The sequence below is a fragment of the Panthera pardus genome, unplaced genomic scaffold (assembly GCF_024362965.1).
Source record: "Panthera pardus isolate Hobbes unplaced genomic scaffold, ASM2436296v1 HiC_scaffold_6, whole genome shotgun sequence".
In the NCBI taxonomy this organism is placed as follows: domain Eukaryota; kingdom Metazoa; phylum Chordata; class Mammalia; order Carnivora; family Felidae; genus Panthera; species Panthera pardus.
The window spans coordinates 1667516-1954737 of NW_026526991.1; the positions used below are offsets into that span (position 1 = coordinate 1667516).

Consider the following 287222-nt stretch of genomic DNA (forward strand, 5'->3'; position numbering starts at 1 on the left):
GGCGAGTGATACTGGGCGGTTGGCTGCCTGGATGGGCTCCGGTCCCTCCTGGGCACTTGGGGCCTGGACGCTGCAGCCCAGGGAGGAGGTAACGGGTGGCTCGAGCTTTGCGGTCTGTAAAGCGTTTCCCTTCGGAGATGGCGTGGGGGGTGGCGCAGGGTGAGCCCTGGAGCCTGCAGCTTTGCCGTCCTCGCCCAGAAGCGTGGACGGTGGGCCGCCGTGAGGACGCCAAGGTGATGCCCAAGCAAGGAACCCCCCTCCCAGGATGGCGGCCTCCCGGGTGAGGGGTCGGCCGGGCCCTCCCGCTCAGGGAGCGTGTAGACCCCGGGGGTCTTGTCCGCACCTGCTCCTGCCGGCTCCTCGGCTGGTGGGGGAGGCCGGGCCCGCGCCCCAAGCTGCCCGCTCCAGGAGCCTCGTGCCGCCTCCCTTGCCGTGCTGATTGTTTTGTTACGGGGTGCCCCTCCAGGGCAGAAGAGGTCACAGGTAGCTCTGCCTCACCCTCCCTCCCAGCACTGCTCTGGCCCTGAGCGATCGGGCCAGAGGGGAGACAGCGTGCCTGTCCACATGTTCCCGGACGGGCATGTGCTGGAACCTGGAAGAGGGACGTGGGGCCCGGAAAGGCCGAGTGGAGGACAGACTGGGGTTCGAGGGTTGGCATCCGGTGCTGGTCAGCAGCGTCCAGTTTCTGGGCCCAGGCGTCATCTTCTTTAATCCGCATGGTGGCCCTGAGCCGCGTGTGCTGCTGTTCCACACACAGACCGGGGAAGTGGCTTCCCTAGTGTCACCAGGTTAACCTGGTTAACCAGGGTGGCCGGGGGAGGGGGGGGGTCACGGGAGACGGCGTTTCTTCCCGGAGGGCTCCAGATGCTATTCCCAGGCGCTTGGCTTTGTTCCTGTGAGCTCCTGTGTACAGGAGTTAGGGGATTAGCCGCGATTGCCTGGCTGGGACAAGCCAAAATGGTTAAGGGTTGGCTGGATGGTCCCTCTGCCCTCCTGATCCCGCGACCTGTTCATCACAAAAGCACAAACTTACCCTAAGTCGCACAGATCTGGCCCCGGGGAGAGCGGAGAACTTGGTGCCGGCACCCCAAGCCATCTGCTCGCGGGGCTCTGTGGAGTGGTGGCTGGCGGGAGCCTCGGCACCCCCACAGATGGACCCAAGACCCGAAGGGGCCGTGGCCTGCCATGGTCAAACCCTCTTCCTGTCCCCTCCCTGGCCGCCTTTGCGCCTGACAGTCCCCTAAAGGATGAAGCGTGCACGGTTTCAGCCCATTGGCCCGTCCTCCCGCCAGATCCTTCCCCTAGGGCCTTCTGTGTCCAGGGCCACCTCCGGCCCTCTTTGCTGCGCTGTGTAAGGGCTTGGGGTCTTAGAAGCCGCTCTTTAGCCCAGATACACGTACTTTTTTTTTTTTTTTTGTCTTTGTGCAATAATCAGTGTTCCTGGTGGAGCCTCAGCTTAGCTGCGGCCTGGAGAGGAGGCGGAGGGCGCCTCCTCCAGGAAGCCCTCAGCCTGGCCCTGCCGCTGTGACTATCGCACTCCCAGTCGCTGTACAGTTTCTATGGTGTGAATGAACTTCCCTCCTGGTTGCTGACGGCGCTGGTCCCTGCTGGCCCAGATGGCCCGGGCATAGAGAAACCAAGTGGCAGCTCCCACCGTGTCGTTTTGAATAAAAACCCAGAAGCCTATTTCAGAAATTTTCTACGTGCCTGTGCTGTTCTTTCTGTAGCAGGGTGGGTGTCGAGCTGGGGGGGTCCCATGGGTGGGGTCGTGATAGGTTTTCTCCATCATGTTCAAGCTGTGGGGCTTAGGGTGTCTGGGACCCAGAAAAAATGCCCCATGGAAAGGTCCTCCCATGGCTGAGGTCTACTGGGCTGGGGAGGAGGCAGAGCCTGGCTCTCATGCTCTGATTCCGTAGCTAAGATGCCGGGCCTGTGCAGGAGTAATCTACTCACCTTTGGCACTTAACTGAATTCATATTATGGGTCTTATTAGGACTCTCTCGGCTGCAAGGACAAAAACCCAATTCGAACGAGTGTTAAGCATAAAAGGAAGAGCCAGAGAGAGAGAAAAGGAAAAAGGAGAGGAAACAAAAAAGAAGAAACGACTTAGTGGTTCAAGTAGCTAAAAAGCCCAGAGATGGTGTCAGCTTCAGGTATAGTTGGATCAAGGGCTCCAACTATGTTAATAGGACACAGCCTCTCTTCACCTCTTGGATCAGCTTCCTTCTACGTTTGCTCCCCTCTTCCCCTAGTGGCCAGCAGCAGCCCAGGCTTAGGGCCTGTCTACCCCTCCCCAGATGAATGACAGCTTCTCTCCCTGACAGTCTGGCAAAGTCCATGGAATCTCAGCTGACTTGGGTATGTGCTATGGAGATGACATGCTCTGTTGGCCAAGCCTGAACTCTGGGATGCAGGGGTGGGGGTGACCCACCTGCCTAGGAGCAGGAAAGGACAGACTGCTGTGTACTTGCCGGGAGGAGGGAACACGCCAGGCCTGGGGTGTGGTCCCTGGGATGGGCAACTGTCACAGCTGCCCTCCAAGATGAGGCAAGAGGCCCAGAGAAGTCCGGAGACTGGACATCCACAGGCTGAGAGCAGAACAGCCAAGCTGGTGGCGAGAGGGGCTGCCCATCCCCACCAGCCTTGTCTGGGCCTCTTGTCCCCCGCACGTATCCTTTCTCTCCCTGGGGGCATGGCCGGGGCAGGGACATGGGGGCACTGGGTGTGACCTTCAGGGCAGCACCTCCGTCTCTGAGGCCCCGCCCACTCTGAAGAATGGGGGTGAGCTAAGGCTGCCTTTTGTCCTCTCACCCCGTGTCCCCCGTTTTTGCCTTGTGATCCCTTTCCGGTGGCCGCTGCCGCTCTCGGAGATAATAGCGAAATCTGCCACCGTCCAGGTTCCTCCGAGGGAGCCGGACGTGGTGCTCCAGGCTGACTGCCAACCTGCTCAGAGCACTAGGCTTTCCCCGCTCTGGGTGTCTCGAGGCGGGGGCACCCCCGAAAGGCCTTTCTACCTGGGCATCTGCCTCCCTGCAGACGAAGCAGGGGGTGCAGGGAGAGGGGGCGAACCTGAGGCGTATGCACAGGTGCAGCGAGTGTACCTGAGTGCAGGTCCCAACACCTGCTGCGGTGCCCGGATCTGTGAGAGCAGGCCTGGCCCCGGCCCCCGGCTGCCTGCCGTCATCCAGAGAGGGATCTTACCCCCACTTTCCACCCGCCTGAACCCTGGGGCCCTGGACCAGCGGGCTGCCCCTCCTGAGCCTCACCCCTCACCTGTGAGGCCTGGCTTAGCCGCCCAGCTGTGGATCCCGGGCCGAGAGGTCCCCAGGGAACCTTGGCTCCTGCGGACCCCTGGCTTCAGCCCCTCCTCTCCCAGCCCCTTGAGACAGAGCTGCTGGATTCCCCCACCTGGCGCCTCAGACCCCATGTATCCCAAACCCCGGGATGGCCTTCCCCAATCACCCAGCCCCTCCTGAAAACCAGGATGCTGGCCGCAACTCCTCCCTCTGCCTCTGCCACCATCGACCCATCACCGAGCCTGCCCTTCTGCCTGCCGCGAGCCTCTCCGGATCGCCCACTCTGCTGCCTGCTAAGGCGTCTCATCACCTGGGGTGCCCCTGCGTGGTCACAGACCTCCCAGAGCCAGCACGAGCTCCTCCGATCCACAGTTCCCAGCAGCCAGCACGGGTTCCCACCAGACCCAGGGGCCCCTTCTCCAGGGCTCCAGGCTGCCGGCGAGATGAAGTCCTGACCCCTCAGCTGGCACGTCCCCGATCACTGCCTCATCTCCTGCGGCTCTCCTTCCAGTCTTTGCTCCCGCGGTCTCTGTCCCCATCCCGCCACTGCCTCCTTGTTCCCGGGACCCTTGTGGTCAGGCCTTTCCAAGGCCTTTCCCTCTGGGGGCCACCCACACGCTGCCCACCCCACACCTCTCCCCCCAGCCCGGGCCTCTCTCTGGCCGCCACCTTGCCCTGCCGCCTGCCAGAGGGAGGGCCCAGGTCCGGGGCAAGAGAGGCAGGTGTGCGGGCCCCCGGTCTGACAGACCTCAGCTGACAGATCGGAGGCCTCAGGCAAGCTCTGGCTGCATTCCCTCCGCTAACACTTGTGAGGAAGATAAGCTAGTGGGTCCCGATCCAGCTGGATGCTGGGGCCACAGAGAAGAACCCAGTGCGGCCCTGTCTGTGGTTCCTTCCACACGGACCCCAGCCACTGTGCCCAAGCCCCACGGCCGGGTGACCAGGGTTGGGGAACACAGGCCCCATGGCAGTAGCCCCCTGGCTGAGTGGGCACCCGGTTTACTCCTTCTGCCCCAACTCTGTCTACACATGGCCTTGGCCCTGACCACCTGGGCCTGTCCTCAGCGTCCTGCAGGACGAGGCCCACCCTCCAGCGCCTCACCTGTTCCCTTTCTCCCCATTCCCTGGCGAACCCTTACTTACCCGTTCTGGTCTCATCTCAAATGTCACTTCTTCCAGGAAGCCTCCCAAGCTGCTCCGTGGCTTTGCTGCCTGGCTGCGTCCCAGCTCAAAGACAGTGACCATCGTCCCTCCTCCCAGCCCAGAGCTTGGTGCCAGGCTGAGCCTCAGCAAATGTCAGCTATGTGCCTGTGTTTTGGAAGCAGAAGAGATCTTGGAGGCCAGCTAAACCCATCTCTCATTTCTCTACCAGAGGAAGCCGAGGCCCAGAGAGACAGAATGGTATACTCTGGGTCACACAGGGAGGCAGTGCCAGGGGTGACTGTCACTTGCGTGGCCACGGCCCCCTCTGCAGCGGCTGCGGCCCCGGGGAGCAGGGCCCTGCTTTGTTTTCCTCTCCCTTACCCATTAATAATAGGATTAAGAGCAAGTTGTTGCCAAGGAGAGAGACTGACTTTAAAAAACCGACCCAAGCACACTTTAAGAGAATGAAAAACTTCAGCCATCAGCACTTTTTATTTAGACCCGAATTCATGAATTTTAACCAAATAGGCACTGGCAAGTTAGGTATTAATATATGTGCAATTATGCAAAACCACTATTATGGCTGTAATGAAAATTAGATTCTGACTAGGTGGTGGCGTTCCAGGAGGGAGGCGTCCTTTGGATTCCAGTGCTGTGACCTCCGATCGCTGTTGCCACGGTAACGTGGCTGCCTTGGGGCTGTGTGGACAGGAGGCTGGTCCTGCGGGGAACGGCAGCTGACAAGGCTGGCCTGGGCTGGGCTGGTTCGGACCTGCAGACCCCACATCTGGGCCTGGCCAGGGCTGCTCCGATCACTAGGGGGACGTGGTGGGGTGGGCAAGACCAGCCAACCCACAGTGCCCCCAGGCCACCCACATCCTCTGGTTCTCTTTCTTGACTGTCCCTCCAGGAAGGCGTCCCTTCCGTCTTTCCAAAGGTATTAGTTGAGCACATACTACGTGCTAGGCCTATGCCCGCTGCTAGGGGGTAGTGACAGGTCCCTGAACCCGTCAGCCTGCATCTCAGAGTGGGGGACATAAAACAAGGAGCCAAGAGACACATGGGTGAGGTCGTTTCAGAGCCTGCCAGTGCCAGGAAGGCTGTGGAGCGGGTGTATGTGTGTGACAGGGAGTGACCAGGGCAGGGGAGGGCCCTTCCATCGGGGTGGTCGGGGACGACCCCCTGGGAAGCCAGTCGTTTGAGCCAAGGCTTGAAGGAGGAGAGCGAGCCAGCCACGCGAACGCATCAGCCGCCCTTCAAAGTCAGTAGGGTGGCCGGATAAAATAGGGCACACAGTTAAATTTGAATTTCACAATGAAATTTTCCACCGCAAATAATTTTTTAGTGAAAGTGTGCAGTATCGGGGACATTCTTACACTGGAAACACAATCTGTTGTTTATCTGATATCCAAATTTTTATTTGCTAAATCTGGCAAGCCTATCAGAGAGGGGAAGGGGTTGCGGGGGGCCGCGGGTGATAGAGATGGGCGGCTCCCTGCCCATACGCCTGCCCTGGTGGCCCTGGAAGGCTGCTCGTGGTCTCCCTGCCAGTTTCGACCCTATGTCATTCTGACCCTGAGCCGAGAATGCCCTCTGGTCCTGTCTCTGCCTGCCCCACCCGTGCGAGGCCCCCTGGGTGCTCTGGTCTTCACCCTCCCACCAGCTCGGCTTCCCATTGGACCCGCCTCACTCCTGCCTCCTTCACCAGGCTCCTCGATCCTCAGCCTGCAAGCCTCAACTTGGACGTTGCCACCTTGGAAAATTTCCTGTGACTCCAGGCTGTCCCCACTCTCGGCTGACTCTCACTCAACACCTCGCTGTTTTGTTTTGTTTTGTTTTTTTTAATTAGCCATGTATATTTTTATACTGTGGTAGCATACATCTAAAATTCACCATTGTAACCGTTTCGCAGTTTCCGCTTAAGCGGCGTTACCACTCACGATGTTGTGCAACTTTCACCACCATCCATCTCCAAAATTTTTCGTTTTCCCAAACGGAAACGGCCCCCATGAAACAGCAACCCCCCCACCCCTCCCCCACCCTCCATCCCATTTTCTGTCTCCGTGAACTCATCGCCACCAGGGACCTCATGTAAGTGAGATCATATGGGGTTCGTCCTTTAAAAAAAAATTTTTTTTTAATGTTCATCTTTAAGAGAGAGAGAACACAAGTGGTTTGCACTGATACACCCATCCTGAGGTGGGAGGCAGTGCCTGCTGGGCTGTGCCCTCTTCCGGGAGTCGGGTCTGATCTCCCCCTGAGCAGCTGCCTGGGGGCCCCGAGCCAGCTTCTGCGGCCTGGCACAGGGCAGGGGACCAGGCTGGCAGCTTCGGGGGTGTCCTTACCGTCAAGCCAAGATGTAAGCACCTGGGGGATGTGGCTTTGAGCTTCTCTGGAAGCAGATGCCAGGTGCTGGAGGGAGGTCTCCCCTGGGTGCTGGAGCTGATGTTTCCGTTGGCTTCATTTCGTTCATTTCGGTTTCTTCCTGCCCTGGTCCTTCGGTCTTCCCTGCCGTTCACTCCTCCCTCTCTGTCTCTCTTTGCCTGTGTCCATCTGTCTCTCCGGCTGGTCTGATTTCCCTCCATCTCTGGTTCTCTGCTGCTCTCCTTGGCCATTTCCCTCAGATTTACAATGGAAGAAAGCACACCAGGGACAGAGCCCCCGGTCTGGGCTCACGGTCCCAGGCAGGCCAGGGGCGAGTCACGGCCGGGGCCGGCTTCTGTGCTCTCTGTCCTCATACGGTGGATTTGTGTGCCTTCATTTTTGCCTCCTGTGTCTCCTGGGAAGGTACGGGGTTCTTCCCGCCATCGGCCCACTGAGAGACCATGGCCCAGAGTCACCCTCCCTGGGCAAATGAGGGGACAGCCTGCCGTGCTGGTGTTGAAAATGACGAGCAGTCTCCTGGTCACATAGAGCCATCAGGACTTGCCGGCTAAAAGGAGACCCCGGTAAGCTACTCACCCCCACCCAGGGCACCCTGATTGGGGTGTTCCCCACAAGCACTTCTTCCTGGGAGGATGGCAGAGGCAAAGGTCAGCTTTGGGTGAGGGAGGAGCATCTTCCTACCCAGGAGGCCAGGCTGAGGGTCACAGACCCAGGTCCAGCACCGTGGTCATCTCCCAGAACCAGATGAGCACCTGGAGAAGGTCGCCAGGAAGGCTGATCTGGCTGGCGATGGGCAGGCCGTGGTGTCCCACAAGAGAGGGCTATAGGCAGCTTCCCAGGTGGTTCACAATGATCCTGCCTCCCAGTCCGCAGGCCCCTGTGTCACCCCCTCCCTTGACACACGGGCTGGACCTAGTGACTTCTTTCTAACGAATAGCAAATGTAACGCAAAGTCACTCCTTCAGCCTAATGCTCTCCCATCTGAGCTATTTCAGCCAGGTGGCAGGGGTCACTCCAGGGATGTCACATCTTTTTTTTTTTTTATGTTTATTTATCTATTTATTTTGAGGGGGGAGGGGCAGAGAGAGAGAGAGAGAGAGGAGAGAGAGAGAGAATCCCAAGCAGTCTCCACAATCAGCGTGGAGCCCGACGCAAGGCTCGATCTCACGAACCACAAAATCTTGAACCGGAGCTGAAATCAAGAGTCAGGTGCTTAGCTGATTGAGCCACCCAGGCGTCCCCAGGAATGTCACTTCTGGGCCACAAAGAGCTTCTGGCTTTCACCTTGTAGGTCCTCTCTTGCCCCACCTCACTTACTTCCTCCGATGAGAACTGGTTACTGTGCGATGAGCCGCCCTATGGAGAGGCCACCTGACAAGGAATTGAAAGATGCCTCCTCGTGCCAACATCCACTGGGGGGGGGGGGGCGCCCCAACACCCTCCTGGGTGAGCTCAGAAGCAAGTCTCGTCAGTAGAGCCTGAAAGCAAGCCTGCAGCCCATGCCGACAAGTCGGTTGCAGCCGTGGGGACCGGAGGACCGAGTTAAGCCTTCAGAAACTGTGAAATCATAAATGTGTTGTTTTAAGCTGCTGAACTTTGCAGTAATTCGTTATGTAGCCATCGGCAGCTGAGACAAGTACATGCTGCCCTGCGTCACGAAATCATGTCTTCTATTATGTGAAATTCTACTACAGGCAAATTACTCTAACTGGGAAAAAGAACAGTGGTTGCCTCCTGGGAGCAGAGGCAGGACTGACCGGAAAGGGGCCTGAGAAGTCCTTCCGGGATGATGGCAATGTCTTCTGTTCTGACGGGGATATTTATGCTATGTGGGTATATGCGTTTGTCAAAATTCAGCAAATGACTTTCAAGATGTGTGCATTTCAGTGTATGTACATTTCACATCCAAAGCAGTAAATGCTAATGTATTTAGGGGGAACCGGACTGATGTCTTCAGTTTACTTTGAAATGCATCAAAAAATAAGATGGGCTGATGGATGGATATTGATAAAGCATGTATTATTAAATGTAAGTGGTAGAATTTTACCGGTGTAGCATATGGGTGTTCACTAAAAATTCTTTTCACCTTTGCTGTGTGTTTGAAATTTTCATAGCAAAATGTTGGGAACGATCACTTGCTTAGCAAGTACGGAGTGCTCAGTGGGAGAAAATCAGAAGGATAGCATTGTGGGGTGCATAGTGACTCTAATCGAGGTTTGTTTTGCGCTAGGCATCTGATGAGGCTCCTTCACGTGCATGATCTCATTTCATTCTTACGGCCAGTGTACAAGAAAGCGATGACGAGTCCAAATTTACAGATGGGGAAACTGAGGCATGGGGAGTCACTCCCTCAAGGTTGTGCAGTGAGCAAGCGGCAGAGTTGGGATTTCCCCGGGTCTGAGTGCTCAGAAGGGTTGACCTGTGTCAGCCTGGGGGTGTCATGCCTCTCTGTGCCTCAGTTTCCCAGTCTCCGAAGTAGAGATGCAAACTGCCTTGCGGGTGACATCGGGTAACCGTGGCTACGTCTTTTGAGGCTCTCTCTGCGCAGGCTCCGTGCTGTAGCTGAGAGAAGCTTGTGGACGCTTAGGCACGTGGACTTCACCTCTGCGCCCCCTGCTACCCCCACCAGAACAGGTGCACTGTAGGTGTGGCTGCCGAGGCTGGGAGGTGTGGTCGGCTCAGCCTGCCCTCCCTGAGAGCCTGGACTCTTTTCTTCTGGGTCAGCGGCTCAGACACCCGCCCAGGGCTCCTGGGTGCCTCACTCTCACGTGGTGGGTCCCACATGTCGAGGTGAAGTTGCCTCACCACTGCTGGGCTCTACGGGCCTCACCTCCACCCCTCCTTTCACAAGGGAGGAGGCTGCTCAGTCCATCAGCAGCCCTGGCCTGAGAGGAAAGCCTTCAGGGCCCTGCTCCTGCAAGTATCAGTGCGACAGGGAGGACTTCCCTGAGTGCACCCGCACCCACAGATATGCATATGCACAGGGGCTGGACCCAGGGACGGGATGCTGGCCGAGCACCGCCGGTGTACCCGGGGCCTCTCGGCCGTCACTCTCATGTCAGCCTGGAGAAGTGGGTGTTACTGTTCCCACTTCTGTGGTCAGGGATATGGAGACTCAGAGAGGCAAAGCCACCTGATCAGTCAGCTCTAGGGGCTGTGTTCTTTCTGGCTGGCTCCTCGGGTCCTAAGGAGAATGTAAGTGAAAGATAGACCATCCTCGGGGTGCCTGGGTGGCTCAGCCAGTTAAGCATCTGACTTCAGCTCAGGTCGTGATCTCATAGCTCGTGGGTTCGAGCCCCGCGTCGGGCTCTGTGCTGACAGCTCAGAGCCTGGAGCCTGCTTCGGATTCTGTGTCTCCCTCTGTCTCTCTCTGCCCCTCTTCCACTCACACTCTGTCTCTCAAGAACAAATAAACATTTTTTTTTTAAAAGTTGAAAAAACAAAAAAACCCCAAGGACTTTCAGGATCACCACAGGTAGTAAATGAAGCTGGAGTTGAAATGTAGAGTCTGAATATCTGTTCTTTCCTCTGGCCAGTGTGCACATTGCCTGAAATGCATACAATGTTGGTATAATCTCCTGCTTTTGGATTATCTTATAGGGTGTCAAAATTAGCATAAACTAGGGGCGCCTGGGTGGCTCAGTTGGTTAAGCATCCGACTTCGGTTCAGGTCATGATCTCTTGGTTTGTGGTTCAAGCCCCGTGTCAGGTTTTGTGCTGACAGCTCAGAGCCTGGAGCCTGCTTCCGATTCTGTGTCTCCCTCTCTCTCTGCCCCTCCCCCGCTCACACTCTGTCTTTCTCTCAAAAATAAATAAACATTAAACAATTTTTAAAAATCAGCATAAACTACATAATAATTTAGTAGTTAAGACAAAAATTTGAGGAATAAGAGATTAGGAGAGGGGCGCCTGGGTGGCTCAGTCGGTTGAGCGTCCGACTTCGGCTCAGGTCATGATCTCGCGGTTTGTGAGTTCGAGCCCCGCGTCGGGCTCTGTGTGCGTCTCTCTCTCTCTCTGCCCCTCCCCCCCCCACACTCTGTCTCTCTCTCCTTTGAAAATAAACATTAAAAAAAAGTAAAAAGAAAAAAGAAAATAGAGGATCCTTCCCAGATGTCTGTGGGCTTCTAAAGAAGTACGGTAAAACCTTGGTTTGCATGCATAATTCATTCCAGAAACATGCTTGTAATCCAAAGCACTTGCGTATCAAAGCGAATTTGTGATCACATGATCAGTTGTGATCACATGACGTTTGGCGTCGCGTACGACTCGTGTTGCGGGACATTGCTCGTTTATCAAGTTAACATCTATTAGAGATGTTCGCTCGGCTTGGGTAACACTAAGTCACTCGCGGTCCAAGGTTTTCCTGTGTCCTTCACAGCTAATTAACGGACTGACCTGTGTTCACAGCTTTCTCACTGCTCTTCAATCCCCAAAACCCAGACGCTCTACTCCAAACCGTGGTCGCCAGAGGAAGGGCAATTTTTCTCTGGAGGACAGTGCGGTGACCAGAGTAGGTCCCCACGGAGGTCAGAGGGCTGGTCCAGGCTGAGGGAAATCGGGGGGTGGCAAGGACTCCTTGGGCCCATGTGGCCCCGGGGGCTCCCTCGGCGGCAGTGGTTGGAGCGGGTCCGCGATTCCAGCCCGCAGCGCAGGCCTCCTCCTCCCTCTGGGATTCGTGTCCTGTGGATCCTGGGGCAGGACAGGAGGGGAGTCTGAGATGATGGGTTTTTAAGTGGCACTCTGTTTCCCCCAAACCTGGCCTCCTGGGTGGGTGGCCGTGGAGTGAATGCCGATCGGGCACAATCCACCAGCTTTCTCTTTCCTGCTGCAGATGCGTGTGTGGGTCTCACCCAGAGACCCAGCTGCACAGCACCTTCCCTGAACCTGTGCGTGGCATCAGCCACGCCTGTGACTTTCCTTCTGTCCCCCTCTGGGACGCTCAGAGTTGGCGTCACGTATGAGTCTAACTCCCCTGAGAGACTGACGATGGGCTAAAAGAGACTGTCCGTCAGACCTGTCAGCCTTTGGGAACTGAGAAGCTCTCAAGGCTGGGGTCTGGCGGAGGAGGCCGGGCAGCCTGTGAGAGAGGAGAGTGTGCCCGTCAGTTCCCAGCAGGGACCCTTCCTTGTCCCTGCGGGCTGTGACCCGTCACCCATCGAGGGAAGGGGCCCAGATGCCTGTCCTCTGCCCTGCCGTGTCGCTGTAGACCCTGACCTGGGAATGTCGCCAGCTGCCAGCCCTCGTTCCTGGAGGAGACTCGGCAGTGATTACAGGCTCGAGGCCTCTTGAGGACATGTTTGCACAGCGGGTGGCCCGAGCACACCAGCAGCTGCCGAGCAAGGTGCCATCTGGGGAGCTGAGGTTTTCCAGCAGAGGGCAGGCCTCAAAGTGCTGCCTGCTGGGGCCCCTCCCTGCCAGGGGAGCCGGGGTCCCCCTAGAGTCCCACTTGCTGCACCCAGAGTGGGGCCCACTTTGTTCTCTGTCCCCAGTGTGCTGGTTGGTGCGGCTGGTACAACCCAGCAGGCCCTGAACGGGCCGTTGCCTGAGTCACCACAGCCTCTGCCCTCAGCCCCACTGCAGCTGTCGCGTCCTTGCCCTGGGGTCACCTGTGTCTGCGTCTATGTCCTTGACGCCCAGGGCTTCCTTGAGAGCCGGGCCGCATCTAAGTGGTCTGGGGACTGCGGTCGCCAGCACTGGGTTGGGGGAGCGGGACACCCTCCTGCTACAAATCGCCTGCAAATGCAGGATCAGTTACCACAAACTTTATTCAGCGCATAGCTTAGTTTGCAAGGAAGGAAGGGAAAGTCCCGAGAGCCGGAAATGATGAGGGAGCTGACACCGGAAACAGAAGCAAACACCGACCCTCTGGGGGTCCCAAAGCATTTGCCCATAACGGGAGACTCGGGACTTGAGTTTTAACCGCAATACGGGGAAGCGAAGACATTTTATCATGAGCTCGCGAAAGATTGAGAGTCAGAAGGGAGACCCTCCCCTCAAGCTGGAACCTTCAAAGTGGTATGCTCAGCGTGTGGCTAACCTACAAAGACCAAACTGCCGGCCAAGAAAGACAACAAGGACACCCCTTTGTCCCGGCGTCTGCAATGTGGGAGATTTTACAGATGTTCCTTCCTGAGAATGTGTCAACTTAGATTGACCTTCACTGGGGATTGGGATCCAAATTTGTAAACTGAGTGGTCCAGAAAACCCCAAGCCAATTAGTGACATAAAGTGGTGTTGGCTTGGCCAGGCAGGGGCACACGGCTGGAGCGTACCTCCACCCTCTTCTGGGTCCTCCTGGGTCCCCGAAGCACAGCATCAGGCTCATGGTCTCAAGTCGCAAAACACAGGAGCAGACAATCCACGATGAGTCATAGTCAGCAGAAACCACGCATGCAAAACTAGATCAAAAGATTTCAGATGTTTGATCAGAACAGAATAAAAATAAGCAAGTTAAAAATGTTTAAAGAAAGAAGGATTGAGAACACAGACAAGGGTGGGGGGAGGGAAGACTATAAAAGTTATCAGAGAGAGATGAGAAAGAGCCAAGTAGAACTTCTAGAAATGAAAAAATGGCATAACGGAGACATGAAACTCGACGGATGGATCGGGTCCCTAGCAGCAAATAGACCTAGTTCCGGAGGGAAAATTAGGGATGACAAGATGGGGCGGAAGCAATGACCAGGATGCGTAAAACAGGACAGAAGAAAATGACACAGGAAATATGAAACGGAGGCCAGGAGGTGGGAGCGTTAGGGCAAAAAGAAATGGAACCTCTCTATTTGGAGTTCCACAAGGAGAAGAGAAGGGACGAGAGTCATTATTCAAAGAGGTAATGGCTGAGAATTTCCTAGCATTGATAAAAGATGTGAATTTCAGTCCGGGAAGCATAATAAATCCCAAGCAAGGGATAAAGAAAAAATTCTACAGTTGGACCCGTCGTGGGGATGCAGGCCAGCACTTGACGAGAAGCCGGAGGGAAGAGACAAAACCACCCCTGAACGGCAGGTGCCTGACAGCACAGAGGCTAGATCTGGAAAGTCGTATCGCCAAATACGAAAATAAACGGAGCAGATCCTAGATCTGCATCAAGTAAAAATATCTTTCAAGAATGAGAGGAAGACACCGTTCGACAAAGGCAGGCGGGTACACAGTTCTCACAGCCCCTCACGAGAGCCCCTCCTAAAGCACAGTGATGCCTGGAGGAAGGGGGTTCCCAGAGGCAAGAATGGGGGTGAGGATGGTGGGCAAACGGGGAGCGACTTTATGGAGCAATTCTGGTAATGTCCAACCTGGAGGACAAAACGGGTAAAATGTCCATAAGATTCTGGTACTTCCCGTCTTTGGATGCTTGTTGAAGAAATACCAAATATCTCATTCTTTGACAAATGTTTCTGCTTTGCCTGCTCCCCAGATGCACACTGTCAAACTGCAGAATGATAGAGCCATTCTGTGGGTCTCCTGTACCCCAGCCCAGTGGTTCTCACCGAATCATCACCTGGAGGGCTTGTAACCTGCTGGGGGGCCAGGCCCCACCCCAGAGTGACTGATGCAGCCTGAGAACCTGCATTTCCAACAAGTTGCCAGGCATTGCTTGTACTAGACCCAAAGTCAGAGGACCTCTGCTCTAGCCTAATGGTCCCCAAGTCTCTCCAGCCTGTGGCAGGGTTAATAATCCTTACTCCTCCAGGAAGCCTTCTGGCATACATACTTTATCAAGCAAGGACTGTATTTTCATCCGTACCTGCTCAGAGCAGAGCAGACGTTAAATCAATTTTAGTTGAATACTTAACTTTGTGAATTTTTTTTAAATGTTTATTTATTTTTGAGACAGAGAGAGACAGAACATGAACGGGGGAGGGTCAGAGAGAGAGGGAGACACAGAATCCGAAACAGGCTCCGGGCTCTGAGCTGTCAGCACAGAGCCTGACGCGGGGCTCGAACCCATGAGCTATGAGATCACGACCTGAGCTGAAGTCAGATGCTTAACTGGCTGAGCCACCCAGGCAGGCACGCCTTAACTTTGTGAATCTTAAAAAAAATCCCTCCATCAAGAAATTACTGACACACACACACACACACACACACACCTTTTCTCTTCATCAGAGTTACCACATCTGTACTCTTAGGAAGCCTTCCTGAGCACTGGCCGCATGCCAGGCCTGGCCCTGGACCATAGGTGATCCCACTGCCCCTTGAGTGGGCTAAGTAGGGTTCCCCAGGGACTACAGCCCAGGTGCTTTTTTCTAAATATGGAATCTTTGGCCCTGGGATGCTTCTAACTCCCCCTCCTCCTCAGACCCCCAGTGCACCCTGCTCCACTGTCCACACTGAAGGCCATGCCCCTGAGGGGTTGGTTTAGGGTCCTGAGACAGTCCTTCCTGCCCCTCCTCTCCGCTGAAGCCGTCAGTTGCCTGGCAGGGGGATTAAGCGGAACGCCACGGGCAATTGATCCCAACAAGCTTAAGACGTCCCCGTTCCAGGAGAAGGCCCTGGTGACAGGAGCGGCTGCCGGCTGGCGGGACTCCTGCCCGAGCAGCTGCGAGCCCCTCGCCCGTCAGTGGGGAAGGAGGACGGTGCTGGGCACGTTGGGAGCACAATGCACCCCCACCCCCCACCCCACGAGGGGCTGGAGTTTCTGGCGCTGCCCTGAGAAGTGCCCAGAGGATTCAGGGGTTGGGGGGCAGCAGGGGAGCCTGGAGCTGCCCACGTGGCTGATTTATGAGGCCGGATTAAGAAGACGGATGGCCTGTCCCTTAGCCAAGAAATAAGTTGCTCTGCCAACCTCTGAAGGGCACAACCGTGGAGGAGGAGAACGTGCATCGCACAGTTCACGGCAGTAAGGAGGAGTGATGGGTTGAAGCAGCTGAGTATCAGGAAAGATACCTTGGCTGTGAAATCTGTTAAGGCTGGAAGCCAGCTCTGGCAGGAAGCACTGGGCCTGCTTTCTTGGACGCAGAGAACTGACTGGCCTGGGTGTGGGAGGCACACGTGGGAGACGCGCTCGGCCCTGGGGAGGCTAATCGGATTCAGCCCGAGACCGTTTCTCTGAAGTCATAATTGGCAATGCGATTGCCCTGCTCTCTCTGGGCCACCTCATCCCCATCGGGGCAGGGAGGGTTCCAGCTGGGGCATCAGGGGGCTGCCGGGGCCAGGAGCAGCCAGGAGGGGGGTGCCCAGAGAGGGACACTGGTCTGCTGGAGGTGAGCCGCAGTGCAGCTCGGGCCTCGCTCTCCCCTGGGGGCAGCGGTTTGTTCTCCTGACGTCCGGGGGGGTGGGGGCGTGGGGGGGGGGCGGGCAGGCACCACAGCAGGTGCACAGCAGGGCGGGCCTTCCAACAACCTGCCCACCAAGCAGGTTGGTTCCAGAGCCCAGCTGTTTAGGGTCCCTGGCAGTTTAGGAGACTGACCTGCGGGGTCGGGGGAAGCACTGGGAAGGCCGACCTCGCCACCCGGCCACTTTCCTGAAACCACGTCCAGAGATCTCACCCCAGCGCCCAGGGGAAGCCCGCTGCACCTTGGAACTTTCCTGAATTAATCACCAGGCTTCACAGGAACTCGGATCCCTGGGCGGCAGATGCCGTCCCCACGCGGGGTCACTTGCTGAGTAACCGGACAGCGTGTGCCAAGGAGAGCTTCCTCGCTGGAGGAAGCAGCCCGTGACTCAGGCTCTGACTCAGTGCCCAGCCCGAGCGGGCACAGGCTGTGCCCGCTCGGGGGCGCCAGGGAGGAGATGCGGGGACTTGCGGAGCGCGGCCCGCAGGGCCCTCCTCCCACCGGCCAGCCTCAGGCGTGGCCTCCTGAGCCTTTGCTGTTTCACTTGGTTTTCATGAAACCCCAGGAAGCAGGGACTGGTTCTCCCCATTTTGCCATGAGAAGGCTGAGTGTTCAGGGAGCTAAAGTTACGTAAAACACTTGGTCCGCGTTAGCCCTTAGTGGGTGTTCTTATATGCCGCCTGCCTTCTGAGCACGGGCATGGACTGTTTTCCTGGGTCCTGCTGAGGCCACTGGGCTGAAAAACACAAATGTCCTCACGCAAATGTCCTTCTCCAGGGAAGGTCTTTACGGGCCCCTGGCGCAACTCGCTTTGACCGCCGTGTCCCCGGACAGTCTGATCTGGCCTCCTGGACGCGGCCTGGGGTGTCCTGCCCACCTCCAGGCCCCTCCCAGCCCAGCAGCTGGTGCCTGCGCCCCTCCCCTCGCTGCCCTCCCCTCCTCTTCCCGGCCTTCTGCTTCAGAACAACCTTGCTGTTGTCTTTGCAACTTTCTTGCTGGCTGAGAGCGGCTTTTGGAACGCGAACCATTCATTTGCGGGATTTTTTATTCACCCGTGAAAATTTGCGTTCAGCAACAGGGAACAGGGAGTAAGAAAGAACGGCAAGTGTGAAGTCCGCCCCCAGAGCAGGTCCCCCACAGGAGCAGCGGCCGGTCTCAGCCCCGGGCTCCTGGGGCAAGCTCAGGCTCCCCAGAGTCCTGCGGGGATCTGGGGTTAAAGCACCCAGCTGCAGAGGGGATGGGCAGGCTAAGCGGCCCCGCACCCGGTAGATTTGTATTCAGGCAAGGCTCTGGGAGAAAGTAATAAAAAATGGGAGGCGGGGGGAGCCTGACACGTCCAAACAAGATTTCTCATTAGTTTGAAAGATGGTCTAGGACCTAGGTCTATAATCAAAAGGATGGATTGTGTCCTGATTAAGTTGTCTGGAACTTGGAAATAGCTCACAGCTTCTGTCCTGACCTTCACAGAGGTCCCCAAAGACACGAGGCTGGAGTCCAAAGTGACTCTGTCCAGTGTGAGGTGGCGTTAAGATCCCCCATTAGTGGGGCGCCTGGGTGGCACAGTCGGTTAAGCGTCCGACTTCAGCCAGGTCACGATCTCGCGGTCCGTGAGTTCGAGCCCCGCGTCGGGCTCTGGGCTGATGGCTCAGAGCCTGGAGCCTGTTTCCGATTCTGTGTCTCCCTCTCTCTCTGCCCCTCCCCCGTTCATGCTCTGTCTCTCTCTGTCCCAAAAATAAATAAAAAACGTTGAAAGATCCCCCATTAGCCAGGGCGCCTGGGGGGCTCAGTCGGTTAAGCGTCCGACTTCGGCCCAGGTCATGATCTCACAGTTCGTGAGTTCGAGCCCCGCGTCGGGCTCTGTGCCGATGGCTCAGAGCTTGGAGCCTGCTTCCGATTCTGTCTCCCTCTCTCTTTCTCTCTGTCCCTCCCCCACTCACGCTCTGTCTCTCTCTCCTTCAAAAATAAACATTAGGAAAAAAAAAAAAGTTCCCCCATTAGCCTCACCCAGCCAATTCCAGGCCCCTGGCCTTCCCAGCCCCTGGAAAGGACCGGAAGGACGGGAAGGTGCCAGGTGGAGGGGCCAGGGTGCCGCAGGGCCCGTGGCCAGTGTTGGGCCTGGCTTCTCCCTGGGCCTCAGGGTCCCCGCTGGGGGACGGCGATCATCATCCTGCCCGTGGAGTGGCCCTGAGGATTCTCTGTGAGATCAGGCCGCTGCTCTCAGCGGACACCCCCTTCCCCCTTCCTCTCTTGCCACCATTGGTGAGAGAGGCCGGCTGCCTGCTGAGCAGCTGAGTCCAGGATGCCTGCTTCCTGCAGGTGGGGGCATGGATGCCATCACCCCAGCCAGGCCCAGGTGCCCAGTGCTCAGACAGGCCCTGCAGCTTTAATTGGAGCCGAGAGCATCTCTACCTGTATCCTGTGGAGTCGGACCACATCGAACCAGGAGTCATTTCTCAGCCCAGATGCGTCTTCCTCCTGGAGAAAGGTCTTGAAGTGCCTAATAAACAGTTCAAAAGCAGCTCAGTGTGGCTTTGTCAGTGACACCGGCTACATAAAAATGATAAGGGCTATTTATCTTCTGTCTTTAGAACCTGAAAGCAGATTCTGAGGACTGAGGCTATATGTTAATAGAATTCCTGTTCCCTGGAGCTGACTGGCAGCACCCTACCTTCCAGAAGCAAGGCCTCTGGGGACAGCCTGGAGCCATCATTAGCGGATGTTCCACAAGCTCTTCAATCAGTGACCAGGTTTAATAGCTGTGAGGGCCTCTCCCTCCCCAGGGCTCTCTGAGTGTGATAGCCTGCCTTGTTGCCTGCCTTGTTGCCTGCCTGCCGTCCCCAGGCCTCGTGCCCTTGACTTTTGTTACTGTTCCACCTGTAGGATGAAGCCCACTTCTGTTCTGGGACCTGCCCAGGCCTCTAGTTCTCTGTGCTCAGGCCCTGAGCCAAAGGGAAGTGAGTTTCAAGCCCCGAGGACTTGGCTTCCTGTCTCCCGAATGCCTTCGGTGTCCTTCCTCCCTGACATCGGCTGCCCTCTGCCCACTCTCCCAGCCTTCTCTCTGCTCCCCGTCTCGAAAATTCACACTAGCTACAGTACCTCGCACACTCATGTTCCTCCTTCCACTTTTGCTTATGCCGATCCCTCGGCCTGGGTACCCGCCCCTCCCCAACTCCCTGGGCTTTGCTGGATGAGCGCCTACTGGTTTTACAAGACGTGTCTGTAGCATTTCCTCCTCCAGGAAGCCCTCTTGAAGCTGCAGGACGCTGCCTGCTCTCAGCACACTATGTTTTCTCATTGCTTGTTTTGGATCTGTCCCCCGTGTCCCATCACCCCAGGAAGCCAGCTGTACCCAAATACCAGCCCATGAGGCTCCCTGACCCTGTCACTCCCGGGGCGCCTTCTCCAGAACAGACACTGACTTCCATCCAAATGGAGCCTCCAAACTAGCGTGAGAGGTCCATCCTGTACCAGCTGGGACCCTGGGGGAAGGTGGACGGTCTGGAGGGCTCCGGGGACCTGTTCTGCGGGCTGCCCCCTTGGAGACCAGCTGCCTCGAGGCAAGGAGGGAGCAGCGCTGGGCTCTCTGCTCCAGGGAAAGGGGACTGAAGCCCACCTGGGCTAACAGCCCTTCCTCCCAGATCCCCCTTGGTTATGGCTGCTCTCAGAGGTACCTTCTTACCCCCTGGAGAGGACCACTTGTCTCCGAGGGTCGCTGTCCCCCAGCCAACCCACCTGAGAGTCACGTCATCTTGGTTCTAGTCACATGTTCTTATCAGGGGCCTGGGAGAGGACCCAGGGGCACCAGCATGCGGGTCCATCTGGAACCCCCTTGGGCAAGTAGCTCCCAGAGCCTCAGAGCCCGTGAAGGGTGAAGACAAGGACCCAGATGAAGTCCCTGAGCACAAGGGTCACATATGTGCCTTGAATGGAAGTCTCGCTTCTACTTGTCGTGGCGATGGGCGGGGACGGGGTTGGGAAATATCCCACTGGGGGAACACTTTTTTATTTTCCAGCTGATACAAGCCGCAGCCACAATGTGTCCCTCCAAGGCGCACTGTTCCCTGTTCCCCCAATGCAGAGCTTCAGAAGGGTAATAAACCACACCCATTCCCGAGCGAGGCCGGTCTGTCTGTCGTCTCTTCGTCATTACCCCGTGGCCTCAAGCTCCCAGCAGAGGACTGCGGTGCTGCCGCAGAGGTGATCTCAGGAGTCAGGGCGCGGCCAGCCCAGCAGCCCTTGGGGGACCCCAGAGCGACACGGTGGGGTGCAGCCTGGTCCTTGCTTGGGTTCCTTCCGTTTCTCAGAAGTGCCGCTGGTGCAACCCCAAACCTCCCCCCTGCCAAGACTCGGAGGGATCCAGGGTGCACACCTAGTTCAGGGAGTTGGGCTGGGGCTTCGACGTAACTTGGTACAAGTGGAGGGGACATGGGATTTGAGTCAGCAACATCGGTGTGGGAAGCCACCGCAGTGGACTCAGGACCCAACGTGAGACGTGACCCTGTCATTTCTTGGCAAATGATGGACCCTCTCGGCCTCAGTGTCCTGACTGCAAAGGGACAATGGGCTTAGTGCACCCTCACAGGGTCTGGGTGAGGCCCCTGTAAGGGCATCAGTCAGCATTTGCTGGGTGAGCAGAAGGGGACAGCCGGGTCTCTGTCCCAGGAGCCCACAGCCAGATGAGGGAAGCATCATCGTCACTGTGTTGGATCGGAAGGAGCAAACCTCTCTTGACCCAGTTTATTTTATTTTACTATTTTTAAATTTTTTTTAATGTTTATTTATTATTGAGAGACAGAGAGACAGAGTGTGAGCGGGGGAGGGGCAGAGAGAGGGGGAGACACAGAATCCGAAGCAGGCTCCGGGCTCCGAGCTGTCGGCACGGAGCCTGACGTGGGGCTCAAACCCACAAACCGTGAGATCATGTCCCGAGCTGAAGTCGGTCGCCCAACCGACTGAGCCACCAGGCGCCCCTCTTGACCCAGTTTAAATACAGTGAGCTTGTTGTCAGGATGAGGGGGATATCCCGGGACTTAACTGCCAGGAGAGAGGGCATCTCTCCCGGCCTGTCTCTGGGATATTTGCCCTCTGCCCCTCTCTGCGTGCCAGCCCCATGCCCAGGTGACAGGCAGTGCTGGGCCTGCTTTCCCATGACGTAGCCTCGTGGGTAGCTTTCATTCTCAGCCGTACCCCCAAACCCCCAGAACCAGAACCATCTGCCAGACGTCTCATCGTCCCCAGATTCCCAGGACAGGAGTACCATTAGCCCTGGTCTGATTGGGGTGGACAGGGCCTGGTCTTCTGGAACGGAGGGGGGACTCTTTTTACCACCAGGGGCAGAACAAGATGTCTTTGGAAGGTGTGTAGGTGCATCTCCAGTAGAGACAGAGAGACCTGCATCGTCGGCTGTGGGAGCCCAAAAGGGGCAGAGGCCTTGTGTGTGTGTGTGTGTGTGTGTGTCCTAGGGGATCTCACAGAAGAGGAAGATTTAACCCAAGGTCACAAGCTTCCAGGTGCTGGACCAGGCCTTCTGTAGAGCCCTACCTCCAGTACAAGGTCCGACTGGAGGAGATCATGAATGAATGAGTGAATGAACCACCATCAAAATATGGGTGAGTTTGGGGCATCTGGGTGGCTCAGTTGGTTGAGCATTTGACTCTTGATTTTGGTTCAGGTCATGATCCAAAGGGATCATGGGATCGAGCCCCACATTGGGCTCCTTGTGGAGCATGGAGCCTGCTTAAGATTCTCTCTCTCTCTCTGCCCCTCCCCCATTTGCACGAGGGCTCTCTCTCTACAAAAATAAATAAATAAAATAATAATAAAAAAAAAACCCAACACGGGAGGCCTATATCAGAGCTCACAGGAAGGGTCCGTGGACAGGTCAGGCAGGGCCAAGGGGACCACCCAGCAGGCCGTGGGCTGACCCCACAGGGAGCAGAGAGCCCGGATGAACTTTGACCTAACAATTCACTTCTAGGACTTCATTCCAAGGAACTACTTGCACAAACACACAAAGCTATTTACTACAGCATGGAAGCAACCTACATTTCCATCATAATGGGATTGAAACCCGGCACACCACGGGGCCCCCACAATGGAATCCAGGCTCCATTAGAGAGGACAAAGTGGGTCTGTGCGCCTGGTGTGCAGAGGGCCGCCAGATGCATTGGGAAATGACACACAGCTTGTGTAAGGAAAATCAGGGACGGGCGGGCGGTGTGACCTCACACCGGGATGAAGAGGGTGGAGGGATAGAGGCTGCGAAGCAGGGAAGGGATTCTTACTGTAAACCCTTTTGCTTTCCTCTTTTTTATGTCTGTTTCTGTTAGAAAGCAGTTATTAAACATGGAATATAACAACAGACAAAACTTGTGTGGTGCCTTTCTGGCAGGAAGGGAGCGTGTTATTGCCCTTGAACCTAGAGGTGGGTGACCTTGGTCTAGACTGGGGGCTCAGGCTGACTCCAGGGTAGGGGTTGGAGAGGGAGAGGGATGGGGGAGGGTGTGGGGGGGAGGGGTTGGTCCCCACAGGTGGATCCAGGAGGGAGCAGGGAGTGACGGCAGGCTCAGGGCAAGGGCTGAGGGAGGGCAGGAACCCCGGCGGTCTGGCTAGGCCCCGGGGCACGCAGATCAGTGCCGCAGCAGAAATAATTGCGTGAACGCGAGCAGTCCGAATGGAATCCTGTAAAGATCACCACTGCTGTGATGGGCGGCCGCCCATCGTGTGTCTTGGGCGGTGCTAGGCCATTTTCACATCTGATCTCCCTGACTCCTCTGAAGACAGCGGGTCATGAGCGCTGTGAGGACGCCCACTGTCCAGACGAGGAAGCTGGGGCTCGAGGGAGTGGGGCATGGGGTCTAGGGGACACGACGGGCAGCAGCAGAAGAGGGGACTTGGAACGCGGGACTGTCTGGTCCCAGGCTGTGCAACTTTTCGGAGATGCTGAGGGCCCCAGACACGCAGCGGACACCAGGGCGAGCAGGCGCGGGCAGGGTCTTGTCTCAGGCCACCCCTGGGGGCTGGGAGCCAGCTGCTGCGCGGACCTTGGCTGGTCCCGGTTCTGGCCCTGTGACTGGGTGGCCCGGAGCATGCTGAAACTCGACGCTGGCTCCGGTTGGTGATGGGGATGGTGACTCCTTGCCAAGGCCTTCTTGGTGGGATCTGTGTCTGGGCACCTGAACCCTAGGGGAGTGTCCTGACTGCGTGTGGCCTGGGAGGTGGTGACTTTGCAGAAAAGATTCGGTGTTTCCTCTGAAGGTGTCTTTTCCAAGCCGAGGCTAGGGGCACTGTGAACTTGCCTGCTAGGTGCCCTTGAGGAAGGAGGGGTCCAAAGGAAGCAAGGGAGGGGCCTGGGGAGAAGGCCTGGGAGTTCTCTCCCTATGAAACTCTAACCTCCGCCCCACCCTGGGCCACTGGGTGGCCGTGGACATTGGCCTTTGTGTCCAACAGACACAATTGCAGGGGGGCGGGGCTTGGGAACCGCATGCCTGAGCTGGGCGTTTGCTAGGGAATGGGGTCAGAGCATGAGCTGGCAGGACTAGGTTTATTGAGAAGAATTCGGTGAATTTGTGATTTTTAATAAAAGTAACTGCAAAGCGGAAAACCATGAGTACCTCCTGTTCTCACGGTTACCTGCACAACAGTTACCAGCACAAACGCCCAGGACCATCTCCCCCGCTCTCCCTGCCCGTGGCCACCCCCGCCGCCCTGAGATGCTTGGCCATAGTTAAGCAGAAATACGTAGGATTAATTTATTTTTGTTAAATGGGCTTGGTTGGATTTACCACATTCAACTAACATTTCTTAAGTACCTACTGTGTTTTCGTACAGCCTAAAACCCTGCCGGATGTATTACACACATCACTTCTTGTAATCCAAATAAGAAGCTTGTGAGGTCATTATCCCCCTTTTACAGATGAGGCCACTGAGGCTCAGAGAGCCTGGGAGACTCACACGGCCCGGCTGGGAGGATGGACACACATTTGGGCCTCGCTCCTGGTGCCACATCTCAAGTTCCTCCCGAGGCTTTGAGCACCTTCTCTCTCGTGAGTCCTGGGAGCTGACCCAGATGTCGCCACAGCCTGGGAAGTCCCGTGGCTGGGACCCTGCCCCCGCACCGCCCCCAGCCTCTCTGTGCTCCCTCCGCTCTCCCCTAACACGCAGGGCCCATCTAGCCCCTCGAGCATCCAGCTCTGGGATGGAAGAAAGCAGTTCAGACCCTGAGCCTGGGACTTCCTAGTGAGGTGAACCCCCAGCCTCAGCCTCCTCGTCTCTCAAATGAAGATAAGAAGAACCAATCATTGGGGGACATACTGGCCCTAAAGCACCGAGGGCCGTGAAGTCCTTGTCACTGTTATAAGTGATACGTGGGGAGTGGGGAGCCGAGCAATCTGCAAGCCGAGGCTCCCAGACACAATGACAGCAGCCCCCGGACCTCGGCCACCATCCAGTCTTCCCCTCTTGTCCTCCTTCAACCTCTCAGGGGCCAAGCCCGAAGGCTCTCTCCGTCCGTTTGCCTGCCTCCTATGCCACCTTCGCTGCTGTGACTTTAAGAAGCAGTGCCCATCCCCCCAGCCCAGGGGCCCCCTAGCCCAGGATTTTGAAGACATGAGTGTGAATGATGGCACTGGGCCGGCCTGGCTGTCCGCGGGGGCAGGGGCTCCCTCTGGGGTCTCCGGATCCAGAATCAGTCTGGGCAGCTTCTGGAATGGACACCCTTGTTCCACAGTCAGCCCGTAGTCTACACACACCAGATCCTGTCCTCGAAGCCGGCGGGGAGGAGAGCAGGGAGCAGAAAGAGGAGACCCCGCCGTGCAGCTCCGCAGCCCGGCCACACGCACTCTGGCAGCGAGGAAGGCCGGGATGCTGTGGTGGACATTTGTCATTCACTTGGGCCACCCAAACCCAGTCCTGAGCTCCTGAGTCTCAGTGGGGCAGGAGGGGGCGAGACCCCTTTCTCCTCTCTCCGGCGGCAGTAGTCTTTGCTGCAGAAGTGGCCGTGCTATGACCGCCGGGTCTCAGGATCACTGAGCGCGAGCTCCACATTGGACCAGCCCAATGGCACCGTGCGGATGGTGTGGGTGGTGCTTCTGGAAGCTCCAGGCCTCCTACCCAGGTCCTTTCAACGAGACCGTTTTTTGCTGACAGTGCAGACCCAGCTTCTGTGCTTATAGCCAAGAGCCCCGATTGGTAGTCATACTGGTGTTGGCTCGTCCCTGTGCACGGTCCCTACTGACCCTTGTCCCAACCCGATGTGGAGCCCCGTACCTTTCAGTCCTTGACAAATACTTGGACTTGTTTGTTTGGTTTTCTTTTAGTTTTTTTTTTTTTTTTTTTTTTTTAAATGTTGCTTTATTTTTGAGAGAGAGACAGAGCATGGGCGGGGGAGGGGCGGAGAGAGGGAGACACAGAATCTGAAACAGGCTCCAGGCTCTGAGCTGTCAGCCCAGAGCTCGATGCAGGACTAGAACTCAAACCTTGAGATCATTACCTGAGCTAAAGTCTGAACTTAACAGACTGAGCCACCCAAGTGCCCCTGTTTGGTTTTCTTTTAAATGTTTATTTTTGAGAGAGAGAGAGAGAGAGAGAGAGAAAGAGACAAAATGCATGAGTGGGGGAGGGGAGACAGTATCTGAAGCAGGCTCCCCACCGTCAGTGCAGAGCCCTACTCGGGACTTGAACTCGCAGACCATGAGATCATGACCTGAGCCCAAGTCTGATGGTCCATCGACTGAGCCACCCAGGCGCCCTGTTGCTTGTTTTTTTAACAAACACTTATCGGGCACCTACCAAGGACCACAGAACCCTTCTGCACACCGGGTCCCAGGCACACGTCACATTTTCGAAGCATTGCCACACCCCTGCTAACTGCCTTCGCCATGCATTCGGGGTTGATGTTCTTCCTGCGCTGACAGTGGCATCCTACTGAGGTCTGTGGGTTGACGTCATCCCCGTTGGGTAGGGCAAGGGAGAGCCCGTGTCCCCAGAATAGAAAGGGTGTTTCTAAAGGCAAATGATCTGGAGCAGTGTATACCCTCAGAAAACCAGAACTTTCTCAAGTCTGCACTTTTAGGAAGGTGTGGCTCCTGGGACAAGGAGGTAGGAAGGAGGAAAGAGCTTCCTAGCGCACGTGCACACACACACACACACACATACGCTATCTTTACTTTTTGAGGTATTTAATATATACGGTAAGGAAAGTGAAGTACAAAGTATACAAGTCTTAAACACACAGCTTGATTCGTTTTTTATGTTTATTTGTTTTTGAGAGACAGAGAGAGACAGAGCCTGCGTGGGCGAGGGGCAGAGAGACAGGGAGACACAGAATCCGAAGCGGGCTCCAGGCTCTGAGCTGTCAGCACAGAGCCCGACGCGGACTCGAACCCATGAACCGGGAGATCACGACTGGAACCAAAGTCAGACGCTCAACCAGCTGAGCCTCCCAGGCGCCCCATGATTTGTTTTTACGTATGTGCACGCCGCACACCCATGTAATCGTCACCTACATCAAGACGTGAAACAGCACCCCACAAGGGCCACTCATGCACTTCCCAGTCAATCCCAGCTGCCCCCGTGCAGGGAACCACTATTCGGAATTCTATCATAATATACGAGTTTTGCCCATTCTTGAAGCTTATATAAAAGGAATCCAACAATGTGGTCTTTGTGTCTGACCTCTTTCACTCAACCTAATGTCTGTTGTGTGTCATTTATTGGTTGCTACTGTATTGTATTTTTAAATCCAAGATAGTTAACGTATAGTATAATAATGACTTCAGGAGTAGAATTTAGTGATTCATCACTTACATATAATACCCAGTGCTCATCCCAACAAGTGACCTCCTCAATACCCCTCACCCATTTAGCCCATTCCCCTACTGCTGCCCCTCCAGGAACCCTCAGTTTATTCTCTGCATTTAAGCGTCTCTTATGGTTTGCCTCCCTCTCTCTTCTTACCTTATTTTGTTGCTTCCTCGTAATCTCTGGGGTGTATTCCCTTGTCCAGGTAGAGCACAGTCTACTCTTTCTCCTATTGGTGGACATTAGACCATTTCTTCTGTCTTTCACAGATACAGTTGCCACGAACCTTCTTGGACTTGTCCTTTGGTAGATGCGTGGACTCTTTCCTCTCAGGTATATATGCCGAGGTGGGATTGCTGGGTCATTGGGTAGGCACGTGACAGTAACCAGGGGTGTGCTGGTAAATGTTTCACCACCAGCTCTTTGGGGAGAAAAAAAATCGTGATTTGTAGCGTTGGCCAGTTCCCATGGTGCAAATCATTTGGTGGCGGGTTTCAAGCTACGGACGTGAAGTCATTACACCCAGAATTAGAAAGAGACGCAGGTCGCCAGATCTCGGGGTCCACGTGAATTGGCTCAGGAATGCCACTGGGCCTCTTTTCCTTAGTAACTTGTTCAACTAGAACAGGGCCTATGATGCAAAGACTAGGATGTGTTGTGCCACCCGGTCCGTGCAACGCATGTCACACGTTATACTTCCATAGTTGCCAGCTGTCACCCCGACCAGTCTTTGGGTAGAAGGGTAAGTGTCCACCTCTTACCTGAACATTAAAAAGGGAACATACTGAGGCCAGCGTGGCCATGGCAGTTAAGATCCTCAAGGTGAAGGGTGGTGAAGAGCTGGCCCCCACCCCAGAAGTGTCCTTCTGATGCCAACCTTGGAGGATCTAGGTCTTACCGCTATTATTGCTTTTTTTAATGGCTATTTAGTTTTGAGAGAGAGAGAGAGAGAGGGCATGAGTGGAAAAGGGCACAGAGAGAGAGAGGGAGTCACAGAATCTGAATCAGGCTCCAGGCTCTGAGCTGGCAGCCCAGAGCCCGATGCAGGGCTTGAACTCACGAACCTTGAGATCATGACGCGAGCCGAAGTCGGCCGCTTAACCGACTGAGCCACCCAGGCACCCCGAGGTCCTACCATTATTAAAGAAAGTAGCAAATTCTTAATAGAAACCAAGGCTCAGAGAGCGGGGCCAAGTTGAATGCCACCTCTAAAGCTGGGTGTTTGGAAAGAAGATATCAAATGTCAGAGGAATGAGTCTCTAATGGCGGCATTTCATTCTCCCCTGCTGGCTGGTCGGGGAGAGAATGGCTCTACACCCCTCAAATGACCCGAAGCTCTCCTGGAAGGCTGGGCCCCACCAGCCAGGCCCTTCTGCTTCATGTGAAAGCCTCCCGATCCCCCCACTGTGCATCGTGGATGGTATTTTATGGGCAATAAAGAGCCAGCCCTCATCAGCTGGAGTGCACAGAGCCTTTCCAGCCCAGGCACGCCGAGGCTGTTAACTGACACGCTGTGCTGAGGGCCCGAGGCCGCCACCAAGGACACATCTGTTCCCAAGAAGCACTCTGTGACAGCCTGTTGTCTCCTCGCCCGTCCTCTCTGCCCACGATGGTGGTGCGGCGGGGGGAGGGCTTGATGGAGTGTTCCCGCTCCTTCCCGGCCGCCGCCCCGAACTTCACCTCCTTCCCCATTCCCCTGTGGCTGGCCATCGGGTGCTGACGTGTCCCTTGATTCTCCCCCCTTCCAGACACTTCCTGGCTCCCCCCTGCCTGCCAGAGAAAGTCCCAGCTTCTGCGCGTGTCTTCTTAAAGGCTCTCGCAGATGGTGGACGTGCCTGCTTTCCAGAACATCTCCTGTCACTCACCACCCGGCCCTTCCCTGCAGACGCTCTGCTCATCGATGCGTGTCCTGTGCGCTCCATCGAGTGCGCTGGCCCCACGTGTCACCTGGTGGAGATTTGCCCGGAGGACTCGGCTCCAACGACGTCTCTTCCGTGAAGCCTTCCGGGACTCGCGTGTCGTCTCCCTGTCTCTGGCAGAATTAGTCGCTCTACCCCAGCATGACACAGCTGCCTCCAGAACGGTCCGCTGTGGGGTCATGAGGAGGACCTGTCTCCAGTCTGTCTCCAGTCACAGACAGGTCACCTTCCTTTTGGTGTCCTCCATGCGGAGCGTTGAGCCTGGCCCTCGGCGGAAGCACTGACGTCCCCGGTTTATTACATTCAGTGAAGAAACATCGCTGTGCTTGGAACGACCGTCAATACGGCCCTACCTCAAAGTGGTCCGGGGTGGGGAGCACACGGTGGGATGCCACTCAGCGTCTTGTCTCCGAGGAGGGGTCCCCAGCATCTCCCGTGGTGGCAGCAGTAAAAGGAGCCTGAGTCTGAGCTTTGCCTGTACCCCGAAGCTGGACTTCTAGAATGGCCTCATTTTTCTTTCTCCATCCCACCTCCTCCACTGGGGTGGCAGAGGGGCTGTGTGAAGAGTGATGGAGTGTGGGGCAGGCGGAGGGCAGCACCCCCCCACCCCCAATGCGGAATAAGTGTGATATTCCTCGGACACTCCCGGCTACCCAAGAACAAAGGAAAGGGGTTAAAGTGCTTGCCAGGGTGATGTGGGAAACTCAGGCAAATGAAAAATTAAATTCCCTCGCTGCCTCTAGCCCATTGCCAAGTCCTTGAAACCAGCAGAGTGACCTCCCTCTAGGAGCTCAGCTGCCTCCATGATGACACTTTGCTGGGGGCCAAAGGGAATCCTGGCTTAACATTATCCTGACGCCCAAGATCCTGTAAGTCTACTTTAACAGATAAAAATTCCTTTGGAGGGGCGCCTGGGTGGCTCAGTTGGTTGAGTGCCCGACTTCCGCTCGGGTTGTGATTTTGCAGGTTGTGGGTTCGAGCCCCGCGTCGGGCTCTCTGTTGTCAGCACAGGGCCTGCTTCGGATCTTCTGTCCCCCTCTGTCTCTGCCCCTCCCCTGCTTGTGCTCTTTTTCTCTCTCAAAAATAAATAAGAGATTTCCTTCTGTCCCGCGGCCCTCGCGGTCATTCTGATCTCCTATAAAAAGACCAGAAGGAGATAGCCTTGGTGGTTCACAGCGGGGAGACTGGGGTTGGGGTAGGTTTTGTTCCCTTCCTCTGTCTCAAAGTGGTTGTTTTTGCCAGGAGACTCTGTCACTACGCTCATCTTAACTGAGCCCCGGCTAGAAGCTGGCGAACGCATACAGGAGGGGGGTGAAATCAAAAAGTGAACTCTAGCCTCAACGACGAATAAGTTCTGCTTTCAGCATTTGGGACCAGGGTGTCATGGGAGCCAGGAGGAGGCCGGGGTTCTGGGTGGTTTGAGTCCTGCTCCCCGACTCGGGAGCGTGGCCTCGGCCGTCCCTCGGCTTCTCGGAGACCCGGCCTCTCACGGGTGACACGGGGCGATCATGCTTATTTCCAGATGTCGCTGGAGGACCAGATGAAGTAATGTGTGGGAAAAACACCGTCCCAACTGGAAAACTAGCGTGTCGCCACTAGTCGCTGAAGGTCTTCTACCCTTTCAACGTGCGCGAGACAGCCATACAATAGCATATCATCCAGCTTCAGGAAGAAGGAAATCCTGACACCTGCTAGGACACGGGTGAACCCTGAGGACGCTCTGCTCAGCGGAATAAGCCTTGCGGAAAAAGACCAATGTTGCACAGTTCCACTTCTCTGAGGTCCCCGGAGTAATCAAAGTCACCGACACAGAAAGTAGAACGTGGTCGCGGGGGGCCGGGGGGGAGGCTGGTGGGGAGTTCGAGTTGAAGGAGCAGAGTTTCAGTTTGGGCAGACGGGAAATCTCCGCGGACGGACGGTGGGGTTGGTCGCGCACCAGAGTGAGGCAGGGAAACTGAAGGGACCCCGCGAAAGACTGCTTGTTTCGCTGCCTCTCCTCTTGCCTGGCACCCGCACCCGCGCCTTACGCGTGGCTTGCGGAACCGCGTGTGTGTCCTCCTCGTGAAGGCCGAGGATTTTAATGAGCTCTTTGGAGTGTTCCAGCACAGTAGACAATACCTAAGGAGTGACCGGGGCGGCTCGTCACGAACATTTTCCAAGAGGCCCGACTCACCCAGACCCCCTGACTCCCTCCAGGGCATCAGTGACTTACGGAAAACCCCGTCTTTGTTCCCGGATGCCGAGAAGACACGTGCACAGGACCCACCATCCTGAACCAAACCCCCAGGCCCCCAGCAAAGACGAGACCCCCTCTCCTCTCCTTTCTGAGTCCTCCCGGACACTCCGTCCGCATCTGTACTCTCTGCGTCTTCAATCTCTGCTCGCACTTCCTCTCGCCTTGCATTTGATTTCTCTCCTGTGCGACGCCAAGGACCCTTTTGGCTGCTCCCGCGGGACCCCCTCTGGGTCCTTGGACCCGCCAGCCTGCATCGATATGAATGTACTTAATGCCACTGAACTGTACATTTAAAAATGGCTGAAGTGGTAAGTTTTATGTTACGGTACATTTTACCACAATACAAAAAAAAAAAAAAAAGTGTGACAGCTACTTTGGGAATAAAAAACGAAGGGATGGAAATACATACTTTATTTCCAGAAAAAAAAAGAGGCGGGGGGGGGGGGTTGGAAGGGTATGTGTCTGTGGGTTTCCTTTAAATAGATGACAAGTAAAATAAAAGGAAATGAGAGAAAACTTTGAAAGGAAGGTTGCCAGCTTACGAAGTTGTGGTTTTTATAGCCTCTAGGTCAATGTCCTTCATTTTGGAGAAAAGCTGATACTGCCTGTAACATTTTTAAAGGTCAAAACCAAGCGGCACGTCAACCCGCTGCCTAAATGCATGATAATAGCAAATTTAAAAATTAATTACAGGGTCTCTCCTGCTGACACCTGGTTCTGGCTCAGCCGGTGCGGGGCCCAGAGGGGCCCCTCAGAGGTGCCACCGTGTTCAGGAAGCCTTTCACTGCCTGCTTCTATTCTCAGGAGCAGCTCGGCTCCTTTTCACGCCATTGTCCCCGGACAACAATACGTTTTGAAATGAAAAATGTTCTAATTGGACACAAAGGAGACACCTTCCGGATTCCGAGCTCAGACGGGGAATAAAAACTCTACTTAGCTGAGGGCAGAAGGCAAAGCAATTCAGGGAGGGTGTCTGGGGAACCCTGAATCATCTTCAAATTTCCTAAGCTGCACGGGCACCTTTGAAACACGGCGTCGGTGAAGCGGGTAGAGCCCGGGGCTGGGGGAAAACGCGCTGTGAGGCACCCGCGATACCCAAGTGCTTTCCGTGTGTCACTCAAGTTCTCCCACCCACCCTGTGGGGCCTTACGGTCTTTGTTCTCCAGGGGCTCGCAGAACTTGCCCAAGGTCATCAGCTCGAGCAGGCAAGCCTAGCTGGATTCAGCCCTGGCTCAGCCTGGTGCTAAGGAGCAGAGAGACCCAGGTTTCACTTGAAGTTTCTGTCTAGGAGGCCTTAGGTGTTCATTCGCTCGTTTTGCAAACGGGGACAGTTTCTGAATCGGTCAGGATGGCTAGGTTCTGCTGCAGTGACACCATCGGTGCCCGCCCAGCAACACATACCCAAGCTCCACGTCCCTTGCGGGCTTGCTGGGGACTCTGCTCCACGTCTCCTCCCTCTGGGACCCGGGCCGCCCCCCCCCCCCCCCCCCCCCCCCCCCCGGCTTGGAACCTGGGACTCGTAACAGAGAAAGTCTTCAGCCATGTTTTCAGTGACGGGGCCACACCTAACTTCCGGGGGTGGGGTGGTACGCGTTTTGCCTCGCGCTGGGGAGGTGGGGGAACCAAACGCATTTGGTTATCACGCTCATCACAACCTTGCCTCACGAGGTTGTGGTCGGGCTGGACAGAGGGCATGTAACGTGATGCACTTTGTAAACATCAGGTTCTCTGCAGATGCAAATGACACATGTAAAATACTGATGCATTGTCATTGCTGTTGTTATTCGACACCAAAATCCTTTCCGCCTTTCACGCCATCCAAGAATCAGCCATGACCCGCCAGCCCAAAGTCGTGGGAGCCCTTCTCTCCCCATCAGGATAGACGGCGCTGAGCAGCCCCGGGGGCTGTGACCACGCTCGCTGCATTTGACTTCTGCTGTGCTGGCTGTCATTACGTTTTTTTCTTCCTCCGCTCAAGTTTCTATCATTATCCAATCCCACAGCCACAGAAGCATCAGAATTTTAATAGACTCGGGCCCCAGAGCCTGAGAGCAAAACATTATGATACACGGCTGCAGATGGAAAGTGCTGGGTCTTTACATTTCAACGGGAGCAGTGTGGATTTCACACCCTTCCATGGGGCCTCAGGGCCCCGCAGGGCGATTGGAAAGCCTCCCGTGGTGGGAGGCCCATTGCACTGGCCCTGTCTTGCTGTCCCTGGCCCTGTCCCAAAGTTATGCCACAGGCTGGATACCAGAGCTTTAGAAAAAACCATCAGGGAAGATTTTGACCACCCTTAACGGTTTCCGGACGTCCGTCCTAGAGCTTTGCGCTTGTGACTGTGTTTATTCTCTCCCTCCACACATTCCCCTTCCCATGCACTTTCCTTCACCTTTCCAGCTGACCGGGTCTCCTCTTTCTCACGGCTCTCCCCTGCCCACCCCACCGAGCTGCTTTCTCTGTGCCCCCGCTCTGATAGCAAGTGCATGTAACGGGGCTGCAAGCACAGACCCTTGGCTTCAGGCCGACCCACGTGCAGTTTCCGCCTCTGTCTCTTACCGGCCTTTTGCCTTTGGGCAGTTCCTCAACCTCTCTCAGCCTGATTTCCTCAGCACAGCGAGGGGGAGGCGATGCTTAGGTCACAGAGCTGGGTGTGACTGCCAAGAACCTCTGCCTTCCTGCCCTTGGCCCCCACCTCCTTCCCCCTCCCCTGTCACCCCGGCATGGTCAGCCCCCTCACTCCTCGGAGTCTTTCTCCATCCAGCCCCAAGAGGGAGGAAGAAGATCCAGAGGCCAGCTCAGGACATAAGCTGCGTCAGCTTTACGAGTATTAAGGTAAAAACGATGGGGCGCCCGGGTGGCTCAGTCGGTTGAGTGTGGACTGCAGCTCGGGTCATGATCTCGCAGTCTGAGAGTTCGAGCCCCGCGTCAGGCTCTGAGCTGAGCTGACAGCTCAGAGCCTGGAGCCTGCTTCGGATTCTGCGTCTCCCTCTCTCTCTGCACCTCCCCTGCTCGCACTCTGTCTCTCTCTCTCTCAAAAAGAAATAATTAAAAAAAGAACATAAAGGTAAAAATGAGAATTCCTTTCTATTACTTGGGCTGCTTGGAATGGGCTTACTTGCCTGTGAGTCACTTCAGAGGCTTGACCAGGTCGGCCCACGACTCAAGGAATTTTCCTTCATGTTGATGTTGAGTCCACTGTACCTGTTCAGCTCTGATCACCCTCTGAAATTTTTATTTAGTTATTTACCATCCGAGCCTTACTAGCTGGAATGTATGGTCCACAAGAACAGGAATTTTGCTTGTCTTATTCTCCACTAGATCCTAAAAGCCATCCTAGAACCACGTCTCTGGGTGCATGGTAGTTGATCAGTAAATATTCATTGATGACAAAAGTGCCACCAAGATCTCTCGAGCGTCTACTCTATTCCAGGCACTGTGCTAGGCGCTACGAAACTGTAAGGAAATTGACAATGTACTGTGGCCAGACAGACTGTATTTCACTTAATCTTTACAAGTACCTCATTAAGAGGGAACTGATATTATTTCCATATTGTAAACTAGAGAATGGAGATCGTACACATAGATAACCTGCCTTACTAGATTGTTGTTGCCAATTATTTGCTGCCTTCACTTGAAAGCATTGCTACTTTTCTGCCCCAGTGACAGCAGGCTTGGCCAGGTGGCTTACGAGGGAAGTAACCCTTGCCTGCAGTTTCAAAAGTCACCCTGTGTTTCCATTGTTGTTCTTTCCTTCTGCCACGAGAGCCTGTTCTGTTATTTCAGCCTGGGTCTCAGAAAAATGATGGCTTGAATCAGCCTTGGCGGACTGGCAGCTGGTATTTAACCTGAACGATGTATAAATCGTGGCGGTTGTAAGCCACTGGGAACTGGGGTTGTTTGTTACCACAGCATAACTTAGCGAGCGCTGATCGAAACACTAGCTGTAAAAGTTTTGAGAAGGGAAAGCTTTCTTCTTCTTCTTTTTTTTAATGTGTATTTATTTATTTTGAGAGACAGAGAAAGAGAGAGCACGATGAGCAGGGAAGGATCAGAGAGAGAGAGAGAATCCCAAGCAGTTTCCACACTGTCAGTGCAGACCCTGGTCGGGGCAGGGCGGGGGGCGTCTCACGAACTGTGAGATCATGACCTGAGCTGAAACCAAGAGTAGGACGCTTAACAGACTGAGCCACCCAGGCACCCAAGAAGGGAAAACTTTCTACGATGGGGCACATCTCTGGCTGGTTAGAGATGGCCTAATGAAGAGACGGGCAGACATATGCTACAGAGCTTTACCTGTGCAGGGGCTCTGGCCGCACCCGGTTTCCCCTTTCTGGGTTTATAACCTCCAAGATGCTGGTGTATTGTTTTCCTGTGCCCACCACAAAAGCAGACATCTGGGGAAGTCACTTCATCTCCCCAGGCCCCGATTTCCCTGTCTGTAAGAGGGAGGATAAGGAGACCCTTGGGATTATTTTAAGGGTCAGATGAGCTAACGTGGGAGAGTGCCTTGCCCTCCATAGATGCTTGTTGGCTGAGTGAACGAATGAACAAATGAATAAATAAACACTTGCAGTCTGGTGCCAAAGAGCGATCCGGCTTATAAAAAACAGTCTCTCTCTCTCTCTTTTTTTTTTTTTTGCTTATTACAAAGCAGTCTCCTCAGGGTTGAGCACCTCTGCAAAAGGCGATCAAGTGAGCATTTCTGAACTTGTAAGATCGACGCAGCGGGACCTTGGCAAGGGGCAGCCTTCCCATGAGTGTCATTTTGCAGCAGGCAATAGCTTCATCCCCCTGAGGCAGGGGTGGAGGAGCAGGTGCCAGCCAGAGCCCCAGAAAAGAGAGAGGCATGCTCCAGAGCCCCCGTTTTCTTCTGAATGCTGCTCCTTGGGATGCAGGTTCTCAGGAACAGGGCAATTGATTTCTGTATGGCGGATACAAAGGCCCACGCGACACGGGAGCTGGAGAGACACTACGACAGTCCATCAATGCCAGGCATGGTGTTCGACCTGCATCCTTTTCAAAGGAGGCAGCCTGCCAGTCGGCTTGGTACCCCTTGGTGAATTCTGAAAACCCCGGCACTGAAAAATACTTCTCCTTGTCAATTAATCGAGCCACAAAGTCAGCTCAAGGAGCACATATTTGCTGCAGAACTGCCTGTATAGCAATGTTAGGTCCACTGAACAGTCCCAGGACTATGTGAGATACATGGGAAATGTGGAGAAGGGCTCATATTTACTAAGCATCTACTAGGTGCAAGGATCTTGTAGATGCATTTCCATTTATAATAACTGAGCAAGGTGGATGCTATCATGGCACAGGTGAAAGAACAGAGGCTTGGGAGCCTGAGGAACAGGCCTAGGGCTGCAGAGCCGGAGGGGCAGAGCCTAGACTCACATCAGCATTGTCTGATCCCCGGACCTGGGTTTCCCACGCCGCTGCTTCCCACGACCCTGCACGGCCGCCAAATGGCTAAACGGTAACACTAGGAGGCTGGCTTCATGTTCTGCTGCGTCACTGTCTTGTGATGGGACTGGTTTGAGCCAGGTGGGTGCCTGGGGAAGGGGCTGCTTTTGTTGAAGTGCTTCTTCACGTGTGAGTAGATGAGAGGCTGTTATGGGCTGAATTATGCCCCCTCGAACTAGATGTTGGAGTCTTCACCGTCAAGACCTCAGAATGTGAGCTTATTTGGAATTAGGGTCTTTGCAGAGGTAAGCCCATTAACATGAGGTCATCATGGCGGACCCTAACCCAATATGATGGGTGTCCTTATCCAAAGGGGGAATTTGGACACAGACGGACATGTGAGAGGGGAGACGTGTGACGAGACGCAGGGAGGTGGAGGTGCCGGGCCGGAGGGAAGTGTCTGTAAGCTAAGGAATGTTGAGGACTGCAGGCTGGGCGAGAGGCCTGGGAGGAAGAGCCTCAGAAGGAACCCGACCTGGCGACACCTCGATCTCAGATCTCTGGCTTCCGGAATGGTGAGATAATACATTTCGGTTATTTTAAGGCACCAAGTTCCTGATACTTTGTTCTGGGAGCCCTCGGACACTAATAGAGGGACCACAGTAGTGGCTTCAGCTTCCTCTCTTTTGTCGGGGCATTCGGCTTAGACAGGCCGCTTCCGCAGCAAAACCAAAGCCCCGCTGCTTGCACAGCTTGACCTTCGTCACGGGGCTCTGGTGGCGGCTAGTCACACTGACGATCCCCCTGCAACTCGCCCCACCCTGAAGGGGCTGTGCTGTCCCAGGGGTGCAGCAGGCTTTGCATGGAGCTAGGTGTAGAGACAGAGGAGAGAAACCACAGAAAGGCACATGTTCACCCCAAACGCTGTCCCGTCCCCCGAATTCTGTTTAAAGTCTTTAAAATTAGGAATTTTAGGGGCACCTGGGTGGCTCAGTCAGTTAGGCTTCTGACTTCGTCTGACTTCGGCTCAGGTCATGATCTCGCAGTTCGTGGGTTCGAGCCCCGCATCGGGGTCTGTGCTGACAGCTCGGAGCCTGGAGCCTTCTTCGGATTCTGGGTCTCCCTCTCTCTCTGCTCCTCCCCCATTTGCACTCTGTCTCTCTCAAAAATGAATAAACAGTAAAAAATGTAAAATAATAAAATAAAATTAGGAATTTTAACTAATGAATCAATGGCTTATTACTATTCAAGTATCTCCATTTGCTTAAGTTTTCCATGAGGAAAAGGTGATGAGCTAAGGAGCTGGCACATAACTGCTTGTGTTCTAATGTTACACGGCAGAAGGGGGCCGCCCGTGAACCTCAGCAGATTAGTCATTGAAATTCACCCTTTTAACGATTGTCATTTAGGTGTCTAGACAGAATCAGAGTGATAACCACCCTCTCCCCTTTCAGCTCATCTCAGCAATGTGAGGTGTTCTGGTCTTTGTGTAATATTGTTTCCAATAACTTTGGCTTTTTAGGGGAAGAAGCGGGGATTAATGAGCCACAGGAAAACACCAATTTCCATACATTAGAGATGATGAAATATGTTAATGGCTTAAACGGAGCTAATCTACAAGATTAAGACTATAGAAGACAATTTTAAGGCCAGAGACTCCATACTGAGTTTTTGACAGCTGATTAGAATCGTGAACCTTCTCCGTGTTTTAGGAAAGAGGCTGAGCGGGGCGTAGCTGGCGGGAGAGGGTACCTCTGGCATCGGAAACCTGGGGGAGGTGTCCCAGCCCCGCTGCTCAGAGCTGTGTGACCTTGAGCGGGTGACTCGGCCTCTCTGAGGCCCCCATTTCTCATCTGCCTAGCTCTCTCGAGCGCCGTGAGACTAAAGAGAGATGTTCAAGTGCTTGCCAACTGCAAAGTGCTCCACAAATGTTAGGAAACGCGAGGCCAAGGGGATTTGAACAGACTGAGCAGTAGAAACCCCCTGAGATAAATAACCCGTAAGCACAGCAAACTCGTGTGTTGTGTCCCTCCTCCTGTAGCTTCCTAAAATACTTTAAAAGAGGAGATCTATAGGCCTCAGGGTGAAGGCTTGCCCGCAAACCCCTGTCCACATGGCAGGCGAGAGAGCCTTTGGATCTTTGGTTTCCTAAGCCGCCTGCCAATACTGTCCCTGAAGGGGGCTGTGCTGGTTAGGGCCATCAGGGCTGCCCTCCCCTTCAAAAGAGCAGGGACAATTTAGAAGTTGGCAGGGCCTCGCTCAGCAGGTGCTTCTTAGCAAACAAATAAGCTGGTGGGGATCTGGGCCGGCTGCTCAGGAAGAGAGCAGAGCTCAGGGAGGGTCACCTCCGGCCCTGTCCCCTCCGCAGCTTTTGTGGAGAGGGCTGGGAAAGCCCGTCCTGCCCGCGGGGTCTCATGGAATCGCAGGCTCCTGATTCTTTGGGGCACACACTAGGATCGTGAGGGGGGCGGGCGAGGCTCGTGCATCTTCTGTCAGGCCCCTTGCCTCATGAACGTAGGACGTTTTGGCTTCAGGTCCCCTGAGAGCCCCTCTTTCAAAGCCTTGGCCTCTTTCACGGCTCCCACGACAGACAATGCGTGGGTATCTGCCTGCAGTCCTGCTGTGCTCCACCGACGCGGGCAGCCAGGCCTCCCTGCCTTCCTTGCAGACCTCCCACCCCTACGCCCGCCTCTTGGGCCTCAGATCAGTCCCATCCCTCCCGTCTCCAAAGGCTTTCAAAGTGCCAGCTGACGCGGGTCTGTCATTGACTCGCCCTTCTGCCCTCGCGAAATGGTCTGGCCGCTGTGCTACTTTCTTTCCGAATCGCTCGGCCGGTCTCCGCGGGTCAGGTGCACCGACGCCGTTTTCCTTCCCTTTGTTGGTTCTCTTCATCTTTGGAATTTGTGCTTTTCAAGCTGTGTATTTATTCTCACGTTTGGCTTAATCTGGTGGGTTACTGTTTCGAGTTCAGAACTCTGTTTTTTGTTGTTGTTGTTGTTGATTTTTGGAGAAATGGCGGGGGGAGGGGTACAGGTGGAACAGAACCGGTTCAGGGTTAACCAGCTCCTCTGGGGTTGGTGGTGGCTGCTCCCTGGGACCCTTACCCCAGGGCGTGGGAGGAAAGCAAATACCCCATCTTCAGGGCCAGGGATAATGAAACTATGCCAAGTGTCCCCCACCACTTAAAAAAAAAAGAGTATGAACGCATTACTGTTATATGTAACCAAATACAAACCAGATTTTTTTCTAGAGTTCTCATTGGCTGTTTCTGGGGTGCTCTGCGTGGTTTTCAAGTGCGTGTTATGTACTCCGGAGGCAGAGACCCATGGTAGCACTTGGAAATTCTCCACGGCTAGGGTGAACCAGGGACCAGTCCCCACTTAAACCAGGGTGTGTGGCTACATGACATTTTCCAGGTCTCATTAGGTAAGGAGAAGAGAAATTGGGACAGTCTCTTCATCTCCAAAGTGGGTCTTAACACCTTCTAGCTCCGCTGCAGCCTCCAGACGTGAAAGAAGGCGAGGACAGGCCGGGGAGCGTGGGTGGAGGCAGAGGGCTCTTCAGAAACAGGCAGATCAGCAAGAGAAGCTCCGGGGGGCGGGGTCTGGGGTGGCAGCTTCGGCCAAGTGGCCCTAGGAGTAGGGGGTGACCAGCTGGAGAGCAGGCTGCGAATGGGGAGGGCAAGGGCGGGAGTCAGGAGCTCCGCTCCCCCCAAAGCTGGGGACAAACGGGCTGGGGCTGTCATCCTCCCACACTCTCCTGTCCCAACCGAGGCAGCGCCACCCACCCGGCCACCCTCACCTTGACTTGCGAGGCAGTGCGGTCGCGTGCTTACACCGACCGGTACCCCGAGACGGACCAGGGCTCGAAGTGTGGCTTTGGCCCTTACGACTACCTATGTGACCCCAGGCAAGCTCCTTAGCTTTTCTTAGCCTCTGTGTTCTCATATGCGACGTGACAATACTAGAACCTTCCTGATAGGGTTGCTGAATTGAAAAGTGCTTAGAACCTTGCCAACGTCCAATAAATGTCAACCATTGTCAGCGTTGTTGTTATTATTCCGCTATTAATAATAACAATATTAAACTAGGGTTCTGGGGCTCATCCTCGATGCGTTGCTCTCTCTCATGCCCTGCCTTTCACCACGGCAGGTCCTAGAATGTCTGCTTTCTGCATTTCGCCATGGGTGCTCTGTGTTGTAAGAGTGATGCAGTCACAGTACAGGGGACAATTTTCAACCGCGGTGCAACCGCACACACAGATCTTGGTATTTTATAATGGAATTTTGCTGTTTGAATGGCTGTGGACGCCTGAAGCCATAATTCTGCAGTAATTACCATATCTTTTGAGGACTTTCTGCACCATCAGTGAGAAAACAGAATTTGAAGCTACCAAACAAAATCATCTTGAAAACCTAGTTTCTTCCCAGCCAATTTACTCTTTTCTAAGCCTGCCTGCTGACAAAAGGTGGCACATATCCTCCGGCATAACGATAAGACGCTTGGCCTCCTCAAATTACTTCGTGTTCTGCAAGAAATAAAAATCTCTCAATCCCACATATCTAAATCCTTTTATCACATCTCAGAATCCATTCTATTAAAAATACAGTGAGACCTCGGAAAAGCGTCCCCAGTATTCGAGCATGTAACTGACTCATCAGGCTGCTCTCAGGATTCACCTGCTCTTCAGAACGAAGGCACAAGAAGAAGACATTCCTCGCACATCCAGAGCAAACCACTGTCACAACCATCCCATTTGTGGGGCAGATGAGTCACCGGAGTCTCCAAAAATCCCCTACGAAGTCTGTTTTTATCAAGTTAGTGGATGGATTTTGGAAACCCTTTCGCCCCCAAATTTCCATGACACTTCATTTCCAACAAGATCCATTTACTTGTCATTCAGTCCTTTTCCGGTATTTAGTCAGTTAACACTACCTAACCGTCACCTACTGTGTCTCTGCATGAAGCAAAACCACGGCCCTCACCTCCGACCTGCCAGCTTTGTCCCATCCTCAAGCTCACCTAGTTCATTCCTGCTCCCGCCTTTTGTACATGCTGTTGTCTCTGCCTAGAAAATTCTCTACCCTTACGCCCTCTGCTTGACCAACCCTTGCTCAACCTTCCGGACTCACTTTGGACTTCGTGTTCTCCAGGAAGCATTCCCTGACATCCCCAAATCAGAGCTGGCTCTCCCACTTTACCAGGCGCTCCCACACTATCCCCTGCTTCCTAAACTCAGAAGACTTACACATCACACTCCGCCCACGTCTCTCCCTGTACCCCCATGAAGCTGCGACGCTGAAGCCAGGACCCGCACCCATCTTGTTCGCCATGGTGTCCCCAGTGTCTAGCAAACTGCCTACTCGTAACGAGTGCTTATTAAATATTTCAAGGATGAATACGTAAGTAATTTGACAATAGGTAAACTGTAAAATATTTTTGTAACTGCCTTATAATAAGAGCCTCAAGTTTCAAATAAAATACTTAATAGCATTTAATGAAGTATTTTTAATCTGAGATAATTACAAAGTCAATCAGAATATACCCGTTCCTAATTTAGGCCAGGTTTGTTCTAGTCACTTAATGGAGTTGGCTAAATAGAAACTCACGTAAGTGCTTGTTAATTATACTGATTTAAAAAAATGGTTGAATTAAAATATATGAGCTATGTAAAACCTAGTTAAAACCTGGAGTTACTTTGTGCATGTAAGGCAGTTACTCAAAGGGATAGCTTTTGTTGCCTTAGTTATTTGTGGGGTGTATCTCTGAGTACATTTCAAGATATCTGACGCAGCACCTCTTGGTAATGGAGGAAAGGAGAGAGGAGTGCTGTATCTCTGGAGGTTTGTTTCTTCTCAATTCTTAGCAATGTACAACTCAGAAATTTCAGAGCGAGTAAAAAAAAAGGAGATACTGTATCCTACTATCCCTTAAGAATCCATTTGTGGGTCTCCCAGATATATGAAGAAACCCAACAGAAGACGTCTTAACATTTCATCCTTATTTTATGTTCTGTGTTATTTCATAAAGAACTTGACTTGCCCCACATGTCATTAGCAGCATTTATTTTGATAATCCTAGATTTTGTATGTCAGCTCAAGGGACTTCCTTAGATAAGCTTTCCCTGAACCCTCCACCAGGCCAAACTGTATGTTTCCTTTCCCCAAACCATTCGATTTTTACAATAAAAACAACAACAACAATTTGATTAACCTATCAAATTTCCCCATAACTCTAGGGCTCAGGGTCTGTGAGGACAGGAATATCTGGTTTTGCTCACTAATGAATCTCCAGGGCCTGGAATAGTCTTAGGAGTAATAGGTGCTCAAAAAAAAAAAAAAAAAAAAAAAAAAAAAAAAAAAAAAAAAAAGCAACAGAGACCTGATAGGTAAATGATCATAGAAGCCACTTTTCTCTAAGGGCATTTGTGGAATTGAATCGATTCCAACTTTCATTTTGATGGTGATAGGAACAGAAATCACCTCACACAGGTGGGAAGTCTAACATGACACCACTCCTTACAACAAAGTGGAACCCAATGGCTACGCAATGAGAATGAATTAGAAATGAACCATCGTTTATGAGAAATTTAAGTCTAGGATTAACCTGGGGATTCTAGAAAACTTCAAGCCACGACCTTCATTTACCTAAGCGGTATGGTGGTGCAACAGCACCAGGCACTTGGCAGTAGTAAAAACAAATTCTTGTATTAATCATACAAATAAATGACCAACATATAATCAAAGATGATCAGGTACACAAGGAAACATACACCATGAGCACAAATCAGCAGGGCAATAGATAACAAAAACCTCAGACCCCTAAAAACTTTATATGTTAAAATTATTAGAGTACAAATGATGGGAAGTTAAGAAATACACTTCTACGCTTCTTCATGACAGGAATTAGAATATTTTTTGAGCCAAAGGACAACGAACATACTACATACCCATACTTGTGGTAAAATGGTGAGACTGCTTCAGAAAATAGCTTGGCAATTCCTTAAAAAGTTATATGTAAGAGTAACCGTATGACCCAGCAATTCTACTCCCGGGTATATACATCCAAGAGAACTGAAAACATATGTTCACACAAATATTCGTAGCAGCATTATTCACAGTAGCCAAAAAAGTGCAAACAACCGAAATGGCCATCAACTGATGAACCAGTAAACAAAATGTGGTATATCCTTACAATGCAATATTATTCACACATAAAAAGGAATGAAGTACTCACACATGCTACAATGGTTGAAGCCCAAAAACATCATGCTAAGTGAAAGAAGCCAGACACAAAAAGCCATATAGGATTCCACTTATATGAAATACCCATTAAGAGGCAAATTAATGGAAACAGAAAGTAGATTGGGGGTTACCAGGAGCTTGAAGGAGAAGAAACTGGGGAGGGGCGGCTAATGAGTATGGAGTACCTTTTTTGTGGTGATGAAACGGTTCTAGAATTAGATAGTAGTGATGGTTGTACAACCCTGTTAATAAAGTAAAACCACTGAACCATATTTAAAAGAGTAAATTTTATGGTATGTGAATTGTATTTCAAATTTTTAAAAATTGGCAGGTTGCAGTAAAGGGAAATTTATGGCCTTAAATGCATATATTCTTAATAGTTTGCTGGTCAGAATACTCTCTAGTTTACTTACTATATTTGCTAGTAAGAATTCTATACTAGTTTGCTTAATATTCTTACTTGAAAAGATCTGCAAGAAACATGGATGTGTGAAAAGTTTTCTTAAAGAATCTTTTAAAATATTTTAAAAGAACCAACTAGAATTCTAGAAATGAAAAAGGAATAACTGAATTTAAAATGTAATGGGAGGAGTTAACAGATTAGACATAGCTGAAGAGAGGCCTCGTTAACTGGAAGGTAGGTTGGAAAAAAATTACCCTGATTCATGTAGTAAGTATGTTGCAGTATCCTGTGGTGAAGTGTCATGATATCCGAACATTTCTTTCAAATGGTTCAGCAAAACGTGTGTGTGTCTATTTACCTATCTACATAATGCATATATAGATATAAACATGTTTAGCAAGACAGGGAGATAAAGCAAACATGGCAACTTGTTAACTATTAGTGAATCTAGACCGAGATTTAGATTTCTATCAACTGTTATGTTCCAAAATTTAAAAGCTGGCAACCCCCACCCCCCAACTCTTGCTCTCTCTCTCAAAAATAAATAGACATTAAAAAATTTTCAAAAAAAGGTGTGTGGGGGGGTGCCTGGGTGGCTCAGTTGGTTAAGCATCCGACTCTTGATTTCGGCTCAGGTCATGATCTCGTGGTTCGTGAGTTTGAGCCCACATGGGGCTTTGAGCTGACAGCGTGGAGCCTGCTTCTGATTCTCTATCTACCTCTCTCTCCCCCTCCCCAACTCTCTATCAAAAATAAACGTTAAAAAAATTTTTTTTTAACTTGCAAAAAGGTAGCACTTACAATACACAAAAATATCAAGTATGAAAGGATTAAGTCTTTAAAAAAGAAATAGAAGCCCTCTGTGAGGGAGATTATGAGTTTACTGTGAAGCATTAAGAGAAGACATAGAACATAGAGAAATACCATGCCCATGGATTGGAAAGCTAAACATAAAATTTATGAAAGAAGACACAGATCTACGATGCTCCTAGATTAGAAGATTAAATTTGTAAAAATCCTCCAAATTCATGAGTAGATTTAATGCAACTTTCATCAAAATCTAATAGGGCTTTCAATCACTATATTGTACACCTGGAACCAGTATTACACTGTATGTTAATGAACTGAAATTTAAACAAAAACTTTAAAAAATCTAATAGGGTTTGGAAAGAACTCGGCAAGGTGCATATGCATATGGAAGAGGTAAGGGTCGCGAAGAGAAACACACTCTGGGCTTCCAACCACTACACGCTGTGTGGTTTTGTTCTACCTCAGTTGTGGCTCCGTCTCGGCCTTATTCATTGATTCCTTAACTTCTTCCTGATCTTCTTAGGCCTGCCCCAGGGCTCAGGCCTTCAACTTCTCTCCACTATTATACTTGCTCTTCGGCAATTTCATCCAGTCTCATAGCTTTAAATAACCATCAATTACTAACCCCTCCGCCTCCGTTCCAATCTAGATCTCCCTCTCAGACTCAACTCTTATATCCAATTGCTTATTTGGTATCTCCACTTGGGTTATCTAATGGACATCTGAGATGTAACCTATCTCAAACTGAATGCCTCAAAACTTTTCTCCGTCTGCCACCCTCCTCGTTTCAGTTGATGAGCAATTTGAATTGCTCAGTCCAGTACTTTGGGTTCAGCTGTGACGCTTTTTCTCTTACATATTTTATCCAACCCATCAACCAATCCCTAATCACTTCTCATATACCCTCCTTTGATCCACCACCCGGTCTTATCTGGATAACTGCAATGGCCTTCCAATCGGCCTACCTTCCTCATCCCGTGTCCCTGCATCCCTCTCTCCCCAGAACCAGTGTGATCATTTTAGAAGCCCAAGATCATTTTTCACCCTAAAACCCTGTCACAATTTTTATTGAGTAAAAGCCAAAATCTCTAACGACGGTCTTCTAGAACCTGTATCATCTGGCACTGCTCCTTGTTCTTTCCTCCAGGACCTCAGATCTCCTACCGTTGTCCCCTTCCCTCACTTCACGCTAGCCGCACTGGCTTCCTTGCCCCTCCTCAAATATGCCAAACACCCTCCCACATTACAGGCTTTGCACTAACACTCCCACTAGCATTTCCCTCTAGTTCTTACCCCAGTTAGCGTGATGAAAATCGGCTTGGGTTTGGCATTAGAATATATTTTAGATGTCCCATATTTCTTCAAAATAATCAGGAATTTATTTTAGCGCTTCGTTGGTAATTGTTGGAACTGAGCAATGGGTACACGGAGCCCTTACGCTGTCTTCTCAAATAAGTATAAAGCAAAATGAAAGCGTCTCTTCATTTCACAGTGGTTCCACTGTGCAGTAGGATGGAGAAGCACTGGTCTATGATCTCCAAACTAGATCATTTTCCCAGAAGTAAAAATTCTAGGGGGCGCCTGGGTGGCTCAGTCGGTTGAGTGACCAACTTTGGCTCAGGTCATGATCTCGTGGTTCGTGGGTAGAAGCCCCGTGTCGGGCTCTGTGCTGACAGCTCAGAGCCTGGAGCCTTCTTCGGATTCTGTGTCTCCTTCTCTCTCTGCCCCTCCCCTGCTACACTCTGTCTCTCTAAAAACAAATAAACGTTAAAAAAATTTTTTTAAGCTTAAAAATAAATAAAAAATAAAAATCCTACTTGAAAGGCTGTCTTAATAAATTGAAAGGATACATAGAAGATGAAAAATATCAAATTTATTTTCCAAATACAACCAAAGTATGCATTTGAATTCACTTTGCAATAAACATTAGCAATAAAAACACCTGTCCCATGTCCCACCTGTCTCAGCTTAACCCCCTAACCAATGGTGGCAGCCACAGGAAGGGAAAGATTGCTGGTCCTTTGTTTGCAGAATCTGAAACCTGGCACGAGAGCAGACAGAACAGCAACCCCAGGCTCTGAAGGCCTTCTTACCACCTGCTCATCCAAAAGCTCTGGAAGAGCCATTTGCAGCCTGAGGTCTTGCCACAGCTTCCACTAACGCTTAATATATTTTGAGGTAAAGTCCAGGGTGTGGAAGAAAGAAATTCTCTTCAGTGTCAAATGAAAAACAGTTTGTAGCTGAATCTGAAAATCTTATCAAAGGTGATGCTTTTTCCTCTTTAAAAAAGAAACCACCCAAATGAGTTTAGTGGTTTGAAAGAGATTTGTTAATAAGCCTGACAAGGAAAAATCCAACCACCACCCCATTTTTGCCAGCAGGATGAGAATCTACAAAAGGCTAACTTAGGTCTTCGGGAGGTGGAACCACATGAGTTCTACCGACAGGGGCTCTCGGGCTTGTTACATGTGATCTGAGGTCCCCTCGGAAGACTGGGGAAGCTGGGAAGACTTTAGCTGCAGGCTATTCCCACTCATGCTCACCAGATGGCTATTGATGACGTTAAGTTCTCTTATCACAGTGCTCAGGTCTTCGTGTAGTTTCACTATGGCATTTTTCACCTCCCCTAGGAGAGTTTTAATGGAATCGTTTGTTTCGGGCTCCCCCGGCAGGCTGGCAGGTGTCTGAAAACTCAGACAGGACACAGAGGTGACGTGGTCTGCCCTGGGGGTGGAAGACTCTGCCCAATTACTGGCAGAAGCAGGACTTGTCTGCTCTTTAGCAGACTCGGAGTTATCCGGAAGACTCTCCAGCAGATGGAGGTTGTCGTCCTCCTCTTCATCAGAAGACGCTTGGTCCCTAGGAGCAAAGGGGTGGTGAGCCCTGGCCGTCTTATCTTCATCTTTAAAGGAGGCGGAAGAAGACCGTTGCTGGGCCAGAGACCAGAAGGAAGGTCCCGCCAAAATGCGGGGTAGAAGATGAACAGACTTCTCCGGAGAGGCTGAGTCGGGAGACGGCATGGATAAAGTAGAAAAGGAGGACGTTCCTTCAGAGGTGGTTGAAACTACAAGGGAGAGAGAGATTATGCAACATACAAACGAGAGTAATGGCTAAAATAATTTTTCAATGTAAAATCCCCATCTGCAAGGTCTCAACATAAATATACTACTGACAGTGTCATATGCTAAATAGTCATCATAAGCCTAGATAAACCCGAAGCAGGAAGCAGAGAAAATCTCAGGAGGTATTATATACCAACAATGCCATGGAAATGAAACGAACATGGAAGTATCAATAGTCACCTTGACTGTGAACCGTGCCCGATGTACTTTCACACCACACTTACCAGAGAGAGCAGAAAAGTAAAGTATTACACCCTGTTCTACTGGCTGGTGGCATTTTAAGTTGGCATTTAAAGCAGAAAGTCTGAGAAAGCTGTAACTTAGATTCCTTCATCCTTTTTTTTTTTTTTTTGTCCCCTACAGAGACTATTCTGGTAAAATGAACAACCAACTACAAGTACCTAAAAGCTGTCAAACGAATCTTTTTCTCTAACTGTTCAAATACGGTCAAAACTGAACTCTAGCCCACCTGAGATCTGGGACACTTGAGCACACGTACGGAATTTTTTTTTTTTTTTCACCAAGAAACAGTATGTAAAATCAAAAGCATTCTAAACTGGTTTTCTGTAAAATATTTGATAACATTTTAATTCCCTTTCAGACAAAATCATACTCATTGCTTCTTGTGCACTTCATTTTAAATCGTTATTTCCCGGGGCGCCTGGGTGGCTCAGTCGGTTAAGCGGCCGACTTCGGCTCAGGTCATGATCTCACGGTCCGTGAGTTCGAGCCCCGCGTCGGGCTCTGTGCTGACGGCTCAGAGCCTGGAGCCTGTTTCGGATTCTGTGTCTCCCTCTCTCTGCCCCTCCCCTGTTCATGCTCTGTCTCTCTCTGTCTCAAAAATAAATAAACGTTAAAAAAAATAATAACAAATAAAAAACAAATCGGTATTTCCCAAACTGTGTTCTGAGGAACGCTGTGTTCCTGGAGATGTACAAAGAGGTTTTGTGAAAACAGTATTTCAAAGTCAAGTAAGACCAGGCGATTGCATGTCGTGCCTCTCGTTAGGAGGTTAACAACGAACATTAGCACATTTAAAGTTCTGAGAAGTCGTACACTTATTCAAGGGTTTTCCAAACTTTCTTGGACACAACTTTCTCTTGTCTTCTTGGAGTATCTATTTACATTCATGCTTGCATTAGGTGGTACGGGTTGGCAGAATTCGGTTTCTAAAGTCTTGCAGCTAACCCTAGACTTGCTACTTTCACATAAAAAAAAAAAAGCTGAAGTCATAGAAAGGGAAATTACCGCTAAGCACACATGACTTCTTATCTTTCTATATTATTTTATTTGCTTAGAGATGCATGTCCCTTTAAGCGAAATTGAACCTCTCCTGTAAAAAACATGGCTGGGGCAGGCGGCTTCTATTTTCTGCTTCAAAGCTCTCTGAGGGCTATCTCCGTCCAGTTTTTAGGAAAAATTCCAATCACAAGACATTTTGGGGGTGACATGAGTATTCTCAGCCGATGTAGCAGCAGGACACGAAAAGGAAAATAGGGACTTCATCGGCACATGGTCAAGGCAAGACAAGCGCACAGAAGAATCTAGGTCAGCCTTATCCTGACGTTCTGTCCTTGGGTTGAAGAGAGGGCATGGTGGTGACGGGCACGCTAAGGGTGAGAGAGCCTCCACACGTGTGCGTCCTGAGTCACGCCGCTGCTCTGCTCTGGGTGTGCTCTGTTTGGGTCACAGCTGTCACCTGACATGGCCCCGCACCATCCTCCCGTGTTGGCCCTCCCGTTTCCATATCCCAAGTCTTTCTCTTTCTGGGTTTACCCTCACCTGGGGATAGCACCTTCTCCAGCAGGTCACTGAAAAAGGGTAACACAGTTACGTTAGTCACATGGACGCGATGTGATTACCTGGTTTAATTTTATGCCAGCGGTTCTCAAAGCGGGTGCCTGGGTGGCTTAGTTGGTTGAGCGTCTGACTTCCGCTCAGGTCATGATCTCGCGGTACGTGAGTTCAAGCCCCACATGGGGCTCGCTGCTCTCAGCACAGAGCCCGCTTTGGATCCTCTGTCCCCCTCTCTCCCTCTGCCCCTCCCCTCTCTCCAAAATAAGTAAAACATTAACAACAACAAAGTGCGCCCCCTGAACAAGCAGCAGCAACACCTGGGAATTTGTTGGAAATAAAGTTCTCGGGCCCCATCTCTCTAAATCAGAAACTGGGACTGTGCCCAGGACATTGAGTTTTAACAAGCCTCCAAGTGTGTCTGATGCCTGCTAACGTCTGAGAATCACTGTTTTCTGCTGTGTGTCCACCTTTCTTTCGCTTTGTAGCTACAACTGCTGACTGAATAGCTTATCATTGTTTACAGTTTGGTAGCTTTGATTCACGGGCTTTTGCTCATAAAAAGCCACTTCAGCTCTAATTGCTGCGCACCAATTTACTTTTGTTTCCAAACACGCCACAGCTGTACGAGACACTTCAACGCTGCACTCCAGGGTGCCTCTCCTGCCCATTTCGTCACCCTGCTCCCACTCACTGCGGAAGGTACTGGACTATCTTGTTAACAGCCATCCTCTTCTTACAGTGCACCCACCAGAGCTGGAGCCAGCCGCGATAAATGGCTGAATTTAAACGATCTCCCCGGGTGATATATGCACGCCAATTAATGCTGCACTTGCTTAAAAATAGCGCCGATAAAGCGATTCCAAATGCGGATGTGTTATCTCTGACTTTTTATGCTCGTGAAAACATCAGGCCCCTTAATTATTATATTGCAACTCGAAATTTAAAAAGCATTTAGAAGAACTGCGCTGCAAAAATATCATGACGAATACATTCCTAGAAATATTTTTAAACTCTCTTCGCCTGGAGTTGCAAATGTAAATTTTTCTGTTAGCAGTAGGTCCTTGTTCAGCTAAACACTTCAAACTGTTCACTGTAAAACAGGAGCTTTTTATTCTTCTCTTTCAGTTTTCCTATCTGATACATAACGACTGTTAAGTTACCTGTACATATGAATTAAAACATTCTGATTTTAGGGGCGCCTGGGTGGCTCAGTCGGTTGGGCGTCCGACTTCGGTTCAGGTCATGATCTCACGGTTTGTGAGTTCGAGCCCCGCGTCGGGCTCCGTGCTGACAGCTCAGAGCCTGGAGCCTGCTTCGGATTCTGTATCTCCCTCTCTTTCTGCCCCTCCCCCACTTGTGCTCTGCCTCTCAAAAATAAATCAATGTAAAAGAAAAAACTAAAAAAAAAAATTCTGATTTTGTTCTGTGTTGTAGAAAGTAACAAATGTCCGTAGTAATATTATTTGTACTAGCTAAAAAGACGAAACAACTCAAATATCCATCAGCTGACGGACAGATACATAAAATGTGTTTAAACAGCGGAGTATTACTCAGCCATAAGGAGAGAAGTACTGATTCATGCGACAACGTGGATGAACCCTGGAAACGCTGTGCTACGTCAAAGAAGCCAGACACGAGAGGCACATAGTGTATGATTCCGTAACATGAAATGTCCAGAGTAGGCAAATGCACAGAGGCAGAAAGTACATCACTGCTTAGGAGGAAGCGCTCGGGCGGAGGAAGGAATGGGGAGTGACTGCTAATGGATACGGGACTTTTTGGGGTAATGAAAATATCCTGGAATTAGTGGTGATGATGGCGCAATTCTGAGAATATACGAAAAGTACTGAATCGTACACTTTAATAGGGTGCATTTTCTGGTGCGTGAATTAGATCTTGTACTTAAAAAAAAAATTTTTTTTTGATGTTTTTTTTTTTTTTTTTGAAGAGAGAGAGAGAGAGAGTACGAACAGGGGAGGGGCAGAGAGAGAATCCCGAGCAGGTCCTGAACTGTCAGCACAGAGCCCAACACGGGGCTCAAACCCACGAACCATGAGATCATGACCTGAACCGAAGTTGGACACTTAACAGACCGAGCCACCCTGGCGTCCCAATCTCGTACTTTTAAAAGTACAATATTTGAAAATTTATTGTCATGATTATCAAGGAGTTACATGAAAAGAAACAGATTTAGGAATAACATAGGATTCGAGAGAAATGCTAATGACTCTGCCTCTAATCACTGATGCTAAACTGTTATTGGGATGACTGGACGATTGGATTAATGCTGAGTCTTCTCACTTACCTACGAAGTATAAATTTGGCTCCCTGAATGTAAAAAATCAAATCAGTGTGTCTTTTTGTCTGCACGAAGGCAGGCAGGAGCTGTACAGCTGGAGGTGTTGCTGGGTCCACAGAACCACCACTACTGAAACCCATGGTACAAAAATGGAATCAATGAGATATAAACAAAGGACAGAGCCAGTGAGAACGCTCACCACTAGCCCAGCATGAGAACATATGGATTTTTTTTTCCTACCCCCAAAATTAGAAAGAAAAGTCCAGGGCAGTCTAACACACTTACCCAAACTATGGCTCACGGATATAATGATCTGGCTTCTGTGTATCTTCTATCTTCTTTTTTTCTTTTTGGTATGCATGACAAATGATCTAATGACCTAAAGGAATAGTTTGACCTAGACATAAAGAACTTAAAATTTAAACGGAGGAAGAGAAGGAATGGACTGTTCTAGGAACAGAGTTACTCAGTATCAAAAGGTCAAACGAGGTTGCTGCAAATCCATCATTCGGTGAAAATATTAGAATGAGAATATTAACCTATATTAGGTGGCTGAGATCTGTTACACCGTGAGGGTGCAAGTATTTTTAAGTTTACCAAGCTCGTCATCTCCAAAGAGTTTTGTAACACCAGACCTGGACCCTTCATATAAACAAATACTTCTTAAAACAATAAAATAGAAAAAAAAAAAAACACCCCAGAAAGTAGACAGTGTCGTGTCTATCTTCCTTCACCCAGCGTCCACGGAGACCAGCCATCGATCCTGCCTCATCGTTTCCTGAATTCCTCAACCGCGAGTTACCTGCAGCCATTCCTTTGAGCTGCCCTACTCTGAAATCTTGCTTTCCAAGATTACTTTCCTTCTTGATTCCTTCCAGCCTTCTCATTCCCTTTAATGCATCTACACTTTGGCCTCATCGAGACATCAGGTCCAATAATCTTTTTATTTTCTCGTTATCCATCACCTGAACCACTTTCTTGCTCCCCTCCGCTCCCCCCCACTGCCATGGTTTCTGCTTTATCTGCTGCTAATTCCTAATCCAGGAGTCAGGCAGACCTTTTCTGTCACGGACCAAATGGTAAATATTTTAGGCTTTACGGGACATACCGTCTCTATTACAACTTCTCAGCTCTGCTGTTGTAGCACAAAAGCAACCAAAGACTACATGGGAGCCAGTTAGTATGGTTGTGTTCCAATAAAATTTTATTTGCAGAAACAGGGGGTGACCACATTTGGCCTCAAAGCTATGGTTTGCAAATTCCTGTCCAAATCCTATTTCAATTCAAATATGCTTTCTCATTCCTACCCCCAGGCTGCTCAGCGCTCTTGGAGGAAGCACAGATCCTGCAAATTAGGACCCCCACAAATTCTGGCTCTGTCGCTCCATTGTACCAGAGTCTTATCAGCATCTTCTTCCATTCCATTCTCTAGAGTGGCTATTCCTAAATCTCAGCAGACCTTTCACCGCCTTTATACCACTTCCCCTCAGTCTGGGCAGGTGACCTCAGACGATAAGATATGGAGGCCACAACATACAACGTGCGGCACGTGAAGGCTCAATACATCTTAATTACTAAAACCCACCAAACCCATCCCTCACACTCTGACACATCCCTTCCCCTCCTTCCTTACGGGCGCTCAGGGTAAGGTGAGTATCTTTCTGTTCTGGATTCTAGCCCACTTGCCCCTGACTGTGCCCCATCTCAGGCTAGCCGCCCCCCCTCTCCCCCACCTCCCCTGCTCTGCTCTCCAATCTCCCACTTGGTCTCCTTGCCGGCAACAGCCCCCGACGAGCTCCCCGCCCCAGCTTCACCCCCCTCCACATCAATCCTCCACACTGCCCCCACCATAGAAATCAGTAATTTTTCTAAAACACATTCAAAAAGCCACTCACGTGGCTTAAAACCTTTAATGACTTGCATTCTCTTCAAACTGAAGTCCAAACTTCTTAACCTGGCACACACAGCTCTTCGTCATCCGTCCTGGCATAATTTTCCAGTGCTTTCTTCCATTATTTCTTCACGCACACTCTCCATGGCTGCTTCACTAAGCTGCTTTTGATTCACTTGTTGAACGTTGGGTACCTACTGTGTGCAAGGCACTGTGGTCGGTGCTGGGGCTTCAATAACCAACAGGCAGACGTGGTCCCTCCCTCAGGAAGGCGCCATCCCACTCGGGGAGTGGGGGAGACATCAGACAAGTTCACGGATATGCAATCACATCCCACTCGAATGGCGGTACGTGCTAGAAGGATAATTACGGGCACCAAGACAACACAGAGTGGGAGGGGGATCTGAAGTAATCAAGGGGGTCAGGGAAGCCTGTGGAAGCAACGTTTGAGCTGAGCCCTGAAGGAGGAGTGCAGCGGGGAAGGGCTGGGTGGGAAGCGTTCTGGTCTGAGGGAACAACAGCACCAAGCTGGTGAAGCGATTTGGTTTATTTGACAAGCGGAAGCATCACCAGGCTGCGGGGAGAGGCAGAAGCGAGACTGCGCAGGGCAGTGGAAGGCTAGTGACCTTCAGGAACAGGGCGACAGTCCGAGAGGTCTGCCGTCTCAGCGGGGAGCAGCAGTCGTCAGGTCCTCTGGCTGCTCTGGGGAGAATGAACTGGAGCTCCCTAGGATCTCTTTGGTCTGTCCCAGCTGGGCTCTATTCCTCAGCCTGCAAGGCCCTTTCTGGAAGGACAGGAGTTTTCTTGCTCCTGAGAATAAGCGAGGAACTCCTGGGTCCTTTTGGAAATAACTGGAGTGGATGTGGAGAGTTGGGAGGGGGCTGGGGGCTCGGAGCTCTAAAAGCAGAACTAAAGGGACGCCTGGGTGGCTCAGTCGGTTGAGCATCCGACTTCGGCTCAGGTCATGATCTCGCGGTCTGTGAGTTCGAGCCCCGTGTCGGGCTCTGTGCTGACAGCTCGGAGCCTGGAGCCTGCTTCGGATTCTGTCTCTCCCTCTCTCTCTGCCCCTAACCCACTCGCATTCTGTCTCTGTCTCTCTCAAAAATAAATAAACATTAAATCAATAAATAAAAGCAGAACTAAAAACATAGAAACTGGGGGTGCCTGGGTGGCTCAGTCGGTTAAGCGTCTGATTTCGGCTCAGGTCATGATCTCACGGTTCGTGGGTTCGAGCCCCACGTCAGGCTCTGTGCTGACAGCTTGGAGCCTGGGGCCTGCTTCGAATTGTGTCTCTCTCTCTCTCTCTGCCCCTCCCCCACTTGTTCTCTCTCTCTCTCTCTCTCTCTCTCTCTCTCTCTCAAAAATCAACATTAAAAACAAAAACAAAAACACGGACACTGGAGTAAAAACAGCAAACTTTTCTACGGCACTGGCCAGGTCCAGATTCTACCCTGAGCACCTGATGTTTGCGAATTCAGGGACCCCCTCCAGCGGCCCCATTCCGTAGATGAAGACAGCGCCACGCAGAGGCCACGCAGCCAGTGGCTGGGCTGAGATTATGAACCCAGGCAGTGTGATCCCAGAACCTGAGCCGCTAACAACTATGCAATCCAGCCATTCTTTGTCCTCTGTTGTGATATATATTACATCTACTGTTTTAAAACAAAATACAGTAGGAAAAGTTTGCTTTTAAACAGTCACATGCATTTTAAGAGTGAGAATAAAAATAAAATATACTGCGTTTTATATTTACCCACGTATTTTAGGATTGCCCACATGACTTCCCAGCTCCTCTGCCAGTACCCAAGCTCTCTTTTGATAACCTCAGGCCATGTGACTGAACAGTGCCCTCAGGGCCTTAATTTTGGCTACTGTATTTTTCAGCTCCGGAACTTTCGTTTCATTCATTCATTCTTTTTTAAAAAAATCTTTTAATGTTTATTATATACTTTTGAGAGAGAGAAAGAGAGAGCATGAAGGGGGGAGGGGGAGAGAGAGAGGGAGACACAGAATCAGAAGCAGGCTCCAGGTTCCGAGCCATCAGCACAGAGCCCGACACAGGGCTCGAACCCACGGACCGCAAGATCACGACCTGAGCTGAAGTCAGACGCTCAACCGACTGAGCCACCCAGGGGCCCCTCGTTTCATTCTTTCTTCACAGATACTTGCATTCTGGTGAAATTCTCCATCCTTCCCTCTGTGCTCTTGATCATATTAATCACAGCTATTTTAAAGTACTTATCTTACAATGTCAGTATCTAGCTTCTCTGTGGTTCTGCTTCTGTTGTCTGTTTTTCTCGTGTATTTTAAAAGCCAAAAACTTTGCATGAGAAATTATAGGAGCTCTTAAGCAAGGGCTTCATTGTCTTCTAGAAGACAGATGGAACGCAGTACAATCCCTTTGCTCCACTTGGAGCTGGGTTTCGGCATTTGTGAGGGCTGTTCTAGTTCTGGTCTGTTCTCGCCCCTAGATGGGAGTTGTGATGCCTGGGGCGTGGCCTGTCGCAGGTCCCAGCTGAGAGCACGCAGTACTCACCAGAGCCACTCCAGTTTGGCAGACCCCGAGCTTCACCCTCTGTCTGTCTCCCAGTGCCGTGAGATGATGAGAACCTTTGCCCTCTAGAAGCTGCCTCCCCCTTAGCTTCTTGGCATCACATCCCTAACGTGTGCAACTTAGCAGGGGGCAGATATTTCAGTAAGAAATTGCACAAAGACTTCGGGGCTTTCTCCTCTGTGACTTCCTCTCTTCTGGCATGTTCGCCCCTGGAGTCCCTGCCACCGGGGATGCCCCAAACTCCAATCCTATCTCTTAAGCCCAGTAAACAGTGGAGAGCCCAGGCCTCTGATTTTCCCTCAGTTTCCATCATCCTGCTCTGCGAATAGGCAAGTGATCCATGGTGGGAAAACTGAGATGAATGCAGGGCCAACTACAAGTAAACTAGTTTCCTGCTTTGCTCACATCCATTTCTGACACCAAATGTGGGTTCTGCACACCAAGGATTTCTCTAATTCTCTGAGGACACTAACTGGGTGTCCTATAATTTAACTCCATTCTGGCACTACCCAGAGTTAGTGCAAACACCACAGATGAGAGGCCCAATCCCTCAAGACCGTCCCCCATTTCAGTTGCCACTCACAAGTCTAGGCCTCACATATTTCTGACTTGCCGGGTATAAATGGAGGGATCCCATGATCCCCTCCTCGGGGCTGGTAATTTGCTACAACAGCTCACGGAACTCAGGAAAGTGCTTTGCTTCCTATTACTAGTTTGTTAGGAAGGATACAACTCAGGAACAGCCAAATGGAAAGATGCACCGGACAAGGTATGGGGAAGGGCCCAGAGCTTCCATGCCCTCTCTGGGTGCAACAACCTCCCAGAAACTTCACGTGTTCGCCAACGTGGAGGCTCTCTAAACCCCACTGTCTGGGGATTTTTATGGAGGTTCCGTTACAGAGACATGACTGATCAAATCATTGGCCATTGGTGATGAACTCAACTTCCCTAGAGGTCAGTGGGTGGGGCTGAAAGTTCCAGCCCTCCACTGGCCTGATTGGTTACTCTGGCAACGAGCCCCCATTCTCCAAGACGCACCTCAACATAAACCCAGGTATGGAAGGAAGGGGTTTATTACAAATAACAAAAAGACTCTTCTCACTCCTATCACTCAGGAAATTCCAAGGGTTTTTAGGGAGCTCAGTGCCGGGAACCAGGGATGAAGACCTAATATATATATTTCATATTATATCACAGTGTCACAGTCCCCTTCCTAGGATCTTGACCCATCATGTGTTTTCTACCTCGGTTGTTTTACAGGACTTCAAACCAGCTTTTAATAGTTTTCCAGCTTTAACCAGTATTTTCGGTGGGAGAGTTAGAACAATACTATCTACTTCATTATAAATGGAAGCAAAAGTCCTCCTTGCTCACTGGCTTTAGAGGAACTTCCAGCTAATTTTTATAATTAAGTATGCTTGGTACACAGGCAGTGGCCAAAACTATTTTCAATGATCTTTCTGTGGTATTTGTGAAAGAAACGAACTCATAGTAACAACATCCCGGGGGACAGCCACGCACACAAACCGTCACAGTCATTGTAACCGGTACTGATTGGTTTCCACATCAACAGTCTCCGCAGAACAGTTAATTTGGTGACAGAAGTAAGAATCAGTTTATTTTTAGGCTATTCGATCCCCTAAAATTCTGGAAAGTGCAGCAAGGGGACTGTGCTATCATTCACTGACCTTACTAACACCAAAGTAAATTTCTTTAGCCTCAACATGTTGGCTTCCATTGTTTGTACTTTTGACCTGAGATTGAGGCAGTTTAGAGTATTTATATTAAAAGCTTTATATTTATATGAGTTAGTAAGCATTATTGTACATAAGAACCAATAAAACGACTCAGTCTTGGAAAAGCGCACAAACAACTTATTCTTTTACTAATTAACTTTAAAGAAGAAAGCATAATTACGACGTAGGCTTTGGTAACTGATAGCCAACAATCTGGATTCCCAATTGGCTTTCTCCTTTACCATCAAGGCCCAAGAATACTGCAACCCTTTTAGTGTTTTATAGGACAGAATAAAGAAGAGATTCCCCGCCATTTTTTTTTTTTTTTGGCAATCAGTACACAATACTTTAAAAAAAGGCCGCGTACGCACACACATACACACATCAATATACATAATAACTCATTCCTTTTTATAAAGTGTCTTCATAGGTAACCTAAATGCCTAACAGGAAGCTCTTATTTAATGCTAGTTCTTTCTAATTTACTCGGAATCAGAATTGCTCAGAACTTGTGCTTCAACAAGTACTTGAGACCCCCAGGGATGAACTGCCTTTCAGCTCTTTAAGAAAAGGGGTGCTTTTTCCCAACTGAGAAGTCCCTCTCTCTGGCTTGTATGTTTTAACGCCACTGGATGCAGAGTGAAAGAAGGGAACCAGAAACAGAGACAGAAAGCACAGAAAAATAACAGAAGAACACTTCAGAAGAGCTGTGTGTGTGTGTGTGTGTGTGTGTGTGTGTGTGTGTGTGCGCGCGTGCATGTGCGTGCACGCAGACTCACCCCATGTGGTTACAGTCTTGAGGTTTTCCTCATCCATGTGAACAATGCTGGATTGTGCTGGCTTCTGGCAGTCCTTATTGCTTACCATCTCCTTCACCGGGTCAAATGTTTTGAATGAAGGAGAGACATAGAGCGTCTCCACAGAGGCCTGGTCACAGAAAGTAGAATCTGACTTTGACATCCTTAAATTAGGGCTGACGAACTCTTCCTTATTCGATGACCAAAACGATGGTGAGGTTGTCAATGTGTCAAAGCTTTCTGCAGCGGACTGCTTTTCCAGAGGCATTTGCAAAGGGCTTTCGGTTATGGTATTTGTGATGGTACTGCTGTCTGGTTTCTTGTCCAAACTCACATTTGTCTGCAGAGACGGGCTTTCTTCTGAGGGGGTAGGCACAGCGTCTGTAAAATAACAAGTAAGAACCATGATCAAAAAATACAACTGAAAACACTCTGTTTCAAATCCGTTGCAATTTTATTTCTTTTTTCTTTTCCTTTTAAAAAAAATTTTTTTTTACGTTTATTTATTTTTGAGACAGAGAGAGACAGAGCATGAATGGGGGAGGGGCAGAGAGAGAGGGAGACACAGAATCGGAAGCAGGCTCCAGGCTCCGAGCCGTCGGCCCAGAGCCCGACGCGGGGCTCGAACTCACGGACCGTGAGATCGTGACCTGAGCTGAAGTCGGACGCCCAACCGACTGAGCCACCCAGGCGCCCCTCTTTTCCTTTTTTTAAAGTAAGCTCTACACCACGCATGTGGCTTGAACTCATGACTCTGAGATCAAGAGCCACATACTCCACGGATGGAGCCAGCCGGGTGCCCCCAAATCCATTGTAATTTTAAGAATGGATTTTTTTTTTTTTTTTTTTAATTTGAGAGAGAAAGAGAGAGCAAGCAGGAGAAGGGGTCTGGGTAGGGGGAGAGAGAGAGAAAGAGAGAGAGAGAATCTTAAGCAGGCTCCACATTTGCCTGACATGGGCTCGATCTCTAACCCTGGGATCATGATCTGAGCTGAAATCAAGAGTTGGATGCTCAACTGACTGAGCCACCCAGGCGCTCCTAAATCGGATTTTTTGATGCTATAACAGGATTCTCTATTTAGTTGTTTCTACTTTCTTACTATATTTCTCTTCTGCCTATATAAAGTATACCCCAGCTATTACTGATGCATTAGTCATTTGGTGGCCGCTTCTCTCTCTCTCTCTCCTCACTGAAGCACAAGGAAAGCTTCAAATAACTTGTCTTTAAATATTTTTCTCTTCACCCACTTATCTGTCTCTGAAACCACTATATTTTTAGAACCTTCAAACGTTCATCTTTTACAAGATAAACTAGAGAAAATATGCCATATCATACTGGTCTATCCCTACAGAACCCCCAGCTACCAAAAAAAAAAAAAAGGGCCGTTTTCCCCTGTAATAAAAAATGTCTTCTTGCCCTGGTGTCTACACAAAGCCCATGAAAGAAAACCCTGCTTTCGGTAGCAGCCTAATTTTAATAAATCCTTTGTCTATGTGGGAGAAAAGAAGCAATCTTTCAGAGCCGTTGTGATGATTACCAAAATGTAAGTTCCGTCAGGGCAGAATCTTTATCCATTTCATTCATTAATATCACCACAGTAACTAGACTATGACAAAGTACCTGGAATATAAGGGACAAATAATATTTATTACAAATAGAAGGGATTGAAAGGAGCTGATATTTAAGATAGGTCTGATATAGGAAGACCTACTGAATCTGTGACTTATGAGCCTGGTCCAAATTTCTAGACGCAAACTGTTACCAACCCTCCGTGCCAGGGCTGGCTCTGAAGTAGTTTTACCTGAAGTTGGATATGGAAAGAAAAGTATTTTAAGAGACAGAGTTGATGAAGTTAGTGGCATCATGGGCTGGGAAAGGGCAAAAGGAAGACTGAGCAGAAGCTCCCAGAAGAGGATACAGGAATTGTGTAATTCACTATCGAGTGTCTACGTATCACCATGCCCACCACAACATAGCCTCACAAAGCACATTTATATGCCATCATCACCGCTGTCAGGCCCTGAGTTATTACAGAAACACATTTTCATCCACAGTTGGAGGCCAGCCTGGGCGAAACGGCTGCTGGGACGCCACGGCATTGGACAATTCAGGACACGTGCCTCCCTCCCTCCGTGGGGAGTTCCATTTCTCTCCAACCCTCTCCCCTCCAAGCTCTTCCATCTTTTCCAACTGATTCAAGCAGCCTGTTCTCTTGCCCTGAACCTGTTCTTTCCTTTCCTTGCCCTCCCCTGTCATCGTCTTTCTCACCACACCCTGTCTGGGGCCCTGCAGTCAGCCTTACACTTCCTCATTCTCACCAGTCCGGCCCCTCCCGGCAAACAGGCCCCCCCCACCCAAGAGGCCTTCTTAGGAGTTATCTTTGTGCCCCAGCACTGGAGAGTGTGACCCGTGGGAAGTGTTCAGTAAATGCTTGTTAAGGAGAAGGACAAATAGAAGCACAAGGATAAAGAAAGAGAAAAAGGAGTGCCTTTGTTTTTAAAAAAGCCAAATCAAGTTACTAAAGAATCATTAAAAGAAAGAGTAAATCGGTAGATGAAAATAACTTCTAAAATATCCCTAATTTGCATATGACCGAGTTGTAACTAGTTGGTAAAGGTTTCTGTTAAAGATGCGAATATATTTCCCCGGCAGAATGCTAGACTGACTAGCTCCAAGCACACGTATACCTCCCCATGTTTACATAAACGCGTTTCCTCAGAGTGGATTTTTGTCAAAAATTTTCCCCTTGGCTTCTATTTTACATCTGAGAGAAATGGGGGGAAAAGCATTTTTCTATAGTAACAGAATCACCTTAACACTTAGCAATACGGACAGGAAGATAATTCAGAATGACAATGACTCTCTCATGGAAATATTCACAACAACACTCAATCTAAATCTCAAAACCGGGATGTATAAAGTCATCTAACAGCCATGATTTTATTTGCTTATTTTCTTATTTTTTTATTTTTAAGTAACCTCTATACCCAACATGTGGCTTGAACTCATGACCCCGAGATCAAGAGTCATATGCTCCTCTGACTAAGCCAGCCGGGTGTCCCTAGCCATTGTGTTAACGTTTAATACAAAAGCTTAACATTATGAAAGAAAAAATTATCTTCAAATTCAACGAAACAAACCAGACTGAAGTCTATCTATCCACCCTCTTTCCCATCTGTCCAGGAGGAACAGTCTTCTGGGTGCTTAGACTTTGGTTTTTAGACTGGTAATCTTTTCAATGAGTAAAACACTATGATCTAAAAGAAGAAAGCATGACAACAATTCAAAAATAATGATTTAAAAAAGATTTTTTGATAATGTTTATTTATTTTTGAGAGAGAGAGAGCGCGCGCACGCGTGCGAGTACGAGCGGGGGAGGGGAAGAGAGAGAGGGAGACACAGAATCGGAAGCAGGCTCCAGGCTCCGAGCTGTCAGCACAGAGCCCGACACGGGGCTCCAACTCGAGGACCGTGAGATCATGACCTGAGCCGAAGTCGGATGCTTAACCAATTGAGCCACCCAAGCGCCCCTCAAGTTTCTTTACCTTTATTACCATCTATTTCTCACCCTGCACCCCAACACTGGACCACCCCCTCCGCTTCTCTATCTATTTAAATCCTATCAACGTCTCAAGGCCTCTACCTCGACTACTTCTGGAAACCATTTCCAGTCACACCTACCTAATCCTTCCCTTCTCTCAATAATAAATATTAGTTTCTGTAAACTCATTTTTTTTCCACCTAAGAATATGCTGTATACAGCCTATCACACATCGTACTAACTTCCCACATTCTGACTTTAGAGCCTCGACCATGCTTTAGCAGGTAGGAGGTCTGCAAAGGTGAGTTAAATAGGATAATTTATAACTTATCTAAGTGTTATATGTGGATTTTGTGTATAATAATGTACAGTGGCTGTAAAGGCTAAAAATTAAGATTAAAGATTAAAGATTTTAAAGAATAAAAATTAAAGATTAATCAAGAAACACTTGTTGAACATCCACTGTTTGCACTGGACTGTATTTAACTCTGCAGGCACCTAAGTGGAAGTCATAGTTCCTACTGTCAATGAATGTTAAGATCAAGCATGGATTTTATATAAGCAGATAGGTAGGGAGGGAGAGAGAGAAAGAAGGAAGGACTATATGTACATATACGTGTATACCTACAAAAGTATATGGACAATAAACACATAGAAATAACTAATGATACAAGTTACCAGTTAAATTTCACAGTGTCTAAGAGGTTGTAGTTTCTCAATAAATGAGTAAACGTGAAGAATAAATGTGTATAATACAGTAGACAATAATACAGTAAATTTGTATAGTACAGTAAATATTCTGTATCTGTATAATACAGTTTCAGATCGGGTTCCCCCGGAAGCAGACTTGGATGCAGGGAGCATCCTGCAAGTCTGAGAAAAAGACTTGGATGCAGGGAGCGGGTTTGGCCGTCGATCCCAAGGGCACGAGTGAAGGAGTGGGCATGGTAAAACAGAAAAGGGATCAAGTCAATAGAGCGTACTACTGACCAGATTACCATGGTGCGCAAATGAGGTTCGATCCTGCGGGGTGCTGCAGGGTTGTCCTTTCAGGAATGGGAAGGTGGAACACGAATTCAGAGACTCTCGCCTTCACTGGCTGAGGGTTGCGCTCACTAGTGCTAAATCTGGGGCACGTCTAGGCGGTCTCGCACTTACGCCGAACAGGTGGTGTCTGGGCTCCAGAGGAAACCCCGGTAGAGGACACTCGCGGTGGACAGGGGGACTGGTCACCAGGGCTGCCGCTGAACTCAGAGGTAGGCCAAGAGAATACGGGGTGGGGGCATTAACAGCATTTGCTACAAGACATATTCATTTCTCAGTTTTCCTTCCCCCATACCCACTGGAATGACAGAAGTGGCACAAAGAGGTCCAGACCTCGGGAGGCAAATAGAACAGGAGAGAAGAGAGGACAACAGAAGATGGGCGATGTCAACACTGTTGGAAAAGGAACCACTGATGGAGCGAGGAAGCAAACCCCAAATACCTGCAGAGGGAAAGCCAGTGTGGAGGAGATCAGCTCTTACCACAGAGCTCCAGAAAGTCTCGGGAGTGGGAGGAGGGGGCGCCCTGGAAGGCTGGGACCTTGTGCCTCGTTACTTTGGGGAGAGGCACACACTGTTTCATACAAACAGTGGGAGGTGTTGTTGTTGCCTGGCCGTTCAAATAACTGCAGAAGAGTGTGGATGGGCTGTGCTCGTTATTGAGCTATTGTCTCTTGGCTTTGTGATGCTGGGGACGGGGCACCACAAGGCACACCTCTGCTTTGCTGCTTCATTTTGAACTACGGTTTTTCCAGAACTATATGACCCTACTATACTTTCTCTCGGTTCTTCAAATTTGCCACGTTTCCTCCTTGCACCAAGCCTTCACCCATGCTGTTCTTGGTGCCTGAAATGCTCTTCTTCTTCTTTATACCCAACTGATTTCCAGTTTCCAAGGTTATGTCCGTTAGGTGGACATATCTCTGTGTTTTTGCTCGTGCTGCTCCCTCAGCCTAGAATGTCCTCCAGCCCTGCCCTTCTCCTCTATCAAAAATGGTTTCATGTGTCCAACCCCAATTGAAATACTACTGCTTTTGTTAAATACCTTTATCCTCCGAGTTAAAACGAATCCCTCTTTTCTTTGCTTTTGCATAATTCAATGTGAATATTCATATTTTTCACTTAGTTCATTGTTTCAGAGATTAGTCACTCGTTTGACAAATATTTATTAAGTACAAGGATGTGGCAGGCACTCTTCTAAGCTTTGTAACACTAGTAAAAATGTGTTGTTTATGACTCATTATAATTTGTTTACAGATCCATCACCTCCAGGAGACTACAAACTCCTTCAGGGCAAACATCTTGATTTCAGCTCGGTCGTGATCTCAGGGGTTCGTGAGTTGGAGCCCGCCTAGGGCTCCGGGCTGACAGCGGGGAGCCTGCTTGGGATTCTGTCTCCTGCTCTCTCTGCCCCTCCCCCACTTGCTCTCTACCTCTCTCTCAAAATAAATAAAAACAAACTAATAAAAAAAAAAAGAAATGAAAAGTCTGGTAGAAGCTGCTGTACCAAGTGGCTCTTTACTGACAATTCTAATGGTTCATAAGTGTAAGTGACTGAAGTTTACCTTGGGGTCACTCCTCTCCTCCCTGGTGTCACTTTTAGAGATGCAGGGCCATGTGGAGGAGGACTGAGTCATTAAGTACACAACTGGCCCATTGTCTTTGCCTATTTGTCTCTTCCCAGAAGGGCTTCGGGGTAGATGTTTTCTTGGATCCATATAAAGGATGCACAACATTTATGGAAAAATTTCTGAACTCCGCGGGAACTCCTGGGGATTTGCCGGAGAACAGCAATAAATATTAACTCTATATGGTTGAATACAAAGCACAGAAATGTATACCCTGCAAACACTAAAACAATTGTTTCGTGAGGGCCTCCCAACTTTCTCTGGGAGCGAATCTCTCTGAATTCCACTAAAAAGCAGAGAGGACTACAGAGTGAATTAATTTGGTTGGCTTGCTTTATCAGGTTTCTCATTTTCTTTCAATTTAAAACCTGCATGTCAAAGAGCTTTGTTCTCAAGTATCTGTCTGGCAGACTCCGGGGTGAGAAGCTCAGTATTAAATTATGAGACTGTCCCCGGTTTTCTTTATTGTACAGTGTTTCACACCTGCCAATATACTTGATTAATGCAAAACAGGACCTCGACACATCGGTCATTGTAAAGCTGGTTTGATTACTCTTAATAGTTATCTCTAGGAAGAAGCTTATTCCCTGTGTAAGGCATCAGACTGCAAATTTAAATACAGACTATCACTAAGCTGTCTGCAGTAAGGAAAAGGAAAAACAAACCAAAACAAACCAAAACAAACAAACAAACAAACAAACAAATGCATCACCTCTCCATGCTCTGAGCCTAAGGACAAAAGAGAAGAGCTATGTTGGCGAAGGTACCGAAAATGTTTTTGCTCATTTGGAGACGATGATGAGATCATTTTTGAAAGGGAACATTGGATTTAATTCCGGGTTAAGAGACTTTGCCTACAGGTAGGAATATTCTGTACTGGTAGGTAACTCTTTTTTCAATTTTCAATAATTCCCCTGCCTCGTTTCAGGTACTGTAATCATTGCATATTATTTTATATTCCATTATATGGTGACTCTGATAATGGGTGTTAATTCCAGCCCAGCGATTGCTGTGATCAATTCTCCTGCTGGTCTGATGCATGGTATCCAATTACAGCTCCAAGGCGGAGAGCTGGCAAGCGTGACAAAAGGTAGATGCCAAAATAGGTCTTTCTGGAGCTTAAAAATGTGTAGCCGAAAGAGCTTCTACTTTTGCAATTATTGAATCAAAGGACATAGGATCTGACGATAATAGGTCTATTTTGCTAAGAGGCCACAGTTATAAATTATTAATATAGAGGAGTGATTTGAATTGCTCATTAATATATTGGTTTAAAGTAGACAAGCCACTAATTTTAAGGTGGATGTGAGACTTGAATAACATGTTTGACATGAACATCTTAATATAGTTTTCTTACAGTGTATGCGCGAAACCTCAAATCATCCTAATACGTTAGAACAGCTATATTCTCCCTCTGACCCGTGTTAAGTGCGTGCGCACACACAGGTGCAGGCTCTGAAAATTTCACTTCATCATATATCACTGCGTTTAACTGCAGAATATAGTGTACCCAAGTTTTAAAAAGAGAAAATATTTTGGAAAGCATGGCTATGAAATACGGCAAGTACATTTACTACTTCTTTCAATATAAATTTGCGATAACGGTTTAACTTCTCATAAGAAAACAGAGACGTGGGCATATCTAAAGGTACTTTTCTTTAAAAGCCTCTTCGATAGACAACCTATAACTTACAGCTTCTCTTTTAAAACAGGCTCAATTCTTTAAATTAAAACAAAAACTTTAAAAGAAGATTTAGAAGGCAAAATCCTATTATTTCTTAGAGAATACTGTTAATACTGTTAGATTTTCTGAAGACATCTATTCTGTAAAACATATCATCAAATGAAATAAACGGATCATTCTTCAAAAATAAAAAAAATGAAAAAATAAGTAGGACGGCGGAAGACTCTCAGGCCATGAAAACGGATCACGGCGAATGGATTATATAGGTACGGGGCGCTCATGATTACATTTTATGCCATAGTTACGGTTCCCCCCATAATAAAAATCCAAATTTCCCTTAATAGATAATCATTATGGAAACTGAAGCTGAACAGGTCTTTGGGAAACTAGTGCTCGTGACCTATCTCAGTGTTTCCTGCTGTTTGGGCTAGAGGTTAAATGGAAATTGGCCTCTGGCACACGAGGGTCTCCTGCTCTACAGAGCCCTCTCCAGGCAGGTGCCTGAAGACCTAAGTGTTTGTGACCATCAGACCGATCCACAGATTGCCAATAAAACCCTGCAGGGCACCCGAGGAGAATAAAAAATGAAAATAAATTGGTCAGAGGCTCAATTCTGACATGAATGAAATACAAGAAATGTTCGAAGTGGTACCTGGCCCACAGATACTCTATATAGTTCCTGGCTGCTGTTATGATGGAGCGGTCTGAAGGCTTTCCAGCCATGGCCGTGACTAGAGGCAGATGGGACCCTGGATGTCCCAGGCACTCTCCGCCCCCCCCCCCCCAAAATTCCTGTATAGGTAGACCACGGGCAGGATGCAGGTTCTCTGTGCCCACTGTTCTTAGAAGGTGGTATTTGACACCAAGAGAACTGGTGTTCTGTGGAAAGATGATGATGAACAACTGTAATTCACAAATGTTTTCCCTCGTTAGATGTACAGAACAATGAGAAACTTTTACTTCAATGCAGTGTAAAAATCTTGTCTAAGTCTGCAACACAGCAACGCACCTGAGAATATCATTTACGCTGTGAATTCAGATGAAGTATTATTTCTCTTGAAGTAAGGATGCTCTGTTTTCCACACTAAGCTGAGAAAAAAAAAACTCACCTATTAAAACTTCGTATATTATAACATATACGTCCCTTTGGAACACACCTTCCCGAATACCTAAAAGGACACGTGCCATTTCTCTGTCCCCAGGCAGGATCGGAGTGTGGTCCTTGTTCTTAGAGCTCTTCGCTTATATTTTTATAATATGACTTACAGCACTATCCTGTAATTTACCTATTAATGTTTCATTTGCTCTTTTTATTCCAGCACCTTCCACATATTTTCATTTGTTCGTTTACGCAACAAACAATATTGGGGATGGCGCAGCGCCCGAAAATACAAAAGCCACCAGAATTATCCCAGCAAAACCTGTCACCATTGCAATTCGTTGGAATTACAAAACACAGAAGACAGATAACCATAGATATACTTAATACGTTTAAGGAAATAACACAAGCTTGAAAATATAAGCAAGGAATAAGATTATAAAAACAGACCCAAGCAGAAGACCCAAATAGAAATTGTAAAAGTGAAAACTAGAATGGCCGAAATTACAAAAATAATTGGTTTTTTAAGCAGCGGGTTAACTAGCTGAAAAGAAAATTAGGAACTGGAAGATAGGGGCGAAGCAATTATTTAAAAATACGGCACAGAGATCAAAGTGAAAGAAAATCTGGGCGTGAGGGGAGGCAGTATGGCGGACGGAGTGTTCTCCCACTGACGCCGTGTCTAGTCAGAGCGCGACCCTCCCTCCGGTCTCTGATGATCCCCCCCCACCGCATGCCAGCCATGCTGAATCCCTCGAAAGAGTCCCCACACACACCTGGCGCTATCACACCTCTGGGCTTTTGCACTGGCTTCTCTCCCTTCCTGGCCTACCCTTCTTCTCATCTGGAGGTTGAATTTGATCTACTGATGGGACAGAGCTCCCTCCTCCGAGCTCCGCTCTATTCGGCGTCAGAACAGAGGAAGGGCAATACGAGACAAGCGTCTGTCTCTTCCTCATCTGGCCGCTGTTGTGATCACGTATCTCTTGGCAGCTGCCGTGGCTTCGGCTAATGTGGCCCTCCCCGGCCGCTCTACAGCAGGCACCCGAATGCTGGTTCTCTCGTGAAGTGAATATGAGAGGCTCTTCAGTGCACCCTGGGGAGCCCCCTAACCACACCATTCCCTAATGCAGGACATCCAGGTCTGGTTCAACTTACTCGAACCACCTCCCTGCGGCGCCCTCCCTACTGGGACTTTCGGTGTTTGCATCTAGCGCCTTGGGCCTGGAACACATTTGACTCCCCGGGGCCCCTGCTCCTCTCCTCTCCCGGGTGACTGACTGCTACTGCGGAGAGTTCACAACTGTTAAGTTCATGGTCTCCACGCCCCCCGGGTCCTCAGGAGTGTCCAGGAATCCTTTCTGCGTGTCCTTTCTCTCCCATTTCTCTCAGAGACAATTCCAAACTTTCCCTGCTCTCCTCAAAGCTCCCTTGTCAGCTAGACCTTTCTCTTATTTTTAGTAGATGACCTTCTCCCCTCTTCGTCAAGATAAGAGAGGTTTTTCAACTGGTTTGTTTCAGCTTCTCTCCCTCTCTTCAGCCAACCGAACCACAATCCACAACCGTTCCTCACACCCTTCCCTTCGGTCTTGAGGGTCTGAGACCCTTCCTATGCCTACTCAGGCCCGTCCTGCCATCTGTGTCACCGAAACACCCACTCAAGTGGAACCTAGTCTCCTTTATTTTAAATATTTCTCTGGGCCTTTCTGCTAGTGTCTCTCTGTCTTGCTCCCCCCAGCCAACCACACTGAAAAACAAATTTATTTTCTCCCTCTGAATTAATTTCCCTCTTTCCTGTTCAACTCCTCAAAACACCACAATCTGGCTTCCATTCCTACTTCTTGACTGATGCTGTCCTGTCTGAGGACCACTGACCTTTTCCACTGCTAATTCCAATTTCCAGTCCTAGGTCACAGGACATCCCTGTGTCATCGAAGATTGGTTAGTCTCTCCCCACTCTGCACCCCTGGGAGCGATAACGGTGCACAGGACCAGGACCAGCAGCGGAGGTGACCAGTTTCTGGATATACGCTGAACCAGAGCTGCTATGAAAGGAAGCTCGGGGGTGACGCCAAGGTCTGCAGGGATGACGCATCTCTATTCCGGCTGCCTGTTCGTGACACCGTCCTCTTTGCCATTCTACAGGTTCATCCTAATACGTGAGTTTGCAAGTGTTTGTAGTTCTTTACCCTATTTGGTATATATCAGGCTCCCTGTATCTTTAAATTCATGCCTTTCATCAGTTCTGGAAAAATGATCTCCTATTATCTCATCCAAGAGTGCCTCCCACTGGCTGTACACAACTTCCCGACTTGCCATTTGTGCCTCAGCTTAAAAAAAAAAGTACTTTCCATCTTCTTGGCCTCCTTGCAGCCCTTCTACTTCTCACTTCGGTTTGATCAAATCTGGTGTTTAATCCATCCACATCCACTGGATTTTTACTTTCAAACAAGTTTATTTTTCCTTTCCAAAAGTTTTATTTGGTTATTTTTCAAATGTGCCTAGTCATCCGTCCCTTACTGATTCCATCCTTTTTTTTTTCCCTTTAAACATTTCATACTCAGATAATATTCTATCGCCAACGGTTCAAGCCTGAAATCCTCAGAGGCTAAACCTGCCGTCCACATCTTTGTAAGACTCAGTCACGAAGGCTTATTCTCTTGTGTTTCCGGCGATCACTGATCGTGACATCAGGTTGAGGTTAATCTGTGAGAGTCTTGGGTCTCAGTGGGGCCTCCAGAAAGGATCTGTATTTTTGTCACACCTAAAGCCAGTGCAGCCCCCTTGAATGCTCCACTTAAAGCCGAGTTTGAGGCTCTGCTTCCTCCCTGCTGTGGGCTCCAGCCTGCGGTCTCTGATCTCTGATCGAGATGATGTCAGCATTCGCCTTCGGGGAAAACCTGCCTTTGGAGTCCTTCACACCCACAGCTCCCTGCTCCAATCAGGTTCCAGCTCTTGGGTTTAGACACGTGGGGTTTGTTCCGGTCTGCCCTCGAGATTTCCCTCAGTTCCCACGAACCCAACAATGTATTAAAAGGTAGCTTTCATCCAGAATCTAGGTTGGAGGCTCTTCAGAGTATCTAGTCCACCACACTACTGAAAATGTAGGAAGTCAGGAGTATAGTTTTTATCCCATAGATGATGAAAAGCCACTAAAGGCTGTTTTGAAGATTTGTGTGTTATACAGATCTCTATGGAGATTATGTGGCAGACAGGAGCGAGGCTCGGGCCAAAAGATCAGCGACAAAGGTGTCCTAATAGTGCAGGTGACAGATGACAAGAGCCTACAAACTAGGGACAGAGATGACAGTTAAGATAAGATTATCATAATTTAGTGATTGAATATTTCTGAATAATTAAGCTTTTTCCAAGTTTGTAGGTAGCAGAGGACTGGTAGCTATCATTATCAAAGTATTAAGGACTCCTTTCTGGGTTTTTCTTCTCTAAGTCAAATGAATCAAATACCTCCAAGGAAGCAAAACGCCCTTTTCATCTATATTTATTCAAAGCATTTGACCTTGGCAGGAGCCACACTAAACTCTCGAGATTTGTAACTGCTGTAGCCCTTTGCTTGGCTTGTCTCAAGGCCATACTGCGTGCTGATCCAAAGTATAAAAGACACCTGCCGCAAACCCTGAGGCACTTCCAGAATATCTTCGTAGTGCAGTAGTGCTGTGGTCCCTTTCCCATCCCCCCACCACACTAGCACAAGCACGTGCCTGTGCGCGCAGCGCGCACACACACACACACACACACACACACACACACACACAAATCTTCCAAGAGGGAAACAAAGGACATTTACAGGAGTCTAATCAACCCATCAGAAACCAGGTCATTCATTGTCTACTTCACCCAGTCCTCTAAAGCATCCACACTCCGTTGTAAGGAGGACAGCAATATGAAGAGGAAAAAAAAATCAAGCGCCACTGTTTACATTGTGTTCAAACTGCTAACTTCAGGGAAACTGAAGCTGTGGTTTGAACGTGTTGGGCATGCTGGACTGTCATCAACAACAAGGGTAAAGAGATGAACCGCGAGATTGCTCTCGGGAGGGTATTAAGGGATTGGGCATGTCTGGTGATGACCTACATTTGAGGTTTGTGGTGCCCTTTTTTTTTTTTAATAGTAATGGGATGCTCGGATCTCTGATATGCACAGCAGACATACAACCACCATCCAGAAACCACAGTTAGAATTTTTAAAAAATTAGGTGTTTCAAGGAAGGAGAGACTGATTAAAGAAGTAGGAAAAACAATCATCTAAGTTCCAATTTAGTTACTTTAGTGTCCTGATATCCAGGATTTCCAGAAGGCAGGGATTTAAATAGATGTCTCATAGGCACCTCAAATGTAACATATCCAAGATGCAGCCCTTAATATCCCCCAACCCGTTCTCTCCCCACCGCCTTTCCCTTCTCACTAAACGACATCACACACTCACTTCCCAAAGGCAGAAAACTAGGAGTCATCCTTGTTCCCAGACTCGTCCTCCCTCCAACAAGCAGTCGTCAGGAGTCCTAGGGACTGAACTCCAAATTATATCTCAGATCTGCACACTCTTCTCCATAGCCGCTGCCTCCGCTCTCAGTCATGGTCACTTGGACAGTCTACCTAGGTTCTCCGTCGATCTTTCTGCTTCTGTCTCCCCCCCATAATGCATTCCCTGAGAGTTTCTATTTAAGTAAATAACAAATCAGATTACAGCATCCCTGTGCTTCAAATGTTCCCACTGTGCTCAGAATTCAGTCTGAAACTCCTCCCTCTGACTACACTGTGGTCCCGCGTGACGTGGCTCCTGTCTGCTTTTCTCTGATCTCCACAAGCACCCCCGTCCCCTCATTTGCTTGCAATTCTAGGAGCAAGCTAACCTTTCCTCCTGCCCCTGAGCCTTTGAACTCGCTGTTCCCTCTGCTTGAAATGATCCTTCCAGGCTGCTTCGTCCTTATTTCACAGCACATCATCTCTGTGTAGGGGCCTTCTCTTGCTACCCTAACTAAAGCTCACATGCTCCCATCGCTTCACCGAAGCTCCTGTTCATTTCTTTAACAGCACGTAGTACAATCTGTAATTATACCTTCACCAGAAGTTCCTTGAGGCAGACAGGGCCTGCCATGCTCGCGGCCACAGCTTCATGCCTACCGCCAGGGTCTGACACATGCTACAAACTCGTTGAATTAAAACCTGTTGAATTAAAACCAAATTTCTCAATTTTCCCTTCTAGAATTTGACTACTGTTGAGCAACCAATACCTAGTTGCGAGTAGCTATTTTGGTTTCTGCTTCTAAAAAGCTGAACAATCTCTGGGGTTTTGCCCTAATTTAGAGAGTTAGCTTACTAAGTTGGGGTCCAGGGAACCTCCAGCTTTACAATCAATAAGAATTACAGCAATACTCCTGATTAGAATTAAGATTAACAGGGGCGCCTGGGTGGCTCAGTCGGTTGGGCGTCTGACTCCAGCTCGGGTCATGATCTGACAGTTCGTGTGTTTGAGTCCCGCGTCGGGCTGTGTGCTGACAGATCAGAGCCTGGAGCCTGCTTCGGATTCTGCGTCTCCCTCTCTCTCTGCACCTCCCCTGCTTGTCTTCGATCTCTCTCTCAGAAATAAACAAACATTAAAAAAAAAAAAAAGATTAACAAATCATGTGGCCTTATTGAATAGAATTCTGTTTCAACAGAGAATCAGCAATATTGAGCATTCCTTGTATATCTCATTCCATCTTTACCCTGAGGACACCATGAAGCCTCCACTCTTCTCCTGTCAGTATCTTACCAATTTCTGACTCATCCAGTATTCAGTTCAGTAAAGATGGACAGGGCGCCCACTCTGTGCTAGGCGCCGTGCTAGGAGCTGGTGTTAGAGGTATAGTACTGGGAGTCAGAGTGTCCCTCCCCACAAATTGAATCCCCAAGGCCCTTCGCCAAGCATAGTCACCTAAACACGAAGCCATGATGCCCAAGAGGGAGTGTCATGATGGGTCAGAGATGAAGACTTAAATTAAAAACAAAAGCCAGATAAGCCTGTCGCAGACAGAGTTTGGAGAGAATATTGGTTCAGCCTGTCTCTCCCTCCCTTACCCCTGTAGGCGTCTACCACAGACTAAAGAACCTCTGAGGGAGGAGACGAACGGAAGAAGCAAGAGTTGGATACTGGCAAGGAGGTCTTGTACCCTAAGCCCATGCCGGGCCCAGTCATGGGAGTTGGGGAGGCGAGGGAGAGGCCGGTCATCCACCTATCCAACAAGTAGTTCTCGAGCCCTTATGGTCACCTAGCCACCCTTCTAGGCCCTGGGCATCGGCATCAGCATCAGCATCAGCATCGGCAGTGAAGAGAAGAGAAGAAAATTCTTTCCCTCGTGCTGCTTTCATTCTGAGCACGAAGAGGGTTTCTGCTTGGGCCCCAGGTGGAGCCTGGAACAGCGAGCGACACTTAGAATCCCCCCATCTGTCTTTACCTCCCACCAGCGACACAGGACGGAAGCAGAAGAACAGAAATGTAGGTGGGGCGTGGGGGGCAACCGCCCAGAGGTCCCCACTACGCGCGAGAGAGGCGCGGGAAGCATCCAGCAGAGTGTGAAGGCTGCGGACTCAGCTGGGGGATCGAGAGAGAGGGAGAGTGGCAGAAGCGAAAGGGCCTCACCATCGGGGCGGCGAGGACGCCGAGTGCACGGCCTAACAACTTAACTCCAGGGCACCGCTATTAAGATGCCGGCGGACACCGGCAGAACGAGACGTGGACAGAGAACGGTGGCTTCCCCTCAGCAGAAGGCAGTGTGAAGAGGTGCCCATCCCCAAAGCCGCGAGGCTGAGCTGGTCCCCGAAACCCGGATGCCGTCCTCGAGAAGAGGGAGGAGAAAGGGAAATCCCGAAGCGACCGAGGGTAAAGCAGAGATGGCTGAGAAAACAAAATAACCAAGGTTATCTTTTCTGTCATCGGAGAAATTTAAGATGATGTTCCGGCACACTGGAGGTCACAGCTTGAAAATATCATGCCGATGGCTCAGGGGTGAATAAGGACCACCTCTGCCTTTGAGGGTCTCTTCCACCTCCCAGATGGCTCTCTTTCTTCACCAGCTCTTTAAACTCCCCACGAAGAAAGCCACTCAGCTCTCTCTGCCCTCCAGACTTTCCTCCCTCTGAAACTCACTAACCACCTTGAGTAACAGCATCTAGAACCGGGGGAGAAATCATCCATGCTGCGCCTCTGGGCTCCTGCCACACCAGAGACAGATCCTGGTTTCAGACCAGACTTGAAGCGATACGAGACGAAAAGCTAAATAAATACTCTCCGGGCCAGCACCAGTGCTCACGCGCGAAGTTCCCTCTTGACGTCCTTGAGCATGATCGCAAGGTGTATGTGTTTTGAGCACTTCCTGCTAAAAGCAGGAATAAACAGACTTTCTTTAGCTAATGTTACAGTCAAGGGTCAACTAGGGATGAGGAAAATTCTACAAAATTTCAAATGTTTATTTATTTGACAGAGAGGGAGAGAGCGAGCACGCACGTGCACATGTGAGTGGGGGAAGGGCAGAGAGAGAGAGAGAGAGAGAGAGACAATCCTAAGCAGGGTCTGTGCCCCAACATGGGACTCAATCCCACAAACCGTGAGCTCATGACCTGAGCCAAAATCGAGAGTCGGACGCTTAACTGACTGAGCCACCCAGGTGCCCTGAAAATTCCACAAAATTTCAAAAGATGACTCTGATGCTAGTGAACCTCATCAGTGAACTTGGGATACACCCATGGGGGGCTCGTGCTGCCCTTCTTTTACAAACCTACGACAGCTCTTCTCTGAAGACACTTTTGAAGTGTATGCAAAGAATACAGGCAGAGAGCACTGCGAGGAGGACTGTATTCAATTTAGGAGCATTTCAATGACCCTTATTTAGCCAACAAATATCTAGTGGACACTTACTATGTGCTAAGCACTGGGTTAGAGGCAGAGAATAAAATGATGAACAAGACACAGACTTCTCTCAAAAAAAAAAAAAAAAAAAAAGCATAGTCAGATCGATAGAATAGAATAGAGAGCCCAGAAATAAACCCACGCATATAATGGTCAATTACTTTACTACAAAGTAGGGGCTCCTGGGTGGCTCAGTCGGTTAAGCATCTAACTCTTGATTTCGGCTCAGGTCATGATCTCACGGTTCGTGAGTTCAAGCCCCATGTTGGGCTCCACGCTGACCATGCAGAGCCTGCTTGGGATTCTCTGTCTCCCTCTCTCTCTCTCTCTCTCAAAATAAATAAGTAAACGTAAACAATTTTACTATAAAGCAGCCAAGCATATACAATGGGGAAAGGACAGTCTCTTCAGTATATGGTGCTGGGAAAACTGGACAGCAACGTGCAGAAGAATGAACCTGGACCAGTGTCTCACACCGTACACGCACTAACTCAGGATGGCTCAGAGATTTCAACGTAAGACCTGAAACCATGGCACTCCTGAAAGGAAACGTAGGTGGCAAGCTCTGTGACATCAGTCTTGGTGAGGATTTTTTAAATTTGACACTAAAAGCAAAGGCAACAAAAGCAAAAGACAAGAAGTAACAAGTGTTAGTGGAGATGTGGAGAAAAAGGAACCCGGTGCACCGTGAGTGGGAAATTAAATTGGCGACTGCACTGTGGAAAACAGTATGGAAGTTTCTCAAAAACATTAAAAACGGAACTACTGTATGATTCAGCAATTCCACCTCTAGGTAGTTATCTGAAGAAAATGAAAACACTAATGCGAAAAGATAGCTACGCCCCCATGTTCACTGCAACATTATTTACAATAGCTAAGCTATGGAAGCAACTTAAATGTCCATTGATGGATGAATGGATAAAGATAATGTCTACACACACACATACTCACACACACACGATTATTCAGCCATAAGAAAGAAGGAAACCTTGCCATTTGCAACCTGGATGGAACTTGAGGGCATTATGCTAAGTGAAATAAATCAGACAGGGAAAGACAAATACCATGTGATCTCACTTATATGTAGAATCTAAAAACCAAAAGAAAACCAACAAAACCAGCAAACAAAACAAGCTCATGGATATACAGAACAGATTGGTGGTTGCCAGAAGTAGGGGGTAGGGGGTAGGGGGTGGGCAAAATGGGTGAAGGAGGTTAATAAGCACAAGCTCTCAGCTGTACAATAAGCCATGAGGATGTAACGTATGGCATGGGGGCTGTTAGTTAATAATCCTGTATTGCATATTTGGAAGTTGCTAACAGAGTCAATCTTAAAGATCATCATCATATTCTCTGCACAAGAAAAAAATTTGTTAACTATGTATGGTGACGGATGTTAACTAGACTTAACGTGGTGATCATTTCGCAATACACACAAATATCGAATCATTATGCTGTACATCTGAAACTAATATAATGTTATACATCAATTACATCTAAATTTTAAACATCATCGTCTAGTTGGTTTGACAGCGGGGAGGAGTCACGGGCAATTGAAACACAGCATCGGCACCGGATCAGCCATGAGAGCCCAAACGAAAATCAACAACCCGTTTCTGGTGTGTCAGGAAAGGCTTCCTGGGAGATGCAACATCTTTGCTCAATCTTCAGGATTCACACAAATGGATTCGCACGCCAGGGGTGGGGCTTCCCGATGGAGGAAGTGGCACATGCAATTCCTAGAGCCAACAAGGTGTTTGGGGCAAGTGGTTCCGCGTCCATAGCTAGACCATCGCGTGTGACGGGGGAGGACGGAGGTGACAGGTAAAACTGGAGAGGAACCCAGCTTATCTGCCATGCTTCGGTGTCAGGACTCCATCCTAGGGGAGCTTCCCATTTTAGACATGTCTGAAGTCTCGAGTTCCGTTCTGACCTGACTGCTCTCTCTAACTTGCCTCCCCCAATCCTTTCTTTACCCTCCCTCCACAGTCATCTTCTTCAAGCAAGGTTATAGCACGGCCTTGCTTAAAACACAGCAGAGGCTCCTCATGGTTATTCAGGCACAACTGAACTCCCTCAACACAGCTCATCAGGAGACCGGGCACACGTGCCGGTCTTAGTCTGTTCAGGCCGATATAACAAAATGCCACAGACTGGGCAGCTTATCAACAACAGAAACTGATTCCCCACAGTTCCGGGGACTGACATCCAAGACCAGGGTGCCAGCATAGCCAGGCCCCGGTGAAGGCCCTCTTCTCAGCAGCCGATTGCCAACGTCTCACGGTGTACGGACGTGGTGGAGGGGGCGAGGCAGCTCCGTGGGGTCCCTTATAAACCGCGAATTCCCTTCAAGAGGGCCCCACCCTCATGACCTAATCACCTCCCAGAGGTGCCACCTCCTAATACCATCACCTTGGGCATTAAGTTTTCAACATATGAATGTGGGGAGGGGGGCACAAACATCCAGACCGTAGCAACGCCACTTTGCCCAAGGAGCTCCAGGTTGACACCTGTTACCCTGGCATCACTATCAATCGTGCCCCCTCGCATATCGAAGTGTCTTGGTCTGGACAATAGATCACATGGTCACCTTTTTGATACGACTTTGCCTACCTTTCTCACTCCGTCTGTTACCTGTCCCGACATCCCCTTGATCCTAAGACCCTGCTAAATTGCTTTTGGTTTTTCGAGCCCGCCAAGCTTCCTCTTACCCCACACCCTTGGTCTCTTACACAGTGTTCACTCTGCCTAAGATAGTCTCTTCTTTTCTCCTCACTTGGTCTGGTTCCTTCTGCATAGTGGGCAAAATAGTGTAGTGAGCTCTCTTTCAAACTGGGGGTTGTGACCCTTCAGCGGGTTGTGAAGTCAAATTGTGGGTCACATCCAGTATTTAAAAAAAAAAAAAAAAAAACTGCCTAGAATAAAATAGAATAGATCAGAGTACATTGCCAAAACTATTGTTTTGTGAAACTAGGGTGTGAGTCCACACGTACTGGGTCACGGCATAAAAGGCATTTCTGCTTGATCACAGTCGAAAGGTCTGAAACACTCTGGCATAGGTTCTGGCATCAGACACTTTTGGTCTAGATCCTAACTCTGCTCTGTGACCTTAGGCAAGTTACTTAAACTCTCTGTGTGGGTTTTCCTCCTCTATCTTGTAAGATGGTATGAAGATGGAATGAATCGAAGTGCTCACAAGGATACTCAGCACACACAAGGTAAGCGTTGGCCATGTTGTCATTGCCTATCAGGTTCCAGTTTGGACATCACCTCTCCTAACACCCGAAGTCATGGGTAGATGCCCTCCTGTGTGTTTCTCCGTCCTGCCTATCCTAACGTTTACCTCACTTGTCGGGTTGGACTCGATCCCTCGACCGGGAGATCCGTAAAGGCAGGGATCTTGTCTATCATCGACTATCACGCAGTTAGCACCATGGCTGGCACCTGGTAGGTATTTGGGAAATTTTTGTAGCAGGAACAATTTGCTCCTTTTTGGAAAAAGATATACAGCCATTTGTTCCATTCAAATAAAGTCCACTTGGGACTGAGAGCTCAGTCATTCTGATGATGAACCTGTCACCGTACTTTAGATTAAGTCTGATTCTCCTAATTTGGGATGTTGGAGGGGTTATGTGACATATGTATAATACACACACTCGTTAGTAACGTAGAAAAGGATTTAGGCCGGATGGCTTTTTGACCTAAAAATTCCTAAACAATTCAAAAGTCAGCATCTCTTAATCTTTCCTTTCATCATCACAAGGATGAAAAAAATCGGCCACCGTGTGACAAATAAAAGGTGGCATCTTCGAATGTAGTTACATCCTTCCGGTCTTTCAATTACTTAACTGACTTCCACTGCAAATGATTGTGGATTTGCTCTATTCATTCACTTCAATGGAAGCCTTTAATACTTTCATTTATGTCCGTTCTACACGTGCGAATCATGTTTTCCTGTATTTTTGAAGTAAAAAAGAGGAAATGATTAAGTTTAAAAGGTTTTAATTGGATTTCTTAATACCGAGCATATAATGCACAGTTGCCATGTCGATAACCTCTCAAATTTCTATAGGCAGTTCTGTAATTCAAAGCACACGTTGTAATGCTCTGATGATATAAAGCCTCTTTCAGAAAAATGTGAAAGCATACAGCAACTGCCCTCAAAACAGAAGACACTAGTACAATGCATCCAATTCATGAGCGACACACAAAACCCGTATGCAACTGCTCGCAAAGCATCGTATATACCTAGAAGTGGCAAAGAGCAGAGCCCAGAGTCAGAGCTCTGCTAATGGCGGACTCACTCTGATACCTGTGGGTGGTCTGGGGGACTCCTGTATCGGACCAGTCTCTTATTGAATCAAATACGTACATGCTTCAGATGATGATTAGTGCTACTGAGAAAACAGAGCAGGGAAGAGGCATAGGGAGCGCCAATGGTGGTGGTGGTATGTCGATTTTTAAGAAAGCGTTCAGGAAAGCCTCCCTAGACTCTAACCTTTCAGCGGGACGAGGAAAAAGGGAGAGAGAGAGCGAGACCCAGAGAGTGAGACAGCATCGTATACAGGACTCAGGCATGGCCTTCAGAACAAAGGGCACTTCTCTGACATCCTGTAAAGGAAGCTTCAAGGCTCCACAAGACAGGACTGCTGGGAGGGATCTATCACGTACAACACGCTCAGGCACCTTCTACTTGTCCTGGAGGGCAGTCCCTTCAGCACGGCATTAAAAAAACGTACCGTGATGGGACACCAGCCTCACTGAAGAGCTTGTAGCGGTTGTCATCTTTGGGTGGAGAGGATCACAGGGATGAGGCAGAGGTGACAGGATTGGTGACAAAGAAACACGTGGGTGGACCTCTTAGGATGTATATGCCAAGAGATTCATGCCCCATAGAAATGCCTGCCGGGGGACGGGGAGACTCTCAAAAAGGGGGTGGGCAAGACGCTCTGTTTACTGGCCACCAATCATCCTCTTTTCCTGGTCACTCCAGTGGCTGTTCATGAGGCTTTGGCCACGTGGCAGGGATGGAGGCCATGCGTGGGCTCCCCTGACATTAACTCTTCCTGACCAAGGTGACCTGGCTACCCAACTGCTGAATGCTCAAGCTGTCAACATTAGAGGTTCCTGCTACACCCCCAGTGCGGCGCCATTTTCTGGGGAAAACAGCCAGTTACCTGGTATCAGCTTCCCTGTACCGGAACTCTCCGCTCTAAAGGAAGCTGCACTTTGCCTTCATTGGGGGACGCACATATCCGGGTGCAGAGTTGCCTCCCCTGCCTGCAGCCCTTCTGGCAGCACCGTGAGTGAACACTGGCATCTCACAAACAACTCTACACAAACTGGATTCTTAAAAAAGAGCAAATGCTTTTCAACTCTTTTTAGGAGTCTAGCAAAATCTCGGTATCGAAACATGACAAAGAATATCAGAAAAGATAATCCTGGGTAACTTCACTCCTAGATGTAGAGGTAAAACTCAAACTAAACGTCAACAAATCAAAGCCCGTGTCTTACCTATGAGAGAATAAGTCATGGCCAAATTGAGTTTATTCCACGAATTCAAGGTTGTCTTAAGATTTGGAAATTAACTAATTTACAAAATTCACAGCTCAAAGGAGAAAAATCTATAACCATTAATATAGACGCTGAAAATGGAGAAAATTCAATATATACTCGTGATAAAACTGTTAACAAATGAGGAATGGAGATCTGCCAAAAAACATACAGCCAACCCGTCTTAATGGCAAAATGTTGAAAGAATTCTCTGAAGAGAGAGACCAAGTATAGGAAGCCCATGATCACACTTTCATTCAACAGAGTGGTTCTACCGGGCATGGTGAAGTAAGAAAACAATACTTTGGCATATGGCTTATAAGTAAAGAAAACAATTTTGCCATCATCCACAGAGGGTACAATTTTCAACATAAAAAACCCAGAAGAATCTAGACATAACTCAGGAAAATTGGTAAGAGTTAATTAAGCAAGGTTACTGGTTATAAAGTCAACATACAAAAATTAATTCCACTCATTTTCACCATCAACCATTAGAAAATGCAATTTATAGGGGCACCTGGGTGGCTCAGTTGGTTATGCGTCAAACTTTGGCTCAGGTCATGATCTCACAGTTCACGAGTTCAAGCCCCTCATCAGGCTCTGTGCTGACAGCTCAGATCCTGGAGCCTGCTTCACATTCCATGTCTCCCTCTCTCTCTGCCCCTTCCCTGCTCACACTCTGTTTCTCTCCTTCTCAAAAGTAAATAAACATAAAAAAATTAAAAAAAAGAAAGAAAATGCAATTTATAAAATATCTTTTACAGTAGCAAGAAAAATACATAAAGTACCTAGGACTAAATCTAACAAAAGATATAGGAGATCTCTATGGGGAAAAAGCATAAAATATATTAAAGAAGACTTAAATGAATAGAATGATGTGATGTTGTAAAGGTGTTACCTCTCCAAATTGATGTAAAGATTCGAGACAGTCAGAGACCTTGGGAACAAGCCCCCCGTGCACCTGAGACACTCTTGGCTGGCTGTTATCGCTGTTCTTAAGGAGCAAAGCATCAGCCGAGGAGCAAGTCTAAACGGGTCCAAACTAGTCCAAGGACAAAGGTCACCAAACTTGATCTTTCACCCACTTCCCCCTTATTGTGAGGCTAAAACTCACGCCCAGAGGTGGATACTTAGCTGTCAGAGGAATCATACAATGTGTGAAGCAGCTAACTGTGCCTGCGTGCCCAATTCCCTGTATTGTCCCACCCCTACATGCTTAGATGTCCCACCCCTACATGCTTAGATGTCACTCCTCGTCTGCCTCAGGTCCTTTAAAACTTTCCCTAGCTTTTGTTGAGGTCTGGCTCCTTTGTCACGACGGTGTCTCCCTTCAGCTGAAGCTGTTGCCCCAATTAAGCCTGTCTGTGCCTTTGTACTTTGGGTCCAGCCTCATTTCTGCCATTGCTGGGTCCAAGGACCTGAGTCTGGTAACAGATTGGCAGGGCCAATCGAAACTCATTTTTTTTTTTTTCCCAAGAACTTGACAAGCTTTTATGTGCGAAAGCGAAGGATTAAAAAGAGACAAAATATTCCTGACGAGGGAGAAGTGATCAAAAATTATCACAAAGATAGGGTAATTGAAACTATCTGTGGGTGCAAGAATAGTCACATAACTTCTGGAACAGAATAGAGTCCAGAAACGAATCCATACGAATGGGCAAACTTGCTAAGGATATAAACAGCATGGCAGCTCAGTGGAGAAAAGGCAGAATTTTCAATAAATGATGTGGGGACAGCTGGTTATCCATTTAGCAGTTAAGACTGGACTCACGCTTCAACCACACACAAAAACCAACTCCAGCTGCGTAAAAATTTTAATTGTGGAAGGCAAAACTATGAAATTTTTAGCCCAAGCAGAAGGAGGCTCTACAGTCTTGAGATAAGAAAGAGTTTTTTAAAACAACAAGATACATGGGGCGCCTGGGTGGCTTGGTCGGTTGAGTGTCTGACTTCGGCTCAGGTCATGATCTCACAGTCCGTGAGTTCGAGCCCCGCGTCGGGCTCTGGGCTGACAGCTCAGAGCCTGGAGCCTGTTTCAGATTCTGTGTCTCCCTCTCTCTCTGCCCCTCCCCTGTTCATGCTCTGTCTCTCTCTGTCTCAAAAATAAATAAACGTTAAAAAAAAAAAATTAAAAAAAAAACCCAACAAGATACAAAAAGTGCATCCATGAAGACTAAAATTCTACCTCATTAAAATTGAGAACTTCTATTACTCAAAAGAGTCTTCACCAAGTGAAAAGACAAGTCACAACCTGGGAAGACATTTACAAAATGAAATGTTTAGCCTCCAGAATAGATCAAGAATTCCTACAAATCAGTCAAGAAAAGGACAAACAACCAAATAGAAAAATGGCCAAAAAGACATGAACAGACATTTCACAGATGAGGAAACATGAATGAACCGTACGCATATGAAAATGTGTTCAATTTCACTATCAAAAAACGGTTTTAGAACAAATGAGATACCAATTCCCACCCAATAGATTGGCAATTTTTCTCTTTCCAAGAATGGCGACCTGAAGGGGTTGGTGAGGGCATGGGAAAACTAAAACTCTGGAAAACAGCTGGGCATTATCTAGTACACTTGAAGACGCTCATATTGAACCTTCAGCAATTTCACTTCCAAACATATGCCCTAGAGCAACTCTTGTCCACGAGAACCAGGAGGCTTGTAGAAGTATGTTCACAGCTGTTCACGTTACAAAAAAAACCTGGCACCGTACTGACCATAGTAGAGCAGAATGAATACATTCTAATGCACACACCCAGTAAAATACTGAACAGTATTCGTGGAAACAAATGACAATCCTACACACACATAGATGAATCTTAAGAACATATTATTGAGTGATAAAAGGAAGTCACAAAAAATAAATTCAAAATGACTCCATTTAATAGGTAAAGTTTAAAATCACGTAAAACTAAGTAACATATTGGGGTGCCTGGCTGGCTCAGTAGCTAGAGCACACGACTCCTGATCTCAGAGTTGCGAGTTCGAGCCCCATGTTGGTGTAGAGTACTTAAAAATAAAAACTGGTGGGGGGTGGGGGGCGCCTGGGTGGCGTAGTCGGTCGGGCATCCGACTTTGGTTCGGGTCGTGATCTCGCAGTTTGTGGGTAAGAGCCCCGCGTCGGGCTCTGTGCTGACAGCTCAGAGCCTGGAGCTTGCTTCTGATTCTGTGTCTCATTCTCTCTCTGCCCCTCCCCCACTTGTACTCTGTCTCTCTGTGTCTCTCAAAAATAAATAAATGTAAACAAAATTAAAAAAAACAAACAAACTGGGGGCGCCCGGGTGGCTCAGTGGGTTAAGTGTCCAACTTCGGCTCAGGTCATGATCTTATGGTTCGTGAGTTTGAGCCCCATATCAGGCTCTGTGCTGAGAGCTTGGAGCCTGGAACCTGCTTTAGATTCTGTGTCTCTCTCTCTCTCTCTCTCTGCCCTTCATCCACTTGTGCTCTGTCTCTCTCTCAAAATATAAATAAATAAATAAATAAATAAATAAATAAATAAATAACTTAAAACACACACACACACACAACTAAGTAACTTACTGTTTATAGCATAAACGTATGTAGTAAAACTATAAAGAAAGCAGAGAATGATGAACTTGTACAAAATTCAAATGAGTGGCCACTCAGAGAGTGAAAGAAAGGGGTGGGATCAGTGAAGCTAAGACAGAGAGTTAGCGAGGGGTAAGTATGCCTACATGCTGCTGGCCAGTGTGAACAGCAGATCACGGTGTGCCCAAGAAGGGGGAAGGCAAGGGAGAAGAGGATGTTGTACGGAATGACTCTCCTTCTTTATTTTTGCCTTTGGGCTGAAGCCGCTGAAATTATAACATGGAAATTAGAACCATTTGTTGACAGGATAAGTTATGAACTAGACACAATTTGTCAACAGAAATTCAGAATAATGTATTTTAGAGTTTGCGTAAAATTGTGAAACAAATAATCATATAAATAATAATAAATAGTAGCAAAATAAATTAGAAGCCTACTTTATTTGAAAGGAGAGAAAGAGGTCATTTCATCATCATTTATAATAACAAAAATAGGGGAATAACCTAAGTTACCCTTAATATAATACTGGTTAAGTAAAATAGAATACATTCATACTATCGCACATTATTACAGTAATTGCAAAAAATTAAACAGACCACGACTGGAAGAATGGATCAACAGAACAGAACAGAGTTGATAAACAGATACTATTTAGTACAGGTTAAAGAGTCATTTCAAAACAGTGAAGAGAAATAAACTAGTCAATAAATGTTGATACAACTGGCCGCCCACTGACCATATCTAGAATCCATCACAAATCCTTTAAATCCACATAGATTAAAGCATAACTAAAGCAGGGGCACCTGAGTGGCTCAGTCGGTTGAGCAACCGACTCTTGACTCTCAGGGTCATGGGATCGAGCCCCGTGTTGGGCCCTACACTGAGCATGGAGCCTGCTTAAGATTCTCTCTTTCCCTCTGCCCCTCCCCCCGGTTGTGGGCTCTCGCTCTCTCAAATTGAAAAAATAAAAGCACTAAAACAAAATTTAAAAATGGGTGAATATATACTATGAATGTGGTGTAGGGAAAGCCTTCTTAAAACACAAAAAAAATATATGGTATTTGTCTTTCTCCATTTATTTCACTTAGCGTTATACCCTGTAGGTTCACCCACGTTGTTGTAAATGGCAAGATCTCATTCTTTTTTATGGTTGAGTAATATTCTTGTGTGTGTGTGTGTGTATCTTATCTATTCTTTATCCATTTATCGATGGACCCTTGGGTTGCTTCCATGTCTTGAACATTGTAAATAACACTGCAGTAAACATAGGGGTGTACGTGTCTTTTTGAATTAGTGTTTTTGTCTTCTTTGAGTCAATACCCAGTCGTGGAACTACTAGATTATAATGGTATTTATATTTTTAATTTTTTGAAGAACCTCCATATTGCTTTCCACAGTGGCTATGCTAATTTACATCGCCACCAACAGTGCAATTCTGACAGGTGTAAGGCAATATTTCATTGGGGTTCTGACTTGCATTTCCCTGATGATTACTGATGTTGAGCATCTTTTCATGTGTCTGTTGGCCATCTGTAGGTCTTCTTTAGAAAGTTACACAAAAAAGACAAACGCCATATGATTTAGCTTACGTGTGGAATCTAAGAAATGAAACAAAGGAACAAACGGAGAGAGAAAGAAACAAAAAACAGACTCTTAAATACAGAGACCAGATTGGTGGTTGCCAGAGGAGAGGTGGGGGGATGGAATAGATAAAGGTACAAACTTCTAGTTATAAAATAAATAAGGCACAGAGATGAAAAGCACAGCACAGGAAATATAGTCAATAAGGCTGTAATAAAGTTGTCTGATGGTCACTATACTTATCATGGTGAGCACTACTGAGTATTGTACAGAACTGTCTGATCATTACGTTGTACACCTGAAATTTATATAACACTGTATGTTAATTATACTTTAGTAAAAAATAAATTTACAAAAACAAAAAACAAAAGCTCTGAAAGGAAATAATAATACACTTGACTACATAAAACATCAGACTTCTACAAAAACACCAAGAAAACACAAATCTTCTGTAAAGAAATCTGAAAGACACTTCATAGCCTAGAAGATGATATTTGCAACATAAATCACAGAAAGGATTAGTAACAGTGTGAAAATTAGTAACGGAAACCCTCACTAAAATGGAGTCCGGAGGTTTCCCTAGGAGAAGCTCTCACGCCCTACCACTCTAGTCAATTGCACACCCGACAGAAGAGCAGGACTTGACCTTGAAGGCGCATACTACTGGGAAGAGGAAGAGAGGCTTTCCATATCTCCCTCCCCTCCCAACAACAGCTCAGTCAATGAGAAGCCATTACACTTGGAACTCTCAGTTTACTCCAATGGCCTTTAAGCTTCTAACAGCCTTCCCGACTACTCCTTTTCTCCTTAAGAAAGTGTACCTCTCCTTCATTCCTTGGGCTTGCCTGTATTTTGCCTCAGCTCGTTTGTCCTGAATTGAAATTCTCTTTTATTCCCGAATAACCCTATCTTTTGCTGGTAAGATAAAGGGCAGTTTTGATTCTTAAGGTTAGCGACCTATATAAAAATGCTACAAAATCACTGAATTTAAATGATCGACAACACACAAACCAAAAGAAAAAGACTAAGGATATAAGCATGCAATGCACAGAAGAAGAAATAAAAATATCAAGTTAACACATGGAAATATGCAAATTATACCTACTATGCAATGCAACCTTTTCCAAGCGATAAAAATATAAGACTTGAAAAAAATCAAGTGCTGGTGAGGGTGTGTGTGAATAAGTACTTCTATATACCGCAAGCCAGTGTGAATCGGTATTGATATTTTGAGGGGCTATTTGGCAGCATTAACTAAAATGAAAATGGGCATATATTATGACCCAGGGATTCCATTTCTAGGAATCTATCTACCCTAAATAAACACTCACATATATGCACACAGCTATTCACTGAAGCATCATTTGTAATAGTGTAATATCGAATAGTGAAATAATAGTGAAATATTGTGAAAATAGTGAAATAATAGTGTACTATTGAAATAGTGTAATAGTGAAAAATATAAAATACCAAACTGTCTACCGGCAGGGAAATAAACTGTAACACCCAGGCAATATAGGAGTTAAAAAGAAAGGCCATCTGTAGGATGGCCAAGTGACGTTGCTTTAAGACGTTTCAGAAAAATACAGAATATTCTGAAACAAAATAAAGTCAGTTCTACATACTTTTCAAGGTACATGTATGTGTGCAAATGCACAGAGAAAGGCCTAGAGAGTAACCAACAAATTGATCATAACAGGTAACTCTGGGGAGGGAACTGTGTTGGGGTAAGGGACAGTCAAGGAGGATTTGGACTCTAGCAATATTGTTTGAATTTTTTAAAATAAGAGTATATTCACTTGTTACTTACATAATTAAAAATAAATCAAACTTATAAAATGATACACAACTATAAATTCAAATCTAAAGTTGTAGGCAAAGTCCCACAGGGACACAGTGAAAAGAAAAATTCGTGTGTAGAAAAGATTTTCTAGCAGTAGTGACCTTTGAGCTGGGCCTGGCTGTCTCAATAGGACTTTGTCAAGCATCCATAATTTGGTGGAGGACCGTGGCAGACTGTATTTTCCAAAGATGACTGTACTAACACACACACCCTCCCATATGCTTTTCTTTCAATATGACATCGACACTTGTCCATGGAGGGGTGGGAGTCTATGTTCCCTCTCCCTTGAACTTGGGCAAGATTTTGTGATTGCTTTGATGAACTGAATGGGAAGGAAGTCTCACAGCATGACTTTTGAGAGGATCCAGCTACTGCCTGGTCCTTTCTTTTACAGGACGCTCACCCTGGGAACCCAGCCACCATGCTGTGAGAAAGCCCAAACTAGCCCATGTGGAGAGACTGCACGAAGAGTCTCACGTGGAGAGAAACTGAGGCCCCCAGCCGACAGTGGGCACCAGCCACCAGACACACGAGTGAACGAGCCTTCAGATGATTCCCATCCCCAGCCTTTGTGTTCTCGGGCCGAGGCCCAAACACACGTCATGAGACAGAGCTAAGTCATCCCCACTGTGCCCTGTCCTAATTCCTGACCCAGAGAATTCCATGAGCGGAATAAATGCTTATTTTATGCCACAAAGTTTTAGAGCAATGTGTTACCCAGCCGAAGTAACTGGAACAAAGACTTTCTAAGGAGAAGAAACTATACAGGTAATAGAATGTCACAGAGCATCGTGAGGATTGGCAGTATTGTGTGATGAGGTTACAGGGGTTGGCTGGGAGCAGGCCATGAAAATCTCATATGACAGCATAAAAAATTAAACATGCTATCGGTAGCGGAAAACTACTGAAAGTTTTTAAGCTGAGAAGTGAAACATTTAGATCTGCATTTTAGCAAGATATCTCTGAGATTGGTGTGAAGGAAAGACGGGAGAAGAGAAAGACTCAAAAATAGGAGAAGCTTCTCCAATTAAGACGAGTTCTAACCAAGTAACGTGGGGGACTCATCCCTCACTCGACATGTTTTGTGACTTTTTTCCTCTTAAAGGCTTCCTCTGAGCCTCGTTTATATTCAATTTCACTTGTATTAAAATGTTGGCGGGGAAAACTTATTTCCACACAAAAACCTGCACATGGATATTTACAGCAGCTTTATTTATTATGATTGCCCAAACTTAGACACAACTAAGATGTTCTTCAGCAGGTGAATGGATAAATACTCTATCATATCCTATTCGGCACTACGAAGAAATGGGCTATCAAGCCATGAAAAGACACAGAGGAGCTTAAGATACATGTTACTGAATAAAAGAAGTCAGTCTGAAAACGCTATCCAGTATGATTCCAACCGTATGACTTTCTGGAAAAGGCAAAATTGTGGAGACAAAGTATCGGGTGTTAGGAGGAAGGGAGAAACGTTCTGTATGACACTAAAACGGTGGATACGTTTCTCAAAACCCATAGAATATACAACACCAAGAGAGAACCCTAATGTAAACTATCGTCTTTGATAACCAAGCATTAATGTATAGTCACTGATTGCAACAAATGTGAGGTGTTGGTAGTGGGGGAAGCTGTGCTTGTCTGGGGGCAGGGGTGTATGGGGAAATCTCTGTACCTTCCATTCAATTTTACTGGGAGCCTAAAACCGCTCTAAAAATGAAGTTTAATAAAAAAATGTTGGGCGCGGCGGAGGGGGGCGGGGATACATGGGAATATTAGATCACAAAAATGTTTTCCTTACTATTCTTTCAAGCTTCTGGATCTGGATCCGTTTACATAAAGCGTATTCTAAGAAGACAGAGCAAGCTGTCTAAAAAACGGTAACCACTTTTAACTAATTATCCATGTGAGTCATACCATCCTGGCACTTACAAATATCACCATAACCCACAACTTCTTGTTCTGTGTTTGTTGAAACATCCTCATCATCATTCTCAGGACCGGTTTTATAAGAAAATTATATAAATGCAAATGTATAAAAGAAATCTACACTAATAACCTACAGGGTTTTTTTAAATATATTTTGGATATTGGGGATATATATAAGGAGAAAACCGAGGTGCGTGGCCCAAAGATGAGGGAGAAGACGAAACTCAGAACATAAGGAGCCACCTCTGCAATGAGGGAGAAGATGCCCGGATGGATATAAAAGCAAAGACAAATGAGGGGATGAAACATACTAATGAGAACGTTTCATTCTCAACTTGGCAGAAGGTCTTGAGTCCTATTTTTTGAGAAGAGCAAGAGGAAGAATGTATCAAAAATTGAGAGTTTCTGAAAAATAGAGACAGTATGGAGTGGTGCCATGGTGAATCAATCGGGTCTTTCACAGCAGCAGAACCCAGTTGGAATTTGATAGTGTAATTTCTTGGAGGCCAGTCTGTATCATTTTATACTGTACCCCCTGTAATGTTAATTATTCAAGAGGCGATTAGCCAGTTTGGGGGATCCCATGCATTCTGGCCTAAAGCTTGGTTATCAAAGAGATGTCCATACAAACGAAAAAAGGAACTCAAATTAATTTTTCTGCTTTTTTAAAGCATTCGTAAGAGGTTTGACTGTGGTAACTAATTTTTGAAATGGTGAAAAAGAAAAGAAAGCAAAATAGGGAAAAAAACCACTGAAACAAATGGCAAAATAAGATTATAGGATTATGTGTGGGCTGAATTCAGCCATGCTGGTCCCATCCCCCATTACCAAAGTTAAATTAAAGCCATTATTGCTATATTTCACAAAATAAAATCTGATGAAAAGCAACTCCTTTCCCAGTGTTTCGTATTGATGCTTCTGAGTAAACTTTCTAATTTTTACCCAATTTACCTGCATCGCAGAGGTGACAAACGTCTGCTTGCTCTTCTGATAACCATTTAGTTGATGAGGTAATGGGAGGAGGAATTGTGGGCAAAACTGGCTTTGGATCATCCTCATAAAATAACATCAGGTCCTTAAAGAAAATAAGAGAGCACATGAAGTTTGAAAAACATAATTAATCCCTCTGCTTCAATTTGGTAAAACAGATGGACAATTCATGGAGATACACTGTGTCTATATGTGCTAACATAAACCCATTTTAATGGAAAGAACTTAAATATAAGTTATTTATACACTTGGTGTGCACTGAGCGTAGGGTGGTTTTCTACCCTGGAGATCCTCGCTCCTGACGAAGACATCTACTGCAGAGTAGCAACGCTTCTGTTTGAGGCATGAACTTTCCCCACCACTCCCTGAGCATCCTTAGGGCGTACTATCTCAGAGGCTGATTGTTCTGTTTTACTGGCAATAATAAGGCTACCTGTGTCTATCTTTTTTTCAATGTTTGTTTATTTTTGAGAGAGAGTACACGAGCATGCGCGCAAACAGGGGAGGGGCAGAAAGAGGGAGAGAGAGGATCCCAAGCAGGCTCCATGCTGTCCGTGCAGAGGTAGACACCGGACTCGATCTCACAAACCACGAGATCATGACCTGAGCCGAAATCAAGAGTCGAATGCTTAACCAACCGAGCCACCCAGGTGCTCCTATTTGTACTAAATTTTAGAACTTTAACTTTTTATCATGGAGTAAAACACAGATGATAATCAATCCAACCACGCAGTTAAACAAATCAATGCATGGCCAATCTGGTTTCATTTACATCCTACCAGTCCTCATTGGCTTTATTGTGAAGCCAATCCTAGATACATCACTGATTTCAGTGCCTCTCTCTAAATGACATGAACTCTTTAACACATTATTTTATACCTATAAACTTCCCAACTCCTTAATGTCATCAGTTACAAACTCCTCATCTTTTCAATTTCTCATGAGTGCTATTAAGCAGTTTTTTTCTATAGCTTGTCCAAGAGAGGATTCAAATAAAGTCCATATGGTGGGATCAGTTGACGTGTCTTTTTCCTCCTATGAACAAAGATCTGTTTTATGGTGCTTTAAGGTATAATCGACATAGAGTAAAATGCATAAACCTTAAGGGTAGAGTTCAATAGGTTTTAACATTATGCCGTATACCTATGTAGCCACATTTCTGTCACTCCAGAAAGTTCCCCCAAGCTCCTTTCCAGTTGGTCCCACCCTCCCACTACCAGTAAACAGCGTCTATCTTCCATCAGTAGCAATGAGTTCGCCTGTTCTTAAGCTTCATATGAATGTCATCATACGCTACGTGCTCTCTTGTATCTGATTCCCATTGCTTAACACAATGTGTGAAAAAAATGCATCCATATTTTGTGTGTATCCGTTCCTTTTTTTTTGTAAGAAGTATTCCATTGTAGGAATATGCCACAATTTGTTTATCCATTCTCCTCCATATGAACATCTGGATTGTTTCCAAATTTCGGCTATAATGAATAAAGATACTGTGAACATTCTTACACAAATCTTTTTATGGACAAGTGTACTCATTACTCCTGGATATTTACACAGGAGTAGAACGGGCAGGTCATAGGATAAGTTAAACAGTACTTAACTCCATTAAATATACAAATTCATAGAATTCATATATTTCAATATGAATTTAACTTCATTAAATATATAGTATGTAACTTCATTGAAACTGCCAAACCATTTTCCAAGGGATTCGCCCCTTTTTATAATTCACCTTTTATTTTAAAATCACTGTAGATTCACATGTATTAAGATATAATACAGAGTGACCCTATGTATCCTTTACCCTGTTTTCCCTAAAAATAACATCTTAAAAACTGCAGTACATATTATCCAAGATATTGACACTGTTACGGTCAAAATACAGAACATTTCCATCACCCTAAGGACCCTTCCTGGTACCTTTTTATTACCATAGCCTGCCCCCCACAACTACTAATCTTTTCTCCATTTCTATAATTTTGACATTTGAAGACATGTTATATAAATAGAGCCATACAGGATGTAACCTTTTGGAATTGGCTTTTTTTTTTTTACCTGGCATAATTCCCAGAAATTCATCCATGTTGTTTCATGCATTAACAACTCGTTCCTTTTTATTGCTGTGTAGGTATCCATGGTATAGATGTATCACAGTTTGTTTCACCTGTCAAAGGACCATCTGGATTGTTTCCAGATCTGGGCTATTATACATAAAGCCGCTGTGAACACTGTGTGTAGCTTTGGGTATGAAAGTAAGTTGCCATGTTGCTGGGATAGAGGTCTAAGAATGCAATTGCTCAGTCCTATGGTAGTTGCACGTTTAGTTTTATAAGACGCTGCAAACGGTTTCCCAGAGTAGGTTTACAATTTTACATTCCCACTAGTAATATTTGAGCGATCCAATTTCCCCACATTTGCCAGCATTTGGTGTTGTCGCTACTTTTTACTTTAGCCATTTTGATATTTCATTGTGTGTTTCAATTACATATTCCTCGTGGGTGATGAGGTGGAACATCTTTTCATGTGCTTATTTGCTGTTTGTATTTGCTGAAGGGACAGTTCTTGTCATTTGCCCATTTTCTAATTGGATGGTGATGGATTTTTAACTGTTGCGCTTTGAGAGGTTAGTTTTTTAATTTTTAATTTTTTAAAAAGTAGGCTCCATCCCTAATATGGGGCTTGAGCTCAACGACCTTGAGATTAAGCTTCGTATGCTCTACCCACTGAGCCAGCCAGGTGCCCCAAGAGGTTTTTATTTATTTTTTTAATGCTCAAGATATTAGTCCTTTGCCAGATATGTGGGTTGCAAACATTTTCTCCCAGTCTGTAACTTGTTTTTATATCTTTTTGCGATGAGGTCTAACTTTTTTTTCTTTTAGGGATCAAGTTTTTGGCCAGCCCTAGATCCCAAAGATGCTTCTCCAGTATTTTAAAAAAGTTTTATAGTTTAACATTTTACATTTAAGTCCACGATCTACTTGGACTGAATTTCTATATGAAGCTTAAACGGAGGCTCATGGTTTTGCCTATACCAATGTCCAATTGCCCCAATATCATTTGTCGAAAAAGTTGTCCCTCGTTGGATTCCTTTTGTTCCTCTGTTAAAAATCAATTGGCCGTATTTGTGTGGGTCTAAGTTCTTGGTTCTCTCTCCTGTTCCACTGACGTAGGTGTCTATCTCTCCACACTCTCAATACCACACTCCAATTCCACACTCTCTTGATTGCAGTAGCTGCCGAAGGCTTAATATCAGGCAGAGTGATTAGTTCCACTTTAGTTTTAGCTGTTCTAGAGCCTGTGCCTTTCCACATAAATTTTAGAATAAGCTTATTATCTGTCTCAAAAAAAAAAAAAAAAGCTTTGCTGGAATTTTTATAGGAATTGCATTAAACCTATAGAGTAGTTAGGGGCATCTTTACTATGACAAGTCTTCCAATCTGTGAACATGGTATGTCTTTAACTGACTGGTCTTTAAAATCTTTCATCGGTATTTTCTAATTTTCAGCATACTGATGCTATACATGTTTTTGTTACAATTATACCTAAGGATTTCATTGGGGGGCAGTAATTGCAAATGGCATGTGTCTTAATTTCAGTTTCCACATGTTCACTATTAGTACATAAAAATGCAATTGAGGAGTGCCTGGGTGGCTCAGTCAGTTAAGCGTCCCATTTCAGCTCAGGTCATGCTCTCATGGTTCATGAGTTCGAGCCCCAAGTCAGGCTCTGAGCTGACAGTGTGGAGCCAGCTTCAGATTCTCTGTCTCCCTCTCTCTCTGCTGCTCCCTGCTCCCTTTTTTTCAAAAATAAATCAAGATTAAAAAAAAAAAAAATTCAGAGGTGCCTGGGTGGCTCAGTCCATTAAGCATTGAACTCTTGATTTTGGCTCGGGTCATGATCTCACGGCTTGTGAGTTCGAGCCCCACATCAGGCTCTGCTCTGACAGCTCAGAACCTCCTTAGGATGCTCTGTCTCTCTATCTCTCTGCTCCTCCCCTGCGCTCACTCACTCTTTCAGAAACAGATAAACATTAAAAACAAAAAAGATAAAAAATGCAATTGATTTATGTATGCTGATCTTGTATCCTCCATGCCTACTGAATTCACTAGCTGGTTCTCTAAGGTTTTGTCGCCTCTCTGGGATTTTCTATGCAGACAATCTGTAAATGAGGACAATTTTATTTTTTCTTCTACACATCTTTTCTTTTCTTATTGCAGTGGCTGGAACTTCTAGTACTATGTGGAATAAGTCCTGGCCTTGTTCCCGATCTTGAAAAGAAAGCATTCACTGTTAAGTACGATGCTATTGCAGGTTTTGTGTGGATGATCTTTACCAATTTAAGGAAAGTCCCTATTTCTAGTTGCAGAGTTTTTACCATAAATGGGTATTGCGTGCTGTTGAATGTTTTCTCCATCAACTGACAAAAATCCTATGATTTTTCTTCTTTAATTTGTTGACATGATAAATTACATTCATTGACTTTCAAATGTTGAGCCACAACTAGATTAAATCCCACTTGGTTCTGGTGTATAATTTTTTAAAATATATTGCTGGAGGGGCGCCTGGGTGGCTCAGTCGGTTGAGTGTTCGACTTCGGCTCAGGTCATGATCTCACGGTCAGTGAGTTCGAGCCCCGCGTCGGGCTCTGTGCTGACCACTCAGAGCCTGGAGCCTGTTTCAGATCCTGTGTCTCCCTCTCTCTCTGATCCTCCCCTGTTCATGCTCTATCTCTCTCTGTCTCAAAAATAAATAAACGTTAAAAAAAAAAAAATTTAAAAAAAAAAAAATATATATTGCTGGATTCAATTGGATAATTGTTTTTTGAGGATTTTGCTTCTCATTTCATGAGAGATAATGGCTTTTTTTTTTTTGTAAGACAAGAAATGGTCTTTTTCTGGGGTTGGTAGCAGAGCATCAATACTTGCCTCATAAAATGAACTGGGAAGTACTCCCTCCTACTTTTGAAAGACATTTGTGTAAAAATAGTGTCTATTCGAGAATTCTCCAGTAAAACCATCTGGACGTGGAGATTTCTTTTTCAGGAGACTTATATTACAAATTCACTTAAAAACAAAATGGTTACAGGGGCACGCCTGGGTGGCTCAGCTGATTAAGCATGTGACTTCGGCTCAGGTCATGATCGCACAGCTCGTGAGTTCGAGCCCCACGTCTGTGCTGACGGCTCAGAGCCTTCAGATTCTGTGTCTCCCTCTCTCTGCCCCTCCCCCCCAAATATAAATAAACATTAAAAATTTTTTTAATGGTTACAGAACTATTCAGGTTCTATTTCACCTACTTTGAATTTTCGTAGTGTCTGCTTTCTGAGAAATTGTTCTATTTCTTCTAAATCGTCAAATTTATGAGCATAAAGTTGTTGGTAGCAATTCTTTATTGTCCTTTGATAGCTACAGGAACTGCAGTGACATCCCACTTCATCCTGATCTGGTGATCGGTGTCTTTCCTCTTTGGCAGTCTTGCTAGAGGCTTATCCATTTTTCTGTTTTTCAAAGAACTGGCTTTTGCATCAGTCATTTTCTCTGTTAACTGTTTTCCTGCTTTTAATTCCATTAATTTCTGATCTTTATTATTTTCTTTCTTCTGTTTCATGTAGGTTTATTTTGTTTTTCCTAGTTTTTTTTTTCAAGAAACCTAATTATTGATTTTACACCTTTCCTCTTTTCTAATCTAAGCATTTAGTGCTATAAATTTCCCTCCGACCACTACTTTACCTATGCCTCCTATATTTTGATAAGTTGTGCTTCCTTCTTACCCAGTTAGATGCATTTTTAAATTTCCTCTGAGACTTCCCCTTTGGCCTATGAATAATTTAGTTTATTTTCCCAAAACATTTCACGTAAAATTCCTCATGAGTTTACAGTGATATATTTTCAATCCAATTCGGGTCTATTAGGTCATGACAATCTCTTCTTTCTATCTTACACGCGTTATCTCCTGTCCCCCACACCGAGAATCCCAGTTCTCAAGGACACCAAAGATGATTCAAATAGAGGATCACGTGACCACTCATTTGATTCATCCCACATTATGCTCACAATAATCTCAGATCAAAAATACCAACATCTTAGAATAAAAACACCAACCGAATGCAAGGAACATTTGTTTAATTGTATTTTACATTTTAAAGGATTACTTTCTTTACTTCGATTTTGTTTCGTAATTATGCAAAAATATTTCCAGGATTCCAATGACAAATCTAAAATCACGGTACAATCAAAGAAATTTAGCTTCTATTTCTCCTCCCTTATTCCCTTCTTTCCCTTTATACGTAGCCTTTCCTTCTTTCTTTTTTTAAATGTTACAGCTGATCTATGCATGTTGCGTCTTTAATATAAACAAGTAGAAAATCCAGGAATGGGGGTAAGCATAAATGGGAATTTATTGTGTGATAGAAGGCACTATTCAAGTCAATGGGGAAAAGGTGGATTGTTCAACAAACAGCATTGAAACAACTGATTATCATTTGTAAAAATACAAATTTAAAGGTGAATCTTTAACACTCTTCATTCATTAAATAATTTTTTGATGGATAGCATTTAACTATATTTTAAAAATTAAAGCATAAAAGAACTAGGGTAGTTTTTTACAAAACTAAACATACACTTACCACACAACCTAGCAATTGCACTCCTTGGTATTTACCCAAAAGAGCTGAAAACTTATGTGCACACAAACACCTACACACAATTGTTCATAGTAGCTTTATTCATAATTGCCAAAAGTCGGAAACAACCAAGATGTCTTTCAGGAGGTGAACGGGTTAATAAACTGTGGTACATCCAGACAATGGCATATTTTTTAAAATTTATTTATTTTTGAGAGAGAGAGAGAGAGAGTGCACACATGAGTGGGGGGGGGGAGGGAGAGAGAGAGAGAGAGAGAGAGAGAGAGAGAGAGAGAGAGAATCCCAAGCAGGCTTCATGCTGTCAGTGTGGAGCCCGACGCAGGGTTTGAACTCACAAACCATGGGATCAGGACCTGAGCTGAAACCAAAAGTCAGATGCTTAACCAGTTGAGTCACCCAGGCACCCCCAGACAATGGCATATTATTCAGCGTTAAAAAAAGAAATGAGCTATCAAACCATAAAGAGACACAGGAATCTTAAATGCATATTACTAAATGAAAGAAACCAGTTTGGAAAGGCTACATACTGTATGATTCCAACCATATGACTTTCTGAAAAAGGCAAAACTAAGGAGACAGTAAAAGGATCAGTGGTTTCCAGGCGTTAGCAGGAAAAGGAATAAATAGATGAAACATAGAGGATTTTTAGTACAATGAAACCATTCTCTACGACACTGTAATGGCAGATACGTAGCACCATACATTTGTCAAAACTCACAGAACACACAGCAAACCTTAATGTAAACTGTGGTCTTTGGATGATAATGAGTGTTAATTTAGGTTCATTGATTATAACAAATGTACCACCCTGGGGTGGATGCTAATCGTGGGGGAGGTCATACAGGGCAGAGGCGGGTGGGGGTATGCATCGGGGATATGGAAAAATCTCTTACTTTCTACTCACTTCTGCTGTGAATCTAAAACTGATCTAAAAAATAGCTTGTTAAACTAAAAAGCCAGGGTGATATTTAATAAAATCTTAGACTAGGGAAGGTCTTTCTAAGAATGACTTAAAATCTAGAAGCCGTAATGGAAAGGCAAATTTGACTACTTTTTAATGAAAATTAAAGACTGCTTTAAGGCTGTGATATCGGAGTCATAATAAATATATATTTGGTCTTTGTCCCTGGTGCTGGCCCAGAGCCCCTGAACTCCTGTAATTTCCTAAGTGAGAGGAGTGCTAGGAGCATCTTTTGTTTTAATATTTGGTCTTTGACCCTGGCTCCTGACACAGAGCTCCTATATCACTTGGAATTTTCTGGGAGCTCAGAGTGTCTTTTGTTTTGTGAGGTGACTCTTGGTGGGTTCCTGGACAGCTTCGGGATGGGGACTGGTCACCAGAAAGACCAAGCCATGATTAGAAGCCTGGAACTTTCAGTCCCACACCGCATCCCCCTGGAAGGGGAGAGAGACTGGAGATGGAATAAAGGATCACTCACGCTCATCTGATGAAGCCACCATAAAAGTCCCAAATGTTTGCGGTGCCAAGAGCTTTTGGGTTGGTGAATACCGGACATGCTGGGAGGGTGACACAGCCCAACTCCATGGGGACAGAAACTCTTGCACTAGGGAAACTACTGGGCCTTGCCCTGTGTATTTCTACATCTGGCAATTCATCTGTACCCTTTATCACATCCTTTATTATATAATAAAGCAGCATCTGCGAGTAAATATTTCCATGGGTTCTTAAGCTGTTCTAGCGAGTGATCAAACCCGAGGAGGGGGTCATGGGACCCTGGATTTACAGCAGGTCAGAAGTACAGGTGACAGCCCGAGATGTGCAGTTGGCATCTGAAATGGGAGGTGGGGGAAAGGAAGCTTTGGGGACTGGGCACTTAAGCCTGTGAAATCTGATGCCATCTTTAGGCAGATAGTGTCAGAATCGAGTTAAGTTGCAGCACACCCAGCTAGTGTTGTAGACAACAGCTGGGTGTGTGGAAAACCCACGTCTCTTGTGTCAGAAAGATAGTGACCTTTCTAAGAAGGTCATTCTTAGAAAGACCTTCCCTAGTCTAAGATTTTATTAAATATCACCCTGGCTTTTTAGTTTAACAAGCTATTTTTTAGATCAGTTTTAGATTCACAGCAGAAGTGAGTAGAAACACACACCAAAGAAGTGAAGTGCGATGGCAGGTGTGTAAGGAAAAAAAGAGACAAAGAAAGAGCGGTATGTTTTCCCTTTGCAAAGGCAAAAAAAAAAAAAAAAAAAAAAGCCATAAATAAAATTAAAAAATCACACGAGGGGCGCCTGGGTGGCTCAGTCGGTTAAGCGGCCGACTTCGGCTCAGGTCATGACCTCGCGGTCTGTGAGTTCGGGCCCCGCGTCGGGCTCTGGGCTGACAGCTCAGAGCCTGGAGCCTGTTTCAGATTCTGTGTCTCCGTCTCTCTGATCCTCCCCCGTTCATGCTCTGTCTCTCTCTGTCTCAAAAATAAATAAACGTTAAAAAAATAATAAAAATAAAAATAATAAAAAAAAATCACACGAAAACCTGGAAATGAATAAAGAGATAAAGAAGCAGACGATGAGCTAATTATTTAATAGCCAAATAGCTCTTAGAAACTGATAACAAAAAGATGAGAAACCAAACAGAAAAACGAGCAAAGGAGATGAATAGAGTTAACAATAAAAAAGAAACACAGGGACACCTGGGTGGTGCAGTCGGTTGAGTGTCTGACTCTTGGCTTCCGCTCAAGTCATGATCTCACGGTTTGTGAGTTCGAGCTCTGCATCGGGCTCTGTATTGACAGTGAGGAGCCTGCTTGGGATTCTCTCTCTCTCCCTCTCTGCCCCTCCCCCACTCACATGTTCTCTCTAAGTAAATAAATAAACTTAACAAAAAGAAACACAAATCCCCAAGAAACATGTGAAAAGTTCTTCCACTCTTACCTGTAATTACAATGGAATAAATTAAAACAAATTTTTCCCACCTTTCAGACTGACAAAAAAGTGTACAAGTTTGATAATACTCAGTATTTGCAAAACTATGCTTTTGGTGGGCATAAATTGGTGCAACTTTTGGGAGGACAGTTTGGCAGTACTTTTCAAAACTAAAGATACATATAATCTTTCAGCGAGTCCCCTTTTAGGACAGCATCATATAAAACGTGTACAAGAACCGCTGTTACAATATTGCTCTTAATAGACAAAAACATAAAAATATCCCTAAATGATTACCAACAGGGGATGGCCAAATAAGCGAAGATTCATTTATGCATCAAGAATATGCACAGCTAGGGGCGCCTGGGTGGCGCAGTCGGTTAAGCGTCCGACTTCAGCCAGGTCACGATCTCGCGGTCCGTGAGTTCGAGCCCCGCGTCAGGCTCTGGGCTGATGGCTCGGAGCCTGGAGCCTGTTTCCGATTCTGTGTCTCCCTCTCTCTCTGCCCCTCCCCGTTCATGCTCTGTCTCTCTCTGTCCCAAAAAAATAAATAAAAAACGTTGAAAAAAAAAAAAAAAAAAAAAAGAATATGCACAGCTAGGGGCGCCTGGGTGGCTCAGTCGGTGAAGCATCCGACTTCAGCTCAGGTCATGATCTCGCAGTTTGTGAGTTTAGGCCCCGCGTCGGGCTCTGTGCTGACAGCTCGGAGCCTGGAGCCTGCAGCCTGCTTCGGATTCTGTGTCTCCCTCTCCCTGCCCCTCCCCCACTCGCTCTCTGTGTCTCTCAAAAGATAAATAAACATTAAACAATTTTAAAAATAAGAAAGAATACAGCACCGCTATCCACACGGATAGAGAAAGACATCCATGATCTACAGTTTAGCGAAAAAGATGTGGAAGAACACACACCAAAGGACTGCATTTATTACATGAATAAATTTGCATTTATTACATAAATAAAAAAAGATGTCCAAGATACATTGTTTAGTTCGAGGCATGCTGCAGAGCAGTATATACGGAATGAATCCTTAGATAAACGAAATGTCTGGACATAGAAAATTTCCCTCCCAAATTTCTAAGAACCTAGTTAGTAACGGATGCCTCCAAGGGAAGGAACTGAAGGTGTATAGAGAAGTAAGAAGAAACTTTGTTTTTCACCCTTTACCCTTTCGTATTATTTCAACTTTTTCCAGCAAGTATCTTCCAACTTGAAAAGAATAAAAGTACAGACATGAAAATAAAAAAGGGCTTTTCAGCATAAAGCAATGATGCAGAAACGAAGTAAGGGGATGATGAATTAGCATGATTAGAATAGGTACAATTTCCATTTCCCTAACAGCTTTGACGAGTTCAAAGTTTTGCAAATATAATAAATGATATGCTAATAAGCCCAAGGATAAAAACTGTTTACTCTTCATTTAACAAAATAATAAACAGAAGCAGGAGGAAATAAACATTTATCTCCCGTCACTTCCAAACTCACAACTAGACTGAAGGCTTTGGTCAGCTTTAATTCTGCGGGAACCAATTCATAGCATCCTTATCTGTTACTATAGAAACAACTGTGACCAAAAAAAAAAAAAAAAAAAAAAGAAAAAGAAAATCATAACCCTCATTGTTGAATCTCCTCAAACAGGAAAAGAGGAAGGTCTCTTGAGGTGGTGAAAGGCTACGTAATAACCTTATTAATTAGCAAATTCAATAATAAAGATTCTGGGCAGTCCCTAGAGAGAACACATACCCATGTCTAAGTGCTGTACGTTTAAAGGCTTTCCTGAGTTTTGAAAGTACCACAAGCAAGCTCTGCTCTGCTTTTGAATGCCCTGTTCTGTTAAGAATTTTATTTACTGCTTTTAGATCATCCTTTCATTTGTAGAAAGAGAATAAAGAGATTTCTATTTAAAGTTTTTACAAGATATTTTTAAGTCCCCTTCATCTGCCTAAGCAATCAACAGTATCATTTCTTTCTCATTCTGTATTAAGAACATGAGAATTTTAATGTACATGTAGTACATTTGGCAACAACAATTAGATTCACTGTTCAGCCTGGTGGGTTTTGTCTTCTGCCACAAAAGCAGATTTCTGGAGAGGATATATTGGGTCACATCAAATGTTCCTGACAGTAATAAGAGAGATGCTTGTCAGTAAAATGATGGAATAGTGTCATGATGTAGTAATGCTTTGAGAAAGAGAAATCTAACTTCAAACTTCTTTTGAGAGAAGGGCACCATTTTTTGCTAACTGATATAAGATGCTGAACGATGTAAATCAATTACAGCGGTTTCCTCTGAAGTCAGAAAAAAACAATAATAATGAGAATTTGGGGACTGATACAAAAAAGCTAGGTGGCACTTTATGTCTTTGTTAGGCTCCAAAGCATGTAAGATTATTCAAGTCTATTTTCTCCCTTAAAAGCCATCGGCAGTAAACAAAACTGACCGCGTATTTAAAAATAATTTTGCTCGGTGTGCCTGGGTGGCTCGGTCTGTTGGGCGTCAGACTCTTGATTTCGGCGCAGCTCGCGAATTCGAGCCCCACATCAGGCTCTGTGCTGACAGTGAGGGACCTGCTTGGGATTCTCTCTCCCCTCATCCCCCACCTCTCAAAATAAATAAACTTTTAAAAATAACAATAATAATAAAAATAATTTTGCTTAATGTCATATCTTTTAAAACGATCTACGTATTTTCTTTCAGTCCGCGGGCTGTGATGCAATTAGGGAGAAGTGAAATTTTAATTTTATGTACTTTTCGGGGCTGCTAGAAAATCAGGTAAATCCAATGCCTAACTGGGTTCAGGCAAAGGGCTGGGAACAGAAGGTCAATAAATAATTCCAGCCACTCTCATAGGAACTGTGGCAGGGAACGCTAAACAAAACAGAAGACCAAACAAGCCTCTTTCACAGGGGAGGAAGAGAAGGAAGTTAAAATTGAGTGTCTACCGTTCAGTCATTTCTTCATTAACAAAAATTTGGCAAGTGAAGGTTCAGTAATGAGTAAGACTAAAATGGCCGTTACTCTCAAGGAGCTTTCCTTCTAGAAGGAGAAACACACATAAAACAGACAAACAAATGAGTGATGAGATCATTGTAAATAGTCTTCAGTGGAACAGGTTTCCAGTCAAGATGGTTCTGTAAATTCAAACTTTGGGGATACCCTCCCTCCCCAAACACACAGCAACGAAAGAGAAAAATACAAATGTGAAAATTAAAGACACAGGTCATGCTCAAAAATAAGATGAACATCTTCACGGATGAGAGCACAAGTAGAAACACACTGGTATCCAGAATATACAAAGAACTCTCCTAACTCAACGGTAATAAACCATCATCAGTCCAATTAGAAAATGAGCAAAAGATATGAAGATATCTGTCACCAAAGAGAAGTGACAATGATACAAACGAGCACACGAAAAGATGTTCAGCATCATTAGCCTTTTGGGAAACATCAACTAAAAACCATGATGAGATATCGCCACAAACCTATTAGAATAGCCAAAATAAAAATGGTGATGCCACAAGGTGGTGAGAAGGCAGAGAAACTGGGTCTCTTCTACACTGCTGGTGGGAATGTAAAATGGTACAGCCAGTCTAGGAAACAGGTCGATAGTTTCTTACCACATTTAGTAGGTACTTAATATACAACCTAGCAATCACACCCCTAGACATTTATCCCAGAGACACGAAAACTTCACAACTGAATGGATATCATGAGCATTATGCTAAGTGGAAAAAATAAAAACGATCTCAAAAGATTACATATGGTCTGAATTCATTTACATAGCATTCTCGAAATAATAAAACTATAAAGATAGAGAAAAGATTAGTGGTCGTCAGGGGAGGACGTGGTTGGGGTGTGGGGAATGAGATGGGGTGGATAGCATGAGGGATTTCTTTTGGTGATTACATGAATCTATACTTAGAATAAAATTGCATAGCACTCCCCCTACAGACACACACACACACACACACACACACACACACACACAAATGGAGGTTAAAAAATCAGCTAGTGAGGGGTGCCTGGGTGGCTCAGTCAGTTAAGCATCCGACTTCAGCTCAGGTCATGATCTCACGGTTCACGGGTTCGAGCCCCACATCTGGGCTCTGTGCTGACAGCTCAGAGCCTGGAGCCTGCTTCGGATTCTGTGTCTCCCTCTCTCTCTGACCCTCTCCCGCTCGTGCTCTGTCTCTGTCTCTCCCTCAAAAATAAACATTAAAAAATTTTTTTTAATTGAATAGTGAATTAAAAATTTGGAAACTGAATAAGGTCTGTAATCTAGTTAGCAGTAACATACCGACATCCACTTCCTCATTTTGATGTTGCACCGCGGTTATATAAGATGCCAACATTGGGAGAAGCCGGGTAAAGGGTACACGGGAGTCTGTACTATTTCTGCAACTTCCTGAAGTCTTTTAAAAAGTTATTTTAGGGGCGCCTGGGTGGCTCAGTCGGTTGAGCGTCCGACTTCAGCCAGGTCACGATCTCGCGGTCCGTGAGTTCGAGCCCCGCGTCAGGCTCTGGGCTGATGGCTCGGAGCCTGGAGCCTGCTTCCGATTCTGTGTCTCCCTCTCTCTCTGCCCCTCCCCCGTTCATGCTCTGTCTCTCTCTGTCTCAAAAATAAATAAAACGTTAAAAAAAAAAAATTTTTTTTAAAAAGTTATTTTAGATGAGTAGAGAGAGATGTACTGTACAATAAATTAAATACTGTTTATCCACAGGTATAAAGACAGTAAGACTCCCCTCTTACGGTATGTGGTAAAATTCTAGAGGACACAAGGATTTCATTTAGAAGAAAAGATAAGAGAGCTTTATTCTATTAGGATAAAGAAGAATTTCTTTAGGAAGATTTTTTCTACAGCATGAGCTTTAACGGAAAACTTTCGTAATTTAACCTCATTCTTATTTAAAACGGGGTAAAACAAAAGACAGCAAAATTAAAAGACAAGTGTTCTCTTAGAACACAGGAAGCCAGAGAGGACAAGGAAACAAATTTTCCCTTCAGGCCTCCAGAAAGGGAGGCAGGCTGCAGATGATACCTTGATTTTAGCCCAGTGAGTCCTGTGTCCGACTTCTGACCTACAGAACTGCAAAATGACACATCTGTGCTGATTTAAGGCACTGAGTTTGTGGTCATTTGTTACAGCGGCAACAGGAAACTGCCACAGTGACTTACCTCTGTTGATTTCCAAACATTCATCTTGACTGGTGGTGTTTCCTGGGACAACACAGTCCCACTAGGCAAATGGATGTCTTGGCGCTGCTCTTGTTTCAATCCCGCCTTGGAGGCGTTTTCTGTCAACAACAGAAAGCTAAGATTTCAGTTTGGCAAAAAAAAAAATCGTAATGGTTTTACATTAGCTCGCAATTTTTAAGTTAATTACTCCGGAAGATCCGTTTTGTCTGCAACATATACATCATCTGCCAATGGTCATTTTAATGTATCCCTGTATTATAGTCGACTCATTCAGGCAGATTTAAAAATACAACTTTGATTCTAGTCTCTTCTACCATCGACAATTTTATTTTACACTTCATTACTTGAAACAGCTTTTTAAAAATAAGGTACAATACAGCATAGAAAACAGACTTTGAACATTATTCTTAGCAAAGTAGGAATGACAACTAGAATCAGTCTAATTAAGATGTAAAAGAACCTTATTACTGCAGGGCGAATTTCATGTGGTCACATATATGATCTATAGGTTAGATGATGAGAAACTGCTTTTAAACAAAATTAAAAAAAAATTTTCAACATAAGAGAATATGCCGATGAAAATAAATGGATAGTTCTGCTTATACGTTTTTGCTGAATGGTTTTGTAGTTGCCATTTTCATGACCTGAGCTGAGGTTGGACACTTAACCGACGGAGCCACCCAGGCGCCCGCCCCTTTTTTGTAATTTTTTTAAACGCTTATTTATTTTTGAGAGAGAGAGAGACAGAGACAGAGAGCGAGCGGGAGAGGGGCAAACAGAGAGGGAGACGAGACACAGGGAGACACAGAGAGGGAGACTCGGACTCCAGGCTTCGAGCTGTCAGCACAGAGCCCGACGAGAGGCTGGAACCCAGGAACCGTGAGCCTAAGTTGAAGCGAAACTGAGCCACCCAGGCGCCCAGCTCCTTCCCTTTCCTAATCAATTTCCTCCCGCTTTACAAAGAAAGGCCTATCCTCTCGCCACCTTCCTGTGTCTCATCTTCCTTTATGCTGCAAACGCAAGAACCTCTAAACACCAAACAATAGTAGAAAAGACTAGTATAGGGAATCCTTTTTATTTATGTATGTATGTATGTATTTCTTTATTTAAATCTTGTACGTCTTTTTTAATGTGTGCGAATATATGTGAAATTTACAGTGCTACATATAGAATCCGTGGGTCAAAGGATTACATTTCCAATTTAGATGCAATCTCCAAGTTGCCCTCCATCAACGCACACACTGTGTTATGGAACTTTCAGATTTGTAACAATATAATAAATGGGAAATGGTATTGTTCTGGTTAATGTGTATTTCTCTTACTATGAAGGAACAAAGCTGAGCATATTTTCATATGCTTAAAAGCTGCCTACATTTATTTTCCTGTAAACACTATCTTGAACTCTTTTGTCCATTTTTTTTACTGGATTGTTTTTGTCTTATCGATTTTTTTTTAATTTTATTTTTTAATTTTCAAAATTTACATCCAAATTAGTTAGCATCTAGTGCAACGATTTCAGGAGTAGATTCCTTGGTGCCCCTTCCCCATTTAGCCCATCCCCCTCCCACAACCCCTCTCGTAACCCTCTGTTTGTTCTCCTTATTTATGAGTCTCTTCTGTTTTGTCCCCCTCCCTGTTTTTATTTTTGTTTCCCTTCCCTTATGGTCATCTGTTTTGTCTCTTAAAGTCCTCATATGAGTGAAGTCATATGATTTTTGTCTTTCTCTAATTTCCCTTAGCATAATACCCTCCAGTTCCATCCACGTAGTTGCAAATGGCAAGATTTCATTCTTTTTGATTGCTGAGTAATACTCCATTGTATCTATGTACCACATCTTCTTTATCCATTCATCCATCGATGGGCATTTGGGGTCTTTCCATACTTTGGCTATTGTTGATAGTGCTGCTATAGACATTGGGGTGCATGTGTCCCTTCGAAACAGCACACCTGTATCCCTTGGATAAATGCCTAGTAGTGCAATTGCTGGGTGGTAGGGTAGTTCTATTTTTAGTTTTTTGAGGAACCTCCATACTGTTTTCCAGAGTGGCTGCACCAGCTTGCATTCCCAGGGAATCCTCTTTTAATCAAGGCTGGAAAAACCCAAAGTAAAGCTCCACAATTTGTTCTGTTTACGCATGTTCTTTTAATGGCAACGCATGGCATGAGTAACAGGGTATTTTCATCCATCCTGGGATGTTTGGTATTGAGACATACTATACAGTATGGGGGAGCTGTATTTAACAACTTCCATTTAATGTCCTGTGCTTTTCATCCCCAGCTATTGTCAGAGATGCATCATTCTGAGGAAGAGTCTCAGGAGAGGAAAGAAGGAAAGCATGGGGCCGGGGGCAGGGGGGAGGGCGGCGGGGCACCTCATTTCATCAACCCAACAAACCGACAAGGCTCCATGCCCTTGCCATCTCTCTTAGGAAAAGAATTCAGGAGTGTGAACACAACCAGAGTGTCTATTACATGTCTATTTAAACAAACAAAGTAAAATGTTTTCTAAAGAAAGTGTAAGGGGCACCTGGGTGGCTCAGTAAGTTAAGTGTCTGACTTCGGCTCAGGTCATGATCTTGAGGTTTGTGAGTTTGAGTCCTGCATCAGGTTCTGTGGCTGACAGCTCAGAGCCTGGAGCCTGCCTCAGATTCTGTGTCTCCCTCTCTCTTTGCCCCTCCGCTGCTTGCACACGGTCTCTCTCTCTCAAAAATAAATAAACATTAAAAGAAATAATAAAAAAAAAATGTTAAAAATTATTTTAAATAATTGTTTTAAAAATTATATTGACAGGTACATTAGAATGAATATTTTTCTTTTTCCACTTTCTGAGTGTATTGGGTTAAATTAAAGTGTAATTAGTATCAGGGTGCTTGGGTGGCTCAGTCGGTTGAGCGTCTGACTCTAGCTCAGGTCATGGTCTCACTGTCCATGATTTCGGGCCCCATGTCAGGCTCTGTGCTGACAGCTCAGAGCCTGGAGCCTGTTTTGGATTCTGTGTCCCTCTCTCTCTGCCCCTCCCCCACTCGTGCTCTGTCTCTCTCTCTCTGTCAAAAATAAATAAACATTAAAAAAAATTTTTAAGTGTGACTAGTATCATTAATAGTCATCTGATAACTTTTAGTAAAGGTTTTTCGATATTATTCTCAGAAACTGAGAAAGTAAATTACCCCTAATGACTGTTTAACAAATCTTTTTCTAAGTAGGTTGTTTCCAATTCTTTGCTTTCAACAACACTGAAGAAAGACCTAATCAAGTTAACAGTTGACAAGAGATGAAAAACATTTTTATAATAAATCAATATATAATTCTGGCATGTTGCCTGAAAGGAATTCATAGAACGGAGTGACAATGCTGTAGTAAAACACCTTCTGTTCCCACCTAAAATTTTATGTGAACAAGTGTTCCCAGCATTTCCACCTATAAAAATGTAAAAGGGAAACAGAATTTATGCTGAACCTTGCTTATTTCTAGCAATAAGTAATATTCACGTGTGTAAACAAAGAATTCCACGTATCTCATAGAAACACGTATTTCCAATAAAACTCTATTCTTTATGCTTAGTAAGTATTTATAAAAATTTATAATACATTTATGTGGTTTGGGTTTTGATCAATTGTGTACTAAAAGTAATTGTAATGACAAGTCAATCTAGAAAGAATACTTTACCACTTCAAAGCCTCTGGCCATAGAAAATTTAGAAAAATAATTTCCATTTACATACATATTTAATGTAGAGAAGACTTTCAAGCATAACAACACTTTTTATTAGGATGGAGTCCTATGAGGGACGTGGAAGAGAAACATGACTTCAAGGAGTAAAGGGAATGATGCAAAACTTCCAACAGTTAAAGACCTCGTGGGTTCTTTCAAATGAACGACTGGAGGTATCGATCACAAGAGCATTTTAGATTCCTTTAGATTTCACTTTGCTCTCTTTGGTCTTTAATCTCAATATTTTGAATCCTGTCCTTTGCAGTTACTTAGTGTGCAATTTCACATGCCAACTTAACAGTGAACAAGGACGGATGTCATTTTCAAAATCTTGCAGGGGCTATCCAAGAAAAATAGCTTGAAAACCAATGGTGTAGGATGCGGTGATCCTTGCCTTCAGAAAGTTTACAGTCTGACTCGGGAGATAAGTCTGACATACGGACTTATGGGAAACAACCAGAGGAAAACAATACCATGCCAAGCTTTCTTAAATTAGCTAACTTTAGGAATAGACATCCTACGGGGGGAAAAAAATCTGTGTGCCCCAGAGTAGTCAGAACATGCCTCAAATAGGAAGTAAAATTTGAACAAGCCTTTGAAGGATGGCTGGGATCCTGGTGAATGTGAATGAGAAATGATCCTAAGCAGGAGGAACTATGCGGGCAAAAAGGAGCGAGTATGATACATGCCAAAGATACCGAAGAAAGAATAAGGACTTCGCAATTAATCGTTCTTTTAATTTTCTCGTCACTTCACATGAACATGAATAATTAAGATGAACTTATTTGGGACTTGGAGATTTTATAATTAATACTGGCAAACAGTACTGGTTTGAGGCTTAGATCATCTATGTACTTTCATGTGATTCATCAGAAGCCACCTTTTTTTTTTTCAATTTTTTTTTAACGTTTATTAATTTTTGAGACAGGGAGAGACAGCAAGAACGGCGGAGGGTCAGAGAGAGAGGGAGACACAGAATCTGAAACAGGCTCCAGGCTCTGAGCTGTCAGCACAGAGCCCGACGTGGGGCTCGAACTCATGGACCGCGAGATCATGACCTGAGCCGAAGTCGGATGCTTAACCGACTGAGCCACCCAGGCGCCCCAGAAGCCACCTTTCTTACCACTCTTTGAGTATTGAGCAATAAAATTATCCTGGAAGTGATGCGGACTTAGGTTTAGACATCACAGAGGTAGACTGATAACAGTTGCAGGAAGTCAGTTTTGAAGTAAAATATGAGGAAAACTGAATAACAGCAAGAACTGTGAAAGAAAAAAACAAAACACCTTGACTATCTGGAGATGCATTTCAGGCTAGAATAGTTAAAATATTACAAACTTATATGAAATAATCTTCTAGGGGCAAGAAGAAATGTAGTTGGAATAGAGCGAGTCTCGGGAAATTCGTTTAGAAATTGTTTTAGCATCAGCGCAACACTTCAGCTGGAAGTGACGTGTGCTTAACTGAATTAGGTGACCGCACAACACTTATTTCTGGGTTTTCACAAGCAAAGGGAGAGGGAGGACACGTTTAGTCCCGGAGCGGCGATGAAGTCCCTTTGATCTCATACGCTCTGTCTCAACTGAGACTGTGAAGTCACAAGCCGGGAGGACTTGTGTGTGTGTGATTGTGAAACCCCAAAGGAGGAAGGGAAGGCACGGAAGCCGTGATGCTATCGGCTCTTTGGAAGATGAGAGGTTAGATACCAGGGCTGGAGGTGCCGTGAGGAAACCATCGAGAGAGAGGCGGTAGATTTCATGAGCCTGTACCGCTCAGATAATACCGCAGAGCAGAACCGGCAGACCCCGTGGTACTTCTTAGATGAGATACCGAACTGACATCCAAGCCATCGGACATTCACCAGGCAACGGCACATTCTGGAACTGGAAGGCTCCACAAATTGAGTAAATTCCCCAACTGTTCCACTTATTATTTAGCATCTAATAAACGTCGCTGCTACGGATTGACAGTGTCCTTTCAATCAGTGTAGGTAATTTAAGTAAATTAAGTCATTTACTTAACACAATTAGCTTTTAAAAAAACAAAAAACAAAAAACAAAACAGAACAAACGCACCCATCAAAGAAAATGCGCGGTGGGCTAATGAACTGGTAAGCTATGGAAGTCTCATGATGATTATGTATCTAACTTTTGCAGAATCATGAGTCTGGAACCTTACCAACTTCCCTGTCTTGGAGCATGACTGCACTTAAGCATCTGCAAGTGATTGATACTTGTCTTAATTCTTTCAAGTTCCATGTTATAGTCATTTCAAACGTACACAAAAATCACGGCAAGAAGAGTACGAAGAGCTCCCATACTCTCTTCGGCCAGGTTAACCAACTGTTAACATTTTGCGCCGTTTGCTGTATAATTCTCTTTCTTCATGCACAGACACAAATTATGATACTCCTATGTTTTAAACCTTGAGGAAAAGCCATGGTCGCCAGTTGGGTTCCCCCAGGAAACCGATCCCAAGGCTCAAATGTGTAAGAGGGAGATTCATTAGGGAGTGCTCTCTGCAATGGGACCCACGAGGAGCCTGGAAGGTAGGACGGGGCCAGGGGAGAAACTGGTCTGTAATGGGGTTGCGGCAGAGGCCTTGGCCAATCCTGCCAGGCGCTGTGGGGCTGGGATGGCTCTTCACAGGTGTCCTGCCTCGAAGCAAGGGAGCAGCCTGCCCGCGTCCAACAGGTCTTGAGTCAACAGCCTCTCTTCGCTGAGCTGAGACCCTTCAGCCACCAATCTTCCCAGCAGCTGAGGGCATGAGTGCCTTGATCTTGAAGAGGGGATCTGGGGGTGCCACACAACATCCACTATAGACACCACCTGTCTGTTCCTGTTTGCTTCTGAGACGTGCCTGCCGAGAGACGGGGGGCAGCCCGTGAGCACTGTAAATCTCTTTTGAAAGGTGAATTCTGAGGTGAGTGGAGAAAAGGCTTTTATTTTTTTTTTTCAATGAAAACAGAAAAAGACACAGAATAAGAAAGCAGAGATGTTTAAGCAGATTTTAAAAATGCAATTTTAAATAGGCAGACAAGAAAAGGGGAGAAAGGACAAACTTTTGTTGCAGGAGACCTTAAAAAAGGAGCTAAGGCCATTTTACTTCAGCGTTTTGCTAACAATAGCACACAAAATTTGAGACACTGCCGGTAGTTCTTACTTAAGAATAATGGGGAACAGGAAAATGCTCCAACCGTGTTCACTGTTCAGCTACAAAGACGAGCAGACAGTCACTGCGCGAGCAGGATTAAGTATTCAGTGGCCGACTCCCAGGTTAAGAGTATACTGAAACGGCAACACAGTTTCCATCACCCAAAACTGAATAAGAGGTTTTTAAAAAGTTGCAACTAGGGGGCCCTGGGTGGCTCAGTCAGCTAAGCATCTGACCAGCTCACGTCATGATCTTGCGGTCCATGGGTTTGAGCCCCACATGGGGCTCTGTGCTGACAGCTCAGAGCCTGGAGCCTGCTTCGGATTCTGTGTCTCCCTCCCTCTCTGCCCCTCCCCTGCTTGCTCTCTGTCTGTCTCTCAAAAATGAACAAACATTAGACAAAGTTTTTTTTTTAAGTCAAAACTAATTAAAAAATTTTACAACAGCAATCTAACATGGAAACAGATATAACCGAAAGGAGTTTTTAAAAGGAAAATAACTGCTGACCAAGGTGATAGGGATGAGTTGCAAAGATTCGGAGATTTCTCATCACTATCCTCATGTCCGGAAACAGGGGAACTGAGGAGACAATCCTTTTTTCCCCTCCTTATGACTGAGAAGAGGTGGAAATGGGTAAAGAAAAAAAAAAAAAAGGTGTAACCGAGTGAGTAAATAAAGACACTGACGCTTTAAACGGAAGTGAAAACTACCATTTCACGCTGGACTGGGCGGATGATCTGAAGCTCAGGGCGGCTCTTGCCCCCACGGCACCGGGACATATTTCCCAACTAGACAGAACGAGCAGGGTCCTGTGCAAAAGGCTCAGAAGACAGAGCAGAGCCCAGATACGCTAAACAAGATCGCGTGTGGCCTGTTGAAGGCCCCCCTTCCTCGCTGCTGCAGAAAAAAGGGATAAAATAAGAAACAGCACACAAACTGCAACTTGGTGGCGAAAACAAACCGGTCTCAGTCATGGTGGGAAGCATCGAGAAATCGCTAAGTGTATCTGAGCAAATAACTGCCAGAGTGTATGTGCTGGACCTGTATCGCCTCGTTTACTCCTTACGACAATTCTACACCAGACACTCTGTCGGCCCCATTTTACAGAAGGTGAAACTGCAGCACAAAGGCTAAATGAAACAGCATGTCCGAGGGCACACAGGCCACACAATCTGAGGCAGGGTTCAAATCCAGTCGGTCAGGTGCCAGGACCTAAGTGCTTCACCATTACTCTACACTGCCTTCAAACCAGACTGCCTCGGGGCGCCTGCGTGGCTCGGTCGGTTGAGTCCGACTTTGGCTCAGGTCATGATCTCGTGGTTTGTGAGTTCGAGCCCGGCGTCGGGCTCTGTGCTGGCGGCTCAGAGCCTAGAGCCTGCCTCGGATTCTGTGTCTCCCTCTCTCTCTGCCCCTCCCCTGCTCATGCTCTGTCTCTGTCTCTCTCAAAAATAAACGTTGAAAAAAAATTTTAAAAACAAAAACCAGACTGCCTAGAGGGAGCTGCCTAAGCAGCAGCAAGATGTGAAGAAAGGACCTGGGAACTGAGGACACACATTCCAGGAGGAAAATAAGAGAAGAGGAGAAAGAAGGGAGGGGGAAGCAATAAAGAGAGAGAGAGGAAGATGGCATGCCAAAAATAGATTCCAAATGCACAAGAAAATATACTTCAAGGAACAGAAGGACATTCCTCACAATATGGCATTAGATGGTTTTTCAAGTTATTGTAATTGTGCATTTTCACATATTTTATTTTAGAATTGTTGCTACTGTATCACAATACAAGGTTGAGAATTTGGAAAAACGTCTCTTGGCCGTACGTGTTTCCTCCCTCTTTTTTTTAGGAAATGCTTTCCATATCTGCCCCCCCCCCCCACCCCCCAGTTTTCAGTGAGGCTGTCCTTTTCGCATGGATTTGTAGAAGTTCCTTATATATTCTGGATAATCCCTTGTCACTTACATATGTTAGAAATGTTTCTCCTAGTGTGGGACTGTCTTCACTTTCTATATGGTGTTTTTTGATGGCGAGATAATTCTTAAATTTAATAAGCCTTGTTAGTTTTCTGTTGCCGCCAAAAATTACAACAAACTTACTGGCTTAAGACACAACAGCCATTCATTATGTAGATCAGCAGGCCAGGCCTGGCAGGCTTGACTGGGTTCTCTGCCTTGGGTCTCACAAGGCCAAAATCAAGGCGTCAATGAAGCTGGACTCCTATCTGGAGACTGTGAGGAACAATCCACTTCCAAGAGCATTCAGGTTGTTGGCAGAACTCCGATTCCTTGTGGTTGTACGACCGACGTCCCCCTTTCCTTGCTGGCTGGCCACCGGGGATCAATCGGTCTCCGCTTCTAGAAGCCACTTGCGTTCCTTATCGCTCCGTTTTCTAGCCAGTAAGGGTGCGTCAAATCCTTCTCCCATTTGGAATCTGGGACTTCCTCTTCTGCCTTCAGCTGGAGAAAACTCTGCTTTCAAATGATTGGTGCGATTGGATTACGCCCATGTGGATACTCCCTTTGTGACGTACAATGTAACATAATCATGGAAGTGATAACTCTTCTCATTCACAGGTCATACCCCCCCTCAAAGGGGAGGAGATTCCATAGAGGCAAAGGTCCTTGGGGCTTATTCTCAGTCTTCTGCCTACCGCAAGAGTCAAACGGACAAATGCTTTTTCGATAGCTTGTACTTTTTTGGTAACGTTTAAGAAATCCTTCCATATCCAATGTAAAAAAGATATTCTCCTTTCCTTTTTTTTTTTTTTTTTAATATGTTTATGTACTTATTTTGAGAGAGAGAAACAGAGCACACGAGCAGGGGAGGGGCAGAGAGAGAGGGAGGGAGAGAGAATCCCAAGCAGGCTCTGCACTGACAGCAGATGTGGGGCTCGAACTCCCGAACTGTGAGATCGTGACCCAAGCCAAAGTCAAAAGCCGGACGCTTAACCGACTGAACCACCCAGGCGCCCCCTCCTTTATTTTCTTCTAAACATTTTGAAGTCCTTCTTTTTCCCCCCCTCCTTTAAGTACTTAATTCCTCTAGAATTTGTTTTTGTGCACGGTAAGAGGTAGAAACCTAATTTCACTTTTTCGATATAGGTAAATAATTGCCCCACCATTATTTATGAAGTCGTTCACCCTCTCCCCACCAATGTGAAACACCACCTCTGTCATACGTGAAGATAACCTAGTTGTACAAGTCTGTGTGCTGGGTCCTACAGTTGTCCCGCTGGCCCACGCACCTATCCCCGCACCCATACCACACTGTCGTGATTACGATTGCTTTAGTCTCGTTATCCAGAAAGGCAAGCCCCCCATCTTTTTCTTCTTCACGAATGTTTTGGATATTCTTGATAGCTTTTTTTTGATACTCCAGATAACTCTGGGAATCAGCCCATTACATTCAATTTTTAAAATCCTTTTTGGATTTTGATTACAATTGCACTGAATCAGTGGTTCTCGACGGAGGGCAATTTTCGTCCTCAGGAAACATCTGACAATGTCTGCAGATATTTTTGGTTTTCACAACAGGGAGAGATGTGTGCTAGTAGCATCTGGTGGGTAGAGGCCAGGGGTAATGCTAAGCATGCTACCCGGCACAGGACAGCCCCCGCAACAAAGAATTATCTGGATTAAAATGCCAGCATCGCCAAGCTTGAGGAAAACCTCCACTGAACCTATGCAATTTGGAGACCACTGATATTCACATTTTTGAGTTTTTCAATAAACAAACATGAATATCTTTCCATCTGTATAGGTCATCTTTCACATATTTGTTAAGTGTTATAATTTTCAGTGTATAGATCTTGTACGTCTTTGTAAAAGATTTATCCTTAAGTAAATAATGATTTTTTGCTATTATAAATGGTATTTAAAAAATGTGTTTACTGTTTGGTGCCGATACATAAAAAAATATAACTTGATTTATATATTTTGATATAATAGCCATCCATCTTGCTAAAACTCTCATTATTTCTTTTTTTAAAGTTATTTATTTATTTATTTATTTAGAGAGCATGCATACATGTGGATGTGAGTAGGGGAAGGGCAGAGAGAGAGGGGGAGAGAAAGAATCTCAAGCAGGCTGTCACCACAGAGCCTGGTGTGGGACTTGAACCCATTAATGGCAAGATCATGACCTGACCCCAAATCAAGAAATGGATGCTTTTAACTGACTGAGCCACCCAGGTGCCCCTCTCATTATTCCTAATATGTCTATAGATCCTTCAAGTTTTCTATATGAAAATCCTATCATCTCAGGTATATTTTTATTCCATTTCAATACTTATGCTTTTAATTTGTCTTACTTATTTTATTGTGACGGTTAGGGGCAGTACAAAGCTGAACAGAAGCAAAGAGAATGGGAACATTTTTTTCTATCTGATTTTATTTAAAAAAAAATTTTTTTTTTTTTAACGTTTATTTTTGAGACAGAGAGAGACAAAGCATGAACGGTCAGAGAGAGGGAGACACAGAATCTGAAACAGGCTCCAGGCTCTGAGCTGTCAGCACAGAGCCCGACGCGGGGCTCGAACTCACGGACCACGAGATCATGACCTGAGCCGAAGTCAGCCGCTCAACCGAGCGAGCCACCCAGGCGCCCCTCTATCTGATTTTAAAAGGAATACTTCCACGTTTAAATATATGAAAAATTTTGATGTACATTTTTAAAAATCAAACTTAATTGCATTTTTGCTAGAAAAAGTGGTTTGTGTAATACAGATTCCTTGAAATGTTAAGACTGGCTTTAGAACATAATCAATTATAAAATCCATATTTAAAAAAACGTTTCATGTATTTATTTATTTTTGGAGAGAGAGTGTGTGCTCGAGTGGGGGGAGGAGCAAAGGGAGAGGGAGAGAGAATCTTAGGCAGGCTCCACACCCAGCGCTGAGACCGCTGGTGGGGCTCGATCTAACAAGCATGAGATCATGACCCAAGCTGAAATCAAGAGTCAGACACTTAACCGACTCAGCCACCCAGGAGTCCCTTTAAAAGTGTTTTATTGGGGCGCCTGGGTGGCTCAGTCGGTTAACCGTCCGACTTCGGCTCAGGTCATGATCTCACAGTCCGTGAGTTCGAGCCCCACGTCGGGCTCTGTGCTGACAGCTCAGAGCCTGGAGCCTGCTTTGGATTCTGTGTCTCCCTCTCTCTCTCTGACCCTCCCCGACTCATGCTCTGTCTCTGTCTCAAAAATAAATAAACGTTAAAAAAAAATTTTTTTTAAATAAATAAATAAAAAATAAAATGTTTTATTTACTTGGCCTATCAATAATTGAGAGAGATTTTGAAATCATCTGCTATAATGATATATGTTTCAATTTCTTCCTGTAGTTCTACCATTTTTTGCTCTATATACTTTGAAGTTATTTTATTGGGTGTGTACTGACATTTAGAAATGTTATGTCTTCCTGGGGACTTAAGCCTTTTATCATTGTCCTTAATAACGCTTTAGGCTTTAAATTCTATTTTGTCAGATACTAATATAGCTATACCAGCTTTATAAAATTAGTATAGGCCTGATTCATCTTTTCCTACCCATTTGCATTTATTTATTTACTTGCTTACTTCATTTCTTTTTTATTTTTTAGACAGAGAGGGAGCAAGCCAGGAAGAGGGGCAGAGGGAAAGAGAGAATTCCCAAGCAGGCTCTAATGCAGGACTTGATCCCACAACCCCGGAATCATGACCTGCATTGAAATCAAGAGTCAGAAGCTCAACCAACTGAGTCGCCCATTTGCTTTTAACCATTATGTGGACTTTTGTGTGAAGCGTATATCCGGACTTCTTTTGTCCCAATTTGACAATCTCTGCCTTTTAACAGATGAGCTTAATCCATTTATATTTATCGTGATTATTAATATATCTGGACTTATTTCTATCATTTTACCTTTGTTATTTCCATCAACCCCACTTTATCTATGCTTCTTGCCCCTTATAAAATTTTATTTTTTTTTTCTCGTTCTATTTTTGTCCCTACTTTGGGATGTATGCATTCTACTTCTCTCCTTTTGGTGTTAATCCTTTCAAGTTTATCATGCACATTTACCTTTAAAAGTTGAGAGTCAAATAATATCTTTACCGTTCTCTCACAAAAAATGCAAGATCTGAGAACAGTTAATTCTATAGATTCACTTCCAACTTACATACCATGGCTACCCACTATTCTAGTTGTTTTTTTTTTTAATTTTTTAAATGTTTATTATTTTTGAGAGAGAGAGAAAGGCAGAGCTTGAGTGGGGGAGGGGCAGAGAGAGAGGGAGACACAGAATCCGAGGCAGGCCCCAGACACTTAACCGACTGAGCCACCCAGGCGCCCTTAGTTGTCTGTTTTTAAAACTCAAAAGTTAGACATTACTATTTTACACAGCAAGTGTTCATTTTATTTCATATACATACTTATTATTTGTTAATCACTCCCTCTTGCATTTCCAACCATTCTTCTGGAATAATTTTCCTTTTTTTTTAAATTTGTTTTTAAAGGTTTTATTTATTTTTAAGAGACAGAGAGAGAGAGACAGAGTGCGAATGGAGGAGGGGGCAGAGAGAGACGGAGACACAGCATCCAAAGCAGGCTCCAGGCTCTGAGCCGTCAGCACAGAGCCCGACGCGGGGCTCGAACTCGCGAACCGCGAGATCATGACCTGAGCTGAAGTCGGACGCTTCACCGACTGAGCCACCCAGGTGCCCCTGGAATAATTTTCCTTCTTTTTGAAGTATATACTTTCACAAAGGTCCCGTGGTGGTAAGCTCCAGGTTTTTTATTTACCTGTAAGTGACTATTTCACCCTTATCTTTGAATGACAGTTTTGCTGGGTACATAATTATAGGCTGTTATTTTCTCTCAGCACTTTGAAAATGCTGTATCACTGTCATCTCGCCTCTGCTGTAGCTGAAGAGGAGAGGTGACTGGCGTGGTAACTGTCATTCCCCTGCAGATGTGTCCTCTATGTCTTAACGCTGTTTCGGTGTTTTCCTTTGGACATAGCTTCCAGTTCACTAAATTAAAATTTTGATTTCAGTGGTTTTTCTCATTTTTGTAAGTTTCCATGTTTCAAATTCCTACATTCATTCCTAATAATCTTTTTTTTTTTTTTTTGAAGTAAAATTGTTCTAATTTTTAGAGTTTGGTTTGGCCCAAGGAGCCAGGCTATTGCAGATACAACTGACATTTGAATAATCAGATTAATTTAGAGAAGGATAAATCCAGTTTTGACACTTGTGCTTGTGTGTATGTCTTTTTTTTTTAAGACTTCATTTTTCAGGGCAGTTTTAGGTTTACAACAAAATCGAGAGGGAAATACAGAGATTTTCCATATGCCTTTCCCCTACACGTGCACAGGCTCCCCAAAACAACAGCATGATTGTATTCTTTCCTTATCTAAATACTTAAACACATAGCTATTCTACGTCGTGTATCTGACCTTTCTACTACCTACAATATTTGGGGGACTAAATAGGCTACTCTTTTCTTTCCTGGATTGGTGACACAGATGGTGAGCTCACTGTCTGATCTTAATTGGTGGGAATCCTGTGGGACTAACTCATGAAATGAGCTTTATTCTTCCAAAGAAAATTGCCTTGAATCACTTCAGTGCCCTCTCGAGGGTCTTTCCTTCACGATGCTCAAGTGAGGCCCAAGACCGTTTTTTAAAAAAACCATTGACAAGTGCCCTTAAACACCTCTACCCCTGCAGACACCTCCAGTGTCCTACAGGCACCAGCTCCAAGTCACTCTGACCCCAGCTCACATGTCCTGCTCTTATTTTGTTTGTTTAAGTAATTAATTAATTTAAATTTTTGGAAGGCAAGGTCTTTGGAGACTTCCCACACCTCTAGTGAGGCCAGAAATGTCTCGGTGGTTTGTCATTTAGGGTCTTTGGTTATTGTGCAATAAACGGGTTTCTAGGAGCCCCTGGCAAGTCTAACCGCCAGGAGTAGGCCTAAAATATTTTTCAGCAAGAACAATTGCATCTTGTACAATTCCACTTTTATAAAAATAATTTCGGGGCGCCTGGGCGGCTCAGTCGGTTGAGCGTCCGACTTCGGCTCAGGTCACGATCTCACGGTCCGTGAGTTCGAGCCCCGCGTCGGGCTCTGGGCTGACGGCTCAGAGCCTGGAGCCTGTTTCAGATTCTGTGTCTCCCTCTCTCTCCCTGACCCTCCCCCGTTCATGCTCTGTCTCTCTCTGTCTCAAAAATAAATAAACGTTAAAAAAAAATTTTTTTAAATAAAAAAATTTAAAAAAAATTTCTCTCTAGTTATCCATTTTCTAAATGTGTATATGCACAGAAAAATGCCTAGAATTTATGTTCATCTGATACGAGTTATATGTTTTTTTTAAAACAGACTGAAAGTCCTCACTCGATATAACCCCGAAGACAGCAGAAATACATTCACTTTGCTTCCCAGGCCTAGAACAGTGTCTGGCACACAGCAAACACTCAACACATGCTTGTGATATAAAAAAAAAAAAAAAAAATTAACTGTAGCAAAACTTCATTTTGCTAGGAGGGAGGGGATTGGAAGTGATTGATTCTTTAGTACTTTCGAGTTTGTATTGTTTTTACAAGAATAGAGTGATTTTTCTGAAACAAAAACAAAAGAAGAAAAGTAACCAGACTGGAAGTAAATATTCTAAGATGTTAGTGGTGGTTGGTTTAGGGTGACAGAGATATAAGTTGCTGTTATTTTCTTTTTTGTACATTTGTTTAAGTTACAAAAAAAATCGCTGTTTGACATTCATCAATGCAGATGATTTAGTAGGAACTCCCATTTGTACCATAAGCCCTGCCGTCTAGACTGTATGTGACAAGGCAACCGAGCGCGACTCCAGGTCAACTCCGTTAGTACAAAGTTCACTGCAGGAAGCAACACTAACACTGGTGTTTTTGCTTAGAAAAGCATGGCAAGTATTTTGAAGTTTTGCTTTCGGTCCAACAGGAAACATAAATGATTTTTCGGGCAATATTTCCGTGATGTAGAGGGCTATTACATTTAACATAGACCAGAGTAATCCTTCTCTGATACAAGTTCCATCGCAAAGGATAATACCACTAAAGAGCTCTTTATGGAGGATCGATCGGATGACCAACACAGGGAATGCTTCGCTGGTCTGGTTGTAAGCAACACCTCTGGCGACAGCTTTTTAAATTATCACCTCTAAGGAAAGGACGTAACCCTGGGGCTTACAGTTCAGAGAAGCTGAGTTATAACAGTGCATATACAGTTTTCGGTCTTGCTATCAGGCAACAATTATCGTTCAGTTCGTCTCTTCCTCCAAACAACAAAATCACCTAAACAAAGACTATCCAAGCTATCTACCACAATTAAAACTTGGGGGAAACATCTAGGAAGAGAAGAAAAAGGAGTAGAAGTAGTAATGTGTGTTTAACACCTTCTCCAAAGTACCTTTTCTCCCTTGCTAATTTACCGCAAAGAAGCTCGGCACAGCTGTTTCGGCTCTAGATCCTAAAGCCTGGGAATCAGATTTCTAGCAATGCATTCAATTTCACATTTCAATGGAACTAAATAATTTGGAGACATCTTTAAATACATCCTGATGGAAATTTCCCTGTGTGATACCATCACTTGCCTCTCTAGCTTAAATGTTAGTCGTTTTCAATTTCTCTCTTTCTTCTCCAATACATCACCTACTTACCCCATTTCCTCTCTCTATTCTATCTTGAAACATTACCTTTCCTTCATTTCAATAACCCGAGAGCAGGATGCTGGATTAAAACAACTGTCTCTTACAGAGCTTCCCTTCAATTCGTATCGCCTTCATTTCTACACAAAGCAATAAGAATTATCTGCCACAAACAGCTGTTTTCAGTAATAAGAAAGCTAAGTTCTGTGACTAAGCTAAACATCCCTTCTGTTCTTCAAGGCCTACAATGGTTCCTAGTCGCATCAAATCGAAATTTCCAAATACCGCTCATTACATCCTTTACGAACGGTGCTGAGTATTCTCAGTGATCTGTCCGCATTTTTCTACATATTCAAATTTATGGTCTCGATTCCATTTAGTCTGACAACTATGTATTAACATGATTAATTCGTTTCTTGTTTGTATTCTTTGTCACTACAGTAGGGACTATTTACTCTTCCCTGTATTTATTCTTTCCTTCTTCCTTAACCACAGCTTCTCTATCTTTCTTTGGAGCACATAGCTGTCCCATATAAAGACTACATTTTTCAGCCTCTCTTGCACCTAGCAGTGTCCATTTGACTAAATGCTAAACAACATGTAAGCCAAAAAGGTTATGAGCAACTTCAAGAAGTGTCCTTAAAGGGAAGGAGTATTCATATTTTCCATCTCTCCTCCTTCCTACTGGCTAGAATGCAGATGTGATGGCTGGTGCTCCAGCAGCTATCTTGGATCAGGAAGTGGAAGTTCCATGCTGAGTTTGATGGAGCAGTGAGACAGAAAGAGCCCTGGGTCCCCGACATCATGAAGAGCCATAACAGTCCTAGAATATCTAGTTGTTGGTTCTTTTTAGAAGAAAGGAAAAAAAATCCTTTTATGTTCAAGCCATTAACATTTTTGTGGCCTCTTCGACTATCACTTATGGGAATACCTAATTCCGAGAGATCCACCTATCTCCAAGTCTTCATTTGCTACGTCTTCTGTCCCACTAAAAATGCCCCTCCAATTTATTTTCCTACCTCCCTCCCCCACCCACACACACCAAATTGTCAGTTTCCTTTCCTCCTTTAAAATACAGCTTCAGATTCAAATGCCTACATGGAAATGGCTAGTATTGCTAAGCTTATTTAATCCAATTACTATTTTTGAACACAAACACACACATCTACATATCCCGTATGTATATGTGTATACATGCATAGTGATGGATAAATGAAATTTTTAGATAATTTAACAGATTTTTAATAAATTTACCACATTTTTACATCCAAACATTCACTACTCACTTGAAATAGTACTCTCACTACAAATTCATTTCAATGATGCCATCATCACTAAAACTCTTTGGAACATTTTTTTTTAAAACAGACTGAAAGTCCTCACTCGATATAACCCCCAAGACAGCAGAAATACATTCACTTTGCTTCCCAGGCCTAGAACAGTGTCTGGCACACAGTAAATACTCAACACATGCTTGTGATATAAAAAAAAAAAAAAATTAACTGTAGCAAAACTTCATTTAAAGGTAGATAGACTATTTAAAAGTAGTCAAAAGGCATTCTGAACTCAGTTTAGTGAATAAGATGAGTCAGAAAGCTATAAAATATCATTTGGGGTTAGGAAAAAAAGCAGTGACGATAATGCAATAATACTTGATTTCCTTGGATGAATCATAAAAATGGCTCAGAGTTCAGCTACTTCTGTAGCAGTTGAAAGACTCACTTCCTAAGCTTCAGTCAAGTATGCCAAACTTATTCCAGTTTCAGAACTGTTTGCACCTGCTGTTCCCTTTGCCTGGAACCCCCCAGATACACGTGGATTGTTTCCTTCTTCATTTGAGTCTCTGTTTATATATTCACCTCCTCCAAAAGGCCTTCCCTTACTCATTGACCTAAAGAAAGTCATCTTTATCGCTCTCTGTCCCCTGACACTGCCTTCCTTTTCTTTACAGGACTTGTCACGAATGTAATATTTTATATCTATTTCGTTTATATGTGGTTAGTATCTGTCTCTGTCACCAAAATATTTGCTCCATGATGAAAGGGACTATGTTTTATTCACTGCTATAGCTCCAAATTTCCACTTGATAGCCAAATTTCAAATTTCAAATGTTCAAATTATTTGAAGTAAGTTTATAATGAAAGAGAAAGGGGGGGGTTCCTGGGTGGCTCAGTACTTTCAACATCTGACTCTTGGTTTCGGCTCAGGTCATGATCTCACGGTTCATGGGATCGAGCCCCACATTGGTCTCTGTGCTGACAGCATGGAGCCTGCTTAAATTCTCTCTTTCCCCCTCTCTCTCTGCTCCTACCCTGATCACACACTTGCGCTCTCTCTCTCTCTCTCTCTCTCTCTCTCAAAATAAATAAATAAACTTAAAAAAAAAAAGAGAGAAAGGAAGTGAGAAAAGCAATGGAGGCAGGAAGACCAAGAAAGGTTACAGAAATAGCAAAAGGGGTGAAGACTCTGGGTGAGTTATAATTGGCTGTTTTATTCTGTTACTCCTTTGTCGTATTAGTCTGAGTTGAAGGCTTCCATGAGAAAATTGAAGAATGGGTCTCTATCTCTCCAAGAGGTTTATTTCAAAGGAACGGCTAACCTAAAGAAAGAGATTCCACTATGTTTAGAAGCATGTGGATAGCATTTACTATCCTTTCCTGCCTTTCCACATCTCCAGGCCACACAAATACAAACTGAGTGAACATTCGAGAACTCCTGACCGAGTCGGAGAAGTACTTTCGTGATTTTTAGCAGGATTAGTCTGTGTTGGTATTATTATTCACACTTTTAATTTCCATACGTAACTGACATTTGAAACATCTGTTCATCCTGAACACCTGAAGCTCTTTCAGGATCTTGCTTAATCAAGTTACATGATAAAGCCAGGAGGCAAGCCTCTGAAAATACTTTTAATTCTATTTTACTCCTGCTACATCCCTCACAAAGTTTCATCCCTTTCAAAGGAAAATGCTTCGAGTCACATTTCTTTAATGCTTTTGCTTCCTCAAACTGTCCATTCCTTATACAAAACTTATCAGCGGGGTTTGTACCACAGAAGATCAAACACAATGATATTCCGTTACATTTTAGTAAATTTAGTAGAAAAGATCATTGCATCTTCCTGCTGATTTCTATCATAACATCACAAAGAAATCCCTTTTTTTAATGTTTCTTTTATTTAAAAAAATTTTTTTTACATTTATTTATTTTTGAGGGACAGAGAGAGACAGAGCACAAGTGGGGGAGGGGCAGAGATAGAAGGAGGCACAGAATCCGAGGCAGGCTCCAGGCTCTGAGCTGTCAGCACAGAGCCCGATGCAGGGCTCAAACTCAAGGAGTGTGAGATCATAACCTGAGCCGAAGTCGGACGCTTAACCGACTGAGCCACCCAGGTGCCCCTGTTTATTTTCTTTTTTTTTTTTTAACGTTTATTTATTTTTGGGACAGAGAGAGACAGAGCATGAACGGGGGAGGGGCAGAGAGAGAGGGAGACACAGAATCGGAAGCAGGCTCCAGGCTCTGAGCCATCAGCCCAGAGCCCGACACGGGGCTGGAACTCACGGACCGCGAGATCGTGACCTGAGCCGAAGTCGGATGCTTAACTGACTGAGCCACCCAGGCGCCCCGCCCCTGTTTATTTTCTATTTTTTCGAGAGAGCAAGGGAATTGGGGAGGGGCAGAGAGAGGGGGACAGAGGATCTGAAGCGGGCTCTGTGCTGATGGTACACAGCCCGATGTGGGGCTCAGGCTTGCAAACCATGAGGTCATGACCTGAGCCAAAGTCGGACGCTTAACCAACGGAGCCACCCAAATGCCCCTGAAAGAAATCTTTTTTAAAAAGTTTGGTTCATATTTAAAATTTTAGACCAAGGAAAGGGTTATATAATACAAGGTACTGTCTCATAATAGTTTTAGAGCACTTTCAGAATTCCGAGGCACATTGAAGAAAATGTCAGTTTCTCAACCGGTAGGAGCAAACAGCACAAAATGCACAGACACCCAGACCCTGAGTCTCCCGTTTCAGTGATGATCAAAATCTTAAAGTGAATCATGATGCCAAATAAGTAAGTCACTACCTGAATACCCTTCAAGCCCCAAAATCCCATTTTATGTGAATCCCAGATCATCGCATTCAGAAAATGGTCACACATTTTTCCACTGAGTATTATTCTTCGTCTTTGTTTCGTACAGCATGACGCCTAATGCGGTAATGGTGGCACTTATATTGTATTAATACCTCAGAACCAAACCCCAACGTTTTCTATTTTCTCATTGCTCTTAAATGATACCTACTACACTCGGGGCCAACGTTCGTTATACGTACTTGTGTTACGTTGCCTTGCAACCTTAAGCAGCTTACGTTTCCTCTCCGAGGCAGGGATTTCTGGTGTGTGGGCAGAGGCACATACTGCTGGGGTGTTAGCCGTACCAGGTAATCTTTTAGGAAATGTCATGGAGTGGGAGGTTCGCTGCCTCGTCCGACACGCTGCTTCCCTCTCTCTGTGCAGCAGCTCTTCATCCACCAGCAGTGTCATGACTTGCTTAGACTTTTCCCGGATATGATAGCCTGAAAAACACGTTGGCTTTGCGTCGGTAAGAAAATACGCCTTAGGGCGGCGAGGACTTTTTATTCTACAGAAAATTCGGGGGGAAAATGTAAGCAACGTTAAGCAAAGTGAAAAAAAATCTGGAGCAAAAACGTACAAGGAAACCTAAGTCCCATGGGAATTGTCAGTAAGTGCCCTTTTCTGATACTTTAGGAAGTGAGCGAGTATATGATTAAATCGTATCACCATATTGACATGAAATTCTGCACTTGATTTTTTTGATATTTATTCATTTTTGAGAGAGAGAGAGAGAAAGAGAAAGGGAGAGAGGGAGAGAGCTCGTGGGAGCGGGGGAGGGGCACAGAGAGAGGGAGACACAGAATCGGAAGCAGGCTCCAGGCTCTGAGCTGTCAGCACAGAGCCCACGTGGCACTTGAACTCACGAGCCGTGAGATCATGACCTGAGCCGAAGTCAGACGCCCAACTGACTGAGTCACCCAGGCACCCCGCTCCCCGACATTTTGCACTTTAAATATGCTCTTTCTTTTTAAAAGCAATACATACTCTATAATCAAATTATATAGGTGTAAAAGAGGAGGAATGAATTAGACCTAGATTTACTGACCTGGATGTGTGACCATGACATATAGCTAAAGATTTAAAGTTATATGCATGGTATGATTCAAATCTGGAAAGCACAGGGGAAAATCAAGCATTATGTATGTATCCAGTAGAGAGAAGTAGAGAAATAGATGGATGGCTGGATGGATGATGGATGGGCAGGCAGACAGCCAGCTGTGTACCCACAACATTGTTAACATCCGTTACGTTAAAGGGGTACAGTCGGGGCGGGAGAAGAGTAGGGAGGGCAATTAGATTTTCTTTGACATAACATCCTATCAAAACAACTCGATGCCATTAATAGAGTGCCAGACGAATAGTCTAAGATCAGAATCCTAACCAAGACGCTGTCCTTAACCATCTGTGTGACTCTGTTAGGTCGTCTGTCTGGGCTTCAGGTTTCTATGTGAAAACCAGGAGAAGCAGATCTATTCAGTGTAACTCACAGATACAAAAGTATACCTGCTCAAATATATAGTATCATTACTACAATTCTCAACCCCCTCCCAGGAGAAATGATCAAGGAAAATCACTTACCTTTCCACATCTTGAGACAAACTCGTATTATCTCCTGTCTTCCCAAGCCTTCTTCCAGAAGTAAACTGAAAAGTCCCTAAAGAGCCACTACTATGTTCATTTTGGGCTCCAAGTGTGATGAATTAAAGTGGTAATGTATCCAATTATAATTTACTAGCAGTAGGAATAATGAGAAATGGTCAGCTGCATGGTGTATGCAGACGAAAGAGGTCAACACGCTCTGGGCCAGTCGTTTCATTAAGGACTGCTAAGGACAGTGTCGGAAACCTTTGCTCAAGTTGCCATCTTTTCCAAGATTGTTTTATCTACCTTTTTTTTAAAATTTTTTTTTAATGTTTATTTTTGAGACAGAGAGAGACAGAGCATGAATGGGGGAGGGTCAGAGAGAGAGGGAGACACAGAATCCGAAGCAGGCTCCAGGCTCTGAGCTGTCAGCCCAGAGCCCGACGCGGGGCTCGAACCCACGGACGGCGAGATCGTGACCTGAGCTGAAGTCGGACGCTTAACCGACCGAGCCACCCAGGCGCCCCTATTTTATCTACTCTTAATCTCACTTCTTAGTCACTTCTTCCTTCCAAACTTCTTTTGTAACTGCTGCGAACCATATCGTTCTCAATACCCTTAATTTCCTATGATTAATGTGTAGCCCATAAACAACAAAAAAAATCTCACGGTGTTTTATGCTACCACTCAGTGTCGCACGACAGAAGCCTGCTGTGACTGTCAGCCTCTGGGGACAGGCGACATGCCAGACACTACTTTCCCCTGGAAAACTGCCACAGCTGTTTGGAGGAAGGGGTGAAAACCTTCACAAACTCATCTCCTTCCGCTTCCCCTCTCTCCCTCTACCCTAGCGACCCCGACTGCCTTATTCTTCAATTACACCAGGCTCTTTATCTCCTTCAAGCCCTGGGCTAGCTGTCGCTTCTGCCAGGGACTCTGCATGGATAGGTCCCCAATTCGTTCAAGTCTCTACTCAAATGTCACCTCCTCATAGAAGCCTTCCTTCTTCCCACCCTCTCTAAAATAGTCCCATCCCCATCACTCTCTATTCCCTTACCTGTTTTATCACCACCTGCTATTGGTATAAACAGGTTTGCACACACGAACACACATACACACACACACACGTTTACTTGTTTACTGTTCGTTTCCTTACCTAGAATACAAGCTCCATGAGGGCAGAGAACCTCATTCACCCGGTATCTCCAGTGGCTGGAAGAATGATTGGCACATAACAGCTACTCAATAAATAGCTACTGAGTAAATGAATCGATAAAGGAGCAAATTCCGAAAAGTCTCAATATTCTCCTTTCTACAGTGCAAATGGAACCAGAAGGATGATAGACACTGAGCGCCGACTTACAGTGTAGCTGCCTGAGAAAGTTGCTTGGCCTGAAATAGTTTTTTGCGACACCCCTAACTAGAAAAGGGCAGAACTAGAAGTTACGGGACAGACGGCGATTATTTGACTTGGAGGCTGCGTGAATTGGCGGGACTTAAAAGCAGCTGCAAAAGTTCACAGGTCGGAGCAGATCCGTGAAGCAGAAAGCCAGCCACGATGACGAAGCACTTCTCCCCCGAAATATCAGGGCTCCTCCCTGAGGTAGCAGTCTACGGCACTGGGAAGGTCAAGCCACAGTACTCCACCTCTCACTCAAGGCCGCCCACGGCCCTGGCTACCTGCCCACACCCATCCTTGAGATGCTGGAGGGTAGAAACCCGGCTGTTCTCAAGCGTTAAAGTTGAAAGTGAAAAAATCCAAGAACCCAATAAACCGGCTTCAAGGGTGAATTAACTAATAACAATGGTAATAACAGGATGGCATCTACTCACTGCTAAGCAATGTGTTTCTGAAAGGAAAGGGAGAACATAGTACTAAAACAGAATTGTACTGGAATAGAACAAACGTAGGCAGCACCTGCTCTGGGTCTGAAAGAGAGAAAGACAAAGAAGGGGGGAGAAGTTGGGAGGGTGAGGGACAGAGACAGACAAAGGGAGGGAGAAAACATGGAGTCTCTGAAAAGAGAAATATGAAACAGATTGATACCGAAGGATACGTCAAGATGTAAAGCTTGTTAGAAGAGGTGCAGGGTAAAGCAAAAATGAAGCTACGTTCCGTTTTAATAGGCATCTTTGGGTGATAAGCGACAGAAACTCAAGTTGAACCGGCCATGGGAAAAGCAGGGGTTGTGACTGGGCCTCAGGCACAGGAGAGGCAGAGACTGGAAAAGTACCAGCACACTTTTTCCGTCTCCCATCCTTTCTTCTCTGTGTGTAATGCCTTCATTTTCTCCTCTTGCAGACTGGCTTCCTCCACCTGAATGTGGACATAGGCACAGATAGCTCTGGATTCACGCCTCACACCGTGCCACCTGAGAGGCCTCCCTCTTCCTTCATTCAAATTGGAAAAATCCAGGAGAATGACGCTGCTCGGCCCAGCCTGAAAGTCACATGCCCGTTACCTTGGCCAGAGGGTGGGATGCTACCACTGGCAACCCCCCATCAGAAAGGCATGGTGGAACGAGGGGAGAGTCAACAGGACAGAAGAATGAACGAACAGAAAGCCAACTTGCGGAGGCTTCCCAAACTCGAGGCCGAGGCCAAGGACATACAAATCACTAGAGCGACTAAGGGACAGACCAACATCCAAGGATATTCGCTTATTCACTTATGCAGTATTTAATCATTTCTTGAACATTTCAGTTTCAGGAATTGTCTAGAAGCACAAGTGAGGACAAAAGAGACGAGATCCCCACACGAGATAATTTCCGATAAAAATAAAAGCTCTACAGGAAATAAAGAACAGTGAGGTGCTGAACATCAAGCCGTGGTGAAGGGAAGGAAAGTCGTACTGGGGACATAACGTATCATCTGAGCCTTGAACAGCAAGGGAAAGCCAGCTGTGCGGACATTCAGGCAGAGGGAACCGCTCTGATTTCCCTTCTTCAGGAAGCCTTCTACTGAGGGAGAGCAAGCCCCTCCAGGCTCACCCTACACACACGTGGTCAAGCCAGGTTTCCACGCAACTCTCACGGCATCTACACTTGTCTCTTAACGACACTTGCACGGTTTGCAATTGCCTATCTATTTGCTGAATGTCTTTTTCCTCCACTAAAGCATAACGTCCATGAAGGCCAGAGCTATACCTGTTTGTTAAGATACTTCAGAAGTGTCTGCGAAATAAGTGAGTGAACGTGCTGAGGAAACATCTTCCAGATGCAGGGGAGGAGTCTCTGTAAATTCACAAAGGAACATCACATAAAGGGATTTGGAAATGTGGTAAATTCAAAGATGCCGGGCAAAGAGATGCACCAGGCTTCTAGAAGAACATGTACTAGGCTTGGAACAGTGGTCATAAAACATCTTAACGCCCCTCCCTCCATACCTGACCCACTAACCAATCAAAATTTACTTTTCCTCCTCCATTCCTTTCTCAGTCAAGTTGATCTCCATTCTAAGCCTGAAATATGAACATTCACCTCCCCAGATGCAGTAACCCGTGTCCACTGATGGTACCCACTAAATCTTTCCCCCCTCGCTGTGTCCCTCAGTTCAGGCTCTGCTCATTTCCTGCCCGCGGTGTTTTGAATTATGGACTTATCTGGAGTCTCCCTCACCATCTGTGCTCCACAGTGTCTCCAGGGGCGAGGGGGTGTGGGGTCGGGAGAAGCACCCCCAACAGTGTATCTGATCAAGGCATTTTCCAGTTAAAAAACCCCTCGGTCAAGTTGGCACAGTAAAGTCAAGCTTCAAAGTACCCCTCTGCTCCGCAACAAATACACAGCACTAACAGACACTGCCAGGCTCCAAAACAAGATAGAAACCTCCACAAACCAGAAACGGAAGAGAAATGGAAGGGTGGTCAGCACGGCTGAGGCCTCAAGGCTGTGGGGCTCTTGATCTGGCAGCCAGGAGTTCAGCTCCTCACGTGTTAGGGGACCAGAGCCGGCCTTACTCCCTCTTTGATGTTAGGAGGTATCCGTGTTTGTGAGAGAAGGCTGGGAAGAAAAGAAATAGTAGGGACAAAACCAGCTGCTAATTGTTTCCTGGGCTGTCACTTATTTGTAGCTGTGGGTCTAGAAGCTAGAAGACACGTGTGCAGCCTCAAGACTGGGAACTAAACCGAGTCACCGCCACCTGCGTCTAAGACATCCCGGTTCTGTCACAGGGCACGAGCCCTGAGCTACCTTTACAAGGGCTGCGCTGGGGGCTCTGAGGGAGCTGGGTGGAAAGAACTGGAAAAAGCAACGTAAAGGGGTAAACATGAATGGTGGGGGAAGAGCCTCTTGGTCAAAATAAGGCAGGAAACTAAAATTCCAAAATAGATTTTTTTTTTTAAATGAAAGATGGCTGATAAAAGCAGCAGTCAAAACGTAAATTCACAGGGTGTCTGGGTGGCTCAGTTGGTTAAGCGTCTGACATTTGATTTCAGTTCAGCCCCGTGTTGGGTGGCGCTCGGCACCTGCTTGGGATTCTCTCTCTCTCCCCCTCTCTGTCCCTCCCCTGCTCGTACTCGTGCCTTCTCTCTCTCCCCCTTCCCTCCTCTCTCTCTCTCTCTAACATAAACTTAAAATAAACTTAAAAACAAACAAACACATGCATTCACTCCAAATGAAATCAACGTTCTACAGGATTCTATAAGATCTTCTATAAATCAATATTCTATATTGTCAGAGGATTTTAAAATCCTAAACCAAGATTTTTAAAATAAATACGATTAAGAGAGATTATTACAGGAGTCATATCCGCAACAAGGACTACGCGAAAACCACAAAGGACAGATTGCAAGGTCCTGGTATTTACCTAGAAGAAGTTCCAAAAGAAGAAAATTAAGGTCATCACAAAAAAGCAATATTCAGAGCAAAAGGAGCTAGGAATTTTACAGAAAAGACGTGAATCCTCACATCAAAAATGATCTCCAAAGACCAAGTGGGATAAAAAAAAATAAAAAAAAAAAGAACAAACCTATATGGAGAGACACTGGAGAAAAACAGAAGACCGTCTAGGATAATGAGAAACTCTCCAAAGCTACCAGTCCCTTCTTCAGACCTACAATAGCCCGCTGGCCATTCGGTCAGCGCTCATTCGGCACCTGCATCAAACCAAGTGAAGAAACAGAGATACCAATAAGGTCATCTCAGTCCTCCAAACCCCACAGTCCAGTGAAGGCGGACACCCAGATGGCTCTTCCAGCAGTGTGTTCAGCAGACGTGTGGACAAGGTACAGTGCATTGGCAGAAACTGCGGCAACGGGGCACGGAAAAGCCCTTCCTGATGGTTGTACTGAGCATTATTTGGACGTGAATATACACTGCGGCAAACAAAATTAACTAAAGTCGAAATATGCCAAGGACTAACAGCATTAGCTAATATTAACTGACGATTTACTATGTGCCTGACTTTCAGACATTATCTCACATCCGCACGAAGCCCATTTTACAGGTGAGACAAGTGAGTTTACGGGGAGTAAAAAAACTCTCCAAAAGTCACAGACTTAATAATAAGCTGGAAGGTAGAGACTGGCTCCATAAAAATAACAAAACGCAGACTTTTATTTCTTTGACTGAATTCAGTGCACAAATGTAAGCTTTTTTATTTGATGACAAGATTGAGAAGAGAAGGATTGTATTGACATAGCACCGAAGTGCTAACCTGGTTACTCTCCCTTGTTTGTCTGCCCTGCTCTGCTGTCCATGTGCATACAGGAAGCAAGGAGGAACGTGGGAAGACTGGCCGGACAGGTATATTTAAGTTTAAATAGATTCAAGGTGTGCTTCTTGCTGTCATGATTACTAACACCTACATTTGTTGAAAAGGAGCGAAGGGTGACCCAAAATACTCAACTGTTTTAGGTATAAAGATTTTGTTTAAACTCACAGCAATATAACTTAAAAAAATATTTTTTTTTAATATTTGAGAGAGAGACAGAGCATAAGCCAGGGAGGGGCAGAGAGAGAGGGAGACACAGAATCCAAAGCAGGCTCCAGGCTCTGAGCTGTCAGCACAGATCCCGATGCGGGGCTCGAACCTGCAAACTGGGAGATCATGACCTGAGCTAAAGTCGGACACCTAACCGACTGAGCCACCCAGGCGCCCCATCATAGTAATATAACTTTTATTTAACAATAGCAGAACAGGCTTATGATGACCTAAAGCCCGCATGTTTGTTAAAAGAAATTCATGACTTCATCAAAACTACAAAAATGTTGGTTATAGGAAATCACATTTGGTCAGTGGCCTTGTGTTAATGAACCCACCTCTCTGTAAACGAGCACAACTCCGTTGCATTAGCTAATCAACCCACCACCATCTATCAGGTAGGTTCGGTGGTTAGAGAATTTGGACTCCTGTTGTGTGACCGTTGTAGGGAGAAAATCAAGTCTGATGAATTTGTAAGGTACATCACGCACCCCCCGTGCCGCGTGCTTAGCCACTACACCACACTGCCTGGGATTTGCCCATCTCATGCCCCCACGTTCCCTCCCTCCTGTACAAGAATACCCTCAGATTTGACTCCGCTTTTGGAGCCTTGACACAGCTGACCAATATCTAAATCAATTCTTCCACGTTTTCAGATTATTTTCTTTCTCTTGAACTCACTCTTTCCAGAGATCTTGCCTCTATTTAATTTATCACAGTCACTTTGAAAGGGAAATCCCAATCATTCCTTTTTTCTCCTACTTGCCCATGTTCCGTCTTTCTCTAAACCCCTTCCTGGCCCAAATACGCGTTTCTCCTTTCTCCTTTCTTCTCTGAGAAACTGAACTCAAAAAACAACCTCCTCAAAAACAACTGATTTTAATAACTTGTAAACTAATATAAATATAAATAAATGTATTACAGGGGCGCCTGGGTGGCTCAGTCAGTTAAGCATCTGACTTCGGCTCAGGTCATGATCTCACAGTCCATGAGCCTGAGCCCCGCGTCGGGCTCTGTGCTGACAGCTCGGAGCCTGGAGCCTGCTTCGGATTCTGCATCTCCCTCTCTCTCTGCCCATGCTCCGTCTCTTTCTGTCTCAAAAATAAATAAAAACATTAAAAAAAAAGTTTAAAATAAATGTATTACATCTTCCAGAGAGTTTGCTTTTTACATTTTAGTTTGTATCTCTTAACTCTGGCATACAAGGCTTATTAGTTCCTAATGTCACTCCAAGACATTTAATTTTCGTGAGCAAATGGGTAGCTGATTGGGAAGGGCCAGTCCTTGAGGCCTGAACAAAATCAGCGCTGGATATAAATGTGAAGGGTCTAATTTCCCAAGTTGGATGACTGATGATGACAGTAGAAAACAAAAAAGGCAGTAACATCACCAACGCATGCTACTTCTAGTAAAACTGCTTAACACAACTTTTTCACAACACTGAAAAGCTGTCTTTTTAAAATGTACCTTTCAAAAGAAATCTAGCTCGAATTTAAATATATGAGTGTGTGTATATACAATGGCCCATTTAAATGAAATCAACTGCAATTTCAGGACTTAACTAATTGAGAATAACGTAGTACATAAACTTTAATGCACATGTTTCTGAGAACCTATATCGGTTTTATAAAAGGAATACCATAATTTCTGTAAATAAATAATTTGATGGTGTGAAACATTCAATTGGGTATTTTTCAGACCCTTTGAATTAAGTTCACTCTAGTAGTTCAGTGAAACTCTGTTAGGATATTTTTTAAAACTCAATTAGGAGGGGCTGCCTAGCATAATAATAGAATAGGACCAAAGAGTATTAGACTATTAATCATGTTCAGTCATTAATGAAATGTGCAACCTTACCTAAAGAACAATCTGAGCGTTAGCGCCTCATCTGTGTCAGAGAGATAATACACATCCTTCATTCCTCATAAGGTATTGTCAGATCACATGATATACCATACATGAAAATGCTCTACGGGCGCCTGGGTGGCTCAGTCGGTTAAGCGTCCGACTTCAGCTCAGGTCATAATCTAATGATTCATGGGTTCAAGCCCCGCGTCGGGCTCTGTGCTGACAGCTCGGAGCCTGGAGCCTGCTTGGGATTCTGTGTCTCCCTCTCTCTCTCCCTCTGCCTCTCCTCTGCTTGTGCTTTCTCTCTCTCTCTCTCTCTCAAAAATAAACATTAAAAAAAATGAAGACGACTTTGGTTAAATATACACCTGCCCTATGACCCAGAAATGCCACTCTTAAGTGTATGCCCAAGAGAGCTGAATATGTATGTCCACAAAAAAACTTACATAAGGATGTTCGTAACAGCTTTACTCATAATAGCCAAGGACTATGTACACACCAAATGCTCATCAACAGAAGATAGGTAAACAAACTGTGGTATATAAGTTATATCTCAATAAAGCACTGTTAGCATTAAAAATCTATTTTTAAAAGGAATTTATAGTGAATAAATGGGAATTGTGTTGTTAAAGGAATCGACTTTGACATTTATATTTTTTATATTCCTAAAAGAAAGTGAGTTGCTATAAACCCGCTAAAAGTATAAAAGTACTAGGATATTAATCATCCATTCATCTAATATCTATTGAGTGATCCCACCCCCAGGCATGTAATAAGGGCTAGGGACACTGCTCTTGCCCTTTAGAAATTCACAGTTTTGCAAGAGATACAGGCATGTATATAAATGTGCTCTGACAGAGGCATGACAGAGGTATAGAGGCGCTGTGCACACAACAGAGACAATGTTCTACTCTACCTGAGAATATCAAGGAGATTCAGGACTATCAGCTGGAGACCCTGAGTCTCCTGCAGGAACATGGCCCCCTTCCCGATGAGTTTGAGCCTACCTTGCAATGGGCCCTAAATCTAAGAGAAAAGAAACTGGCCCGATCACGCCAACTGTGTCTAGCTAGTTGCCCGAGACCATAAAATTAGATTTGCGTGAAGGATTTTTTTTAAGCCACGATTGCCACCAGACTATAAGGTATACATTTCTTGTACCATCTTTGACCTAAAACAACTTAAACAGATGCAAAAAAGGATAAACTTTTCAGTTCCTGTCCCAGATTAATGAGCAGAACTAGCTTAGGTCTCAGGTCCTTCCTGTGTGTCCCACCTTGCCACGTGTAACTAGTTAAATGCGAGATCAAGTCTGGAGACACGACACAGGTTGACAGGGTGGAGTAGAAGGTCACTCATTCAGTCCGTCAGTCATTCAACAATGTATTGTAGTGGGTAAGAACGTGGATTCTGGAGCCAAAACATCGAGCTTATAATCTTGGCTCTGCCACTAACTAGCTGTGTGAACTGGCTACTCAACCTCTTTCTCCCTTACTTTCCTCCTCAGTAAAATGGGGCCAATACCGCAACTGTCTCAAAGGGTTATTATGAAGATTAAATGAGTTAACATATATGAAGTGGTTAGAAGAGTCTTTGTCACATAGTTAAATGTCATAAACTTGTTTGCTAATATAGGGGGTCCAAAAAGTTAGGGAATACAGAAAAAAAACTTATTTTTACATAGTATGCTAATTACATTTTACGTTAATACATTCACTGTTTTTCTATACATTCTAGACACTGTTTCAGGTAAAGTACCTCTAAATTTAAAGCAATGTGTCCAGGGGCGCCTGGGTGGCTCAGTCGGTTAAGCGTCCGACTTCAGCTCAGGTCACGATCTCACGGTCCGTGAGTTCGAGCCCCGCGTCGGGCTCTGGGCTGATGGCCCAGAGCGTGGAGCCTGCTTCCGATTCTGTGTCTCCCTCTCTCTCTGCCCCTCCCCCGTTCATACTCTGTCTTTCTGTCTCAAAAATAAACATTAAAAAAAAAATTAAAAAAAAAATAAAGCAATGTGTCCAATTGTCAACCTAAAAAAAAAAAAAAAAAAAAAGAACTACAATAAATACAATACAGAGTGTCCCCCAAAGTCTGGAAACACAGTAACAATCATGTATTTATTATAAATTTTTTCAGATTAACAATTAGACTCATTGCTTTAAATTTACTTCATCTGAAAAACTGTCTGGAGGTTGAAGAGAAACACTGGGAAAGTCATTTGAAATGTTAACAAACTACTTGAAAACAAGTTTCTCCTGTTCCCCAAGTTCTCTGAGTTGTTTTCTCAATTTTTCCCCCCTGTAGCCAACGGGAATACTTTCCAAGACCCCCAGTGGATGCCTGAAACTGCAGATACTAGCAAACCCTACCTGTGTTTTCTTCTACACACACATACCTATGATGAAGCTTAATTTATAAATTAGGCACAGTAAGAGATTAACAACAACTAATAATAAAATAGACCAATTATAAGAATATACCGTATTCTTGTACCATATTCTTATACCATAATGGAAGTTATTACATGAATGTGGTCTCTCTCTCTCAAAATACCTTATTGTACTCCACTCACTTTTCTCCATGTGATGATGTGAGATAAAACACCTACGTGATGAGCTGAAGTGAAGCGAATGATGGAGACACTGTGTCATAGCACTAGGCTACTACCTGCCTTCTGAACAACATATCAGAAGGAGGCTCATCTGCTTCTGGACGATAGTTGACTACGGGTAACTGAAACTGTGAAAATTGAAACCACAGATAAAGCGGGGACTCCTGTAGGGACGCCTGGGTGGCTCAGTTGGTTAAGCACCCAACTCTCGATTTCCGCTCAGGTCATGATCTCGCAGTTCGTGAGCTCGAGCCCCGCATCGGGCTCTCTCTGCTGTCGGCGCAGAGCCTGCTTCAGGTGCTCTGTCCCCCTCTCTCTGCCCGTCCCATGTGTGCTGTCTCTCTCTCACAAATAAATAAACATTAAGAAATGGGGGTGGGGGGGACTACTGTAATACTATTATGAAGTACTGAGCATGAGCTGTATGATAGCTGCTGTTGTAATGTTGGAAATAGAGCATGGGCAGAGCAGACATAAAACATTCCTGCTCTCAGGGCACCTGGGGGGCTCAGTTTGGTTAAGCATCTGACTCTTGATTTCAGCTCAGGTCATGATCTCACAGTTAGTGAGTTCGAGCCCCACATCGGGCTCTGTGCTGACAGCATGGAGCCTGCTTAGGATTCTGTCTCCCTCTCCCTCTCTCTGCCTCTCCTCCCCTTGCTATCTCTCTCTCTCTCTCTCTCAAAAATAAAATAAATTTTAAAAAATTAAAAAAAATTCCTGCCTTCATAAAACGTATGCTTTAGTAGGAAGAAATAGACAATAAATAATAAAATAAAACATGCCCTATGTCAGATAAGAAAAGCTATGAAGAAAACTAAAACAGAAGGTGGCTAGGGCCTATCAGTGCAATTGTGGGATGGGGCTGATTTTTCATAAATAGGGTAGATAAGAGGCCTCACTAAAAAGATGACTTTCTCAGCGGAGATCTGAAGTATGTGAGAAAACGATGCAGGTATCTGAGGATGAACACTCAGGCAAAGGGAACGGCAAGTGTAGAAGCCAATCATGGAAACCCCCCCAAAAGTCTTTTTCTATAATTTCTTCTATTTTTATCTTTTTTTCTTTGCCTCTTCTTGACAGCCTGTATCTCAGGTGGGATCTAGCTACAGATCACTTGGATCGCTACAATTTCTCTTCCGTTAATTTCTCAATACAGACTTCACTCTCTGCTTTTTTCTGATACAATAAAATCATTCTTATTGAGTAGTTTTTCAGGGATCACGTTTCCTATCTCAAGTCTTTTGCTTTTTTTATGACTTCCATTCAATAAAAATCTACTGAGGTCTAGTACGTGCCAAGGCCTGCTGGTAAAAAGATGATTATCACATGACATGTACCTTCAGAATCTAGTTAAGGATAAATATATATACACACACACATATATAAAGTGGATAAAATATACTGTAAAAAACACCTCACTGATATTATGAATAAAACGCCACAGCAATTAATTCTTCCCAGTAAGGAAAAGAAGACATAGTCGGAGATATAGAGGAAAAGCCTCCTGAGCTAGGATCTGATGACTAAGTAGGAACTCAACAAACAGACAGCAGGAAACAACTAGTACAGGGAAGAAGAAACATCTGAAGTATCAGCACAGAGATGTGAAAGCAAATAATACATTAGGAATGCTTGGATGCAATATGTTAGCTTAGAAGACTAAGGAAATAAGAGTAGAAATGTCAATTGGGAACATGCTAAGAGGCCTGACTTTATCCCAAGAGCCAGTGGCTCCCAAATTATTTTGACCACACACCCTATCAGTCACAAAATTTTATGCATATATCTACATCTATATCTGTATCTATATGTATCTGTATACACACACACACACACACACATATATGTGTATACACATATATGTGTATATGTGTGTGTGTGTGTGTGTGTGTGTGTGTGTATATATGTTTATGTATAAATTATGCCAAGAACTACTATTCTAGTATGTTACACTCATTAGGAAACAAATACAAAAAGAGAAATGTGTCAAATATAAAGATGAAATAGGTAATATTTTCCCCCAACAGAATTATTTTTCACTAATTAATATCTATTAACTTAAAGAATACTGTGTGCCAATGTTACCAATCAATAACCACTGTCACTTCCATAATCAACAAATGAATATACGATGCTTCTGTTGACAATTCAGTTCTCACTTGCATGTTTCTTGCTCTTTTCATGCTACCAAGTCATCAAGAATATTTTCAAAGCCCAAAATAGTATACATGTGCTTACTTCTCTGATCTTAAGCTCAGCTGTTAAGAAATCTGAAAAACCTTTATGATAGTGAATTTAAACATATCCAAATATACCATACCTTATAAAAGGTATAAATGCATAAACAAGCTTGCTTACAATTTCATGCTTATCTACTTTATCTCTCAAAACAGCTCACAAACTCTTCAGAGTAGGGGCTGATCCTCTCTCTTTCCACTTTTTAAAAATAAAAAAATCATCATAGTGCTCAGCACAGTGATAAAATAGCTGCTCTGTAAAGTACAAAAATGATTACATTCCATTCACTGCTATCCAAAATATTAGGCCTTTTTAAAACTTAATTCTTGGGGATGCAAAACTTTAATCAGTATTTTATTTTAATGTTTAGTGATTAATTTAATGCCCATAGAAGTTGATGACTTCACAATTTTGAGATTAAAAAGCCTAGCATGATCAAAAACCAAGAAGATGTTCTCCAATATCATTAAACGTCACACCGGACCTTAAGTAAACACTTCAAAAATAAAGAGGATACACACCATGACCGAGTGGGATTTATACTAGGAATGCAAGGTTGGTGCCCATATGGAAATCAATCGATGCAATACACCGTATCAACAGAATAAAGGAGAAAAAACACATAATCATCTCAGTAGCTGCAGAAAAAGCATTTGACAAAAGTCAACAGCCTTTCCTTATAAAAACATTCGACAAACAATAGAACTCCAGCAGGGCACGTGGGTGGCTCAGTCAGTTAAGCATTGGCTCAGGTCATGACCTCACGGGTTCAGTTTGTGAGTTCGAGCCCTGCCTTGGCCTCAGCCTCGGGCTCTCTGCTGTCAGCCCAGAGCTTCTATCCCCCTCTCTCTGGGCTCTCCCCTGCCTGCACGCATGCACTCGCTCTCAAACTAAACATTACAAAACAAGACAAAACAACTCCATCAACCTTATGATAAAAAGCATCTATGAAAACCCACACCTAACATCATATTTAATGGTGAAAGACTGAAAGCTTTCCTCTCAAGATCAGGAATGAAACTGATTCTCACCATTTCTATTCAACGTTGTACAGGAGGTTTTAGCCAGGGCAATTAAGCAAGAAAAAGAAATAAGATGCATCCGCATTGGAAAGGAAAAGTAAAACTATCTCTATGTGCAGATGACATGATATTGCGTGCAGGAAATCCTTAGGAATCTTTAAAAAAAAAAACCAAAAACTATTACAGCTAATAAACAAGTTGAGCAAAGTAGCAGGATACAAGAGCAATATACAAAAATAACTCGAACGGTTGTATTTCTATCCATTAGCAACGAGTAATCTAAAAATGGAATGAAGAAAATAATCCCATTTACAATAGCACCAAAGAGAATAAAATACTTATGACTATATTTACCGAAAGAAATGTAAGACTTGTGCACTGAAAACTACAAAAGATTTATGAAAGAAGGTGTGGGGCACCTGGTGGCTCAGTTGGTTGGGCAACTGACTTCAGCTCAGATCATGATCTCGCAGTCCGTGAGTTCAAGCCCCGCATCGGGCTCTGTGCTGAGAGTTCAGAGCCTGGAGCCTGCTTCCGATTCTGCGTCTCCCTCTCTCCCTCTGCCCCTCTCCCGCTTGCACTCTGTCTCTCTCTGTCTCTCAAAAATGAATACACGTTAAAAAATTTTTGAAAAAAGAAAGAAGACCTTAAATTAAAGGGAAGATATCTGGTGTTTGTGGATTGGAGGAACTGATGTTTGTTAAGATGGCAATATTCTCAAAATTGATCTACAGGTTAAGTGCAATCTTGATAAAAATTCTAGCTGCTTTTTTTTTTTGTTACAGAAATTAACAAGCTAATGCTAAATTTGATATGGAAATGCAAAGGACCCAGAAAGGCCACAACAACTATTGAAAAAGAAAAAAGCTGGAGGACTCGCCTTTATTTCAAAATATACTACATAGCTACAGTAATCAAAATAGTGTGGCACTGGCATATAGACATATAGATCAGTAGAACCGAATTGAGAGAACAGGAGATGCCTGGGTGGCTTAGTCAGTTAAGCATCTGCCTCTTGGTTTTGGCTCAGGTCATGATCTCCTGGTTCATGAGATCGAGCCCCACGTCGGGTTCCACACTGACAGCACAGAGCCTGTTTGGGATTCTCTCTCCCTCTCTCTCTCTCTGCCTCTCTCCCGCTCATGCTCTCTCTTTCTCAAAATAAATAAATAAACTTTTTTTTTTTAATTGAGGGTACAGAAATAAAACCTTACATCTATGGTCAACTGATTTTTATAAGGGTGCCAGTATAATTCAATGGGGGAAGGAATAGTCTTTTCAGCAGGTAGTAGTGGGACAACTGGATATCTACACGCAAAAGAATGAGACTGGAACTCTACTTCACGCCATACACAAAAATTTAGATCCAAGATCTAAATGGAAGAGCTAAAACATTGAAACTCTTAGAAAAAAACATAGGTGAGAATCTTCATGACCTTAGATTAAGCAATGATTTCTTACATATGACACTTAAAGCATGAGCACCAAAGGAAAACAGACAAACTGGACTTCATCAAAATTTAATCAAGCAAGTAAAAAAGACAACCTAAGAATGGGAGAAGATATTTGCAAGTCACAAGATAGAGGTCTTGTATCCAGAATATAAAAAACTCAACACATAAAAAGAAAAAAAAAAACCCCACAATTAAAAATGGACAAAGGATTTGTACAGCCATTTCTTCAAAGAAGATATATAAATGGCCAACAAGGGCATAGAAAGATGCTCAGCATCATTAGTCTTTAGGGAAACGTAAATTGAAACCGCAGCGAGATACTACTTTTCACCTCCAGTAGGATGGCTCTAATCAAAAAGATGGACAATAACAAGTGTTGTCAAGGATATGGAAAAACAGGAACCCTCTTACATTGCTGGTAAGAATGGAAAATGGCGCGGCTGCTAAGGAAAACCAGTTACTGGTTCCTCAAAAAGCTGAACATTGAATTGCCATACGACCCAGCAACTCCACTCCTAAGCATACACCCAACGGAACTGAAAGCAGAGGCTCAAACTGACACTCGAAGGCTTTTGTCATTGCAGCCCAATTCACAATAGCCAAAATGTGAAAACAACCCAAGAATCCACCATCAGATGAATAAACAAAATGTGGTATGTTTATACAATGGAATGTTATTCAGCTACAAAAAGAATGAAGTTCACATCAAGTATGTGAAATAAGCCAAAAACAAAAGGGCAAATACTATATGATTCACTTCCACGAGGTACCCCGAAGAGGTGAATTTATAGAGATAGAAGGTAGATTAGAGATTAGCAGGAGAGCTTTATTGCCCAATGATTATGGAGGTGCTTTTTTTTTTTTTTTAAGTTTACTTATTTATGTTGAAAGAGAAAGTGAGCACGGGAGGGACAGAGAGAGAGAGAGAAAGAGAGAGAGGGACTTCCAAGCAGGTTCCACACTGTCAGCATGGAGCCCAGCACAGGGCTTGAATTCACAAACTGTGAGATCACGACCTGAGCCAAAACCAAGAGTCAGACGCTCAACCAACTGAGCCACTCAAGTGCCCCACAGTTAATGGAGTTTCTGCCTGGGGTGATGAAAGTTTTGGAAGTAGACAGTGGCAATGGTTGTGCCACACTGTGAATGTAATTAATGTCACGGAATTGCATGCTTAAAATGACAAATTTGGTTATTTACATTTTATCCCAATTTTTAAAAGTTAACAATATACCTAAAACCATAGGATTGTAGACTTCAGATGGGTGAATTGTCTGACATGTGAATTATATTGCAATAAAGCTGATTTTTAAAATGCGAAGAAAAAAAGAAAAAGAAACGAGCTCTCAGGCTATAAAAAGGACATGGGAGAATCTTAAATGCAGACTGTCAAGTAAAGAAAGGAGTCTGAAAAAGCTACATCGTATATGATTCCAATTACATAATATTCTGGAAAAGGCAAAACTATAAAGACAATAAAAAGATCAGTGGCTACCAAGGGTTCCAGGCAGGGGAGAAAGGAGGAACAGGTAGAACACAAGACGTTTTCAAGGCAGTGAAACTATTATGATACTGGAGCGGTAGGTACACGACGTGCGTTTTTCAAAACCCGCAGAACAGAACAGCAAGAGTGAACCCTAAGGTCAACAAAGGACTTTAGCGAACGTGTTAATACTGGTTATTAGTCAATTGTTACAAACGTACCACACTAATGCGAGATGTTAACTGGAGAGGCAGTGTGTGCGGATGGCGAAGGGTATGTGGGAACTCTGTACTTTCTGTGTAAATCTGTAAATCTTTTCTCTAAATCTCAAGCTGCTCTTAAAAAAGGTCTATTCTAAAAATGTATGCTTCACACAAAGACTGCACTGAATTGTATCCTTTTCTCATGATTCATAAGACTATTCACTTTAAATGCTAATTATAATTTTACATTAGATGGGGAGGAAATGCTTGGTTTTTTTAGCATTACAGAATACCAGACGTTTCCAAGTCATCTCAGTTTGGTATTCCCCATAACTGTTCCCTACTTCACCTCCTCCTCCACCCCCGACAAAATTATTTTATGACCTAAATTTTTGTATTCCTATACTTCCATCTAGATAGTCTTTGAGGATTCTGGAGTCTGTGGAAACGCTTCCTTACATTTATGACTAAATTCCAGTCCAGTTATAATTGTGAATTACAGTGACCTTATTACACCAAGCTGCCATGCTTCCTGTTTTATTCACTTTGTTCATCTTCTACGAGCTATCGTTTTATCGGGAACCTTACATGTGTTAGTTTTACACATTCCTTTGAAAGAAAATTGCTCTCTAAGGCACTGAAGAGTCAACACGAAGTCTTCTGGAAACTGTAACTGTCCCAGAGAAAGGGAGCTAATACATTTGAGAATAACTTTCCCCCAGCTCCTGGTTCAAAACGATCCCTTCCCAAACGTCTAATCTTTAGTGGCACACCATAGACATTGCTTTTACCTTGGTCTTTTCCAGCTTCATCTATGTGTTGAAAATCTTTTAGTGTCTGAAGTTTACAGAACCCCTCTCTGCAATGCTGGATAACTTTCTTTGATCCATTCTTGATGAGATAATCCATGAGCGTAAGGGATTTGTACACATGACGCCAGCTCTTCCCATGGTCACCGAGTCTCTGCCATAGCATATTCATAATCTCTGACAGAGAAATTGTGTTGAAAGTCAGGTCACTGATATCTAACATGAGAGAACTAGAAGGACCCCAAGGGTCATTGGAAGTTGCTTCCCTGACTTTTATTTCGGCATCTGAGTAATTCTTCATGAAGTTTTTCACTTGCCTCCTGAATGCCATCGGTAAGAAGTTTGAAGGTGGGACGGGGGTGGGAGCAACGGAAAAGGAGTTCATATAATTGGTTTATAAAATTGAGAGGTAATTGGCCCCCAGTTCGGCTGCTCCCAAACACAAATGATTAATCTCCATTTTGACGAGGCATCAATTTCCTGCAAAGCAAAGCACAAAAAATAGGTAAGTGAAAGCTTTTCTGAGAAGTCTACAGAAGACCAAGTCAGTGTGAGAAATGTAGTTTTACTTAGAAATCAGCCCCTCACTTACAGGAGCCAGAATTGAGGGCACTGTATAAAATTCTCCTAGGAGCTGTATGGGAAAATCTCTCATGAGGGCTTGGCCCATATTATGTGAAGAAATACAGGTGGTGTTTTTAGTCCTAAACGTTTCTGCAGAAAATTTTCACTCAATCACTCAACCTCTTTGGCCAGAAATAAAATTATCTTAAAGCATTACATGGACAGTGGGCAAGTCAGTTTCAGAGAATGGAACTTGGGGGGGCATCTGGGTGGCTCAGTCGGTGAGGCATCTGGCTTCGGCTCAGGTTGTGATCTCACGGTTCGTGGGTTCGAGCCCCGCGTGGGGCTCTGTGCTGACAGCTCAGAGCCTGGAGCCTGCTTCGGATTCTGTGTCTCCCTCTCTCTCTGCCTGTTCCCTGCTCGCTCGCTCTCTCAAAAATAAATAAATAAACATTAAAAACAAAGAAAATGGAACTTGTGCTCTGACATCTCATGCTTGAGACTTGTCTTGTATAAAATAGTGTGTCCCAAAGGTAATTAAGATGGTTAACGACTGAGTCTTAGCGTCATCAAGTGACCCCGTGGTTGTATTCTTCTTAGAACTACAAGTCACTAGAATCAGATCTAAATATGTTCTGCTTTCTCGTTAATCTGAAAGTAGGGAGGGTTGTGGACCATTAATGCAAGGAGCTGCACCTCAGCAGACTCCACATCTAACTCAGGGTACCCTCGACCCATGTGTAAGGTTAATAAGGTCAAGGAAAAGGTTAAATTACTTTCTTTACTGGGCTTCAGTAAAGGAAGTATGTGTTTAGGACTAAACAATGTCAATAGTGTAATTCAAATGGGGTAACAACTTCCCTAAAACGTGGAGTGATTATCAGTGGGATCTGTCAGATCCCAGAACAAGGGCGCACAAAGCGTGCCCACTGAGGTTGACACAAAATACGCTAAAACCTTAAATGGTTTGAAGGTTTTGAGATCTGCAGCCCCAAAACCTTAAACGATGCTTCTGATCAATTCACAGCTCACATGAAACCATTCCCTTCCTCCTTTGTCATTGCTTTGCATTAAGGTGGGTCAGTTGGTTTGCATTTTCCCTGGTGATTCACCACCGATGGCCACCGAGATCATGCACTAAATTGATTTTGAGCCCTGACAAGCATCCAGAGCCAGTGAAGCCTCAACGATCTATAATCAGATTTTACTAGAGAAACGGCACACACACAAAAGAAAAACATTAAAATCCATAACAAATTTGTCTTGTTTTCAGTGTTGTTTTTCTTCCTTGACCTTCACAACTCCCAGCTCAGGTTTGATCAATTTCTGTGTGTGTATTTAAGGAAGACATAAATTTTCAGAAGCAAACTAAATGAGTTATCCCTTCTTTTTCAAAAAATAAGAGAAGGGGATAATCAACTTTTTTTTTTTTTTTTGGTAAAAGTACAACACATCCTCAAATACGCAAGATAGAAAATGTATCAGTTTAATTAACATTTCTCTTATATTAACATTTAATTGACCATCATCAACCCTAGGAAGAAAACAATAAGTTGTGTGTTTTTACAATTTTCTGATTTTCTCTCTTGTTTGCACTTCAAACACAGGCATTTTTATCTGACTCATTCCTGCAGCAAAAACCAGATTTATAATGTGTTTCAATAAGCTATTAAAATTTTCAACCATGAGGGCTTTCTTTTTCTATTGTCCTTTTTTCCCTTCTACCAAAGCTCAGTCAATGCAGAGATGCACTGTGACACTGGCTTAGAGCAACAAATATTGATCTGTTTCCTCACAAGTCTATTAAAAAAAAAAAAACAAACCTGTTAGAATCATAACCTGCTGATGAACAACAGTCATCAAACACGCTCGTTTTTCCTTTTTTTTTTTTTGGTCTAGCTACCTATCTATATTTTGGAGGAAGAAAATCCTAATTTTTTAGGTTTTCCTATATTCTCTAAATTGCATTTGAAAAATGCTTTCTTAAATAAATTTTCTGCCCCAGGAAAGTATCTAAATAATTGGCTTCAATCCAATAGGGCAGTTTAAAATGGAGGTGCTTGACATTATACTGAAATTAAATACATTCCCAACCATTAGTAAAACCCCGAAGAAAAAAGTCTGGCTAGGTGAATTACTATCATTTTACTAATGCATTAGTACTTTATGACACGACCAGAGAATATGTAAGACACCATTCTGCTATTGGCTTCTTTTCAGATTAACAAGTTCAGCTGGTGTTAGTTGTAAATTGTATGTTGGTTTTATGTGTTTTAGACACCGGACTACATGCAAATGTTCAGTTTACTCACACCATCAGAGACTTGAGATAGTAATTACGGTGATACGACATCTGAGACAGAAGTGATGCCTGAGAGGGTAAATTTACACACCTGAATTTTGGTTGTCTGGCTACCCTAACCTCTAGAATACTTAGAAACGGAGGGAAGTAAGATACTCTATGTCACAGAGCTGGGTCACCTCCTCCGGGAGGCCTTCAGCAAGCACACTAACTACTTAGATCTTCCCAGATACTCTTTCTGCACCAGGTTTATTTCCTTCACGGCACTTACCACGATCTGTACTTGTGCATTTGTCATTTGCTTTCTTCACCACCAGACTAGAAGCTCCGTGACGGCAGGGACCATGACCATCTTATTTACAAGGCAGTATAATCCTATTGCCCAACAGGTACCTAGAACATAGTAGATACTCGAGAAACAGGTGTTGAGTGAATGCCCAAACGACTGAGTGACTCTGCTTTGGGATAAACCTGCATTGGCTCCGCAGTTTTGGATTATGAACACGATATTTCGAAAAATATATTACAGTCCTGTAACTGTCAAGTAAAATCCTAGAGTGTGGAGCAAATCTTTTCAAATTAATCAGTAAGTATTTCTTGAGTATCTACCATTTGTATTGCTTTGTGGATGACATAAGAAATCTAAAACATGATCCCAACATGCAAAAACCAGTGTCTGGTTAAGGGGCTTTTTTCCTTAAATAATTCCAATATAAACAACGGGATGAGGTCTCTTGGTTCTCTTTTTAGAGTTACCCACTTCCACAATGCTTTGGCAAACGCTGTTTCCTCCCCCAACTTTACCTTGATCACAACAGGAAATCCTGTAAGCTATCAAGGGACATTATGGAATTCAAACCCAAGGTTTTTTCTCAGACTTTTGAAGGGTAATGCAGTGCCTGTACCATAAGTCACATGATAACCACAGTAAGGTGTGGGGTGGGGGGGGGGGGCGCGCTCGGAACAAACAAACATTAACATGACTGCAAAAACTTGTTCGTATTTGGAATAAATAAAGACAAATGGCTCGCTTCAATTCAGGTCTTGCGGCCAAATGAGTTGAGGGAAAAACTGGTCTTCAAAACTCTTTGGATGTCAGAATCAAGAACAAGGGATGGAGAAGCCGAAAGGGACTATACCCGACGACCTAGGACAATAACAAGGGCAGCATCGAAGAGGCCGAGCGCAAGCGGCATCTGGAAAGATCCATTTAGGGTAGTGCTACGAAGAGAGTGCTATAGGTTCTGCCTATAGACTTAAGTTTACCCAGGAGAAAAAAAAAAGTTCTGGACAAGACTGTCATGGGTGAGTGACTGCAGAGAATACCAAGATGGCATTAGGAGGTGTTACCATTTCGATGGGAAGAATACGGCAAGAGGCAGAGAAACCAACTTTTTGGAGCCCTCCTGTATGTTCATTAATTCAATCAACTGTTAGCTTTCTAGTTTACCATGTAGCAGACTCCATTCTAAGAAACGGGGGGAAGATGCACAAGACACAGACCCCTCCCGGAATAAAGGGCTACTCGTTTTGGAATGCTCACAATGTACTCACGCCTCGCATACCTCATCTCATTAATTAGGATTCCAAAGGCCTGGATTTGAGGTCCTGCTCTGCCATTCCCTAATCAAGGCTCAACAACTTCTCTGAGCCCCTGTTCCCTCATCTGCAGCATAAAGAATAATCACCACACAGAAAGAACTGTCGAGAAGAAGAAATGAGACGCTCCAGAAAGAATTCTGAACATGAAGGGTGAAGGCTGAGAGAGAATCAGCTTCCTGTAGACGGGGTCTTTCCTTGGCATCCATTTCTTCATTCATTCAACAACCACTTCAGAACGACCACTGCGTGCGACGCAGGCCCTAAGTCACATGGAGTCACACGGCTGAACCAGCCCACTGACTGCCGTCGGCGAGCCCGCAGTTCACTTGGAGGGGAAGGTTGGGCCGCACAGAAGCTTCTAGAAGAAGGGCGTGACATGATGGCGTCACACAGCGGGGGCCTTCCCTCACGCAAAGCATGGTGGCCTCGGCCCCCTAGCGCCCGCGCCCGCACCCGCACAGCGACGGCACCGGCCTCGGACAGGAGGCAGGGAGCAGCCCCTCCATGCCCGCCTGCACCCACAAACAAGAATCCACTACCTGAGGGGAAGATCCAGCCACCAGCGTCGGGGCCTACTTCTGCTCAAATTCAAGCCCCTCGTTCCCAGGCTGATCGCCTCCTGCGGCCGGGCGCCAGCGCCCATGCCTTTCCCCACTTCCGCTTCCTCACTTCCGGCCCCTCACTTCCGGCTTGTGGGAGGTCTGGTGCCCGCTGCTCCCAGGGCGTCCAGCAAAAGGGACGGGAGGGGTTAAAATGATCCAACTTGGGGCTATCAAGTGGGATGAAGGCAAATGTCTTCATTTCACAACCTACGGGGCTATGATGCTGCCCTATTCCTCCTTTCAAAGAGAAGTTTTTACAATTTGTGTTACCGATGTATTTTAACTGACTGGATCCGGCACCCGCAGCTGATCTCCACCTCAAAGGAGTGTAATAATGGTAGTTTTCCAGGGATGAAAAGAGCAGTGTGTGTGATGGGCAGTGACAGAGTGCCTCCAGTGAGGGCTTCGGGTACCGCTGACGCGCAGTCGTTGAAATATTCACCCGATCTTCACGGAGCGCCCACTGCGTGCCAGGGATCCCGCTAAGCTGTAAGGACGTAAGGACCCAGAGAGGAAGAATGAGTCCAATGCTGCCTGAGTTTACAGACTAGTGGAGGTGACAGGCACCGTCACAGAGGATTGTGACAAGGTATGTATCTGGTAATAAGAGAGGAGAGAGCATCTAATTCTGCCAAGGCGTATTTAAGGGCAGGTTTCACGGAAAGCTTTGCATCAGAATCTTAAAGGATGACAGGGAGTTCACTGGATAGACAAAGTGGAGGAGCCCATTAGAGGCAAAGGACACATCATGTGTAAAGACTTGAAAGCTGAGAGAGCCTATTATCTTGGTCAGACTGCAAGTCCTGCAGTTCCTGTGGCTTCTCAAAGGCTATTTGTGGAACAGCAAAGGTAGATGAAACGGCAGTGGAAAGTCAGGTCATGAAAGACCTTGTCCATACTGCTAGGTGATCCTACCTGGTAGGCATTGAAAATATAATCAAGCCCATGTTTTCAAAGACTATGCCGATATTCCGCCAGGATGGAGGGAATAGACTTAGACAATAGCAAAATTCTTCACAGATGAAAGTAACTTTGTTTTTAGCTCCTACGACTTCAATCATAATTATTATTTTAACAGATCTCACGATCAGTACTGACACGTAGGTAGGTAATTATAATATAAAATGGCAGGAGATATGAAAGAAGCTGGTGTGTTTATAATATTGCTTAGCTGGCTATCATTTAGAGGAGTGAGGATAGTAGCCAGAGGGAAATTAAAAAGGTAGCCTAGAAAGATTGTTCAGGGCCTTGAATGCCATGCTAAGCTGTTATTCTATAAAACAGTGGGGGACAGACAGCAAGTATTTTATATAGTGAGTGATAGTTTATGAAGATTTTTTTCTAGGCATATCTTATGTAAACTTCAAAGGAACTCTGAAAAGTAGGTATAATTATTCCATTTTACAAATGAGGAAGTTGAGTTTGGGGAACATGCATTCATTCTACATTATTGAGCACCTGCTAAGGGCCAGGCATGATGTTGAGCTATGGGAATACAAAGAAGTAATAGTCTAATTAAAAAGACAAAAATAAATTAGCAATTATAATAAGTTGCTGTGATAAAAATGTTTGGGGAGTAAAAAGAGGATTTGTCTAAATCTACATAATTAGAGAAGTCTTCCTGGAAGAGGTGAACTTGAGCTGAGTTTGAAGGAACAAATACGTTACACAAATTGCCCAGAGATATTCAACCAGCAAGCTGTTTGGCTGGAACTTGACCCAAATTTTCAGTGTCCAATCTATGCCCTTTCCTCTACCCCAAGGACCAATTTTTGGTCTTTGATGTTGAGCTCTATTGACATTCTTTTTTTTTTTTTTAATGTTTATTTATTTTTGAGAGAGAGAGACAGTATGAGTGAGGGAGGAGCAGAGAGAGGGAGACACAGAATCCGAAGCAGTCTCCATCCAGGCTCTGAGCTGTCAGCACAGAGCCCGATGTGGGGCTCGAACTCACGAGCCGCGAGATCATGACCAGAGCTGAAGTCAGACGGCTACTGACCTAGCCACCCAGGCGCCCCTCTTTTTTTTTTTTTTTTTAATATTATTTTCAAGTAATCTCTACACCCAATGTGGGGCTCGAACTCACAATCCTGAGATCAAGAGCCACATGCTCCACCGACTGAGCTAGCCAGGCGTCCCTCCATTGACATTCTCAGTCACAAGTCTACCTGGTGCAGTTTGAAAAGGTTGGATCCCAGTTTTTCCTTTTCAAACCCATTCATTTCCTCCTTTTGGAATGGATCTTCGGATGTCTTTGAAAGAGAGTTGATTAGGCTCAGCAAAACTGTAAAGTGTTCTCTACCTAGTGGAATTAACTTCATTAAAGTGACATAATGTGAGAGGCCTTTCTCTGCTTTCTTCCATTTGGGGGCACCATAATTTAGGTGCAGTACTGTAGCTCACCAAATACACGGTTTTACAATTATGACTTGGTGTGGTTTTTTCCCCCCTGAACTTGGAGTTTTGTAAAAGTGAACAGTTCTCTTCGCTTGGTTTCTAGGATCTCGTTGCTTGTCATCTCCTTGGCTGGTTCCTTCTCATTTCTCTGACCTCTCAACTTTGAAGGGGTCTGTTCTCTATCAATATCCATTCCCTGGGTGGGTTTATCCAGTTTCATAAATTTAAATACATTCCATCTCTCTCAACAACTCTCAAGTTTTTATCTCCAGCACTAACCTCTCCTGACCTCCAGACTCATATCTATCTTGACATCCCCACTGGTCTTTCTCATAGACATCTCAAACTTAATATGTCCAAAACCAAACTTTGGATCTTCCAAGCTTGTTCCCCCATCTCAGTGATGACACATCCTTGCTTCTCACTTCTCAGGCCATGAACCTTGGAGTCACCATTGACACCCCTCTTTGTCGCCCAGACTTCGCATCTTATCATCAGCTCACCGTTAAATGCAGGGTGGCCACCAAGTCTGGGTAATATGAGGTTGGTAGGTGATAAATGGTTCATCAATGCCACAGTGTAATTCACAGGAAAGTAATAACATTGATGTTTCCAGACTTTGTGGTCACCCTGTATATTCAGAATTCACACATTTCCCACCACCTCCACTCTCTACCACCTGTCCTAAGTTGCTGGCTTCTCTTGCCAGGACTTTTGCAGTAGCTTCCTAACTGTTCTCCCTGCTTCTCCTCTTGCTCCCTTATGATTTAATCTCAACACAACAATCAGAGTGATGCTTCTAAAGCCTAAAACCCAAGCGAGATCATGTAACTCCCCAGTTCAAAATCTTCCATCGGCTCCTGTTTGACTCAGAATAAAACCATGAGCAGCAAGGTCCTATGTGTTCCGGCCCCTGCTCTCTCTCTCACCTCCATCCTGACTCCTCTCCTTCTCACTCATTGTATCAAGCTCGCTCCCACCATAAGGCGTTGCACTTGCCGGTCCCTAAACCTGCAAAAGCTATTTCCCAAGAGAGCCATCAGCCTGGCTCCCTCACTTTGTTCTGGACTTAGCTCAAACGTCCTTTGATCTCCCAATAAAATTGCAACCCCCGCCCCCCCAACGTCAGCTACACTCTCTCCAACCCTTGCCTCATTTTATGATTCTCTATAGTAGTACAACCATCTGATATATGTAATTATTTCTCTGGCTGCCAGAAGGTAAGATCCAGGAGGGCAAGGACTATGTTTGGTTCCCTGCTATATTCCCAGCACTTAGAATAGGCCTAATGCAGAGTGGGTATTCAAACTTTATTTACTGAATGAATGGAAAGAGAATGTCTGAATCTGTACTACTGAATGAGAAGTACACCCTTTACCATAAAGGTAAGTTAAACATAATTATGTACAAGAAATTCTGATACTAACAATGACCCCTCAAAAGGAACTGCTGAAACTTTTTAAATGAGTATGGTTTTAAAAGAAAATTTCTCTATTATGGAGAAGTCCAGATTTCACATATTCTTGAATCCTCCCAATTTTGCTGATATTTTCGGAGTGTCCCAGGATTGTGCCAGCATTCTCGCATTAGAGTCTTTATTCTTAGCTTCTGCCTTTGCACTTGCTCGATTACAGAGCATCCATGAAATAGATCAGTAGAGTGGCCTCACTCTCCTGTCAATATGCTCTATAACATGTCTGTTGATCATTACTTACTATTGAAGTAACTTCTCTTTTTTTGAGATTTTCCTGTTCTGCATTCCGTCCCACACTTGTAAGGGAAAGGGTTCTATTCTGCTCCCCGAGGGGTAGTACCCTGTGGAAAAGCAGCTTCCTCATTACAGCGCAAGCTGAAAACACCCTGATACTTCCTACAGTATCCGCTTGTCTATCCACTTGTCTTTTCTCCTTCCTTCCCACTCTCACTGTTCAGCAACTTCGAAACCACTGACTTGGGATAGGACTGTGACCAGAGGATTTCAGTGTCTGAAAACTGGCTATGAAGCTACTGGGTATAATGATGGAATCCAAAAAGGTCCTTAGGCCATGAAGTCTGAAGAACACTAAGGCCAACGTTGAGATGTTTATTGTTCTAAAGTCCATGACCTGCTGTTACCTTTAAAATTCTATCTTAATAACCTGTGGAAATAGTGGGAACTCTGATCAGACACAACTTGCATTATTTAACAAGCTTGCATTAACAAAAAGAAAATCCTGGATTAAGGAGTTGGGAATAGCAAATGACCTCCTTTAACTCATTCAATAAATATTTATTGAGCACCTACTGTGACCAAAATATGCTGATGATTCCAAACCAGATTCTTCTTTTCCATTTCAATAAAATTGCTGAGCAATTATAACCAAGGAGAACTCCCCCTCCCAAAAAAAGGAAATTTCAAACAAGATTTAGGTACAAGGGGGCGAAAAGTTAAAAAAGGATATCATCTCATAATGTAGCGTGAGTCTAAATTTTAGAACTCCAAACTGAGTCTTATTTTTCTTATTATTTTTTTATACTTATTTTTATTTTGGGGAGAGAGACAGAGTATGAGTGGAGAGGGGCAGAGAGAAAGGGAGACAGCGTCTGAAGCAGGCTCCAGGCTCTGAGCTGTCAGCGCAGAGCCTGACATGGGGCTTGACAAACTCAAAGAACGTGGGGCTTGAGATCATGACCTGAGCCAAAGTCGGATGCTCAACCAACTGAGCCACCCAGGTGCCCCCAAACTGAGTCTTATATGATTCCCTCCTTCTTAGCCTTCAAGGAATTAATGCTAGGAAGAGCCTGTGAGCCAACATTTCCCTCTTTCTCTTGGGCCCAGTCCCTAAACTCTGACTGGTATCACGTAGCAAGTAGCAACGTCTCTTATTTTGTGCAAAGATGCAGCGTTGGCAATCCATTCTCTAGCAAGAGCAAAGAGAGGAAGAGGCCTTCACAGGCTGCACTTGGTATGGGAACCTACTGGGGGGGGGGAACGTTGTTTTTTGTTTGTTTGGGTTTTTTTTGTTTTTTTTGTTTTTTTTACAAATTTTAAGGTTAGAACAAAGGAAGCTAAAGGTGACAACAACCTTAGGTCAGTGAAAAATCTTTAAATCCTAGGAGTCCTTTAGCCCAACCAACTCAGGAGAAAGGGAAATCTCAAAAATCTAAGTAACCAGTCCCAGCTCGTGCCTGACTGGCAAAACTGGGGTTAGAACTAATCCTGGCTCAAAACTCCTGCTTCTTTTTCTTTCTTTCTTTCTTTCTTTTTTTCCCCCCATTAAGGGTAATGTTATGGACTAAGAATAATATTATGGGCTGAGTGTACTAAGAAAGCATTTTTCGCTGGGATTTTAACTTTGTGAGTGATCCCAGGGTGATATTAAATAAGTTCCCCGAAGAAGTCCTAATTTTTCTCTGGATTCTTCAATGTACTAAGAGGAAATGGGAGCTTTCCTTCAGAGCGGCAGCAGCTTTGTTGCTGGATCATCTCTAGGATTAGAGATTTTCTTATGTGAACATAATTGTTCGGGGGGGAAATTGTTAAAATTGAAACCAAGCAAAAAGAAGCAAAAGTGTTTCAGAGAACCTCCTGCATTTTAGTTCAACTCTGGCAGCAAGAAAACAAAACCGCATAATCTAAGGCTCACGCCCAACTCTCTGTAGCCCTTGTATCTGCTAGTTCCTGTGTGGTTTGCCTACAGACTACAGGGCTAACGGGGGGTAGTTTGGAGGAGGGAGTAAGAAATAAGGCAGAGAAGGAAACACTATTAATGGATCTGTGAGCTTGTACCCTGTTTTAATGCAGTCCTTGGAAGACACAAGGTGGACCTGTACTCTGACATGCAGTAATTTTGACGTGAGACTTCACCTTCCTTCTTGCAAGAGAGGATTCTATTAACTTGGTGTCAAAGCCAAGACATAGACTCAACCTCTTCTCTTCAAAAAGGTATGTCATTATACAACACCGGGCCATATACTCTAGAGATCTTGAACAGTTTTACAATTTGCAGCATATTCTCTGTGAGTCAAATTGAATTAAAATGAATCCCATGGGCTCTCTAAATATCGCTTTTTCACATTGTGGTCCATCAGCAAAGGTCTGTGAATCTTTGGCCTTCTCAATGCTTGTGGTGATGGGGTTCAATTTCCAGCAAAGGAACTTGTTCCTTACCTAGCCCAGCACACAAAATTCTCCACTAATTGGCTTCTGAGCCACCCCAGGGAGGGACTTGAGACCCATTACAGAGGTGAAATCCTCCCTTTCCACAGTCAGCATTCAATCCCTGTTGAAGGTGGGGATGACGGGCTGCGCAGAAATGAGTGAACGTTGGCACGATGGGGCCAGGATTGCTGTCTTACTTACATTTCTATTTCTCTTAATATTTATCTTCCCTTTACAAAGAACACCACTTTGGATTTCTTTACAAAGAGAAAACTTTACAATGAAATAGGTTTTGAGAGAACATCGTCAATCTTTGTCTCTTTATTGATAACTAGTGCCATGTCCTTAGGATGGTGTCCAGTTCAGGCATCGAGTCTGAAGACAAACTCCTTTATGCTCTCTGTCCCAACTGCTCCTGAATATGAGGGTTGAGTATACCCACCAAGGATTCCCCTAACTTAAAAATACCGTGTTTACGTGCCCGGAATGAGGCCTTGTTACCAGTGTATGTGTAACTTCATCTGCACGGTACTGAAAACACACATCCCCAGATAAATTAAGAGGGAAATGTTTAGGGTCTAAAAATCCAATGGAAAAGATTGCATGTGCTCATGTTATGTCGTCTGAGGGTGGGAATCCTCAGGCCGAAGCAACTTTTGTTCTACACAACTGCATTTATCATCGACTGATTCGTTCTTTAGTTGGGTCACCTTTTTGTTTGTTATTTTTGGTTTCAGAAAGAGCATTTAATATAAGTAGATTCTGCTTATAAGTAGACCCAATATTGTCTATAAAACTTCATGTTTATAACATAATATTAAAGCAAACCTCTTTACAAAAGGATCCACTGGTAAACAAAGAACACCATGTAAATCTAGAGCCATCTAAGTGCATTTAGATTTCAAGTTTGAAAAATGATTATTTGGACTCTTTTCGAGAACTTTGTTTTTTGTAGACAGAGGCCTGTGTCATTGAATAAAACTACCTTTTTAGACTGGACTTGGAGTGTCTCTCATGTAGTAAACAGGAATCTTATTTTCCCTAAATTGTGATAGGTTCTTTTTTAAAATGACTTTACTGACACAGAGGGGAGGGAGGCTATCAATTTGCTCAATATCAATATGAGTAATACCTCCATTGCTTATATGATATTCTTCTGAATATCTTCTGCATCTTAGGTCCTGATGAAATTCCTTTCATAAGTCTAATTCAGTTGCTCTTCATAGAGCCTACTTCATTGGGATACTATAAGAATAAATGAGTTCGCACAGATGTTAAGTGCCTTGGGAAAAAGGCACTATGAAAATGCAAAATTATATCATTATGGATTATTTCTTTGAAACTTGGTCATTGTCTTTCCACTTTTATATAAAATATATATCCCTTACTGCCTGAAACCATCTCCTTTAGAACCGCTGCCTTCTGGAAGAGGTGAAGTTGATCTCGATTCCCACAAATTGCGTGATTCTCAGAGAATAATACCAATTCTTAAACAAGTAACAGTTAGTTGCTGCTGGATTCATCCTAGGGAGAGACTCTTCATTTTCATACCCTCGTAAAACAAATTCAAAATTTGGTCAAGAATCTTTGAGACCTAAGTTATTTGAATCAAAAGATGGGGTTGATTGGCCCCCATTTTGTCCATTTTGAGTATTTGCTAAGGCATATCTTGATCTGTAAAGGATCAACACAGCCTCATGTGTCTCCATCTTTCTCTCTTTCTTTCTTTCTTTCTTTCTTCCTTTCTTTCTTTCGCCTGCCACTTTAAAATTCTCAGGAACAAAATAAATTTAACAAGTAAGCATTACAAACATGTATTGGGCATTTGCTATGTATTAAGACCCTGTATTAGGCACTGAGCTCTCTTCAACAATGTTAATATTAGGTTTCAAGAAGCTTGAGCCAATAGACAGTCAGTAAGCAATTTTTAAAAACACTTTTCTTTTTAAATATGCATTCACTGACAAACATTATAGAGAATGAAAAGAAATTATTACTAAGTACAGGAGGATAAAAGTCTTATATGCTCTCCAAAGACGATGTAAGACATTTTATGAAGAAAGTGAGGGAAATTGTCCAAACATAAAGAAAAGTCGAAGTATTAGTATAACGAATACCTCTAGACTCGCCTGCTAGGCTTACCAACTGCTATCTTTTTACCATATGTGTTCCATCCTTTTGCATTTCTTTCTGAAGTACTTGTAAGTTGCAGACAAAATGACACTTCACTCCTCAATAATTGGGTATACATCTAAGAATAGGGACATTCTCCTATATAACCACAATACTAACATTATACCTAGAAGATGAACTCTAATTCCTTAATATCATTTAATATTTAGACCGTATCTAACCTTCACCATCTGACCTCCAAACACCTTCTGTACCTTTAAAAACAAAGTAGGATCTAATTTTTATAAAGAAAAGCACATTTTGCAATTGGCCTTTACGTCTTCTTGTTTAATAACTGGATTTTTTTGAAGAGTTAGACCAGTTATCTTGTAGAATGCCCCATGTTCTGGATTTGTTGTTCCCTCATGGTGTCATTTAATTTACTCCTCTGCCCCCTGTATTTCCTGTAAACTCCAAGCTTTGACTAACACATTGATTAGATTTCAAGTAAGCGTTTTTTACAAGCTGCTCCATATCACATCTCATCAGGAGGCACATAGTGCCAGGTTGTCTGTCTATTTGGGATTCTCAGTTTGATTATGGCTCAAGGTAGCGACCTCACTCCAGGGAGCTCTCGTTGTAAAGGTACTTTCTCCACCTTTGCAATTAACGAGTTACCTGAGGAGGTGACCGTTGGTGCTGGGGTAGCACCTTAGTTCCCAACAAACTTCACCTGATGGCATTAGATGATAATCCTTGCCAAAACCGACTCTTCCACTGAGGGATCATATCCATGTTTTGTACACTTCGAAGAAGGATTAGACACACAAATTCGTCATTTTTAGCAACAATAGCAGGTATTATTGAATGCATACATTCAGGCAGTAACAACTACAACAACGATAGTAAGGAACATTTACTGGGTGCTTGCTGTGGGTTTGGGGCCAGTCCTCCAGGTACTACCTGGGCCAGGTGGGACAAGCTAGTCTTTCTGTGCCTTCGTTTCTTAAGTTACAAAATGAGAGTAATAAAGGTACCTATCTCATCGCATTGTTTTGGAAACTAAATATAGTTGACTCTTGAACAACATAGATTTGACTGCACGGGTCCACTTACACTTGGATTTTCTTCCATAACTACAGTACAGGACTGTACATGTATTTTCTTTTCCTTATGATTTTCTTAATAACATTTTCTTCTCTCTAGCTTACTTCATGGTAGGAAGACAGTGTATGATACATAGAACAAGCAAAGTTGGTGTAATCGAGTGTTCATGTTATTGGCTGGGCTGCTGGTCAACAGTAGTCTATCAGTAGTTATGTTTGGGGGGAGTCAAAAGTTAAATACAGATTTTCTTTTTTTTTCTTTTTTTTTCTTTTTTTAATGTTTAAGAGAGAGTGCACACAAGCGGGGCAGGGGCAGAGAGAGAAAGGGAGAGAGACAATTTCCAAGCAGGCTCCACGCTATCAGCGCAGAGCCCAACGTGGGGCTCGAACCCATGAACTGTGAGATCGTGACCTGAGCCGAAATCAAGAGTTGGACGTTCAACCAACTGAGCCACCCAGGCGCCCCTAAAAGTTATACACAGATTTTCGATTGTGTCCCAACCTGCACACTGTTCAAGGAGCAACTGTAAATTATACATGTGAAGTCCCTAAAATGGTGTCTTTCTGAAGACAGGCCCATTTAATGAGAAGTGACACAAATGGAACCAAATGGGAATCAGTAACAGGACCTCACGCCACCACCTCCCACGTTTTAAGTTCTTGTAAGTAACCGAAAATCTGGGAGCCAAGATATATTTTAGGTTTTGTTCATCTGAATGATAACAGTACATTAAGCATAGATGAGGATACTTATTTCATTTACATAGCTTAAGGCTCTGTATGAGAAACTTTCAACAAAAGATGCCACTAGGAACTGAAAAATATAGAACCATGAAGGAATAGGAGGGAAGCAAACAGAAAGGAATAATACGAGAGGGAAGTTATGAGTCCGCAGAGCCCTGGGGCAGGAGATGGTATTTTGATATAGTCAAGAGGGGAAAAAACTCCCTCTCATTTTCCACATTTCTGTACCGTATAAGATTTTACCACTAAAACACAGGAGGATACCCATTGTCAAATTTATAAAAGCTCCCACTGGATTTCTTTATGGGATGATGGATGAGTCTTACAAGTAGGTAACTTCCCTGGTCGGGTATCTCATACTCTCAGATATTCCAGAAGGCAGTCTCTGCTTCTGAAACAAAGAACTGTATGCAGAAAAGGCCTTAAAACCAGTGTCCGTCCCTGCACCTTCATCAGCATTACAAAAGAGTTCCAGTACTGTCTTCTCCACTCCCTCAATTGCCCTACAGAAAGCTCTCAAGTGTAATTTTCTAAAGAGAACTAAGAATAAATGAGAAAAAAAAAAATCCAACATTAATAATGTTTTTATGCACTTCGAACACAGTCATTGCTAAATTGGTTCTGCCTTTTTATGTTTTTTAATGAAAAGCAGCCTAATTGATCAATTGGTCATGAATAATACTTTTTCATTTGTTTTTCTCCACGCCGCTCAGCCTTCCAGAACCACGGGCGTAATGCGGCAGCCTACAAAGGGTTTATGATTTGTGTCTTTTGTCTAGTGCTTTATGGGAAAATACTGGAAGCAAACTGCTGAGAACTCGGTAGGAACTCAGTAAATAATAAGTAGATAGTTCACTTGTTAAATATGGCTTTAAAGAAATCTCTTTCAGATAACCAGGAAATATTACGAGGGAGGTACACAAGTAGGGGAAAAAAAAACAACAAAGTCCCTGGTTGATTGGTCATTTGCAATTTCTATTCACTGGGGAGACTGGGTAGCTGAGTGGGTTAAATGTCCATCTCTTGATCTCAGCTCAGGTCATGATCTCACAGTTCCCAAGTTCGAGCCCCACATCGGGCTCTGTGCTGATGGTGCTCCGCCTGCCTGGGATTCTGTCTCACCTTCTCTCTGCCCCTCCCCCACTTGTATACACTCTCTCTTTCTCTCTCTTTCTCTCTCTCTCAAAATAAGTTAATCAATTTAAAAAAATTTCTATTCGTCATTTTATAGGCCATAGGTTTCCCGTCTTTTATGGGGTAAAATGTGAGGTCAGATTAGCTTTCCTCCCCTGAATAGATTTATGTTCTAAAAATACGGATTATGGAATCTCCAAAGCCAGCAGGAAAATCTCAGCCATACATTAAATACATGAATACGGTCAAGTTTTAATACGTCAAGCTTTGAAGTTGATCATAAATATGTTGATATCCATAGCACATAGATTCTTACTGGCAGTGGTAAGGTAGGGGTCAGAAGAGAGTGTCAGCCACACATTTAGAAACTGATGGAAGCCATAGAAACTCCTCAGGGAGATTAAAAAAAGGGAGGGGGGGTGTCTAGCACTCATCCATATGCAACTTTATACAGAATTTCTAGTGTTTCATGAATTCCCCTGGAGTCTACACATACATCCTCGACAAGAAAATTTTCCTTTATCTGAAGTTATTTTATCCTGAGCCCTATAAAGTCTTTCAAAAGAGTGTGCACACATTATTTCATTTGATCTTTGAGGTAGACACACCACATATTTTACCTCCAGTGTTGCAGTGTGGGAAAAGCAACGCTCTAGAATTTAAGTGACTCTCTCAAGGTCATTTTGCTAACATCCGCCAAGACTTAAGACCAAGGCTGTGAAGTGGGTACGCACGGCTCCTTGTACGACACCGGTCCGGGCACAGCATTCTGGGGACACAGGAACCCTTGATGGGCTTCTGGAGATCTGAATGCTGGCTCTCCTAGAAACTACCTGCGTGACTCTAAACAAGGCCTCGTAATCTCTCTGGGCCTCAGTTTCCTTCGCGGTCATGTGAGAGGTTAGACCATGTGCTCCAAAGCCTTTTTGGTTCTGTTGCGAACTACTTGACCCCCCTGGGTCTGAGAACAGAGGGAAATGACCTTTTCTGCCATAGATGGCAAGACCTTTCATCCTTCTCTGGAGGTCACACAAGCTGGTGTCCAGGTCACGATGGGTCCCTTTGCAATATCAAATCCCGTTAGAAGCTATAAACATAATAGTGTTTTTGTGGGCTGCTTGTTCATTGTTCGGCTGGTTGCTTCATTTCCCTGCGGGGCTGACTGCCTCGCAGCGGATTTGCTCTCTGTGCTCTGCCTCAGACAGACATACCACGATTATTTATTATCCCTCTTGGTTGGTTCCGAGTATAATATGGAAATAAATAATGATGATGGACTTATTTGGGGCTGATAAACCTTATCCTTCTATAAAGGTTATTCCTCTTGAAAGACCTAAACCTTCCATCTGATTTTTCATTATTAAGAGTTATTTCCTTTAACGTCCCTGAAATGTGCTTGGAAATCGGAGACCCGTGAGAGGCCTGCAGCGCTGAACACAGAAGCCCTGCAAGTAGAAAGGACGTGACCGAGCCTTTTACTTGGGGAGATATCTGGAGAATCTTTGGGTCCATGTAATTAGGACAAATTCGTGTCAGCGTTTGTCTCAGATTTATAAAAAATGTCCGTCGCATATGCTGCCAAGGACACAAAATCCATGGTGTAGTCCCAGCTTAATTCTGAGTCTCTCTAGGAAGCTAAAACAAGCAGAAAATTCTCATGCTCCCTGTGTCAGTTGCCGGACAGACCCTGAGAACCGAAGGTCTGCTCCGCGTAGCAGGAACCGCCCTGCCCTAGGCCTTTGGACCAGCCTGAGCCTAGTACTATCCACAGGGCTGGGCCGGCCACCTCAACCATCAGGAAGGTTGCCACAAATCTTTATTTGTGATGACTAGCCAGAGACACGAAATCGGGAACCCCGTTGCTCAGTCCTTTTGTTTTGTGAATTTTCTCAATGACCTTCAGGCTGGCGAATGGAGTTCTAGCACCTTCGTACCGAGAAGTATATACTTTGCTCAGTAGCGTGTCAGGTCATTGACTGTGGGAAGAAACACTGTCCAGCAATGAGAGCAGTCTGCTCTTTGCTCCTATGTTCTGTGCTCTTTCCTCAGCTTTGTGGATGACCCACCGTGCCCTATCCCCTCCTCTGTCCTTGAGTGAAACCACACCATTCTTTAACCTGCTACACAGGACACTTAGGAAGTGACATGCATTGTTACCCCGAAAGCACTTCTCTACCTCTGACATAACATGAATATGCAATATCTCATTTATAAAATGCATAAGATGGTGCTTTCTTGTGTAGTCAAACTCCTTTTATGGCATTTCTCTCTTAGACCAGTATTGGTAAGTAGACTACTAATTCACTTCATCAACTAGGTCTTGTATGATGGTGACACTGGTACCTGGGAAATACCCAAATAAACAAAGAAGGAGAAAGTGTAAAGTCAAAAAAATGCCCTAGCTGGAGAGCAATTCCTAAGACCTGGAGCCAGGCAGATGGTGCTCTTAGATAGAACATTTTGGTTTTTTTCCAGCACGGATACACAGTTTTTATTTTTAAATGCAAGATGTAAAGGGCCGCCTGGGTGGCTCACCGGGTTAAGCGTCTGACTCTTGATTTAGGCTCAGGTCATGATCAAGCTCATGTAGGGCTCCGTGCTGGGCATTCTCTCGCTTAACATTCTCTCTCTCCCTCTCCCTCTGCCCCTCCCCTGCCTGCACAAGTGCACACGCAATCTCTCTCTCTATCTCAAAAAATAAATGAATACATAAATAAAGTCCATTAAAATGCAAGATGTAGGGAAAAGTAAGATTTACTGCTCAGCCAACTTTGTCAGCTCAAATTATTTCATGAAGTGAAGGGTCAGTTAGGTGCTATTATCATCAAGAGAACAAGCTGTAATGCTCTGTCATATAGATGCTATAAAAAATTACCTGTCTGGTTACTTTAATTCATCTTTGGGCTACCGTCAGCAGACATCCCCTCAATCCCTAATTCACGACACCCAGAGGTACCAAGAACATTTAGGGTAATAAAAACAAAAGAAAATGGTTCCTTTCCCCTAAGGAACATACAAGCTGTTAGGGAAACTGGGCAAATGAAAACCACGGAGCCCAACTCATGCCGACGAGATAACAGAGCAAGTGGGACAAGGAGGACTTTGTAGAAAGAGCTTTCTGGAGGAAGTGCACCTGCAGGAGAGGGAGGTGGCTTGATGAAGAGGCATAAATGTATGCACACACTTGCATCCTTCACAGAAATCAGGGGAGGAACTGGCTCTTCTTCGCTGATGATCCATTTATTTTATCCATTTACTTATATTAAATGACAAGCGTTGAGAAGGCTCTCATGGTTTTTTTTTTTTTCCTGGAGGAGCCAGAAATTTTACTTCTGCCACTAGAAACCGTGCCTCGGGCTCTTTCCCCAGATAGCCCACTCTTCTCTCACTTCCAGTTATGTCCCTAAATCGTCTTCTTCAAACGTTGATATCCTTGGTTCTTGTGACTCCTCTCCCATGATGAGATTTTGCATCCATCATCATTCTAAGTGCCCACCTCTGACGGACTCCAGTTGAAGGTCCCGCCTAGATCATGGTGCCCAGAATGGGACAGAGCGCCCCAGGAGCCATCTGGCAAATGCAGAACACCACAGAGTCATTGCCTCCCCTGCTCTAGACCTTATATTTCTATTAACATGGCCCAAGATTGTATTAGCTTTTTTGGCATTTGTGTCACACTGCTGACTCATACCGAAATTGTGGTCAACTAAAACCCATGAGTTCCCATGCGTTACTATTAAGCCAGATCTTCCTTATTCTCTACTTATGCTATTAATTAAACACATACACACACACACACACACACACGCCTAGGCACAGAGGTTTAAATGCAAAGACATTTATCCCTACCGTACTAAGTCATATTGATAACAACCTATCAAAATATTTCAGGGGCGCCTGGGTGGCTCACTGGTTAAGTGACCGACTCTTGATTTTGGCTCAGGTCATGATCGCACGATTTGTGGGATCGAGCCTCGCGTCAGCACTATCAGAGCAGAGCCTGCCTGGGATTCTCAGTCTCCCTCTCTCTGTCCCTCCCCTGCTCCTGCTCTAGCTCTCGCTCTCTCTCTCTCTCTCAAAATAAATAAATAAAGAGTTAAAAATTATTTTAGAGCTAGCAAACTAGTACTGTCTCCCAGCAGGTATTTGCTGCTGGCATAGCTAGTCTCATGTTGGATCCCCCAGAACAGGTCTCAAAAAGGATCAGGACTTCATTATCTTCTTCCTATCCGTGAATTGTCTGCAACCCTGGACAAATCTACATCTTTAGACAGATAAGTGAGCCTCAGTCTGTCTGACTTGGGAAGAAATGTGAACGGCCATTTCCTTCCCAAGGATGTACAACAGTGAGTCCGCTGTCTACAAAACTCTAAGTACAAGTTCCTTAGAGGCATATCATGCGAGAGGAGGAAAATGTTATTTCAGGCTCTCAGCAGCTTTTGGGAGATTTGGTTATGCTTACCACTGTCCGTTATAGTAATATTCATTGCAACTGTTTTCAACCTGTAGCTGAGTGTTCTGATTTGGGGCCATGGTAATATCTTGTGATGTCAGTACAGTTTCAGTGCAGTTATTTGTGATTTGAGTAAACATGATAAGGTGTATCTGTTTGGTCGCAAAGCTTGGTTTAAAGCGATTCTTCTCTCTCCATCCCCTCCCCAGCTGCATCCTTACCCCAACCTCTTCCGTTAGTAAAATAAGGACTTCAAAGACCTTAAAGTTTAGGTTTCTGTCAGACCTTTGGAAACCCCTAAAAGTCTTACCAAACTAGCTTAGCAGATCATAGGTTTTCTTTCCCGGCCAAAGCAGAGAACTCACAATAATTTGTATAACATGTCTAATTTCCAGCTAATCGAAATGTTACATTTCAAAACTCACACTTGTGAGCACTTTTTTTTTTTTTTTCTTACAGAAAGGTGCAGGGAACATCCACATTTTCCTAATCTGTCACTCTAATGCAAATTTTAATGTTGCTCTCATGACCTTGTAATCATTAAGATTCAAAGAGCTCCTCCCCTCCCCCTCCCCAGTGATTTTGATCTATGGCATTGCTATCAACTATTCAAACACCAGGGGAAAGAGCCTGTTAGAAATGAGGGTCTCAGACCCTGCCTCAGAACCGCAATCTGAACTTTAAGAAAATTCCCCTGGTAATTCTTATGCACAATAACATATGAGAAGAACTGACCTACAGTACAGCGTTTTCACCCCACTTTACCCAGCATCTGTCTTGTATCATAATACAGTTGTAAAATTGCATTTCGTGTTGATTAAGAGTTTAGAGTAGTTAATTAAAATTTTACCAGATTTAAAGAGTTTATATACATCCAACTATTTCTCAAAGTATATATCACTGGCTTTAAAACACTCTTGACTTTCTGAGTTGTTGTTGAACAGGGGTTGTCAACAGAGAGCTATTTGATATCCCCTCCCTGCCGGGGACATCTGGCAATTCCTGGAGACATTTTTCATTGTCATAATTTGGGGTGGGGGATGCTACCAGCGTCTGGTGGGTGGAGGCCAGCAATGCTGCTAAGGATCCTACATTGCACAGGACGGCCCCCTTAGCAAAGATTTAACCAGTCCCAAATGTCAATAGTAATAATGTTGAGAAAACCTGTTACGGAGGTATATAGTTTGTAGGTAAAGAGTCAGACGTGCAACCATACATTACACAACTCCATGGGAAAATGGAGCTTTGTGGTATGTCACAACACGGCCAGAGAACAGATAGGCTGGCAGTGGCCTGAATGATGATGGTAGGGACATGGGAGGAAGGGAGTAGGGGATCCAGCCACAGGTGAAAAGAGACATCTAGAACACATGGTCACCAGTGCTCTGTGCACAAAGACAGTCAGCTTTAGGGAACAGGGATGGGGTTCAGAGACGGGACACCAGAGATGAGCTGGGGGGAGGTTGGAGAGACACAAAGCTTCAGTCCTAGAGTGGATACTAGATATGATCCGCAAATGGTGTTAGGCCTGGAAAACAACAAAGGATTTCAGGTGTTAGCCTGGGAGGATACAGTGGATTTCAGGTAAATCCAGTAAAACAGGGACTTAGGAGCAAGACAAAGTCCCATTCGCTAGAATTGGGACACTTCTGAGCCCGGCTGCTGCAGGGGGTGACCTGAGGCAGAGTTAGCCAAGCGTTCAGCCACAGTGAGCTTCTTAAATCCCTCCCAACCGAGAAAAGGCTTAGTGCTGAGTTTACAGTACGGTAGACTCGCAGGAAGGGGTCAAGTGCTTCCAGCTACGGGGAACAGTAGGCAAGAATCAAGCCAGGTCCTGACACCAGCTGGTGAAAAATCATGGGAGAAGAACTGGAATAGAGCTTACAAGGTCCTTGGGGTCATTTCCCTGCTGCACCGCACCGAAATCATTTCAGAAAGATTATCTACTCTTCAACTGTAAAATTTCCAGAGAAAGATGTCTTAAAGATTGCGTTGATACCTTATAATCCATCTCAGTCAAGCTTCTTCGCCATTCCTAAGCCCAAATCCCCTTCATGAGATGTAAATTGGCCTTCTTTCATCCAGCCAGGGTGGCTATGTGCTAACATTCAGTATGCTGAACAACCCAAGAATGGCCGTACCCAGCCTTCTCTTTTCTAGGGTAAAGAATCTCCATTGCATTAGCACGGCACCCTAAGATCCTCTCCCCAACCTCTTAATCCCTTTGATATTGTCTGGAATCCTCTCCGAGTCCTGCCTGCTTGTGATAGTCACCACCAAAGTGTACTTAGTAAATGTATACTGCGTGCTGACTGCCCCTTTGACAATAGAAGGCAAAGAAGAGAGAATCTAAAAAGATACATGTTGGGTTTTGTTGGTTTTCATTAGCCTCTTTTGTCTCTCGAAGGAGTTGTCATTCTTTGCTGAGTTCATAGTCCAGTTGGAGTGATAGTCCTTAGGCTAAGTTCCACTGCAGAAAGTATTCTGCAAATACTTTCACCGTGACCCTCACCTGAGGACAATAGAGTACGCTATCATATAAAATAGCTCCGATGTGAATTTAGCTGTGAATAAAACTGGGATAAATGCATTTGTTCAGTTCCAGAGAAGGCATTATACTGCCATGTGGATTTTGTTTCAAATGAGCTGCAAAACAAAATTCTTTTCCACAGAAAGGGATTTGTTCAAGTGAATTCGCTCACTTTGCTGCGACTGGATTAATTTCATTTCACATCATGTCTCTAAGTAGAAAAGTAAACTGATTTGCATCAGGCTAAATGGATATGTTGATGTACCCAAAGTCAGTAAGACTCATTCCAACTAGATTACAGCAATCACGGTGTCCTGGTTGTTTTAGCTGCTACAAAGTAGTTGCAAAAGTGCGCTGCTTCGGTATGTGAGAGGCAGTTTATAAAGTCACCATAGATGGAGATGTTGCAGAACGAGAGACAACATAGAGGCATCAAAGGAGATGAGCATTTCTCCCTTCCTCCAGGTTGACCCACCCTTTCACTCCTCAATGTTACAAAAGAATATTCATTGTATTCGGTACCCGTGTTCTAAAAGCCACCATTTTATATTTTTGAGTTGTGCTCTTAGCACTGCTCAAGATACACACCCAACACCCACTCGTGGTGGCACAGGTATTGACTATGGGCTTGCTGAGTGTTCGGTACTGTGCTAAGTACCACCACCCACCCCCTAATGGACCGCTACCCTACACGCACTCTATCCTCTCTACCTTCTGCATCACTCATTTCCAAAGCCACACTCCCATCATCCTCCTGTGACTCTCCATCGCTATCTATCTCAGGACCCTTTCTTTCATTTCTCCCAAATTGCTGACTTTATCCTGGTGTGCACTTCTAACACAATAAGGCTGCTAGTGGAAATTTTTCAGATTTCTATAGCTAGTAGTTTCTATAAGTAGTAGTTACTTTCAAAGGAAATAGCTTGTGGAGATGAGCCTGTGGTGTCACAGGGCTGTTATGTGGATCAAACGCAATAATGTGGATAAAAAAGCCATTTATAAATTGTAACATGCTCTCCAAAGGTAAATTATGACCGTATTACATGATTTTAGGGTTTAAAAAGCAGCTGGATGATATATAAAAATTCAGTAAGACTCAGTAGCACAGTTGGAAAAGGAAATGAGAGAATTTAGGGCATTGACCTCCCCATCAATAAGCTAGAGGCCCCCTCAACGTCTTTTACAGCCAGAGCACACCCATTTTGTTGAGAACGTACACTCGGTTCCAAGGACCATGTCTGCTCGCCATTCTGGAACAAGGCCTTCCCTCTTGCTTGAAGCTACCCCATCCCCCACATAGCCACCTTCCTAAATCCAAGCCAGCCTTGAAGGGCTAGCCCCAAACCTGCCCCTTCCTCCTAGTCCTTCCCCAGACAGAATCAGTCTTCCTCCCCAGCACTCATGTCAGCCTTATTTATGAGGGGTTCGATCCCCTCAAATAGACTATGACGTGCCGAAGGGCAGGATCCATGCTAGCATCTGCCAGGCCCTCCCCTGCCAGTAACAACTCAAAGTAGAGTTGCCAGAGGCTAACAGGGGATTCCAGGGACCAAAAATGGCCTCCAAAAAAGGTTTTATCCCCAGAGACTGGTCTCAGACATGGAAATATTTTCACTCACGTAACCCATCTAAAATGGAACAGGGCCTATTAAAAAGAGTCGCAAAGACTCCATGCATGGTGGGGTCATAGAGGCTTTTTATTACTCCTCTTTGTCCTTTCCTGTACATTTCAAACTCCTACTTTGAAGTGAGTTAAGTAACTTTTATTGTCACCTGATTTTTAGCCCTGAAGTTTTCCTGTAATTTAAATTACAAAAATCATTCTTCACTTCCAGCTTAGTTGTATTTTCTCTACTGAACATGGTCCCCCTGAAATTGTTAGTTCTTAGACTATGCTTCACACAATGCCAGATTGCATCGCACCCTTATTGAAAGGATCTCCTTGTGCAGAGTGTGTGTGTGTGGGGGGGGGGTTCTTGGAGGATGAAAAGCACCAGTTTTTAGCACATTAAAAAAAAAATCCTTGAGCTGTTTTGTTATTTTAATACTTTATCTTTGGCAGAGCAGAAAGTCTTTTTTAGGAATTATCTCTAAAACGATTAGCCATGTGACTATTGCCAAGTACGTAATAGGTGCTCAATAAATATTTTAAAAATAGATTAAAACACTATGCACTTCGAAATGAAAGATAACTTCAGTCCATCTAAAACAGAAAGCAATGGGTATAGTTTCCGATTGCTCCTCTTTTGTGTTCATTAGAAATCACAGAGGGGCACATGGGTGGCTCAGTCGGTTAAGCATCCGACTTTGGCTCAGGTCATGATCTCGTGGTTCCTGAGTTCCAGCCCCACATGGGGCTCTCTGCTGTCAGCACAGAGCCTGCTTCAGATCCTCTGTCCCCCTCTCTTTCTGCACCCCCCCCCCCCCCGCTTATACTGTCTCTCTCTCTCAAAGTAGATAAATAAATAAATAAACATTAAAAAAATTAAAAAAAAAAAAGAAATCATAGAAAATGGGGAAAAGATCCAACACCATTATGGACTCTGCACTGCTGAGAGCAGATGGTCATTTTGTGGATAGCGGTTTGATGCGCAATTATTTGAGGGGTTTATTGTCATCACAGTTTAAAGCTGTGTCGTTACTGTATTGCAAGATTGGCCCAGAGCCCTCATCTGATACCAAACTCTCCAGCCTCACCTCTGCTTTTTCATCAGCAGTCCACGCCCCGCTTCTGTCAAACTCTGTGCTGCGGTCCTGGCACAGACCCCAAGCCTAAAACTCCAGCCAACTCCTTAACAACACACGACCTCCCCTTCACCTGCCAGATGCTTCTTGTGTTCAGACACTGCACCCTGAAATCGGGGGCTTTCAATGAGTTAAAAAGGGAAATATAGAATTACCTCTCTCTACCAGTATTTTAAGTGTTCTTGTAGACTTAATGAGAGCTCTTGTATAAAACCACTTGAACTCTTTCTTAAGATATGCTCATTTTTTTCTCTCTTTGATTGAGCTGTTGACCTTCTGGATATAGGACCAGCTATTACCTCGAGTATGTTTGGAACTATTCTTGCCCTAACCATTCTAAAATGTAATTAGCATTACAACATTATTGTAGGAACTCATCCCCTTGGGCTGGGATCTCATTAGACAGCACAGACCGAGCAGACTCGTGCGTGCCTCACACTCAGGGGGAAAAATCTCTAAGAAAAATCCATGGCATTGGGGGGAAAGTTAAAACTGGTGATTTCGTGAGCCCTCTCTTGCACATTTCTTTGATTTGTCTAAGGATATAAACAGAGGACTGTGGTTCTTCTGTTTGAAAAACGAAAGCAACTCTGTTTTCTCAGAGCTCTGCTTATGCAATGTGGCTGTTCTCACGGCTCTGGGTCAATCAAAACCCTAAATAATGCATTTTCGAACTCTGGCTTCTCCCTCTAAGAAATGCATCTCATTTTAAGGCATGATCCCATTCACCCTTGCAGCCACAGATGTTATAGGGAATGAATATTTTCCAGGGGGTAGGTAACAAATAGGGGAAAATTGAGGCCCAAGCAGGTGTAATACTTCATGGGTTATTCACACTCTTCCTTGAACATTCTCCACCTCTCCCCCATAGAAGATTTTTATTTTCTGCGTTGAAAATCATTTCATGCTGCCTGCTCAGTTATTTCAGTACGTTTCCTAACTTTTGGACCAATCCCAACTGTTATGAAATCTTATATGAATAATAATGAAGCTCTTCATTCCTGGGGATCCTGAAGGTTATCATTTTCAGTTCATCGCAGGGCGCTTTGGATGCCTCGACCGAGTCCTAAATGATTGGAACCTTCAGGAGAAAGCTTGCCTGATTCTGCCATTCACCTCCTTTATGAGTCTATAATGCATTTTATTGTGCAGAGATATGTCACATACACAGTCATTTCTCATTATTATAATAACACTTTTCCTTAATTGCAAAAATATATCTGACCTGAATTTATTCTTGTCATGGCTTGTGTGCACAAGCAGAGTCTTGTTTGCCTGTACATTATATTAATAATGTATAAATTAGCTTCCCAGTGCTGCCCAAATAAGAAACAGAAAGGATTTATCTAAATCATGAAACATGAAATGAAGCTAACACTTTGTTAATTATATTTTAAGGGCAGTCTTGGCATTAGGTAGTGTAACAAAATTTAGGCCTAATTTTTGAGAGAAGATAACAGAAACCCCACTCAATTAACAAAAGATTTGTTTAGCACCGACTGTGCACAAATTCTGAGAGGCAAAAGAGGCTAAGACAAATAAAATTGGCCAATTCAGTTCTATAGCCATAGCTAAAAGGCAATAAAGGGCAAGGTAACATAGTGTTTTGATTTAGTGTCAGTTAGCTTAAATATATTAAATTGAACCATATGATGGGGCGCCTGGGTGGCTCAGTCAGTTGAGCCTCCAACTTCGGCTCAGGTCATGATCTCGTGGTTAGCAGGTTCGAGCCCCGCATAGGGGTTGCACTGAGAGCTCAGAGCCTGGAGCCTACTTCGGATTCTGTAACTCCCTCTCTCTCTGCCTCCCCTGCTCGAGCTCACGCTCGTTCTCTCACTCTCTCTCTCTCTCTCTCTCTCTCTCAAAATCAAATAAACATTTAAAAAAACTTAAATTGAACCGTATGAAATTGACAATGTCTGACCATTTTTCACCAAAAGAAGTGGCAATTTCATACGATTCAACCTAATATTAATGCACTCTTAAAACGTACCAGGTCCTAAAACATTAGACTGTTCATTTTCTTTCTGTTTTTTAAATTAAATTATTCATTTCAAGCTGTCATTGTTAGAAAATCAATACAAGGTAAATACAGGTCAGAGATTTTACTCCTGTTTTTTTTATTTTTATTTTTGTAGACTCAAAATTAACATAAGTTTGTAGTTTTAAAGTGTCTGATTATATTAGATATTTCTCTTTATTTGCCTTAGAGTCATGGACCCTGCTACCTGTCCTTCCATTCAATTTTTCATGCCATTCCCACTGTGATCTTCACGCAAAACCATCATCTCCATTCCCTTCTTTTCTGCAGAAATGGATGTTTGACTGCAGAAAACTCCACTTTTTTGAAATATTTCTCTATAGTGGATTAAATCTAGTGTCCAGTTTGACCCAAAATTATAGGTTCCCGAGAAATCAAAACAAGTTGCCATTCACGTATGCCACTAAATCCATTCTTCTAATTCCTTCAACATTTAACAAATAGTTACTAAGCACCTATTTTGCACAAGCATTGAAACTGGTCCTCTGCCAAATATGAAGCTGTATCAACAAAGATGTGTGAATCAATATAAATACAGATTTAATGCTAACTAAATACCAGGCACTGCTCCAAGCTCTTGACATGTATTAATCTATTGAGCCCTCCCCAAGGGGGTGGGTACCATTGTCATATCCATTTTATAGATGGGGAAACAGACCAGAAAAGTTAAGTGAGCTTCTAGAACCCAAACCCTTAACCAAGGCACCAATAATTGATCTAGTCATGGTGGGGGACCCATGTTAAAAAGTAAGTGTTTCTCCCAAACTATGGCCCCTAAAGTCTGACCAACTCCCAGAGCCTGCAGATGCCCTCAAATAGTAAGTACCAACCCAGGCGACTCGTATACAACATCAGAAAACATTTGTACCTAGCCTGATGGGTCTCCTTCCAGCTCAGGACACTGAAGCATGCCCCCTGGAGGCCCTCAGCACACCCCGGGACACACATGCTGACCTACACATTCCTGCAGAGTCACATCTTAACCCAAATCTTATCACAACCCTGCCAAAGGCCAGGCACTATCAAGAAAATGTTCACCCTTCTTCCCGTTAGGCCCCATGTGTGAACACTGATAACAGATCTAAATTCGAAGAAAATCAACAGAAGTCATCTCAGTCAACCTGAAAAGTGTAGTGACTCATTCACACCCTTTCACAGGGCTCCTACTGGGCGGCCCTGGTTCACCGGAGCAAGCCTCCAGGCATCCTGCAGCCGGGGCACAGCACGAGGACCAGAGGAGCCTTGACTTCCTTGTGCTCAGCATCTGAGTTGCTCAGCAAGCTGCCCCTGTTCGGTGCTGCCCATGACCCCCCTGCTTATGTCCCCAGGGCAGGCTAAACAAGGTTGCCTTGGAAAAAAAGAACAGAGGAGATGCTGACTTTTCAGCCCCAAGAGTAAATTCCATCACTATGGAGCTAAAATCATAACATCTAAATTTGACTCGACTGGTGTCTGCTCTTATAAATACACACACACACATGTGGATGCTTAAACCATGTGTGCGGACTGCCAACAACAAAACAAAACACAACATCTCATTAGAAAGACGAGCTGGTAGACCAACTCACTAGAACAAAGAAAAGAAAAGCAGGTACTCCAATTTCACCAAACACACACACACACACACACACACACACACACACACACACACTGGTGTAGTGAAGCCCATGAGAAAACTAGTTGCCCTGGCAATGAAGGACAGTTTATGTGCTCAAGGATTTTCTTGTTCAAATTTAAAGGAGCCACAGGAACTTACTGAGCTTCCGTGGGCTAAGTTTTAGGTCTCCGTCCTGAGACGAGGGTCTGTCTGGCTTCTATTTCAGCCTCTAGTAAAGCCGTAAGCAGAGTAGGTAAGAGCAACAGCTCGGGGGCCAGGCGGCACTGGCTGGAGCGTCAGCACCACCATTTCCCAGCTGTGCCGCCCAGGTGAGTTACTTAACCATCAGTTATGGCGCCTCCATCTCCTCGCCTGTAAAATGGGAGAAATACATCCAAAAAACGGACCTGCCTGGGTTTGTTGTGGTGAAAGAACACCTGGTAAAACATTTGGAACGATGCCTGGTTCTGAGCAAGCCTTCCACAACATGTGAGTTATTTGCAACAATAACTTGAGATGACTTCCCGCATCCCACCTGAAACTGACTTCTTTGTTTTTACCGTAAGTCTCCCAGCACTGTAACCTCATTTTGTCTCCTTTTGTGTGCATGCAGAGGGAGGATGTTTAGCTGTCCTTGGAATACAATCTCTCCTTTCATTAAGAACCATTATTAAGTCTCTCTAAGTTTCTCTCCTGCAGTAGATGATCCAGATGACTTAATCGTTCTGCTTTACATGCTTTAATCATTTATTTGAACTTCTCAACCATCCAGATTTAGTACACACAGAAATATCATCTAGGAAACGTTGGTTTCAAAATTCCTTATCATCTGCAGCCCATGAGCTCAAATGTTTAAAATCCATTGTTTGTAAGAGCAAACTAAAGGTCTTTACCATATTAGTCAGTTGGTTTTCCTCTGTCACATTGCCACAGTCACCTCATTCTCATCTGCATAGCTCAGCACAAGCCAAAACAGAAGAGACAGAAGGTCATTCGTTCATTCATCAAATGTTTATCGAGGGCCCACTATGTGCCAGGCAATGTGCTGTGCTATAAAATTACAAACGAGACTCTCTCTACTTGGAGAAATTTACAGCTTAGGAGGGAAGATACAGAAGTAAACAAATCATTGCAAAAATCTTCCATTAAATGATGTAATTGACTGAGAAAGTGCCAGGATACCCTTGGGGCAGAAGGGAGGGAGAACTCAGCTCTACTTGGTGGGTCTGGAAAGGTTACACAGAGAAAGTGACTTTGGAGCCACGCTATCGAGTGGCAAGGATTGGAAAAAGGAGGAGGAGAGTCTTTGGGGAAGATGGAACACCTAGGGACAATGTGAACGTCATGTCACCCGGGAACCTTCCTTGGTGCTATTATGACTGGGGCCTGGGGTCTAGGAAAAATACAGAGACACAAGGCTGCCCACCCTTTGGAAAGTCAGTAGGGAATGTCAAAGTCACGTGTAAAGAGTAATCTATGTATTCTTTACTAGTTATTTTTTAAAATACCTCTTAATATATGTGACATATATGAGCTAAGATAATATTCATGGAGAGGTCTTCATTTTTAATTTTCTAGAAATTAATTTTCCAAGTACAATAAGATGGTAGCATTATTTCCATTATTTATGCCTGGCATAGTAGGTGTCTACTTATTTGTTTACTTATTATCTGACCCCCCACCCCCAGCCAGAAGACCATCTCCACAAGGTTAGGGACTCTGCCTCTTTTGTTCACATCTGCTTCCCCAGCACCTAAAACAGTGTTTGATTCATGATAGGTACTCAATAAATATTTGTGGAGTAAATGAATGAATTTCCATGTGGGTAAAAAGAAACAATCATATCCTTTACTAATGAGGAAAGAGAGACCCTGGGACTTAAAACGGTTTTTCATGAACAGATCCAATTTGCAAAACTGGAACTGAAGTTTAAAAGCTATTTTTCTTTCTGAAGCTCTGCTTCTGGGAAAATCACAGCTGCCAGCTTAGATGGTGGTTTTAACTGCCCAGTTACAAATTCTGCACAGTTGTACATATTGGCAGAGCTCAGCTTCCTTAAATGCTCTTGGATCACTAAGGAAATGGTGATTTTCCTTATTGATTTAACGCCATTTCTTCTTTTGTGAAAAATCCCATGCGCTGCTCAATGGAACACGTACAATAAAAACCAAACGTTGGGGGCCAAAAATTAAGTAAGTCTCTCGTGTTCCTCTTCAGTCGTGTGATGCTAAACCATTTCTACTTTCAAGCTGGAGGGTTCAACCGTTTTCCCTTTTAAATTTAGCAGAGTGATTATTGCTCCCGGTGGATTGCATATATGCGCCTTTTGATCTGTGAAATAGCTCGTTCCTGGGTGAACTTTAAGCTCTGAAGGAATGCCTGGAAAATACTGTTTACGAATCCTAGCAGAAATGTTTCACATTCTCTTTACTCCAAAATGGTGGCAGCAAACCACTCTCTCCAAGATTTTTCAAGAAGAGGGAAAAAGAACTTTGGGCCACAGCGCTGTGGTAACAAAATGATGATCATCCCTCCCACGGATTTTACTCAATGGTCTCCTAGAAGCTATAGTGTAGGAAAGCCATCACCAGCAATTATTTATCACGAGCAGGATACTGAGCTAGGTCCATAGACTACAAAGAGGGAGGAGGCTTGGTTCCTACCCTCTGGAGCTGACAAATTAGCTGGCGAAGTTAGACACAAACCGCCAAGTGAAATTCCCGGTCACTAATGGACAACATAGTGTCACACAGGATTCCCAAGGGTCCAGAGATAACCAGACAGCGTCCCTAGAGGAGATCGTCTTGAATTTGAGTTGGACCTTTAGTGGGGGTCTGGAGGAAGGAAAAGCAGGAGGCAGGAGGGTGGGAGGCAGGCACATCAACAGGCAATTATAAGGCACTGCCATGCCTTGTAAATGGTGTCACGTAGGCCATGCGTGGACGCCATTGCCGGGGGCCCCACCTGGCTGAGGTGAAGGTTGTAGCAGGTAGGGCACGGGACAGCTTGGGGACGGCCTCGGATGTCACTCTCAGAACTTAGTGCTTGATTCTATAAGGAAAGAGGAGTCATCAAGCTTTTGAGCAGAAAGGATACAAGCTAAGCGGTGCTGCAGAGAAATGTAATCAAGCGGGGATCCGTGCTGTGCATTTAATTGGGGATTCTTCAGAATTGAGATAATGAGACCCTGACCTAGGCTGGGGACAGTAAGATTATCTCCATCACACGGTACATTCCTGTGCATACTTCTTAAGGATTTCTGCCGCATCGCACTCAGTATGCCTGCCTATCTCTGTCCTGTAAGGCAGCGATGCTGTGATACTGCGTGCTGCTCAGAGGTGGCCTCATTCCTTCAGAGCCCCACGGTTTGCACAGGGAACAGGCCCAGGTGTGGTCTCTGCGCAAACCTCAGAGCCCACAAAGTCCACATCCTCAGTTTACTCATACAGAAGCCAGCTCATGAGTGACGGGTGTGGGACATGACGGGATCTCCTTACTGCACTTCAGCAATGCTTCCAAAGCAGGTCCAAAGTCTGCTTTGGGGTGTGTGTGTGTGTGTGTCCACATTCTGGCACCATCCAGAGGAATTTGGGTCCTAACTGAAGTTGAAGCTCCTTTCTTTACTCCACCCAGACCCCTTCCCTCCAGATCCTGCCTGGGCTCTACTTTATTTTTGTCAACTCCTGGCCTCGGCGCTTTCCCAAAACGCCCTCCAGCTTCTAGCCCTCTGCTCACACCCTGCTCTTTCTCGTGTCCTGTCCTTGACTGTGCCATCCCTTTTGGAGCGCTTTACAGCCCCAGCTCAAGCCTCACCACCTTCAGGACACCCCTCTACATACACCGCTGTCTCAGCCCCTGCCCTAGGTAGACTAAGGTCTCTCTCCCGAGAGCTCCGCGCTACCTTGCCCGGGGCTCTCTCGCTGTGTCCCCGTGGTGTCTTACAATTGCCTGTTTACCTGCCGGGCTCCCACCCTTCCACCGTGAGCTCCCTGCGGCCAGGGACTGTGGGTATGCGTCACTGAACACCCAGCATCTAGCACGTACTAAGGCACATACTGGCACTTACTAGGCATTCCAATGCCTGATGAACGAATGAATGAATGACATTCGCCTTGCTGGTGCATTCATTCATCTAATAAACATTTATGAAGCAATTGCTTACGATCGGCACTGTGGTCGTCAACATTTAAATGTCAAAATATACGACGGCACTCAAGTTCCAAATGATGTGTGCGTAAATTATGCATGTGGAATGAACATGCACACACAGCAAAGACTGCCTCCCTAGCTACAAATACCAAAGCTAGCAAATGCAGTAAACTGTGTACCAGATGTCCCTGAAATTGACAAAGAACCGAGAACCAAAAATGACAGTTAGCTCCATAAGGCCTGTAGAAGAAAAACGAAAAGAGTAAAAGAACAAAAGAACCTCCAGCAGAAGGAAGTGGCTATGGTTTTTCTTCTATGCACTAGAGCTGGGGGTGGGGAGGATTTCTACAAGCATTCTATGCTGGGCAGGTTCATGTAAGTCTGAGTTCCTGAAGGGTTGGCTCTTAGGAGCTGTTAGGAAAATTCATTGCCATGCACGAGTCAGGGGACTGTTTTTTATTTCACCGGAAATTGTTAATGGGGACTGCATTAGTGGCCCCTTATTGTTCTGCCTGATGGAGAGACAGCAGGTTCACCCAAGCAGTTCTGGAACCCTGATCGCTGCCAATTAGGGGAGTATTGTCTGGCTGACATAATCAAGTGAGTATAAATATATTTATTGTGATTGGAAGGGGGAAGGGAGACAGCGGAAAGATCGAGGCAGAAGCTGCCACCCCTTGCCTGGCTCCAGCCTGGATCAAACTGAGCATTTCTGTCACCACGTGCTCTCAGTGAAAGTGGCCACTGGCTTCCTGAGGCGGAATTCACAGTTGAGAATTCAGGACTAACTAGAATTGTTTTTCCCAGAAGGGGCCCTGTCTCTCCTTATTTTTTGCTCCTCCCTCCTTCCCCTTTTTTCATGTTCACTTCTGTGGAAGCTGAATAGAGAAGAGAAACCAGATGCTGCGTTGATCACATTTTAATTCTGCCCTGTCTGCCATGCTTCCCCCACTTAGCTTATCCACAGTTCAAAGCGATCGCAGACAGAACTCACTCCCCTCTCTGCCTCCCTGACGTACGAGTCTGTCTGGCACGAGGTTTATTTCATTGTCGACCGTGGAACTTTTGTAGGAATATCTGTCATGTGTCTCAGAGCTGGGGTTGAAAGACCCTGATAAAAATAGTTTCCTGCAGCGGACTGATATGGGAGGGATTTCTCACATCTAAACGGCTAAAAAAAGGAGGCACGTTTAGTCACATCTGGTGACATTCTCGTCTGACTGGAGAGCAGGGTCTGTGTAAGCATCTGCACAGATTTAAAAATGCAGGCTGCATCCCCAAACAAATGGCTTGGTCGGATACAAATGGCCGAAACACATTGTCATGGGGAAGGTCAACAAAAGCACTGATCCCTGGGCTGAATTTCAATTCTGGTCAACGCAGGGCCAGTCCGTCCAACCCATGGCTTTTGTTCTCTCATCCTTGACTATCGGATAACAGCATTTATAGAGCCGACTTGATTTCAGCTCTTTTCCTCTACACTTGACCTGTGAGTGCTGCTCTGTTCTTGGCACCTGTGGGCGGGAGACCCTTTCCAACGGCTACAACAGAGTAAGGAACCCCTCCCCCCCCCCAATTCTTTGTGTCCTGTTTGTTCCCTGCAGCCCGTAGTTCTTCACAACTGCAAATTGCTCTCAGCCTGTCTTGACTTTGACAGGAACGATTTTATTACTGGTAGCACGGATATGACACATGACAATATAAGGCAAGGTGTAGATACACAAAATAAATTTATAGAGATCACTCAGCCTGAGGCATCTGACCACCCTTATCCAGCCTGTTCCTGCTAAATGTTTCCTTCTTCAGCTGTTCAGGAATTGCCAAGGCCAATTGTCAAATTCTTTTTACCTAGCTACCAGAAATAAGTATTTTGCTGAAATTTCAAGTCTTAATGGACAAAACACTTCATTTTTCTGTTTTCTACCTCTTGCCAGATGTATCATTTTTGGAGAACCAGAGCTCATTTATCTCCAAGGGAGAAAAAAAGTCATTCCATATTTACTGGTTAGCAAATTACCACTGAGAGTAAAAATACAGAGGAACTCTCACTCTGTTAATTAATGGGTTATTCGCCTTGGCTGAACCCTGGCTGATGGAGAGCCCCTGTTCCCTTCAAGTTGGCTTAATTTTCTCTCGTTGGTTTTTGTTTCCTTGAAGCAAGAAGATTTCTTGGTTCTTTCTTCGTTTGATTCTGCTTTTGAGGACTGTGCCTGTATCCTTTGGGTCTGTTTGTTTTGTAGGCCGGTCCAATTAAACCCCTAGCATTTATTGAGGAACCTGTCGTATCGGGTACTGCGGATTCCTCTGAAATCCTCCCGGCATGGAAGTTGGATGGAGTCACTTGTGCTAACTCTCCTAACCCATTGGTTTTCTGCTGTGCAGATGGGGCATGAAATAGCCATCTATCAAGAGATAGCGCCATGTCAGAAACTGAGGCTGTGTTCTGTAGTCACGGAGACCTGGGCCATGCAGCAGTGCGATTTGGGGCACCTTCCTGTCTCTTCTCACTATAGATCCTGATGGGAACAGCAGAACTGTCTGTTCTTCTGTTCTTTGCTGTTCTCCATAACAAGATGGAGCCAAACAGGCAGTGAAGAGTCTGGTCTGACCACGTAATGTTGGTACAAGTTTACAGACAGCTGTAAGAAGGTATTTGGGGCCTGGGCATTTAGGTGGCATTTACTATTGTATTTGACGCGTGTCACTTAGTTACAGGGATAAACCCTCCTGAACACACATGAAGTTCTGGACCTGATGGGGCATTAATTACATCTCACCTCATTTTGATTCTTTTTACTCAGGGTGCTTCCTACTAGGAAATGATCAAAGAAAAGCCAAAAGTCCCCTTAATAGCATTACGCCAATGTCAGTTTCCTGATGCTGATACCATGCCGTGGTGACGTACGATGTCACCCCCGTGGGAAGAAGATGAAGAGGACAGGAGACAAATTTTTGTAACTTCCCGTGGGTCAATAGTTATTTCAAAATAAAAAGTTTAATGAGAGAGAGAGAGAGAGAGAGAGTATGGAATGGCAATTGGAGAAATGGGCGCTCGTGTTGGTTTTTACTTCCTGGCTGAACAAACATTTACATTTTGTTTGCCTCTTCCTCCCCTTTTTTGCATCTCGATCTTGTGAGCAGTCAGCCATAAAAGGGCTCATTTTTCTGTAGAAGAGAAAAAGGAAGCAGAGGGGCCAAGAGAACCCCTGCCAACATTGGGTTAGAAGGCCTACTTCCTGTCTTTCCCCACTCTCTACCTACACAAACTTACCTTCTGCAATCACAGTCCCTTCGTCCTTCCTTCCCACTTGAGAGGAGATACCTACAAGCGAGCCCCTCCACCTACACGAGATGTCCATCCCTTCCTTGTGTTTCCAGAGCTCAGTCCTTGTACATAATCGCCCCATGTGAGTTCCTTCTAACCCTGGTTTAATAACCACCTGTCTGGCAATAGCTTCCAACTTTATATGTCTGCTCAGACTTTTACGCTGAGATCCACACCTATATATCCAACCCCTGACTAGGAATCTCCACCTAGGTGTTTCCCAAGCCTTTCAAACTCCTTCCAAATTATCTTTTTCCTCCGATGGTCCCTTAACTCTGAGAATGTTATCACCGTCTACCGTATCATCAACAGCAGAAATGGGAGAGCCATTCTGGACCCACACTGGTCAAATATGGTAGCTGCCAGCCACATGTACTATTCAGTACTTCAGATACGGTCGGTGCAAATTAAGATGGGCTGTAATTATAAAGTACACACCAGAGTTAGTCCAGTAAAAAAGAATGCACAATATTTCAGTAGTACTTTTTATCGATTTCATGTTGAAATGATAGTATTAGGGATATATTGTGTTAAATGAATTATTAAAAATGAGTTGTTGTTTTTTTTTTAATGTGCTACTGAAATATTTAAAGTCGCATATGTGGCTCACATTTGTGGCTTGCGTATTTCGGCCGGAGAGCACTGCTCTAGACTCCTTTCTGCCTCTCAGCCACCGCCAGTTAGTCGAAGTAAGACACCAGGGACAATGTTAGTGAAGTGCACAGGCTGAATTTGAATTCTGGCCCTGCCGTATCTCGATACATGTGAACTTGGGCAATTCTGTTGCCTCTTTGCTCCTGAGTTTCCTCATGCATCAGATGGGTATAATAACAGGACTTACTCCTCAGGATCTTGCAAGTGTTAAATGAGATAACACGTAAAGCACTTACCCTGGAATCAAAACCCAATGTCAAGAGAAGGAGCACAGTCTCCCGCCGTCAGATTTCAGGCCCTCGCCGTTTCTGACCACTGCACTGGTTTGGCTGTCTGCAGCTCCACCTCGCCCTCTAGTCCTTCATGCTGCACCAGACTGGACATTTCCGAATGCAAATGTCAGCAACCCTTTCAGTGATTCCTCCTCACCCTTGGCATAAAGTTCAACGTCCTTGGCAGGCTGTACAAGGCCCTTCATGATCTGCCCCCCCCACCAATCACCAATCCCATCTCACGCCAATCCACTATGGTTATAATGAACCAGATGGTCTCCCCAACTCCTATTTACATGGATCATTCCCTCCATCGGTGATGTATGTGCCCTCGACCTGTCTGCAAGGCTCAGTTTATTTGTCATCTCACTCCGGAAGCTCCCCCTTGTCTCTCCTGCACCTGTACCCTTCCCAGGGGGGTTAGGAACTCTCCTCTGGGCTCCTCAACCACTTGAGGTTTGGCTCAACTGATCTCACTTGCTTGGTCAACTTGTGTGTCTTTCCATCAAGACTGGGAGCCAGCTAAAGTCTAGGACCGCTCTCTAATCCACTCTGGATCCCCACGGAGCACCATGACTGGCGCAAAGTGGGGCCCAGTAGATGTCTGCTGAGCGAATGCATAAAGCATAGGAGATAGTCCCGAGAGAGGTAAGGAGAGTGAAAGCCCAGTGAGGTCAAGCAGCAGAAAATCTGAAGACCAGACTGAGGAGAAATCACCACTCCTCGGCCATGCAGACAGAGTTAGCAGAGAAAAGGGTCTGGACAAGTAGTCAGTAATGGAGGATTAGAAATAAAAGAGAATAAAAAAGAGAAGATCAAGAGGGGAACAGAACCCCATTTGGTACCACTGGGGGTTCAGTAGCTTCCTCTACAGTGGCCAGGAACAGGCAAAGCTCTAGAAAAGCACAAATCATATTTAAAAATAATAATAATAAAAAAAAGGATGATGTATCAGCAACCAATTCAAGGATTATTTGTCATCGGGACTAGAGACACAGATAATATAAGTAAATGTCAACCTGGTGACTATGTGACAGGACTACTAATAATTCACTGGGGCCGGTGCCCAGGAGTTTTTTTTTTACTGTGGTGCAAATGCCAAGCGTGGAAAAATTTGACAAGTTATAGATACGAGAGAGCAGATAGTGAATTTGAGAATAACGATGTGAAATGCCAGAATAATCACAAGAGAAGTATCTGAATACGTAAGAAGGCTTAGAGGATTCCTGCTTTAACACAAATATGGATTACAAGAAAATTCACTTACAGAAACTGAAATTCCAATCTATAAAACCCACTTATCAAAACACATAGTATTTCAGAACGCATAACAGGAAGAGCGTGCTTTTTGGCCCACACAACATTGAAAGTGGCAAATAACACACGAAAGGCAGAGAAAGTGGGAAGTATGACATTTTGTGGCTCCCCGCATATACGAATGAGAGAATATATGCTTCTACATGCCAACCATAACGTTCACAGGAACACCTAAAGGCTCCATTCCAAGATGGCGGGTCTCATGCCACAGATTGGCCCGCTCCCCAGTTTTTATGTCAGAGACCTAACAGGGCAAGCATTGTGTGATGTGAAGGACAGCAGAGAGAATAGACAGGACAGGGTGGAAAGGTCAAATGATTGCTTGCCATTAGTCTTAACAAGGCACCATCTACCACTTTGAGATTCCTGTGGAGAAGGTAAACATTTGGGATATACTTACACTAGAGTATTTGTCTGAAATTCAAATGGAACCGGGCATTCTGTATTTTATCTAGCGACCCTACTTAGCGAGGGCTACATTTCCTCGCTCCTACTTTCCGTGAGCCACAGCCTGTCTCAGTCATTGTTAGCTATTGTGGAATATGCACAAAGTAGCGGAAGCTAGCAAGCACGGAGCGCCTCCTATGTGCCAGGCACCATTCTAAGTGCTTTGGGTGGTATTTCAAGTATTCAAATATCTTCACTAGAACACTAGAAGGCAGGTATTATTATCATTCCTGTTTTAAAGATGAGAAAACGGAGACCCAGAGAGATTAAATAACTTTCTCGAGATCACCCAGATAGCTGGCGGGACAGCCAGGACTCGAATTCTAGTAGCCAAACTCCAAAAGGCCAGGTGCTTGCCCACCTCACTGAATGTGGCGGCAGCACCAAGCGAGGGGTAAATACGCTGAGTCCCCCAGAAGATCAAGAGAGGAGAAGAGCATAGGGTATGACAAGGGCAGACCCCGAGTAAGGTTTAGAAGGAACAGTTGCAGTTAGACCCAATGCCTTTGTTTAAGTTGAAAAAGTGTGCCCCTAACTTTGGGCAGACGCAGCCCCACATCAGGACTCAAAGTTTGATAGAAGAGCGCCGGTTGGATTTTAGCCCCCACGGCAGGCTGAGCCACAGGCCCTTGTGCACTAAACAACCTGCACAATGGTACATAGCAACCTGAGTCAGGTGACGGAAGGAAGACCACTGCAGAGGTGAGGATGGAGAGGGAGTGCTTGGAGAATGAGAAGCCATTTCCTAAGGCATGTGTGCATGGGTGTGTGGTATTCTGAAGTCCATTTGGACTTAGATCCCCATGGGATGAGGAAGAGATTGCTGCAGACCTAAAATGGCAAGAGGAGAGTCTTGAGCAGATCTGGGAGGTAGTGCGACAACATGGCATTGATTCTTGAGTGGGAAAATGACTGTCAGAAAGTGTGAATCAGAAACCTTCAACACCCAGGAGTCCTTGTTCTATCAAGCAAGCAGGATGGGGGAGAGGGTGAATGGGGGCATGGTAGACAGCAGCCTAATTAAAAGACATAAAAAGGGGATGCCTGGGTGGCTCTGTCGGTTGAGTCCAACTCTTGACTTCAGCTCAGGTCACGATCTCACTGTCGCGGGTGGAGCCCCACATTGGGCTCTGAGCAGAGCAGGAAGCCCGCTTGAGATTGTCTCTCTCTCCCTCTGCCCCCCTCCCCCACTTGCATGCATGCTCTCTCTCTCTCTCTCTCTCATTCTCAAAATAAGTAAATACACATTAAAAAAAAAGACATAAAAGGAAACTCAACAGGCTAGGAAAATGGACAAGGAGTGGGGAACAGAAAACACAAAAGAGGGAAAGTGAGTGAAAAAGACAAATTTCTTCCACGTTGCATTTCCCTGAGTATGGGCCTGAAAGAGAAGCTGACCCTGCTCTGGTTTACGTTCTTTCCTATAAGGTTATTAGAGCACCACGTAACGAAAGGGCCACCGACGTGTCCCAGTTTGATCTCAGGAAGGCATTGGGGTGCATTTTTCATGAGCTCCCAGGGAACAGAATGAAGAAAACCATGGAGAATGGTACGGAGTCAATCCTCAGAGTGCGTCGATGAATACGTTCGTGTCAACCTGGAGGGAGTCATTCAGTAAGAAATTGAGCTCGGAGATCACCAGTTTGCCTGCGATCACACAGCTGGTGAAGGAAGGAGCAGGACCCTCGCCCAGCTGTTCTTGACTCCAAAGCCTGTGTTCCATTTATTACAGAGTAGAGGCCACAGAGGCATTAAGCTTGCTTGTACGGAAAGAGTCGGGAGAGAAGCCAGAGTGGGGGAATATAAATCCGTGCCCAGACAATGGCGATGGACTGAAGACCTGGCCAGTGGCGAGGCCCCAAACAAGATCTAAGCCAAAAAGACGACGTTTGAACCTCACGTTTTGGCTCCCAAAAGCCTCTCGCAGAATCACAAGTGGAGAGGCCTGGTGTGGCCCCTCTTCACGCTGGGGGACCCTGGTGCTTTTGTCCTCCTGGTTTGCTGTGGAACCCCGACGGCCAGCGGTGTCACAGAAGACTTCTGTGGTTAAAGCTCTGTCGTGCGGCTGCAGGGATCAAACGTGTCCTTCCGCTCAGCCGGGCTGAGACCATTTCCTTAAATACTGGGCTCAAACCTATGTAACGCATTTTGAGAAGAGCACTGACAGACGGTGGTGTTACCTGAAGGAAATGACCGGAAGAGCCAGGAGCCTGAGCCCAGTCACCCGGAGGGTGGTGGAGGACCCAGGGACAGTCACAAGATTTTGAGACTTGTGAGCGTCATCTTTATACATTCCTTTTGGTTTTTTTCTCCTTAGGGAAGGATTCAAACTGAAAATTACAGTGAGACATTTGCTCCAATATAACCAATGCACCACACTGTTTCCAATTCAACCTCCCCTCTGCCCATTCTCTGTCATCTCAATAAATTAGAGAGAGACCGGGTCGCGTCCAACTTTGAGAGTCTGAGGGTTAGGGCATCAAAACTAGCAGTTAAAAAGAAAGAGACTACTTGAAGCAAAGCAAATACAGGCGTTCCTCAGTTCAAGCAAACTCAAATTATGACCTACATTTCCAAAAAAGATAAGAATAATTGTTGACTATTCATCGGATGGAAGTAAGGCGCATTAGCATCCCTCCTACTGGCAGCTTTTTAGTGCCTTTATGGGGCGACTGGGTATGTAGAAATGTAGTTACCTCCAACTTTTGAGGGATAGACTTATCAAATGAAGCAAAGTAAACTGTTATACGGGTTAATGTCCACTTTTGCAAGCTTTGAGACCAGCGAATTAAAAAATGACCCGTATTCCAATAATAAATAGGGGCTTGGGAATGTAAGTAAAAGTGACAAGAAGATTAAAGCACTTGTGACCACACAGTCATCGACTCTCTGCTTTTGTGCTTTGCCCAAATAAGAATTAAGGTAGCGCCGAGTGCAGACTGAGGGAAAGGAGAGAGGGTGCTGAGCGCGGACTGATAGCATTTGGGAGCGATGTTGCAACCGTGGCGACGACAGGGCCAGAAGACGGAGGTTTTCAAATATATGACAAATGAGCCAAGCGTTCAGAGCCCAAATCGATAAACACAAACATGAAGTGAACAGACGGGAAGAGAAGGAAAAGGGAACATGAAGGCACCATAAAATGCCGGTGATACGTTTGAAGAGAAATCATGATGTGAATAGAAATTAGGAAGTGAAGGGGGAGTTGGGGAGAAAGGAGAAGCCTGGGGATTTGTAAAATGTCTGTCTGTCTCTTCGCTGCCCGCCACTCACATCCACCACCACCCCCTCCTGCCCTTCTTGTAGGGCTCGTGGAATAATTTCTGATTCTGGAGGGCAGGTATCTTTCATGCTCCATTCTTGTTTGGATTTTGCCAGCGGGATTCACGGTGTTTCTGTAGACAATTGTTATTGCTTTAGGGAACAATCAGGATAAAACAAGGAAACAGCAAGTGATAGCTCAGCCTCGGGAGGCGGCAGAAATAACGGGCTTGAATTTTGCGGGTGTGTGAGAATTGCTCCCATCAATTTCTTGGCTGAAGGACAGCCACCCAGGAAGGTCTGGGGGGCCCTGAGCTCGTTGGTAATTACCCTGAACTAGTGCAGGACTTTCCAGGTTTGCTAGGACCGGCAGAGGCACCGCGGTGAAGGAAACAGAGCACAGCCTCGCCAGCCAGCAGACTTGCACGGTAATCGCCCCCCTCAGTTTCCCAACTATGAAATGGGAGTGGCGGTCGGGTAGCACTAGGAATAATGACCATAATCATATTAATGTAGCAAAGTGCAGGTGAGGCCCTTGGCCCATGGTAGACCACATGGATACATGGAACTTAGTCTCAGCCGGTTCTGGTCTCTAGACTTGGGTGAGGCACGGTCTGCGTGAGCTCCCTGCGTGGCTGTCCTGGGGCTCCCTTTACAGATAGCAGTGCAGTCACTGAGCTCCGGGCAGAGGGCAAAGTTTAGAAACCAAATCAGTCTTCTGTTTCTCAGCCTTCCATTTCGCCACTTCCCTTTGGTTTGGGCTGTCTCTTCTCTTTACTTACGGGATTGTCTTGATTACAGGACGTTGTGTCGTACCTTCTGCTGTTGCTGGAGCCAGGACTCCATAGGGAGTAGAGAGAAGCTAGCGCTCACCTGGGGTTAAGTGAACAAAAACAGAGATTTAAGAAGCTGGACCGTGGCATAGGCTTGGTGGATTTCTAAAAACGGTTTGGAGACTGTTTACAAGAAAGGGAAGTAGAGGGGCGCCTGGGTGGCTCAGTCGGTTGAGCTCAGGTCATGATCTCCCCATCTGTGAGTTCGAGCCCCGCGTCGGGCTCTGTGCTGACAGCTCAGAGCCTGGAGCCTGTTTCGGATTCTGTGTCTCTCTCTCTCTGCCCCTCCCCCACTCACGCTCTGCCTCTCTGTCTCTGAAAAATACATAAACCTTAAAAAAATTTTAATAAAAAAAAAGAAAGGGAAGTAGATAGGTGAGATGCAAAATGATGGGAGAAAGAGACACTGAACTGTCGAATGCCAAGGATGAGCCTATCCCTGGCAACACTGGGAATGAGGATTATTATCTGAATTCTTGATGCAGAACCTGAGGCGGGGGGCGGGGGGGGGGGGTAAGTTTTCCCAGCAAGCAAGGAAGCGGCCAAACAGATCTGAAACCAGGTCTCTCTCTGACAGCCAGGTCTGTGCCTCTCCACTGTTGCTGGCAATCTTGCCTTGCAGAGAATGGCAAGTTAGGAAAAAGAGAATAGGATTTGCTTGAGTTTGATAGAACGTAGACATTACGCTTAAAGAAAAGGATTTTTTCTTACAAAAAGGTGGAGGGCGAGTGAAATTTTATGTGACGTGCTTTGAACTTGGAAAATAAATCAATCAATAAATAAATAAATGAGAGGGGCACCCAGCTGGCTCCGTCGGTGGGAGCACGCAATTCTTGATCTCGGGGTTGTGAGTTCAAGCCTCCCACTGGATGGAGAGATTGCTTAAAAATAAAATCTTAAAAAAGAAAAGAAAGTTAAGTTTGATAGGCCAGACTGGTGTGGATTACAGAAGAGTAGGCTGATAAATAACCAGAAGGAAGAGCAGGGGAGGGGAGGGGACATGCACAGGGACACTCTCCTGATTTGTCTCCACCTTCTCCTCCCTTCCCCTCGCCCTCCCTCCCCACCCAAAACCAAAAAAAAAAAAACCTTAAGCAGGAAAAGAGGAGCTAATTAAAAAGGAGGAAAACATCCTTGAGACCAGTGAAATCTCCCTAATCCACAGTGACAGGCAGGGACCTACAGAACAGCAATTTGATTAAATAAGGATATAAGGGATTTAGAGGGACTCTCCAGTTGTGTCAGGTTTGTCTGCACATCTTTGAAATATATTTATTTGGCTCCCAAAACTAAAAACAAGCTGAGGAGATGGTTCCCATGGGAAATATTTTCCCATGGAAAATAGGGAGCCATCTCAAGGCAAGGCCAAAGGGTGGACTGAGACCCTAAGAGGTTGGCAGAGGGTCTACAGGAGGTGCACTGGTAGAGAGCATCCCAAGGTCAGGGTGGGTGAAGCCAGCCTTGCTGAGGGGGTAACAGAATGCCGTCCCAGACGGGGAGGAGAGAACGGCACACCTCTCCCGCCCATGTCTCATCTCTCGCTCCAGGACCCGCTGCCCGTGAGTTACCTGTCATCAGAGACAGCCCTGTGGCTGCTTCCAGCCGAGGTGAAACAGCCAGAGGATGGTTGTCACGTAGGAAACACACCTGCAGGGAAGACGGAGCACACCCTGGGGGTTCTTCCTGAGCCACTTCCTTGCGTCTTCAAGACTTGCGTCAGCAGATCAACCACCGAGGAATTAATGTTCTCGGACGGGCCGTGGAGGTCCCCTCTAGCTCCCTGCCGGTCATGCGGGGGGGATTTGTGCCTTCCTAGGGCTTTGGAGGGGGAAATAATGAGTCACCTAGGGACAAGAGGAAAATAAGAACGTCTCATGTGTGCAAAATCATTTAAAATGGAGGCTCTTAGAGAGTACTAAAATCTCAGCCAACTAGCCAGAAATGGTTTGGTGGAGTGTATTTCACTTGTCTTTGCTTACTCTGGTTGCCGTAGAGTCCGAAATGTTTATGTCCCTTAGAGAGAACACCTGTGGAAACAGGCCAGGTCCTCCAGAGAAGGCTGTTTATTCCCCTGAGATCCTGAACCTAAAGAGGAATGGTCCTGCGTCCCTGGCTGGGGAGGTCTAGATAAGCATGGGAGCTGTTGGTCGTAAATCCTTGAAAGCAGAGGCCCCTGACGGCCATTCCCAAGGACATGGCTATCTATCTGCAAGCTTGGTGCTGCCTCAACTCCCACTTAGCCTCTACACGTGGCCACAGATCCGAATCTCCAGAGAAACCAGAAGGAGGATCTTACTAGAATAGGATTTGAGGGTTTCTATTTTAAAGGCTCCAGAAGATGAGTTAGAAGTAATTCAAGAGCAGGCACAGTAAAGAAATACGTACGCCTTGTTAGACCTTCAGCGAGAAGGCTAACATCTTCAACATGGCCAGCTGATTAAGAGGTATTCTGTAAGCAGGGCTTCCGCTGGTTTAGAATAGAGCAAAACTGTCATTTGAAAGCCCCAACTGAGGAAAGGCCAGCCCTTGATCTCTTGGCCAGGCTCAGCCTTTTTCTTTCCTTTTTCTCACTTTCTTCTCCAAAAGAGATGGATGTGAGTCCCTAGGAGAATATTTAAGCAATAGCCAGCAGGTGAATCCTAAGGTAGTTGTCCATCCTAAGCCTACACGTTTTCAGGAAGGGCCATCTATGACCTTTCTCAGTGTCCTGGTCCGACGTCTAACGCCCAAGAAAAGGCAACTAAGGCAAAAAGTCTCCAAACACAGCTCTAGAGTTCAGATGAAAGAAAAACACACCGTAGGGGTTCCAACACAAATCATTAACCTAGACTCAAAAGCGGGAGTGAGGGTCTAGTCACTCCGAGAGGAGCAGAAACACCTTTCCAGGAAACTCAGGGAATTTAAGTGTCAGAGAGCCAGGAATCGCAGATGGCTTCTAGCTCTTTCCCGGCAAAGTAACTCATGTGCTGTAGGGGCTTGAGACTCGTTGAAATGTTAAAGTTTACACGCCTTAAAACACACAGGAGACAATGAGGACAATCACCAAACCTGCCTAGATAAAGACTGCGGGCACTCAAGATGAAAAAAAAAAAAAATTTACGGGATGGAATCCACGGTTTGGGGTGCACCATTGCCCTCTATTGGATTAAATAAATCAGACCTCTAGTGTGGGAGTATGTTTTATTATCTGCGGCTGAGTTTGCCGAGAAGTCAGGGCACCTTCGAGTGGAAAATTAATTGATCCTTGTAAATGGGTCCTCTGTCTGCTGCCCCTTCCCCAAGGAAATCAATTACAGTTATAATTCTGAGGGCAGGTTGCTGATCGCGTTTTCATTCACTCAGCGTTTCCCAGGTGCCTACTAAGCACCGGTTCGATACGGTAGGGAATCTGAGGGTAAACGACAGCAACCACTCCTACCATTTATTGAACGCCTACTGTGTGCCGGCGTCTTTATACGCATTAACACCCCTCTGGAGTCAATGCGGTTACTCCTGGCTAATGGATAAACAGGACGCTGGGAAAATGAGTGACACCTCTCAGACTTAAATCCAGGCCCATCTACTCCTAAGCCCACACTCTGTCCACTAAGCTACAACTCTTCCCCTCCAGAAGTTTACAAACTATTAGGGGAAGTAGGATGTACATATAAACACCTGTACCCGGGGTCCACAACGTATAGCCTGTAGGCCAAATTCCACCCATCACATGTGTTTGCCCATGAGCCAAGATGGTTTTCACATTCGCAAATGGGAGAAAAAATCAGGAGAAGAAGAATACTTTGTGGCATGTAAAAAGTATATGAAATTCAAGCTTCGGTGTTCGAAGTTTTATTGGAACCCAGCTACACCCATTCCTTACTGTTCTCTCAGGCTGCCTTCGGGGCTACAACTGCACGACTGAGTGGTTGTGGCAGAGACTGTATGGGCCGCAGAGCCCAAAATATTTACTCTCTGGTCCTTCCAGAAAAGGTTTGCCGACTGCTACTCTATACTCCAAGGTGAAATGTTACATATCAATAGGAGAGGCTTTTAAAAAGCGTTCTGGGACTTAAGAAGAGGGGAAACTAACATTTAACCCACGGTGGGAGGTGTCGGAAGGATCTACAGGTGTGCTCTGTTTTAAGACTCAACACAAGAAAACCCAGCATTTAAAACAGATAAGGTAAAAGCAGTTATTTGCATAACAAATTTTCCTTTTCATTTTGTAAAGGGATTCACCATGGGGTTGCTTTATGGAGTGAGCCTCTATAATGCATGCTAATATGATTCCACTTACAAATACTCTATTCCTAATAACTTTCCGAGAACATATCTATTGTGTACCGTGAGGCTTAGCTATAATCTTTTTTTTTTTTTCCTGGTAGTGTAAGGTTTCTTACTGCTGAAAAGTAATGGAGCTGACCTTGCCAATTCAGCGGGGAGAGTAAGCGTTCTGCGTTACCTTCTCATTGTCTCCAAGAGGGGCTTTGCCTGACAAATAGAAGGAATGCCGTGGGTTCCAAGTCTCTGCATTACGTGAAATTAACCCGCCGGGAGAATTTTACGTTTTTAGCCGACCTCCTCTTGGTAACTGCAGTTAAAGTCCTCACGTGTAAACTCATCACTATTCTATCGCTTCGTTTCATACACAAGATGCAAATTAATAAAAATCACAATATTTATAAGGAGCAATGTTTCTCTCTTTAAAAAAAAAAAGAACACATTAGCTTAACTGAATTACAAGTGCAAGTCATATCATATTTAAATTAGAGTTCTCCCCCAACAAAATAGGAAGTGGTGTTGCCAGTTCAGTATAGGACCCCGTTCCTTCTTTCTTCGGGTCCTGAGCCTGAATCTTCCAGCAGCTTTGCGGTGTTATGCAATTGCTCTTTTTAAGAGATGCATAAAGCGGAAGCCGCGGCTATTCATAGCCAACTTAGGAGGAGCTGAAATCTTTCAAGAAGTTTCTTGCCTGGTACCATCTCGACAGTAACTACGTGTTTCTGAACACATCCAATTAATCTGGATTTCACAGGGCGGCTCTTTTAAAGAGCCGTCTTGTGGCTTTTGTTTTCATCCTCTGTGGTGACTCTATCTTAGAAGTGGACATACATTCCTGGTATCTAAGCCTGGATGTTTTTCGGGTGTTTTGGTGGTGAAAGAAGCCTAAATGGAAATGCAAGGGCAGAGAAAATCATGCGTGGGGAAGTCCTGTGCCGCCAAATGGCGTAGATCTGTGTCACGGGGCTGCTAATGGATATTGTGCGCAATCCATAAAGGGGCAAAGTGAGAGAGACACAGAGGGAGGGTGAGAGGCAGAGCCAGCATTAAGGGCAGGAGCCCTGCATGGTTCTGAGGCAGGATTCCTGGGCAAACGGCGTCGTCAACGGGCTTGCGGTGGGTGGGGGAAGCTGATGGAGGTGGCTTGACTGCCTCCGGAAACTGTCACCTCAAGTTCACATTCTCCAGCAGGTAGCATTGCAGCCATTTCTGAAGCTCAGCGCTGGAAGGAAACGCACATTTAATCTGTCTGTGAGGTTCTTTAAAGAGATGTCTCTCTCTCCATCTCCCCCTGAGGTCAGGAGCACAGTAACTGCACACAGTAGCTAGAAGGCTCCATTGCATTCTTGAATTCCCGAGGTGGCCAGCATCAATCGATGCATCATGCGTTGGTGGAAGGTACTGACTATAAAACAAATGGACAAACACGGAGCAAAATATGGTAGTTCAGTGTTCTTCTTCCCTGGTGGTAATTCAAAAGTTTTCGAAGTTAATACTAATGGGTACAGACAAATGGGATATAAATTTCCATGCATTTTTATGACCAAACAGAAGCCCAAGCCCTGGGGGGGTGGCCCTGCTATTAGGGAAGCAGGGAGCAGTAAATGCAAGGGGAGAAATTGCAAAACGCCGTGATTTCAACGAGACTAGAACACTCCCCCACTCCCCGCTGAACGTCTCCCTCCTACCAAAGAGCATCTGAACAGATTTCATTTCACAAATGGAAATGGGAGGCAAACAAATTTTTTCAAAGTGATCTCATTAAGAGTGGGCCTGGTTTCATTGGGTTTTCAGAGCCAGGATTAATATTATAAGCTGGGGAGGTCTGTTATGGGCCCCGGGGGGAAGGCAGAGAGAGAGCTGGTGCTTCAGGAGCAACGCTGCCTCACCTCCTCACGGAAGTTACGCACGGCCAGCCTGGTCCAAGCACCCAGGCCGGATCCGAGTTCCATGTAACATAGGAAAGATCTTCCCAAGCTCAAGGTCATATCTAGAGCATGCCTTGGATATTTTTTGCATCCCTAATTTATGTGACTTTCTAATATGTTTAGCATTTGCCCTCCCCTTGTCTCCATCCTGCTTATTAAGGTAAATTTGCATAGAAATGGGATCTTGGATTTCAGGACCATTCACCTGACACTTGATCTCCTGAGGTGACCAGTATCTGTGTCAATACCATGAGGGTGACCCACAGACACCACATCTCCCTGCAAACTCAAAGCAAGGCCTTAATTAGGGGAGGCTTTTCATGTTAAAGCCACGGGGTGAAGCAAATCAGCAAAAGCATTTAGCACTCACTAAGGAGGGCAGAATACTCCTTCCTGTTGAGTGGGCCATCCTAGGTCACAACTTTAATTTGCCTTAGATGGACAGATCCTGAAGAAAGGATACAAAAAGTATATATCTTTGTGGGGGGGGCGGGGATAAATTTTGGCACACAGTTAACTATGACATTTTGCTTGGGCTCCTGAAATATTTTTTTGCCCAATATCTATCTTTCAGATGGGTAATCGTCATCTCTACAAATTACCTTTGGAAGACCAAACAAATGTGGAAAGTCAGAGAAACGGGTCACTTGGCTGCCATCACTGTGGCAGTGGCTTTAATCCCCTGATCTCTGCGTGCCGCACCCTCCCCACCGGGCAGCCACCTTCCTTAGTCACCTAAATCTTGTCACTTGGGTGGAAATTCCCACAGAGAGGGTGATTGTGGTCCTGGTTGACTGGTCACTGAAAGTCATTAGGTGTGAGTTCACTGACGTAAAGGGGTTCAGACTTTGGCACATTCTGACAAACGTAAATGCCAAACAACAGCTTCCAAGACTGTCCCAACAGCGAACTGTCTTAGCACAGAAACAAAGGACTTGCAGGTCTTGGAGAATAGGCATCAAATTCCAAAGAGGAAAGTTCATAAAAGATGGGAGAAATCAGAAGAAAACTCTTCTGTCTTTTCTGTTTTTGAGCTCTTTTTGGCCAGGCTCCCTTTGCTGAGGATAAATTCATTCAAATACAATTATTTTAAAGACAGAAAGACTACCTAGTTTTATCTCATGCAACATTTTGTGTCTATTGTTTAATTTATTTTTTTTAAATTTTTTTCATGATTATTTATTTTTGACAGAGAGAGAGTGCGAACGGGGGAGAGGCAGAAAGAGAGGGAGACACAGAATCAGAAGTAGGCTCCAGGCTCCGAGCTGTCGGCACAGAGCCCGATGTGGGGCTCAAACTCATGAGCTGTGAGATCATGACCTGAGACGAAGTCGGACGCTTAATCGACTGAGCCACCCAGGCACCCCGCGTCTATTGTTGAATTTAATCTCACATGGTTATTAGTTCAATATTATGATCTCCACTTTACAGATAAAGAAACTGAGGCTCCAAGAGGTTTAGTTATTACACAAGAACATACAGCTATTCACCAACAAAACCAGGACTCTGCTCTATGACATCCCCCCCTCCCTACCCCCCCCCCGCCCCCCGTCTCCTAAAACAACAACAACTGTATTTCATTTGTAGGCTAACTTTCTTATTTTACACAGGCCTTGCGTATTACTGGGGGTGGGGGCATTTTAACTCAATTCAGAGGAATTATAACGGTATCTTTCAAAATGTGCTTGGCTTACACTATAATAATGCAATAAGGAATCTGACTAATCGAGTCCCCTGACTCTAAAGCCAGAATGTTTTCCACTCTCAAGCCATGTGGAAGGATGCTAAGTTCCCCACTGGCCGATGCTGCCTAATTCTCTTAAATGATTCAGATGTAAAAGAGAAAATGGCATCTGTCTAATTAACACCGCCCGGTTAAACATAGCTGCCAAGGGACAGCCTCAGGACGATGTTTACAGAACAGTCTTTCCAGCCCCTCGGGCCCCAAGTGAGAGATGATAGTGAATCTTCCATCCTTATCAACCAGGAACAGAGATGCCCCAGAGATGGTGACAGGCCGGGCAGGCAAAGGGAGGAGAAAGGGGAAGGCGCTGCTGGCCTTCATTTCCCCGCTCCTGGAGCTTGGGGATTCAGGGAACGACGGGAGGCAGATCCCACAGGCTCCCTCCCGCAGCGAGTCCACAAAAACAAAAGCCCTCCCTGCGAACCTGGGTCTTCCTCTCAGGCCCGGAGACCTTCGGCCAAGCGCCTACCACCTGCTAAGACTGCTAGGTGCCCGCTGCTCTGAGCCCTTCCCTGGACAGAAAGGCACAATAAACACACTACCTCTCTTCCAGCTTCCCATCGCAACATGGAAGCCATTGCCAAGTTTGACTTCACCGCCTCCGGCGAGGATGAGCTGAGCTTTCACACCGGAGATGTTCTGAAGGTAGGTGACGTGGGGCCCCGGGGAGCCGCGGGGGAGTTTGGGTTACTCTGGTCTGGTCACTGTGTTCATCGAACAAGCCATGGCTTTGTTTTTTTTCTTTTCTTTTCTTTTTTAAGTTTATTTGTTTATTTTGAGGGAGAGGGAGAGAGAGAGAGAACGAGTGGATGAGGGGCAGAGAGAAAAAGAGAGAGAGAGAGAATCCCAAGCAGGCTCCACACTGACAGTGCAGAGCCGGCTGTGGGGCTCAAACTCACACAATGTGAGATCACGACCTGAGCCGAAGTCAAGAGTCAGATGCTTCACCCACTGAGCCATCCAGGTGCTCCCCCCATGCCTTTGTTTCTTCAGAACTGCATGTGGTTTCTTTCAAAAAAGAGAAATTCACCTCAATCAAAAGGGTTCCGTCTGAGCTCTCGGGTGCCAGTTACCAGGGTACATGATGGAAATAAGTCACCATCCTTGTCCTGAGATACTTGTGGTCTGGAGAGGGAAAGAAATCCATCCAAAGGGCTCTTACAGATGTTCTCGTCTAAGTGCTCAGGGAGCACAGGTGAGGGAACAAGGGATCCCACTCGAGAGATGGGGTGGCAGGAAGCTGCAGCAACACCTGTGGCCGGGGAATGCAGGGAACGTGGCTGGACGCTTACCGGAAGCTCAGATGTAAGCAAGCCCACGTGGCTTCAGTGAGCACTGTGAGGTTCAGTGTCGCCAAAACTCAACCGAGGGTGCAGGCTGGAGACAGCCGGGAAAAGATGACTGGAACAGACGTGGGCCAATGGAGGCCATGCACACCCCGGCCGCTCGGGGACGCCTTAATACCTGCCTAACACCCACACTTGAGTTGTTGTGGCTACGTGCAGAGACAAAGTGGCCTTGGACTTCCACATTCCATGCATCACACTTGTGGGCTTCACATCTTAACCCCGATTTTGAGCAAAAGCAGAAGCCCTTCTGCAGGCCATTTGGGGAGTCTGTGACGCTAATGCCCACCCCCCACCCCGCACCGGCCTGGCCACAGAGCACCCTCAGAAATCCTGATTCCTACTCCTCAGCAGCCGACATGGGCCTTCTCAGCCTGCACAGCAACACTGAGGCCACCAGTGTCTCGCCCCTAAGAAGTATATTTGCCGTAGTGAGAGCCTTGTCAGTACGTGACGGGGTGACTCAGAAAGTCACTTGGTTTGGGACTTGAACACCCCCAGTATTCGTCCTTCTAACCGCTCTCACCTTGCAAGCTCTAGTAATATAGCTGTGAAGGGTGTGCCTTCTATGCTGGAGCTTCTCAAGGTCAAAACGTCACCTGGGCCGCCCACCCAGGAAGAGGCGACCTTCACTTCTGTGGGATCTTACCAAGGTCACAGAGGCATCTGCCACACGGTGAGCAGTCCCTCCCTTCTCTCTGGGATATTGTGACCATGTGATTATCAACCGCTATACAGGGTCCTCGCTCAAGAGAGGCCAACGGGCCAACTCCCCCCCCTCATCTCCCATTGCGAACAGAACCCAATATCTTGCTCAAGAGTTTCCTATTCCTCAGAAAAGCAGAAAGAAAAAAACGTTCCTCAACTCTGCTTCTCAGTCCACCTCCTGATTTCTTTCTTCTCCTTGGCTCCCAACACCAGGAAGAGTTCCCTGTGCTGGTGCCTCTACTTCCTCACCTCCCACTGAGTCTGCTGGAACTTTCTGGAAACTGCCTCTTACCCTCAACACTCCCTTCAAGTCCACCCGTGATCTCCTTAATGTATCATAGCATGACACTACTATACCACCTGTAGAAGGTGACACCGTTAGCTGTCCCTCTTCTGCATCTGACTGGAGCTCTGCCTCGCTCCTCAACATTACTCTGTCCTGAATATTCTTCTTGAGATCTCTCAAGCAATCCCCTGCCTCACGAGAGAGGAGTCTGATGAAGTAAAAAGGAGCAGGAGTTTAGAGCCAGAGAAGTTGGGAGTTCGAATCCCAGCTGACTAGCTGTGTGGCCCTGGATCAGTCCCCTGCCCCTCTGAGCTTCACTGTCCTTCATCTGCAAGCGGGGACCGTAACTATTTTGCAGGGTTTGGGGAAGGATTAGAGGTAATGGCCCCACCTCAAAGTGGATGTTCCGTGAATGGTTGCCGTATTCCAGTATTGCCCATTCCTGCCACCGTTCAGACCATCGCCACAGCCCCTTGACTGACTTCATCACCTCCTGTCTCTTACTCCTTCAATCATTCTACGTACTAGTCTTCGGAGGATCTTTCTGGGAAAAAAAATCAGGTCAGATCACCTCCTTGCTCAAAAACATTCAGCGGTTCCCCATTACCAGTTGATAGAAAGTTAAGCCACCTGGGCCCAACCCGCTCCCCAACCTCCCCAAGCTCTCGTCCGTGAACACACACACACATACATACACGCACGCGCACCTACACACACCCTTGCGTATGTAATGCCCAGGTCATGCTGCAATATATACACCGAGTTTCTCGCACTCTCCCCGCACTCCAAATGCCTTTCTCCTCCACAGGCATATTTGACTACCTCTGCCTCGGAACCCTCACTAATCCTCCACACCCCCTATGGCCCCAGCAAAATGAGTCACTCCCTCTTTAGCTCTTCCACGGCACGGCAACACACGTCATTCAAGGTGCTGCTGATCTCCCCTCCCGAGACGGTTATTTATGAGCAGCCAAACCCCTGTGCTCTAACGCACACTACACCCACCTCCCATCACTGCCCTTACCCTGTGGGATCCTGACCGCCGGTGCATGTGTTGGCTATTCCACTCGCCAAAGCTCTGTGAGGGCAGGGGCCAGGTCTGCCTCAGTGTCCAAAACAGCAGAAAGTTGACCCTCCCTAATATTTGGTGAATGAATGAGTGGTGGTTTCCTCCATCTATGAGCTCCCTGAGAGCAGAGCCAAGCCGGTTCATCTTTGTGTCTTCCCAGCAGCGCCCCCACGCGAGTCACAGCCCCACATAGGTGCTCAGCGCAAACTGCGTGAATTGTTAAATTGCATTTCTGCACGCTCGTGTAGAATTCCATCAGAAGGGCAAACCTGTCCTTTTCAAATTCTGTCCCTTGCAGCTGTGCTGATGGAAAGAAAAGTGGAGAGGGGCTTGTTGGCGGAACCCCACAGCATGTCTCTATCATGGCGGTCGGTGGCCCTGCCCGTGGGTCTCTATGTATGGCTGCAACATCTGCCCCTCCGCTCCAGAGATGGGTACAAAGCCCCAAGATCTTGCAATTGCTTTCCAAAGCAGCTCTTGACCGCCCCAGCAATTTACTCCTGGGATGCTCTTTCATCCTAGACTTTTCGTGCTAAAAGACGAAACAGACTTTTTCACTAAAAGGTACAAACAATGCCTGACGAGCTCACCACCAGCTAACCCCCTCTAGACTGTGAGTTCCCCAGGACACAGGCCTCAGCTTCTTCATCTCTGTATTCCCAGCACCTAAGCGCAAACAGCAGGTGCTCACTAGATGCCGATCAAAGGACGATGAACAAGATGGTGGACGGGGAACTCTGGCCGAATGGCTCGATCCAGCTTCTCCTGTGACGGAAACATTAGGAGTCAGATAATTTTATGTTCATGCCTCAACCCCTTGGACCTGCAGCTCTGTGCAGCCCCAGACTTAACATTTTCCCTCTTAAATCTGCCGCTGTTTTTTTAAAAAAAAAAAAACGACCCAGTCCATTTCCACCTGCTTCTGTACTGTGTCTAACTCAGCCCTGTTTCTTCCTACTAAAACAGTGACCTCAAAGCATGAAGAGTTAATCCTATGTAATTAACTGCAATACTTCAGATTTCTGCTATGCCTCTAAGAGCTATAATTCCATCCAATTTTAAAATTCTCCCAACTGTACATTTTGTCCTCTTCCCACGTCTAACTTATTCTCAGGCCATGTAACCCAGAAAATTATTCTCGTAGGCAACATTATCCGAATTAACATACAGTAAAGTGAAGTGTAAAACCTCATGTGTTTAGGCTGAACCCCTTGCTCGAGTTTTCATGATGGGGACAAGAGATAGGGGGAACCGAACAGACAGAGAGATGAGAAGAACAGGAAGTATGGGGCCCTGGGCCAACAACGGCAGAAGGAAACCACCTCCCCCCAAACACTCCTCTTTGCAGAAAATGAGATTCTTTTAAAACCTTGCCTTCTATACGCCATAAAAAGCCTGTAAATTCACCTCTCTGGGAACACGATCTTAGGCAGACGGAGCACCAGGTGGTGGGGAGAAATGGCCGCCATTGTGGGATAATCTTTCAGTTGCTACAGGAGGTAGATGGGTGTGAGCCACAATTACTAAAATTACAGCTGGTTTCAGGTCAGAGAACTAAGTACATAGTTGGTTCTTACCGTGATGAGCCAATTTCCACATGGCCTCTTTTACCTTATCCCTGCTCACCTTCGTGTTTGACATTTGCTACCCAGCCCAAACATCGCACTCCCATGTGATGGGAGAAAGGAACTCCAAAGCCATACGTTGAGGGGTGAAGGCACGGAGTGAAATGTCCTTGTGTTCTCTGTGTGAATCCCGGGCACCGGTGCCGGGTTTCCGAGTGCTTTTTTTGACCTAGATTTTTCTGCTCCCCCCACTCCGCCCCCTCTCGGCATACACATACCCACGAGTCCTTAGTGATACCAGCAGTCATATTTGATGATAGAAACTATAAAGTTTTCTGTCCTCAGCAATTCTAGAACTCAAATATGAGACACACTTTTATTTCTTCAGAACAGGTGATTAAATTCAAAACATACACATATAATGCTTTAAAGAACTTATAAACCCTACTATGTCCTTCAGAGCTGGAGGTCTCCCTCCCAAGAATACCACATTTTGCAGAATTGTGTTTTAAAAAATTTTTAATGTTTATTTACTTTTGAGAAAGAGAGAGACAGAGGGAGGGAGGGGCAGAGAGAGAGGGAGACACAGAATCTGAAGCAGGCTCCAGGCTCTGAGCTGTCAGCAGAGTCTGCTGCAGGGCTCGAACCCACAAACCACGAGATCACAACCTGAGCCAAGGTCAGATGCTTAACCCACTGAGCCATCCAGGCGCCCCTTTCAGGATGCAATTTCTGAAGGACTTCGAGGTACCAGAGCTCATCTGATCCTCACATCAGCTCGGGAGATGCTAGCTGGTTGTCACTGTCCCCATTTATCAGATGGCTAATTGACCTGCAGAAAGTCACACAGCGAGTGACAGGGCCAAGCTGGAAACCAAGCCTTCTCAATTCCAAACTCGGAGGGCCGGCCCCTTTCTTCCACCCCGGGGGTGATATTCGAAATATCAGTTACTTCGCCGTCTTCATCTCTGCTCCTCTCTGGGACAGAGAAACCCGTGGGACTGAGACTTCAACTCCACCTGCCATAGGACGACTCTGAAATCCCCAATGCCAGCCCCAACCTCTCTGCCCAGCCCAGACACACATCTCCAACGGCTCACTGAGCTTTTCTCCTCAGACGCAGGGGGCAGCTTGGATTCACCCACATGCACCCACATGCAATCTGAAGCCCATGGGTTTTGCCTCAGACCTGCTTCTCTTCATGTATTAGCAAAGCCATCACCACCCACTCGGTCTCCCAAGGGCGAAATCCGGAGCCCTCCCGGAGTCCACTTCTCCCTTGGTTCCAAGAACAGTCATGAAATCCCGCACACTTTGCTTCCAGGTTCCTCTCAAATACCCCTTCGCCCCTCGCTGGGATGGCTGCACTCCCTTCCCAGACTTCCCCCCCCCCCCCAATCCGTCTTCACGTTCTGATGCAGGGCTCTTTCTTGGCTCTAATTCTTGCTGTGTTACGTCCCTGCTCAGAATCCTTTAGTGGTTCCCCATAAATTTCAAGACGGAAGCCCAGACTTTCCAACATGGGCTACAAGGGCCTGTACCTCTGGTATCCCCACGGCCCCTGGGGCCACAATCTAAACTCCCGCGGGACGGAAGCCTTTCATTCCCAGAATGCACCTCACTTCCTCTCATCCCAGAAGTTCCTGCGCCGCCGCCGTCTGACTTTGCCTGGGTAACTCCTTCCGTTGCCTGGGCAACCCCAGGGCCTCTCCTCCAGGCAGTCTTTCCTGCTCACCTTCTGCTTTCTCCTTTAGTGTAGCATGTCTATCAGTTACGGAGTCTTCAGCTACAAGAAACAGAAACTTAAATGCGGCTTAAACAATAATGCAAATTTATTACTTCTCATACAAAGTCCTGAAGCAGGAGGGCTCCAGCGTGGCTAATTGAGTGGCTCAATGACACCATTAAGCTTCTTTTCATTTTTTTGCTCTGCCATCTTCATTATTGTTCAAGTCCATGCCGCCCGCTTTAGAAACATTCTCAGTGGGGGATGGAGGCAAATATTTGTCTTTTAATAGCGAAACTACTATTTTCTGAAATAACCAGAAGCCACATAGAGCCAAGTGGTGAGTCATATGAGTAATCAAGGGAAGTGATAGCATTTGGGGTCACAGTCAAAGAAGGACCATACAGTAATGAGACCGAACTTCTGGTTTTGCTTGTGATCTGGCTCTAAAAGCAAGTTTAGAAAAGGCATCCCAAACATCTTGAGTTACGTCCAAATTGTGAAGCTCTCACAAGCTCTCACACTCACATGGAGTGTGAACACAGACAGTTACTGTTTTCAAAGCTGGCCCCACTGGATGTTTAAGTTTCAATTTGCTTGTTGAAAAAAAAAAAGGAACAAATTAAATTTTTAAAAGGTTCCTGGTTACCTAGCAGAGAAGAAAAAAACCATGGAGTGGCTGCTCTTGCCTTCCCAACACCTGCTCACATGAGGAGCTTCAGATGCTGAGATCTGGGACACACGAGTTTCCAACATATAAAGAGAAAGGATTGCAGAGAGGCCCCTGAATGCTGAGTCTGGGAGGTCACACCACGGTGGCGTCCCATGTGTGGATGGCACTAGGGGACAGAAATTAGCTCGGGGTCAAGGAAGCCAAACTCTAGAGACAAACCTGTTGCTCTCCCACTGGAGCGCCTGTGTTGTCTCTCTGGCTTATTTCCCTCTAAATCCGAAAGGGTGTTCTTTGCCCCGCAGCCCCTCTCTTGTGCCTCTTGGCGTCCTCCCTACAATCTTTGTCCTTCCTTCCTTCTCTTCCATGTAGATCTTAAGTAACCAAGAGGAGTGGTTCAAGGCGGAGCTTGGGAGCCAAGAAGGATATGTGCCCAAGAATTTTATAGACATCCAGTTTCCTGAGTAAGTATTTCCAGCCTGCTGACACGGGCCTACCCACTCACACTCCCCTTACTTTTTCAGCAGTCACTAAAATTATCCATCCATACCCAAGACACTGTCAAAACCGGTTGCCTCTGGAGAGGGAATCACAAAGCTGAAGGCCAGGGTGGGAGGGAGATTTGCATTTCACTGCATTCCCTTTTGAATTTTATACCATGTGCATGTATCGCCTATTTTAGGTTTATAAGCTAAACTCATCTATAACCGCAATCACAGGGTTTCCACAAATTCCACCGGGGGCGCTGTTGGCCACCCGTGTCAGAAGCTGCCTCTTCAGAGCGAGTCTTTTCTCCCAGCCTCTTCCACCCTCACCAGGGACCCCACACAGCTCCTTGCCTTCCCTAAACCGTGCTCAAACCAGTGAGAACAGAGTGGGGGGAAGAGGAAATTCCCTTCCTAAGGAGGAAACAGAAAAATCGAGATTGGGTCTCGTTTGTCTCAAGAATCGACCACAAAGGTTAGATAGAAATCTAATCTGGTCCGCGAGTCACAGTCTAGCCCAAAGAGCAGAGGGCTGTTAGAAACCCCACGCGGTGTTGGCGACCCTGTGAACCAGGACTGACCACTGAACCGACAGAATGACCACTGACCTCAGCCCTTGATGTTGCCCTGTAATCTCCTCAATGACCCCCTCACACCTTCTCGCTCCTCAAGCCTCCAGCCCCTCCCCCACCGCACTGTGGACTCAGGGCCTTCCTTCCAGGGTCACTGGGACGATCAAGCCACCGGAAAAGCCCCTCTTGCCCATCCCCCCACCTGACTCACTGCATCCACCCACCTCCTGCAACTTACTGGGACACTGCCTTTCCTGCAGCTGTTTGGGAAGAATCGTCTGTGCCTCTGGCAGAAACTCTCCCCTCTCTCTCTGTCTCACATCAATTCTCTCTTCCTCTCTGCTGGGTCACTCCCATCCACAAAGATGCTGCAATGTCTCCCGTCTAACAAAAAAAAAAAAACAAAAAAAACCATTCTTGATCCCAAGTCCCCTTCCAGCTACCACTCCCCTTCTTCAAAAGAATTGTGTGCACTCTTATCTCTAACTTCTCTCCTCCTACTGAAACCTTTTTATCAAGGTCACAGTGAACAACTGGGTCCACTGGTGGGTCCCGCTGTCTCAGCATGGTAGAACATAAGTTCCGTGGCAGCAAGGGCTCTTGTCCACCTTGCTCACCACTGTATCCCGAGTGCCCAGAAGCAGGTCAGCACATAGTAGATATTTGATAAAAACTGTTGAATGAACAAGTGAATAGCTTTGGAATGATGCGTAATAACGTAACCCTGCCCACTCGTTTAACATATAGCGTGTGGACGTTTTTTGCAAGTCTTGAAGTCACGTGTCAAGCTCCCATCAGAGGATAAGTGTGTACTTTCTAAACGATCTCCTAACTGCTGGCTGCCTCTTCCAAAATATTTCCATTGAGGTATGGCTGCTGAGGAGCGTGGCCCATTCCTCTGCCCGGCCCCATTACATTTCCTGCACAAGGCAAAAGCTGTGGTGGGCAGTCCCTTGTTCAGCCCTGCAGCAAAGCACAACAGGTATCCTGGCAGGATTTCTAGGCAGGTGACCACCAGAAACCCTCTGCTTCCAGCCCCTCAGAGCCCAAAGAAACTTCGCCTGCAGCACCAGGTCTGGAATAAGGTGCTTCTGTCTGGAGTCTAGGTTCCTAAATTCCAGAGAGCGTAGAGAATTGCTCACAAAGGAATCCAAAGAGTGTGGGACATTCACCTTAGGGGGACGCACATACTAGCCTTCCAGGGGCAACAATGGAGCAGCCGCCTTGAGGAAATGGGGCCAGTCCCACTTAGGGCCGCTGAGTGATCGCAAACACTCATTTCGCTCTTGTGTGGTTGAGAGGTTTCTGGCCACCTGCCCTGAGGCTGCAGCTACTGTTTGCCTTGCCTCTATGGCAGCTCTTGGCCTTCACACGCGCTCTGCCACCTGCTGCGACACTTAGAGGCTGCCTGCCACCCTGACTGTTCCCCTGAAAGTGTAGTTTCCCCCCTGTTTCTTCTTTTCCACCATAAAGATTATTTTCCTGGATTTGGGGGAGGGCCCCGGAGCTGGCTGTGTAGACGCTGCTCTCTGGCCGCTGCTAGCCTTGCTCCATGCCACCCGGATCATGAGGGCCCCTGGGCTCTCAGGCGGGCCCACTGAGCTCTCAGCCTGGGGGAGAGCCCACGGCTCCCCAGCTCCGGTCCCCCAGCGCCTGAAGGGGCTCCTGTCTTGCTGGCACATCATCTGTCCCTGCAGCGCTCTTTCCTAGTGACATCCCTCACATAGCTGCCAGCAGGCGGCCGCTTCCCGCAGTGAGTCACTCCCACACTGTCCCATTTTGGTGCAGTGGCACATTTCCATGATTCAGGTTTTCCAAGCGAGAGAGAGGGAAGGAACAAAGGGGGTGCGTCAGGGGAACACTCACTTGCCTCGCCTGCAAACCGCCTAGAGCACGTGTTTGGTTTTAGAGGCCCCGGCCCCCCCTTCGGCCTCTTTCTGCTCTCTACTGACCAGAGTCCCCGGCCTCTGTCCCTTTGGCTCATCCCTTCTCCCCTTCCCCTCCATCGCTCTGGCAACTCACCAAGATCCTCTGGTTTTATCTCATCTAATAGATGGTTTCACGAAGGCCTCTCCCGACACCAGGCAGAGAACTTACTGATGGGCAAGGAGGTTGGTTTCTTCATCATCCGGGCCAGCCAGAGCTCCCCAGGGGACTTCTCCATCTCCGTCAGGTACTGGCCACCCCAACCCAGACTGCTAAGGCCGTGAGGTGACCTCTTGAATGTGACCTATTTATTGCTCAGGAGCATGGTGGCCAAGGGGCCCAGGCATCTTATCAACTGGGATGCCGTCCATTTCCTTCCCATGACACATATATATAACTCTTCAGTACGCTGGTTTGTGGCCAAATTATGTAGATGTTCATCTGCTTCCCCTTCCAGCCCAAGTGCTTCTGGAAGGACAAGATTTTATTCCATTTCATCTTTGTGCCTTTAACAGTGCCTTGCACCCAGTAGGTGTTCAGTGAGTATTTGTGCAAGGAAGTGGGGCAGGAGAAGGAAGGGAGAATTCCCAGTTGTCCACATCTGTCTTGAGGTTTAAATCTGAACCTTTTCTTTAACTACTGATATATGTCGGAAGAAGGCTCCGAGGACAATTAAAATCCCAAGTCACTGCTGTAGGGGACAGAGGTAGTTGTACGTGGTGGCACAAAAAGAAGGGCTACGTCAACACACTGTAACGCAGCAAGCTGACAGCAGCAGATGGGAGCCGAGGAGGGCTGGGGTGAGGGACGGTAGCAGCAAAATCTCACTCGTGTGCGTGCCCAGGAGGAAGTGAGTCAGTCCAGGCATAAACATGACACAGCCCCACACTCAGAAACCCCAAGTCTGAGCACACTGCGTGTGGTCAGCCTGTCTGGAATCGCGAGTCCCATATCAGGCGTGGTGGCCACATGTGAAAGTGCATAAATTAACACTGATTTCCATGCAGGAGGAGACGTGTGTGGTGGGACCGCCTGTCAAGTTCATTGACAGGAAATGTTGGTTCAGATTGTTCAATACGCTTTGAAAGGCATACAGCTTTAGTGCTTTAAGCGCATAAATCCAATCTCAGGTAATGAACTGAGGCCACTTTACTCTTTAGAAAGAATGGATATTTTAAGGAATAGGTAGGAAGGACTTACAAATAACGGGTCAACCGTTCATATGCACGTATTCCTCTAAAGTGCTCAAAAATAGCTTGGTCTCATTAGCTTTGCCCTTGCAATCTTACTTAAACTCTTAATTTTCCTTAACTAAAACTTTTTTTTTTTTTCACAGCTTAGGCAGTAGTAAATTTTAGCTCAGGCCTACACTGATGTATCACAGATTCTAAATTTGTCAGGTTTTAATGCAATTGTGCTCTATTGATAAATCCTACAACCAAATCTCTTTCTTAAGGGCCCTGATTACAGACTGGACCCCGGAAATGGTTACATTGAAGGGCATCTCTTGGTGCCTTTGGTTTGCATGAAGTGGACTGTGGCTTTTCAGCCAGAAATTATGGTTTATATTTCCTCCACTAAGGTGAATTCTCCAAAACGGTCAGCCTTGACTTCTGCCAGTGCAGCTCCTTGTGAATATCGCCATAATCATGATTATATCTCTTGCAGAAATGTAGCATAATATATTCCAAAGCAAATCATTTTCATTTATTCATACATCTGCTTTCTGTCATGCAAAGATAATTAAGAGCTAATTGTAGTCCTATCACTTAGCATTTGTTAAGGGTCTGAAACACTAGGTTTTAGAGTCTGGAGCCCTGAGTAACATCCTTTTCTCGGCCCCTCTCTGAACTTGACACATTGGTGCAGCCACTCTCTCTCCATGGGCGCACATGACCAGCTGCAAGCCTGACATCCAGTCCTCTCAGCTCATGAGAGAGCAAGGGTTAATGTTTCTCTCTCTGTTTCTTTGACTAAGAGGTGGTAGATGAATAATTATATCACAAGAATATTTCCTCCTCCACGCACAGATGTGAGGAGTAATGACTTAATGAATTAAGCCATGTGGTGTTAGAGTGAAGAAAGCATCTGTTAGGGGCCACCTCCAAGGGGAAGGCCATGCAGTGATTGCAAAGTCAGTTCTACCCCAGAGCAGTCCAGCAGAGGTCACTGCGCAGGCTCACCTGGCTCTGAGCAGAGCCCAGCACATAAGAGACTGAAGATCAGTCATAATTCCTGTCCCCTCTGAACATGGACCACTGATTCCATCCTTAAGAAACCTGCACTAACCTTCCGAGGTATCTTTACTCTCCAACTCTCTTTAAATTCGTGACCTTTCTGTTGGATCAGGCAATTCATATCATTAGTTTATTTTTAGACATAAATGTATGTCTGTTTGACAAATAAACTTGACATCCAAAAGAGAAGGACTTGGTGATGGAGAAACACTGAGAAGTTGAGCTGTTACTAATTGAGCTATTAGTAAAGGCCAAGGTCCCCCTTTCCAGGTGAATAAAATCCAATTTCTCCAATCCTGGTACAAATATTTCCAGCTGGTGCTAAAAGGTGCCGATCTAAAAGAAGTTAGCATGTGTACACGGTGTGACAGGCCCAGTTCGCTAGACTGGAATCAGAGAGCGAGGTTCTTGCCTCAGCTCTGCCACTCACTCACGGTGGCCTTGGCCAAGCCCCCGCCATCTCTCTGAACCAGCGTCCTCCTTCATCTGTAACATGGAGACAAGGCTAACCGATCTCAGAGGTCCTTTACAATGAAAACACCACATCGCTATATAACTTTTCTCCCCTAAAAGTTCAAAATCTTCTGTAACCTTACTTATGTAAAACATAAACCAAGACCAAGAGATCGCCTTTATATAGAAAACCGATTGTGACAAATTTCTCAAGGTGGTCTCTTACTGTCCAGAGCTAGTTTATGGGCTTAAAGGAGCTGGTTCAAAGTATTTCTGATAATGGAAAGGTCACAGGGGTGAAAAGCCCTCCCCTCTGAGTCTTGTCAGAGTTCTTAGCGTAGTACAGAACTCAGGGATTGCCACGTTTCAAACAAACATTGTAAAGAGTCCTTAACCTTGTAGTCATTAAAGCACTCACAACATTTTTTTCTTTCCTTTTTTTTTTTTTAAAGAACTTTTTTTTAAAATATTTATTTTTGAGAGAGAAAGAGTGTGCGAGCTGGGGAAGGGCAGAGAGAGAGAGGGGCAGAGGATCTGAAGCAGGCTCCAGGCTCTGCGCTGACAGCAGAGAGCCCGATGCAGGACTCGAACCCACAAACCGTGAGATCATGACCTGAGCCGAAGTCAGACACTTAACCAACTGAGCCACCCAGGCACCCTGGAAACATTTTTTTTCTTATGAAAGGTCGGCTCCAGTGTCAGAAAATAGATTATCTTCTGCTGATGTAAAAATCCTTTCTAATGCAGCCTGTGTCCTGAACGGTCCCTCCCACAAATCTCCCCTTAGAATTTAACTGAGCCAGCCCCACCTGCCACTGGATAGGCAGGCACCTGCGGTTCCATTTCCTGCCCAAACAGAACTCCAGCATCCCTGGAGGCAGTCAGTCCTGGGGGGTGGGGACATTGTCGTGATGTAATATACAATGTGGATTCTCCTTGATCTGTAGGCATGAGGATGATGTTCAGCACTTCAAGGTCATGAGAGACACCAAGGGTAATTACTTCCTGTGGACAGAGAAGTTTCCATCTCTAAATAAGCTGGTGGACTACTACAGGACGACCTCCATCTCCAAACAGAAGCAGATCTTTCTGAGGGATAGAACCCGAGAGGATCAGGTACACCTCAGGCCCCGATCAGCCCAAGTCTGGAGATTTTAGGCAACATGAGTCCTATGTGACCCATCAAGGCAATGCATTTGATGGGCATGTCCTCTGAGTATTCTGGAAGACAGAATCTCAGATCTGGAGGTCAGATCTCAGTTAAACCCTGTCTTAACACTTCCTAGCCATGTGACCTAGGAAAGTTGTCCAATCCTGAGTTTACTGACCCGTAAAACCAGAAGGTGGTGATACCTAGCCCACAGGATGGTTGTGAAGGTTGGAGAAGATAATGTATCCCCTCCCCTTACGTCATTCCTAACAATGCTACAAACAACACTCAGCAAACATCAGCTCTTACCTGTAGATACTTTATTTTGTTATTATAAATACTACTACATCGTAGCTTTCAGCCTAGCTTAGGAGTTGCCCAGAGATGAAGGCCAGGGGGCCACACACAGGGATGTTGGAGAGCAGCCTGGAGTCTAGGACTAAGGCAGTGGGGAGAGCTTTGTCCTAGGAAAGGAGGGTGGGGGTGTTGGAGGAAAAAAATTGACCTGGAATTCTTGCTCTTAGAACATTATGAAATATAAATATTTTAATAAATTATTTTCTTAAGTTTATTTATTTTGAGAGAGAAAGAGAGAGAGAGCAGGGAAGGGACAGAGAGAGAGAGAGAGAGAGAGAGAGAGAATCCCAAGCAGGCTCAGTGCTGTCACTGTATGATCACAAACTGTGTGATCATGACTTGAGCTGAGGTCAAGAGTCAGACGCTTAACCAACTGAGCCACCCAGGTGCCTCTAGAGTATCATTTTAATAGAAAATGCATCAGACAAACCTAGCTTTAAATCCTGACTTCATCACTAACTGTCCTTGTTGCCTAGCCAAGTTAAAAAACCTTTCTGAGGATCAGATTTCTCATCTGTAGAATGGAGAGAAAAGAATACCTCCCCCCCTGGACTGTTGTAAGGATTAAATAAGACAGTATAGTGATAGCACTTGCCATAGGGTCTGGACAATAGTAAACACCAAGGAAAAGTTAAGTTGCCTCCTGTAGGTAAATTCACCGCCCCTCCCTCCCCCTGCGCGCGCGCGCACACACACACATTATAAAATATCTTTCAAAGGAAATGACATGGTTATAAGAAAGAGGTGGGTATTATACGAAGAAGCCTTCTCTGGAATAGTTGAAATCCCAGAAAACAAGTTATCTGAAAAGGCATTGAGACTTTCAAAGCAACACATGCCCTGGGGAAGTAGAGAAAACCATTTCAGGTAATTGGTTAATTGTAAGCTTGAGAAGTGACAGTTCTAGGAAAAAAGGGTGTTCCCAACAAGTGCCCATAAAAGTTCAGAAAGGAAACAAAGGTTAACTAAAGACCTTGTGAGTTATTTTAATCAAGAAACAGACAGAGGTATTAATTTACTAGGATGTGCATGCAGAGTTAAAAGAGTTAGCATAAAAGTGCATTAAACTAGATTAAACGAGTTCATATTCGTAAAGCACTTAGAGGGGCGCCTGGGTGGCTCAGTCCGTTGAGCATCCAACTCTTCATTTCAGCTCAGGTCATGATCCCAGCGTCATGGGCCTGCTTGGGATTCTTTCTCTCCTCCCTCTCTGCCCCTCCCTGCGCTCAAGGGCACACACTCTCTCTCTCTTCAAACAAATAAACTTTTTTCTTAATTAACAAAATAAATAAATAAACAAATAAAGCACTTAGAATAGCGCCTGGCATATGTGAAGCCCAGGGCCCTGTGTAATTGTTAAATAAAAATAACAAGAAAGGACCTCTGAGTCACAAGGTTATGGCCGCATTAAGCAAAAAGCCTTGCTCCTTCCCAGCATGCCCAGCGGCAGGCCTGGTTTCCATGGTGCTGCAAGAGGGTTGCTGTGTGGGTCTCTATCACCAGGCTATAAATGACAGTTAAAAATCACGCAAAGTCAATGGCAGAGCTTATCGGGAGGGCAGGCTGTCCCGTGGTGTGGCAACACGAGATAAGGAGGGGTGGCATTGTGTCAGTGAAACAGAATATTTAGCCTGATTACACAGAGAAAAACAAGCCCGCTAGGAAGGGACTACTGGGTAGCACGTGGAAAGTGAACCAAAGGCCCGAAATCCCCAACCTGGGAGAATCTGAGAACGTAGAGGCCACTTCTGAAACTGCGAGGGCCCGAACTGTCACCGGTTGTGTTTAGGCTGCCCGCCCCCCGCCAGCTGTTTCTTGGAGCTGTCTCTCCAGCAAAGTCTGGAAACAGCTGCCAGAAGGGTGGGGTGGGGCCGGGAGATTCGGGAGGAGGATGGAACCACATCACCTTCGTGCTCTCCCAGGGTCACCGGGGCAACAGCCTGGACCGGAGGCCCCAGGGAGGCCCACACCTCAGCGGGCCCGGGGGAGAAGAAATCCGGCCGTCGATGAACCGGAAGCTGTCGGATCATCCAGCGCCCCCTCCCTCGCAGTACCCCCCGGCACCGCCACAGCAGCAGCGCTATCTACAGCACCCCCACTTTCATCAGGTACCTCCAAACAATGACGTGGGCACAGTGAGGTAGGGAAGGGGAGGCTCAGGCCACTTAGTGTGGGAAAATTCCCTACAGTGTCACGTACAACCATCCGTGCTTGGGGGTCTGTCGTGGTCCTGGGACTGTGGGCGGGGGAGGGCCATCTGAGGCCCGGCCTCATCAGGGCTGACGAAGTTCATAAAGACCCGGGACCTCCCAAATGGCAGAAATATGATAACGTGATGTAGGAACTGCTCTTGGCAAAGAAGTCTCTGTGAATTCGTTGGCTCCCCGCCTGAACACACATACACACACGCACGCACGCACATTCCTACCCTGAGTATTCAGCGAACCGTTGCTCCATTTTCCTGTCAGCCCCTTAACCCATCTGGCGGTGGAGATCCACAAGAAAAGCAGTTTAACACCCACAATAGAGCCTTGCTTATTTATTTATTTATCCCCTGCCTTGTTCCAGATGGGATTTGGGGCCGCTTACCGAGACGGACAATACAGCCAGATAACATCGTTCCTAAATTCCTCAGTAGGGCATACGAAGCCCTTTGTGAGCTGTTTCCCCAGCCTCTTTCCTGCAGACTCTCCCCAAACCCCCCACCCCCCAGCCTCCCCACTCCTGGAGCAAACACACATTCCAGCAACACTGCACTATCTTTAGTTACCAGAATGATCGATTGTGTTTTCTCTCATACCTTGGGGGCTTTTTATATGATGTTTCCTTGGCCTAAAATGCCCTCTCCTGGCTGATCCTTCTCCTCCTCTAAGCTGGAGGCCAAGTATCACCTCCTCTAGGAAGCCTTCCTTGATTACCCTGGCAGACTCAGACATTCTCTTTACACTTAAATGTGTATGGTTTCCCCTCCAAACTGACCCTCCATGAAGACAAGGACCTTTTCTTTCCAGCTACAAATCCCCGGTGATTAGGACAGTACTACACACGGGGCAGGTGCCTGATAAATATTCTTTGATTGAATGAACGAAATCTGGCATGGTCTTCACAGCCGAAGGTCCCTTTGCTATCCTTCCACCTCACCCCACCAGCTGAGGCTTATTGTCATCAGCAGCAAGTATTCTTGGAACACTGGCTGTGTCCATGGCATCTGAGCAAGGCGCAGGGTTTGGGGGGGGGGGGTGAAGGCTGAGAGGGATGTGGTGCGGTGACAGGGTCCTCCGTTACATGTGTTTCTAGGAACGCCGGGGAACCAGCCTTGACATAAACGACGGGCACTGTGGCGTGGGCATGGCCAGCGAAATGAACGCCGCCCTCATGCACCGGAGACACACAGACCCAGTTCAGCTCCAAGTGGCCGGGGTACGTGAACCTTCCCTCTCTGGGCTCAGTGAAGGCGGCAAGAGGGGCACTTAGGGAAATGGTCGGTCCTCCAGGAGAGACACGCTGCCGGGAGCTCAGAATGGAGGTGGTGGGAACCCAGCAAGTGAGGGCGGAGAGGTGTCCCCGGGGCAGAGCCGATCCCGGTCTGTCGTCGTCTGGCCGCAGAGCCTTGCCCTGTCCTGGCTCCGGCTCTAGCGGAGGGAGATCTGTCGCCTTTTTCATTGCGATCCATCTGCCTCGGCTGCACTAGCACCGTGGGCTGTCAGCTTGGGCACGCTGCCATCCTCTCTGTCCCCTGAAGACAATAAAAAGACCACCTATCGATGCAGGGAGAGTAGTTGTCCAGGATTCTCTTGGGGCCTCGGAGAATAACATCTCCGCGGGTCAAAGTCCTGAGTCTCGGAGTTCTGATATCGTGCAGCGAGGTGTGCTTGCAGCTCCGGCGGGGCTTGGGGCGTCTCTGGAGAGCCACAAGCCAGCCTCCAGGGCAGACTGCTCACGGAGGACTCTGTCTGGCCGCAGAGCCTCCTCCGTGTGACCGTGGCTCCCAAGGCCAGCCCAGCCGCCCCGGCTCGGCAGGACCCCTCTGTGTTTCCCCGACAGCGAGTGCGGTGGGCCCGGGCGCTGTACGACTTCGAGGCCCTTGAGGACGACGAGCTGGGCTTCCGCTGCGGAGAGGTGGTGGAGGTGCTGGACAGCTCCAACCCGTCCTGGTGGACCGGCCGCCTGCACAACAAGCTCGGCCTCTTCCCCGCCAACTACGTGGCCCCCATGATGCGATGAGCCCCTGCCGGTGGGGCCCGAGGCTTTCGTCTGAAGCTGCCTGCAAGAGAGGGGGCAGGGGAGAACAGCTGGAACTACGTGTACATCCGTGTATATGCGTGTGCCCACACGCGCCTATGTGTACGTGCATTCGATAATAGTAATTTATTGGCGATGCGGTCGTTTCATTAGTTGATATCAAAGGAAGTCAGGTGGAGAATTCTATTCGTACTTGTTTTTCTGCTCTCCCCTCAGCGGGTGTGTGGAAGGCAGGGGGAAAGTTGGGGTGGGGGGCGCAGAGACATGAAACCGAAGTTCTTCCTGTCCTTAAGATGGCACCGCTGCCTCCTGGTCTTGGGACTTTCGCTGAGACTAGCCGAGCAGAGATCCACATCCCGGCGTTGGACCCAGAACAACAGGGTGGAGCCGGACTCGGTGGGGCCATGTTTCGGCTTTACCTCCGAGCCCCGCTCCCCTTGAGGTTTTGCAGGGCAACGTCCCTCCTGTGCGACCAGGGTGGGCACTGCCGGGCTGAGACCAGAGGAGCGGCCACACGGGACTGGAGCAGCGGGTGCCTGGAGGCCTGGGCGAGGCTGGCCTCCTGCCCCGTGCTCAGCGGGGACCTTCGCCTCCCTCGCCGGAGTGCTCCTCAGCCCTGAGAAACAGAGACCGTGAGGAGCCCAGCACTGGCAAATGGGGGGTTTTTCACAAATCCCCACTGGCTTGCTTGGGTGTCACCTCTGTTTCCCCGGATACCAAGAAAGCAGCATCTACATTCTGTAAAGTGCTCGGAGAAGCCCTGGCTGAGAATGTGGGGCTTTAAAGCCATTGTTTTACGACTCCCAGGGTGTCTCTTTGGGTCTCTATTGGTTTTCCGTTGTCCTGAGGATGCTTTGCCCAGGGGCAGAGAGGGAAGCCCACTCCACAAGAGCATTGACTAGCAATTGTTGATCGGTTGACTGACTGAACTTGACCCTGGGAGGGAGCCAGCTTTGACGGGAGCTTCCTGTTGGATCTGGCCGTAGAGTCATTGCTGGCGTCCTCTCTCCAGCCTCGACCCAAGAGCTGCACCTGGGGAGAGGGACCCCATTGCCCCTGTCTCTCCTGCCACCTCAAAATAGAATTACGTTTCCTTGGGCTCAGCTGGGGTCGCGGAGCACAGGCTGGCCTGGCTGGGGAGAAGGGACCCTGGAGAAGGAAACAGTGTTTTGGCGGAGCCTGGGAGCAAACCCGTCTGCGCCGAGAGACCTGAGAAGAGGGTGTGTGTGTGTGATGAGGCCTAAGTGACAGGCTGGGTGCACGTGTTGGTGAGGGAGAATGATGGGGGGTGAAGTGTGCCTGCTCCTTTGTCTTCTTCCCCAGCCCTTCTTGCTCTAAGGAGTGACGGGGGCAGCCGTCATCGAGGGTGAAAGGAGAAGAAAGAGTGTCTGGCTCAGAAGCAACTGTCGGGGTAACATAGGCTGCGTCCCTTTGACTCTGAATGCTACGATTCTGGGATCCCTCTGTTGTCTTTAGAGAAAAGGGGGAAAAGAAGGCACTCTGTGGTGAGTCTTGGGAGGGAAGAGAAAATAGCCTGAGAGAGGCAGGGGGAGTCAGGTGACGGTAAGGAACATCTGGCTCGCAGCCTTTAGAAATCAAAGAACAGAAAGGAAAAGGTAGCAGAGATGTTTCAAAAGATCAAGGAGCAGCGTGAGACACAAAGGGAGGGAAAGGGAGCAAGATGGTAAGTGGGACAGGCGAGGAAGACGTTGGAGTAGAGTCAGCAGGCCGGCGGCTGACAACCAGGGGAAGGAGGGATCCAGCAGGTGGGGAAGGAGGAGTTACAGCAGAGCCGTGAACGCCACGGAAGGCAGGGACCAAGACACCACAGGAACGAAGAGGAACGAACAGGGAGAAAGAAAAGCAAGGCAGAGAAGACCTAAAAGCTATTTTGGTGCTAGGTAATGTGAACATGTTACAGTAAATAAAAGCCAAAAGTGATGTTTGATTTTACAGTATTTACAAACCATATGCTTTAAACAGCCCACAAACCTCATCCATTTGTCTGATTATGTGGGAGTACCAGCCCCAGTGAAGAGAGAGGGAGCTGATTTGGTTCTGGCCTGGATTTTGTGCCTTGAAACACATCTCGAGAAAGCAGTGATACGCCCAGGGCCCTTGTTTGGCCAGGCTGTGTCCCGTGTCTGTGTCACACTCCCCTCCAGGGGCAGGGGTCACTGGCCTGCAGAGGTTGACCGCACAGTGCGGGCAGGGCTTCCAGAACCCCTGGAACTGGATGTTCTGCTCCCACCCCCGCCCCCCGCCCGAGTCTTTAATTGAGGTGCTAAAACAGCCTTGCCCCTGCACATCACGTGGCTCAATGCAGAAGGAAGCAAGAATCATCCTAACCACCCACAGGGAGCTAAGGCCCTTAGGGACCAGGCTAAGAGGACAAGGACCAAACTATCCATACTGGGGGGGTTGGGAAGCAATGTCCCTGGGCCTCTGGTGCTGCCTGGAGGAACGCATGAGGAGCTAGCTGCTCTCTACCTGACAGCATTTGGAGTCCACTCGGCCCTCCTTCCAGCCACAACACAATCAGGGAAACAACACCTTGTCTCTGACTTCAGCTGAAATGCTGTGCATGACCTGGGGGCAGGGAGCTTCCAGAGAAAGTCTAGTTCTGGCTGAACCAGTTCGGTTTTCCTAACGCCCTGCTGAGGCTCGCTGCATGTCAGATGTCTGGTAACTGCCACTGCCCACCCGCTTTCAGATGGCCTTAGGCATCTGATCTAAGGCAGCGCTTCTCAAAATTAATGTGCCGGTGAGTTGCCCAGGGAATGTGGTAAAATGTAGATTCTGATTCAACCCTGCGTTTCTCCCAAGCTCTGAGGTGATGTTACTCCGTCCACGGACCACACTTTAAGTAGCAAGAGCAAAGAACTTCGCAGCTAAAAAGCTACAAAAATCTAATTAGATCCCTTTTCTCGGGATATTCGGGCACTTCTTTGTGTTGCTCACAAATAAGTCACTCTGAGCAGAGACGGGACTCAGAACTGTCATTATGACGTCATTCCTGTTTGATGGCCGGGTGACTTTTGTCAGCATCTTCATCTCTACCAAGAATCAAGCAACTTTAGGGTGAGAGGCATCCAGATGAAATACAAACAGGGGTTTCCCAGTAGTGATTATTTTAAAGAGAAGCAGAGGTTACAGAAGTTGTGAAACGTCTTTCTCAGGATTCTTTGAACATAAAATGGACTCGCATCGGGTGTGGTCCTGCTCGGAGGCAGGGGGATGGCCCATGTGACGGGGGCACTGTCAGATCTCATTCACCCAAAGCGAAGCAGGTCACAGTGGGCACTGATTGGCATGAGCAAATACTTGCTGTTTGCCTTGTCGAAAGTTAACACTTCAGCCTGTGTAGACCAAAACAAGGTCACAAGGAAAACATATTGTCTCGATCCTACTCAGGGTCCTCCACGTCTCTCCCAACACCACAGCTGTGCCACCATCACCTCTCCCTTAGGCAACTGAATAAGCCTTGACACGTTTCTCCCTGCATACTCTCTCATCCCCAGTCCATTCACACAGATGCCAGAGTGATCTTTGTAAAACACAAGTCTGATCACGTCACTCCCCTGCCACTGTGCTTAAATTTGAATCCAAGTCCTGATGTGGCCCCGTGAGGTCTCGCATTGCCTCCCTCTCCAGCCTCCTCTGCACCCCTCCCCTCCTGGCTGCCACGCCTCCACCCACTGGCCTTCTCTTGGCCTCCAGATGCCCAAAGATCGGTCCCCAAAGCCTTCATACCTCTTGTTCCCTCTTCAGTTTAAACGTCACTTTCTCAAATTGTCCTTTCTTGGCCTTAATCTAAAAGAACCCTTCCTATTGGATTATCTTGAGGTTGCTGGTGCTTTCCCTGAATAGCACATATACCAGTCTGTTGGACTATTGGACTGTAAGCTCCCTGGGGGCAGGGATCATCTCTGTTTTGTGAACTACTGTAGGTGCAGCATGTAGCACTGTGCTTGGCACACAGAAGGCTCAACAAGTATTTGCTTCATGAATGAGCAAGTGAAACCTGCCTCATGTCACCTAGCATTCATTCTATAACCCAAAGGTCCTGGGCCTCATGGACGTGTAGATACAAACAAAGTGATATTCACATTGATGCCCAAGTTACAGTAGCTCTTAGCCAACGGCCCTCAAGATCTCCAGTTACTTCCTAGGGTCCAAGAGAGGGAGGCTGGTATCTCTCATGTGTTTAAGCATCAGTCAGCTAATGTCTCCTACTCTGGCCACGTTCCATTGTCCCTGAACATCTTCTGCAGAAAGTGTCTTCCCTGATGCTGCCAACCTACTGTGCACCTGTCTGCTGACGAAATGGCCCAGTCCTTCAGGAAACCAAATCTGCCCTGCAGTCCACGTGGCAAGGCAGTCGTGGAAGAGGAAGCGTGGAGAATGGCCTGTACCTACTTCTGAGTAGCCCTTGTCCCTGACCCCCAGAGAGGCACTTCCTAGGTCAAGGGACCCTCACAGCTCATTCCCTTCTCACCAGAGCCCTCTCTCCATCACACAGGACAAAGGAAGCCACCTTCCCCACCATTTCTCTTGTTTGCCTCTCTCCCTGTTGCCCCTTCCTCCTTCAGCTGAAAAGAAACGCATTTGTACCTGTTTGTGCAATAGATATCACTTAGGATGCCAGGGGACATGTACCCTGTTGTACAATCTGGGCTCAGCTCTGATTCACTCATTAAACCAACAACTATTTACGAAGCATCTCGTAGGGGACAGACACAATCACCCAGTGGGTCCTCCACATCTCTTTACACTGCCCTCTGTCCACATCTGTGCCACAGCCACTGCCTCATTTCAATCCTCTCTTGCTTCTCTCCCAGGCAACTGCAATAGTTTCAGAACCGGTCTCTCCACCTCTGGGTTGGCCCCCTCTAATCCAGCCCACTGACTGCCATTTCCATTAACATGCAAAGTTGATGACATCAGGCCTCTGTTCAAAAGCCTCCAGAGGCTCCCATCAGCTTTCAGGCTAGAGTTTAAACTCCTTAGCTTGACACTAATGACATTTTGTGATCTGACTGCCGCCTGTTTGTTTAGCCACAATGCCCGTCTCCCCTCAGAATGAGTCATGTTGTCTCAGAACTCTGGGTTTTCCCATTCGGTTCCCTCTGCCTGGAATGCCTCTCCCCCACCTTTTTGTCTAGATCAGTGCAGTCCAATAGCACTTTCTGTGATGATGATGGAAAAGTTCTCTATCTGCTCTGTCCAACGTGGCAGCCTCCAGACACTTGTGGCCCTTGAGTATTTGCAATGTGGCTGGTGTGAGTGAGTTAAATAGTGAGACGTGGCAAGTGGCTACCTTATTGGGCAGTATGGATCCATGCAACTTCTACTCACTTTGAAATACTTAGCTCAAGGCTCAAGTGGCCCACTGGGGAGCCATCCCAACTTCACGGCTGCTGAAGATGTTCCTCCTTCATTTTCCTATAGCATCCTTGTTGTGCTTCTATCCCGATATTCAGAACTCTGTAATATGGTCAGTGATTCATTGAGCCTGCCTCCCCCACTGGACTGAACATTTTTTTTTAAGTTTTTAAAAGTTTTTATTTATTTTTGAGAAAGAGAGAGAGAGACAGATCATGAGCAGGGAGGGAAAAGGCAGCAGAGAATCTGAAGACAGAATCCAAAGCAGGCTCCAGGCTCTGATGTGGTGCTTGAACTCATAAACCGCGAGATCATGAGCTGAGCCAAAGTTGGACACTTAACCAACTGAGCCACACAGGAGCCCCTGAACATTTTTGAGTGCACAAACAGTTCACCCAATAAATGGTTGATGCAGACATGCATTGGTATACTGATAAATGTTTAACAACTGCTCTCTGAAGGAAAGCCCTGATTTGTCACATTTGCCGATTCTGTGTTGTGAATATTCCTACCATGTGTCAAGAGAATGAGAAGACAAGCCACAGAATGAGAAAAGATATTTACAAAAAAAACCTATCTGATAAATAACTGTCATCCAGGGGCGCCTGGGTGGCTCAGTTTGTTGAGCTTCCAACTCTTGATCTCAGCTCAGGTCTTGATCTCAGGGTTGTGAGTTTGGGCCCCACAGTGGGCTCCACACTGGGTGTGGAGCCTACTTAGAAAAGAAAAGAAAAGAAAAGAACTGTTATCCAAAATAAACAAAGAATTCTTAAAACCCAACAATAAGAAAATGAACAACCCAGATGAAAAATGGGCAAAAGGGCTGAACAGACACCTCACTGAAGAAGATATTAGATCACAAGTAAGCACATGAAAAGATGTTTAACACTATATGTCACTAAGGAAATGCAAATTAAAATGATGAGATACAATGACACAGCTCTTAGAAAATCTAAGGTCCGGGGGCACCTGGATGTTCAGTTGGTTAAGCGTTCAACTCTTTATCCTTGTATTTTGCCAGTTTCACTATGATATGTCGTGCAGAAGATCGATTCAAGTTACGTCTGAAGGGAGTTCTCTGTGCCTCTTGGATTTCAATGCCTTTTTCCTTCCCCAGTTCAGGGAAGTTCTCAACTATAATTTGTTCAAGTACCCCTTCAGCACCCTTCCCTCTCTCTTCCTCCTCTGGGATACCAATTATGCGTATATTATTTTTTTTTAGTGTATCACTTAGTTCTCTAATTTTCCCCTCATACTCCTGGATTTTTTTATCTCTCTTTCTTTCAGCTTCCTCTTTCTCCATAACTTTATCTTCTAGTTCACCTATTCTCTCCTCTGCCTCTTCAAGCCGAGCCATCGTGGATTCCATTTTGTTTTGCAATTCGTTTAAAAGCGTTTTTCAACTCCTCGTGACTGTTCCTTAGTCCCTCGATCTTTGTGGCAAGAGATTCTCTGCTGTCCTGTATACTGTTTTCAAGCCCAGCGATTAATTTTATGACTATTATTCTAAATTCACTTTCTGTTATATTATTTAAATCCTTTTTGATCAGTTCATTAGCTGTTGTTATTTCCTGGAGATTCTTCTGAGGGGAATTCTTCCGTTTGGTCATTTTGGAGAGTCCCTGGCGTGGTGAGGACCTGCAGTGCACTTCCCCTGTGCTGTGGTGTATAACTGGAGTTAGTGGGCAGGGCCGCAGTCCGACCCGATGTCTGCCCCCAGCCCACTGCTGGGGCCACAGTCAGACTGGTGTGTGCCTTCTCTTCCCCTCTCCTAGGGGCGGGATTCACTGTGGGGTAGCGTGTCCCGTCTGGGCTACTTGCACACTGCCAGGCTTGTGTTGCTGGGGATCTGGCGTATTAGCTGGGGTGGGTAGGCAAGGTGCACGGGGGCTGGAGGGGCAGGCTTAGCTCGCTTCTCCTTAGGTGATCCACTTCAGGAGGAGCCCTGTGGCAGCGGGAGGGAGTCAGATCCGCTGCCGGAGGTTTGGCTCCGCAGAAGCACAGAGTTGGGTGTTTGCGCGGAGCGAGCAAGTTCTCTGGCAGGAACTGGTTCCCTTTGGGATTTTGGCTGGGGGATGGGCGGGGGAGATGGCGCTGGGGCCTTTGTTCCCCGCCAAGCTGAGCTCTGCCGTCCGGGGGCTCAGCAGCTCTCCCTCCCTTTGTCCTCCAGCCTTCCCGCTTTCCGAGCAGAGCTGTTAACTTATGACCTCCCAGACGCTAAGTCGCGCTTGCTGTCGGAACACAGTCTGTCGGGCCCCTCCGCTTTTGCCAGCCAGACTCGGGGGCTCTGCTTGGCCGGCGAGCCGCCCCTCCGCCCCGGCTCCCTCCCGCCAGTCCGTGGAGCGAGCACCGCCTCGCCGCCCTTCCTACCCTCTTCCGTGGGCCTCTCGTCTGCGCTTGACTCCGGAGACTCCCTTCTGCTAATCCTCTGGCGGTTTTCTGGGTTCTTTAGGCAGGTGTAGGTGGAATCTAAGTGATCGGCAGGACGCGCTGTGAGCCCCGCGTCCTCCTACGCCGCCATCTTCCGCAGAAATTAAGCGTTCAACTCTTGATACTGACTTAGGTCATGATCTCATGGTAGTGAGATTGAGCCCTGCGTTGGGCTCTGTGCTGACAGCATGGAGCCTGCTTGGGATTCTCTCCCTCTCTCTCTCTCTCTGCCCCTCCCCTGCTTATGCTCTCTCTCTATCAAAATAAATAAATAAGCATTTTTTTTTTTATTGTAAATCCAAGGTCCAAAACACTGACAACGCTAAATGTTGGTAAGGATGTGGAGTAACAGGAATTCTGATTCACTGCTGGTGGGAACGCAAACTAGTACAGCCCCTTTGGAAGACAGTTTGGCAGTTTCTTACAAAACTAAACATAGTCTTAACATATGATCCAGCAATCATGCTCCTTGGTATTTACCCAAAGGAGCTGAAAACACATGTCCACACAAAAACCTGGACATGAATGTTTATGACTGTCTCATTCATAATTGCCAACTCTTGGAAGCAACCAAGGTGTCCTCCAGTAAGTGAGTGGATAACTAAGCTGTGGAGATCCAGACAATGGTACGGTATAAAGTGCTAAGAAGAAATGAGCTATCCAGCCATGAAAAGATATGTAGAAACCTTAAATGCCTAGCACTAAGTGAAAGAAGCCAATCTGCAAAGGCTACGTACTGTATGATTCCAACTATATGACATTCTAGAAACAGCAAAACTCTTGAGGCGGTAAAAAGATCAGCAGTTGCCAAGGGTGAGGTGGGAGGAAGAAAAGAAGAGGTGGAACACAGAAGATTTTTAGAGCAGTGAAACTATTCCCTGTGATACTATAATGGTGGCCATATGTCATTACACATTTGTCAAAACCCATAGAATGCACACCACCAAGAGTGAACCCGGAGGTAAAGTATGGGCTTTGGGTGATAATGATGTGTTGATGTAGGTTCACCAGCTGTAACCAGTGCACTACTCAGGTGGGGGTGATTGATAACGGGGGAGGCTACGCACGTGTGGGAAGTGTAAGGAAACTCCGTCTTCTGCTCAATTTTGCCGTGAACCTAAAAGTACTCTAAAACAAAGTAAGTCTATTAAAAAATTAAAAAAGAACCCCCCACCGTGGCTGATTTCAAACTACCAACAAGACATCAGTGAATCCGGAGCAAGGATTAGATGTGCACAGTTGGCTCTCACGAGCAGAGAGGAACCAGACTCAGCACCACTGCATGAATGAATGAATGAATGAATGAATGAAGTGTGCTAGGCACTGGCAGTGTAAGAGAAGCCTTCGGACCCTTCAGGAAGAAGTTCTATTCAACCTTCAAGAAGCTGGTCCTGTAGTTGCAGCTTCCGTTTTAGTTCCAACCTAGGAGACAAAGAACCAAGGAGTCATATCTTTGACTTACTCAGCAAGAGGGACATTTGTCTCCTTTGGGTCTTTTACTTTTAATATCAAGCCTTGTCCAGGCATCTATTGAGCGCCCCACTCAGACTGAGCCTGAGGCCACGAAAGCAAGAGTATCCATCAGGAGGGTGAAACCCTGACTTGAAGTATCTCAGGCAACGAGGAGTTTATATCGCATACAAGGCCGGAGGTAGGGCAGTTCCTGGCTTGCTGAGTTCAATGGTTCAACGATGCCATCCTTTGAACATCAAGGGTGTCTCTTCCTAGTGGCTGTTGCAGTACCAGACATCCTGTGCGGACTGACAATGTCAGTTTAAATTTGTGAGGAAAACCTTTCCCAGAAGTCATATGGCAGCCATTTCCTCGGATCCCATTGGCATGACTAGATCACATGTCATTCCTAAACCAGCCATTTCCAAGAGAATGAGACCACCGTGACTGCCTTAGACCAATGGAAGGGACCCTATAGGGGGCAGAACCTGAGAACCCAGGCAGAGCCCTGCCCCAAAGGAGGAAGTGGGTGGGGTAGGGTGACAGTGGGCAATGGCCTTCAAGACCTAATCTACGGGAAATGTTAGAAAAAGATGCACAAATCTTACGACCAGGGCATTCCATAAACGTTTCTTGGGATAACTAAGGAACAAGAAGGCAAAGTGAGGCAGCATAGCTCCTCGGCTTTCCCCTCGAAGTTGAAATGCCTACATGGACACACACACATATACACACACACACACACGCTTCCATCAGCCCTCCGCAATGGATTCCCACGTGCATATTAAGCCAGCATGTTAGTGAGGACAGCTGCCATGCTATTCACAGAAACCAGAACCGTACATAGTGAGGCCCTGTGTCTGCTCTGGGGACAGAGGCCCCGGCCAGCCAGGTCTGTGCCACAATCCTGGCAATATCACTGATGTTGGCGTGAGACTTCTCCACTCGGGGGCTTCCGGGTTTGCCTCTATCCAGGGTCATTTGTGGCCATGTTCTGACGTGGGCAATCCCACTGCAGCGGGACTGAATTCCCCAGGGTGGGCAGCACATGGTTCCTCCCTCCCCCTGCTCTGACCTGGTTATGGGGAGTTGCTAGGTAACGGCTACGCAGCCTCTGCTTCCCACGCTGGAGGAGGCTTGGTTACCATGGCAAGTCCAGATGAGGTGGGGGATGCAGGGGAAAGGGAGCATTGGCCGGGGGGGTGGTCCCTAGCCTGGACTCTGGGCCACTGGACCTTCAGGAAATCTCTTCACCCCTCTGTGCCTTGTTTTCCTTGTCAGTAAAATAAAGGAGGGGCTAGGTCTCTTCTTGCTCTAAACCACTGATGCGTGCAGATGGCATATACTAAATAGACACTGATCCTCAGACTCTTTTAGGTAAGAATGACTCAAGACGGGCGCAGAAAAGGAATGGACTGAGTTGTGTTTAAGATAAAAGAGAGAAACTAGCAAGCCTGTGTCTCTAGTAGGACAGATGAAAGTCGTGGACATCCTCCCTTCTGTTGACAGTAATTTAGCTTCTGAAATTGATATTCACAAGTCCCTGGGGCTCCCTGGGTCCTTTACTGAACCTAGACTTCCTAAGGAAGTCCCATAATAGGTGTGTCGCCTTAGGGTACCTGGCTGGCTAAAGGCCCATCCCTGGGCTCTGCTGGCTTTTCTGTCCCCTGGAGCCATGTCACAGGCCCAGCCCCCTGGGGCCAACTCTTGACTTGTGGGGCTCTGCACAAACCTCTAGGATTGGCTACTTGATCCTGCCCTTGATCTGAGCCCTGGCCCCAGCCTCTTCTTTCATTCCTGTAGTGAGATCCCTAGCCAGGCCCAAGTGCCGGGACGTCTGTGGCACCCAAGTTCTCCCCTCCCTGTCTAGTTCATGCCAGTCCCCTTCCAGAATCCAGAGCCCCACTGCTGGAGTCTCTTAGCACTGGCTGCCATCTTGCCTGTGGTCATGGGCTGCCGCTCCGTTCCCCGTCTGTGCTTCACCCCCTTAACCCTCAGTTGGCCTCCTGCTGGGGCCCCCGAAGGCAGCTGGCTCCCTGGGACCACCACCACCATCTGCTGTCCATTGTCACAGGTGGCCCCTGTGACCCCAAAAGAGAGGTTGGACCCTACCCATTCCACCTCCAGCAGCTGGTCTGCTTTCCACCTTCTTCCTCGGACCCTGCCTCCAGTTCTAAGTCTTGGCAGCTCCTTATCCTTCCCCTGCCATATACACACGAAGAACAGGGCTATGTCTGAGTGTGGCCCGGGGTGCTGGAGTCAGATCAGGGAACATTCTCCACACCCACTCAACAGCTGAGTTTCCCGCTTCCTGGTCAGGAGCAGAAGGAGGAATCCGTACCTTGTATGTAGGGTATGAGAATGAGTAGGGTGTCAGGGCGAGTGGCCTTTCAGCTGCCAGCTGTGATTCGGGGCACTCTAGAACTTCCTAGTCCCATAGAGAAAGTACATCCTTGAACCATGTACCCCAGTCCCCCCTCCGCTCTAGCTCTCCCCTGCTTTCCCCTGCAGGCAGTGTGGAAAAGTGGAGAAAGCACGAGCTTTCTGGACGAGATCCGCGTCTCTGTCCAGACTCTGCCACTGACCGTGTGAGCCTGGACCAGTTACTTGACCTCTCGGAGCTAAGCTAGAGAACCAGAGACAAAAGCACTAAGTGTCATGAGACATAAACACAATTATAGGAACTGCTTGGTGAGGGCCTAGCAAATAGAGGGCGGCCCCACTGCACCTTCCACTGTGGCAGAAACAGCCTTCTTCGCCCCACCCACCCCCAGCGACATGTTGTTGCAAAGGCCTCCTCTCCTTTGAAACTTGCCTGTCCTGTACTCAGCCCTCCTCAGGGCGATTCTCTCTGCACCTATCACACCGATAGCCTGCTGAGGTAGTAAATCAACTTTGGGAGTAGACCTTGCCCGCCTCCTTCCAGGGGACGGCTGCCCTGTAACAGTGGCCTGCAAGGGACAAAATGCTGAGGGTTTGGGCCAAATAAAGGAGGGATTCTTGAAGGGAGAATGGGGCCGCTACTTCCTCTGGCTGCTCTGCCTGCCTCCGGGCTCTCTGCTTCTTTACACATCACTCCACGTAGATCAGGCACCTTCTCTACTAAAAACTACCCCACCCCCACCCCCGCCACCATTTCTGGATTGAGGTTCAAGCTGCCTCCCAGAGACGGGGTGGTGAGAGGGAGGCAGGACCTCTGGGTTACTCTCTGCCCTGAACCCTGCAGATTCCTCCTTTGCTGACTCAGCTTGCAGGTCCCCCACCTGGAGTCCCCCACCCTTCCTATTGCCCCCTGTCCATGTCCTAGCCAGCCTGCAAGGCCAGGGAAAATGCCACCTCCTTCACAAAGCCCTCCCGGATTCCACCCTCAGAGAGTAACTCTTCCTCTGCCAAACTGTCTCCTGACACGGCTCTTCTGGCCTTGCCCTGGAGAGGTGGCTGGGCTCAGCACCTGTGCCCTGCGGTCTAGTCCCCAAAGACAGGGATGAACAAACACTACATAAGTCATTCCAGCCCAGGTCCCTTGGTTGGGACCGGAGCTGTTTTAAAATTTGTCTAAAAATGTTTCAGACACACCCCAGTTCCCGGCACTGCGAGCTCTTGGGAGGGGGAGGCGGTTCGTCAGCAGCTCCGTGCCCTACGGGGGTGAAGATTGCTCAAGCCGCCCCACGCTGCCTGCACCGCCTGGCAGGGCATGCCACTTCAGGAGCTCTGTGCCACTACCAGGAAGAAGTGAGAGAAAACCCCATCCCTTCCCGTGACTTCCTTCTGAACCCCTCCCCAGCCTTAGAACTGGAGCAGCCGGCTTTCCCATGTTGTTGGAGCACACCAGGGGCTCTCTCTGCCTCTGGCCCGTCCCCTGCACTCTGCCAGGCACATCCCGCCATTTCCCAGCTCACACACCATCTGTGGCTCCCAGCTGCCAACAGAGCTAAGTTCAAACTCACCCTGGAATTCAGAGATTCAACAACGTTCATGAGGCAACCTGTATTTCTGGCCCATCGCCTCTCCCTGTCCTTCCCCCATCCCTGCAACGTGCACACGTACATATTCCCATGTGTGTAGTCACATGTACACACACATGCACACACGCGCACACATATATACATGTGCACATGTGTACACACCTACACATGTACACACAAATACAAGACCAAATACACTTACACACACACACCGTAATCCAAATTAATTTGTCAGTTTCGCCTGTATTTGCCTTGATCATTACACTCATTTACTCATTCATGTATTCGTTCATCCGTTCAACATTCCCTTAGTGCCAGGTCCCTATTAGAGCCGGCATGCAAATAAGAAGGGCACGATTTCCCTGTTTCTCCTGGGAGTCGCCACTGCATCCAACGCTCCGCCATCTCCTCTGTGTGTTTTAAGTCCTATAAAGCCCAGCCCAAGGTCCACCTCCCTGCACAAGCCTTCCTAGCTTCTCAGCCCTGGAGTAGCTGTCCCTGCATTTGAGTTCCTATAGCCATGCCATGTAAAAGAACTTTCCGGGCACCTGGTTGGCTCCGTCGGTTTGTCCGTTGGTTTCGGCTCAGGTCATAAACTTGCGGTTCATGAGTTCTAGCCCCACATTGGGCTCTGCAATGGCAGCACGGAGCCTGCCTGGGATTATGTCTCCCTATCGCTCTCTCGCTCTCTCTCTTTCTCTTTCACTCCCTCTCTCTCTCTGCCCCTTCGAAGCTCGTGCTCTCTCTCTCCCCCCCAAAATACACAAATAAACATTAAAAAAATATTCTGTGATGATGGAAATGTTCTATATCTGTACTATCCAGTATGATAGCCATTGGTCCCATTGGCTATTGAGCACTTCAGATGTGGCCTGTGTGACTGAGGAACTGAATTTGCCACTCTAGAAACTCTGTTTTTTAAAGATTTTTTTTATTTGTTTTTTTTTAAGATTTTTTTTAAAGTAGACTCCATGCGGGGAGTCTGGGTGGCTCAGTCGGTGAAGCATCCAACTTCGGCTCAGGTCATAATCTTACTGTTTGTGAATTTGAGGCCAGTGTAGGGCTCTGTGCTGACAGCTCAGAGCCTAGAGCCTGCTTTGGATTCTGTGTGTGTGTGTGTGTGTGTGTGTGTGTCTCTCTCTCTCTCTGCCCCTCCCCCAATCACGCTTTGTCTCTCTCTCTCTCTCTGAAAAATAAACATTAAAAAATTTTTAATGAATTAATTACAATAAATAAAGTAGACTCCACGCATAACGTGGGGCTCAAACTCATGACCTCTAGATGAAGAATCATATGCTTTACCATCTGAGCCAGCCAGTCACCCCTAAATTTCTTCCTTTCGTTTAATATTGATTAATTTCTTTTGTTTTGTCTTTTTAATGTTTATTTATTTTTGAGAGAGAGAAAGGGATCGGGGAAGGGGCAGAGAGAAAGGGAGACACAGAATCCGAAGCAGGCTCCAGGATCTGAGTGGTCAGCACAGAGCCCGACATGGGGCTCGAACTCACAAACCTCAAGATCATGACCTGAGCCGAAGTCGGATGCTTCACCGACTGAGCCACCCAGGCACCCCAAGCATATGACTCTTGACCTCAGGTTCATGGGTTTGAGCCCCATGTTGGGGCATACAGCCTACTTTTAAAAAAATACCCACTATGTCATGTACCTATCACACATATCAGATTTTCTCTCTCTCTCTCTCTCTCTCTCTCTCTCTCTCTCTCACACACACACACACACACACACACACACACACAGTCACACTGTGAAACAGAATGGCTAAAGAAGGATCCTATTCATTTGAAATCGCGTTTTGCATTCCAGGCTCTTCTTGTTATGTTCTTACTGTATGCCAGGGGAAATGAGAAGATCCTATCCAGTTTTAAGAAGGTATTCCCAGTCAGTTTGAAGTAAAATCGTGGTGGAGGAGTGGGGGGACCAGGGCAAAAGTCCAGCATTTAAGGTACAATACCTGGGAACTCCGTGATGAAGAAGACCGTCCTGCCCTCAAGGAACCTCCCACCTGTGGGGGGAGACAAACCATTACCATACAGAATTTGAGTTTAACTGAGGCTAAGCATGAAGTGAGGGCACTAGCCCAGACCTGGAGGGCCAGGAGACAACCACGGATGGAGTGACCCAACTGAAGACTCAGAAAAGTAGCTGGTGGCCTGGAAAGGAAAGCATCTCAGCAGGGGGAGCTCCCTAAGCCAAGACACCACATGTCAAGGAAGGGGGAGTAGATAGAAGGAATCTAATTGGTTTGGACCATAATGGTGGGCCATAAATGGCCACAAGGTGTTTGGGCTTTAGTGTGTGGGTAGTGGGGAGCCCCGGAAGAGTTTTATGCAGGGAAATTATCCTTTATATTTGCATTTTAGAAGGGATTTGAGGGGGAGAAGATTGAGTTAGGAGGCTCTCGCAAAAGTGTGGGGTGGTTGGGGGAGCTGGGGTTGGGTGGCAGTGAGGATGGAGTGAAGAAGACTAAAGAGAGAACAGAAGAAGCCTCTTCTGGCCTGGTAGCAGTGAGAGAGGGAAAAGAGTCAAGACCCATGCACGTTTCCCACTTGGGCAACCAGGCAGATGGTAGTGTCATTCTGGAGGAGAGAGATCCAGAAAGAACAGTGGGGGAAGGGGGTTGAAGAGAAGTGGTGTGGGTTCCTTTGGAGACTTCCCTGGCGGTGGAGGTGCCTGGGAGGACGTCCAAGTAGAGATGACCAACGGGCAGCCGGATGAGCTGGTATGGAGTCATGGAGACTGTTCTAGAGCTGAGATGGAAGCATGAAAATCATTCCAGCCAGGGAGAGGTGGGACCGCCCTTGGAGCGTGGGTGGCCCAAAGGACAAGAAGGCCAGAGATGAGCCCTCAGGGACACCGGCCTTTGAGGGGTGGATGAAGCGGCCTGGGAAGGAGTGGCAGGGAGGTGCGGATACACCAGGGAACCCGAGTGTCTGGGAAAGTGGGGGCAGTTGCAGAGTGATTGGGGAGAGGAGCCTATATGCTTCCAAGGCTGCAGACACAAAGTCCCCAAGTCTGGAAGTTCTGGGAGGACAGGAACTTGCCTAGTGCCCAATCAGTACTCAGCAAACCATTCATGAATGAAAAGATGAAGCTTTCAGTAAGTCATGACTGGCCGGGGAGAGGCCTCGCTGTGTTCCTTCCTGTGGGCCAGCAGAGCTGGTCAGGGGTGAAAACGGTTCATTTAGCTCAGTCCTAGGGTCTGTATCCTCCTCTCCACGGTGCCAGCTCCAGCCACCTCCTCTCATTCTCTCATCTTCTCTGGGCATAGGCAGTAGGCACGAAGGGTCCCCAAAGGGTCTTTTTTAATGTTTATTTTTGAGAGGGGGGAGGGGCAGAGAGAAGGAGACACAGAATCCAAAGCAGGTTCCAGGCTCCGAGCTGTCAGCACAGAGCCCGACGCAGGACTCGAACTCACGGACTGTGAGATCACGACCTGAGCCGAGGTCGTTCGCTTAACCAACTGAGCCACCCAGGCGCCCATGAAGAGTCCCCCATGTTTTACAACAGGCGCTCATGACACAAATTCCCACCGAGGAGAAAAAAGTCAACCCTGGAGAATGGTATCTGATCTATCATGAAGTGGGCTATTTTGGGACTCGAATTACACAGGAGGGCTAGACACGCACAGAGATGAACACAGTTACAATTAGCATTAACTACAAGGTGTCGTATCTTTGCTGCACACACAGCCGGCAGCCGGCAGCGTGCCCTGGGGAGAGAGGAAGGTGAACGAGTGCCAAGATGGGAGGAGGCAGCATCTGCTGGAGGAGGAAGCAGCATTTCTCAGGAAGGCACAGTCACCTTGGGCAAAGTGGCCTCCGATATTGGAAGTGCCAGTTTGACAGGCTCCCCCCAGCTCAGGGAAATTCCAGACCCAAGAAGGAGGGACTGGTACAGGGCCAGAGGCTTTCTCTTAGGGTGTCACCGCCTCATCGACCATCCCCAGACACAAAGTAGATAGAACCTGTGCATAAAAGGAATCAATTTCCCCACGGTTCAGGCTTTTTAAAAATCTCAGTGAAAACGCACGGAGTGTTTGAAGGCCTGGGGGTCAGGCTTCGAGGACAGGTGCCCTAGAGTTTCCACTTGCCAGCTGATAACCTGGAACAGGTCGTCCAGGGCCTCAGTTTATTCATCGTTAACACCCCTCTGGAATCCTTTTTCACAGTCTATTTCACCAGATTAGGGGCGGATCAGATGAGATGATTGTACGGTAAAATGCCGTCTCTGAGAGCAGCCAATATCCCCTGCTTCGTAAAGAGAGCTGTGGGGATCTGACTCCCAGCTAAACAAGGCAGAGCCACCAGGACAGCTAGCTATCATGTCTGAATCCTCTTTTTTAATCCCCAGTGGCGAGCATGTTATCTAGGACACATTCACAACTCAAAAATGTTAGTTGAATAAATAAGTCATTGGTCCCTAAAGGGGAATATTACAAAAAGACCACAGTGTGCTTCATATCAGTTACATCTAGGAAAGATTTTTTCCAGTATGAACTAGTACTAAAATATTCTATTCTGATTCTAACCTCTGTCCAATTCCAACTTATATCACGTAACATTTGTACTCCTTGAGAACACAAACCAGGTCTTAATTTTTTTTTAACGTGTATTTATTTTTTGAGAGATAGAGACAGAGCATGAGCGAGGGAGGGGACAGAGAGAGAGAGTCACAGATTCTGAAGCAGGCTCCAGGCTGTCAGCACAGAGCCCGATGTGGGGCTCGAACTCATGAACCACGAGATCATGACCTGAGCTGAAGTCGGACGCCTAACCGACTGAGCCACCTGGGTGCCCCAACACAAAGCAGCTCTTAATCATTGCATTTCAACAGGAGCTCTATGTGAGCAAAGACCTGGTTTTGCTCAGAGCTGCACCATCATACCTAGAACAGAGCCTTGTGCTTAGTAAGGCTCAGTAAGGATTTGTAAATGAATGAATGGTTTCTAACCCATAACACCATGCTAGGCATTCAGCAAATATTTGTTGAATGAAGAAATGATTAAGCAAGGAGAACACTGTCTCTTTCTAATGCCCCTTTCTAATATTCTCAACTGAGGTGGTATAGCAAGGTGGGTGGGTAGGCAAGCTCTGGAGTCAGATGATCTGGGTTTGAATCCTGACTCTCCTACTCACTAACTAGGTGACCTGGAGTAAGCTACTGAACCTCTCTGTGCTTCAGTTTTCTTACCTATAAAATGGAGATAATAGAGGGGTATACATGGCTCAGTGTCCGACTCTTGATTTCTGCTCAGGTCATGATCTCACAGTTCACGGGATCGAGCCCTGAGTCAGGCTCTGCTTTGACAGCCAGAGTCTGCTTGGGATTCTCTCTCTCCCTTTCCGTCTCTGCCCCTCCCCTGCTCACTCACTCACACTCGTGCTTGCTCTCTCTCTCAAAATAAATAAATAAACCTTTAAAAATAAATAAAATGGGGATACTAATAATTTTTTAAATACGGTCACATGAATTCATTTGGAGGATCCATAAAACATTTAGCACAGTGCCTGGCACATAGTAATTGCTGCTGTTTTTTAATGACCATATCCGTCTCTTAATAACCTTCAGTGCCTCCCTTCTAGCTACAGAATAAGATAAAAAATCAAGGTCCCCACAGTTGGGCTCCAATGTCCCTCTCTTTCCAGTCCCATCTTCCCACACTTTAGCGCTAACTACCCTTTCCTGGCTTGTCTGCTAGGCTAGACACTCCACTAAGCAATATGTACCCATTCACTTATTTCCCTTTTCATGAAGGCCTGTAAGGGAGGACATTTTATTGCACATATTTCACTGAAGATGTGACCAAGGCTCAGAAAAGGGAAATGACTTTCCCAGGGACACACAGCTTATCCCAAGGAAGTGAGATTCCATTCCAATTCCGCCCTGACCTGAAAGTTCGTGCTCTTATTCCCTGGACTCTGAAACCTTTGCTATGCAAAGTGTGGTCTGTGAACCAGCGCTACCAGCATAACCTGGAACTTGCTAGAAACGAAGAATCTCAGGCCTCACCTCAGACCCACTGAATCAGAATCTGCATTTTCACAAGATACCCCAGGTGATTTCTATGCCCAGGAGTTAGAAGCACTGTTGTAAACCCCTTTCTAGGGGCGCCTGGGTGGCTCAGTCAGTTAAGTGTCTGACTTTGGCTCAGGTCATGATCTCGCAGTTTGTGGGTTTGAGCCCCACGTCGGGTTCGGTGCTGACAGCTCGGAGCCTGGAGCCTGCTTTGGATTCTATGTCTCCCTCTCTCTCTGCCCCTCCCCCCACTCGCACTGTCTCTGTCTCTCTCAAAAGTAAATAAATAAAAGAAACCCTTTTCTACCAGTCAGACACAAAAGCTAATTAAGTCAGTACTAGATCTCATTTAATCCCAACAACAATCTGGGAGGTATCAGGAGGTCAGCATTGTTATCCCATTTTGCAGAGGAGGACACTAAGGCTCTGAGGGTTAAGTATCTTGACCTGAAGCCACATATGCCTGATGTCAGCATGATGCTCTGGCCATCTCCCTCTGCCTGGAGTGTCTTCACTCCCTCTGTCCCCTTGAAATCTCATCCTTTAGACTCTATTCAAAATCCCCTCCTGCTGAGTGAAGCCACTCTTATCCACATCCCATTGGGCAGATTAATGATTCCTTCCCCCATAGTCCCTGCAGCTCGCGATGCACATACCTTTCTCTTGGCCCTAATTCATTCTGTTTTAAAGAACTATGTGCTAAGTGCATACTGCATGCCAGGCCCATGGCGGGTGTTGAGTAAATGTCTGTGCCCAAAGCACTGCGGCTTGAGTTGATCAAAGTACTTTCGTCACACCTGTGCTATCCTCCTGGGCGTCCCTGTTCCTCCCACCTACGCCCCCCCCCCCCCAGCTCCCCTATGCCCCTGGAGCACAGTCTGGCATCTCTTAGTGCCTCAAAATCACTAGGAAGCAAACTAAATGCTCTCCATTCTAAAGGTGAAATATGTTTAAAGATTAATTAAGAGTAGAATGCTGCCAGGAGTGAGGCCTGGGCAATTCCTAAGGGTGCCAAGGTGATAGGCAGCTCACGGCCCAACACCACCCATCTTTGGGCTGACACCAGGTGGCACAATGACCAACTGTCACAACAGTGGCAGATATTTGAAAATCTAACCCTCATTTTCTCACACCATCAAAGGAAGGCCCAGAAATAGTAAGCAACCTCTTCAAATACCCAGGGGTTTAAAATCAGGTCCTCAGGAACCTTCTGTCATTTCGTAAGCAGAAAGGGCGAAGGTGGCTGAGATGTAGGGCAAAGATCTCTGAGACACAGAGAACCCAATAGTCCCCATGCACTGCCTCTCCTTTTCTGGGAGGCCTGGTAAACCCCGTGCTTCAAGGCCTCAATTTCCTCAGCTGTAAAATGAGGGGGTTGGACTAGTTTCTAATGCTTCTTCCAGTTCTGAGATGCTGTGCTATAAAATGGGAGAAATGTGAACCTTTGGTTGCTATGATCTGAAAATATTTTGAATGTGGAGAATCAAATTGTACAGCAGTGCATGAACAAAATAATATGTTAATGACTAAGAAGATTGTATTTAATCCAATGGGAAACAGCAGAGCAGCCCGCTGCTGGTGATGCGTGTGTGTGTGTGTGTGTGTGTGTGTGTGTGTGTGCGCGCGCGCGTGCGCGCGGCTTTTTTCCTTGAGCTCAAACATGTACTTTGAAATCACTAATACAGTAATCAGGCCTCTGGCAGCCTGTCTTGCCCAAACACACACACACACACACACACACACACACGCACACACACATCACTTCAAATTAAAATGGGGGGAAATTAGATCGCTGCTGCTTACATCCTTGCAGTATTTGGATTTTTTTTTTTAAGAATTTTTTATCGTGGTGAAGGTGCTGTATTGAGAGCTTCTGGAGCCCTCTGATCTCAGAACTGGGACATGTATGTGCGTCCGGGAGCTGGGGGTTTTATTAGCATTTTGCTTTTGCACACAGACTGCCCCCCTCAGCCGTCACCATCCCGTCTGGCTGCAGGGCCCCCAGACCCTCAACGAGGGGAGTGGTCAGATCCACCGCCCCAGAGGCACCCCGGCCAAAGCACGTGCTCGCGGCCATAACCGCGGGGAAAATGAACGCGCGCCGCCTGCTACGTGTCCGGCCGGGCGAGGCGGCGGGAAGGGTTAGATCGCCACCGAAGGGTCGGGGCCAGGAGGCAGAAGCGGGCCAGAGGCCTCACGTGCGTCTAACTAGCACACACACCACCCCCACCCCCCACCCCACCCGCCGCCCGCCCCTGCAGGTCCCTGCCCACCCTGGAGCCCCGGACCCGGGTCGGGCCCAGCAGGCCTAGGCCCCGCCGCTTCCCCTGGGAACCCCCCAGGCCACCAGCCGGGCTAGCTGGCCCGCTGGCGGAGGGCGCGGCCGCCCCTCCCCACCCGACGGCCGCGCCCGCGCCCCGGCCCGCGCGGATTGGCCGACCTCGCGGCCAGGTGAGGCAGCCCCGCCCCTCGGCTCCAGGTGCGGCGGTGGGACCGGGGCCGCGGCCCGGGCCGGGACGGGCGGCCGAGGCGCCATGGCCGAGTCCCAGCTGAGCTGCCTGGACGAGGCGCACGTGAACGAGAGGGTGACCGAGGCGCAGGCCGCCTTCTACTACTGCGAGCGGCGGCGGGCCGCGCTGGAGGCGCTGCTGGGCGGCGGCGAGCAGGCCTACCGCGAGCGGGTCAAGAAGGAGCGGCTTCGGGACTTCCTCTCCAGCCAGGAGCGCCAGGCCCTCCGCGCCGCCTGGAGCCCCTACGAGGATGCCGCCGCCGCCGCCGCCTCCTCCGCCGCTCGGGGCAAGAGCAAGGCCAAGGCCAAGGCCCCGGCCCCGGCCCAGGCCTCTGCGGAGCCCGGAGAGTCCCTCGCCTACTGGCCCGACCTCTCCGACACCGAGGTGCCCCCGCTGGACCTGGGCTGGACCGACACCCGCGTCTACCGTGGCGTGAACCGCGTCACCCTCTTTACCCACCCCCCCAAGGAGGAGAAGGCGCCCCACCTCAAGGAGGTGGTCAGGCAGATGATCCAACAGGCACAGAAGGTAGGCCGCGCCCCCCCCCCCCCCCCCCCCCCACCAAGTGCAGCCCCTTGGACCAGGCCCAATATCAGAGGCAGGGCCTGGGGCAGGACTTCCTGACCACCCCCAGGAAAATGGGCCCAGAACCTTCCCTTAAGTCAGGGGGACTGGTGAGGCCTCTAGAGAAGATGGATGTGAACCTTGGTGAATTACAAGGCGCTGGACAGTGGTTTGTCATCATTATTGCAGTGTCCAGAGGGCTGGCTTTCCTCTGCCCTGTGCTTTTACTTCCCTGTCAGGTTCCTCTCTGTAGAGAAGGGTGGGGGCTGTAGGGTTTTGTGGGAAAGTGGGCCACTCCAAAGTCTTGACAATAACCCATGTGAGACCCTGGGATTTACAAAACATATCTTAGGCCATTTTTTCATTTGGTCTTCAGTCATCCGGAGGAACTGGGCAGTGAGACTTGTACACCCCTACCCCAGCCATGCTGCTCTTAGGAGGCCCCCCAGAGTCAACAGGGGCCTGGCATTCACACCCCCTGGGGACCAGTACTAGAAGTCAAGCAGCCAGGAATGAATGAAGACATGTATTTTGAGCACCTGCTCTGTGCCTGGCTCTGTGCTGGACACTTTGACTGGACTCAACGGCTGAGGGTGGGGGGAAGCTCTCACTTATTGTGGCTACTCTGCTTGGGGGTTGAAAGGAGGGGATGTTCAGAATGGCCGGTTGGAATACTGATGGGCCAGTAGGTTGTGGGGCAGGGAGAAAAGTTTAATCTTTACTCTGTGCCCTTGGGTAGGGGCACCTGGTTGGGTTTTTAGATAAAATATAAAATATAGGACATCCCATTAAATTTGAATTTCAGATAAACAACAAATAATTTTTAGTATTAATATGCCTCAAATATCGCATGGGGCATATTGATATTAAAATGTTATTTGTTTATCTGAAATTCGAATTTAATGTGGCATTCTGTATTTTTATTTTCTATATCTGACCCCCCGCTACACAGAGATTTGTTAAGAAACACCAGCAGCTTAGGGGTGCTTGGGCGACTCAGTTGGTTAAGCATCCGACTCTTAGTTTCAGCTCAGGTTATGATCTTACGGTTCGTGAGAGCCCCCACATCAGGCTCTGCAATGACTGTGTGGAGGCCTGCTTGGGATTCTCTTTTCCTCTCTCTGCCCCTCTCCCCTCTCAAAAAGTAAATAAATATACATTAAAAAAAAAAAAAAACACACAGCAGCCTTTAGTGCCCAATTCAGAATATACAACAGGAGTGACTTGGGTTCACCATTCTCATTCAACTCAATGGATGTGGTTGGAGTCCTGTTACCTCTGGAGGCTGAAGTGGCCTGGCAGGGAAGACTAATCTAGAAAGACCAGTCCCGGCGCTTCTCTTCCAGGAAGGGGGATGCTTCCTGGAAGAAGGAAGGAAGGGTTAACTTTCCCATACTCCCTAAGAAATTCCTCCCTATCTGCCTGAGCTTTCTTTGTATGTTGCATTCTGCAAAAGAGAAAAGCCAGTTTGAGAAGAGGAGAAAGGACCAGAATGGCAGTGCTATGCAGCAGGCTGCAGCTGGAGTAAGGGGTCAGGTGTCATGATGGGATGCTAAAAGCCTTGATTTGTTAGCGCTTGATATGGGCCAGCCCCTCTGCTACTAATTTGCTTTCATTTTCTCGTTTGCTTTTCACAACAACTAGGTGAGATGGGTATTTTCCTTATTTTTTATTTTTTTATTTTTATTTTTTGGTTCAGAGCAGTATTTGCCAAAGGCCACACAGCTAGTAAGTGGCTGCACCAGGATTTGAAAGCCAAAGTCCTTGCTCTTAACCACTGTGCTACTCTGCCCTGCTGTCTGATGGCATTGCAGCAGGATTAAACCAAGCAGCTTGAATGGAGCTAGCCCCGTCACAACCTGGGGGTATGTGCCCTGTTACCAAAGGGAGAGACAGGACACCTGCCCACTGGGGCTGCTGGTCCCATTGGGATGTCAGGAGTCTCCTGTGTAATGCAATGTTCTTAGCTCTTTAAATATTTAACAACAGAAACTTTAACAATTGTGAACACATCCAATATGTACATATTTAACTAGTCGCTATTTCCTGAGTGCCCTGTGTGCCAAGCACTAGCCATAGAAGGATTTAAGCTGTGGTGTTTGCCCTCCAAGAGTTAACTTAAATGCTGAGGGATGTGCTGGAAGAAAAAAGCGTTTTTGAGCCTGATGTGCCTAATCTAGGAGGGCTTCCTGAAGGAGGTGAATTGCAGAGTTGAAAAGGGGAAAGAGAAGGACACTGGAATGGGCAATTTCTCCGTTAAGGAATTTAGGAGCAGGAATGAGAGATTTTTCCTTCAAAAGAGAAAGCAGCTCTGGCGGGAGGAAAGGGCTACCCTGGTGGGAGCTAAGTACTGTGTAGGGCCTGGGCCGAGGATCTGAGTCCAAAGCAGGTGACCAACCCCCTGGAAGAGGCAGCTTCTGACCCTGCCTGTGTCCACCCAACTCCCAGGCCTTCTGGACCCCACGTATTCACTGTCGCCCACGTCTGTGCAGCACCTTCTTCTCAAAGACCACGTGAAATAGGCAGGCCAGAGAGGTTGGCCTGTTTCACAGGTGAGGAAACTGGGGCACAGAGGAGGAAAGGGGCTTGCCCAAAGGCCATGTTGTTGGTTATGGAAAGACCCAGATCCCTGGCTTCTGCTCTACAGGCTACACCCTCTGACCCCTGTCTGCTTCACCCTCACCCCAGCTTGTTTGCACTAGATTCTTCCCCCTTCCTTTTCACCCTGAGGCAGGGAGTTTCCTTTGTCTCCAGGGAGAGTCAGCCTGCTGTGAGGCCAGAAGGGACAGCCAGAGATGATTAGATGAGGGCGACTATGGAGGGGATGCACGTCCAACTGTGTCCCAGACGCTTTCCTATTTTATCTCATTTAATCTTCAGAATAACCTCATGAGATGCTGTCATTTTTACTCCTGAATGACAAACGGGAGTGGCCGGGACATGCCCGCAGCCGAAGACCAGTGAGGGTTTCGAACCTGGGCCTCAGAGATATGGAGAAAGGAGCCTAACTAGGGGACACTTTGAAAATCTGATGGGGGGGGGGGGGAGGCAGAGGCAGTGAGGACACAGCCCAGTGGGTGGAGGTGTGGCCCGGGAAACTGGGAGGACCGCCTTGGAAGCAGCAAATTACCTGCTCTCTAGGCCTCTGTGGATGGAAGAAGGCCCTTGGGGTTGTGCTAGATAGCTGGCATTCAAACATTTGGCCCTGTTTACCTTTGGGGTGGGGTTTTGTTCCCTGCTGTTCCTTCCCCCTTGAGTGATCTGCTTGTTTTAGTGCCACCGAACGATGGACTTTGCTTAAACTACAGGCTGAAAAGCTGCCTTCAGGGACTGAGAAATGAGTCCCTAGCCTGTCCCATGGTGCAGAGATGCCCAGGGGAGATGGCTACTGTGTGGACTGCTTCGATCATCTCATCGTAACTGCAGAGAGCTGAGGGGAGGGGGGCGGGGCGCGGTCGACTTCGAGCAAGACCACGTGTGGACCGGGAAACTTTTGCTTCTTATCTACAAGGGCAAAGTGAGAGGACCAAGCAGGTGCAGTTTGGATGGGCTAGTGATTTGGGAGGAGAGTGTTCATCCGGTCATGGGACAGATATCTCCAGGTCACTGTGTGCTAAGCACTTTAGTAGAAAACAGACACATAAAACGCACCCCTGCTCTTAAGTAGCCTAATGGTCCACTAAACCATCATTAGAGTATACAGTTGGATGAGTGCCTGACAGCGGGCGTGGCAGCAGGGGCAGAAACCCAGGCCCGGGTTAGGGAAGGGCCTTTGATGCCGGGGCCTGGCTACAAGCGTGTCTGAACGCAACAGGAAGGCTGAGGTTGTACCTGCACACACCCATCTTTGCACCCAGGCTCCCACGTGCCCGGTGGTGTCCATTTTTGAGGCTGCTGGATGGGTTTAGAGAGATTGCCTATGCTTCAGGAATAGAAAACTTACTGGCCCCCCCCAATCTCCAGGACTGACCCTTGGCCCTGCACTCCTGGGCCCCGCATCCAAATGCATTTCACTGCCCACCACAACCTTTGAACCTCAATCATCATGTGAGGCAGAATATTATCTTCATTTCTTAAATGAGGCCTCTGAGGTCCAGAAGGGTGAGAGGACTTATCTTTAGACCAAGGACAAGGAGATTATACAGCCTCCCCAGGTACCTGGTCAGGGAAGATGACAAACACAGCCCAAGAGAGGGAGGCTGGTGGCCTAGGCAGCTTTGATTAACCAGCAACTCTTCATTCCTGTCACAGTAAGAGGACCAGACCTGCCTGGTTGGTGGGGGACAGAGGGGCGTGAGCCACAGGCCTGACCTTACCCTCCCCTGCCTGCTGACAGCTCTGTCCCCTTTCCCCCAGGGCCCGGCCCAGGCGCCACCCCTTTCTTGGCACTTTATCAAATTTTCAATCCAAAAGTGACCTTTTTGTTCTCAGACGTGGCTCCTTGTTTGTCCCGCCTGTGTGTCTGGCACACGGCTCGCTTTGGGAGAGCCCATTTTATCCCTGGGGGCCCAGAGCTTTGGAAGAGCCAAGAGTCCACCTTCCTCCTCTTGGTCTGCCTCGCTGGGCCTCAGCAGTCACAGAGGGCCAGTGATGTGTATGAGTGGCTGGCCACCCATTTCTCTCCATCCCTCCAACAAAGCAAGTGTCTAGAGAAGTCCCCTGCTGAACTGCACGTTACCCAGGGGATTCCTTTAATCCCCATTGTCATAAACTGTCTGGCAGCAGAGAAAAGAATGCTCTAAATTGGGGGGAGGGGCAGAGGGATTTGGGAGAAGGCACCAGAGCAGGAGATGTCTGGTTTGCCAGGTCAGCAGCTTGGTTAGAGGTCTGGGCAGCTGATGGGGGTGAACAGCTGGGAACACATGACCTGGGGGTGTGGCAAAGTCTTGGGGTCTCTGGCTCGTGGTGCCAGGAGCCTCGCCTTTGCAGGTGGCAGCCTGTGCCACTGGGTAGAGCCCACTGTTGGCCACTGTTCCCCTATTGGCCTCAGCCGGTGCCTCCCTCATTCAAGTCCATCAGGTAGATAGTACTGAGCACTGTCTCTGTACCAGGCCCCATGCTTGGCATTGGGATATAGACGTGAAGCAGATGCAAAAACAAAAAGAAAGAAGTCTGCCCCCCCCCCGCCCCCCACCGACCCTTCTTCCTTACACATAACCATTCCACACGGGCTTTCTTTCAGAGCCCCGGGAAGCTCCTTGTCCCACCGAGGCTGGTGGATAATGGTGCAGCTGCCGCTCCAGGGGCTGGCTGAGCGCTTCACAGCCTTTCCGGGATCTTGCCCCAGCCTGTCCCGACATCCCCGCCAAGCCCTGAGCTCTTTGGCCATTGGTTTCTGAATGGATTCTGAATGTCTCTCCTTTATGCTCAGTCACTGATCCCGGGAGCCAGAATTTCTGAGCAGTGGAGACCCAGCTTCATGTCAGGGTCAAGGACAGGCTCCTAAGTTGAAAGGTCTTGGTTTCTCTCCAGATCTGGCCAATTACTGGCTGTGTCCGTTGGGTAAAGCACTTCTTGCTCTGGGCTCCTGACCTGCAAAATGGGAGGATAATGCCTAGATTTCTGGTTAGTTTTGAAAAACAAGAAATTTGTGTGAAAGCTAAGGATACCAATTAAGTATTCCACAAAGGTCAATTGTTCTGGAAAGTAACTGCTGCCTTCTCTGTCTTCTCACAGAGCAAGGGAGGGACTTGTGGCCGAATTTCCTCCCTGGAAGTGGGGATGCCGCAGCCAGCAGATGAGTTAGGGGAGTTAGGAGTCACCTCTCATTGTTGGGGTTGGGCATCCTGTGCAGGTGTACTTCCCGTTTTCCTCCTTAGAGTGAGAGAGGACCGGCTTCCCACTGTCCCCCAGCCCCCTGCATTTACCTGTTGGCTTTGATTTGGTAGCAGCTGTTTGTGGGGCTGTGGCATCTGAGTCCTCAGCCAAAGATCTTCTCTAGGATCTGCCATGGCCAGAGACAGGACAGGATGGTGCAGAGGTGCCCTGGTTCCTATACGGGGGATCCCCGAGGGTGTTCCCCTCGCACTGTCATCCAGAAGGGCTGGCTGGCTGTGAGACCCAGCCCAAGGAGCCTGAGGGCAGTCTGGAAATATTCCTCAGAACTAAAGCTTTCTAGGTGGGCAGTAGGGCACAGGGGGACAGACCATGTTTCTCTCTTTGGAGGGAGAAGGAGTCCTAGGCTTGGGTTCCTCTGAAATCTGACACTTTGTGTCCCTGAACCTCTGAGGACGGGTGTTTCCCAGGGAGCTCAAAGGTCGAAGATGGGGCCTCAGTAAAGGGGTGCCTTCTTCATGACCTTCTCTTGGTCTTGTGGGGAACAGATCCAGGTTTATCAGGCTCAGTCTCAGGAGACCAGGCCACAGCCAAGGGTAGGAGTACCCAGTTGGGATCCAGGAGCCAGAGTGTCCTCATTCTTGCCCAAGTTGTCTGTGTCCTTGCCCACTAGGTGACCTTGGGCACATCATTTGACCTTGCTGGGCTTCTGTCTCTGCATCTCTGAGTGGGGATAATTCTTGCCTTCTAACTTTCACAAGATTGCTCTGAGACTCTAAAGCAAGACTATGAGACAGCGCTTTGAAAAAGATGAGTAATGTATGCAGATAAAGGGATTTCTATTAAGAGGGGCTAACATTGTTGAAAGATAGGTGCTATGCTATTTCCTTTAATTAATCCACTCCTCAACACCTCACAAGGGAAGCGCTATCTTCCCAGAGGTGCAGGGAAAGTACAAGATCATAGAATTCATAAGAGGCTGACTGGGATTCCCACCCAGGTTTGAGTTCAAGACTTGTGTCCTTCTGCTACAGATGCCATTACCCTTGGGTACTGCCCTCTGGGGCCACCTCTTCCCTCTAAAACTTTCAGAAGCAAAGTGTATTTGTTGCCAGCCAGGCTCTGGGAAGCTCACAGACTAGTTGAGCTCCGTAGAGACGGACAAGTACACAGCTGCTAGGTGCTCTGACCTATGCCGAGTGGGTGAGAAGGTTCTCTCCACTTGGAGATGTTGGGGCAGGCATCACCTGGAAGCTGAGGGTAGGTAGCTTCCAGGGGACCTAGATTGTCCTCTTTTTTGTTTGTTTGTTTGTTTGTTTTTTTATATTCTTCCATTTCTTTAATTTAATTTTATATTTGTTTGTTTGTTTTTAAATCTATATCCAAGTTAGTTAGCATATACAGCAATGATTTCAGGAGTAGATTCCAGTGATTCATCCCCTGTGTATAATGCCGAGCTCATCCCAAAAAGTGCCCTCCTTGGGGCGCCTGGGTGGCTCAGTTGGTTAAGCGGCAGACTTCGGCTCGGGTCATGATCTCACGGTCAGTGAGTTCAAGCCCCACATCGGGCTCTGTGCTGACAGCTCAATGCCTGCAGCCTGCTTCAGATTCTGTGTCTCCGTCTCTCTCTGCCCCTCCCCCACTCGGACTCTGTCTCTTAAAAAAAAATGAATAAAACATCAAAAAAAAAAGTGCCCTCCTTGATGCCCCTTACCCATTTAGCCCATCCCCCCACCCATAACCCCTCCAGCAACCCTCAGTTTGTTCTCTGTATTTAAGAGTCTCTTATGTTTTGTCCTCCTCGTTTTTATGTTATTTTTGCTTCCCTTCCCTTATGTTCATCTGTTTTGTATCTTAAATTCCTCATATGAATGAAGGCCTATGATTTTTGCCTCTCTAATTTTGCTTAGCATAATACCCTCTAGTTTCATCCATGTGGTTGCAAATGGCAAGATTTCATTCTTTTTGATTGCCGAGTAATACTCCATTGTCCTATATTGTCCTCTTAATGGCCCCCTGGGACTTGTGACCTCACTGACAAGCTGAGACCTTGATGGGGTTCCCAGCCAGCACCCCTAGTCCTTCCACACTCTCATCCCTAGCGTGCTGCCTCACCTTGGCTGGTGGCCAGGTCCACCTCCCTTTTCTCAGAGTGTACAAGGCAGAGCCTGTTCTTGGGCAGGATTCCAATCTGGGGGGGCAGGTGGGGAGCAGGGCAGAGAGCAATCGAGCGGGGTGGGTCCTGGCTGATTGCCTGCCTGTGCTCCTGGTGGTGTCCTGAGCAACCCCCACCTCTCTGAGTCACTCTAGCGATCCCCTGCTAGATCCCTCCCCCACCGCACCTCGCCTCCCAGGTGCTATGACCAGTCAGCTTTAGCCGGCTTTTCCTTCTCTGAAATCCGTGGAGTCTGTGGACTTGCTAATGATCCCAGAATCTGAGCCCTGGAATAAAGCCTATGGCTTTTCTAATTATTAGTCTCTCTGGCCCAAGTTTCCAATTATCTGGAAGCTCTTCCTGGCACTGCCTGTACGGTGGGTCATCACTCTGTTGGGCCCCTCAAAGTACTGCCTGGGCATGTGGGAGGCTCCAGATAAATATTCTTTTTGTTCTCTTTTCTAGCAGTGAGTCAGCAGATGCTTGGGGAGGTGGCAGGGATCAGGGTGCTTTACCTTTTGGTGGGTCTCTGAGGACAGACTATGAGTGTTCTTAACTCCCTTTTGCACACATTTGTTCATTCAATATGTTTTACTGGGGACCTACTACATGCCAGGTTCAAGAAATATACAGTGGAATAAAACGTGGACGCTGACCTTAAGTCTAATGGAGCTAAAAAAGACAAACTGTAGGGCATTTGGGGGAGGGGGTCGATAGCTGTCATTTGGGCACTTAAATGTCAGACATGCAGTGCCAGCTCTGTTAGAATATATTATTTCATTTAGTTTTCACAACAAGCCCGCAACTTTTCCATTTTACAGATGAGGAAACTGAGGCTCAGAGAGGATAAGGTCACACCGCTGGTAGCTAGCGGAGCTGGATGGAACCGAGTCTGATTCCCACGGAGCTGCAGGGGAGCAGAAGCCTCCCAGGAACTGACGGCCAAAGCAGCCAGTCTGGGAGGGTGGACAGGCCAAGGGTGGGGTCGTGCAAGGCCGGAGCCAGGGAATGCATGGATTCACTTCATTCCCTGCACCCCAACGCCCTCCAGACAGCACTCCCCAACGCACCCCTCCCTGCACTCTCCGTGTGCCTCTCTGGGGAAGCCCTCCCAGGTAGCATCACCTGGCAGTGGCCACAAAGTTATCCTTTCTGCTGCTCAGAACCTCCCGGGTAAACTGCCAGTTCCGGTTGCCTTGCCTTCTTGGATCGATCAAGAAATACCTCAACAGGTAATTTCCAGTCCTGCCTGGCTCCACCCACATATTGTCTAGCACTCAGAGCTCCAGACCAGCAACCCAGGCCAGCAGCCGATCCTAAAAATCATCTGTGTATCTTCACCGGAATTTTTTTTTTTTTTAGCAGCTGATTTATCTTCCTAATTATGTTTAGCTTTAAGCTAATGTTAAAACGAGCTTGTATTAGATAATTTTCACTAATTAACACCAACTTAATGCAGGGAAGTCATCCCAGAAGCCCGCCGTGGGGCACGGAAAAGCTGGCCTAGGATCTTAAGAAGAATTGCTATGCTTACTCCCTAGCGGGTCACATATGGTTCTTCACGGCTGAATTAGTTGACCTTGCTCACGTGGGTACAGTCTTTTCTCTGTCTCTGGAGAGCCGGCCTGGGTCTCCTTTGTATTGTCCCCTTCATCAACTTAGTTTGGGGGTATGGGTGTTGAGAGGGAGACGGTCTCATAGGGTCACATCAACGGGGAATGAGTCCCAGTGGCACAAGCAGGGAGACCTGACCTGCGGGGTCGGGAGCAGAGCCTGGCACAGAGGCCAGGCGGTCTGGGAGAGGAGGCAGCCTGGCCCGGTGGAATTGGGCTCCTGCGGCTGCCAGTGCATCCAGGGAGCCTGGTGCTAATGACGACTAATTAGTGAGCTTGAAACAATGTAACATGGCTACAGACAGCTGGGAAGCTTCAGCTGACAAAGCGCACGTGCCCTGCTGGCGGAATGGGGGCAACTTGGCCTCCAGGCGGAGAACAGGGCCCCTTCTGGTCTTGGCTCTGCCCTCTTGGTAGGCCAGGGCTCTGGTCCAGACTGCTTCCTCAGCATCCCGAGGGGAGCCCCCTACTCCGGAGGTGTTGTTGAAACGTTCAGTGTCAGGTCCTGGATTGGAAGGAATGACAGGTCTCTGCCCCCACCCCTCAGGTGCTCAGGACAGACACAGGCCTGAGCAGACAAGCATCTCGGGGAGGGCCAACTCCGCCCGTCCTCAGGACTGAGGACAGGAAAGGATCCTGGGAGGGCCTCTGGGAAGAGTGAATTAGGGCCCTCAACAGCGAAAGGGCGTTCCGGTGGTGGCAGCATGAGTTAGGGCATGAGTTGTGCGGGGGGGGGGGGGGGGGGGGGGGGGGGGGGGGGGGGCGGGGGGTGTTGCTGGTGCGGTTGGAGAACGTAGAGCATCTGGTGTGGTGGGAGTTTATTGTCAGGGGAGGGAGTGGGCTGGAAGCACGTGAGGGGTCTTCAGCTGGGCTAAAGGCTTAATTCTGTAGGCAGCCTGGGGCCAGCGTTTGAGCAGAGGAATGACATGTTTCGGGTTGTGTTGTTGGGTCCACCTGCCAGGAGGGAGAGGGACTGAGAGGGACTGAGTGAGCTGTATCCCATCAAGCTGACCCTGAGCACCTACCGTGTGCTCAGCGAGAAAGGGCAGGGCCTGGCCATCCGGGGGAATCTCTGCATTCCTGTGCTTCCTCAACAGGAACCGTGGGGGTAGAATTCAGAGGTCTCCCTGCCAGCGTGGGATCCCTGACTCCAAAGTCTGCTTGTCCCCCTGCAATACACTCTTGGACCAGGGATTTAGCAGAATGAATCTGGAGCCCAGGGTGGGGCAGGGCGAGGCCAGGCAGGGTTCCTCTGTGCAGGCCTCCCTGTTGGCTCTGCTCTCCTTTTACCCCAGGGAGCTCAACACAAAGCTTTCTTATTCAGTCGTTCACACCCTACGTGTGCTGAATTGGTGATAATTCCAAAGGAGCCTGTTGAAGCCTTGATGGCAATAGTAAGTCTGGTGTACCCAGAGCGCTGAGAGCCCGCCCCCCCCCCCCCCCCGCCATCCCCGAGGGAGTTTCTGTCCTGCCACGGCACGCTTGCAGGGCTGCGTTAGCCCCTATGACCGTGAGATTCCCGGGGACCACTTCCAGGTCCTCCCTACTCAGGCGGTTGTTTGCTTACGGTGTTCCCGCTGGTCCGTGTGCAAGTACAGACACCCAGCACTGCTCGAGGAACAGTGCACTGTACAGACTCTTCACTTAATTGAGCTGCCCTTCCCCTCAATTAGCTCAAGTTCTGACCTTTCTGCAAGTGTAGTGTTGTCTAGGCTTTAATCACCACCCCAGGCTGGGCCTGCTGGGCATGGTATTGAGCAAAGGAAAAACATCTCCACCTTGATGTCTGAGCCTGCGGGCGGCTCCTGGCGGCTGGCTCCCTGGGAGCTCGGCCCCTGCCCCTCACTGGCTCTCTCCTCTGTCACCCCTCCTCTGAAGTGGTGGCCCCTTTGTTCAGGGTTCAGTCTCTGAGGAGAGAAAACGGCACCAGTATTTACCTACTGCTCACAACAGGCCAAGCGCCCAGCTCCTTGAGCCGCCCACATTATCTCACTAAAAACCCAGAACAACCCGGTGAAGGCATCACCTCCCCATTTCAAAATGAGGAAACTGGTGCTTAGATGAAATGACTCGCTCAAGGCCATACAACCAGTAAGACTTTCTGCTTCCAGAGAGCAGATTCTCTTGCAAACAGCAGTCAGGCCATCCACCACCTGCGTTCAGATCCCCTGCAGGGGAAGGGTGTTGCTAAAATGTATTATTTAAGGACCCGCTGGATCTGAATCTCTGCGGATGGGGCCCTTGAACCTGCACATTCAACAGGCACATCCCCGTCCCTAACCCACCCCAGATGATCCTTTATACGCTGAAGTCTGACAACCACTGCCTTGTAGACCTTGGTCCCTCTGCGGAGGTCAGAGGAGACTGCTGGCTGCCCGACCCAGCACTACCCTCCATGGGAAAGGGAAGGACTGCTCACTGTTCCCAGACAAACTGACTCCCCTGGGCTGCCAGACAGAGGGCCAGCTGCTGCCCTCCCTACCCCAAGGAACCTTAGGGCTTTAGGTGTGGGAGTTAGCCCCCTTCACCCTATAGTGAGTTGAATGACCCCTCATAACCACGCAGCTTTTTGGTGGGATTTTGTGAGCATGACCTCATCTGAACCTCCCAGCAGCCCTGGGAGGTAAACGTCGGGCCCCAGGCTCTCATGTAATCAGTGGGAACCTGAACGACCTCTGTGCCTTGGTGGGCTTCCTTCCTTCCTCCCTCCCCAGAAGGACATGACCTGCAGCTGGCACCCCTGCAACGAACAGGCCTGGCCTGTGCCCCTCCCTGCCCAGTGCCTACATCTCCATATCAGCAGAGCCTGGGGGGGGGGGGGGCGGGAAGCAGTGAGGGAGAGAGTGGCATTGTCCCGCTCTACTGAAGCATCCTGGTTTTGTGTGACTGCAGGTGGCCTGGGGTCCCAGCCAGAGTAGATCCGTGCCCAGAGCTGCCCTGTCCCCATCACTTGGTGAGAGGGCCAGGGACAGCTTAGTGCTGTAGGGAAGCTCAGGACTGGGGTCAGGCCCAGGCTTTAGTCCCATCTCTGCCCAACAGAGTAAATTAACCTTGGAGCCAGGCTCTAACTGTAGAAGTTTCCTTCTACCTCTGAGATTCTTTGTGTCTGAAATGTCCTTCAGTGCAGGGACTAAGTACAGAGGTGCAGCCTGTGCCCGGCACGCAGGTACAACCGAGAGGCTTTGCAGGACTGACACGCAGCCCAGGCTCCACTTAGGGCCCTGCATCTCATTTACGCGGAGGACAGGCTCTCTTTTGTAATTTCCACGAAGGTGGCTGCTCTACGTGCTGGTTGCAGCCCTGCTTCCTGGCCTGATGTACTTGGTGCAGACTTCTACCCCTTGGTTGAGAACTGTCCTCACTTACGGACTGGCTGCTCCTTTAAGATCTTGGGTGGGTAGAACAGAGGCAAAGAGATCAGACCTTTGAGCTGTCGCTGAGGTGGCAGTCCTAGAAGGTTCCAACTTCTTTCCCCTTCTCTGCACCCCTGAGGAAGATCTTTTTTTTTAATGTTTATTTTTTATTTATATTTATTTTGAGAGAGAGGGAGAGAGAGTACAGAGGAGGGGCAGAGGGAGAGGGAGACAGAGAATCCCAAGCAAGCTCTGCACTGATAGTGCAGAGCCTGACGTGGGGCTTGAACTCATGAACCATGAGATCATGATCTGAGCTGAAACCAAGAGTCAGATGCTTAACTATCTGAGCCACCCAGGAGTCGCAGCCCTTGAGGAAGATCTTTAACTCTGCCTTCCAGCAAGATGATCTAACCAAGACTATTGCCCAGTATTATTTTTTTCCTCCACCCCAGTGCCTTGTGATTAATGAAATAAAAGAGATAACTATAAAGCTACATCTGCACCTCACAAGTACATTCAGATATTCATTCCACAAACACGGAGAACTGACTTGGTGTTGAGACGGCCCCCGAGGGTAGAGATTCTGAGGGAAATCAGATGGTCCCTGCCATCCAGGAGCCCACAGCCAGTAAGGGACAGAGCCGGTCAGCAGATGTTACAACAAAGTGTCGGACCTCTGACTTGCCTGGAATCCAGTGTGGGCAGGAAGCAGGGAGTGGCAAGCATTGCTGGGTAGGGAGAAGTTCGAGAAATTCTTGCCTGAGCCTCGAAAGCTGCATAGGAGTTTCAAAGGGGTATGAAAGGAGTAGGAACAAAAGAACTCAAAACTGCCTGATACGTGTAAAGGTTCTCAAAAGAGAGTTGGGGGGGGGTGGTGAGGGAGATGCAACTTTGCCCCCCGGAGACACTTATCAGCGTCTACAGACATTTTTGGTTGTCGCCACTCTGAATGACACTACTACCACCATGCTGCCAAATATCCTGCCATGCACAGTACGGCCCCCACAACAAAGAAATATGGGCCCCAAAAGGTCAATAGCGACACTGTAGGGAAACCCTGTACTAGGGTAACTGTAAGGACAGAGGTGAGGTGGCCTAAGATGAGGCTGGAGACGAAGAAAGGGGCCAATCATAAGGCCCTTCAAGTGCTGAGCTAAGGAGGACGGAGGGCTCTGGGACCCACTGGTTCATGAGGCCATTGTCTGGGGGAAATCCCTGCCCTGGAGAATGAATTGGAGCACAGAGACTCGTAGGAGAGACTGGTTAGGAAGCTGTTCCAGAAATTTGGTAGGAAACGAGGGGGCCTGAGTGGGAGCAGCAGTGCAGTGGGAACAGAAAGTAGTTGACCCGGAGCAGGTGCACGGAGCAGGTAGGACCTGCTGGACTTGGCGACCAACTGGATGTGGTCAGTGGGGAGGAGGAGGAGGCCAGTAGACTCGGGCTTCTGGCCAGGGTGACTCAAAGGATGTTGATTTTGGAAGTGCCCGTGGGGCAGGCTGGTGAGATCCACACCACACGGCTAGACTGGGTCATCCAAACACAGGAGGGGTCTTGAGAGGAGCTGCCTTGGAGTGCCTGGGGAAGGTCGGGTCCTTTTTGGAGTTTTATTATCTCACGGTAATTAGGGAATCCAGACAGAGCATCTGAAAAGCTGGCAGTTTAATTAAAGGCAAATGACAGATAGAGGGAGATTCTGAGTCTCCCTAACCTTCCGTGATCCCCTGCCCCTACGCTGAGGCAGGATATCGGAGGAGGAGATGTTAAGCTAACCAAACACCTGATGAGCAGTATTGCAGCCTCAGAGCCTCTTTGCCAGTGCCTGCAACAGCTTCTAAAAACTCCTGCCACCTCAAATTAACCTCTCTCTCTGGGTGCTGCACATCAGTGGGTAACCAGGGAAAGGACACTGGGAACCTGCTGGGGACGGAGGTGACTTTTCTCTCCTGATGAAATCTGCCTCCCCGGGTTCTGAGCCTGTGACGTCCTTCTTTTAAAATCCCATTTTCCATCGGCACCCGGAGTCTCCAAGTTGGGTTTGGTGCGGAGGATCACGTGGCCCGTTAAACACCACGGCAGAGAGATTTGGGAGCTGGTGTTCCCGGGGTTGAAGCTGAATGTCAGGCAGTGCCCGCAGGGACCAAAGCGGAGGGTAATTATCACCTCTCCTCCACAACGAGATTGCAGGAGTCAGAGAGCAATTGATTTCTCTTCCCACTACAGATATTTCACTGTTTAATTGGTAGTGACACAGATGGCTGGCTCTCACCAGGGTGCTGCAGACCAAGCCTCCTGAAAGCGGGGGGGGGGGGGGGGGGGGCCTCGGGAATGGTGGTCCGTTCACATCACAGCCTCCATTAGGTGGGGGTGGGTTGCCATGAGGGCTTCCAGCTCCCTGCTTGCTTTTGCAATTACGAAAGGAAAGCAAGAGTGTGAATATAGAAGCACCTTAGAGCCAGTCAAGCGCTGCCCAGCGATACATTGAGGGTTGCCTCTGAGCTGGACACTGTGCACAGCTTGGAAATGAGCAACGGCCTCCGGCCTCAGATGGCACTTGGGACGTAAGGTATCAGAAGCCCTGCAAGATGGGGGGAAGCGTGTTCTGATGCAACAGAGCCTGAAGCGTCCAGTTCAAACCCTCCATGATCCAGCCCAACCCTGTTATACTCACCATTCTGAACTGCTCTGGGCCAACTGGTGTGTGTGTGTGTGTGTGTGTGTTTTGGACCTTCAGTACAGAGCTGCCATCATCAATCCACAGAAAGTCCCTTCCTGTTTTTATTTTCTCCCTCATTCCTTCCCCCTGCACTGATAGCCACTCTAATGTGCTCAGAATACGTCCCTGCACATGTCTGTATCCTTGAAAAACATATGCAGCGTTGGGGAGCCTGGGTGGCTCAGTTGGTTAACCGTCCGACTTCAGCTCAGGTAGTGATCTCGCAGTTCGTGAGTTCAAGCCCTGCATCGGGCTCTGTGCTGACAGTTCAGAGCCTGGAGCCTGCTTCACATTCTGTGTCTCCTCCTCCTCTCTGCCCCTCCCATGCTCAGGCTCTGTCTCTCTCTGTCTCTCAATAATAAATAAAGTTTATATATATATATATATATATATATATATATATATATATATATATTATATACATATAGTATATATATAATGTATATATATAAAACATGTGCAGTGTTATTTTATGTAGTGTACTTTTATTTATATAGTTGGTATTAGGCTGTAGATCTCATCCTCTGACATCTTAAATCAAATTATCCATTTCCAAAAGAACTATCCAGATTCTGCACTGGAACTAGTATGTTGCCTCTGTCGGCTACCTAGTACTCCGCGATGTACATTCCTCACATTTTCCTTACCCATTCTTCTGGAGATGGACATCGAAGCTGTGGCCAACTCCTTGCTATCCCAAAGAAAGCTGCAGTGAATATCTTTGTTCCTGCCCCTTTATAGAGTGTTGCACAGATCCAAGAGATCCAAGAGTGGCATTGCTGACTTGAGTTATGCACCACTTAAATTTTCCTTAAATCCACCAAGCTCTGCCCACTGCTCTAGGGAATAGCTGCACCCAGGTCCCCTCCCACCAGCAGTGCATGCAGCTTCCCCTTTCCTCACATACCAACATTTAGGATTATCCAGATTTCTCATTTTTAGTTAATCTTATAGTTGTAAAGCAGTATCTCTCTCTCCCTCTCTCATCTCTTTGCTTTAATTTGAATTTTTCTCTGATTGCTAATGAGGTCTGTTTCTCTTTATATACTTAATAGCCATTCAAGTATCTCCTCTAGGAATTGCCTGTTCCTACCCTTTGCCCATTTTTCTAATTAGTTCCTTGTCTTTTTCTTGCTGATTTGCAGGGATCCCTTGTAGAGTATTAATTCCTTTTGATCATAAACATTGCAGTATCTTTTCCCTGTCACCAGCCAGTTACCTTTGTCTACAGCATTCTCCTATGAATAGAAAATCCTAATTTGTCAAATGCATTATTTTTTAAATTTCATTTGCCTTTTGACTTGTGCTTTTAGACTCTTAAGAAGTACTCTTGGGGAGCCTGGCTGTCTCAGTCAGAAGAGCATGCGACTCTTGATCTTGGGGTTGTGAATTTGAGCCCCATGTTGGGTGTAGAGGTTACTTAAATAAAACTTAAAAAGAAATACTCTTACCTATCTTATCAATTCCTTTATTGGTTTTATCTTTCCCATTTAGGTATTTAGCATAGCTGAAATTCACCTTTATATATAGCGTAAGGCAGGGATACACTTTTTCTCTCCATAGTAAGCCAATTTCCCAATAACATCTGCGTAGCAACATCCTTTCTCGACACTGAATTGCGATTCCACCTCTATCAGACTTAAAGTTTTATATGTTTACCACACATAATTGTTTCTGGTCTCTCAGTTCTGTTCCATTAGTTTGTTTTCTAGTTCCTTCCTGCCTCAGCACCTCGATGCTTATTACTATGGCTCAGCAGTATGTCTTACTATCTGGTAGTAGAAGTGTCCCTTCTAGATTTTCTTTTCAAAATTGACCTTGCTATTGTAGATCTTTAGCCTTCCCTGCATCGTAGAAGTATTTGAGTTCTTCAAAAATACTTACTGGACTTTCACTGGAATTGCGTTGGATTTTATTAATATGGGGAGAATTAGATTTTTCAAACACTGAATCATATTATCCATGAACACAATTTTATCTCTTCATTTATTCACATTTTTAAATATCCTTGAATAGAATTTTCCAAATTTCTTTTTTTAATGTTTATTTGTTTTTGAGAGAGAGAGTGAGTGGGGAAGGGAGAGGGACAGAGAGAGAGGGAGAGAGAGGATCCAAAGCAGGCTCTGCACTCACAGCAGTGAGCCTGATGCGGCGCTCAAACTCACAAACCTGAGGTCATCATGACCTGAGCCGAAGTCAGATGCAGAACTGTCAGATGCTTAACTGACCGACCACATGCCCTAAACTGCACTTTTGGTCTTATTTTCCCCTCCCCTCTCCTTTTTTTAGTTGAATGACACTGTAGCAGAAGAATGCTATTGGTCTTTGTAAGTTTTTCTTGTATCTGGAAATCTTGTTAAATTCTCCTGTTAATTCTAATAGTGTTCCTCTGCATTTTACTGGGTTTTCTGTAAAAATATCATCTCCACATGCTGGTAGTTTTGTGTCTTCTAATCCTTCTGTCTCTTCTTCCTCTCTTCCTCTCCTTCTTTCCTTCCTTCCTTCCTTCCTTCCTTCCTTCCTTCCTTCCTTCCTTCCTTCCTTCTGTCCTTCCTTCCATCATATTGCATTAGTCAGCACCTCCAATACTTTTTTCTCCACAGCAGTGGTGACAGTATTATTGATGTTCTTGAGACTTAAAGGGAATGTATCTAAAGTTTTTCTGTTCAGCACATCTCATGTGGCTTTTTTGTAGATAGCCTCTATCAAGTGAAGGAAGGTCCCTTCTTCTATGCTTGGTTTTTTTTGAGAATTTTATTCACAAGCAGGGATCTCATGTTATCAAATACTTTTTAAAAAACTATTAAAAAAAACTATTAATATGTGATTTCCCCTCCTCGACCCCATGGATGTTATAAATTAAAACAACAGATTATCTGGTGTTGAATCCTCCTTACATTTCTAGGATAAAGCTTACTGGATTGTGCTGTATTACGTTTAATTTGCTTTTAACGAATTAACCATGTCACCTTCATTTTCAAATTCATCACAGTATAAATAGTCCTAATATTCTTTTTACCATTTTTTACTATTTCTTAAATAGTACGACTTCTTAAAAAGTAAATATTGGTATAGTTATTTCTCTTTCTTCACTCAGATTTTATTTGCATTTCCTGTTTTTGTCAGCTTGTCAGAAGTTTGTCTCTCTTATTTGGTATTTTTAAAGAACCAGCTTTTGATGTGATGTCTCTAAAACACTTTACAGCTGTCCCATCTCTATAAAGCCTGTATGATGCAGTGAAGGGAAGACTCTGGAGTCAGAGAGACTTGAGTTCAAATCCCTGTTCTGCTACGTGCTAACTGTATGACCTTCGGCACATTATTTAGCCCCTTTGCATTTTCTTCCTCATCTGTAAAATGAGAACAGTCCTCCTCATTGTGAGGATCAAATTAGAAAATTTACTTAAAGAGAGGCGACTGAGTGGCTGGGTTAAGCGTCCAACTTTGGTTCAGGGGATGATCTCACGGTCCATGGGTTCGAGCCCCACGTCGGGCTCTGTGCTTGCTGACAGCTGAGAGCCTGGAGCCTGCTTTGGATTCTGTGTTTCCCTCTCTCCCTGCCCCTCCCCCACTCATGCTCTGTCTCTCAAAAGTAAGTAAACATTAAAGAAAAAAAAATTTTTTTAATTTACCTAGGGGTGCCTGGGTGGCTCAGTCAGTTGGACGTCCAACTTCGCCTCAGGTCATGATCTCCCCGTTTGTGAGTTCGAGCCCGGCGTCGAGCTTGGTGCTAACAGCTCAGAGCCCGGAGCCTGCTTCAGATTCTGTGTCTCCCTCTCTCTCTGCCCCTCCCCTGTTTTTGTGCTCTCTCTCTGTCTCTCAAAAATGAATAAATGTAAAAAAAAAAATTAAATTTACCTAAAGCATCTGGAACTGTGCACAGCACATTGAAAGTGTTCAGTGATGTTAGTCTCTGTCCTCAGTGCCTTTGTTTATGCTGTGTTTTTTGCCTGAAATGCCCACTTTGTAGGCTTCTGCTGGCCCACATGGAAGTCTTGTGCAGATTAGGAAAAGACGTCCCTTCCTCAGGCAGGCACATCTTCCACTCACTCTGTCAGCCCAGAGCCCATGTGCAGTGCACAACCTGCGTACCCATGCACGGCAGCTCTGCCCACTTGCCTGCTTGGTTTTCCTCCCGGTTCATTTCTCATTGTTTCCGAGGCTGCCCATTCTTCAGGTCTCAGCCTCCTTGATGAAGCCTTTCTTCTCCCTTGGCTAGAAGTAATCATGCAATCTCTTTCCTTCCCTGCCTCCCTCCGCCCCTCCTTCTCCCCTAGCCCCACCAACCTTGAACTCACATCACATGTCATTTGTACATCTCTTAAGGCATTTATCTCATTTCGCCTCATGTTTTAGTTATTTTGTGCAAACGTCTTATCATTCGAGGGGATTAACCCCTTGAAGTTAGGGATTATAATTTGTCTTTGGATCCTCCCTCTGCCTGTGAAGCTCAGTAAATGTTAACTGACATGGATGATTGAGTATGAAATGTAGGAGCTGAGAATAGTCTTAAATAATATTGTGTGAATGGTGTGATGGGGACGGGGGGATGGTCTCTAGAGGCAGAGGTAATGGTAGAGCGCCTGTGAAGGTGGTGGGATGAAAGGTACTACTCATTGAGCTTACCATGGGCCAGTACTGTGCTCAGTGCTCTCATGGTTCATCTCCCTAAGCCCTCACAACGAGCCTTAGAGGCAGGTGCTAGTATTAGCTGTGGCACTGATAAGTCAGTGGCGGAGCTGGTGCACTAGGCCTGTTCTGTGTGACTTCAGAGTTGGGGCTTTCGATTATGACTGACAGCCTCCCTCAACCATACAGTGATTACCATTTATTTAGGACTTACTACATACCAGGCACTGTGTTCGATGCTTCACAGATGTCATCTCTAATCTCCGTGGCAAATGCGTAAAGTACAGGGTACAGGGTATCCCCACTTTGCAGATGAGGAAACAGAGGCTCACCAAGGTTAAGTGACTTGCCTCGGGTCACAAATATAGGAAGTTGTTATAACCAGATCTCTTGACCCCAAAGCATGCCCTTTCCCCTGCTTCACACACACAGTGCTTGGGGCCAGCAAGAAAACCCCGCAGCTGGTGCGGAGAAAGGTTTGCATAGGAAAATGGAGGAAGCTAAGGTTAGAAAGGCAGTTCTGCCTCGGGCCACAGAAGGCCTCACTTTCCAGGACTAGCTTTTAGAAACCAAGAGTCCTGGGCTGTGACCTTGACTCGAGGGTCGTGTCGCATGACCTGGCCACTTGGAGGCCAGGGGAGTTTGAGCTACCTGGAGCCCTGCCTGGGTCTGCACCAAGGGGAACATAGAACTTCGCACAGCTATAGGGAGATCCAAACAAACCAGGCCTGCAAGGAGGTGGGTGTGAAAAGATCTACAGTCCATCCCGTGCCTCTCAGTGACCTCGTCTTCTTCCGCCTACTTGTTTCCCTAGGTCACTAGGACCATCTCTCCTCAGCCTCCTAGATTGCCCTGATCTGGCTTCAGAAAAGCTGCCGGAGAATGCCCAGGGTGGGATGGTGGAGATTTGTCCAGGGAGAAGTACAAGTAGCACAGCCTGGACCCCCAGGCATTTCTCAGAGCAGAGGGCCCATCTCCGGGCTCAGACGTGCTCAGAGATGGGTAGGGACGTGGAGAACCCAGGAGTGGTGCAGATGGGGTATTTGACTCTTGGCCACCAGTTACCCAGGCCCCGCTGGTCCTCTCTGGGCCACACTGTATCCCTGTAGTTGTGGAGTCACCACGTGCCTCACCAGTGCCCTTCCACATCCAGGTCATTGCTGTGGTCATGGACCTCTTCACTGATGGTGATATCTTCCAAGACATCGTGGATGCTGCGTCTAAGCGCCGGGTCCCGGTGTATATCATCCTGGATGAGGCAGGCGTAAAGTTTTTCCTGGAGATGTGTCAGGGCCTGGAGCTTGCTGACTACCGTATTCGGGTAAGTTGTACCACGGGGGTAAGGGTGAAGGGTGGGGAGGAAGGGCAGGAGGTGAGATAGAGACTGCCTCTCTCTCTTCCTCTACCTCTTCCCCAGTTCAGGGACACAGATGAACATCAAGACCTCAACCCCTTTCTTTCTGTCTAAAGCCTTGCCCTGTGAATTGATAACCCTAAATTATATGCCCAGCTTAAATTTTATCTCAAGACGGTTGAGGCTAAAGAGGCAGCTCTGGCCCAGTCCTGGGGAGCTCACGCTGCAGAGTCACTGTCAGGGTCAAAGCTAGGACTGTAATTCTCTTCTGGGGAGCTTTTGGAACAGGAAGGAACTACTCTGGGCTCATCCATATTCAAAGCAAAATTTGCTAACTTCCTCCTGCTCTTCAAATGGGGTTCCAGTTCTAAGGCTGTAGAAAGTAGAGTCTAGTATAGACAGGAGTCAATAGGCAGGGTTCCATGAACAAGAGGGTTCTTTCTCTGCCCACACAAAACCTCAGAGGCCCCCAGCCTGAATGACAGTGCCTTTCTCTTCTCAACAGAACATCCGTGTCCGCTCTGTGACAGGTGTTGGCTTCTACATGCCCATGGGGAAGGTCAAGGGGACCCTGTCATCAAAGTTCCTAATGGTAGATGGTGAAAAAGTAGCCACTGGATCTTACAGGTGAGTTGGGCCAAGACAGAATGATCCAGGAGGTCTTTTTTTGTGTAACAAATATACAATGTGGAAGACTGGGCTGGAGTCTCCATAGTCATGGGTTTAAGACATATTGTCTGATCTAATGACAAGAGCCTCCTGGCCAGTCCCTTCCTTCAAAATTTCTGGATACCGGATTATTCCAAAAAGAGGGTCAACTCTTACTGGGCATCAAGAACGGTCTGCCTTTCATGGTCCACAGCAACGGGTTGCATTTTGAGGCTAGTTGTTGGGACAAGTAGGAAGCAGAATGGACCAGATCTGGGAAAGAAATGTGAGGGTGTGGTCTCTTTTGCCCAGGCCCGTGGTACCAGCAGGATGGGTAAACGTTGCAGTCTGCATTCTGCCAGAAAGCTCCATAGCCACCAATGGAGATCAGAAGTGACATTGTGAACAGGACAAAGAAGCCCACTTGGGCACAGCCCTGAAGGCCAAGCCTTTGCAGGTGCTTCCCATGTAAAGGGAATCGTACTGGGAAAAGTAAGGGTTGAAGCCAAGTAGCCAAATTCTGCCATCAGGAAGTATGTCAGGGTCCATTTGGTCAAGAATGGCAAAAAAAAAAAAAAAAAAAAAATCACAGCCTTTGTGCCCAGTGGTAGTTGTTTGAATTTTATTGAGGAAAACGATGAGGTTCTGGTTGCTGGATTTGGTCACAAAGGTCATGCTGTCGGTGACCTTCCTGGTGTTCACTTTAAGGTCGTCAAAGTAGCCACTGTCTCTCTTTTGGCCTTTATACAAAGGCAAGTAGGAAAGACCAAGATCGTAAGTCCTGCTAGTGAAAACAGGACAATAATAAATTTTCACAGGGGGTACCTGGGTGGCTCAGTTGGTTGAGCGTCTGACTATGGCTCAGGTCATGATCTCACCACTCGTGAATTCAAGCCCCACATCAGGCTCTGTGCTGACAGCTCAGAGCCTGGAGTTCTTCTGATTCTGTGTCTCCCTCTCTCTCTGCCCCTCCCCTGCTCATGCTCGCTCTCTCTCTCTCTCTCTCTCTCAAAAATACATAAACATTAAAAAAATGGTTTTTTTTACTTTTCACATGCCAAAAAAAAAAAAAAAAAAGGTAAGGGTATGGTGTGGAGGCAATGTCTCCCAAATTCTGATTCAGAAATAAATTACCAGGAACACGAGAGACTATATCTCAGCAGTCTTTGCCCTCCAAGTGTACTAAAATCTGGGTGAGGAAAGAGACCTGGGCACAGGAAACAATCAACAAATGTCATAAGTCCTCTTACATGGTTAAAGTGTAGTGGTTTGCAGACATTAAGTGCTCTAAAAACCTAGAGAGGAGCCAATAATGGAATTATTGGAATGATATTAACAATAGCAGCAGCTCCATTATCACTTATTAAAATGTGTGTGCCAGGGACTGAACTAAATGTTTTCTACATGGTATCACACCTGAGCCTCACAGTACCTTTGTGACTGTATGTCCTATGAGCCCCACGTTACAAGGCATACAAGGGTACAAACCAGGTTGGTGGGAATGCAAACTGGTGTAGCCACCCTGGAAAACAGTATGGAGATTCCTCCAAAAAGTTAAAGATAGAACTACCCTATGACCCAGCAATTGCACTGTTAGGTATTTATCCAAGGGATACAGTTGTGTGGTTTCAAAGGGGCAGGTGCACCCCAATATTTATAGCAGCCCTATCGACAATAGCCAAGTATGGAAAGAGCCCAAAAGTCCATCAACAGATGAGTAGATAAAGAAGATGTGGTGTGTATATATATACAATGGAATATTACTCAGCAATCAAAAAGAATGAAATCTTGCCATTTGCAACTATGTAGATGGAACTAGAGGGTATTATGCTAAGCAAAATTAGTGAGAAAAAGACAAATATACGACTTCACTCATATGTGGAATTTAAGGTACAAAACAGATAAACATAAGGGAAGGTAAGCAAAAAGAATATAAAAACAGGGAGGGGGATAAAACATAAGAGACTCTTTTTTTTTTTTAATTTTTTTTTTTAACGTTTATTTTTGAGACAGAGAGAGACAGAGCATGAACGGGGGAGGGGCAGAGAGAGAGGGAGACACAGAATCTGAAGCAGGCTCCAGGCTCTGAGCCATCAGCCCAGAGCCCGACGCGGGGCTCGAACTCACAGACCGCGAGATCGTGACCTGAGCTGAAGTCGGGCGCTCAACCGACTGAGCCACCCAGGCGCCCCAAGAGACTCTTAAATATAGAGAAAAAACTGAGGGTTGCTGGAGGGTTGTATGCGGGGGGAATGGGCTAAATGGGTAAGGGGCATTAAGGACACTTGTTGGGATGAGTACTGGGTGTTATATGTAGGGGGTGAATCACAGAAATCTCCTGAAATCATTATTGCACTATATGCTAACTAACTTGGATATAAACTTTAAAATATAAATAGATAGATAGGTAATTAAATAATTAAATGATTAAATAAATAATATGTATCTAGGAAAAAAAAAAAGAAACCAGGTTGGAATCCAGGCCTGACTTCCCATGCCCTTGCCTGCTTTCTGCATTTGAGGCCAAGACCTGGAAAAGAGGGAGGAAGGATGTGGGTCGGTAGAGGGAGAGCACCCCAGCGAGAAGGCCAGGAGCTGTCTCCCACCGGCCAGCAAGGCATCTGGCCTCAGCGGTAGATCAGGTTGGGGCAGGGGCAGTGGGGTGTTGAGAGGGACTGCCAAGGGGCTGCTGGCAGGGCGAGGCCACGGGCTGGGCCCACATGTCGTGTTTTTCTGTCCCCACGTTCCCAGGTTCACCTGGAGCTCCTCCTACGTGGACAGGAACCTTCTCCTCCTCCTGACAGGGCAGAACGTGGAGCCCTTTGACTTGGAGTTCCGGGAGCTGTATGCCATCTCTGAGGAGGTGAACTTGTACCAGGAGCTGAGCCTGGCGGGAGGTGCCGGGAGGCTCGGCCCCAACTACTCCTCCACCGTGGCTCGCAAGCTGATCAACCCCAAGTACGCCCTGGTGGTAGGCAGCCGCCATCCGCCGGGCGAGATGATGCGCTGGGCCGCCCGGCAGCAGCAGGATGCCAGGGGCGACCCCGAGGGGCAGGAGGAGGGCAGCAGAGGCGGCGAGGCGGCCCGGCGCCTGGAGAGCTTCCTGAGTGACCTGGTCACGCTGGAGCAGGTGCTGCCCCCCGTGGAGCCCGTTCCCTCTGGAGAGCTGATTCGGAAGGACGGCAGGGCGATCTCCCACCTGCACACGGACCCGAAGCCCAAACCCCGCGAGGCGCTTGTCCGAAACGGCAAGGGAGAAGCCGCCAACGGGGAGGCCACTCCGGCCAAGGAGGGCAAGCGCTTTAGCAACAGGTTCTTCAGTCGCCGGGCCAAGAGGCCCGCGGCACCCAATGGCACAGCCAGCTCCCTCTCCACCGAGACCTTTGCGGAAGTGGAGTTTGTGCCGGGGAAGAAGTCCAACGAGGGCTCCAGCGCTGACATCTCAGGTGAGCCCTCTGCCCTCTGCCCTGTGCCCGGTGCTCCCCGGGCCTCCGGGCCTCGTCCAGGAGCGGCGCCTCCCATCTGCGGAAAGGCAGCTTGCTGCATGCAGAGAGCGGGAGCTCTGAGGCCAAGACGGTCCTCAGTTCCCACCCGGCCCTGGCCTTTCTCTGCCTTGTGATGGCGAGCCTACCACCACGGGCCCGGGGTCACGTCCTCTTGTCTAAAAGCCGGGAGGGCACCTGCCTCACTCAGCCGTTCTGAGGACAAAGTGCTCAGAGCAGTGCCGCACGTGGAGTAGTCTGAGAGCTGGCGTTTCTAGTACTGGAGGCTCGGCAACTTTCTCCTCTGTCAGGGAAGAAGCAGGCACGACGCAGCTGAGTGGCCTGACCCACGCCTGACCTCTGCCTCTGAGTCTAGGACTCGTTCTCGAAAATGTGTTCCTTGCCAGATCACCTGTCCTCGCGATCCAACCTGGGCAGACACACCCCGCCCTCCCTGTGCCCCACCAATGCTCTGACCCACTTTCCTCCTTTCTGTTTTAAGCAGTTTGACTTGGTTCTTCCCTGTGCTTATTTGATTAGTGGTGTTTGCCATGCTGCTTGCATTTGGGAGAGATCGTTCCTGCTGGCAGTGTCTCTCTGGGATCCCCTAGAGGTCTGGGCCTTTATCTTTCTCCAGAGCAGTCTCCGGTATGGCCTTTCCAGAGGCTGGTGGTGACAGCCGGGACCGCTGCTGGTACCTTTTCTCGTGGCAGCGTCTTTGAGTCGAAGGGGGCTCCGTGTTGGGATTTCTCCTGTGGCCGGGATTTCTCACTGCAGCAGTGAGCCTGGCCTCCCACCTGGCCAGGTAGCTGATGGTGGGACCTTGCCCTGGGCGGCCCGAGTGCCTCCAGGACTCCTGTGCCCCCCACACCCCCAGCTTTGACCTGTTTGTGGCTTCAGCGTAAGAGTCACAGCTATCTTCCCCTCTGCTGATTCCCCTGCCCTGCTACAGAAAATGACACTCAGTCTGTGGTTCTTAAAGTTAAGACAGGCCCGGGAGTCCCTACAAATTTGGGGCACAGCAGGAACGCCAGTGCCATACTTCCACTTGGCTGGGAAGCATTTATGGGGCACCTGCATGTGCCAGGCCCCTCGCTAGATGCTTTCCCTCTCCTTGGCCCTCACAACAACCACAGAGGGGGCTGGCGGAAGCTCGGACAGGTGAATTAGGTGGTCCCAGGGCACAGTAAGTGGTAGTGGGGCCAGGACTCAAACCCAGGCCAGGGCCCGTGTCCTGTCAGGGAGGGGTGGCTGCCCCCCCCATCCCATTCCCTCCTGGGCTCCCCGGCGCCCCCAACACCAGATGCTTTGCTGCTTTGCACCTCTTGTTTAGAGGGAGGGTTGCCATGGTGAACACCTGGCAGGGAAGGGAGAAGGAGGGGCAAGCCCAGCACAAAAGGGCCATTTCCCAAGTCCTAACTGGAGATGAAGCTGGAGGTGAAGCTGAAGCTTCCTCTCCCTTCAGCCCCTCACCCTGAGGTGCCGTTTCCATAGAAACGCAAGGCCCGTTGCGTTTCCTCCCTGCTGCCTTTCCTAAGTCTCAGCAGCCAGTTCCCCTGCTTGGAGACTTAGACGGTCACTGCTGCTGCCCTCTGAGTGTTTGCACGCGGTGCCCGGGAGCCAGCCGAGCACGTGCAAGTGCACCCTGGGGAAGCTCCTCTCCTGAGTGCCCGACACACGGCACATGGTCAGGAAGGCCCCAGGGATGCCCGGAGGATCACGCCGGTCCTTCTCTGTCCTTCAGAAGAAATCCAGACTGGCCTCCCGCAGCCCAGCCTCTGCCCACCTGGCTGAGTATCCAGTTCCCAAGGGCCTGAAATTCAGGTTGCTAATGAGACCTTTCCTCTCCCTGCTGCTTGCTTCCCTCAAAGGCAGAGGCGAGAAGCCGGACTCCTCTCCCCAAAGGCCCTTTTATTGGCCTCCAGCCTCCCAAATGTTTGGCTGCATCTGGACTGTCCTAGTGCCTCGTCTCAGGCAGAAGCTAAGTCACTAGGACTCTGTGCGCCGGAGGGTGGTGTTCCTGACGGCATGGGGCCCCCAAGGTTGGGACTAGTAATTTCAGTACTCTCGGAACGTCACCTGGGAGGGAATCACTTTAGCTTAGGGCCCTCATCTAAGGAAAGGATCCTTTTCCTACAGTGAACATGCAGAACATCATCAGAATAGATATCAATGTGGGATCTCAGCTCCCAGTACTTTGCTCCCCATGCCCTGGACATATCCTTTCCCCTCCCTGGGGCGGTTTCCTGTTCGAGAAGAGGAGGAGTTGAGCCAGGGAGGGTTTCTGAGGTCCCTTTGAGCTCCTGATTCTGACTGTCTGCTCTCTCCCTGCCACCCTCTTGTCAAGGGAGAGCCTGAGCTGATGGACAGGGTGGGTGGAAGAGAAAAATAGAAAGCTAAGTGCTGGCAGCCTGTAAAATTGCTTGGTGAAGTATATAGTTGTCAAACAGCATGCAAATGTTTGCAAGCCCAAGTGTGGCCCTTGGGAGAACCTTTGGAAATTCCTTCCTTTAGGTCTGGGGATCCAGGTGGGGGGGTACATGGGGTTGCAGCCCCCACCCCCTTGCCTCGTGGTGAGAAGGCTCATTGCGCCCTCTACTGGTGGAAGCTAAACTGCTTTTCCTTCTGGTTTTTCTCTCAGCTGAGACCTTGTTTCTGTGCTGGATGCACTTAGCACCTTTTCCCAAGCCTGCCACCAGTGTCCATCCAGGAGCTTGGGACAGGCCCTCTGGGCAGAGATCCCAATCTCAGGGAGCAGCATTCACTGGAGAGCCTTACTAAAACCCAGTGAGGAGGGGTACCTGGGTGGCTCAGTCGATTGAGAATCCAACTTCGCCTCAGGTCATGATTTCATGGTTCACAAGTTCGAGCCCCACTTCAGGCTCTGTGCTGACAGCTCAGCACCTGGAGCCTTCTTCAGATTCTGTGTCTCCCTCTATCTGTGTCCCTCCCCCACTAATACTCTGTCTGTCTCTCAAAAACAACAACAACGACAACATAGGAGTCTACCACTGGCCTGGGCTCAGGAATCTGCATTTTAAACAAGTGTCCTGGGTCCATGTGGGGAGTCCCCAGAGCAGCAGATTATGATGACACTTGGACAAAGCCCTGCTCTCATGAGGCTACCAGCCTAGGAGAAGAAGTTCCAGGTGATGTCCTGGGGCCACTCCCAGCCCCTCCAGGAAGATCATTGGGAAATGGCCAACACTCTTGACCATGGTTAAGGGAAGAAAGGCACAGACGTTCCCTGAGCAGATGCTGGGTGGATACATGCTAAGTGCCTTCACACAGAATTCACAACCATCCTGCCTGATGACATCGTTTCCCAGACAGGAGGTGCAGAGAGGCAAGCCTCTATGTCCATGGTCATGCAGTGAGAAAGGGCATTGTGATCTCTTGCCTCCCAGGGCCTTGCACAAAGCATCCTGGTTATCTCTGGAAAGTTAGGGTTAGTGCCATTTCCCTACATCTTTAAAGATGTTTTGGAAGGGGCCAGAGGCTTCTTACACAATGGATTGTCCCCCTGGTATCCCACCAGTGGAGAGGAAGAAGAGAGTGGCCATTTACAGCCCAGAGTGCCTCTAGGTCACCAACTTCCAAAGTCCTCTTGCCCGCGCTTTTCCCAGAGTTCTCTGAGGTGACTGCAGCAACAGTTGCATTTCTAGAACTCTCCTCGATTCCCGTGATTCATGCATGGGGGAGCCACCATAGCTGGCAATGTGGTCTGGTTCCTAGTGCTGTGGCTGCTGGGCTCCTGGATTTGGGACTTCAGGCTCTTCTGTGTCGCCCCCAGGAGCTCGAGGTCTCAGATATCTCTCTGGGAAATCTGGGCCCCTGTCCAAGATAGAAGGTTGGGAAAGTGCTTCTGGGGTTCCGAGCTCCATAAGGGGCCTGTGGGCCTCCAGTTCCAGGATAAGTCTACTCAAGAGCCGTCTTATGAAGACAGAGTTTCAGAATTCAGTGTCACTCTTGAGGCGCATGGGTCATGCCCCAGCTTCTGCTGAAGGTCTGATTTGATAAACCCAAGCTTGGTTACCAGCCGGGGCCCCAACCACACAGCAAGGTGAGGGGAGCCAGGTGAGCATCCTTCGAGGAACTGATCCTGCTCAGTTCTGGAAAAGAGGCAAGCATCCTTATTCTCACTGGCATATGCCATAATCCCTATGCCCCTCCGGGTTCTCTTGGGCCTAGCCAGGGCTTTCATCACCATCTAGGTGAGTGAGGGCATGTACCTCACCCGGTCAGTATCTATTGATGCCGCTATTATTGTTAGTATTGGTCTGAACCTTTAAGTAGCTTGCCGCTGCCTGGTCATACATTTTACTCAACAAGTACATATCTACGCAATGTCTGCTGTGTGCCAAGCGCTGCTCTAAGTTCCTGGTACAACAGTGAACAAAACAAGCAAAGTCCCTGCCCTTACGGAGTGAATACCGTACTAGAAAGAGAGGGGCAGAGGAGGGCAATGACCCTTTCATAAAGGGTCATTGGGAAGGCCTCTCGGACAAAGGGACAAAGGGGTATTTGAACAGAGACTTGAATGAAGGGAGGGAGACAGCTGTGTGGACATCCAGAAGACGAATCTTCCAGAAAAGGGGAATATGAAGTCCTGAAACCCATAGGGAGGTAGAGCCCACGGGTCCTTGGCTGGTGCCCCAGGTGCCTCCTCCTCCCCCACACCTACTTTCAGTCTTACTACAGTGTTATCTCCCTTTGAAGTTTGACCTTCCCTTTGGGCTGCCCATGGCCGTTCATGTTTTCTTCCCTGTGAAGCTGAGCAGGTCTGATTCTCCCCAGTCTCGCCGAACACCTGCACATGGTGGGCTCTTAGTCAATGGGCACTGAAGGAATGACACTGAAGGAATGACACTGAAGGAATGACGGAACACAGAGACTTCGCCCTCAAACCAATTTCTCTGTCCGAGGCATGCGGATGAATCCTGTGTCCAAAGAACCTCTGCAGGCATCTGTCAGCTTTCTGGAACGAGTGGGAAGCACACCCAGGCAAACTTGGGCTGTCGGCCCTGCCGCTCCCGGCTTCTCTGAGCAGGAGGGCAGGAGCGGGGGCAGAGCTCAGTCTTAGGAAGCAGGCTCCTCTAAGCCATACTCGTGCCCCTGCTTCCTGATGCAGGGATCGATCCACTTACCTGCCTCTAAAATGCTGCTGCCTCAGGGGAGGAACTCAGCATCTGCTCAGTAGGCCAAGCACATAAAACAAGCCACTGCAGAGAGGAAGCCGGGATGGCTGTGTCCATTGCCGCAGCAAGGGGACTGCGGGACAGCAGCAGTAATCACTTGGGCAGAGCTGCATCAGACACGGCCTGGCTCGGAAGATGACCCATGCTCCTTGACCCTTGGAGCCCTCAGGGAGGGGGCGGCACAGTCGTCCTGCTCCCCTCCCTCCTCCTCTAAGCCTTAAACGCCTCAGGCTTGGTCCCCAAGGAGGCCAGGCAGGACCTGTAGCAAGTCCTGAGGAGTGAGTCCAGTCCACACAGACCAGGTGGTGGTTAGCCTGGGGGCGGGGGGGGGGGGGGGGTTTGCTGCAGTCGAACCTGTTCAGTGTCTCCCTTGCTAATGGCCCAGAGAGGAGGCAGCCGCCACCTTAATTAAATTCACAGCTGGAGTGATCTGGGAAGGTGGTGTGCACGCAGGGGAGGTGACCCTCGCAGTGTAGAGAGGGACCGGCAGGAAATAACTCAGCAGCTCCCACCTGGGAGGAAGACAGCCAGCGCCCCTGAGGACAGAGGCCACCTCGGAGGCCAGGGCTTCCCCCGCAGCTCCCACAGCAGGGATCCAGCCAAAGGAGCCCCAGGCCTCTCTGCTTGGGATTGTAAAGGAAGCAAAAATGGCTGGAAGGGGGCTGGGAGAAACGGGCTTCTCTGGCCAGGAGAAAAACAGCGTTCTCTCCCCCTTTCCCCTCGGTGAAGTGCGCTCCCTTATCCTCTGTTCTCAAAACCACCCCCCTGAACGTGTGGTCTGTGCCACGGTACCTGGCTCTCAGTCAGCCTGCTGACCCTGGTGGCCCCTTCCCGGGACGCCTGCTCAGTGGCAGGAGCTGACGCTGGATGTGGAGGGCTGTGGCGGCTGCCGGCGCTCACTGACTCCGGGAGCTGGTGGCCCCCCGTCCCTCGCTGTAAGACAGGGCTAATGCTACCTTCTCCAAGTGCAGCCGCCCAGGCGGGATTACCTGAGAGAACGACGGGTTGTGCTTTGTGAGCTGTGAGGCTGCATACAGTATTAGCTTCTGGCAAACTGCCTCTTGGAGAGACTTTTAAGTCATTGACTGTAGCTGTGGATTAGGGTTCTGGATCCTTCCCCCGCCCCCACCGCTGAGGTCAGGAGATGGCAGGTCCCTTTGATATCCCAATCAGTGACAATCTAGCTGAGACGACCAGACCGGGAGAACCTTTCCTTTTGCTTTCCTGGGGGTGGGGGGGCCCTACTGACTCCAGATCAGCAGCTTGGCAGGGAGACAGTGACCCCAGCCCCCAAATTTGAGGCTTGAGCTGTGCACAGGAGAGGAGTGGGAGGCGAGTCTGCTGAGCGCTTCACTTAACGTCCTCCTTCGCCTGTGTCCCTTGTCTCTGCAGGCAAAACGAATCCCAGTCCTTCCAAGGCCAGCAATTGCGTGATCTCCTGAGCCACACAGGCCAGCAGTGGGCAGGACCTGTGGATGCCCCAGCCCTGTCCTATGGAGAATACAGGTCAAACCTTGCGCCAGTTTGCACTTCGGACCCTTACTTGCTTCCTGCCCAACAGCCTCCATCCTGGCCTCAGGGACCCTCAATCCCAGATGTGAGAGTCGGCAGCACATCAAGACAATCACACGCCACCGCCGTGAGACTGTCGCCGCCGGGCAGGGGTCACTCCTTCTTGTTTACATGAAGTGGAAGCTTGACTAATGTCTGCTCTCCTTTATGCCAGACCCCCTCCCTCCACTGGGCCAGCCTTGCCCTGCAGGTCCCCAGATGGGGTGAGCCCAATGCGATAGGGTCTCCAGGGCAGCCCCAGCCCCCTAACTTCTCCTTTCCCGGGCTTCCTGGTGCTTCTGTTCCCCCAAGAGGCTTGGTGGGATATGAGGGAAGAGGATGGGGCTCTGAGCCAGGGAGCCAGTCTTCCCCAAGTCTCTGAACTCAGGGTGGAAGGGGCAGCTAGGGCAGCCAGGGCGCCGGCCGCTGTCACCTTCCCAGCCTGGTTCCTGCAAGGCTCCTGTACTAGACCCAGAGTGAAATGAGGGGAAGGCCTCTCCTCAGCCAGTGCCAGGATCTGACTCTGCCATTCAGAGGGCTCTTGTACTGAAGTCTCCTTCGCCTCCCTCCCCACTGTCTTAGCAGTCTCCGCGCCAGTGGTCCAGACCTCCTTGGCTATTGCCTGCTGCAAGCACGTACGGGGATTCTCCTAGTGCCTTTAGCTGGGGCTGCTGCTTCCCTTTAATGTGCCTTGATTTGCAGCCCAGGGCAGGGAGAGAGAGCTTGGTTGGGAGTGGAAGGCTCAAGCAGTATGGGAGGTTGAGCCCTGCAGACGAGAGCATTTGTCCTTTCCCCCACCCCTGAGATAGCCCTCAGCCCCCTTCACCAGCCAGTGTGCCTGCTCCAGTTACATTCCAGCCAAAGACCGGCCTTCGTCTCCTGCCAAAGGACAGGCTGCATTTAGGAGCCTTAGCCTCCCCTCATTGCCACAACATTGGCCAGGGACAGCAGCCTAAAGTCGCACATTGCCCCCTCCCCACTTGTGTGACTGATGGGGTCTGAGGAGAGATTTCTGGAATGGACAACAGAGAAATTGCCAAACTTCAGGCTCTGAGAGCCGACTGCTGGGGGGCCCTAGCCACAGGGGGGGCGGAGGGGCCCTCATCGCCCAGTGGAAGCGCCCTCAGGTGGCCTCTTTCAGCCTCTTCTGAACCAAACTCTTGTCTTTGTGTCTTTCCTTCTGCAAAAACCCTGGGGCACCAGCAGCACCTGGGGGAGGAGCCCAGATGCTGGCTTGAGGGAGGGCACTGGGGGCACTGAGGCAAAGCAGGAGGTGGGATGGCCCAGTGCAGTTGTTGGAGAACCTGGCCTCTCGTGGTAGGAGGGGAGGGAACAGGGAAAGGAAAGGTGAGCCTGGTTCCCAGGGGCTCCTCTCTATCTTGAGGCTAGCTTCTAGGGTGTTGGGTGGGGGGGCAGGGGATCCCCAACCCACCTCCCTGAGCTTCTATGAGGATTAAACACTTCCTGGGAAGTGCTGGCAATGTGGCACGTGCTTGTTCTGGAGGGGAAGGAAGGGAGAGAGGAAACCGGGGGAGTGGAGGGTGGTGGTAGGGGGACAAGATCGCCCTTGGTGGGGAGAGTAGACGCCTCTGGGGACAAGGCAGGAGGCCTGGGGAAGGGACCAGCTCCTAAGGGCTCTTCCCAAGGGCTTCCTGTCTGTGCCCAGCCCCCCACAAGAGAAGCTGGCCTACGACACCCCTTCCCCTCTCCTGACCCAAAGCGGGCCCTGTTCTTTCCCAGGCCTGACATGTGGGAGGATCCACACTGGAAGCTCCCAGTCACTGCAGCCTCGAGCCCGGCCTGCCCTTTCTGCCTCAGTTTCCCCACGTGCCAAGACGGGATCTTCTCACTTTCTTCATAGGCACGGAGGTGGGAGAGCATGAGGAAGCACCGCCGTATAGTGGGCGGAGGGCTGGCGGCTGAGGCGGGACACCTGCCTCCACCACGGCCTGTCTCCTCCTCCCCTTCGGAGGTCTGGACAAGATGGCCTCTGAGCCCCTCCGGCTGTGAGGGCCTTGGAACGAGACAGCAGTCCAAAGATTGCTGGGGATCTTGAAGCACTAAAGTGAGGCTCCTGGTGTTCGCTCCTCTGCCCAGGCCCCGGCCCACTCTCCGTTCTGCCTCTGGGCTTCTGGCTTTTAGTGCATCTGCCGTCTGCTCCAGCACTTGCACACACTTGGCGACGTATTCTCCCTCTCTCCTCACATCTCAAGGATACATCTGGCATTCTCAGATGGATGATAAGTTCAAGGGTGGATCATGCCCTTGGTACCCACGCTGCAGCATTCACAGGCCCGGTCACAGGGAAGGCCTCCGGGAGGGGGCAGGGATGAAGCAGCGCTCTCGGTATGGGGCCCTCCCACACCCCCCCACCACCAAGTTGCCCACTCTGCGTCCAGTTTCCGTAGGCTGAGTGCCAACAAGTGGCACAGCTGCTTGGGCACGCTGACCTCTGATGAGCAGAGGCAGCTGAGGGCCGAGACCCTGGGGCGGCTGCCACCTGGATCCTGCCACGTGGGAGCGGGGAGTACAGGACCCCTGTGCAGGGCTGAAGGCTCTCCCTTGAGAGTCGGCAAAACTTCCCAGTCTCCTGTGCCATGTGTCCCCTGGGGATGGTCAGTCCTATCCCTGGTCATTCAAGGGTGCTTTCAACACAGCCTCTCCTAACAACACTACCTCTGCCTGTGTAGAACTTAATAGAAGAGGCAAAAAAGGTGCCCTTGAAAGTGTAGAAAACAGTCCAGAGAGGGGAGGTGGGCCTTTTTTTTTTTTCTATGATGATTTTCTTTTTAATTTACTGAGCCCCTACTATATGCCAGTGACTGTGCCAGATGCTTCAGTCACCTGCAGTCTTCAAACTAAGAAGAGCTCGGGAAAGAGCCCTGTTGCAAAAACGTTTTCTTGGGCGTTTGGGGCTTGAGCTTCCCAAAGTCGTGTGATGAGCAGCCCGGGCCTTGTCCCCATTTTTCAGATGAGGGGGTACATGGGATTGCCATGTCACCTAAAATGCAGATCTAAGCCTGCTCCTCTAGCTCGGGGCTCCTCACCTTCAACACTGGTGACACTTTAGAGCCACAAAATTCTCCATTGGGAGAATGACACATTGCAGGATGTTTACAGCACCCCTGGCTTCTACGTACTAAATGCCAGTAGCACCTCTCCTCATGAGACAACCAAGAATGTGTCCGGACGTTGCCAACTGTCCCCAGGAGGTGAAGTCACCCAGTTGAGAAAGACTGCTCTGGGTAGCCTTAATGCCCAACGGGCTGCTTCTCTGACGTGCTTTCGTGTGCATGCTCCTATAAAGCAGTTGCCTTTGTTTGCCAGAACGCCTTGGCCCAGAGAGGTGGGTTCATTTGCCAAAGATTTTGCTTTCTGTGACTGACATGTATCTTCTATCTTTGTTCCCGTTACCTTGCTTAGCTCCTCACTGCCTTGTGCTCCCTAGAACAGGTGTGTTTATGTGCGCACATCTGCCTCACTCCACAGAGCACCCCGTTAAGGTTTCCTCCCAATCTGTTCCCCTCCCTTTAGCGTCAGTCAAGTCCTACATGGAAAAGCACCATTGGACATTCCCGTGTGCTTGCCCAACAGCGTCCTCACCCCCAAAAGGCAGCCAGGGCCGACAGCAGAGAAACTTCCACGCTCTCCAAGTCAGGCCAGGTGGGAACTGCTTACCTGGAGCGTCACAAGTAAACAACAGCAAAGCCCCCTTAGCAGCAAACAAGCCCTGCGTGCACGGTGGGTGTAGTTTATCACCTGGCTGTGTGCCACAGTCGTTCCTCCTTGCCCAGAGGGCCCAGCAGCTGTCACTGTAATCGTCCACACTGCTGTTCCAGTGGCAGGAGGTTTGGTGCAGAACAAGCACCCCAGGCTTAGCAAGCTGAGCCGGACCAAGGTCGAGAGCATATGCACCCCAGAGAAGGCCGAAAGCTGGCAGGTGTACGCGTGAGTGTGTTCTTAGGCTGAGCAATTGCTAGATCAGCCAGCAGCTGATAGGTACCCATTCTGTCCTTGGGGTGCCTACCCAGAAGTCGTAGTTGTAGTTGTAGTTCTGTCCATCTGTCTGGGTCACTGTTATATCCACAGTATCTACTTCATTGTTAAATGATTGAAAACTTGGCAGCCGCTTGATACAGATAATAAGCCAGGCTAATCAACGTGGGTGGTGTCAGAGGCTCCAGAATTGATCATGACCCTTTCAGTCTTGTTACCAACATTCTGAGACTGTGCATGGAGGCCAAACAGGATTCTGCTCTCTGCTACCTAATTTCCTGGGAACTGCTACGTCTTTCATGGGGCGCCTGGGTGGCTCAGTCGGTTAAGCACCCAACTTTGACTCAGGTCATGATCTCACGGTTCGTGGGTTCGAGCCCTATGTCTGGCTCTGTGCTGACAGCTCAGGGCCTGGAGCCTGCTTCTGATTCTGTATCTCTTTCCCTCTCTGCCCCTCCCCTGCTAACACAAAATGCTCCTGTGGAAAACAAATCTTTTCCTCAGGGAAGACTTCTCCTTTCAGCATGTGTCCTCAGTGGACAGTCTTCGTCTCCCAGTTGCTCCAGACTGGGTGGGCCGCGTCTCCAGGCCCCTCTGGTGGCTCAGGGGTGACGGCATGCTTCCTTTCAAATTGCTAACACAAAGACAGGACGAGGAGGTGAGGGCCTTGAGGTGAAGAAATTTGTCCAGCCACCCAATAAGTCATGGGTAGGGCTAGAATCTGGTTATGTGGACCCATCTAGAGCAATGTTACTGCACATGGCTTCTCCAAGTGACAGCCAGTTGGAGACAAGTTTTCATCCAGTAAAGTGGCTAGAAGTTAGGTATTGTCTGCAGCCACTACAAAGCAACTCCAGAACAGAAGTCCACGTCACAGGAGACCAGCTAGGACCTGCCACAGAAACCAGCAAGAGCATGGGGAGCCCAGAGGAAGGAAGGAGGAAAACGCAAGAAGAGGCAGCGTGCCTGCAGTGGCCACGGTCCACTGAGCACAAGCAAGGGAGAAGCGCATGCCATCCTGTGCTAAGAACCCAGAACCAGGCCTGTGATTCATATTTCCTGAGTGCAGCTGGAAGAGCTGGCTCGTCTCTTTCTGGAAGGTCTTGGAAGTTAGGTGATTGGACAAGGAGAGGCACTTCACTGCAGCACTTGGAAGACTTTATTCATTTGTTCCTTCAATTGACTGTGAGATAGGCCTGAGGATGAAGGGTGGGCAGGGAAGGCCCTGGTAGAGCTTGTGTTTTGGGGCTTGCCGTTTGCTTTGACCTTAGCTGAGGCATATGGTGGCCAGAGGATAGTCCTCAGGATGGACAGTTTGGCGCTGGATTCCCCACTCTGCCACGTGCTAGCTAAATGACCCAGCAAACTGCCTCCCACCTGGAACTTCAGTTTCCTTATGTGTAAAATGGGGATAATCTTGGTGCCACTTTCCAGAGGCCGAGGGGAGTAAAGCACTTAGCACAGCGGCTAACATTCAGGGAAGCTTAGTTACCAGCTCATGCTTCTGGCGGTGTGTTCTAGTGAGGGATTTATCATTTCCCTCTTAGGACATTCTCTCCTGGATTCTCTGCCTGCTTTCACATTGAGTGGTTGGCACACAGGGCTAAATTCCCGTCAACTGGAAGAAGTTTCAAGGCTGAGGGTTGGGTTTTTGGGGTTTTTTTGTGTTTATTTTTGAGAGAGAGAAATAGAGACAGACACAGAGCGTGAGCTCACAGAGAGAAGGGGACACAGAATCCAAAGCAGGCTCCAGACTCTGAGTTGTCAGCACAGAGCCCAACGCAGGGCTCGAAGTCACAAACCGCAAGGTCATGACCTGAGCTGAAGTTGGACCCTTAACCAACCGAGCCACCCAGGTGTCCCTCAAGGCCCAGGTTTTGAAAGAAACGTGGAGAAACCCTGCCAGAGATGCTGTTTGTGAGCAGCTTTGCTTGGCAGGGCCCCATGTTCCCCGGTGCATACCCACCCCCACCCCATCGCTGTGGGTTTGTTGTTTCCAAGTTTGGAAGAGGGCCACAGTCTTAAGTGGTTGTGAAAAAGTCCCACAACTATTCTTGATAGTTTTGGATAAAATAAACAATATCAGTTTGTTCAGATATTTCCTTCATTTATAGAATACAGATTAAACCCAAACCAAAAAAGAACCCCAAATAAAAAAAACAGCACATCCAGAAAAGCCTGCCAACCTGTATCAAGCCACCGGACTTCCCAAGCCAGTCCTATACCCTACGGGCTCCAGATCCTCCCTAACTTTCTTCAGCTTTTACGCCAAGTCCTCTGCAACTACATCCAGGCTGGCTGCCCAGGGGGACTGGGAGTTGCTCAAGGGCAGGGGAGGGCCTGAGGCCCAGAACCAGTAGTCCTGGCTGTGGTTCCTTAGAGGAGCCCATGTGTCTGAAAGCACCGTGGTGAGATGCTGACACCTTGTGGCCAGCGGGCAGCACATTTCTTTTCCTCCTCGGGGTAAAAGTAAGATGGGGGGGGAGGGCAAACTTTTTCTGTAAATGGCCAGATAGTAAACACTCTAGACTTCGTGGACATGTGGTATCCATCGCTGTTGTAACACTAAAGCAACCACAGCTGGTATGTAAATGAGTGGGCGTGGCTATGTTCCAATGAAACTTTCTAGACCCTGAAATTTGGATTTCATATGATTTTCATGTGTCACAAGATATTCTTTTAATTTTTCCAATCACTTAAAAATACAAAAATCATTCTTAGCTCGTGGGCTATGCAAACACAGGCAGTGGCTAGATTTGGCTGGCAAGCCCTTGTTTGCCAACCCCTGACCCAGGACACTTTTCTGCCTAACGCTAACTCCCCACTGTCACAGCTGGGATCCTTTATCATTATTCTGTCAAGAGGAACCATCCAGGGGTGCCTGGGTGGCTCAGTTGGTTGGGCATCCGACTACAGCTCAGGTCATGATCTCATAGTTCGTGAGTTCACGCCCAGAGTCAGGCTCTGCGCTGACAGCTCTGAGCCTGGGAGGCTGCTTCAGATTCTGTGTCTCCCTCTCTCTGTGTCCCTCCCCTGCTAACGCTCTGTCTCTGTCTCTCAAAAATGAATAAACGTTAAAAAAAAATTTAAAAAAAAAGAGGAACCATCCAGATTGCTGCTTTAACCAGATTGCTGCCACCAAGCCTACTTCTTCACAGAAATTCTGGAGTTGTTGGTTTTCACCCATTTGGTAAGTTTACATAAACATCCATCAGGTGCCCAGCCCTGTGCTGAGAGCCATAACAGAGCCTGGAGTTTTAACCAACACGTATTTAATATTTACTTTTCTTCATTCATTTGTTCAAACAAACTTAGCGTGACAAGGCAATGTAATAAGACAGACCTGGTCTCTGCCCTCAAGGTGTTCATAACCTCATTGGGAAGATGGACACAGGGAGGAGAGCATTATAATGGAGAAGGATGGGAGGGTGGTGCGGAAGCCTAAAGGAGGCACTTAATCCATGGGTGGAGGTCAGGAAAGGCTTCCTAGGGGAGGAAGTGATCTCTAAGCCAATACCTGAGGCGTGAGTGAATGGGAGAGGAAAGAATGAGGTAGGGCGTTCCAGGGAAAGGTCCAGAGCTGAGAAAGAATTATTTCAAGAGAATTAGAAGTATCAAAGATGTAGTGAAAATTCAGATATAGTATTTGCCCTCAAGGCCTGCCAGCCTGGTGGGTGAGACAGGCTATCATAAGCTGTTATAAGGTTGAGGAGAGAGATTTAAAGAAGTTTTCTCTCTAGCCTTGTGGAACTGGTCATCAGTGAGCCTTAAGACAGTAAGCAGTGGGCAAGCGAGTGCTCCGAAGGCTATAAATGGTCCCATGACCAGGCTAGGGGTGGCTCTGACCCTACACAGGGTACCTAGAGACTCTGGGGGAGGAGAGATTGCCTGAGTTCTCTGCTCCAGAAGCCACTTAGAGGGGAGAGGGGACTGGAACTGAGCTTTGAAGGAAGTGTAGACCTTGGTACTGAAGGAGGGAGGGGCATCCAGGGCAGCAAGATCACAGAGGAAGGGACAGGCGTGGCCGTTTAGGGTCTCAGGGAAGGAAACCATCCTTTACTGCGTGACTCACAACAGCAGCGACCAACGGGTAGTTTTCTCAGCTCCGATTAAAAAACATGATCTTGGACAGTTATTTAACCTCTCTTTGCCTTAGTTTCCTTATCTGATTCTACCTCTGAAGGTTGTTATGAGGACTGATTGAGTTAACGCATATAAAATTGTTAGAATAGTGACTGGCACTTAGGGCTGGCTTCTCGGACAGCCAACCTCCGCAGTCCCATAGGGCCCCACACTTAAAAGCTGAAGGGTCCCATGTTGGTTTAATGTTCTGCTGTTGCTGTCTTGAAATTCTTAATAGCTTTGGAACAAGGAGCCCCCTCCTTCCATTTTGTATGGCCACAAATTATGTAGCTGGTCCCGCCTGGCATGGTATGTGCTTAAAAACTCCAGGCTTTCTCATTATTGTAGAGTCGAATCTGATTCAATATATCCTTCAGAAGGCAAGAAATGGACACTCAGTTTACGTGACTTGCACAAGATGAGCAGCAAGCTGGCTGCAGAATGAAGGCTGGAGACAGAGATGAAAATCTGCAGTCCTAGAGGTAAAGGCAGGACAATGGCCCAGCTCCCCACCCCCACCCCCACGCCCCCCGGAAGGCAACATAAGGAGAGAAGAGCAGACAGACTCCTTTGAAGGAGCTTAGAGAAAGAGGTGGTATGAAAAAGAGCCTGGACAGTTGTAGAGGTAGGAGGGAAGCTGGCTATTTTGGGAAGCCAAGAGAAGATTCTCTGAGTACAACGTAGTGGTGAAGCCATGGAAACAAGAACTGAGCAAGTCTCTTGGATCTTGGCCACAAGAGGTCATAGATGAGCTTAGAGAAAGGAGTGTCGGTAGAGAGTTAGGGCCCCGAAGCCAGGTTTAAAGAAGGAAGGGGCCCCGGTGGTGATGGCCTCAGGTCATTATTTAAGAAGCTGAGAAAAGGAAAATAGAAGAAAAAGGGGGCAGGAAGAGAGGAGGCCGCTTTGAAGAGGGTGGGAGGAGAGCCGGTTCACAACCGGGAGGCAGAAGAAGGACCACCAGAGGCAAAAAGTTAACCAGGAAGAAGCTGACTCTTCCCCCGAGTCTGTAGGGCAGCCGAGCATGGAGTTGACATAATAAAGGCTATGAGGGCAACTGTTCCTTTGGAGGCTGGTTGTCTCCCCAGCTGCAGTGTTGTCTCAGGGGCAACACAGCAGCGAGGAAAGGAGCTTACTCATTGGAGTCAGACTGTCTGGTTTCAGCTGTGAGGTTATTACCTGTGGTGACCTGGGGCAAATTAGTCAGCCCTTCGGTGCCTCAGTTTCCCTATCTGGAAAATGGGGATAACCAAGGTTGCTGTGAAGATTAACTGCCACGATCCACATAAAGCCCTCAGTTCCGCGTCTGGCACACAGCAAGCAAGTGTTCATGGAAGGGTAGCTATTGTTAACAGCCACTTCTCCTGGTTCTCTTGTGAACCTCCTGTGGGTCTAATGTTGGCCAGCAAACAGGAGTCCAGTGCTTGCTGCTTCACTAGGAGCTTTTCAGGAAGTGTGGTCATAAGAAATGAGAGGTGATTTAGAAGTGGCACAGCGTCTGTCGCAAGGGCTTTGCTCCACAATAAATGCTACCAGACATGTAATAAATGCTTATGAGCGTGTCCTCTGTAATCAGCACCCTCTAGAAAATTCCCCTCCCCCACTGCTCTTGGCCTTGGCTCTGGCCACACCCACCGCTCCAGAGAGCATTATCAGCTGTCAGTAGGTTCCTTTACAGGGATCTTCCCATGGTTATACATTTGGAGAAGCGGAGAATGTTTTACAAACACTTCCAAACGTCTCATAGCAATGAGAGGCCAGTGAGAAGGGTGGATGGGGTTCTCCTGTGCCACAGAAATCGGAGCTGGAGCGGATCCAGCTGGCTATGTCACCCCAGGCTTGTGGGTCATTGCAGAATCGTTCGCAGAAATTCCCGTTGCATTGGATTTTGTCCAGGCCAGTGCAATGTGTTCAGGGATCACAGAGCAATCTCTCAAGGGAAAAAAGGAAGGCCTGTTGCTTGGAATGGCTTAGAGCACTTTTGGTAGCCATCCAAGGCAGCTATCACTCATTAAATCTGCCTTCCCTTCCAGCAAAAAGCCAGCTGTATAGAATACCACATATAGAGCTCTAAGAATAGTATAGCACTCCAAGAACATACTGCACTTGGCCTAAATACAATTGTGCAGGGCTTGACAAGTTTTTTTTTTTACTCTCAAAGCTGGGTGAGTTGGAACAAACAAACAAAAAATATTTTCCCCAAGTAGCATGCAGAGAAGAAATGAGAAAGACAGCATAGGAGAGCACTCTAGCATGCTGTTCTCTGACCTGGGCTGCCTTTTCAGGGCATGGATTGATTCCACAGCCACCAAAGGATACCCATAAACCCCAGGGCCGTGGACATAGCGAACCCTCCCCCCCAACTCACTGACTTTACACTAGCCTGAGCAAGCCCCAAAGTCCCATAACAGGTGGTAATTTGTCATTTGCTGCAACAGGAATTTGAAACCATCATCCTCCACAATAAATATTTGGTTGATTTATTGGCCTCCTTCCCATAAGTATAGAAAGTGAGGTGGGCCCCACCCAAAGTCGCAGTTCCGAGCAATGAGATCTCAGGGTGCACACGTTAAACCACACTCCACTGTTTGTTGGAAGAAGAAATCCATGTGTGGGTCTATTCATGAAGAATCTGGGAAGATACTCTTTTTAAAAGGAGTTGGCTCTTGTAGGGATTTGAGAGAGCTTTTCTCTTCTACTTTAAAACTTTCTATACTGTCTGAGATCTTTTACTCAGTGTTACCTTTGTGATCAGAAAAACAGCAATCTTACTTGGAAATCATTTTCCTTTTCTCAAGTGGGCAAATATGACAGGGTTTCCAGCTTTCTGCTTTCTCCGGGGGGCGGGGGAAAGCACAAGGAGGTGGAGGGGATAGACAGCTGAAGGCCCTCAAAAATCAAGGTTATGGGGAGACCAGGCCTCGACCATTCCTGGATATTCGTCTCCTGCTCCCTGCCCGCAGAGAGCAAACGTTGCAGATCACTACACATCATCAGCCCCTTGGCTAGCTAACCGCATTTCATCCTTCAGTTCTCCTCGTAGATGTCACTTTTTCCAGGAAGCCAGCTCTGCCCCACCAAGCTTGAGTCCCATGTCCCTCCCATGTTCTTCCAAGTCACCTGCACTGTGATGATCTGTTTACATTTTGGCCACCCCCACCAGATTTGCAGTCCCTGAAGGCAGAGGTATTGTATTCATCTGTGTAGCCCTTGTACCTTAGGAAAGTGCCCACAGACACAATAAACATTTACTGAATAATTATTTGTTTGGGGACCTTTTATAATCAGAACCATTTAAGGGATACAAAGATGAAAAACAGGGGCACCTGGGGGGCTCAGTCAGGTAAGCGTCTGACCCTTGGTTTTGGCTCAGGTCATGATCTCACTGTGCGTTTGAGCTCCACATTGGGCTCCATGATGACAGCACGGAGCCTGCTTGGGATTCTCTCCCTCCCTCTCTCTGCCTCTCCCCCACTTATGCGCTCTGTCTCTCTCTCAAAATAAGTAAATAAACTTAAAAAAAAAGATGAAAAAGAAACCATTTGTTTTCAAGGAACTTATAACTGAGTTGGGGAGACAGATATGTCCAACAATCAACTATAAAACCAACCCCTGGTTTAAGGGTTAAAAGAGTTACAAAGAACCAAATATGAAGATAAGGAAGGCTTTGGACTCTGAACATTTCTCATTCATTGTGTTTTCTGGTTCAGAATCCCCATACTGGAATGCTAGTATGGGGTATGAGCATGTAGTTATAAGGATCAGGTTCTTAGGACCTTTGTTAGAATTTGACTCATGATCTTTCTTCTGTCCTTCTGCTGGCTGGCAGTTGCCCTAGGAATACCTGCCATTTAATCTTAATTGATGTTTGTGAAATGCCTTGTCTTCCTCTGCCGAAAGTCTGTTAAGTGTTGAGCATTACAGTGTTACAGTGGTTGTTTTATTACTAAAGCAGTGCCAACAAGGTTACACAACAGCTTGGATCAGGAAGCGAAACAAGGGCGGTGATCCTACTGAAGCTACAGGGGATGGGGATTTGGGATGGTAAAATGTTAATTACCCGAGACGGAATGTGGGCTGGAGTCCAGAACTGTGCTTCTGGAGATCCTTTCAGTCCCAGAGGCTGGGGCCGGCTCTTTGGCATTGGGTTCTAAGCATCCTGCCCTCCCCTGGCTGGAATGTTGGATTCACTTCGCCGAAAGCTGCCACAGAAAAAGAATCTAGTGGCCACCAGCCAGGAGCACACGTCTTGCACTGCATCAGGGGCCACTCTGGAAGCTTCCCAGGAGCTGAAGGGCTGTTCCATTTGCATGCAATAAATTATTTATTTCTAAAGAGATTTATTCTTTATTTCTCTTTCGACTCTCTTTCTTCTTGCTTCTGGTTCTTGAGGTCTCTCCCTAAAGAGTGAGCTGAAGATAGATGAGTGGGGGTTGGGGAAGGTGGCTTGGCACACAAGGATGTGGAAATGTTCATTTATAGAGCTGAGAAAATAAACATAGAGGTAGATGAGCTTCTGGTCAGGAAACACCAAGACGGTTTCCTTTAGGATAGGGAAGAATGGGTGCCAGAGGAGAATGCGGTGGTGGCAATGACAACCTCTCCATAGCTTTAGTCTCCCACAATGTCACCTCTGGAAACTGATGGGGGAACTTGCATTAGGAATGAAATATTTTTAAGATATCTTGGCTGGCAGGTAAGATTCTGGACGAAGGGAGAGGCACTACAGTAAAAAGAGGGTAGGCTATGGAGTCAGACCTCCTACCCTCCAAATGCCGGTTCACTAATTACTCTCTATCTCGGTGACCTTGGGCAAGTGTCCTAACCTTTTTGGAGCCTTAGTTTTCTAACTGTAAAATTTAGACAATGTAAAACTCACACGTTTAACCAGATAATCCCTGCAAAGAAATCAGAACGGTAGTTGGCACAAAGTACGCACAAAATAAACGATGGTCATTATTATCGTCAATTATGGGCCCAAACGACCAGAGTCATACAAACTCCCAGCCAACAATTAACTGTAGCACAGGGAATCCAGAGCTGACTGACGCGCCTATTTGCCCAATAAGATACCAGGAAAGAACTCTGTGGAGTCAAACCAATGGCACTAGCCCTTGTTGTTGGACGGGTTTTCTGGCTGTTCCACCAATAGCTTGAAGATTTGACTAGGGAGTGACATTCTGGCAGTCCAATGACGTACAACCAGCCCACACTCAGCACTTCGAAGGGGATAAATCAAGGAGCCGGCGCGTATAGATTCCGTTATTAGGCAATACTGGATGGAGAGAGGAGCTCAGTGGAAGCAGCACGAGAGCGAGGCACCAATGAGCTAAAAAAGGAAAAAAGACGATGGTTGCGCCAAGTGAGCTCGGCCGCCATCATGCTCTAGTTTCCCCTTCGCCTCTCCGGGTCCGCGACCAAGGAAGCGGCCTCTGGGATGCTGAGGGGGTGTGTCCCCGAATGATTGGCGCAGGCAGTTCAGCCAATCGTAGCTCGTCAAACGGGAAGCACTTGACCAATGAGGGGCGACGGCAGCGGCGAGGAATTGGAGGGGCGGAACAGCAGCTTGATGGGCATAAAAGCCAGCCAGTGAGAGCCGGAAGCATCCTCCCTGTGGCCAATGGAGTGGGACTCTGGGCGGGCCCCCGAGTGTTTGTGTTGTGGTTTTGGGGGAGGGAGGCGGAGGGGAAAGTTTGTTTATTTTGTTTTTAGTTTCTGGGGTCCCCGTGTTTCTGGGAGGTGAAGCGGGAGGGAGTGACCCCCCCGCGCCCCTCAGTCCCCCTACTACGTCGCCTCCATAGCCTGCGGAGAAGCGGGGACCGCGCGCATCGCAGCGCATCGCCTCACAGCGGAACGCCGCGCACTCGGAGCCGGCGCGGCTCGGCGGTGAGTGAGGACCGACGGCCACTGCCGCCCTTCCCCTCCCCCCGCGCACCGCCCAGTCAGAGCTGGAGGGCCAGGTGGGCGAGGACGCCCGCGGGAGCGCGCGGCGCGGGCCGGCCTGTCAAGCTGAGTCGCAGCGTGTGCGTGTCCTCGCGAGTGAGCGCGCGCGGCGGGGACAGGGCCGGAGGGGGGGCGGGAGCGCGCGCGGGCCCCGGCGGGGGCGGGGGCGTTGAGCGCGCGCTCCGTGGGGGCGGGCGTGTGGTGGGTTTGACCCCGGGGCGGGGAGGGACGCGGGCGACGTCCGGCGTGCAGGGAAGAGGCGCCCCGAATGGCAGGGCCGGGGCTGGCGGGCGCGCGCGGCTCCGGGCGTCACGCGCCAGCAGGTGTGAGCTGGGGGAGGGCTTCCGGGTGGGCTGGTCGAGTCGGGTTCGCTTCCCGTCGCTGGGGGGCCTCCGGGCGGGGAGAGACGCCCCGTCGCGGCGGAGAGCCGGGCCCGCCGAGGCGCGTCAGGCCCCCTGCCTGGCGGGTGGCAGAGGGAGGCGTCAGGCCTGTGTGGGACCCGCGTGTCGGCGGGAATGCGTCCCCCTGCCTAATCCCGGCCGGGGGTGGGGGTGGGGTCCCGCTCCCGCCCCTCACCCCAGAGCCCTGCGGTGTGTGGCCACCTTGGAGAGGCGGTTCAGACTTTCCACGAGGAAATGGGACGAAACAGCACGAGGAGTGTTTTCGGTCTTCCTGTGGGCTGGCTTCCCTTAGGTTCAAGCTAGCGGGCTTATACCGGTGGGCTGAATACCCTAAAGTGGCTCAAGATACCCAGTAACGGTAGCTTCTTAAAGACCAGCCTATCCTCAGTTCTTTCGGCACAGTGTACCAGTCGGGCTTTTAAGTTTCCTTGCCATCTCATGTGTCTTTTGGCTGTCTTATTACTTTTTAGCACCTATGCAAAAATTGTGCGAGGGATAAGGGGAATTTCAAGTTGGTCATTTGTATTACGATAGAAGCAAAATTATGCAACACAATTGGCCAGAGATACTTCTCCATAGTGAACAAAACGTCATTGGTTGCCTTTCCTCACCCTAGTAGTTAAGCGTACGGACATAAGGTGTATAAATTTTTGCATCTTAGCATTTTGTGAAAGTTGAACAATAGAGGCTGTTTCCTTCATTGTTGTGGGGAATTTCAATGGATGATAGCTTCCTGTTGATTGGGAGAAGCATCAATGATCTTGGCTTTGCAACTGTACATACTCTTGGTGGTGTTATGTAAATGCGTTTTCTAAGAACTTTTAGCACATCGCCTTGCACCTCTACATGGTGCAGTTTTGCTGTAGGTAGGTAGTGGGAGGGGTATGAACGTAGGTCGATCCCTGCACT

At 47.1% G+C, this 287222-nt stretch overlaps 4 protein-coding genes, 1 long non-coding RNA gene, 1 other non-coding gene and 1 pseudogene across 24 annotated transcripts in view; 5 read left to right on the top strand and 2 right to left on the bottom strand.

Annotated features, from left to right (window-relative positions):
• The first annotated feature begins 29724 nt into the window (after positions 1 to 29724).
• On the top strand, positions 29725 to 29809 carry TRNAR-UCU (transfer RNA arginine (anticodon UCU)). Its single transcript has one exon. It is a non-coding gene; the product is annotated as a tRNA-Gly (tRNA).
• A 16955-nt stretch (positions 29810 to 46764) lies between these two features.
• Positions 46765 to 151109, bottom strand: ENTHD1 (ENTH domain containing 1). 4 transcript variants are annotated; one of them, XM_053894696.1, is made up of 9 exons: positions 150994 to 151109; positions 149124 to 149245; positions 145969 to 146466; positions 127016 to 127258; positions 106160 to 106278; positions 91426 to 91549; positions 59092 to 59490; positions 47457 to 47977; positions 46765 to 47159 (listed from the first exon to the last, which is right to left on the bottom strand). In XM_053894696.1, the coding sequence occupies exons 3-9, from the start codon at positions 146369 to 146371 to the stop codon at positions 47070 to 47072; spliced, it is 1899 nt and encodes a 632-aa protein (XP_053750671.1). In that variant the 5' UTR covers positions 146372 to 146466; positions 149124 to 149245; positions 150994 to 151109; the 3' UTR covers positions 46765 to 47069. The 4 variants fall into 4 exon arrangements, with proteins under 4 accessions (XP_053750671.1, XP_053750673.1, XP_019302494.2 ...); XM_053894698.1 differs by lacking the exon at positions 149124 to 149245 and having other exon boundaries at positions 127121 to 127258; XM_019446949.2 differs by lacking the exon at positions 149124 to 149245.
• Positions 151110 to 151175: 66 nt separating this feature from the next.
• GRAP2 (GRB2 related adaptor protein 2) lies at positions 151176 to 218991 on the top strand. 5 transcript variants are annotated; one of them, XM_053894699.1, is made up of 9 exons: positions 151176 to 151645; positions 157238 to 157378; positions 198800 to 198891; positions 205989 to 206080; positions 208727 to 208846; positions 212237 to 212405; positions 214719 to 214904; positions 216094 to 216216; positions 216760 to 218991. In XM_053894699.1, the coding sequence occupies exons 3-9, from the start codon at positions 198814 to 198816 to the stop codon at positions 217018 to 217020; spliced, it is 1029 nt and encodes a 342-aa protein (XP_053750674.1). In that variant the 5' UTR covers positions 151176 to 151645; positions 157238 to 157378; positions 198800 to 198813; the 3' UTR covers positions 217021 to 218991. The 5 variants fall into 5 exon arrangements, with proteins under 5 accessions (XP_053750674.1, XP_019302498.1, XP_019302497.2 ...); XM_019446953.2 differs by lacking the exon at positions 151176 to 151645 and having other exon boundaries at positions 157071 to 157378; positions 216841 to 218991; XM_019446952.2 differs by lacking the exons at positions 151176 to 151645; positions 157238 to 157378 and adding an exon at positions 179549 to 180805.
• Positions 218992 to 238776: 19785 nt separating this feature from the next.
• Positions 238777 to 273339, top strand: FAM83F (family with sequence similarity 83 member F). Its single transcript, XM_019446955.2, has 5 exons — positions 238777 to 239344; positions 260775 to 260942; positions 261481 to 261602; positions 264375 to 265069; positions 271696 to 273339. The coding sequence occupies exons 1-5, from the start codon at positions 238841 to 238843 to the stop codon at positions 271743 to 271745; spliced, it is 1539 nt and encodes a 512-aa protein (XP_019302500.2). The 5' UTR covers positions 238777 to 238840; the 3' UTR covers positions 271746 to 273339.
• On the top strand, positions 261630 to 262401 carry LOC128774964 (40S ribosomal protein S23-like; annotated as a pseudogene).
• Positions 273340 to 283887: 10548 nt separating the features above from the next.
• LOC109265598 (uncharacterized) lies at positions 283888 to 285411 on the bottom strand. Its single transcript, XR_002079273.2, has 2 exons — positions 284849 to 285411; positions 283888 to 284453 (listed from the first exon to the last, which is right to left on the bottom strand). It is a non-coding gene; the product is annotated as an uncharacterized LOC109265598 (long non-coding RNA).
• Positions 285412 to 285622: 211 nt separating this feature from the next.
• TNRC6B (trinucleotide repeat containing adaptor 6B) overlaps positions 285623 to 287222 on the top strand; it is a 256980-nt gene continuing 255380 nt past the window's right edge. For 7 of the 12 annotated variants that reach the window (XM_053894740.1, XM_053894745.1, XM_053894738.1 and 4 more), the window contains exon 1: positions 285623 to 285855. The gene's annotated coding sequence lies outside the window, so the exon portion shown is untranslated. The other 5 variants (XM_053894749.1, XM_019446963.2, XM_053894739.1 and 2 more) reach the window with 4 other exon arrangements.

What these genes read in the sequence shown, in the direction of transcription:
- ENTHD1 (XM_019446949.2), bottom strand. Translation starts at nt 146,371, where the DNA reads ATGAACTCCTTTTCCGTTGCTCCCACCCCCGTCCCACCTTCAAACTTC. An exon ending in TTGTCACCTCTGCGATGCAG is followed by an intron (nt 59,491 to 91,425) that starts GTAAATTGGGTA and finishes GTTATTTTACAG; the next exon opens with ACGCTGTGCCTACCCCCTCA. An exon ending in ACGTCATCAATAGCCATCTG is followed by an intron (nt 47,160 to 47,456) that starts GTGAGCATGAGT and finishes TAAGATTTTCAG; the next exon opens with ATTCAGCTACAAACTGTTTT.
- GRAP2 (XM_053894699.1), top strand. Translation starts at nt 198,814, where the DNA reads ATGGAAGCCATTGCCAAGTTTGACTTCACCGCCTCCGGCGAGGATGAG. An exon ending in ATAGAACCCGAGAGGATCAG is followed by an intron (nt 212,406 to 214,718) that starts GTACACCTCAGG and finishes GTGCTCTCCCAG; the next exon opens with GGTCACCGGGGCAACAGCCT. An exon ending in AGCACCCCCACTTTCATCAG is followed by an intron (nt 214,905 to 216,093) that starts GTACCTCCAAAC and finishes ATGTGTTTCTAG; the next exon opens with GAACGCCGGGGAACCAGCCT.
- FAM83F (XM_019446955.2), top strand. Translation starts at nt 238,841, where the DNA reads ATGGCCGAGTCCCAGCTGAGCTGCCTGGACGAGGCGCACGTGAACGAG. An exon ending in TTGCTGACTACCGTATTCGG is followed by an intron (nt 260,943 to 261,480) that starts GTAAGTTGTACC and finishes TCTTCTCAACAG; the next exon opens with AACATCCGTGTCCGCTCTGT. An exon ending in GTAGCCACTGGATCTTACAG is followed by an intron (nt 261,603 to 264,374) that starts GTGAGTTGGGCC and finishes CCACGTTCCCAG; the next exon opens with GTTCACCTGGAGCTCCTCCT.